This window comes from Plutella xylostella, chromosome 13 (assembly GCF_932276165.1).
Source record: "Plutella xylostella chromosome 13, ilPluXylo3.1, whole genome shotgun sequence".
In the NCBI taxonomy this organism is placed as follows: Eukaryota; Metazoa; Arthropoda; class Insecta; order Lepidoptera; family Plutellidae; genus Plutella; species Plutella xylostella.
This window is the reverse complement of record NC_063993.1, coordinates 11447846-11725209: the sequence shown is the minus strand read 5'-3', so window position 1 is coordinate 11725209 and position 277364 is coordinate 11447846. Positions and strand designations below refer to the sequence as shown.

The window sequence follows — 277364 nt, the reverse complement described above, 5'->3', positions numbered from 1 at the left end:
GCACGTCAGCAACATTGCACAACACTGGTATCACTGATCCGTCAGGAAACGGATCCGGCTCGAAGGACCAAACTGTTGAGGACAGCAGTGGACTGAGCGGAATAAAAGAAAAACCGTTTCGATTCTACTCTCCTCAACAAGAGGAATTTATTTACACACTCACATACACGGAACACAAAGGTTAACACAAATACATAAAGACACAGGCGTAAAAGGTTCACTGAAGGACGGGTGTCCATATCACTGTCTGTAATCACTTTCACTTTAGTCACTGTTCTCTATACTGGTGTCACGGGGAGGGCAGGATGCAGGCTCGACCCGTACCGTGGATTCGTGAGGGGCTGCGGGGAGCGGCGGTGGTTACCGGCTCGACCCGCAGCAGCGGCGTCGGGGCCACGGGCGTCGTGAATGTCAACGACGAGCGACGGGTGTCGCGGCAGCAGTGACGGGCGTCGCTGCTGGGCCAGACAGGTGTCTGGAGAGGGGCTGCGGGGAGCGGCGGTGGTTACCGGCTCGACCCGCAGCGGGCGTCACGGTGGAGGCGACGGGCGTCGCGGTAGCAGCGACGGGCGTCGCTGCTGGGCCAGACGGGTGTCTGGACGGTGGTCTGCGGGGAGCGGCGGTGGTTACCGGCTCGACCCGCAGCGGGCGTCACGGTGGAGGCGACGGGCGTCGCGGTAGTAGCGACGGGCGTCGCGGTAGTAGCGACGGGCGTCGCTGCTGGGCCAGACGGGTGTCTGGAGTAGCGGATGCTACCTCCCGCGCGAAGTCTGCTCCCTGGCTCGGACTTCGGCGGGGTGACTCAGGGAATCGAGGATTCGCCTTCGTCGGGGTTCCTTCCTTGCGGTCGGAGTCACGCAACCATGTGCGGAAAAGGGGAACGCGGAGGTTCGACCCTTTTGGGTGCCTTCCTTGCGGTCGGCTGAGGTGAGAACTGCTAGCTTGCGCTGAGCAGAACTCCGAGTCGAAGCGAGGCTAAGACTGACAATACAGGGAAAATGGGCCTGTATTTATACCTGAGACCAATAGGCCTCCATTGTTCTCGACTCGGGAGAGGCGCGCTCATTGGTCAAGCGCGCCGTGCGTGGGTGCGAGGGAGAACTGTGTGTGTGCGAGCAGGACGGGTAGCTCGCTGTCCGTAACAAGAGTGGTTAATAGTCCGGAGGACTCTGCTCTACTTCAGGATGATCTCAACAAACTTAATACCTACTGCAGAGTGAACAGGTTGGATATCAATGTCTCTAAATGCTTCTCTATATCTTTTGGACGTAAACGCAGTATGTTTTCAAGTACATATAATATTAATAATCAGTCTATTTCCAGCTGCAACGAGATAAGGGATTTGGGCGTTATTATGGACTCCAAATTGCTCTTTAACAATCACATTGATAAAATAGTAAAAAAAGCATATAAATTACTAGGATTTCTTATACGCTCTTGTAAAAATTTCAATTTAATGAAATCTATTAAAATTATTTATTGCTCTCTTGTTCGAAGCAACTTGGAATATGCGTCGCAGGTGTGGAACCCACGTTATGGCGTTTATATTTCTAAAATTGAGTCCATCCAGAAAAAGTTTGTTAGATACCTGTGTTATAAGTTTAAAATTCCTAGGCGCAGCTACGAGTATCACTGCAATCAATTTCATCTTCTTCCTCTTGAAATCAGGCGTCAAGCAGCAGATATAACTTTCCTCACAAAAATAGCTCAGAATAGTGTTGATTGTCCTGATTTACTTGAAAAAATCGATATATTTGTCCCTGAGCGTCAACTACGTCACAAATCACTGTTGCATGTTCCACTCGTTCATACAAATTATAGGCAGAACTCGTTCCTTTTGAGAGCTTCGCGCTCTTTTAACGCGCTTAGTGTAGACTTTTTAGATTTAGACATTTTTTGTAGTAATGCTCGTTCAATCTGCTATTATTTAACCAATAAGTTTAGTACTTCTATTTAAGGGCCGGTTTTTCAATGCCAGGATAATAGGTCAAATAACTATCAAACGAATAAATTTATTTGGCTGTTTATCGGCTTGGTAGTTGCTAAACCATTTTTCAATTGTGATTTATTCCATAGGTAACTATCTTACCGATTTTTCTACTTGAACTCTGGAAAGGTGAAACAAGTATATGTAGACACCTAGTGCTAAAGCAGGACAGACTACTATTTTGATTGTCAGAGTCAACTGTCACTGTCAAGCCACAAGCCTCACTGACTGTTTGGTTTGGTTGTTTATTGGGTTGTTTCAATTTTGGTATTTATATTTGTTATTTTTGGATCGCAATGTAATCACAAAAAAGAGAGCGTTCGGCGAATTTTAATATTAATGAAGTTACTGTGTTAGTGATTGGTAGATAAATTTTATTCAAACATGTCATAGAAAATAAAAAGACCGATGCAGCAACAAATAAAGATAAGGAGACTGCATGGAAGAAAATTGAGTTTCTTTTAACTCCAGTGGTATAACCAGTCCGCTCATTGAAAATCCTTTAATTTAAGTACGAGGGCATCAAAAAAACAATGAAGAAGAAGTCGTAAGAAGAAGTCTTCCCTGCAAAGGCAGGAGATGTACAAAACTGGAGCTGGGCCCTCAAATGCTCCTTCATTTAACGATGTAGAAGAAAAGGTGTTAGGCATTTGCTCCAACATTAGCATTCAACGTATCCTTAATTTAAATTTAATGAATAAAAACTGAAAGAAATAGCACCTATGTTTTATTATCAAGTACTGGATGGTTTCTCTCTTTTCTCCTCAGCTTATAGCCGTCCACTACTGGACATAGAAGATCATCCCGCCAAGCAGGAGGGATGTCTTAGATACTTAGGTATATGTAGCATAGGTTACCTACTTATCATAAAATGAAAAACTATAATGTACGGTGGCCTGCGCCTAAAAGTATACAGGCAGAGTTTTTAAAATAACGATCTTAAGCTCACATGGTGTTCAAGCACATCCACATAAACACCACTGCTACACACATCACACACAACACGTCCCCGGATTTATAACAGATGAAGCTGGTCCCTTCATCATCAGGGATCAATTTTAAAAACTCCGCCTGTATACTTTTAGGCGCAGGCCACCGTACCTTAATATTTTATTATGAAGGAAGTGCTACTACATTCCTGTTTTTTTTTTTAAATTAATGCTTGAAAATAAATCAACATAATGTTTGTAGTCTGGCGCCTTTCGGCGATGAAATTCTTTTGCATCCCACATGCTGTAATGATCAGGCCTCGTTTTGACGACTCTTACTTTCCTTTCAACAGGATTAATACATTCGTTCATTACCTACTGCCTCTTTTTCGATCGCCAAATCATCAATATCATCGAAAATATCCATTGAAAAGACGATTATTCTCTGCGCTTGTATAGTTTAGAATTGGTATAAACACAAAAAAGAACTTACTTAATAACCTCAAATGTCAAATTATCAATCGAATAAGCACTATCTGGCGGCTCAAGCAGCAGATAGATTTATTCTCCAGTTAACTGAGTTATTGGACGAATAAGCTCTATCTGACGGTTGAAAAATTCAATATTTCGCTATCTGTCGAATAAACGCTATCTGGTTGTCTATCTGAGCATTGAAAAATCGGCCCTTAAGACAACTTATTATGGCGTGCTGTTATTTATTTACTTACTGGATATTGTGACTGGCATCTGCATTATGAACACGCAAGCATAAGTATTTATATTATATATTTTTTAAGTAATTAATTGTAAGTAGTAATCTATTTTGTTTTGTGTTTAGTAACGTGTTTAGCACATTTAGGATTAATTTTTGTAATATTCCGTTTGAAATAAGTGAAAACTTGTAATTGGCTTTCAACTACATACTTTTAGCATTTTTCCATTAACTTTAGCTGTAAGTTTTCCATTGAAATAAAATAAAATAAAATAAAATAAAATCATGCGAGCCAATAGGAAGGCTCCTGATAACTCGAGGCGCGGTATGGTCATCTTCTGCTTGATGGGTGCCACACGGGACTTGCCCATGAGAAGATGCACCGTCGCCTCACCTGACGCGTCTAGCACGCGTAAATAGAGTACGGCTGAGTACCCAGATTCCGAGGCATCGCTGAAACCCATCAACTCACGGGTTTGAGGTTGATCAGACGATACAAATCTTGTAATCCGGGGCAGCCGTAAATTGACGAAGCCCTCTGCGAAGGAAGCCCACTCAGTAGTGAGTTCTTCGGGCAGAGGTTCATCCCAACCTAAATTGTGTGACCAAAGACCTTGTAAGAAGGCCTTGGCCTTGAAGGTCACAGGAGTTAGGTAACCACAGGGATCGTAGATACGAGCAACATTCGACATAATCTCCCGCTTACTTCTGCATCTTCCGAAAGGTGAAACATGGTAGACGAAGCTGTCCGAGTCCGAATTCCATTCGATCCCCAAGATCTTGAAAATGTTGTCCCCTGATTCCTCGAATCGAAAGGGACACTCCAAGTGATCGCTAGGATAGCCGTGGAGGACCTCATCACGGTTACTGGCCCACTTCCGAACAGTGAAACCCCCTTGTGACAACACATCGACCACCTGCTGTTGCAACAGCTTCGCTTCCTCAATGGATCCGCAACCACTGACCACATCATCAACGAAGGTGTCTTCCCGAAGGATACGGGCAACCTCTGGACACTTGACCTCGTTGATGTTGGCTAACTCGTGCAAGACGCGGATCGCTTGATAAGCCGAGCTGGATACGCCATAGGTGACGGTTGTCAGCTCAAACTCCCGAAGGGGCTGGTCCGGTGACTCGCGCCAAAAGATGGTCTGGTACCGACAATCGTCGTCGTGCATGCGCACATTCCGGTACATCTGCTTTATGTCGCAAGTGAACACGACTGCGTATGTGCGAAAGCGCAATATGACGTCCGAAATGTGCTGTTGCAGCTTGGGACCAGGCATCAAGACTTGATTCAGCGAGACACCGGTGGAGCTGGGATGAGACGCATCGAAGACCGCCCTAAGTTTGGTGGTGCTGCTGCTCTCTTTTAGAACCCCGTGATGAGGTATGTAGTACCTGTCGTTACACCTAGGCGTGGACACAGGCCGCATATGGCCAGTTTCAAGGTAGTCGGCCATGAATGCGCTGTAGAGCTGGTGAAGCCTGGCGTCTCTCTGTAGCTTGCGCTCTAAATTAAAGAATCTTTTCAAGGCGTATGTACGGGTATCGCCCAGAGGCATGTGGGTGGATTTGAAGGGAAGTCGCACAATAAACCGTCCCGTCTCGTCCCGAGTGTGTGTCTCCACAAAATGCTTTCACAAAGAATGTTCTCTGGATCTTGCACGGCGGTGGCTGGAACCTCCTCTACCTCCCAGAACTTGGACAAGGTAGAGTTCAGCTCGTCGGTCGTGCAAGACAGAGACATGAGACTACACACTTGAGAGTTGACTGGCGCTTGTCCCATCAAAATCCACCCAAACACAGATTCATGCGCTGTGGGAAAACCTTCACCCAACTGGTAAGAACCACCCTTGAACACCTGACTATACAGGTCCACGCCTATGAGGACATCGATGGGACCCGGGGTGGACAGCCTGTCATCTGCAAGTGTAAGATGTTGGCACCGCTCCATGACACGTGGAGACACAGAAGCAGTAGGGAGATTACCCGTGATGCGCTTTAAAACTACAGCCGAGGTTACCAACCCAGGAGCTGACCGATCATGACGGGATGTCACTCGGATCTCAATGCTGCCATTGGTCCGCTGAGCAGATGAACCTCCCAAACCATACAAACTGCCAGATGAACTGCGGGGAAGCCGCAGCTGCTGGGCCAAATTCTCCGTAACAATTGATACCTGAGATCCGCTGTCCAACAAGGCTCTCACTATATGTACGTGACCATTACAGTCAAGTACTCCGACCATCGCTGTTCCCAGCAGCATGGTGCTCTGCACCCTACCGTCAGAGACCGTCGAGTTGAGGGATGCAGCCGAGTGCCCAGACACTGCAGGTAGACTTTCAGAGGGCACTACCATAGATGATGATGATGTGGAAGCTATCGGAGGCGATGATGATGATGATGGAGATGTTGACGAGGACGAGGATGGCAATGGCAGATGCAATTTGGTATGGTGCCGACCATTGCACACTGAGCACCTACTTTTAGATGTACACCTATTTGCAGAGTGGGAGCACAGACAATTGTAACATAGGCGCTGCTGTGTGACTACCTCCTTACGTTGGCTAGGTGTCATGGCGTTGAATGTGTCGCAGTTATAAATGCTATGGCTGCCCCTACAGAGCACACATGAAATATCCATAGCGGCAAGACTTGTCCTGGTTTGTGAAGTCCCCGGAGTCCCCTGGTTGCCTGAATCCCTGGAGCCACCAACAGCCTCCAACACCCTCAGCTGGTTCTCCAAGAAGGCAAGCAAGCAGGAGAATGTGGGTATGGTGCTAGAAGAACCATCGAGGCTAAGCTCAAACCTACTTCTAAGGTCTTGGGTAAGTTTCCTAAGGATGATGTGGAGTAATAAGAAGCTCCAGGACTTCACATCAAAGCCTAAAGCACCGAGAGCCATACTGTTCTCCTTAATAACATTAACAAATTTGCGGAGGTTGACTGCTGAACCCTGTCCCAATGATGTGGACAGTATGGCTTCTAGGTGCTTATCAGCTATAAGCCTCTTATTTTCATAGCGCTCCTTGAGAAGCTGATAAGCAATACTATAGTTTCCGTCGGACAACTGCAGGTGCTTAACTAAGGCGAGAGGTTCCCTATCCAATGCGCCGACCAAGTAATGCATTTTCTGTACACTGGACAGACCCTCATTGTTGTGGATGAGGCTATCGAACAACCCTATGAAGTTGGGCCACTCGGTGTAGACACCCGAGAAACTCGGTAGATTTATTTTGGGTAGTTGAAATTGAGTTGATCTCGGCTCCACCCGAGTACCGCTGCTAGTCGATAAAAATCCCTCTGCTATCACTTTCACGGAATAGACCATCTCACAGAATTTTATATAATTATGGTCAGCCTGTTCCAGCGCGGACTCCTCAACCGACAGACCCTTCAGGCTCGTGTAGGCGTCCCGATATAGGTCACGCATCTCTTTTAAGTCCTCAAAACGGACTCTGAACATTGAAACGCTAGCTGGGTCCGATTTTCCCTGCAAACTACAAGCTAGCTTGTAGATCCCAGCTAGGTACTGCTCTGCAGCCTCCAGCTGGGCCATACACACTTTGGTGGGGTCGGCTGAGGAACCCCTAACCATTTTCCTTTCTGATTTGCTCATTGTTGTTTGTTAATATTTTCGTCTAATAAAATAACCTAAAAGCAGTCCCAGATATTTAAAAGTTACGTGTCAAAACGAAAGTTGGTCTGTGAACCTAATTCTCAGAATACGGTTGGGTACTAGTGATGGGAACTCGACTAACCGATTTATGCCGATTGACCATAGACACCAAGAGAACAGAACAACGTGACGTAACGATGACACGCACAAAACAGCTGACTGAAGACTTCAGTTTCAGTTGTGAAGTTTAGACAGATGGTTGTAAATAAACCGGGATGGACTGAAAATAGGGAATCCGGTTTACGAAGGACCATGAAATGGAGGAGCAAGGGGGAAGTTTGAAGGAAGAAACCAACCTGGAGAAGAACGGGTGGAAAATCGAAGAGGTCAAACGCATTTGCCCAGCCGGACAACCGTTCCTGCCAGGTCAGTTTCTTCCTTCAAACTTCCCCCTTGCTCCTCCATATATTGAAACCACAAGAGCGAATTACCACTACTGGCAAACTTAAAATCTTATAGAATGAAGAAATATTACACATTTACGTGAGCTGTCACCGGAACAGATAAGTTTGTGGCACTGTACATAGCGTGGTACATAGGTAGTGTATGCAAATACAAATCGTTTACAAATCGTTTATTTGGTGCTAAGTAAAGGTTCACACAAATGCATCTTATCTCTAGTCCCTACACTAGGATTCCCTGTGTTGTAGGGGCTAGCTTTCACTCTTCCACACTATTTTACAAACATTTAAAATATATATTAGAGTGTTACAAGAAAATATGTACAATTACAAGTACAGTTAGTCAGAAAGCTAGAAACTAAGTAAAATAAAATAAAATATAAACCCGTTTACATTTGAATTGATTATGTAGGTATAATAATCTAATTAGAACACTATGACATCACTATGGGCATAAACAATACGCTGTCAATGTCAGTCCGCCATATTTGTTTACATGATTGTTGGATTCTATTGCAAACGACTATATGTAATGTATGTATGTGTGTGTTTGTGTGTGTGTGTATGTGTGTGTGTGTGTGTGTGTGTGTGTGTATGTGAGTGTGTGTGTGTTTATGAGTGCGTGTGTGTGTGTATGTGTGTGTGAGTATGTGAGTGTGTGATCAGGTTAGTATAATTATGTTGTTGATATGAGTATTAGTAAGATGTTGGTAGGTGGTGTATTGTATGCGTCTGTATTATATACATATATAGATAAGTAAGGAAGTATGGTTAGCTCTGCGAAATAGTCTTGGGATGTTGGAATTAACCACTGATCAGTTTTTATTTCGGTATAAATGACTCAGTTGATTCATAATTGAGTCCAAGAAGCCAGGTGCATATTTTATTCTTACAAATGAATCTAGTGGAATTGACTATATTTATTAGATTATGTAGTTTTGTGTAAATGTAAGGTCCCATGTAGTTAAAGCATCTTTTGCCAAATTTTAGTTTAATAGTCGGTAGGGTCCATTTTAAACATCTTTGTGGACGATGTAGTTGCGGTAAGGTCAGTAAAGCTGCTTTATGGAATCTTAGCGCCGTGGCTAGTATAAATAGTCGACGAATGCTAAGAACCTTTGTTTCATTATAGAGGGCATCAGTGCGATACTGCCTGGGTTTCTTATAAAGCCGCGTACACACCGGGCCAACGAACGTTTTTCGTTGGCCTTCGTTTCTGCAATCTGCCCTGTATTATGTATGTTAATATCCATCGTTGGGATAACCGTTGGCGTTCGTTGGGCGTTCGTTGGCCCGGTGTGTACGCAGCTTAAGAAACTTTAAGTAAAGCACGTTGTGCGCGCTCAACTATTGCTATTTATTACAAGCTCATTACAAGGAAAGGAAGTCTAATACCATGGAAGTAAGTACGTAAGACGTAAATACACTTCCATGGGTATAAATGTATAAATAAATGAAAATAGAATAGATTAAGGCGTTTGTTTGTTCGCAGTAATAGATGGCGTTTTCATAGTGAAAAAACTGTTAAACCCTCAGAATAAAGATTTTGTGATGGCTCACTCATACCTTATTCTGAGCTTTGACTAAATACCCAAGGACTTTGTATATATATATAGCAAGGATCTGGTTTATGTGCCTATGAGCCGTTTTCCTTGACAGCTGTCAGTTAAGCTTTTGGGTAAGCTGATAGATGGCGTGAAAACGCAGTGTACCAACTGTCAAAAATTACATAGAGAGCAAAGAGTACTAAACTCAGAATAAGAACTCACTAGTTGTGATTAAATGTCGGGTGGTAGCGCGAGCCATCCTTCCGAGGCTCAGACTGCATGTGGCTTGGGATAGTGCTAAGTATTCTGTGAATAGTTCTACCCGCGCCGTCACGTAGTGTTCTTTTCTCTATGCGCGCCGTTTGAACGGGTGCTGCGTGCGAGAACTGATTTTCTATTTTTATTTATTGTATGATCCTAAATAAGATCCCAAAGAAATACTTACAAGACAAGATGAGAATGTGTGCCGTCGCAACTTGTAAAAATAAAGGACATCATAAATTTCCAAATGATGAAAGCCAGGCGCAACAATGGATTAAGGCGACTCGGATAAATGTGCGAAAAATTGATTGGAAACTGCGAAAACATTCATGGTTGTGTTCGGATCATTTCATACCAAGTGATTTTCATTCACGTAAGTAAGTTAAATCATTCGCGGTAATGTAAATTAACCATTGTTACATAACATGATATATTATGTAGGTACCTACCTATCTAACATAAGCACTCAAACAGGTAGGTAGAGTTGCCCAACATGACCCACCAAGTCAGGGATTAAATTCATTAAAAAGGATTTGAGCTGCATGTTGGTACTTATAGCTTTTCACATTTTATATGCACTAGGTTGCTTGCTCAGTCATTTATCATACAACTTAATTAACAGGAGAAACACAAGGAAACTGAGAAAACTTGAAAAGAACGGCTGTACGCACAATCGCACTGAACGCTGAAGCAACAGTGACATCGACATCATAGAGAAAATAATACTACAATTCTACCTACCTACGTCACTTTCACATTTCGTTAGCCTCACAGAATAACATATTGTGATCTGAGTGTGTTCTGAGGGTTTGAAAGTTGGTACAACCCCAGACAACGCCATCTATTTCTCCAAAAAGGAACTTTTTTTTTTTTAACAAACGCCTCATTGAAAAGCTACATCAACTTAAACGAATTTGTGGCAATCATTTTCTACCACAACATTTTAAGAACACAATTGAAAAAAAAAAACAATTCCATGTGTGGGACTTACTGCAGACACTTTATTTTATAATAAATAAATATAATTATATTTTTTCACTTTTATTTTATTTCAACATTATATCATAGCACTTACGTCAACGGAAAATCTCGAGTTTATTTTATGGATTATATTTTTGTGTTCAAATAGGAACATAACATAACGTTGAACCGAGACTTAACGTTGGTGTCATTGTGTAACACTGAAATCCTATTGTGTAAAACTGAAATTAAAGTAATACATAAACTCGCACTTTTTTTTTTACTAGTTATCGATAAAAAATATCCATAAGAAGCACATCACTATTTCAGCGGGGCTATGTTGGCAGTTTTGTACGTCATAATTTTTGTTTTGTTGGTACCCTCTGTTAGTACGCGTGAATAAAAAAAAATAATACAAGTATTTTTTTCTTTTTTTTTCCTTGTACTCCCATCTCTTAAAACGTAGTGTTCTTTTCTCTATGACAGCAATATAGCAGGACTGAGTACTGAAAAAATGTTAATTACAAAAACACATCGTAAGCTGTTGTAATAAGATTCAATTCGGCTATCAACATTTTAAGATGAAAAACGAGACGAACGAACCGTAGTAGTAGTCTTTGCATATTCTTGCACAACTTCGATAGTTGCCTCACCAACGATCACCGGCTCCGCTGGCGTAAACTTTCTCAAAATAATAACGGCTACATGCTCCCAAAAACTGTCAACTCAGTAGTGTTTTTTCTCTGTGTCAACTATCCACAGACTATTGCCTGTCTGTCACAGCAGTGCGTGCAATATCACAGAGTAGGTAATGCATTATTTTACCGGCATCACCGCGCTGTTTCTGTCGCGTTGTTTCATATAGATTTGTTCATCTACTGTTTACAACAATAAAACAATACATACAAAAAAGTCCCGATACTAAAACAGTGACATACAATTTAACTGAATAAATTTATGGTGTCAGAAGAACGCATTTACAAAGTATTAGAATGGCGGGCGACAGTGCAGCGGAGACGCCAAGCGAGGACACTCTGAAGATCCTGATCGCCACCGACATCCACCTCGGGCACCTGGAGAACGACCCCGAGCGCGGCGGAGACTCGTTCCTCGCGTTCGAGGAGGTGCTGGCGACGGCGGCCGAGGCGCAGGCCGACCTGGTGCTGCTGGGCGGGGACCTGTTCGACCACGCGCGGCCCTCGCCCGCCGCCATGCTGCGCGCTACGCAGCTGCTGCGCCGCTACTGCCTGGGCGACCGGCCCGTGGCGCTCGAGCTGCTGTCGGACGACACGGAGGCGTTCGGCCGCCCCGTCAACTACCGCGACCCCGACTTGAACGTGTCGCTGCCGCTGCTCACCATCCACGGCAACCACGACGACCCCGTGGGCCAGCAGGCCGTCAGCTCGCTCGACATCCTCTCCTCTATGGGGCTCGTCAACTACTTTGGGCGCTGGAGCGACTACACGCAGGTGTCGGTGGCGCCCGTACTGCTGCGCAAGGGTGCCACCAGCCTGGCGCTGTATGGCCTCAGCCACCTCAAGGACCAGCGCCTCTCGCGACTCTTCAAGGAAGGCAAGGTGGAGATGCAGCGGCCTCCCGGCGAGGACTGGTTCAACATGCTTGTGCTGCACCAGAACCGAGCGGACCGCGGGCCCGGCAACTACATCCAGGAGGAGGCCCTGCCGGGCTTCCTCGACCTGGTGGTGTGGGGCCACGAGCATGACTGCCGGGTTGTGGAGGAGCAAAATATCACGCGAGGATTCTTTGTAACGCAGCCAGGAAGCACAGTAGCCACCTCACTGGCAGCCGGGGAGGCTCTGCCCAAGCACTGTGCTCTGCTACAGGTACACCGCAAGAAGTTCCTGCTGACGCCCGTGCCGCTGCGAACAGTCCGCCCCTTCATCTTCAAGACCATTGTGCTGTCCGAGGAGGAGCTGGGCGATGCCAGCGTCAACGAGAATGAGAAGGTGCAGGAGTTCCTCAAGGCGAAGGTGTACGAGGCGGTGGCGGAGGCGGCGGCGCGGCGCAGCGGCGACCCGCGCCAGCCGCAGCGCCCGCTCGTGCGCCTCAGCGTGTTCTTCGAGCGCGACAACCAGGACTTCAACCGCGTGCGCTTCGGACAGAACTTCACTGACGTGGTGGCCAACCCCGGCGACCTGCTGGTGATGAAGCGCGAGGCGCGCGTGCGGGAGAAGCGCGAGCGCGCGGCGCACGACGAGCCGCCGCTGCCGGCCGCCGGCGCCGCGCCCGACGTGGAGGCGCTGCTGCACGACTACTTCGCGTCGCTGCCGCCCGAGCGCCAGCTGGGCCTGCTGTCCGCGCGCGCGCTCACCGACGCCGTGCGCGACTTCACCGTGAAGCGCGACGACGACTCGTTCCGCGCCGTGCTGCGCGCGCACCGGCGCCGCGCGCTGGACGCGCTCACGGCGGCCGGCGTGGAGACCGAGGCCGAGGTGGCCGAGCTCATGCGCGGCTGCCGGCTGGAGCTGGACGCGGCCGAGCCCGCCGCGCGCCGCGAGCTGGTGCGCAAGGCGGCCGCCACGCCCTCGCCGCGCGCCGAGCCGCTGGCGCAGCCGCGAGTCACGCTCACGCGCACCCTGCCGCCCGTGCGCGCCGTGCCCCCGCCCGCGCAGCGCGGCGGCCGGCGGGGCGGCGGCGGCGGCGGCGGGGTGGTGGTGCTGTCCAGCGACGATGACTCGGCGCCCGAGGCGGCGTCGGCGGGGCGGGGGCGCGGGCGCGGGCGCGGGCGGGGGCGGGGACGCGGCCGGGGCTCCCCGCGCGCCGCCTCGCCGCCGCCGGAGCGCCGCCCCGCGCGCGCCCCCTCCCCGCCCCCCGAGCGCCGCAGCACCCCTCGCCGCTCCGCCGCTAAGAAGTCCGCATCCTGGCTGCAGAACATGATCGCCAGCAAGGACAACATCATGGATGAAGATTCAGACTAAACACGAACTCAATGTGAATTCTGTATGTAAGATTGCGGGACATTATTATTAATGTGATGCAAACAATAAGACTTGGCTCCTGAATATAGATTTAAGTTTATACATTTCCGTTTTTTATCATTACCCTTCGGTATTATTTACTTATATTATTAGTCACTCTACCGCTCAAAAGAACTGCTTATGGTCCAACGACTGATCGCATGTTAGAAAAATCAAGGAACAAAAAAAAAAACCCTTCGGTATTGTCATTTGCAGTAGGTTGGGGTCAAGATAAATTAAATATAAACGTAAAGTAACAAACAACATTTATTAGTAATGGTAGGTCTAGGTGGCGGGCAGCGTGTGCGCGGGGCGCGGGCGCAGCGCCAGCTGCAGCGTGTCCAGCAGGCGCGCGGCGGCGCCGGCGCGGGACGCCCCCCACTGCGCCAGCGGCGGCGCGCCGCGCGACGTGCTCACCACGTGTAGCACCTGCAACACAACATTATCATTATTATGTTTATTAAATATAGCTGTTCCCGCGAGCTTCGCTTCGCCTTAAAAAGTTTTCTCGTGGGAATTCCGGGATAAAAAGTAGCCTATGTTCTTTCCCAGGGTCTAGACCGTATGTATACCAAATTTCATTCAAATCCGTTCAGTAGTTTTGGCGTGAAAGAGTAACAGACAGAAAGACAGACACAGTTATTTTCTTCTTATAATATTAGTTAGGAATAGGATACCACCCCTGGCTCTCTAAAATTGAACCTTTGGGCATAATCATCCCCAAGGTCCAAACTCCCTAACCATTTCCCACAACGCTACAGAGAGACAATGTTGATAAGAAGCAGCAGCACCTACCTGGTCGGAGTGCGTGTGCAGGGTGTCCCACTCGAGCGCGAGCCCCAGCGCGTCCACGGCGCGCGCCAGCCGCTCCTCGTCCCCCTCCCCCGCCGCCGCCCCCGCCCGCTCCGCCAGCACGGCGCGCGCCGCCGCCTGCTGCTCCGGCTCTGCAACAGCACATATGATCTCTGCAAACAAATATACCTACTTATATGTATAGGTACTTGCTTAGCTCCTGTACAGTCCAGGGACGTAACATCAAATAATATCTGCTATTTAACTGATTTATTGTAAACTAAGTAATTATTCAGCTCAACTTGGCCAGCGTGGTGGACTAGGCCTAAACCCTTCCTTCATTGGAAGGAGACCCGTGCCCCAGCAGTGGGGACGTAATGGGTCGTGATGAAGTAATTATTGCTAAAATGATATGAGGTTGATAATGAGTACGCGAGGTTGACTGCTAAAGGCATACTGACTCAAATACACTGAAGTGAGGTTAAACTGCTGACGCGGACACAAATGTACAGCGTGGCTCGTACATCTCCAATTATTTTGGAGGAGTATTAGAGGTGAGTAGCGGAAGGCGGAGGGGAGGCAGCCCGACTCCGCGCAGAAGGAGCGAGGAATAATAATTCCTGATAGAAAATAAAAATTCCCGTGCAGACGAGAAGAATGTGTTCGTAGAATGAGAGGGTGTGTACCGGTGATTTTAGAATTTGGGTACTTATGTAAGTATTAATATTTTAATTTTAATATTATGTTTGGGAGAGGCCTACGTCCAGCAGTGGACTGCTATAGGCTGATAATGATGATGATTATGTTTATGAGGTAGGTTAGGGAACCTACCTATTATTGGTATATTAACCCTAATTCGTGTTTTTTTACACTTTAGCAATTTTCCTTACTTTTATTTTCTTTCTCGTTCTGGTTGTCTGGAAAAGATTACTTTTGGTAATATGATAAAATTGTGTTAATTGTTGTGGCGGTGAATAAAGAACATTTAACCCCGACGGAACAAGTGGGGTGTTAAAATATTATTATTCTACATGTCTGTGGTATTGTAGCTCCCAAACGGCTGAACCGATTTTCGTTTTGTTTTTTTTATGTATAGGTAGTTTAACTTCGAGTGTTCTTAGCCACATTTTATCAAGCGGTTCAAAAGTTATGCGATTTTTAGTGTAGAATTTTTTATATGTATAATTTCCTGGGTTTTTAACGTTGCTTAGGTAAGTTATCTGTTAAAATTTGTGTGAATATGAATTATGAATATTAAAGAAAGGTGTGGTGTGCATGAGCGGTGGTTACCGGCGTGCGTGGCGAGCCCGGCGGGGTAGTCGGCCACGCGCTGGCCCAGGTCGGGGCGCCACGCCGCCGCCGCCTCCTGGTACCGCTCCATGGCCTTCTCGTGCGCGCGCGCCAGCGCCTCCTCCTGCATACACAGGTACTCATGTACTAAACACGGTTAGTGTCAAATTCATACACCGTACTGACAATTTACAACAATGTTAAAATTGACTTTGAAACACATGATACTGTTATACAAGTTGTTGCAAAAGTGGTATAGTAAGCTAAAAGAGGATGACTCAAGGGAATCAATATATTTTTGCAATTAAAATGGGACAACCCCTGAAATAAACCCAATACATCAGTTAAACACCCGCAGGTATGTGTAGCGTGGTAAGAAAGGATTCAAGATTAGAAAGGGGTTTGTAGACCTTGATGTATAATCGTGGTCTAATTTAATCACTTACTTTATGGATATTTTGCCCACTTGTCAGTGCTGGTTCAGCCAAGTATGGAAGAGTAAGCGCTTATAAGTTTCCAGCTTTGATTCTGTATACAACCTATACCTAGCTTACTTAATTTCAACTATATTCCGTTTAGTAAGTACCTACACTGTACCCTATTTATGTCTCTTTTAGTCCATCCATCCAAAGGTTGTCTGGAAGAGATCGCTATAAGTGATAAGACTGCCTTTTGTAGGTACCCTAGTTAAGTGTCTATGTAAAATTGTTAATAATTTCTTGGTGTGCAAATAAAGAGTACTCTATCTATGTAGGTACGGTCAGCTGCATAAGTAGCTAAACACTTTCGAACCTTGTCAATCTAACAAACCGCCTATCCATTCATTGAAGCATTGACGGTTCGTCAGTTTGACAAGGTACAGAAGTGTATAACAACTTATGCAGCTGACCGTATGTATACCTCGACGAAGTCGGAGGTGAGCCGGGCGGAGTGGTCGCGCAGGTACGAGTAGAGCGCCTCGGCCGCCAGCTGGCGCGCCTGCTTCTTGGTGGTGGCGGTGGCGGCGCGCGCCAGCCGGCCCACGCGCGCGCGCATCGTGAAGTGCCGCAGGTGCGCCGGGCCCGTGTCCGACACCTGCAGGAAGAAAGGAAGAAAGGAGCATCATTTGTTAGCCAAAAACATGGAATAAACGCAAGCTCAACAAGCGCCGCCGCACATTGAAAAATATATAGGTAAGTTCTGATGAAATTAAAGCATTTTCCCTCCACTCTACCTTTCAATACCCAGTAGCTAAAATGTAAGCAAACATTAGCCTTAACCTTAAGTAAGAAACCCATGGAAGAAGTAAAAAAAGCGGAAGGAATCTCGCTTACTAAAACACTGAAGCACCACAATGGCGGCGACATGAGAGTGTGTGGGTGAGTAGGTGCGACGTCATAGGCGCGCGGCGGCAAACTGATTTACTTTGAGTGTGAATGTGAGTGTGTCGGGCTCGTCGCAACAATGAAATCGACTTACTTTGGGTGCTTCACTTTTTAGTTAGCGAGATTCCTTCCGTCTTTTTTTCTACTTCCATGAAGAAACCATTAAGTTTTATGAATGTCTCTTTTAAGAATCTGAAAATATTAGGATCGGTTTACTCGGGAGCTAGGCTGGCTGCGCTGAAATCAAGGGGATATGTACAAAGGTTCCACTCGAGAGAGACCCCCTACCAGAATAGAATAGGATCGATTTACGATTTATGTTATTACCAGTTCGTAGTCGGGCGCGGCAAGCCGGTACTCCTCGCAGAGCTCCTTGAGCAGCGCGACGTGCGTGCGCGGGGGCGGCGCGGGCGCGGGCGCGGGGGCGGCGGCGGGGGCGGGGGGCGCGCCGGGGACGGCCACGCCCGCCGCCGCCAGCCGCGCCAGCACGCCGCGCGCCGCCTCCTGCTTGGCCTCGCGCTTGGACCGCGCCACGGCGGTCGCGCTCGCGCCGTGCGCGCTGCACCGGTACTCGAACAGAGACGAGTGGGCAGGCCCCATCTGCAACACATTCAGTAAAATATTACATACATAATAAATATATGATTTTATTTCTGCAAATAAAATCAAAATTATTTTTACACATTTCACACTCAGAAACATATTTTTGTAAAGACCGATTTTAAAAAAAACTTGCTATTCAAAGTTGCCCTTTCCCGGAAGTAACATAGAATACATTTTAACCAGGAATTCCCACAGGAATACTTTTAAAAACGATTCTTAGCTCGAAAACATCTAGTACAGTAGAAAGACTTGATCTTTCAGCACCTACATCTTATTTCTCCCATGTCTATTAATAATAAAATTTATACCAGGATATACTGTATAGTCATGGACTACACATCAGTACTTATATGTTTCATCAATGGCTGCTCTGGGTCATGGCGCCATAGAGATTTGGCCATTCTCTTTTACTATAACAACTTGGTATTGATGGAGCTGCATGTGCTCACTAGCACCTCTAAATGTAATAGCCATATACCTGGGTACATAAGCCTGGCCATAAAAATAGTCAAAGTTGACTTCCAACATGACGTTGATATCAGACTACCTGAAGTTGAACTTATACTAATGCATGGAATGGAATATATTGCAGTTGTGGGCGGTTGCTGATGCTATTGCATGCGGTTGTTGAGGTGCAGTCTGTCTCATTTCAGCCTTAGTGCCTTTCAACATTAGAGGGATTTAGAATGGCTTGTGTTAAGTACATTTCATGAAGTAGACCACTTTTCATAAGACATTTCATCAATTATTATTTTTACCAAAGTACCTAAGTTACTTGGAGTAAAAAGATCACAGTTAGGACGGTATGTACATGTACTCTTCCAGTGAAGGAAAACCTGATAAATGTGTGAATCTGCCTGTATTAAATGATCCAAGTAAACAAGTTAAGAACATAAACACAATTTTCCAGGTGCACTAAGAAGAATTGAGGGAATATATATTATAATATTGAGTAATGTAGTATGTATTGGACAGTGGTATGATAGGTAGGTAATGAGTGTGACTCACTTGCGCGACGCAGTCGTAGACCGGCGTCTCGCCCAGCCGCACCATGAGCTCCTGCAGCAGCGTCACCGGCGTCTTCATGCTCTCCGCCTGCCGGAGATTCCGAGATTATAGAGTCTATTCTATTATTGTACTATTATTATGATGGTCGGCTCTGAAGAAAGCCAATGAAAACGTAAGTTTCAAGTTTCAGTGCTGGGTTGTTAAAGCTATACTAACCATCACAAAATAGGACACAAAAACTTTGACTTTGTTTACTATAAAATCGCAAAAAAAAATCTACGAAACGAAAATGCTGCAAAATGCAAATCCAAATCGAAAATTCAACAGCTTCAACAGGCAGCTGTCAATGTCAAGGAAAAGGGTTAATTATCTGTGTTTTTGTCTATGACATTTACTCTGTGACTGACTGCGACTGTCACTGTCATTCACAGAATAAGTGTCATTTTCATTTTGCTGACTTTTCTAGCAAGCAAATGTCAAACAACAAGTTTTTGACTTTATTTCATGTTTTTGTGAAATGGCGTGTGAATGAATAAATAGTAAGGTCGCTGTTAATTTAAAGTATATCGCCTATGAAAGACTTTTATAATGTAAGATGAGAACCGATGAAATCATTTTCCATACATAAAATACGTGGTGCATCATGTGTGAAGTGTTTACGGAAAGAGAAAGTGTCGTGTGAAATCGAAGTATTGCCTTCAATGATGTGGAAGAGGTCGATTGTGCAAGGCGCAGCGGGCGCGGCGCTGGCGCTGCTGTGGCTCGCGGTGAGTGCGGCCGCGGCGCCCCCGCGCCTCCTGGCCCTCCCCATGCAGCTGCTTTACAGGACTCTATAAACAACAATAAACAACTTAAATCCTTGTTTATCCAGTACAATACCTAATATGTGAAAAAAACATATTCAATTTCTGCTGATATGAGTACTGGTAGAACTGTAAAAAATTTCAGCTTTTTATGAGGAAGGCTCGAGAGAACCATATTGAAGGGTGTATGCTATAGACACTCCTAAAAGATGTTTCAGACAAATTTAAGTACTAAAACAAAGATTACAATATAATATAAAATTTTCTAAGAAGAATCAGATCACAATGTATCCTATCCTATCCTATCCGTTGTTATCTTTGAATAAAGATTTATTCTATTCTATGGCAACACAAGAGAACCCTTGGAAAGCCTCATTATCTATTGTCCCTATTGACTTATGGTACTGTGCAAAGTGTAGTCCTCTACAATTGCTATGAGCCCCATGATGAGCTTATTATTTGGTGTAAAGTGATGTTCTAGTCTTGTAGTTGGTAAAGCAATGTGAGCCACATGTGGCCCCCTCATGCGGCTTGTGTGTGGTTCTCACACTTGTCTTTACTTTTTTGTTTATAGAACTGTTCACATGTTAAGATGGAGATTACTGTAATAAATAATGTTACTATATCCTACTAATAATATTATAAATGCGAAAGTTTGTGAGTGTGTATGTTTGTTACTTCTTCACATCAAAACCAATTTTAATACCGTTTGGTATGGAGTTAGCTGACACCCTGGATTAACACATCCACAAACAGCTAGTTATCTATAAAGTCAAACAAAGAACAGAAATGGATCCTAATAAATTTTTCAACTGGAGATTTTGGGTTAATCCTGGCTCTGTAGCTACATACAACATTTCACCAAAATCAGTTCAGGAGTAGTTTTTGCATGAAAGAGTTATAAACATCTATCTCTACTTACAATCTTTCATGTACTAATAATGGTACATAGGATAAAAAAATTGACAAATTAGAATAATAAAATAATAGTAATAATATTTTATACTTCCTCTACTCAACAAAGAGGTTCTTAGCAAAAACATGTCTTTTATTGGAAATTGTTTGTTGGTCCTTCTTTCTTTCCAGAATGTACCAAAATGGTATGGTATTATTTATAGACAGGTTCAGAAGTACACATATGGTCTAACGGTCTTATTCATAAAAAGTTACGGGAGACCTATAGGCCTGCTATAAGCAAATGTCAAAATAACTTTATTCATAAACGATCAATAGCGCTAAAGAACTCTCCAACTGATTCGTAAAACCTTGATATGCTAAAGTTGGCTGGACCCTACTATACACCTTCCGTAAACCTCCTATTGTACAAAAACATGGCGGCCGGTCAACAGCTGTTCTGCTTTATTGACGATTTCACATTTGTTGTGAGTTAATATTTGCTGAAAATAAGTTGCCATGGTAACGTAAAAATTTTATATTTTTTTTTATGGGTTTTGGCTTGGCCACTGCGCCTTTAAGCCAACGTAAACTTTTTTAAGTGCCGCGCCGTGGCTAGCATAGATAATAGAGATTGATAAATGAATGAAAGTTTTCGCTATTTTTGTTTATGGTTTCGTCAGACCGGCAACTTAATAGGGTAAATGTCAAAATGTTTGGTCTGTGAAATCTATTAGCATCACTATAGTTATTGAAGGTTTACGGAACGATTATGAATAGAGATTTTTATGAAACCTCAAATAGGCTTAAAGTGTTCCGTAACTATTGAGCTCAGTAAACCTACTTTAAGGTTTTTTTATGAATAAGACCGTAAGACTGTACCACACACATTATTTTTCTTATTGATACTGTTCAATGACTAAAAGGCAGCTGAGACTTTATTACACCACAACACTACTGGACTCCTGAAAAGTTTATTATACTTAATTATCTGATTTATGCAGTTTTTATTTTTCAAAATCACACTTGGAAGTTTGATTGAGATTTAAATCATATATTCAATCTGTATGTACCAATCAATTAACTGAAAATGCCACTGGAATGCACAATCAAGCATAATAACATCATCTGGCTAGGTCTTAAGTTAACTTTTATTAATTTATATTTATTATGCCACAAACACACGCTAAACAACTGTTTATTGTCACTCAAGACCGATTTCATGTTAAAGTGACTACAAAAAAATAATATTTAGTAGGTACCTACCTATTTACACTTAAAAATATTAAACTATTTCCTCTTGCCTTTTAGAAGTTTCCCTATTGGGGATTAAACATAACTAGAGTAATTTCCGAAATTGTATGAATACTACTATTGCACATCACACTCATAATCATTACCAGCCTCTACATATAGCAACTATTTATCTACATAAAAGAGTTACAATACAACTTGTCCATGTGTTGAGTGTATGAATGTAGTTGTATATCTGCAGAGCCACGTGGGCCCGGCGCGGGGCGCGGACCTGGTGATCGAGATCCCGGGCGCGGGCGCGGGCGGCGGCGCGGAGGGCGGGCGCTACCGCCTGGACTACCGCCCGCCGCGCGGGGAGCCGCGGCCCAACTTCACCGTGCCCGCGCGCGCCTCCACCATCAACTTCCAGGGGCTGCCCGGCACCAAGTACCACTTCATGCTCTACTACTCCAACGACTCCTTCACTGACCTGCTCACCTGGAACCAGACCATCATCACAGGTGAGGGTTCAGCAGAACAATTTACTATCTGTAACTATACTATGTTTACAAACCAAACCTGTCTTTATACCCTTATGGTAACTGGCTTTATAGCCTTATGGTTAATTAATTGGAGCTATAGAGTAATAAAGAATGTGTTGATCTCAGCGCCCGAGCCGCCCACCAACCTGACGGTGTCGCTGGGCCGCAACAAGCAGGCCACCATCTCGTGGGCGCCGCCCAGCCACGGCGACTACACTGGATTCCGCTTCAAGGTATACACTAACTATAACTGATAAACTGACGGTACACAAGCCACAGCTTTAATCAATTTAATGATAATAGTGCCTGGTCATCCTAACCTGTTTTTATAAGTATACCCACCATTGTACACAATTTAAAGTTCTATATTTGAAAAACTGGCTTAGGTGTTTCTTCTCATAGAATGTAAGTTAGTCACTGGTATGCTATTATTTACGATGTGGCTTGATAGTGCGGTTAGCTTGTAACGTGTCTGCGCTGGCAGGTGATCCCGCTGACGGGCGGCGCGGCGGGCGGGGGCGGCGCGGGGGGCGGGGAGGCGGCGCGCAACATCACGGCGGAGGGCGGCGACACCACGCACACGCTGCGCGAGCTGGCGCCGGGCGGCACCTACCAGCTGCACGCCTTCACGCTGCTGCACGACAAGGAGTCCGCCGCCTACGCCTCCAGGAACTTCACCACCAGTCTGTATCTCCACACCATGTACCTACTACCGACTACAGGCTGGGGCAAACACAGACCTTTTTTCTTTGGCCCAGACTGTGCACGGCGAAATGATGGGAACTAACTAACTTCATGCTAATTTGACACCTACTAATAAGTAGGTACGCAATAAAATACGAGCTACTAAGTAAGATCATCAAAACTAACTGCATCACATGCGAAAAAGTTATCTTCAAACTAGGTATTGTTGTGCTGATGTTGTAGTTTGACCTTCCGTCGGAATATACTATAGCCACAGTGGTTTAGGACCAGCCTTGATCTATCTGTTTATGCGTACAAACTCAATGGTGGAAAACCACGCTGTATTTCCTGCTATGTTCTGTCCGCTAATCAAAATAATCCTCTCATTAAAAAGATTTTCCAGAATTTTCTAGTTCAATAGATAGAATCCCGTAAACAATAAAAATAAAATTGAAATGCTTTATGAGTTTTGAGTTGTTCGAGACGTATGTTCGGTTAGTAAAATTCATGACATGGTCATTATCTTAAAACATATTTGAAATATAGATGAAGAGCACAATGCAGTGTGAGAATGTGTCTCTCTCTAGTCGGCTCGGTGAAGCACATTCCGCGTGTACTGATGCGGCGCAGACTGCCCGCTCATTAAAATATCAATGTCTCGCGTTTTCAATATTTTAAAAACTGAAATAGCTAACATATCATATATGCTACAGTATGTACAATAGTCTCGGCTTGAGAAACATCGCACATAGTACGTATTTTCGGCGAGTAGGTATCTCGGTAAAGCCGGATCATTGTTGCAGTGATGTAAGGCGGAAGAGTGATGACGTAGCGCGTCCGATCCGCAGCGGGTGATTGTGACCTCGATACTGAATCACCTATTGAATATCGTGTCAATGAGCCATTACCGCGGACGCACGAGCCAAGGACCGCGCGTACCTGTACCTACATGGTCAACACTGATTGCATATTTATCTAAATTACTATCATCCGCAACTTGAACATCAGCCAACATTCATCCAACTATCCCAACATACGCCGACGAAACTATCGGTAGTCATCAATGCTTTGGTAGCAACTTCGTGGGCGTAGTGTAAGTGCCATGCTGTCGTGGGAGCTATCTGATAATGATCGTCATCGACAGTAGTAGAAGTGGTGTGCGTGAAGGTCGCTCGTCGCATCACACTGTGCCGCCACTCATTACTAATTAGCGCACAAACAAGCCGCTAACGTACATCTGGTTCATTCTACGATTAATACGCTTTCCGGTTCAATGTCGCCGCCACCTGTGTGCTAATGAACCTCCGCAGCACCACTCTTGTAAACTGTAAACAATACTACATCTAGCCCCGACTAAACCCCGCACACGACGGATTTTCTCTTCGGCAAAAGCAATAAAAATGCCGAACGCAGGAGAAAACCCGGCGCGAGTGTGACTAACTACGACCCATCTTGTTGCCGATTCATGAGTGTCTGTAATTTCACTTGAGTATTTCCGTTTTCCTGCTGCCACAGTAATGGGACCGCTACAATGGTAAGCTATAACACTGCAAGGACAATATGTAGTTCTTAGAACAATGTGAGTAGTTAGTGGCAAGCGTTGTGGAGGCGCGGGTGACACACTTTACCCGCTGTAAAGAAATAACATTATTCAGTGCTTCAGCTAATGAGCCGCATGTTTCGTTCCGCTCCAGCGAGCGCCGCTGTCCGCACACACACACGCACACACCCTCACACACATACACACACACATGCGAGGTGGTCTAATGAAACCATTGTCGTATTCTTCTCGATCAGTTTCCCACCGCGTTACAGATGTTATGTTATGCTTACTGCATGTTTTTTAATTGTTTCGCTGTAGCTATAATCTGTGCGAAGTAGTTATGTAGCTACGGTCCGACATGGTAGTGGTCGTGATCGCTGGATGTGCCGTGACGGCGCTGAGTCGCCGCGGACATGCTAATGCGGAGCCCCCGCTGCATGTTGATGAGTGTCGAGCCGCACCGCGCTACACTACTAGTCCCGACTGTACCAGTTACATAGACACTGCTCATTAGCTAGTACCAAAAGATCTATTTGATGAGCCTTGTCCTTGTCTGCACTGCAAGTTGTGTAGCTCATGTTTGTCATCCATAATCCATACCATGATTGATTTGTTTACTGCTTTAGTACTAACTCTTTTATTTTGAATGATACTGCATGTTTATGTTTAATTATTATCTGGCCTTTTTAATGAAATATTGAAGGGTTTTTTTTAGCTGCTCTATTATTCGACAAATTAAGCTTTAAAATCTATCTTTAACTTCCCTATCATATAATGAAAAAAACTGGACAAGTTCCTGATTCTACTACTGTGTGTGTAGACGTAGACCTGGGTATTTCTATAGTGAGCCGGCCATATACTGACCCCTCCTACCCCCGCAGAGCCCAACACGCCCGGCAAGTTCATCGTGTGGTTCCGCAACGAGACCACGCTGCTGGTGCTGTGGCAGCCGCCCTACCCGCCCGGACAGTACACGCACTACAAGGTACCCCACCGTGATGATCATCTCCTGTTATATCTCATCAGGAGCTTAAGTTCGAAGACGGGATATCTATTTCCACTGCTCCCGATCCTGAGCGACAGCTTCTAGATCCTCTGTAATGTCTTTGTTATACCACTACAAACACTGTGTAACTTGTAATTTTGTCTGTGCATTTTCCAATTTTATTATCTACCTAAGTTGTCATTGTTACCTTTCATTTACCTAATTGCGTATACAGAATATTTTGTCGATAATTTGGATCAAGTTACAAGAATCCTGCTATAGATACGGTAGCTTAAGGATTGCTGATTCCTAATTCGGTGATGATTGCTGATTCCCTGTCATGTTTAATCTGAAGCAACATTATCTATCTCCCCGCAGGTGTCGATAGTCCCGCCGGACGCGCGTGACTCGGAGCTGTACGTGGAGAAGGAGGGCGAGCCGCCCGGGCCCGCGCAGGCCGCCTTCAAGGGGCTGGTGCCCGGCCGCGCCTACAACATCTCCGTGCAGACGGTACGTCCCCGCAGCTGGCGCTAGTGTCCCCGGAAAAGAGGGACTGTAATACAAATACATAAGTAATTATGTTCGGGTAATTTACTGATGAAGAGGTGCAACAAAAAGCAGCATCATAAATTTTTAAAGCTGTAGGTTTGGCACATTGCGGTTAATCTCATAGAGACCAGCCATCTCCGCCGGATTAAATTATATATAGTGACCAATTTATGTAATAAAACAATATGATTTGCAGGTGTCTGAGCCGGAGATCTCGGCGCCCACGACGGCGCAGTACCGCACGGTGCCGCTGCGGCCCGCCAACGTGACCGTGGCCGCCCTGCACGAGACCTCCTTCAGCGTGAGCTGGGCGCCGCCCGCCGAGCCCAGGTATGTAGCCGCCCTGCACCACGCCAGCAGTACCGCACGGTGCCGCTGCGGCCCGCCAACGTGACCGTGGCCGCCCTGCACGAGACCTCCTTCAGCGTGAGCTGGGCGCCGCCCGCCGAGCCCAGGTATGTAGCCACCCTGCACCACGCCAGCAGTACCGCACGGTGCCGCTGCTATAATAATGATAATAAAATAATAAATTTTCTTTATTAGATTTAAGAAAGGTACCTACAAGTTTTGAAAACTAAGATCCCTAGCTATATGGTAACTATTTCATTCAGATAATAATTATTTGACTATTGAAAAATCAGCACTTAAGTATATTAATCACTGCAATGAGGTGAGGATAAATATTTAGGCGTTCTTGAAAGTAGCTAAGCGATGCAAGGTGCTCGTAGAATACATCAAAACCACGCAAAGCCAACTGGAACTCTGGATCGCGCTATGCCACTGGGCCAATATTCATCTGTTGCCACATTGATGCGTTCCGACTGCTCCCTTATCATTATACCTCGTATGTCTCGTAACATGACCTTGTCTTTTCCACCCGGCAGTGAGTTCGAGAAGTACCAAGTGTCGCTGTCGGGCGGCGCGGGGGGCGCGGGGGGCGCGCGGCGGGCGGCGCCGCTGCTGCGCGGGCGCGAGGAGCCGCCGCACGCGCGGTTCGACTCGCTGGAGCCGGGCGCCCACTACACCGTGGCCGTCAAGACCATGAGCGGGAAGGTCACCAGCTGGCCGCAGGCCGTCGACTTGACGCTTAGTGAGTATTTTATACCTATTTCCTTACAACAAGCCTCCAATTATTGTTCTTATTTATGTGATTCACCAACAAAGATTACTTTAATTACAAGCTGAATTAAGTTACATCTACAACAGTCTAATGATAAATGAAGATGAAGGCAAAAGGGGAGGAAATGAGGTCATGATTAAGAGTCCATAAGAATCTTGGCATTTAGTGCCAATTTCTCCATAGTCGGTTAGAGTATAACCAGGTATTAGTGGTTGACTTTTGACACATCTGTCAAAAATTTTATATGGAGATGACGTATAATTGATGAACCAATCCCTGGTCGGTTAGATAACCGACTATGGAGAAATTGGGGCTTAGCTTATTTATAATAGGTTAGATAAACTGTCGCCACTTGGTCACCATAGAATACTTACTATAAAGGGATAGCGGATAAGAGAAACAGATTTCAAAAAGTATTTAAGACGTATTTATGTTCTAACATCCGTGCAATCCCCAGAGCCGCTGCCGGTGCTGAACCTGCAGTGGTCGTGGTCTGGTGCGGGCGCGGCGCTGTCCTGGGCCCCCGCGCCCGGCTCCACGCAGGACTCGTACCGCGTGTCGTACCACGAGGTGGGGCCGGCGCGCGACGACGCCAACTCGCTGCTGGCGCCCGCGCCCAGCACCACGCTCGCGGCGCTGCTGCCCGGCCGGAACTACTCCGTGCAGGTACGGGCTAGCTGCTAATCATGTATCTGTTCCAACACAGCGCAAACAGTTTGATTCTGAGACTCGTGTGTGGAAGATTATTATTAATATTTAATTACTTATTTATTGCCAAAATGTACGACCGAATGGCGTAGTGGTTAGTGACTCTGACTACTGAGCCGAAGGTTCCGGGTTCGATTCCCGGCTGGGGCAGATATTTGTTTAAACACAGATATTTGTTCTCGGGTCTTGGATGTGCCCGTAATATGGCAATAGGCTCGCCCCCTATTACATTGGGACTAACATAACACTCTGGCGAAAAGTGGGTGCAGCAATGCACCTCTGCCTACCCCGCAAGGGAGTACATTCATATATAGCTAACCAACAGTATCATAATCATACCTGATGATCCTAAGATCTCATATCGCTAGAACGCATTGTTTTAGAGATAATTATATGCAAAATAACCTCTAACTAATCAAAATAACGATGTCAAAAATTGTGTTGAATGAGTTTGGTTCTATTATATTTTAAAGTAATATATCTCTTGGACTAAGGGTACAGCATAATTTCTCTGAATGTCCTGGTGTACCTGATCCTTTCCGTGACCCCGCAGGTGTCTGCCGTGTCCCGCTCCTCGGCGTCCAACGAGTCGGTGGTGCACGTGCTGACGCCGCCGCTGGCGCCCGCCCTGCGCGAGCTCACGCCGCTCGCGCGCGCCCTACGCCTCGCCTGGAGCTCCGACGTCAACTCTAAACAGGTACACACACTATATACATAGCATGCAACTAATGATTTAATTATAAAAAAGAATCATTGACGAATAGAAAGAGCGTAGATAGACGAAAACCCGGTAAATATGGCGACTTTCCGTATAAAATACATTGTACCTGCTTTTCAATCCGAACCTCTTAGAGGAGATTGGAGGACTGAAAAGCTTATCCTTGGCCTCCTACTATCGCGCACGCGGAGCAGTTCGAATAGTTATAATCCTCAGTGTGTTGGCGGATAGGATGGATAGTCAAATTGTGAGGCTCGTCAAGTTACGTAAACTATAGTTTAACTAATCAACATCTATTTTCACCTTGAACGCCGAAGCGCGTATCCGACCAAGACACAATACAATTTCAACTACTCGTATGTCTAATTTTTCAAATATAAATACATTTTGGCATACGTGTTAGTTAAAAAAATACCGAATTATACAATTTCGTGTATATTGCAGGACTCGTACTCGGTCTCGTGGCGCCTGCTCGACGGCGGCGCGGCGGCGGCGGGCGCGGTGGGCGCGGCGCGCGGCGGCTCGCTGGCCACGGCGGAGGCGGCGGCCACGGTGGCGGGGCTGCTGCCGGGCGCGCTGTACGAGCTGTCCCTGCGCGCGCACAGCCACGGCCAGCCCTCCGAGCCGCACGTCACCGTGCGCGCCGTGCGTGAGTATACATCTATCTATCTATTTATCATGGCGAGCTGATTTTCCGCATTTAGCCTCCAAGGTGGGCCATTATGCGTGAAATACCTATGGGGTGACTAGCTATTAAGCCACCCAAGCTCACGCCAGAAGTGTGAGTACACATATATTTACTTCATTAAATATGCTCACGTCACTACTGTAATCCCCAAAAGGGGGAGTCAGAGGTGACTCGCAAGCGAACCACCCGCTTTTCGCTGTACATTTAGGGCCACTTGCACAATCATATTAAATATAGATTTAGTGTCAATACTCGATTTAATAAACGTCAATGACCATTTTGTTTGAGACACTTTGTAATGTAATGTATCTTTATTTCGTTTTATTTATATGTTTTGTGTCTTGGACGAAATAAATGTCTTTTTCTTTTTTTCTTTAAATCTAGATTTAATATGTTTATGCAAGTGGCCCTTAGTAAAAACTGTCTCCCGAAATCATCCCAAAATTCACCCACACTATGATGCTTCCCCAGGCCCGCTGCCCCCGGTGTCGATGTCCGTGGAGCGCGTGTCGTCCAACTCGGCGGTGGTGCGCTGGCGCGGGCCGGCGGGCTCGGCGCTGGGCCAGTTCGTGCTGCGCTACCGGACGCAGGGCGACGCCGCCTGGACCCGTCTGCCGCCGCTGTCGCCCAACGACACTGAGGCCGAGGTCAGTGCGGAAGCGACGCTAGGGTCCGGCTCGAAGGACCGTAAAAAGCCTTGCCGAAAAAAAGTTTATTAGTACGGTCAGCTGTAAAAGTAGCTATACACTTTTGAACCTTGTCAAACTAACTACATAAGCAACTGACAATAGGCATTTTGTGAGTATGACAAGGTACGAATGTGTACAGCTACTTATGCAGCTGACTGTTTCCTAGTTTAATAACCCTTCGACATACAGTAGCTGGAAACTAGGAAATATACAATATGCAATATTTATGATATCTGTTGATACATAATTACGATTTAAGTAAATAGTGCAACGATTACAAGATTTTCGAACCTCGGTTTACGTTGCGTATCGTCAACTGTCACTGTCAAAATTTAAGGCAAATTTGTTAGTTCCAAAAGTGACTACGTTGGCGTTGCTATTTTTCCATAATTATGTTTGTGTAGTATCGAATTGCCACGTAAGACCGTGAAAGACCATCAGGTACTTAGACCAAGATCTAACTAAACTATTATGATATGAAATGATTCTAATTTCCTCTTACTCGCTATAAGGCCGCCTATTGTACATTAGTTCTAGTCTATAAGTATGTTTTTTGTATGTCTGATTTATGTGGTGTTTAATAAAGCAATATTTTATTCTATTCTATTCTTACGCGATGTCTGTCCCCACGTGATTTCAGATAGTGGACATGACCCACGGCGAACGCTACACGATCCAGCTGGACACGGCGAGCCTGGCGGTGGCGGGCGAGCGGCAGGAGTCGGGCGCGCCGCTGGGCCGCGACCACACCGTGCGGCCCAACCCCGTGTCCGACGTGGCCAGTCTGGTTGACGCCAGGAACATGACGCTCGAGTGGCCACGACCCAAGGCAAGTGTAGAATATTACTCAGGAATAACTATTTTATTATTTATTTTATTTTATCGTATTTGGAAAACTTACAGCTATCTTAAACTAGTTTACATTTATATGATGCATCTAAGAGCCATTTAATAGTTTTCGCATATGGTAGTAAATTATTACAAAAAGAAAAACAGTTATGGTAAGTCTAATTTACACATTTCGTAAAACTACGCAATTAGCAATAACTAACGTAAAAACCCCCGACATTCAACACTAAAAGTAGCATAACTTTAGAACGGCTAAGCCGATTAATGGATAAGAATACTCTTAACTCTAACATTACCTGTGACCGGAAAAAAAACAAACGAAAATCAGTTTAGCGGTTTGGAAGCTACGCTACCACAGATTGATACACAGACACATAGACACGATAAACTTATAACCTTCTCTTTCCGTCGAGTAGGAATACAACATCAATCAGTTTATTTCTCATTGCATTATTATTACAAAAGAAGTTGTCAACAAACCGGATCTATCGATGTATATTAGTTATTGTTTTATGGAGTGACAGCGTCGACTGCTCTTGCAGTTTGGCGGTGTATATAATTTTGAAAAAAAAAGTGTTTTTCCCCTATATTTAAAAAAGTTGGTATGTGGCAGGGTCGCGTAGAGTGGTACTCGGTGCGGTGGTGGGCGCGCGACCCGGCGGAGGGCGGCGGCGAGGGCGCGCGCAACCTCACGGCGGCGGAGGGCGCGGCGGAGGGCGCGGGGGCGGGCGAGGGCGGGGCGGAGGGCGGGCGCGGCACCGTGCGCGCGCTCATCCCCGGCCTCGCCTCGGGCGTGGGCTACACGGTCGCCATCGCCGCGCACTCGTACAACCTCACCTCCGATATATTCACCATGGACACAAGAACACGTAAGTGTTGCCTTTTGAGAAATTCTAGACAATATAAGCCGTATTATTGTTTATCTACTACAAGACCTAACCGTGTTTGATATTGTTATGTGCAGGTCCATTGATTCAATCTGAAATGACGATCGTGACGGAGTCAGACGACAGCGAGGACAACTCGACACTGCCCGCCTTCTTGGTGAGTTCTAAAACAATATAAAATCATATTGAAATGACACTCTGGGTTCTTCCATGGATCCACACAACATTTTATCCTCGGCCTTTTTTTTAACTACTAATAGTTTTCTGTCTAAGGAACTGTGAACCAGAACTCTACGCTTGCATGTTTTTACAGCGAGTCGTTGATCTGCTTACGAATAACTAAAATTTTAACGTGATTCTTGATAGCGTTGTGTATAATAATGCGATGTATATGTCAGGTGGTGTACACTCGCACGCCGGCGTCAGCCACCGTGTTCGACAGCTACCGCTTCCGGCTCGAGGGCGAGGCGGAGGCGCCGCGGTGGGAGTCCCGCGCCGCCGCCGCGCCCGGCCAGCAGCTGCTGCTGCGCGGGCTGCTGCCCGGCCGCCTGTACAACGTCACCATGTGGACCGTCAGCCACAATGTCACGAGCCAGCCCGTGCAGAGGCAGGCACGGCTCTGTGAGTTGTCACACTCAGTATTCATTTATTATTTATTAATAAGAATGAAATCTCCGACCTTATTATTCAACGTGAAACATATATTACTGAAACAATAAAGAGCATGATGCAACGTTCTTATGTTACTTTATAATCTGTTTCTGTGGCGCTTGAAACAAACAGCTCTAGATTTTGAAACACTAAAAAGATTCATTGTAAAACATAGTATTCTCCCAAGGAGAGGCAAATCTCTATTCTCCACAAAGAGACTGTAAAAAATTATAGATAAACCCCAATGTTAAGGTGAAGCGAATGAAACTATCAACTGTCTCTCAGACTATAACTAATATGCAGTATAAGGGAATCATGTAATAAAAGGAGTATATGTAACGATCAACGCCACTGAATATAATCTAGACATTAGACATTAATTAACAACTTCCAGTCCCCCGTCCGATCCCGTGGCTGAACGCGTCGTGGGTGGGCGCGCGCGAGATCGCGCTGGCGTGGGGCGCCCCCTGGGGCTCGTACAGCGACTTCCTGGTGCAGTGGCTGGAGCGGCCCGACCGCCTGGCGTCCCGCGCCGCGCCCGCGCCGCGCCTCGCCGTCGCCGGCTTGACTCCGCACACCAACTACACCTTCACTGTGCAGGTCAGGATGCTATACTCAAGTTATACGATGTTACAGAGGAAAACAGATTAATATTACATTGCGTATTAATTTTATACGTATTTTTACCATGCATATGCTTGCATATGGTCCCCGAAGGGGTAGTATAGTCGGTAGAATCAAGTAAACTATATAATTTGTCGGTAGCCACGACTTAATTACCTTTAATACTTTGTGAACATCTGGAAAAGGGGCCAAAAGAGGTTACGCAATAGTGCAGTGAGCCCAATAACTCATATTTTATCACACCTACATTATTTAAGAGTGCGAGCTAGCACAGCATTAAATAGATATCTATTGTAATGTTAAATAAACTGTATTCTATTCTATCTCTATTATCACTAACATGAATCCTGGTGTTGTCAGGTGCGCGCGGGCACGCCGGCCACGCTGCTGACCACGTCCAGCGCCAAGTCCGCCACCTTCACCACGGCCGAGGCGCCGCCCGGGCAGCTGCAGAAGTGAGTCCACCTGCTATCATCGATCATTACCAATCTTCTTCTTTTCTTCCTAGCCTTCTCCTTATTAAGGCTTTGTGCGCCATATATGTTACGCCATTTCACCCTATTCTCTGTCATTCATTTGTTATTTTTCATACTTATTATAAAATGTTGCACCAAATTACAAAACCTAGCATGTTCCCAAAAGTTGTGTACCTAACAAAAGATTTTCAGAATTATCCACCACCACCAAAAAGTTTTGGCTTACTATACCACGTTTGCATGATTGTATATACAGTCACATGGATGTAGCTAACCGTGTGTGCCTGTGGCAGGTTCCAGCCTCTAGACTCGAAGCCGACGTCGATGACGTTCGGCTGGCGGCTGCCGGCGAGCGAGCACAACGGCGTGCTGCGGCGCTTCGTCATCCAGTACGGGCCCCAGGGCGCGCCGCCCTCCGCGCTGCTCACGGCAGAGTTCCCACCCGACGGTAATATAGCCATCGAAATCCGTTAGAATTACTGTACGCCGGCGTAGTGAATGCCTGTCCATGTCAAGTATTATATAATTACTACTCTCACTCGGCGTAAACAACGCCAGTGTAGCGGGAGGGCGAAGCGGCGGCATGCACTAGTGTTATTTACTCTATGGAGTAGAATTACGTACAAATCCTTCGTCGCTACAGACGAAATACTAGTATTTTATCTGTGGCCGCCGCTCTGCCTGCTGGCGACGTAGACGTGGCCTGTGATATTAGGACGGAAGCAACAGCTATTTTAAAAATAAACAAGAAACGAAGCCGTGAACTTTCAGTAAACAGTAAAATATCTTTAGCAATCAACTTGCCTAACCGAATTATTATCAATTCCTTCCATTCCCGCAGCTCGTTCCGGCACAGTGTCCGGGCTGACCGCCGGGGAAGCCTACTCGTTCGCGGCGTGGGCGGAGTCGGGGGCGGGGGCGGGCGCGGCGGCGCGCTGGTCGGAGCGCATGGCCATCGCCGCGCCGCCGCGCCCGCCCGCCTCCGCCGTGCCCAGCGAGCTCAGGCGGACCAGCACCACCGTATGTACACTCATAACATCCATGGATACACATTATAATAAACTAGCTGTTCCCGCGCGCTTCGTTTCTCCTTAAAAAGTTTTCACGTGGAAATTCCGGGATAAAAAGTAGCTTATGTTCTTTCTCAGGGTCTAAACCATATGTATACCAAATTTCGTATACATATGGTTTAAAAGAAAGTTTGGCGTGAAAGAGTAACAGACAGACAGGACAGACAGACACAGTTACTTTCGCATTTATAATATTAGTTAGGATGTTAAATGATATGTTTCTCTATAACTGTGAAGTCATCCATAGGTCGCTGGTTCATATCCGGCCCGAAGGACCACGTTGGCAGGCTCCTAGTGTTTAGCTACTTGGTATTCATAGCTTCTTCAATGAAACTCAGATAGAATTAAGAATAGACTGTATTACATATTAACTAGGCGCTGGTCGCAGAGGGCTTCAGGGCTGAGCGAGTCTGTGTGCGCCGCGCCGCGAAGACTCGAAGCTTGCATCGCGCGAGTGGTGAAGGCACGAAGATTGCCGAGGTGTTATAGGTAGTTTGTAGGTGTAGGCGTTCCAGTCGGAACACCATTACACGTTTTGTTTTCGCATCGACAGATACAGACAACTTTAAAGTACTAGAAGATATTATTCTTAGCTTGTTGGTGATAAATACTAACTGATTGGCGTTAGCCAATCAAGATATAAATTCGTGTAGTAACGTGTGATGGTGGTTGCAGGTGGTGGTCCGGTTCCGCTCGGACTACTTCTCGGCGGCGAACGGCAACGTGACCGCCTACACGCTGGTGGTGAGCGAGGAGCCCAGCAACAGCAGCGCGGCGCGGCTGCCGTCCTGGCGGGACGTGGCGCGCCTGCCGCTGTGGCCGCCCTACCAGGTACACTGCTCATGTACAACGGCAACGTGACTCCATACAGAAACCTCCCCGGCCTTCCACATATAGAAAAAAGAAAGAAGAACACAAACAAAGTACAAAACCAGATCAAAAGAGAAAGATTCGACAATTTCCCAATGAATACACTAAGAATAATAATAATAGCAGTCCGTTTCCTAGCACCGAGATGGAAGATGGCTCTGATTAGACGACAGAAGATATCCCCTTTAACGGTCTAATGTCTTCATCGTATTCCTAGTCACCACCTGAACACTCTGTATTCCGTTACATTTTCTTAATCACTATCCGCCCCTTGCCAGGTGACAGAGCCATACTACCCGTTCCACTCGTCAGCTGTAGAAGAGTTCACGATCGGCTCGGAGCGCTGCGGCGACGGCGGCCGCGCCTACTGCAACGGGCCGCTCAAGCCCAACACCAAGTATTATGTGAAGCTGAGGGCCTACACCGCGCCAGACAAGTTCACGGATACGGCTTACACCGTGCTTTATACTGGTGAGTTATTCGTGAAAAATTTAAAGGAAAAAGCCGTCGTAAAATTACTTATAACCATTCGGCAAGAGAAAATAAGGCTCTTTTACTCTGGTAGAATATCATGTTTACGACTGTATCATTTACTTTGCCTAGTCTTCCCCCAGTTCTAACCCCATATTTCCTTCCCCTTCTACTATTTTCTCCTCCCCTGCCCTTCCTTACCCTCCATACCCTTACCGTGCACTTCCGTCGCCTCTATTATGCCTTCTTTCCACCCCATCCCATCCCCTATCTTTCATGAGAATTCTGCAGGTTGATACAACCTCACACAGAAATATATGTTTACAAAATTAGAACGTTAGTTTTAGCACTTTTTAGAGTAGCCTTGTTTAGCCAGGAAGACATTGGAATTATTGTAATTAGTCACGATAAGAGTAAATAAAGATTACAGGTGCAAAGGATCATACGATGAAATCACTGTCGATGAGTGTGTAAAGATAATGAGATAATGCTATCTGTGGTGATTAATTGATAAAGTAGTCGAGTCTCAACGCCAGTGACAAACGGATGGATATTTAATTAATATGAGTATGTACAGATGAGAGGCCCAGAACACAATTTACTGTAGTTCTCGGCATTTTTCTATTATTATTTATATCATACTCTGAAGAATTTTTTGTTAAATGTGACTGACTCATTTTAAATTTTTCGACCAGGTTTATCGATATGTAAAGAAAAATAATGATTTTCTTTATGGTTATTTATGTCATCAAGACAGATGACATAAATGTTTGCCTGTAAATCGTACTCGGCAATATTTTACAAAAAGTATATTTTATCGTAACCTCCAGTTACTGTGAAAGTCGGAAGTATTAACATAAGTGTTTAATTGGTAGACGCGGACAACACGGCGTGGATCATAGGCGGATGCGTGGCGGCGGCGCTGCTGGCGGGGGCGGGCGGCGCGGCGCTGCTGGCGCGGCGGCGGCGGGGCGCGGGGGCGGCGGGGGCGGGGGGCGGCGCGCCCGCCCCGCGCGCCTCGCGCCCCGTGCGCGTGCAGGATTTCATAGACCACTATAGACTCATGTCCGCTGATAGCGACTTCAGGTGAGAAACAGTGCTAGCCTACTAATATTATAAATGCGAAAGCTTGTATGTGTGTATGTTTGTTACTTCTTCACGTCAAAACGGCTGTACCAATTTTGACGAAATTTGGTATCGAGTTAGCTGACATCCTGGATTTATGGAACACATATCCTACTTTTTATCCCGGTATTCCCACGGGAAATCTTACTAAGGCTCGCTGGAACAGCTAGTAAAAAAAAATTAAAGTACATTTTACCCATATTATGAGATTGTGCCATTGTGTTTGTGAGTGGTCACTGTGCCTGATCCGTATATCCTTTTCCCTGGTGCAGGTTCAGCGAGGAGTTCGAGGAGCTGAAGCACGTGGGGCGCGAGCAGCCGTCCACCGCCGCCGACCTGCCCTGCAACCGCCCCAAGAACCGCTTCACCAACATCCTGCCCTACGACCACTCGCGCTACAAGCTGCAGCCCGTGGACGACGAGGAGGGTACGCACATACACACACACACACACACACCTGCCCTGCAAGATCGTGTACATCCGTAGATACGAAATTAAGTATTTAAAATTGTATTTAAATCAAATTTTAAATACACTTTGTACTGACAGACGTTTGACTGGCCAGGCTACTTAAGGCCTGGGTCTCCTATTTTCGCTGTAGGTCGCGTCCAGCGTCGCGCCGTAGGCCGCGTCACGATGCTCACTATAGAAATGTACTGATGCGGTCTCCCTCACACGCCGACGTTGGCGCGTAGACATAGTGAGAATCGTGACGCGGCCTACGGCGGTGACACTTGACGCGACCTACGGAGTAAATAGGAGACCCGGGCCTAATACGTTTAGCTTTTGGTGAAATTCCACCTAAGACTACTTACTTCACAGTTAACCTCTCTAATCTCAATGCGAACGAGAGGTGTTGGCTCAATCGGTTATTGTTTGTTATCTTAGCGTATTACCGCTGTAATACGCCTTCCGATTCATGCAACATCCTAACTAATATTATAAATGCGAAAGTAACTGTGTCTGTCTGTCTGTCTGTCTGTTACTCTTTCACGCCAAAACTACTGAACGGATTTGAATGAAATTTGGTATACACACGGTCTAGACCCTGGGAAAGAACATAGGCTACTTTTTATCCCGGAATTCCCACGGGAAAACTTTTTAAGGCGAAGCGAAGCGCGCGTGAACTCCTAGTAGTATATATATGTGTGACCAGGCGGTGGAAATGAAAACCAAAATTAAACACTGAATCACGTTTATTATTGTGAAAACATCTTTTAATAGTTTTATGTTCGAGCACAACAACCTTTTCTAATCCTCCATCTTTTCTTAATCCTCTCACTCACTCATTCTTCGTTCCTTTCCTAGACAATACTTCCTTTCATAGATAATAGTTCCTATCATACACTCTGCACTATCAAATATTATTAAACGATAATGTTACATTCCTACAACTCGGCCATCCTGTATAGTAGTCTGACCTCAGGCTACTCTAAATAATCTAACACAACTTTAACTTCAATAACAAACAACAATTAAATAACTTTACAATTTTTCAACAACAAATAATATTTGTCTAACAGTTAAGTATAACTTTTCTTAAGTGACTCTAATCATTCACACAAAAAAAAAAAAATTTAAGTACAGTTTCAGAATAGACCTCTACCTAAATAAACAAATTACCTTACTCTTAAATAAGAAAGTTATGTTAATGTTAACATCAGCTAGGGAATAAACATCACCCTTAAAACACAACAAGTACTTCAACAAAAGTATGAACTTCTTAACATTTAACACAAAAAAAAACATTCTTTACCATAAAATGATAGTAAGTAGTTACAGAATAACACTGCAAAAAAAATCTTTAAGTTAAATCAATAGTATTTACCTTGTTAAACTACATAGCTACTTATTACACATAACATAGCACACCCTTACTTAAACTTCAGTAAATACAAGCTTATTATGATATTAAACACAACATTTAAATACAAATATAAACATTTTATATCCCTACCTAACAAAATAACAGCTGTAACTTTATTTTTCTGAAAATAAAGTTATTATTATTGAAACAATGTTACATATTTAAAGATGTTAACTACTCTTACTCAACACATGAAAATACAGTTAAACTTTAATGTTATTATCTTATTTTAAATTTAAGCACAATAGAAATTTAAATAACAGCTGATACCTATACCAAATCATATTGGGTAAACCTCTTTCAACCAAACTGTTATGAAATTAAAATCATGGCCACATTTTCATGTAGTCTACACCCGTTGAGGTTTTCCTAGGTCCTTCAGTATTAAGATCAACTTTCTCTACATGGTACCTACCTTTACCTACTTTCTTTACTACTTGATAAGGTCCGAGAAATTTTGGTTTAAGCTTCAAAGTATTACCGAATTGAGTTCTCTGTATGGCTACAATATCCCCAACTACATAGTTCTGAGCTTCTTTCCTTTTCCTATTATAAGTTCTTCTGTTCTCTTCTTGAACCTTCAATATCTGTACTTTAGCTGCTTGTCTTACATTGTCTCTCCTTTCCATGAAATGTTGTCTGCATTCTTCATCTAATAATTCTATGAGCTTTATATCTTCTTTCTGCTTCAGCTTTGTACCGGTAAGCAAGTTAAATGGTGATGTGTTAATCGACCTTTGATAAGTGCCATTTATCACTCTTTGCACCTTACTAACATGTTTATACCAGTGAGTAGGTTCTTCAATGCACATCTTGGTCAAAACAGATATGATAATCCTGTGGATGCGTTCTACTTGGCCGTTTCCTCTTGGTATACCAGTTGTTACAGCATGATGTTGAATCCCTTCTTCTTGGCAGTAATCTTTAAATTCTTGTCCAGTAAAGGCAGCTCCCTTATCAGTAATATACCTCGTTGGATTACCATAGTCCTTCTGATGTAGCCTCAGCTTCTCTACAGTTTCCTTTGCAGTCAACGTCTTAGTAGGGTAAATCCAGACAAACTTCGTGAATGCATCTACTACTGTTAAGATATAGTTGTACATTTTCTTGGTTGCATCCAATGGTCCAAGATGATCAATATGTAACGTCTCTAGTGGCAGCTCTCCTTTGTCTATTGGACTGAGAAATCCTTCTTGTTTCCCTTCCTTCTTGCTTGCTAATATGCATGGTACACATCCTAAAATCACTCTATCTATCTTCTTGGCTAGGTCTTTTATGTAGTAGTCTTTATCTATTATGTCCATGGTCTTCTTTTTTCCAAAATGTCCAATTTCATGTGCTCTCTTTATGATTTCGGTCTCCATGATGTCAGGTATTACCAACTTTTTCTCTACACCTTTGTATATCAAGTCATTTTCTATGTAGAAATCCTTGTATTCTGTCTTCTCATTCAGTACTTCTCTTAACACACTTAAGTCGCTGTCTTCCTTTTGTGCTTTACATATCCGTGCATGTAATTCTGAATGTATCAGATAACAGTGAGGGTTTCTGCTTAATGAATCCACATGAGACATCTTAGCTCCAGCTCGGTGTTCCACTTCATAATCAAAATCTTGTAGGAATAAAACCCATCTTGCCACCTTGGCTGATACTTCTTTCTTATAAAGCGTCTTCTGAAATGCTGCACAATCAGTGACTATCTTGAAGTGTATTCCAAACAAATACTTCCTGAATTTTCTCACTCCTTCGACAACTGCTAGAGCTTCGAGTTCATAACTTGTATAGTTTCTTTGTTCCGTCTCGCTAGTCTTTCTACTCATGTAGTGTACTGGATGTAACTTCCCATCTTTCTCCTTCTGCATCAAAATGGCTGCATATCCATATTTTGAGGCATCTGTGTGCATCTCCGTGTCAAGACCAACTTCATATATCTTCAGTACCGGTTCACTACATAGTTTAGTCTTCAATACTTCAAAAGCGTGTCTTTCCTCTTCACCAAAGTAGAATTCTTTCTCCTTCTTAAGTAAGTCTGTGAGAGGCCTCGCTATCACTGCATAATTCTCAATGTACTTCCTGAAGTATGAGGTAAGACCCACAAAACTATGAACTTGCTTTACTGTCTTTGGCTCTGCGAAACATCTGACTGCTTCTGTTTTGCTTGGTGAAGGCTTCACTGTACCATCTTCAATGACATGGCCCAAATATTCAACTTTTCTTTGTAATAACTGTGTCTTCTTCCAATTAATTTCAAGTCCGTACTCAGACGACACTTTCAATACTATCTTTAGTCTTTCAATAGCTTCTTCTTCATTCTCTGCCAGAATTATAACATCGTCGATGAATATTAGCACTATTCCACTAGCAATCTGCTCTCTGAAAATGATGTTAATAAATCGGCTGAAGTATTTAGGACATATAGAAAGTCCAAAAGGAGCTCGGAGGAACTCGTACTGTCCTTCAGGGCTGCTTGTCACAAACGCCGTGTATTTTACTGACTCTTCTTCTACTGGCAGATGAAAAAATCCGTTTTTCAAGTCTAAAGTACTAAATACCCTAGAATTACTCAGCTTATCTATGTGATCATCTATAACCGGCAATGGGTATTCATCTTTAATCATCTTTTGGTTAATTTTCCTATAGTCTACGCAAACCCTAATACTACCATCTTTCTTTGTAACCAATACTAATGGACTTGCATACTCAGAATAACTAGGTCTTATTATCTCCTTAGCTAACCACTCTTCCACCTGACGCCTAACAACTTCTTCCTCTTTAATAGCTAACCTTCGTGGACGCTGAGCTACAGGCACTTCATCTTTTAAAATAATCTTCAACTTTATTGGAGCCTCTTTAGTAAACATGGGCTTGTAACTAGCAACAAGTTCCTGTACCTCTGGATTACTACATAAAGGTTCATCAGCCTCAATAGGTAAACACAACATGTACTGACCACCTTCAGTTTGTGCCATGAGCTTAACTGTACCCTTGTCTAACAACACAGTTGTATTCAACAGAAATGGTTGACCCAATATGACTTCGTATGGCATAACACCGCATGGAACAATATAGAATACAGTATCAAAATATTTACCATCAACTTTGATCGTAGTATGGAACTTTCCCAGGGAACATACCCTAGATGCACCCAGTCCAGTGAGCACCACCTTGTCCTCGTTGTCCTCGTCATGTCCAGCTTTGTTAAGCCGGGACAACAGCTCCGACGACATCAGGTTGACATCGCTGCCCGAGTCTATCAAGGCCTCAACGTCTACATCACTTATTTTGACTAATTTCACTGATTTATTCGAATTACACAGAGATTCACTGACCGCACTGTTTGTGTTTACATTTACTCGCATGACACTTTGACTTTGACATTGACAGTTACACGATCCCGTTCCTTCGGCTTCGTTCACTTCGTTCGTTCCGCGTCGTTCCCGTTCACCGTTCACTGCAGCGGCAGCGCCATCTTCTGGAATGACCGATACGCACATCGTCCGCTGACCGGAGGCGCCGTTTCCGCTTCCGCGGCTCCCGCCCTGTTGTTGTTGATGCCTCGTCGTAGTAGAAGATCGGCATTCCGTTCCAATATGGCCGAAATTGTTACAACGAAAACATTTCACGCCATTGGGACACCGATTTGCGAGATGATTCTTGTCTCCGCAGTTGTAGCAACTGCGACCATCGGGTCTCGCCGTCTCTTTCTTCTCACGTGAAGATGAAAACACATTTTGCGTTTTACTTTCGACTTCAATCTTCTTTACCGTCTTGGATTTCATCTTCTCGTAAATGGCCAACTTCTCCTTTAGAACAGAATAGGTAGTGACACCGTATAAGATAGCCTTGTTATTCTCATAGTCAGTAATGCCGTCAACGATATACTGAATCGCGACGTAGTCGGCAAACTTGGCTCTTTTGCCCAACTCCTTCATAGTTAGCATATACTGGTAGTACGTCTCATCTTTCTTCTTCTTCCTCGTAGCCATCAGCTCGTGCATTTCCTTGCTGTTCAATGCATCGGGAAATTCCTTTTGTAAGGCAGCACTCAGTTCATCGAATGTTTTAAACGTCTTCTCCGTCCTCAGCCACAACTCAGCCGTACCAACAAGCGACCGTCGAGCGACAATGAGCTTCTGCTGGGCAGTCCATCCGAATATCTCGGCATTATCCTCTATGTCGGCGGCCCACTTCGCCGAGGAATACGTCTTGTCTTCGCCATTGAATTTGGTGATTCCGCTGAATCCGTCGTTTGACGCCATGCTACCAAGCATCGCGTTGCTGCTTGCGTCGTTTTTTGTTGTCGTCGTCATTTTCCGTCTTCTTCTTCTTATATTCTTCTTATATTTAGTGACCAATCACTTTTTCAACTTTTATTTTATTTCGTCGTAGGTTTTTTGATTTCCGTCTTTAATGGCCGTCGTCGTCCTGTGTGCTCATCATCATCACGCGTCGTTTTTTTGCATTTCCACGCTCGATCCCGGACGAGCCCCCAAAATTGTGTGACCAGGCGGTGGAAATGAAAACCAAAATTAAACACTGAATCACGTTTATTATTGTGAAAACATCTTTTAATAGTTTTATGTTCGAGCACAACAACCTTTTCTAATCCTCCATCTTTTCTTAATCCTCTCACTCACTCATTCTTCGTTCCTTTCCTAGACAATACTTCCTTTCATAGATAATAGTTCCTATCATACACTCTGCACTATCAAATATTATTAAACGATAATGTTACATTCCTACATATATATATATTTTTATGTATCCTCTTCCTCCGCAGGCTCGGACTACATAAACGCGAACTTCGTCCCCGGCTTCAGCTCCCCGCGCGAGTTCATCGTGACGCAGGGCCCGCTGCACTGCACGAGGGACGACTTCTGGCGCATGTGCTGGGAGTCCGGCACGCGGGCCATCGTCATGCTCACACGATGTGTTGAGAAGGTAATGGGTTGTATTGTTATACTTAGGCTTCATAAGTAGCTTAGCTGTATACTTTTGTTACTAGTCAAACCATTATTAATTTCATGAATATGCGGTTTTTGAGTTTCACAAGGTAAAAAGTGTGTAGTATAGATACTTATAAAGCTGATTGCACTAAGGATACTAGGCCAGTAAGGAGACCAGGATTACAAATTATACAGGATTGTTAAGACACAGAGAGTTGAAGCTTCTAATAACAGATCATTTTATACAGACTAGACACGTTCCTTAAGGTCGGGGTCACCAATCTGTGGAGTTAATAATTAGAACTAGATAGTTGGACTCTATTCTATTCTATTCTGGTAGGGGGTGAAGTTCCTGTACGTGGCTCTCTCGAGTGGAACCTTTGTACATATCCCCTTGATTTCAGCTCAGCCAGCCTAGCTCCCGAGTAAACTGGAGTAGCAAGCCTGGGTGTTGCAATAGCTGAGATAGGCGCTCTGTTGGTCAAAGAATATATAATCTTGTTTCGTGTGTGTAATTGGACTGTCTTCTGTGTAACATAATTTTACTAATTTTCTGTCTATATACCTATAGTAACTAACGTGTGTGTTTATGTGTGTCAGGGTCGTGAGAAGTGCGACCGCTACTGGCCGTACGACACGCGGCCGGTGTACTACGGCGACATCGCGGTCACGGCGCTCAACGAGTCGCGCTACCCGGACTGGACCGTCACCGAGCTGGGTACGTGGCCTTATTGTCTACAGCACATGCTGAGCTGGCGCCTTTTTGATGTTCTGGACAGCAAGCTTTTATGATATTCTTTGTTTTGTATTGTTATTTCATGTATTCAACTTTAAGCTAATGTCAGCATTAAATCTATGTATGTCCCTTTCTGTCCGTATAAGGTTACAGCAAGGCAGCATATACATACATTAATAAACATTGTCATTAGCTTAAAGTTCCTTTGTGCAACTCAACGTCAGTGTCACAAATAAATGTTTCCATATCTTATTAAGTATTAGTAATATCGTGTTAAGTAAGTACCGCCAATAACTGACTGTATGTATGACTACATCATAGAAGCAATAAACTAAATGGCCTGTATCCCCCTAGGTGCATCCCGCGGCTCGGAGCAGCGCGTGCTGCTCCACTTCCACTTCACGACGTGGCCGGACTTCGGCGTGCCGTCGCCGCCCACCACGCTGGCGCGGTTCGTGCGAGCCTTCCGGGACCGGGTGCCGCCCGCCCCAGCGCCCGCGCCTGTTGTAGTCCACTGTTCCGCCGGGGTGGGGCGCTCGGGGACCTTCATAGGTGAGTGTGGATGTCAATTATACAGGGCTACTTACTAAGCCGAAACATACATGTTGTTGTTGTTGCAGTCTTATGGCACCCCAGAGGTGCAGAGGATCTGCTGGTCTGAGGTTCACTAACGTCCGCCACTTCCGCCTATCTTCGGCTGTACTTCGGCTGTACTACATACATACTAAACATACATGTGCAGAATGTTATATCTAACCCCAAAAATTAAATAATATTTTCGGGCGATATAACGTGCTGCACATGTAGGTTTCGGCTTAGTATACCCTTTTTGCAACACCCTGTATGTAGACATCATTCAGATAAAATAAAAAGCGACGATTATTTGGAAGAAACTGGTTCCTGAAAAGAACCAGCGCTATCCCACCTTGTTACAATAAAGATTTGAATATGATTGTCATCATTATCATACGAAGTGGAGTTTGATTACTGATATACCTGTGGCAGGTGAATGTGCCCGTCATACTTAGCCGTAACGTGACTTTTGTAAAGACCAATTTATTTCGTAATCATGAAAAAAACAGAAAATAACCATATGCCCTCTAAGACAAATTCTAAACAGCTATTATTTACGAAATTTGTGTGTTGGTCCCATGGAAAGTCACGTGACCCAAAAAGTTTACGAAAAAAACGAGTTTTTCAAAGACATAGAACAAAAGTTATTCACTATGAGTTCAGCTTATATAATAAATAATAAATAAATTCTTTATTTAGCCAAAAAAGTATTCATAGAAAACAATACACTGTAGGATTTGCACTAGGAAAAACCTGTAACGCGGGCTCGCGGTTCAATTTACAACAGATATATAGGTAATACTCTTTACACTGTAATGACTAACGCCCCCCCCCCCCCCCAGCGCTGGACCGCGCGCTGCAGCAGCTGGCGGCGCGGCACGACGCGCTCGACGTGTTCGGCATCGTGCACCAGATGAGGAGGGAGCGAGTGTGGATGGTAACTACATGCTCATGTCACACTGCCTTTCATAGACCATAATACGAACTATAGATGTAGTGTCACATACAAGAACGTATAGTGCCACAATCTTTTCTGTTCCGGTGACAGCATCGCTGTATTCGAATCCAGTGTGGCCGTCGATTAAATTTTGCCTATTTGTGGTTTAAAAGACAATGCATTTCTGCTTTTACCTATTGTTATAATTTGGTACATTCATAAGTATAGATAAATAAAAATAAAGGGGCGATCGTAAATGAAAGAGGATATAATAAAATATCAAAGGACATTGGGCGTTTTCTAAAGAAAATTTGTCCAAAGCGAACAAAAATAGAATTAGTTCTGATGAATAGGAGATTACTTACATCGAAATTACAATGGTATAGGTACTATGTCTGTGGGTCGTGGGAATAACGAGATAGATAGACTTAAAAAAACGATTAAGTTTAAATTTATTATTTATTTATTTATGAACACTTTATAAAGTAACAAAAACAATTCAATCCTTCCTTTTGTTCTGTTTCTTTTCTTCCCGGGAGTAGAAATCTTTTCACCTGTCTCCTCAGCATGTTTAATTTCTATAACTATTTTTCTAACCAATCTGTCACTCACACCTGTAATCAAATAAAAATAAAGATTATAATATACTTTTCATCACGACCAATCCCGTCCCCACTGCTGAGGCACGGGTCTCTCGGGAAATATTGATAAAATTCCATGTGAGTAAGTATATGGGTAAAATTATTCGTCATATTTGGCAACACTAACCTGTAGCCGCTGCAACTCGTTCTTCCAATTTTTCAAACGGAATTAAAGGTGCCTTTTTACGTTTTTCTTCTTGCATAAAAGCGTATACATCTAATATAACTTTTCTTGCATCACTTTTCAGCGCTTTTGGCATTATTTGAACCAGAAAACCACAAAATAAATTAAATTATGTAGCGTCAGCCTCTTTGCAGAAATTGACAAATCAAATTAATTTTCTCTTGTTTTTCACAATGACGTTGTTAGTTCCACAGTCGATCACCGGAACAGATAAGATTGTGGCACTATAGCTGGATACTGTGCGCAATTTTGTTTACTGTCAAACTGAGATAAACTACTTATATAAGTACTAGCTGTTGCCCGCGAGCTTCGCTTCGCCTTAAAATTATTTTGCCGTGGACGACTCCCGAACTACCTACCCAATAACATGCCATGGTGGTATTAAATTAGATGAAAGTTGACAAATAAGTACGAAGATACTTGACTAAAAATGATTTTCATGACTTCATTGAGCAAAGACTTGTATAGCAATGGCAGAATAGTAATTTATAAATGTTTAATTTCAAGCATCTAACTTATGCAGTTTTGTTTTTTCATACTACTTACTTATTTTTTTTCACTTTAACTCCCATTTTTCAAAACAAAACCATAACTTTACTAAGGTGTGCAGACATGTTAGATTGAAAACATCTAGGTATCTTGCAATATCCTATTGTAACTAAGCTTTACGGCTGTTTCAACAGCATGCAGATTTCATCACGCACGTGGGATAGCACGCCATTTTCCCGCATCTCGTGTGCATATTCCACGCGTTACAATGAATACCTACTTGTATGAACGCGTGCGGGGAAATCCCGATAACTTCCGTTTTTGTGGGAAAATACGGTACCTAAGCTACGTCCCTTCCAAATTTCAAGTGCCTACGCTACGTTTAGCCTATGCGTGTCAGTAATGGGAATTCCGTATAGAAAATCTCTGCACATTTTTCCTAAAACACCTACGTAATAAGTTTCATGGTTTTATCTTCAAAAATGACGCATAAGAACCCAATGACAACGAATGAAACCTCGTATTGAAAAGTACAGTCGTTTAATGGGTTGTTTTCGAGGACCTTAAAAACTAACTGCAAATACATACAAACTATAAGTACATTAGCTAAAATCAAACCATACCGCGATCTATATCCGATCCGACAACGCCATCTAGGAGCGGACATAGCTACTATATAAATTAAACTTCTAAAACTCAACACCCATAAAACTTTCAACCCCAATATTACACCCCCACACTGTGTTTTTTTTTTAATGCTAATTATTATTTTTTTGTGATTATGTAGTGCCTAAATACAAAATATAATGTTTTTATCTTCAAAAATGACGAACTTCATACAAAATATGAACCGCTATTTCATTCACTCACAGATCGAAGTTTCAAAAACGCTAGAACAAAATGTTTAATTATTGCTCATCAAGTGCTTAAATATAAAGTTTATTTAAAAAAAGATCTACCCCGGCCGGGAATCGAACCCGGGACCTTCGGCATAGCAGTCAGGGTCACTAACCACTACGCCAGATTTTTATCTTTTAAAATTAACCAAGTATTCGCATACAACTTTTAACCCCCCCTTTCAACCCCTTACAACCTCCGTTTCGCAATAAAAAGTAGCCTATGTTCTTTCTCAGGGTCTAGACCATATGTATACCAAATTTCATTCAAATCCGTTCAGTAGTTTTGGCGTGAAAGAGTAACAGACAGACAGACAGACAGACAGTTCCGGATATAACCAACAGATGGCACTAAAAGCGCAATACAGAGAGCTTGTATGGAACCGAGGTCAATTAATATGAAGATCCTACATCGCGGTATTAAAGTTTTTCAGTTGTCTGAAATAAATACATAACCTAATATGTAATATCTATTCTATAGTAGGAGAGTCAGACAGTGACTTTCGCAATTATAATATTAGTTAGGATGTAACTGACTGTCCGGTTTCGTCAACTCCATATCACATTGAGGAGAAAATACCGCAGAACTGATAAATTTCTACAAATACACAAAAACCTTCAAAACTTCTTCCTTCTGACACTTGTACTTCTTGTGATTCCAGTGACAGTGCTCATCTTAATCTAAACAGGTCATGTGATCATGTCAAATATTACCGTAGGTTAACAGATTACATCCATAAGAAATGATAACTCGTATAATGCTCTCAGATTTAAAGCGCTAACCAACCTTCTGTCTGCTATATCCAGGTGCAGACGGAGCAGCAGTACATCTGCATCCACCAGTGCCTGGTGGCCGTGCTGGAGGGGCAGGAGCTGGCGCAGCCGCCGCCCAACAACCACCACCTCAACCAGGCCTACGAAGGTAACCTAATCACGGATACTTTTGTCACTTGTCTGTAGGTCATTTGGTAGGCGGGTCACCGGGATGCGGGATATGTATGCGTTTTGTTAGTTTCGAATGACAGGGGCGCTGGTCAATATGTCAAAAAACTTGCGGTGAACCTGGCTGAACCGCTTAATAAGTGTATAATAAAATGAAATTCGCCTACTTGATAGTAGCCTTAGTGGTGGTCGTGGTGGGCATTCTACAGGCACAGGAAACATAATCTTTATCAGCCTACAATACCGTGTGCCGTTCTTTCCTAGCCACTAAGTACTGATGACAATCGAAAGATAGCCCAGAACCGTCAACGCAGAAACTGTATACACATAACACAAACACTTGCAAATTCTGAATGATATCGCAAATCTATACACCGCCATTTTGTTGTTGACAGCACTTTCGAATAGTCGCACTCGCATTCGATTCTATACGTTAGCTCTGTTTTTCGTGATCGCCTTACAGTTTGTTCAGAAAAAAAAAGTAAATACAGTAGCTAAGTACTTTATGAATGTTCAAAGCAGAGGCCCCGGCCGAGGACACGGAGCGTGGGCGGTGACGTCACACGGGCGAACAACACTAGTGGGGCAACACTAGCGGGTGCCGCACTAGTGAGACATCACTAGCGAGGCTGCACTAGTAGGGAGACAACACTAATAGGGACAGCACTAGTGAGCGACAGCTCTGCTCCCAAACCATTAACACTGTAGTTAGAGTTGTTTTGCCGCTTATCAAAATAATACTTACACTTCTTTCTTGTTTTACCAAGTTCGATTTCCTGTGCGAGTGTGTCTTCTGTCTACTCACTCCGAAGTTATAATATTTTGCCATGAATAACAAAAAAAAACAATGAATCTGTAAGCGCATGGAGTTAGTACTTGTGTTCTTGAGCGTGTTTCTTTTTGGAATGTTGTATAAATAAGTGCGCGTGAGTGACGACGACGGCTAAAATGGGCCCTGTTACTGATTGTGTATGTTTTTTTCAGACGACGAGGGCATCGCGGAGTCGGGCATGTGAGCCCCTCCCCGCCCCACCCCACCCTGCCCCCCGGGTCTCGGGGACTATCAGCTGCTCGCTGACCCCCCGCCAGCACTCCATGGACGCTACACGATATATTGTTATTATTTCCTTATTTTTTACTTCGTCTTTGTACAATCTTAATTAGTGATACTAACATATTTTTGTATAAAATATATATTTTTATTCGTTAAGGGAAGAAACGGACCAATCATGTAATGAAGTTGTACATAGTGCGTGACTGTACACAGTACGTCACGTGACAAGTGGCTAGTTGGAGAAGGCGGTGCTCCGCAGTAATTATATTTATGTCGTTTTAATTGTTGACCTCTATTAATGTTAAATATTTAAAACAATCTTTTTGATGTATTTATATTTTAAGCGTAATGATAATGATAACAAATGAATCTCAGAAATGTACTTAATTTTTTACACGGTATGATTGCTCAATATATATTTTATGTGATTACGACATTGTACTTAGTAATATTATCAAGTACTTAACCCCTTTACATCATTCAGTGTCGCTGGTATACATTTAGTGAGGCATGGGAGTGCTCATATAAATTCACGTTGACGGTGGATAGGACGCAATGCGGGCTCAGAACAATAACTACGTTTTATTTGTACCCAGGGTGAGTCGAACGTAAAATATTATTATATTTCATATTTTATATATAATTTAGAAAGAAATAACCTTCCCCCCGGACGGCATTTGTTTGACTAGCCCTGTGTACAAGACGTGTCTCAAAATAAAGATATAACATTGTGATTATAAGGCCGGAATTTTGGTTATGTCATGACACTCATGACGATTGAGTTGTCCGTATTGTAAAGCTGCGTACAGACTGTTTTATGTATGATAAATATCAATCGTTGGGCATTGGTTAGCCGTTCGTTGGGCCGGTCTATACGCAGCTTAACACCAATTTGCACGTTAGTAATGACTTGGTAAAATGGCCGACAACCGATCCAGAAGTCGTTTTCCTAATGTTTTCCTATATACACTTGTTTTTATATTGCATTCTTAATAAGTATATTGGTATATATTGTATCGCGAAAGGATGTCACATAACTTCCGTCATTGTAAATAACTTAAACCTCAGAATAATAATGACAAAAAGAGTAAAATTCTTGCAATGCAATTTACCTAACAACATGTAAAATGACGATCAGTCTTGAATCTCGACTCGCATATAACTCGTACTTATATGGTTAAGTTCAAAAATTTGGATGATGAATTGCAATAAAATATCCTAGCTACCAATTTACATTTAGCTTGTAACGAGTGGGAGATTCGAGAGCAAGACTGGACCCGCGACGTGCAGCTCTACCTTGTAGCATAGCTCATTAACATTGTAACAAAACTAGAATAAGTACTGTATAATGAAATATATTATTTTTACCTATTACTGTTTACTTACTTATTTCACGGTACATTTCTTTCCTTCATAATGAAGGACACATTACATTGTTTATGTTGTGAGTTGAGAGCTCAGACCACGCTCATACCAACCACGTTGAGAGGGAAGATTCACAGACCTACGAATAGTGCGAGTCCTCTCCTATAGATTGGCAAGTTGCTTGGCGACCCTCCTTGCGGGGTGAAAGACGCGGAGGGGACGAGGTACCCAAGACGACAGCGGGTAGCGGGAGGGGTAGCGGTAAAGGGCAACGCGTGCACTGCATGTCATTGTTACGGCAGTCTCGGCCGCGCAGCCCACAGAGTAGGTAATATAGCGCAGCCGAGGCGGCCACATGTCTTATATAGTCTGTCATAATTTGAGTGCGACCCACATGAGATCATTGATCCTGAGACCATTAGTCTTAGGATGAGTGTTGAGGCCTTTTTAATATTATGATTATATTATTATTAGGTATCTATAATTCGTCAACAAAATAACGTTAAAAACAACAAATCGTATAATGTCTCAATATAGGGGCTTCTTCTAGAACAGCGTACCGGATCAGTCATGCTACGCGGCTAAAGGTTGGTACTGCGCAGTCAGATACGAAAAAGTAAACAACAAAGACGAAGAGTCCATATGACAGTGCGTCAGTTGTCAGTTCTTGTAACTAGGAAAGCAACCAAAATTTATGTGATTTAATGAAAGTAATTAATGAGGAAAACACAGAGAAAAATTACAAAATTGATGAAATTTTGAAAGAAAATGGTTATATCGTGCTTCGCCTACCCCCATACCACCCGGAATTAAATCCTATTGAACTTGTGTAGCGGTACGTGAAAGGCGAGCTCGCAAGAACGTCGATTGACTCTAACTTAGATAGGGAGATAAAAGACTTAGAGTTGCTTTTCTCTAATTATTCGCCTGAAAAGTGGAGAAATTGTGACGACCATGTCATAAAAAATTAAGACGAATATTATAAATCTGATAGAGTATTTGACGATGTATTGGACAGGTATGTTATTGTTTATTTATAATTTAATGTAAATTAAACATAAAATATTATAGGTGTACACTGAACTAATATGACTGGCGTACTCTAGTACATTATACTTCAAAGTAGGTATAATGTTTTTTGGTTTTTGTCTTAGATTTATAATTGAAGTTAATGAAAACGATGATGAAGATGAGGATGACGACGACGATGAACAAGTTCAAACAGAGAGTGAACATGAAAGTGACAATGGAAATGAATTTATAAAATAAAATACTTTTACATAAATAAATTCAAATTGGTAGATATTCTGAAGATATCCAAATTTTAATGCTGTCAAACTATAAATTTTAAGCTAAATATGACATTTACGGGAACACTCATAGAATAAAATTTTACTTACGTCAGAAATAGTTACAAGCTATCGCGAGATTAATCCGGTCACACTTTTCTACGTGTGTAGCATGTCGTGCTTCCTCGCCCCCGCCACTTCTTTCACCCCGCAAGGAGGGTCGCCAAGGAACTTGCCACATTATAGTTTATTTGGCCGCGCGAATTATATTCCGAGCTCGAAGTTCGCGTGTTCACACAGCGACTAAAATTTCGCGCGATTTTTGTCACTTCTATGCAGATCCCAGCTGAAACGAACGTGCAATTTTTTTCCACTAGTGTGGAATTGCGGATACTCCTATAGTCCTATAGTAGTAGAGCGGTGGTGGTAGCTCAGTCGGGTAAGCGCCCGCTTCTCACGCCAGAGATGCGGGTTCGAATCCCGGCGCTGACATGTGTATACCATCGCTCTTACGGTGAAGGAAAACATCGTGAGGAAACCTGCATATCTACATCTAGCACATCTAGATATGTGAACCCACCAACCCGCAGTGGACCAGCGTGGTGGGAAATGCTCTAAGCTTAGGAAGGCAGTTTAGACCTTGGGGACATGCACAAAGGTTCCACTCGAGAGATCCAGGTGCAGGTACTTACACCCCCATAAGAGAATAGAATAGAATACTCCTATAGTATTCAATGAAGTAAAATTCGCGCGGTGAAATATTCGCGGTGCGGGCAGAGCCTTATTGTTTCTTTATCTGCGTAACTTATACATGTATACCTACTCTCTCAACCTATACTTAGGATCTTTGGGAGACGCCTCGATCCATCCTTCAATCAGGATAATGAGGACCATAGGAATGAATAATGATGATGACGACGAGGACAGAGAAGTAGGTACGTACTTATGGATTACACCTACCGAGTAGAGTGGCCGAGACGTTAATTGGTCAAGGATACTGTCTAGCTAGCCACTCTACTATATTATTATAGGTATAGCACATGGAAGAAATAAGAAGTAATACCTATTACTTCCATGGTGTAGCTGTGTAGCATGGGTGTAGCACTATCCTTCTCACTCATAATAATAACGCCTTTTTGCTTTCACATATCAAAACCATAAAACGATAATGGCCTCGACTTGTTTTATCGCACCATTATTATTCTAAGATTCTGTTAGTCGGCATCTTCTCGTTTTATGTTCCTTGGTCGGAATGGTTGGATAAAGAACGCCGATGGCACAGTGTTTGTAGCCATGTTTTGGCTCGCAATGTAGAAGTGGAATGATTTATTGGCTTAATGCGACTTCGAGATAAATGACAATGGCAGGAACCAGTTAAAATCTTTGCAACATTATTAAAACAAAAAAAATATTGTCTATGGTAAATTTTCAGTCAGTCAGTGTCTTTTTTGATTACTTTTTTGAAGTTTTCGCAAATTTTCTCAAAAATCTCTTTATTTTTCATTTAATAATATTTATTTTATAATATTTTTAGTGCAATTTAAAATTATATTTGTCTAATTATTCATTTACAAAAAATTGAAGTGGAGTTGATCGTCCATTGCTCTCTGCATCTGTCAGTGTGTGTGTCAGTTGTGTGAGTGCAAAAGAACTCGCTTGTCGCGTGTGTAGCGAGTAATTTCTACAAATTGACTATCATCGCCTCGTAAGTTTTGTGATTTTATAATATTTTGGTGATTTATGTGCGAATTGAGGGTGTAAACGTATTGTTCCCATCAAGAGAGAGATCAGGGGCTCTGGGAGACTGCTGTGATCAGTCGATCGGATCGTGTCGATGCGTCACCTTTGTGAGCCATTTTACAAGATCCGCAGTCTAGAATGTAAATGCCCGTACAGTTGGGTGTCCCCGGCGCTGCTGGCGGCCCCGGGAGCGCGGGGGCGCGGCGCGGCGCCGCCGGGCGGGCGTCCTAACCTCGCTCGGGGACCTCGGCGGAGGCAGAATGCGATGCTGGAATACTTGTAGCGCTGGCGGCCCCCCGACATTTCTCGCTTTCTATTCTACCTCGATTTAGACAGTCTTTGTATATTCTATTTACTTTTAAATAATTTCATAATAAGTAGTACCGATTTCGCAAAATTCTGCAATACTTACCTGTGGTTTTAAGGATTTGTTTTGTTGTGATGTCATGTGATTTGTTATAATACATTCTGCACTGAGATTACATTCATAATTATGTGAATGTCACCCTGATTTTCTAGCTCTGTAGCATATTTTTTATGTTGGATCTCATGATAATATAAAGAGTAATAATGTTCATACATTACTCATCAGTTTGCTTTATTATCTCACTAAAACCAAACCATGAGCAAATACATAGCGTAAAACATCTTTCGCATGGCATAATGCTTTTTATATTTACAGACCCTTTTCAAAATTAAAGCTATTCTCTCTTTGCAAATATATTCAAAAACATAGATAGTGAACAATGTTGACTCCTGAAATAGACATAACAAATGCCGAGCAGTACCTTTTGTGTTATTGTGCATGTCTACATATTATCTGAAGCGGTCATCAAGTTCAGTTTGTTAATCCCACCATCTACAACTTGCTCCTGACATACAATGCCTGAGCTTCATGCGAACTTGTTATCTATAGAGAGATGAAGTAGAATGCAGCTGTGGCATGGTCCTGCATCAATCACTGGCTGTTTGGCGAGCCCCTCGGCGGAGGCTGTGTAACTGCAGGCTAGTTATTAACAGCCTCATAGATAATAGAGAATACGGTCACCTATTAACATTTTCAATTATTTGTGTCTCTTAATTATTCAAGAAAAGATGAGTGAGATGATGATGAGATTTTGTATCTTATTTAATAATAATGACTTCAACATCACAGTTTACAACTTCCTTCACTACACTACAATATTCATGATATAAATTAACAATGAATTTAGAAAGATGACTGATTATTATTATTTGTTGTTCAAAGAAAACAAGCTAGATTCCTTGTCTATTGACTTCCTACACAATAAGGATATGACAAGGTGATTGTTTAGCTCACCAAGATATCACAATAGGGGCTGCTATTATCTTTGCCATTTTAAAACAACTGTAAATAAACAATGATCCATTGTCATCTGATACAGCCTCCACCCACTACCCCTGCCTGGTGACTCTCCCACCCACTGCCCACAGCCCGGTGACTTCCACCCACTGCCTGGGGACCGGTGACTATCACCAACTGCCCACTGCCCAGCCACTGCTACTGACCACATCTAAGCCTCTTGTTTTTGGCATTGATTGTGCCAGTAGCTGTTGCAAATTTCACTATCAAAGTTTTCCCCCTGATTTATTAATATACTAATATCTATCTATGAACCTAGAACTAGTAAAGGAAATAGTTTACTATGAGTAAAACTAAACCAACCATAGTGATGATACCAAACTGTGTGACAAGTTGAGATAGCTCTAGTTTTGCGCGATTCATATTGCATGGCTTTCCAAATCCGCGAATGATTTAGTAGGTCGTCGCTAGGCTCGATGTGGCGCGGGTCAGGTCGCGGCGCGGGGCGCAGGGGGCGGGAACTGGGTCACCGTGGCGGGGCCGCCCTGCACCGCGCCGCCGCCGCCGCCGCCCGCGTGCAGCCTCCACGACCATCACCGAGCTCTGACACTTTCACTGCACCGCACTCAATGTGCCGATCTAATCTGCTCTATTATTATCGTCATCAGTGTCGTTATCTTTGATTCTCAGTATTGCAATGTTTCCTGCAATCAAATTGCATTTGTAGTTTGAGGGATGCCAGTTACTTGTCCTGTGTTGTCTAGCATGCTTTGTTACAAAGCAATGTGGAATGAATTCGTGTGTTCTATCTACCTTTTGTTTAATTGTGAGAAACTGGTTCTCGCAAAATGAAGCTTAAACATGAACGGACGTAGTGATTGCGGCGCGGCCGGGCTACCTGCCGGGGACCGCGACCCGGCCCGCCGCGCGGCGCTCGGCGCTACGTCATCGCTCATACACAATAAGAAAGCGTATTGCATTAGATAGTAAACACGCAAAATCATACGTATTTGTCTCACTTGACCGATTACAGGAAAACATGTTTTCATTTATCTTGCAGATAAAAGTATCGCGCGTAGCATACCTACCTACCTAGCTCTTCGTTTCGTTGAACTTTCTCGCAATCTCCGTCCGTACGCACTCACGTGTCGCACGCTCGCTGAATCGCCACATTACTGACGATATGGCGATTATTATTTTAAAGGCTCTCACCTCACCAGGCATTCGCAGTAACGAGTTTCAGTTAACGGTATTTTTATAAAGTGTAACGGACAAAGCCGAATATTTTACTTGTTGTAGTCCTAGTCCTAGTTGTGTGTGATCTTGTGATGATTCCCTCGGATCATAGCGTAGGGGCGCAGCGCAGGGGCGGCGGGGGCGGGGGCGGGGTCAGTGACCGGCAGGGTGAGGACGCGCCGTGACGCGCGACCTTGCAGCCGCCGCCGCCGCCGCCGCCGGCCGACGACCCCGCGCCACCGAACACCTAGCACTCGTATGTATTTGACAACTCACTAGCCCCCTCTGAATAATAAACATGGTTCAACATACTTAGTTTAATGAGTACTTAATTAATTACGTAGACATTAAAAAAATCGTCTGCAACGCCTATTTTTTGTAGATAAATATCTAAAGTCATAAACAAATAAATAACCTATAGGTATAATGTTGATTGCGAATGTGAATCGAGTGACGTCGGTGCGCCGGCGGGCGGTGACCGGCGCCACCTGGCCGCAGCCTCCGCCGGGTCCGCGGCCGGGCATTCCTTCACCAGCGACCACACACGCCTCGCAACATTCGCAACGACAAACTTTATAATGAGGTAATTTACAGCACAGCTGAGGCAGTTGATGGCCAAATATACTTGAATGGGCGGCCGCGGTCGCCGACCCGGCCCGCGAATATTTGCGTTTGCACAGTTCGGCTCTCACAAACTATACACATTTAATATTATTATTTGAGCGCATTATCTCGGGCTCCGGCTAGACGAGTGAACCGCCGGCGCCCGCTCGCCCTCCAGCCAACGAACTCGAAGGTTAAATACCCTTCCAATTATTCCTTCACATGATTTTTACGATAAAGGAGTCGTAAATCTTTTAATAACGGCCGAGCAACAGATTTTCTGAACTCCGGCGGAGGGCATTGAGGCTATCACTCCTTTTGAGGAGATTTTTGCAAGCTATACGTATGTCGTTCGTCATCACGGTACCTACATAAGGCCAGTGAAGGCCACATCCGCCGCCGCCGCCGCCGCCGCCCCCGCCAGCCCGCTGCAGGTGCTCGCGCCCGGTCCTCGGCCTCGCTGGCCGCAGCTGACTCGTCTTTGTTCAATCTTGTACGTCACTTGCTCTTTATTCAATAGTCCTTCATCTACGTCTATGATTCTATCAAGTACATAAGTGTTTAAATAATAATTTTTAGGAATCGTATGTTTTTCAAAAATTAGACCACAACAAAATTAAACAACAAGGCTGAATAAAATATTTATATAGCTGATAAAAAAAATGTTTCAAGTGTTTAATACCTCTCCTACTCCTTCTCCGTTAGGAGAGGTGAGCCATCGGGCTGGTTTCCCTGGTTTCCGTATTGTAGTCTGCAGTCTGCTTATTGGTTTACATTGTTATAATTTGGAGGTAATTCTACATTTGAGGCGCATGTGGCCGCCGTATTCTCCCCTGCATCTTCGTGTGGTTGTTCTCTGTGTCTTCCTCATATTTACTTCTTGAAAGGCATATAAAAAAAGTACAGTCATAGGCATCGATTAGTGATTTGATTGTGCATTCATTTTATTCTCATCGTCCTTTCCCTTATTTGTTTCGTTTTGTGATCTTCTATGGTTCTCCAAAGCGCAAGCACTCTTTATTACCTACATAATATGCTGTGATCAACTGATCAATGGAAAAATCAAACAATTTACTGTGCTACAAAATCTAGGAGAATTTGTTGTACGCTCAGACAGCTCGGGATACTTTTATTGAATGTTGTTGTATGTGTTGTTGTAGGCAGTAGGCGTCAGTAGAGGCACTTGGCGCCACGGGGTCCCCCACGGTCGCCACGGACGCAGCGCGCGGGGCGGCGCGGCAGGGGGGCGGCGGCCGCGCCCCGCGCCGGCGCTGGGTGCCGCCCGGCTCCCGCCGCGACGAGGACGCCGACTACGACAACATCTTCCGCAAGGTGCGCGGCATCCTCAACAAGCTCACGCCGGAGAAGTTCACCAAGCTCAGCGATGACCTGCTGGCGCTGGACCTCGCCTCCGACAAGGTGCTCAAGGGCGTCATCCTGCTCATCTTCGAGAAGGCGCTGGACGAGCCCAAGTACTCGAGCATGTACGCGCAGCTGTGCAAGCGGCTGAGCGAGGAGGCGCCGGACCTGGAGCCGCCGCCGCCGCCCGGCGCGCCGCCCGGGCCCTGCACCTTCAAGGTGCTGCTGCTCAACAAGTGCCGCACGGAGTTCGAGAACCGCGCGCAGGCCTTCGCCGCCTTCGAGGAGCGCGCGCTGGCGCCCGAGGAGCTGGAGCGCCGCCACCTCGCCAAGTGCAAGATGCTCGGCAACATCAAGTTCATCGGCGAGCTGGGCAAGCTGGAGATCCTGTCCGAGTCCATCCTGCACCGCTGCATCCAGCAGCTGCTGGCGCGCCGCGCCGCCGCCGACCACCACGAGGACCTGGAGTGCCTGGCGCAGCTGGTGCGCACGTGCGGCCGCGTGCTGGACTCCGAGCGCGGCCGCGGCCTCATGGACCAGTACTTCCAGCGCATCGAGACGCTCTCCACGTCGCGCGAGCTGCAGCCGCGCATCCGCTTCATGCTGCGCGACGTGGGCGAGCTGCGGCGCGGCGGGTGGGTGCCGCGCGCCGCCACGCACGGCGAGGGGCCCGTGCCCATCCAGCAGCTGCGCCGCGACGACGAGCCGCCGCCGCGCCGCCCCGAGCGCGAGCGCGACGCGCTGTTCCGCGGCGGCCTGCGCGCGCGCCCGCTGGACGACGTGCTGGCGGGGCTGTCGCTGGGCGCGCCCACCGCCGCGCTCGTGCCGCCGCCGCAGGACAAGCTGTTCGGCAACGGCTTCACGGCGCCGCGCGACGGCTTCCGGCAGCGCTCGTCGCCCGGCTACTACCGCGCGGCGGCGGGCGGGCGCGACGGCCGCGACCACCGCGGCGGCGGCGGCGGCAAGGACCCGGCGCCCCGGTTCAGCAAGGCGCGCCTGGCGCCGGGCGGCGCGCTCGAGGACGTGCAGATGCGGCCCGCGGCCAACAGCCTGCTGTTCACGGCCAACCGGCTCAGCAAGCCCGCCGCGCCGCCGCCGCTGGCCGCGCCCGCGCAGACCCTCGCGCCGGTGTTCGCCGCCGCGCCGCCGCTCATCAAGGAGCCCGCCATCACCATCAAGCCGGCCAACGACAAAAAGGACAAGCCCAAGAAGGATAAGGTAACTATTGTCTTCATTGAAATGTTTCATAAATTGATATGTTCAAGATGATGCTGCAATGACGTGTGTCCTCGGCAGGGTCTGAACAAGGAGGAGGTAGCGCGGCTGGCGCTGGCGGCGGCGCGCGCGGTGGCGGCGGGCGGCGCGGGCGCGGAGGGCGGTGAGCCGCCCGCCCTGGCCGCCGCCGCCGCGTCGCTGGCCGAGCTGCAGCTGCCGGACAAGCTGCTGCGCCGCGCCGTCGCCGCGCTGCTCGACTTCGCGCTCTCCGATGAAGGTAGGCAGACAAGTTCACTACTCTGCTCAAATTATGACTGAAACTAGTTTCCCCTGTAATTTTTTCCAGTCAAATTATAGCAATCAGAATATTTATCAAGTTCATTCACTAAGAATTCTTACTTATCAGTCTCTTCTGCGCTGAGGGACAAGTGTAGGTGTTTTTAAACCGATCGAGCAGTTAAAATTTCTTTGTATGTGGTGACGTGACGAGTCTTCCACAATACAAATCCCCGTTTAATTGCCACTACTCAAAAGGAGCAAAATTCGCGCTTCTTACACTGTCCTACTTTAAATGCATTCACACAGTTCAATTCCCTATTTCCCTCGTGGTGAATTTTGGCAATAGCGCGCTGCCAAATTCATATGCTTGCTTGGTATGCTTTTATGTTTTTATAATTACATACACTTTTGTACATTTATATAAGCGTTATTTAATTAATTAAAGTTATTTAATACCTTCGATGTATGTATCCATTTGTATGTGAAGATTGACGCAGCGTAGTGCTCTCGGTCAACGAGAGACAATCAGTAAATTTTGTAGGTTTAGCTCAGTGTTTCAATTTTCAATTTATTTATTCTGAGCAACATATATCGCATTGAATATTTACATAATTAAGTAGGTACTAATTTAACATGCATTTACAATACAATTAAATAATATTATAATACATTAAACAAAGTAAATTATTAAAATATAATTATTCACATGATCTATCATTTATAAATTCATTAACAGAATAGTAACATTTCTTTAATAACCATTTTTTTAAATTTGTCTTGAAGTGATTGTATTTGCTGACAGATTTCAAGTGTAACGGTAATTTATTAAATAACCGCGTATTCTGGTACTGAGCACTGTGCATATAAACTTGCAACATTGGCAGAACTGCGCCACCCTTGCTGGGGATGTCCTTCCTTCTTGTTGTCAGTCTAAATAGTCTTTCTTCGTCAGTCTCTACCGTCTCAGGATGCTTAGCCATATCGCAAAGTAGAACTAGCAGATAAAGACAAGGAACAGTCAAGACTCCAAGTTTAATGAAAAAATCTCTGCATGATTCCCGTTGAGATATCCTAAAAATTATCCTTATGGCCCTTTTTTGTGCAACAAAAGCTTTTGTGATATTGTATTTGTAGCTGTTTCCCCATAGTTTAATGCTATATCTCAAGCGAGATTCAACTAGTGAATGATATATCATTTTTAATTGCGATATAGTCGCTTCGTTTCTAAGACTTCGCAATACGTAGCAAGCTGAGCTTATTTTATTTGTCACACTCACTAGCTCTTTTTTCCAATTTAAACGAGAGTCAATGTTTACGCCGAGGAACTTGACTTCATCCACAGTTTCAATATGTTGTCCATTTAATTTTACATTTAGTACTTCATTTTTACCACATGTCGATTGAAATAGCATTACATTCGTTTTATCAGAATTTATTATTAAATTATTATTCATAAACCATATTGAGAATTCTTGAAGAGTCAAATTTATTTTATCATTTAATTCGTCAATATTACTAGCTGAAATTATAGCGTTAGTGTCATCTGCGTATATTATTGGAGTCACATCTGGAATCTTGGATCCAATATAGTTTATTAGGTCATTTATAAACACTATAAAGAATATTGGACCCAAAATTGAGCCTTGCGGAACTCCGGTTTTGAGATCTACCCAGTTTGAATTGAAAGTTAATTCTTCACCATAATTAATGCTTTTCAACTCTACATATTGTTTTCTATTAGGTAACTCTTTATAAGATTCAGTTGTTCATTACGTACTCCATAGTGCTCGAGCTTTTGCAATAAAATTTGATGATCTACGCAGTCAAAGGCGGAGCTTAAGTCCAGAAACACACCTGCTACCTTAAGTCTCTTATTCAAATTAGTCACTACTTCACAAGTGAGGGCGTCTACTGCTTCAACAGTGCCAACTCCCTGTTGGTAACCAAATTGCCTCTTACTTAGTATGTTACAAGCTTTAAGATGCTCTAACAGTCTTGCTTTTATTAGTTTTTCCAACAATTTTGAAAGGACAGGTAGTAAGGATATTGGTCTGTATTTCTTCGGGTCATTTTTGCTTCCTTTCTTGTGTATAGGTATAATTTTAGCTATTTTAAGTTGGTCAGGGAATATGTTTTCGGTCAGACAGATATTAAATAATTGACTAAAGGGCTTTGCGAGTATATCTATGTTTCGTTTAATAACTACAATAGGTATATCGTCATAACCGCAGGAATTTTTTAGTTCCATTCTATTAACTATTGTTTTAATTTCAAGTTCTGTCACATATTTCCAACGAAGCTCTCTTTCCACTCGATTTGTAGAGTTCTCGAGAATATGTATTGATTCCGTTGTATTTGTCAAATTTGTAGTGTTATGTGTATTAAACTGCTTGGATAGAACTTCCACTATTTCCTGAGGATCTTTAACTAAGTTGTTCTCTACTTTGAGTAATATTTTTGACTTTAGGGTATCTTTACTAATATTTCTATGCTTATTTGCAATTTTCCATATTGCCTTAGATGACCCACCCGACTTGTTTATTTCTTTTTGAACAGAATTGGCCTTCGCTTGGCGAACTACTTTCCGATAGATATTTAAGTAAACAGATCGATATTTTGTGATAGTGTCATGGTTTAAACTTTTATCAGCAGTATTTAAAAATCTCTTCATCAAACTTGACACTCTCACTCCTTTAGATATCCATTTAATTTTTTGTTGTTTATTAAGGTTCGTTTTTTTAGGCTTTAGTGCAAATGATTCATTAAAGTTTTTACAGAATAATTCAAGGTAGCCATTTACTGTCTCTACATTCTGATTCATCTCCGTAGTTTTTTGTCTAAACACATCATTATTTTTTTCAGTAAAAGATCTTCGATGGACCATAGTAAACTCGTTATGAGTTTGTTGGTTTACATTATGAATGGGTACTGTTGCTTCACTAAGAAGTGCAAAATGGCCATCGGATAAGCCATTGTCGTCTGTTGAGAGTTCCCTGAAATCATCGCTACTAAGGTTCGTTATCATGTTGTCAAGTCCAGATTGCGCGCTACCCCGAACAAAAGTAACACAGTCGTACAAATATCGGAAGTTATAGCATTTAAGTAATGTCTGGAAGTTTTGTAAATCCTCTCCATCTGTCAACACGTCAATATTAAAATCTCCACATATTATACTACGCTTGTCAAATAAATACTCTAATAATTGTTCTAGTCGTTCAAGAAACGGACCTAATGACTGTTTTCCTGGAATTCTGTAACAACATAAAATATTCAAATTCGTTTCATCGTCTCTAACACCACATATTTCAAAATTATTAACTCTGTACATTTTTTTACATATATCCAAATCCTCAGACTGACGTCCATTTAATCCTAGTATTAAAGTTCCTCCTCTTCTCTTTTGAGTTCTTGTATTGTATGAATGCAGAGTATAATTATTCAGGTTAAACAAAGACACGTTAAATTCATTAAGAAAATGTTCACTTATGCATAAATAATGGGGTTTACTGTTTCCTAAATTTTGAAAATACAATTCTAGATCATCTTTCTTATTTGTTACACCACACATATTTTGATGAAAAATTCTAAGATTACATTTTTTTATTTCATTGGTGCATTGTTTCTCAAGAGCGAAAAAACATATGGTTTGAGTTTTCCGTTTCTGAATTTACTAACTCACATGATGCATCCTGTTCCTGTCTTTTAATTTGTGATATTAATACTGACACGTCTCTGAAGATTACATTTAGTGCATAATTATTTATGTGATGAGTAATATAACTAAACATCTTATGCGAGTATGACAAGTTTTTGTTACTGTCCATTATATAAGCATATTGATAGATTTCGTTATCCAAATAGAGCAGGTTATTAAAGCTCTCAAGGCGCTTATTGTACAGAGTTACAGAACCAAAACACTTAAAAGTTGGTAGCATTATAATGACATTTGTATGTTGAACAGACAATATTTTTTCGCGAATATTCTCTACAATTAGAGAGTAGTTCTTTGTCACTTTAAAATCATGTTCACCTATCATTAATATGCAGTAATCGGTTTGTGTAAAGGCTTCTAATTTCTTCTCTAATCCCTCAATCATTTGTTGTATATGGCCACCTTCATATAGGTAATGGCAAATTTGGTGTTCAGGTAACAAAGACTTTGCTGTACTTACAATGTCTCTCCGTTTGATGTTACTGAGAATCATTATTTGAGATGTCAGCGGGGTTTTCGGTATCGAGTCCGGCATAGTTTGTGTATACTCTGATGAAAATGTCGGATTTGTAATATCTCTACATTCGATTTCTTGTGATATAGAGTAAACACAAGAAGATTCCAGTTTATTTTCAAATGCGCTAAGTTTGTCTTTAAGCTTCATTATCTCATCTTGGGCTTCTTTCAATTCTTGTTTTAAGTCTATAATGTTCCGTTGTAAATTTACCACCGATTCGCCATGCAGTGAGTTAGTTTGTCGTCTAGGTGGCGTGAAGGTTGTGTTCTGATGACGTATAACCGTAGTCATAGGATGTCTAAGGTTTAAGTTATTTTCCGGCAGCGGGGACTGACACAATAGCTTTAGAGTATTATTTTCTTTATTCAATTTGGATACTACTGTTTTCAGGTCATAATTTTCCATTAAAGTAGTGTCTAACTCGTTCTGCGAGCTAGCCAGTTGTGCTTTTAACATTTGGATAGTATCCTTCATTTCATGGATCGGTACAGTTTCCGTAGGTATATGTTCCATACTTCTTGAAAGAAACTTTTCAGGTGAATCTGATAGTTTGCCAGGAGTAAGTAGATGCAAATCCGTTAGATCACACGACTGGATCTTAGGTGAAGATTGCGATGAACTATGAGTTATTTTTGCTGTTAAATTAGCTGGAGACAATTTCTTTCTCATTGTTACGTTAGAATTCTTTATAATTTTATTTTCACATGTTTTACATTTCCATTGTTTCCTAGAATCTGCATCTTTTAAACGAAACAACTTCTGTGAATATCCAGAACACTCAAATTCATAGTAATTATGACATTCCGAACAGTACATGGTATTTTTCGAATCAACCCGTTTCTTACATATCTGGCATGTGACTGTTGATGCCATCTTGCGGCCACTGCTGGTGTTAGTTCGTTACCAACGGGCTAGGACCGTGCTTACATTTATCCTGTAAATATTGCTTACTGCCAGTTTCCTACCGATGACTGGTAGAGCTACTTATAGTGCCACAATCTTATCTGTTCTGGTGGTCAAAATGTGCAACAACGAGACGTCATTGTCAAACGTCATTTCATACTCTGTGCGTTATTTGAGTTGTCAATTTCTTCGAAGAAGCTGACGCTACGTTATTTAATTTGTTTTGTGATTTTCTGGGTGAAATACTGCCAAAAGCGCTGTAATGTGATGCAAGAAAAGTAGTACTATATATGTTGGCTTTTATACAGGAAGAATAACGTATTCAGGCGCCTTTAATTCCGTTTGAAAAATTGGAAGATCGAGTTGCAGCGGCTACAGGTTAGTGTTGCCAAATATGACGAATAATTTTACCCATATACTCACATGTAATTTTATGAAATATTTTCCCGAGAGGCCCGTGCCCCAGCAGTGGGGACGGGATGGGTCGTGATACTCGTGATGAAAAGTGTATAATCTTTATTTTTCTTTGATTACAGGTGTGAGAACGTGACATGATACTTTAAATCTTAGGCAATATACCAAGAAGAATTTCGCGCACCTGCAGCGATTTTAGACGAAATAATGATGATTTATGACATGTCATTGTTTTCCCAACCTATCAAGAGTTGGTTGAAAGAAATTGCTTTTTGGCAATTAGCCTTTGGAAGGAGACCCGTGCTGATGATGATGATGAATTAGCCTTTGCACACTGTCTGAATTTCTTTTTATTGTATGCTCTTGTTTCTTGTTACTTTAGAAAATGTAAAATAAAGTGTTCAAAAATAATACTTAATTAATAGTTTTTTTTAAGTCTATCTATCTCGTTATTCCCACGACCCACATATATTACTTATACCATTGTAATCTAGATTTAATCTCCTATATCAGAAGCAGAACATAATCAGAAATAATTTTATTTCTGTTCGCCGTGCACATATTTTCCATAGGTACAACAAATGTCGTTTGATATATTATATCCACTTTCATTTACTATGAACCCCATATTTTGATTTGTTTATGCTTATGAATGTACCTAATTAAAACAATAGGTAATAGCAGAAATGCATTGTCGTTTAAACCAGAAATAGGCAAAATTTTATCGATGGCATCACTGGATTCGATCTCTGCGACGTCGCCACCGGAACAGATAAGATTGTGGCACTATACATACGATTTTGACAGGTTGTGTGGTTGTAACTACCAGTCATCGGTAGATACAGTGTGACAAACTTATCTGTTCCGGTGAGAGCGAACTGAATTGATCCATATCTCATTACTTACTAATGAATTGTATATTGTAAAAGATTAGATGGGTTTATTAACACCACAAGAGCGAATTTACAATACCAGCAAACTTAAAATCTTATAGAATTAAGAAATATTAGACATTTATGTGAGCTGTCACTGGAACAGATAATTTTATGGCACTGTAGAGTTATTGAAACTGTCAGTTATTATTATTATTATTTATTTATTTATTAACCAAAAAACAACATGCATGGTTACAGTTTACAAAAATTGCCAAACTGCTATTGCAGTTTATAAGCAAGCTCTTGGTAGGTATTACATATTTATAACCACATATACACAGCGTCGTCGCACACTAAACACAGTAACAACAACAGGAATACAGATATTAAGATAAGGATACATGGATCATGGTAGGTACTTAACTAAACTATGCTTTACAATGCACTTATTAGATGACGCTTAAGTTTGTCTTCAAAATGATTTTTAGTAAAATTTTGGTTACATAGTTCTTCTGGGAAGCTTTTGATTTTTTGAATCCGTCGCTAACATGTATTGTGTTCCTGGTTCCAGAGGGCGCGGAGGCGTGGGCGTGCGTGGCGCTGATCCGCAGCATCAAGCGCGGCGGCGTGGGCGAGGCGGTGCGCGCGGCCGTGGCGGCGCGCCACCCGCACGCGCGCCTGCCGCGCCTGCTGGCAGAGGCCGTGCACCAGGTACGTACACACGAGCTGTCATCGCATCACGATGAGGAGGACATCATGTCCCAGAAATACGGCGTGCGGGTCACTCGTTAAATATAAATATGTGGGGACATCTCACACACGGTCATCCGACGCCAAGCTAGGCAGAACCTGTGTTATGGGTGTCGGACAGCTGATATATCTACACAAATACATAGATAGATAGATACTAAATATAAATATCAACACCCAAGACCCGAGTACAAATATCTGTCTTTTAAACAAATATCTGCCCCAGCCGGAAATCGAACCCAGGACCTTCGGCATAGCAGTCAGGGCCACTAACCACTACGCCATTCGACCGTCCAAAATCCAGTCACTCAAATGCTATGTTAGATAAATGAAATCCTACTAATAATATAAAGGCGAAACTTTGTGAATATGTTGTTACTTGTTCATGACAAAACGGCTGAACCGATTTAAATGAAATTTGGGATGGAGTTAGCTGACACCCTAGATTAACACATAGGCTACTTTTTATTCCCGAATTCCCACATGAAAACTTTTTAGGCGAAGCAAATCTCGCGGGAAAAGCTAGTTGTTTATAATAATGATGTCCTTAACATAATCTGCAATGCTACTAATGCTGCATATGTTGTGTGTACAGAAGCTGATCCCGCTGTCGGAGGCGGGCGCGGCGGCGGAGGGCGCGGCGCAGTTCCCGCTGCTGCTGGAGCTGCTGCGCGAGCTGCGCGCGCTGGCCGGGCCCGAGCGCCTCGCCACGCTCTACGGCGAGAGCAAGGTACGCACCATCACCTCTCCTAGTGGGGTAGGCAGAGACTATGGACCTCCACGGGCCACCACCCTGACATACTTCTTTCCCTTCCTCTACATACACGCTCGTCTGTTTCGGAAACTCTATTGATGAGTGTTATAATAAACATGACTATGTCGCCTATTTGCTGGACATACTGTTGTGCACAATACCTACATTCATCACATACTTACATAGATACATACATAATGATGACGTAATTCCGAAGGTGATTCGCAAGCGAGAGGAAGTGCTACTGACTAGACTACCTCACTGACCGTGTGTGTCCGTTGTATTGCAGCTGAACATCGTGTCGTACGTGGCGGAGGCGGGCGGCGGCGCGGCGGACGCCGTGGAGCAGCACGGGCTGTCCGCGCTCGTACCGCAGCTGCGTCTGCAGGTGGGTACCATACCAGGTCTACTTCACCGTATACAGGGTGTTGCAAAAAGGGTATACTAAGAAACCAGCATGTTATATCTAAGCCCGAAACTGAACTCAGAATTTAAAAATTCGCGAAAAAAATGATTAATTCCCCATAGTAAAAAAGTCACGTGACCAACTAAGTTTCTATGGAAAATGAATTTTTTTTTCACGAATTTTGAAATTCTGATTTCAGTTTCGGGCTTAGATATAAGATGCTGCACATGCTGGTTTCTTAGTATACCCTTTTTTGCAACACCCTGTATAGTGTCCCGCGATAAAGTGAAATAGAATAACGAGTTGTGTCACTACCCTTAGGATATGCACTTTAACGCGGGACACTGTATTTCTATTTCTAATAATAATCATTAATCCGTAATCTAATGATTTACTGTTGGACAAAGGCTTTATTTACGGCAAGGGAAGAATGAACAGAGAGTGAGTGTCGTCACGTATAGCGACACAGACACTGCACCACTTCGAAGCTATAGCAATAGCTAACTTACTAGTGACGAGATACACATTGTAATGGTAGATGAATGGTAGTAATCTCGTTTGAAGTGGTATAGACGAGTCTGTCTGCCAACATGTTGTAATGTTGTGCCCTTTTTATATAAAACAACCAACAAATACAAATCATTTATTCAAAAACACAAGTTAAAGTTACTTACATACCTTGACGGTATTACAAGTAATCTCGTATGAAGTGGCTTAGCCGAGTCCTCATGTTGACATTAAAAGTTGTGCCCTGTCTGACCCCCCCCCCCCCCCCCGCAGGCGGAGCTGGCGCGGCAGCTGGCGGCGGAGCCCGCGCCGGCCGCGCTGTACCGCTGGATCAAGGCGCACGTGGAGCCCGCCGTGCGCGCGCACGCCGCCTTCGTCTCTGCACTCGTCGCGCTCATCGCCGGTATGTACCTAACAAAAAAAAACAAAAAAACGCGCACTCACGCCTTGTACTAATGTACTCCCTTGCGGGGTAGGCAGAGGTGCATTGCTGCACCCACTTTTCGCCAGAGTGTTATGTTAGTCCCAATGTAATAGGGGCGGGCCTATTGCCATTTTACGGGCACATCCAAGACCCAAGAACAAATACCTGGGAACAGGAGAGTAAATGGTCCATAGTCTGGGGGGCGGTACCACAGTTGCATAGGTTGGTACCAATGGTATAGCCCCGCTTGCAAATAAACATACTCATTAAAGGCCTGCCCCAATAAAAAAAAGAAGATTGTGCTTGCAACGCTGAGTGGCAGAAAGGATCTGTATCCGTATACTGTCAAAGCATAGCTGCCTATACATTTAAAGGCGACATGAGCTTAAAGTCCCTTTCTGCATCTCAGCGCAAGTCAGCTACTAGGTTTATAATTTAATGTGCACATAATTATTTTGTTACATTTTGATCGCAGTTGGATTTCGACTGGATGCTTCTATTGTTTCCATTTCTAGGCGCTCAGTCGTGGACGCTCACACTTATAACAAATCATGCATTTTCATTATTATCTAGTGTTTATTGGGAAATATTCGATAACACCCGACGCGTTACAGGTCATGTCGTGTTATTTGTGTATGTGTGTGTTGCAGGTCGCGTAATGACGGCGGCCACCGAGAGGTGTTTATTAACTGCTTTTCTGCGACAGCGTTGGCCGTCGCTGCATGAGTTTGTTTATCTGAGTAGATGAACTCGTATAACAGACATACCACCAATCATATTCAGCCTCTGCTAAACCTTTAAAACTAGCGATATATTTTATTTTGAGTGCATTAATTATAGTTGTGCATTTACAAAAAGGGGTCAAACAACGAACATTTTTAACTTTTCGATAGGTAAATCGATAGGCGGTTCATCGGAGTTCAGTTGCGTTTCGAACGTTACCGACTGAGGCGCTGATCAAGATGTCAGACAAATTGCGGTGAACCGCCTGTCTACCTAACGACCAGTGCCAAGTCACGTTTCGCCCTTTACACTACCAGTACATAACCATCTCACCCTCACCTTCCAGAGCACGTGGTGGGAGCGGCGGGCACGGGCGTGGCGGCGCCGGCGCGCGAGGCGGTGGAGCGCGAGCGCGCGCTGCTGGAGGCCTACGCGCCGCTGCTCACCGCGCTGCTCGAGCGCCGCCCCGAGCTGCAGCTCGCCGCCGTGTACGCCGTGCAGGTGCACGCGCACAAGCACCAGTACCCTAAGGGTAAGTATTACTTACTAGCTATCTTTTTACCCCCTTTGAATGTCTAAGCCCATTCTGATAAAATATGGATAGCAACACTCGGGACAACATTACCTACGAACCTGGAAAAACAAAACAAATGTCGGTTCAGCCATATGGAAGCTACGCTGCCACAGACAGATACACGCATACAGGGTGTCCCAAGTTAAAGTTTAATCCGAACCATAGTGATACAATTCGTTATTCTAAACTAATCTAAACAATCACATTATATATTACCAACAAAGTTTCTATGATTTAGCGAAAACAGAATTCGCAAATATTCAAAAGTTTATAGGAAAAGTTGTTTAGAATGACGAGTTGTGTCACTATGATTCGGATGTGTACTTCTTTAACTTGGGACACCCTGTATGCGTGTATCTGTCTGTGGCAGCGTAGCTTCCATATTAGTGGAGGTTAATATAACATATAGCTAAAAAACATAGCAAGTGATTTGCTCGCAACGAATAGCATTCGCTTTATGAACGCGCAAATGCTGCTATAATTATAACGCGACGCGCCCTCGCGATCTTAGCTCGCAAAATTGGACAGCGTCTGCCCGCGGCCGTTGCCACGACGCTACTGCTAGAAATAGCGGAGCGGCTCCGCTATTTCTCGCAGCCGCGAGACGTGGCGCGCGATAACCGCGCAGGCGATATTCACTTGCTTTGTAGCGTCTCGCTCTCTCAACGGTGCAACGTCGCGCGACTCGCGTGTGAGAGAGCGAGACGCTGCGAAGCTGCAAGCTTCACTACGCAATAGCGCTCCGCTATCTGCTGAAATTAGCTCCGCAGTCGCGATTTGGCAACGGCCACGGGTGGCCGCTATGCTAATTGTGCCTCGCGCAACGTTACGAATTACGATCGCGTTGTTTGTTTTGTTGCATTTGCGTGCTGTAAATAAATATTTGTAAATATACATAATAATAAATAGTTTAAATAGTAACGTATTAAAATAGGTATAGTGTTTATTTAGGTTTAGTGTAAAATTGAAAATAAATAGTGTTTGTGTAAGTGTAAATAGGTACTTTCTAACGGACAATTTGGTTCTGAGGACAATTTCGTATTTTAAATGTTTTGTGATTGTGTGTGATTGAACTTTGTGTACAATTTACCTATCTTTACTTTACGTGTGTTTTCGTAAGTGGATGAAACATTGAAAGGATATTACTTTGTGGTTTTAAAGTGTTTTGTGTAAATAGTTATTGCAATTAAAGAACGTTTGACAATAATTCATAAAAATGAAGAGAAACAGTGATGTGCCATTATAGACAGTCCTAAGCCTGTAAAGTATGAAGGAAAGTTCATTGGTTTTTTCATCAATTTTTTTTTTCATCAATTTTTTTTTTTTGTTCTTCAATATCGTTATCCGTCAGAGGACTAAGGTTACCGACATAGCTGTCAAAATATGCAAGCTGAAGTGGCAGTGGGCTGGTCATATCTGCCGAAGAACCGATAACCGTTGGGGTAGACGAGTTCTCGAGTGGAGACCACGAACAGGCAAACGCAGCGTGGGACGCCCTCCTGCCCGCTGGACTGACGACCTTAGGCGGGTGGCGGGTAGTGGTTGGATGAGGAAGGCCGAGGACCGAGTGTTGTGGCGCTCCTTGGGAGAGGCCTATGTCCAGCAGTGGATGATTATTGGCTGATGATGATGATGATGAATATCGTTATAACGTAGCGGATTAAATAACCTGCTATAAATGTGTAACATAGCGTCTGTAGCGTGTTATCAAAATGTAGCCGTTTTTCCCACCACTGTTCCATATGGCTGAACCGATATTTGTTTTGTTTTTCCAGGTTCGTAGCTAATGTTGTCCCGAGTGTTACTATCCATATTTTATCAGAATGGGCTTAGCCATTCAAAAGTTATGCGACTATTAGTGTTGAGGGCGTGTCCGCGCGACATTGGCGTAGGTTGGGGCCTGACCTGCTGATAGATAGATAGATAGATAGTGTTGAGGGCATTTTTTACGTTGGTTAGTTTGTAATTTATTTAAAAGTCTTAAAGTTAAGTGTTATTAATATGTAATGTGTTGTCGTGCAGGCATGCTGCTGCGCTGGTTCATGTACCTGTACAACCTGGAGGTGTGCGAGGAGGACGCGTTCCTGCGCTGGCGCGAGGACGTCACCGACGCCTACCCCGGCAAGGGCGAGGCGTTGTTCCAGGTATGTCGTACAGCCTGTATCCACTATCCTAATCCTAACTAATATTATAAATGCGAAAATAACTGTGTCTGTCTGTTACTCTTTCACGCCAAAACTACTGAACGGATTTGAATGAAATTTGGTGGGAAAGAACATAGGCTAGTTTTTATCCCGGATTTCCCACGGGAAAACTTTTTAAGGCGAAGCGAAGCGCGCGGGAACAACTAGTTTTCTATATCTCGATAGAGCGCCTTCTGCGTATAACCGACATTATGTGTACCGTCTTATGTATGTGTGTGTGTTTGTGTGCAGGTGAACACGTGGCTGACGTGGCTGCAGCAGCAGGAGTCGGAGGACGAGGAGGCGGAGGACTGAGCGCCCCTGCCCCGCCCCCCGCCCCCCGCGCCCGCGCTCGGCGCCCCCGAGCCTACAACACTCACGAGCAAGCTTTCGTTTCGCGCTCATCTCATTTTATAAATATAATTAAGCCGAATAGTTAAAATACCTTCGTTACCCTTTAACGCTAGACCCGCCGTGGATCGGCGTATCCAGTGTTAAATAGGTCAATTTTTAGGTTATACAACGTAAACACATATTAGTATCTCGAGATAATTTTTTGTAGGCCTTTTACTCGATTTTGATACTTTTACAAATGTATACAATGTATAGTGTTCGTTTGGAAGTATGATTGCACCCCCCACCCCCGCGTCCAGTCGAGCGCGTTCTAGTTTAAAATGTAAAAATATATATATTGAGAACTTAAATCAATTTTATTATTATATATCATGATCATTTATTTTCAATGCTAAATGGATTTAGTGATAAACTGTAAGAATGCTTAAATTTCATTGTATTATCGATTTTAGGATTTTCTAACTAGATAAATAATGTCGAAGCAGACGATTCCTCGGGCGTAAGAAATGTATGTTTGAGTTGTAATAAGTTGTGAAGTGAGCTGAAGCGAGCGGCTCAGTCGCACTGGTCAATATGTACTCACTGTGAGAAATAAAGTTCAGTGTAATTTATTACAAAAACTTGATTGACTTTGCTTTTAGACAATAGTGCCTTTAGTATTATCTCCTCCGTTTCAGAAAACAGAAATAGGTTACATAGCATTATATTTTTTCCTTACAGCCTTTCAAAAACTTTTCTTCTTATTATAGGTGTAATAGGATTAGCCTAATAGATAATCTAATTTATAGGTACCATGAAAAACATAATCTTATAGAAGTTATTTTGTTAACTTCAAAGTTTGTGAGTTGTTGTGGTCACAATCAATGTTTTCAGTCCATAGTTAGAAAAGTAATGGTCCAGCAGACAGATCTACCCATAGCAGATAGACTTCTTCAAGTATTCATACCATACCATTTGTATCTATTACATATTCTTGCTATTCAGAATAAATGCATCAAATCTAACAAAAAGTAGTGTAAATAAAAAGGCATTGTAACAACAAACTACATTCTTTTATTAATAAGGAATGATAACAGCTATTGAATAGTATTGCAAGATGCTACATGTTGGTTAGGCATTCGAGTGCCACATGTTAAGTTTAATGTCCTCCACCGCACCAGTTTCTGTGGCAGCTCATCACTGTAGTGCCTTGTACTCGAGTGAGGACAGAAATTAAAATCCGCTGTGTTCAATGATAACAGGAGCTGAAAGAAAATAAAAACTTAAATTGCAAGGTTCTGTATTTTATAACTTAGGTACTAGGAATGGTCTTCTTACCCTTCGTCACTGTGGTGAAAGGATTAGCCAGTCAGATTAAAGTGAATGCTCAGGTCTAACTACCACATGTACGAAATGAAGCCATGAACCTTCCTTTTGCATTAAGAAAGGTGACCAGAGAAGTGTTATCATAGGAATACTTAGTGGCAAAGAATAACTTGATCTATGGGATGGAACATGCCAGAATACCATCAGGTGCATCATAAAAACATAGTGCCAGTGCCACTGAAGAGAAATCACAAGTTAAAATATTTACTGTTAAGTATGTTAAACAAGGAATGGAAATTTATAATGAAAGATAAAGAGAAGAGACTCACTCAGTCTTATAGCTGCACAAAGAACACAAAATGTGATAACACTATTGATGGTGTTCTCTCGAGCTTGACGCTTTTCTTCCATCGGATCTACTCGATTTTCGAATGGTAGACGAAACATTTTGTTTTCGAAATTACGATATTGATTTTCTTAAATTATTAAAAGGCAATTTCTATGAAATTTTCTAATGTCAACTTTTTGAGGTTATTTGCGTTTAGTTTGTAATGTCAATTTTATGCCCCGAGCAAAAGCACAAAAATTTGATGTCAGGATGGATGTATGTAATGCAAAAATTAAACGTAACGATTCGTTCAGTTTTTTTTGTTTATACATACTTTACGATTAAATAATTTTTGCAAGCTATAAAATATTGCTTATCATTCTAAAAGCTTCATAAAGCCATAAGCTAATTATTTGAGATTTTTTACATAAAAATTTGCTACAAATATTTTAGAAACAATCGATAAATTTCATGACAGTGACATTTTGTTTTGAAATGTTGCCAGCAATGTCAAATTTAAAAATAAAGTTCACGATTTGCTTTTTCATTCGTAAAATTTTATAGAAAACTCAAATTTATTTAACAAAAATTTAATTTTTCGTGAAGTTATTTGTTATTTACTGTGAGAATCTATTGGGGATAAATGTACACGCAAAAATAGGCCGTTCGAAGCTCAATTCTATAAAAATAAACGCTCGGGTTGCGCAACATGGCGAATTCAACTCAGCTGCTTCAGTGAAAATTTCCTTCAATAATAACTTTTGTGACTGTGATACGCTCTAGTTGGCATTAAAGAATTTAGTTGCATTCAGATAGTGTACAGTTAGTTATGCTTGTTATGGTTCGGTCGGGAGTGCGATGGGACAGTCTGTATAACCGTGCGGGGGAAGTGGACTGAGTAGCTGGACTGTCGCAGTCCATTGTTGTTTTTTTCGTGGCGAGGCGGTGACAGCAGTCCGTCAAGCTGGAGCGACTACCGGAGTACCTGCGCGACACCGTCGACTGGTTCATGGGGTGAGTGACCTCCGCCCGCGGCCCGGCCTGGCCCGTGGCCCGACTCCTCGCCCGTGGAGCCTCCTGCACTCTCCTGCTCTATCAGCTGAGCCCACTGGCATTATATTATATTAGTATAGAATAAGGGGCGTCTAGGCATGCAGGGTTCAGAGAACTAAACATCAGAGAAAGTTTACTTTGATAAGGTTACAATAAGTTCATCAATGTTATTTATTACTTATCAGCAGTGAGCTGTGTTTGGGCAAGTAGTGGATTTATAAATAGTCATAAGTCAACCCACTATTCTGGCGACTTGAGGAGTTGGCAAAGGTGACAATCTTGGTTCATCATCATTATGGGATTGGACTCTGGCAATGTTTATATTGTAATGTATGAAGTCTGCTCATTACAAAACATGTTTCTGCACATTTTTCTTTATGTGTAGGTAGTAAATGATGTAATTGATTGATAATTTAATAGCTTATTTCATGAGAAAAAGGAATTAATGGTAAATTATACCATAATCAAGACATTCATAAAACATAAGAGTAAACATAGCTAATTAATTTCAAAATCCCCCTAAAATTTTAAATGCTAACTTATTAGTAAGTACAGCAACTTCATATTACTAAATTTTACCATTTAAAAGTTTATATTAACTTAGCACTGAGGTTCTTGTTGAGACGAGCCCTGTGTCACAAGGAGTATACTCGATAGTAAATTTCTCATCTTTCAGATGGTACATAGAACTTCCTCCGACTCAACAGGGCACAGAACATATTATTGTCAACTGATTTTAATGGTACAAAGATTCTAAATACATTTTTGTTAGTGTCTGTCGCTTTGGTTAAGTTAAAGTTGGTCTTATTTACACAACTGGATAAAGTCTATTTCAATGCAGGAAATCTAAATTAATTTAAGCAAAAATTTATATTTTATTAAAGGTACAAATAGGTCCTTCTGCTAAATTGACTATTTTTTTAAATCAATATTGCTAGTAAGGTAACTTAACGTAAGCTACTAATAACTTGTCATCAAATAGGTATTATGTACCTCGTGAGATGAGCAGGTTGAGGTGATGTGATGATCTTGACATTGATTTTAAGAATGTGCAAAGGCCATTGCACTTTTAAAAACGAAGTTATTGGTTTTTATGAATTCAGTTTGGTCATAATGATCAGTATTGTGTGTATTCATTCCACAAGGTTGATAAACTGGCCATTGTTTTTGTTGCGCCGATTTAAACACGAGTTAATGAGTGTCGCGGCGGCCCCGGCGGCGCTTTCACACTCGGAGACGGCGCGGCGGAGTGCGCGGCGCGGGCGGCGCGGGCCTCACCTGCGCGATAACACGAGATGTGCCGCAGTAGGCCGCGGTGCGCACGCGGCTGCAGGCGTCGCGAGTGTCCGGGGCTGCATGAGCGCGGGCGAGGGCCGGCGCTGGCCGGTGGGCATCCTGCGCCGCAGCGGCGTGCGCGCGGCGCGGCGCGTGCTGCACGTCAAGTACCGCAGCGTGGGCAGCGAGCCCCCTGCGACCGCCGCGCCGCCCCGCGACCAGGACCACGACCCCGACGACACCGTCTCCTGTTTCTGCAGGTGCACCACTTATTGTTAAACCACCACAGAAGAACAACGCGGCTGAAACCAGTGAAATATATTTCATAAAGCAGTTAATTAGGATTATTATGTGAGACAGCGACGGTAGTTTCAGTTGCTTATCACGTCGTATCGCTTGTTATCAGTCGCTGCGGGGCGCGCGGGGGGCGGGTGGTGACGTCACTCGCGGCCACTCTTTGTTTCCCGTGAGACATGATTCAGGCCCCGGCGGAGGCACACCGGCACCGTTATCTGCATATTTTGGCCGCAGCAGCTCGCACGAGGCTTTTGTTTAGATCTCGGTCACGTCGCGGCTCAAGTGACTCAAGTTGAAACTGTTGGAAGCAACAAGAAGGTTTTTAAGGATTATCCTTAGTAGAATAGAATAGAATAAATCTTTATTCAAAGAAAACAACTTATGTTATTACATACAGTAGGTAGTATATATGACATCTATACAGATCTTCCCGACAATTGATGTTTGTATAAATTCAGCATAAGTACTCTATACATATACAATATATGTATGTATGTACATGTAAAGCATTTAAGCATATCTAAAGTAATTTTCCTTCGACGAATGTCTCAATGCATTAGCGGTTCATGTTTATTAAAGAGTTACTAATTGACACGACAAATTATCGTCATTTAGTGACCAATGCGACGAATATACAGGGTGGAAAAGAAAGATGTAGCAGCAAGGACAGGTAACATTATTGTTGCAAATACAGTAGGTAAACCGTCTGAGACTCCAGACCTAGGCTGTAGGCTCGTCCGATGTAGAGCCACAAGAATCTGTCATTGGCCTTCCTCATCCTGCCAAAAGTCTCGTCGCAGCGGCGGCGGCGGGCCGGACGGTGTCCAACTCTACGTTTGCCTATTCATTTGTGGTGTCCATTCGAGAACACGTTTAGCCCACCGATCATTGGGTCTTCGGCATATAATGCGCCGGCCCACTGCCACTTAACCTTGTAGAATTCAAGGTATATTTCGGCTTTCATATGAATTTCTAATGTGGTCCTTCAGAGAAACCCTGGGCATGAGCATCATCATTCTATTGCCTACTCGGTGAACTAGTACAACGTTGATGTCCCGTTTCCGAACCATACGCCTTAAAACTTATTATACCTAACTACTGTTGCTACAACTATCTTTTCCACCCTATACTATATTGGTTAAGAATAGTAGACTAATGAGTGATACTTGCAAAGGAAATTATCACAGAACGTACAAACTCTACTCGTATGCAAATCGCTATGAAATGAGAATGTATGCAAAAGTTCTCTTTGATCTATTGTGGAGTGCACAGGTACGCTACGCCAGTCACAAAAGGCTGTATCGGCTGAGTCACCGCCGCAGCACTCGAGGAGACAAGCGGCGTGGAGCGCCCTCCAGCTCGACAACCCTCCGCGGCCGCGGGGAGCCACGTCGCCGGGTAGCAGCTATAACTTGTTTATGACTCTTGAAGCATCGAAAGCCGTTTGCTCGCATTGCCCTCCACTTGACTTCGCCGCGCATCTAATTGTGCCACTTGCCGAACTAATGCGCTAAATCAAAACTACACACATGCTCATATATACTGTCTATATTATGTTCTCCGACGATGCCCCTGCTCGTTTTATTCAAATGTATGTATAACATTATTGGTGCCATGGTCACTTATTTTCAATGTCACCTTATTACAAGTTTCGCTAGGCTCGCTAGCACCAAATCAGGTAATGCTAGTTCCTTGTGAATGTTTGCATATTGATCTAATTATCATTTCACACAACACAAGTGACTTGGTGATGTAGCTCTTGTGTACAACTCTGTAGGTTTACCAACGACGCCACGTCATTTTGAGTTCGATTCTTGAACAGAGACAGTTTTTTTCAGAAGATTTCCTTTAAACTTTATATATTCGTTATGTCTGTCTGTCCGTACGTCCATATGCCACCCATAGCACAGATTACATATTAGTTATTCTCATACATACTCCAATAGACTTATCTGCATACTGCATAGGTACTCCTTATTTTATTCCGACATCTTCAGAACTACGTCATTGATACTTGGTAGTCACACCTATATTCTTAATCAAAACTTTATATTACTTAGGTTGATTTTTGGGTTATATTTGTGAGGTCTGTGTATCTACAGCATACTCGCGTGTGTACTTCAAAGGTGCTTCTTAAACAAAATATCTAATCATAAAATTTGCGGTATTCGTCGAGCAGCTTAAAAATTGTGTCGCGAGATAAGCCTCATCTACACACAACATTATATATCAAATTTTATCTCGTTGGAGCACCGCTTTGTCATCGAACTGAAATATTTTGATTAAATCATGTTTCAGTTACGAAATTTAACAGATAGGAGGGCTCGTCCATAGCACGTGTGGGCGGATGTTGCCCAACGCCGCCGCCGCCGCCGCCTCTGATAAGCCTCGCAAAAATTATAACTAATTAATAACTCCTCGGGTGAAGCAGACTCCTATCAGTTCCGTTTTGCAATGAATGATATCGCGCCGCGGCGAGGCGACTGCTCCTGTGTTTCCGAATGATTTCATAAATAAATGTCAGATGCTCCTGATTTATTACACGAAGTTTCCGCAGTTTGTTGATATCTACGGGAATTTTATGGGACGGACATTAATTTTATCCTTGAAAGTTGAAACCATTCGATATAGCGTCAACTAAATGTACATGTACATAGGTTAATTATATTATACAGGACGTATGTATGTAAAAAAAACTAAATACCTACATAATGTTTATTAAAAATACTACTTTGCAGAAGTTATACGATAATGATAACTATGATGAAACACAGGACTTTACTTTGTAAGCTGAACGGAATTAGTTTAGGATATTTAAGTTGCCTTTTTGTTTGAAATCTTCGAGGCCCAGTGTCCTTTGCCCAGAGTGGCCCAGATTGAAGCAATAAGTTAGCGTGAAATACGGCTTGAACCATTATAACAGTATTACATTGGCAAAGTTGTCTGACGCTAACAAGTGTTGTAGGGAGTGGATGATAAAGTAAAGCACTTATTTCATTAGAAGAGGCGATGACGCACCGCGGAGGTGCACCCCCCACCCCCACCCCCCGCCTCCGTCAGGAGATGAGTCACACTACATCCTAGAATAGCCTCTCTGCTCTTTTATGCTTACGTACGTACTTATTTGCTGTATTAATTGAGCAAAGGTTGCCTTTCTAATAATAAATATCTTGGAAAAAATACGATGTGTAACGTGTATTCTGTTAACGAAAAGCGCCCGATCCAGCTGACCGGGTTAAAAAATTAAATACTGATCGAATAATGCATTGTCACTCCACTCACTCACTGTTGCCTGCCGTGATGCCGTATCGCTGATCGTACACGAAATAAGCAAGTTCCATAAAAATACCTAATATCACTACACCCCCTAAATATGACTAATAAAGGATCTTCCATGCATTTTATTCGAATGGAAAATGTAAGTCATCGCAACCGTCTCTACCTATCCCCGTAACTTACTTAGTTGATTGGTCCGTTCAGGCTAGTTGCCGCCGGAATGCAATAGAAATGATACATTACCTCACCCGGGTGTCAGTAAATACATGCATGCAAGTACTCGGACAATAAGGTAGTAATTGTTAGAAATCAAGCAAAATACTTATATTACGACATTCATGACAATGCGTCACGTGATTGTGTAGTTAATGTAAGAATTTTTGTTTCAGGTGAGTGCGGTTTTGTGCCCGGCGCTCGCTTGCGAGTCACGTGAGTGCCCCCTCCCCCTCCTTGCTGTCCCGACCCTGGCCCTATGAGCATGCACTAACAGCTTCCGTCGCTAACACGCTTTAAACTAGAGATGCCACGAATATTCGGCCACTATTCGGTATTCGGCCTATTCGGCCAGTTTTTTCAGTATTCGGTATTCGGCCGAATAGTGCGTACTATTCGGGCCGAATACCGAATAGTAAATCATGTAAAAAATTACTTGTTATTTTAATCAAAATTGTGTATTTATTTCCAAATCACAACATTTTAGTACTTAAAATTAATCAGTAGTAAGTTGTGGTGGATAAAAACGAGCATTTCAGCATTTTTTGGTAGCCCACGATTACGCTTTTCATTGTAACCATTCTCAGAAAATAACCTCTCACGCTACTTCCAGTTGAAGAAAGATAAGTTTTTGCAAATTTCAAAAGGTTCGGGTATTGTTTTTTTGTTTGCTGACCACCACTTGTAAGGATCGGCCATCCGATCTAGGCGAACTATTATCAAATAAAAATTCAACTCGTTTGCCACAGCATTCTGCCTCCTAATAATTAGCATTTCTTATATAATCTGTAGCGACTTCTTCAAAGCAGATCCAGGAACAAAAAAAAACAGGTTGTAGCGCCGAATATTCGGCGGCCGAATATTCGGCGCTTCGGCCGGCAGCGTCGCCGAATATTCGGTATTCGGTATTCGGCCAATTCACTATTCGTGGCAACACTACTTTAAACCCACATTGTAACCAACACAATCTTGCTTTCGCATTAGCTTACATTGTTTATTAATCAGTGAGGCAAACTATAAAAGCACACTAACAAAGCTGCACAACGAACTATTGTTTGTTCAGCCTGTTTTCCGTCTTTTCAACGTTTTTAATGAAAATTCAATTGTATGGTAAATTATGTTTCGCAGCTTCATTCTTAGCGATTTATGTTTACGTATTGTAGTAGCGCCATCTACTGTAGGCCTTGCACGATAGTTTAAAGTTTCTTTTTTTTTTTTTTTTTTTTAAGTTGGCATCTCTGACTGTGTCGTGTTGGTGACAGGAGGTTATATAAGCCCCTGCTCTAGGAATTTCTCGTCATTCTGTGTTATCGTGCTGTAGCCTTCGCACGTATTTGGCACTCTGCGATATTTTTCAAATACCCTCCAAGCAATTAACAAGATGGGAAAGAAAAGGAAAATTCGAGACGCTGAAAACGACAGGATTGCTAAAAAGATAAAACTACTGGAAAATAAATTACGACGAGAGAGGCGAATAATTTCATCGGATGATAGCGGTAAGTGAAGAATTTATAATGTTTTTTGTCGCCGTTGGCGAAAAAATCGTAGCTACCGCCGTTGGCGTTTAGTTATTTTTATACTAAACCAATAAAAAACGACTGTCGTTGACGGCCAAAAACTGAAAATACGTCGTTGACGTTTATTATTTTCTCTGGAGACATAACCTATTTATGGTTGTTATAACAAAAGTTTTTTGTTAAATTATATAGTTACCGTTGTTAACGGGTAGTTTTACGTTGAATTTATAAAAATAACATGTTTTATTTTTATTTGTCACACAGACTCACACGGTGAGGAGCAAGTTTTGCCCGATCTGACGCCGTCCAGTTCACCGGGAACTTCGCCACGAAGTAATATTAGAATGAGCTTAGACATGCCAAGCTTGTTGTCTCCTATGCAGAATACATCGCCTTCTGAACAGCCTAACCCGGAGCCTACCACAGCGGATGTGACAGTACATGAGCCAGGCCTGCCGTCAGATCCTGGGCCCTCCACCACAACTGGCGCTCCCAACGAGGAGTCTGAAACTCAGCTAGAGGAAGATATCTTGCAGATACTTGGCGAAGCACCTCAGCCGGATATTGTTTTAGGCAGAAACATTCATAGAGATATTGCATCTCGCTGGCAAGATATTTTATTAAAAGGTATGACCAAAGAGTCAAAGGAACAACTTTTTAAAAAGTATCTCATTCCCGCCAATTGTCACTACCTGGTTGCACCGATTTTAAATCCCGAAGCTAAAGCTGCGGTTCCTGATATATTAGCAAAGAGAGACTGCACTTTATTGCAAAAACAAAATCAGATCGGTGTGGCTTTAGCTGCGCTCTCTCAAGTTATAGAAATGATTGTTAAGAAAGAAACTGCTACACAGCTACTTCTGCAGCCATTAAGTGATGCTTGCCGCTTGTTGTGTGACAGCCACAACATGGAGACCAAGACAAGGCGAAGCATTGTGATGAGCACCATAAATACTAGCTTACGTGAAACTCTCACTAACAGCAGCCGTGACAAGTATTTATTTGGCGAAGATCTAACAGAAAAACTAAAAGCCGCTAAATCTGTTCAAAGAACCGGGGAATCACTGCTCAAACCCAACCCAGTAGCTACTTCAAGCAAAAATTCAAACTATAAAAACTTGGCCTTACCAAGAAACCGGAATTTAAACTACAGGGGTCAGACTCAGAAGAGACCACCGAACAGACAGGGCGAGTCATCGAGAGGACGACCACCGGCGCGCCAACAACGCGCCACACCGTACGCGCGTCCGCCTCCACCTCCGCCCAAAGCGCCGTCGCCGACGAGGAGGCCCTACCGCCGGTAGATACTCAGGTAACGCAGTACGCTGGTCGATTAAAATATTTTCATAAAGAATGGATGAAATTAACCGATGATTCAACGTTACTGTCATGGATAACGGGATATAAAATCCCTTTCATATCTACTCCAATACAAGATGTTTGTCCTGTAACTAGACCAAAATCTGATCAGGAGCATGATGAGTTTGTTTTGGCAATCAATAAGCTAACCTCTATACATGCTATTTCTCGATGTTCACATGAGGAAGGAGAATTTATTTCGAGCGTTTTCCTTGTGCCTAAACCAAACGGTGAAAAACGTTTTATTCTAAATTTAAAATTGTTAAATAAATTTGTATCAACAAACCATTTTAAAATGGAAGACTATAGAACAGCTATTAAGTTAATAACAAAAGACAGTTACATGGCATCCATAGATTTAATGGATGCATATTTTTTTATAAATATCTGCAGTTTACATAGAAAATTCTTACGTTTTAATTATAACGGAACCCTTTATGAATTTAACTGTTTACCGTTTGGTTTATGCACAGCTCCTTACGTTTTTACAAAATTACTTAAACCTGTAATGGAATATTTACGCTCAAGGAACATGATCTCTGTAATTTACTTAGATGATTATTTTTGTGTAGGTAAAACTTATTATGATTGTATGAAAAATGTTAAACAAACGTGTAAGATATTAGAAGAAATTGGATTTATGATAAACAGAAGAAAAAGTAGCTTAATACCAAATAAGAGATGTAAATTTCTTGGATTCATCTTTGATTCGAACAAAATGATTATGGAATTACCCACGGACAAAAGATTAAAAATAAAAACTTATGTTCAAAGATTTTTACATATTCGTAATTGTAAATTGCGAGATTTCGCCCAAATGATCGGTCTTTTAGTATCTGCATGTCCAGCGATGCAGTTTTCGTGGTATCATACAAAACTATTCGAGCAAGTTAAATTTCAATCTTTATTGCAAAATAACAGTTATAATCAAACAATTAAACTACCTAATTTCATAAGGGAAGATCTAAATTGGTGGTTAAATAATATAGATAATGGCCATTCTAATATAAAAACTAATAATTACATAAAAGAAATTTATAGCGATGCTTCATCATCAGGATGGGGGATATATTGCAATGGCCAGGAATCATTTGGTCATTGGAAGGAAAACGAATCAAAGTTGCATATTAATCAATTGGAGCTCAAAGCAGCCTTTTTTGGAATAAAAGTTTTTGCTAGTGATTGTTCTGATTGTGAATTGTTACTAAGAATAGATAATGTTACTGCCATATCGTGCATTAACAGGATGGGCAGTGTGCAATATCCCCATCTTAATGATGAGGCCCGCGACATTTGGAAATGGTGTGAACAGCGTAGAATTATACCTTTTGCATCATACATTAACACTAAAGATAATAGAGAGGCTGATTTTTTATCTAGGAAAAAATTTCAAGAAACAGAGTGGGAATTAGGTGATTACGCATATGATAAAATAAAAGAAAAGTTAGGTATTCCAGATATTGATTTATTTGCCAGCCGTTGTAATGCTAAATGTGATACTTACGTAACCTGGAGAAATGAGCCTGATGCATGGGCTATCGATGCATTTACTGTACTATGGAGTGGATTAAATTTTTATGCTTTTCCACCATTTTCAATGATTTTAAAAATGATTCAAAAGATAATTACTGATAAAGCAGAAGGAATAGTTGTTGTTCCCTTATGGCCAACGCAACCTTGGTTTCCATTATTCCAAAGAATATGTAAATCTGAAATCATACAATTCCCACCGGATGTTAACCTCCTAAAATCACCTTACAGATCAACCCACACGCTTCATCGCAGTCTAACATTGGCTGCCGCGAGATTATCCGGCAGACTTTACTGAAAAAATTTTTATCACCTAGGTCGGTCGAAATTATGCTAGCGTCCTTGTCAAATAACACTTACAAACAGTATGACGGCTCAATAAAAGCCTGGATAAATTATTGTAATATACATAATTACGAATACACTAAGGCATCTATACCTGTGATTATCCATTTCCTAACAGAGGTATTTGACAAGGGTGCTAAATATGGAACAATAAACTCTTATAAATCTGCGCTAGCTCTATTATTAGGAAATAATTTAGAAGATGAAAGACTAAAGCGCTTCATGAAGGGAGTATTCAAATTAAGACCAACTAATCCCAAATACAATGTAACATGGGACCCCAATATCGTCCTTAACTTTCTTGGACAAAAATATCCCAATGAAAGTCTTGATTTGAGAACCCTCTCCAAGAAGACGCTCACTTTACTTGCTCTTGTGACTGCACATCGTGCACAGACGCTATCTTTAATCAAAATAAATAACATAGTAATTAATCAAAACGAAATTTTAATAAAAATTCCGGATACAATTAAAACAACAAAATTAAATTCACTGCAACCCGTTTTAAGGCTTCCATTCTATAATCCACGTCCAGAAATCTGCCCAGCTCGTTGTTTACAAGTGTATTTAAATAAGACAAAACCTTTACGTAATAATAACAAGACAACCTTATTTCTAAGTACAAAAAAGCCTCATTCTAGTGTTACTAGCCAGACCATTAGTCATTGGATTAAAGATATGCTACAACAGAGTGGTGTAGACACTTCAATATTTAGTGCACATAGTACACGACATGCAGCCACATCGAAAGCAAACCGATTAGGAGTAAGCATAGAAGTCATCAAACGGACGGCTGGTTGGTCTAGTTCATCCTCCGCCTTTGCTCGCTTCTATAACAAAGATATTGTAACTAATGATGATCAGTTCGCTGAATCACTTCTTAATTCTGTAGAATGATTGTAATAATAATATGATGTACTTACCTACTAAGATGATTACTGTAATAAATGTTGATTACATAAAAATAAGTACTTATTGTATTACTTACCCAACATACCTTCGGTACATTGATTAATATACCAATATATTTATTCTATAATCGAAGCTATAAACATCCTACAATACGTAAACATAAATCGCTAAGAATGAAGCTGCGAAACATAATTGAAGATCAAACGAACTTACCAAGTGAAGTTCGATCATAATTATGTGAGCAGCTTCATTCGATGCGATTTATAATCACCCACCCTAAATAAAACTGAAAAGTTAATTATTTTATAATTAACCATCCCGACCCTGTATATTTTGACGATTATAAAATAAATATATTTCCCTACAATTGCTATACCTTTAAACAAAATGACGAGAAATTCCTAGAGCAGGGGCTTATATAACCTCCTGTCACCAACACGACACAGTCAGAGATGCCAACTTAAAAAAAAAAAAAAAAAAAAGAAACTTTAAACTATCGTGCAAGGCCTACAGTAGATGGCGCTACTACAATACGTAAACATAAATCGCATCGAATGAAGCTGCTCACATAATTATGATCGAACTTCACTTGGTAAGTTCGTTTGATCTTCAAGTAGAGCATGTTGCAAAATCCCCCTTATGTTTAGTGAGCGGGCGGCGCGGCGCACACTTGTCGTCAGCGTTTTGTCGAGCAGGTGTGAAGTGAGCGCCGCCGCTCACGCCTGCACTTATCGGAGCCTCCCAGCGCTGGGACATGTCACCAGACACCTCGAAGTAAGCTCGAGTGCCGACAAGCCTCAATATCATGCTACTGTGAGGAATCTCTATATGCCAAACACCTTCATAGTCCTATTTTTCTAGAGCTTACATACATACTACATACACATACATGATGTTCATTTTGTTGCCATGCCAATAGTTTTACATTCGTATTCGGTATTGTGTTTATACGAAGTTCTATAAATAAGTTGTTGAGATTGCACCTAACTATATCCCAGATGCACTGGCGCGACCTTGGCCCCGCAGCCAGCCGGCCTTAAATAATGCCTCTCCGGTAGATCCACACTCCACCCCCTCTCGACTAACGATGCATATTTTACTGCTGCTACCGAATTGTTAGACATTGACTTTTATCATATTGCAGACACTTGCAGATATTCGTTTTTGGTAGTGGCCCAATATTGCCAAAATCCAATCGATGCATTCCGTTTATTCTATTATATTTTCTGCGGAGGTGTTAGTGCCCGCACCTGGCTTACTCGAATGGAATCTTTGAGCATATTGCCCTTAGGGTTTAAAGTGCGTTCACCACGGTTGTCCACTGGTAGTTGGTGGGTTGTTAGTTCACACATCTATGATTATGTGCACTGTTCAAATTTCAACATTATATTTCACTTTACATTTGAAGCACGTGGTCTATCTATCGATATAATTGTTCCTACTACAATTGGTACATACAAGGAATTGACACCACGGCTTCTCAAACCTCACGAGGTCTTATCCGTTACGCCACCACGGCTCTGAACTGTCTCGGTATTACTGGATGTTTATCTTTCGTTTAACTATTTTGCGTACCTAAGTGGTTTCGTATGTATGTCTTGTCTACTGACTGTATTAGCACAATCGACAAGGATCTGCTAATAAACAGCGAGTCGTGTGGTGTGTCGATGTCGCCACGAACCAAACTAAGTTATGGTCGATTGTACGATGAGGTCATTATTCCATCACATTCTATTGCAAGCTGTTTTAAGTAACATGTCGTCTTTGTCCATTTGTCACGGAACATAGACACTGGCCGTCTTGTCTAGTCGATACCAAGTTTACGAGTTGTGGATAATGGCGGATCGCGTCATCTGTAAATATGTTTGATTGAGATGAATCCATCGGAGGAGGTGATGTAAAACCTTTAATAAAAAACATGAATATTTTATGAATATCACTTTGCTGCGTGCAAGGTTGTCGCAAGCCCCTATTTTTTTGGTAGGTCAGAATCTAATTTTACGGCAATCACAATCCAATGTAGTTTTGACATTTGAATTAAGTTTCGAAACAATCGTCTCTTAATTAATTTGTACACGCCTCAGACGACACCGCCAATCACACGGGTACGGGTGTCCTCGTCAGACAATACCTACTTCCAACTATTCAATTTGTGAAAGGAAGCCGCGGCGTTGTTTGTGTTAATATCACTGAATGATGTAGAAAAGTGGCAGAAACGACATGTTCATAGTCGCGACACTTGACAGTGCCAAACTATTCACTTTACCAAATCCAGGCCCCCGATTTTCGCTCTCCTGACATCATTTTTACAGACAACTTATCCGATGTACTCCTGTTTTACATTCATGGCATTTACTGCAAATATTTTCCTCACGACAAAATACACTTGTAGAGTTTTGAAACGCTAGCCTTTTTCAGACAGAATAGAATATGCTTTACGCACCCTTGCGTCCGCGATGTGAACCGGTGCGCGAAATTACTCGGCAGATTTACCTATCTTATTGTGAATACATTAAAACGTTTTGCCTTTGCGCAAACACTCTGAATAGATTACATGACGCAGCATAACACTGATGTCGTCTCCCTCCAAATATGTGGATATTATTGTTTGTATAATTCATGTAATTTTCTTTGTTCAATACTTAAACACATGGAAACTTGTTTCACGTACTCATCTATATACGTGGGAGATTTCATGTAGTACGAACTACTATGATATGAAATTCATTTTTTACTGATATCCAGTCAGAATATGTTTTCTGCTGGAACATGTCGCTCGAGCAAATACAACAGCTAATGATGGCTTCCGTCGGTAATGTCTCTGGCAGCCGCGGGCGGCGGCGCTGTCTGTGCGGTGTAGAGATGTACCTACACCGGCGGCGCAGCTACAGAACTACAGATGTACCCATGTACAGGGTGTACACGGGCAGACACCGTGCTCTGTATGCGGCGCGCATTCCCTGCGACCTTGACTCACTTTGCGCCGGCGGGGGCGGCAGGCTTTCATTGAGTCAGCGCCTCCCCTTAAAGGGGGGAGGCTCCAGGAAAATACAGTAACGATCCCCTTTTTTATTTGCGTCAAATATTTAAAATTAGATAGACATTTCGTGATTTCAAAGCTTGCGGTTAATTAACTTGTTTCTTAACGTGGGCTTACTGCTAATGGTAAATACACAAGCATTTTAAGCTACAATTATTCAACAAAAAATAAGTCTAACAAAACAAATAACCTTGTAACATGGCACGTTGACGTCAGTCCAGCAAACCATAACTTTAGAAATGACCGACAATACCGCCACGACTTCCATCATACATAAGTTTGTTTAAGTAAATTTAAACGCTCGTCACCTCGGCCTCGTCATGTTATGAAATTTTCCATTAAAATATGTATTGTAATCAGTGGTTCCAATTATCTGCTAGGAATCTACTACCTACTGGTTGTGATACGATCGATTACGAGTACGGCAAAGTAAGTAAGTAGTCACGATTAGAAAGTACAATAATCACTATTATCATAACATTATCACTATTATTTTCATGTCTGTGATTGATCGTGCTGAGTTAGCTGAGTGAGATACAGCGTAGTTTGGCACGAATACGCTAGGTGGCGCTAGCTGTCAGTGCTGTGAATCCATTTCGATTTTGTTGAGTAGGTACCTTAACAAATCTATTAAGTATTATCTATAATTCGATCATTTAAATAAATATTTCTGTACTTAATTACGAAAAGTTCAATAAAATATGAAGTAGGTACTTAAATAAAACCATATTACCCGTTGTTACCTTTGAAGATTAGACACAGGCCACAGTCAGAAAAATAAGTTTTTTTTAAATCTACCCTTTCTTTCAGAAATTCATCATCATTTGTTAAAATTATACATAGATTAATCTTAATATTTTTACCATCTATAACCACTTAATATGTGTTGGTCTGTTAAGAAGTACTTCATAAAACAATATTTGATGACGGGATAAGTTACTTATATTTTATTGTTTTGCCAAGGTTAGTTAGTGAACTCGTAATATGATATTGGATATTTAAACACGCACTGCGACGGCCTCGCGACAAAAAGTTCATTTTTCTGTTCAGTTTCAAAACAATAGTAACTCGACGCGTCCACGAAACTTCAGTGGCATTGTGTCGGGTATTCGCTTACACAGCTGACGGCCGCTGCCGAGCCATCCTGAGCTCTAACCCCACACACATAAGACCCAAGTATTACGAGACCAGTAAATGTAAATGTGACTCATATTTACGTAGCAACCAGCCCAGTCCCACTCTTTGTGTGGAGAGCCTGGAGTCCCAACTACTGCCACCAACGAAACGATGCTCCAGTTACTTAAACATGCACCTAACATGTTTTATTTTCGATAGAGTTTTAGTAAATTCTATATTTTTTGATTGATTGAGTAAAAGTAAATATCTTAACGACTTCATGGAGGCCGATGCTGGTGCGTGCAGTATCCTGCTGGACACACAATGGTGCTCACACCCGCCGCCGCCGCCGCCGTCTCGCCACATAATGCGATAAACTTCCACGTTTATTTTAATGAGTCACAAGTACGGGTCTCGTACTTCACCAAAGTTATTGCGAAATGCTGCTGTAGAGATACAATAAATCCATTGTTTGTTTCTCAAAATTCACCGGGAAGTTATATTCCGGTTCGGTATTGCTTTGTATGTTTAATTTGCATTTGTAATTTAATAGGTTTATGAGGAGGTAAATTTATACTTATGATTAAACCAAATATACCGACAAAAGCTGATAAATGAGCGTGTATCAGGCCCACGTTGGGTGCCAAGTGCGGCCCGCAGTGCGCCGCGCTCTCTGCGCCACTCTGCAGCAGGACGAGCCCGCCCACGCTCCATGCTGCTCCTCAATACATACTTCAATCATCAATACTAGTTATAACAAGTTATTTACCTTGTAACGAGAGGTGACATACATGAAAGACGCAGAGTTTGTTTTCTTTCCAGCATTTTCAAGGGCAGCCCTGCTGAAAATGCGCAGTATGTTAAGTGGGTTGATAGTTAGCAGTAATTACGCCCTCATTACTGTAATTACGATGTTGTTGTGAGGAGTTCTGCAGTGAATGCATCTTCCGCAGAGTTGATTGCCGCTTCACGACGCAGCTGAGTCGTTAGTTATTGCTCCCGTCCGTGGCGATCATTCACTTGAAGTTTGTGTAACCTTTCCCGGAGTGTGCTGTTTTATGTATGCTTGTTGACTGTGGACAGGCCGAGCGGGTGACGAGTTGACGACAGTTCCCTCGATTCAGGCAATAAATTTTCAATTCGTATTGGCAACGTGGAGCGAGCTCCGGTTCAAGCCGCGTGGAGCGATTCGTCAATTTCCGCTCAGTTTACGAGCGCGTGTAGGTTAAGCGTGGATTTATAGCGCAATATCGCGATAAAGTTCAGAGCGGGTCGGGCTCAGATCGAAGGTTTGGGGGCTGTGATAAATCCTTCTGAGTCTCAATCTATCTAAATCCACTTCCTACTCAAACATCACAAAAAAATATACTTAGGCCTAAGCTACCCTACATTTTAAAGCAGACTCAATTTACTGTCTTAGCTACAAAATCGTGGATTTAACACAAAATGTTTGTACTAAAGTAGGAATTGTATTGCTTAATAAAACGTACATATTTTGCGTAGTCGAACCCCCGTCTCTTATTATTTCGAGAACGAAGAATACTTGAGTGTACTGCAAAACAAATCAAACAGTGCAATATCTGAATAGAATAACCAAGTCTTGCCGCATGCCGATGCCGCTTGTATAAAATAAAATTGTCGCGGGAATTTATTGAATTGTTCCATAAAGCTGTTTTGTCGGTGGCCGGAAACTTGACGAGAGCAGTTTGTGAAGTGTCCCGGAGCCGGAGCCCCTCCCCCCCTCCCCTCGCGACCCTCCCCCGCGGCTTCCTTCCGCAGCGTGCAGGTGCCTCTTGTGACTCACCACTTAACCCAGAGTCAAACCCACCACCATAACTGTAAATAATTAAAATCTATTTTAATAATTTCCGTATATTACTTACAAAATTAAAGCTGTTTTCATTATTATACGTGCCCATAGCCATATAAAAGCAATTCATTTAAAAGCCAAATAAATTATTAAGCAGTTTTTTAGGAAAGCGGCAAATAGTTAACGTAATTTGAGACCCAATGTTGAGATTATGCCATTATTGAATCTGCCGTTATTTGCTTCAATCCTAATTTTTTTTTTTCTCTTTAAATCTAACTCGACTGTCTCCTTTATTTTGTTATTCTTTGTTTAGTTGTAAATGTAGCGGGTTTGCGGAGAATCGGAGACAGATCCGCTGTTACTCGAATGTGACGCGTGACGCAGGCTGATGATGTGTCGTTGTTGCAGGTGAGTGGCCTCTGGCAGGCGCATGCCCGCGCCATGCTGGACTGCCTGTGGTAAGTCCCTCGATGCCCGAATATACTGGTGGAGGCTTAGGCTAATCCTTTTCATACTACCTATCTACCATTTTGCTAAATTCTATTGGTGTTGGTTTAAGCCGGCGATTACTGTAATTTCCTGTCAGTAAACGCGTGTTGCAGGAACGTCAGTGTATTTTGCTCCCCCGTTGAGATTTAACTTGACCTCGTTCAATTGTTCTTACAATTTCGTTATTGTTATCTTTAAGAGTCCCAGTTTTTTGCCGATGGCACAGGTAAAATCTTCTCTATTTGTAGAATTATTTATTATCTGCTTTTGGAACTGACTTTGTTTCTCAATTCAAAATAAGTCAATGCGGGGAAGGAAGTGGTTATGAAAAAAGGATCTCTTAGCTTAGAGCATCCGTTATTCATTCATTACAAATAAGAGTCTAAATCTTTATTGCTAACTTTGTTGATAACTTTCAACCAAATCTATATCAGTGTTAATGAAAAGAAAAGCTGTACGTTTACGTAAAATGTCAACTAAAACATACCTAGTCAAGGCTATCTTTACGAAGTTTTAATGTTCGTGTTAGGCTAGCTACAGTACAAGTAAGATGCATCCACGCTTAGAGCTTGATCATTATTGTTGTGATGTTTAAAAGTATAGGTTGTTTGACTTTAAATAGTCAACCTTGATAGTTTCCAATTTTAGCAACATTTAGTTGATCGTTAGTAGGTAAACCACGAGAGTCAGTCGTTAACCTTGAACACAGATCATCGATTAGGCAATTTCAAATGAGTATTAATAGACAATTCGCAAATTGTGTTTGTTATTTGTCTAGGCGAGTCGAGTGGTGTAGATGGAACATCGCAGGGCCGAGTAACCTGTAGCCCGTAGTTACCGCGATGGCCGCGGAGGTGATGGCGAGTCAATATCTCACCTCGAGATGATGTTGTCACGTCCTCGTCATCGATGTAACTTGGTTTTAGTTATTTATGGAAGCCAACATTATTATTGTTCATTCATACGTCCTAAAGTCATACAATATAATGTTTCGTATTTATTGTCTACGAAGTATACAGGAAAAACTATGTATGTTATAAGGTCTACAAAAAATTGAAGTACGAAATTTTAATGTCACTCAATAATAATAAGAATAAATAAAATACAGACACATTGAATATATTACATAATAGACTGTAAATAAATATATAGAGGTTATACCATTAGACATTATGAATAGATTATTATAAGATAATCATTATGATAGTAATGTGTGCAGTCAAGTAAATTACTGCCCAAGAAGATTGTATCAAGTCGCAGTGTCTGGTTTGCTGCATTAGCCAACCCACACTGCGCTGCTGCTCACATCTTATTACATTTGCCTCGAACATTCTGGAACAGAGATATTTACGTGTATAACACTGGAATTTAACAAAAAAGCGAACAGCTGTGTCCCTATAAAGAGCCGCCGCGCAACTTGCGATCTATATTTGAATTGTCTGTGTATTGTTGATTATCGAAGCCCGTTGCATTGAGGTTCTTCCGAGAAGTATCGGAATGGGGCACTCGCGGCGAATGCGAATAGCGCGGACAGGTACCCACAGGGTTCATTGATCAGCCCGAGGACATCCATCACCGATTGTGTGCGCCGCGCGCCGAGCGAGCGCATCTTTTATTGCGGATCCGAGCACAGAAAGAGGATACCCCCCTATGTTGCAATTTGTTTCGCTGCACATCTTGTTTGGCTTGGGTTTACTTTTACGAGTTAGGCAATGTTGTTGTGCTGCAACATGAGATTATGGTTGTCTCGCACATGCCAGATATTGTTACCTCGATGTGGATCGTCAATGAGGACACCGCTGCCGCCGGCTCCGGTGCAGTGTCGCTCGGAGGTCGCCTCCGGGTCGTCAGGCTCCGCCGCGCGGCGCACCGTTAGCTCCGAGCGTCGCGCTCGCGCCACGGAAACACTACCCGCTTTCCACCGCCATTGTTCGTCCATCAAAGTGTCCGATTTCGCGATGTTCACTATGGCTGAACAGTGAACACGTAGATCTTTTGTTTTCTAACATCTCGGTCGAGCTTAAACCTGATCTAGGATAGTGTACACCTCAGCGTGGCTGACGGATTGACTCGCGCGGATTGGTTCTGGCGTGTGTCGGCTATCTGCGGATCAGGGTCGGCGACACCGCAGCGTCGTTACTGGCGCGTCGGCTCGTCAAGCCAGCTAACGAGCCCGCAGACTATCGCACATCGCACCGCGGCCAGCCACCGCGACCGCCGCCACCACCATGCACCAGACCCTCTAGTGGCCCTACATGACTTCAACCACTTCATAAATTCTAAAAAGATACAATGAATTAGAAATAGGAATAATACGATGAACACCATCCTCATTACTCAAAATTCAAAATACAATAATTACATTGGATCAAAGGAATAAAACATACCTGTAATGAAAGCAAAAAGAAACTCCGAATGAAATAAAGATGCAGCCCGAATTGAGGATAATGACCGATACAGTGCTGATTCTCATAGCGTCAAATAAGAGAGATGAATAATTGTGCTTCACTGCACGATTTCGTTTGTTCATTCATCGCTTTGATATCATATTCTTTTCTTGCCCTAGATTTCAAATGATGTTTTTAAAGCAGAATTGTTTATTTGATATTGTATTATTTATGTAGGAATGAGAATGTGTTGTGTGATCCGATACCATTTGAACGCTAAAAGTGCAAAGAAAATATAATTTCCTGTTGTGTTGTGAATTGTGATTCCCAGACGGGTGGCGTGTATATGTATAGCGTCGCCTCTGTGTGTGTGTCTCTCCCCGCCGCTCGATCAGCTGATGCTCACCCGACCCCCACCACTCCTCTGTGTGGATCAACTTCCTCTGACTTTTTTTTGCTCAAATGGTGAATTTGTTTTAGAAGTATTTGTTCTGGTTCTTTATTTGATACATCTTACCTGAAAGGTACTTAATAGGTATGATAAAAAAGTGTCGATGAAGTTATTAGTTCGTTTCGACATAATTTTCCATCCTAAACCTCCAGCTTGATCATAAGGATTATCGTTCCCAGTTTGTCTCCACTAAGGATTATAAATACATGACCTATCCAAGTTTAAAAATACTGGAATCAATAGGACGCTTTTTCAAAGTCACGTCAGCAGATCCTGGAGCGCGCGGGCGGCGGGGGTGGCGGGGGCGGCGCGGGGCGCGCGGCGGCGGCGACACAGTCTCGCGCTGCCCGCGGCCCGCGACGCACGTGCTGCGATGCCCTGCAGCTCCCCGCGCCTCTCCACACGCAGCGCCAGCGACCCCGCGCCCGGCTAGTGCCCCAGTGCTGTGAGTGTCCATGTGCCGGCGATGCTGCGCTCAGCTCCCTCGGGCGGCATGGTGGGCCTGCCGCCGCCGCCGCACGCGAGGCTCTCGCTCTTCGACTCCTGCCACCGCAAGATCAGGCTCATCGGTGGAGGGCCCGTCGCTTTCCTCGGAGGACTAGTCGCGTAAGTTCTTGCCGACTGCAGCTCTGATGATGACACTTGGTTATGGAAATAAACAACGAACATTTCGGAGTTACGGTGTCTTGTGAAGTGGGACAGACAAATTGCCACGCTTTGTATGGATGGATTGCGGTAGAACAGCTGCGGTCTGTGCAGTTAATGAATGGTGCCTCCGCGGACAATGCGGCCGGTACGCCACAGACCGGCTTCCGGGACGTTTCCAGAACACCGCAAACTCCATGTGAATACCGTTTGTGGTTTCTCATGCCATTTGCTCCCCTTGCCACTGTTATTCTCAAAGCACGAGAACACTAATAATGAAATATTTTTTTTCTCACAACTTGAAAATCTTTCGCACAATGGTCTTTATTTTTTATAGCCCGAGGAAGTGCCACTTATTTATTTAATCTACGGAGTCGATTAATTGTTCGGTAAAAAAATATTATGATCGTGAATAGTGGAGCTCGTGGAATAAATGGAAACAATAGCTGTCGCCGGTTGCAACTGGCACAACATCCCAGATTCTGGAATAATAAATTATGTGTTATCAGTAGTTACTTTGACAATAGAAGCGCGCGTGTAGCCTGTGGGACTAGCAGGTAGCTCAGCAACACACACACACACGTCCGAGAAGCACACACTACTCATAAGTCTCAACTCAACACGCGTGCACATGCACAAATGCACACCATGTTCTTTGCTATAGTCTGTACAACACAGCTAAAACGAACCAGGTTATCGTACTGGCCACTAGTACTCGCAGCTATAATAAAGATGTTCTTACTTTCACAATGTTTGCAACATAATTAGCAATAGTTATATCTGCTGCTGAAGTGGCCATTAGTAGAATCTAATTAAGTTTTTCGACTTGCAACAAGCACACCTGCATATTAGAAATATACTTACAGTAATAAACCGTTGTGCACTATGTTGCTAAATTAAGATATCTTGTACAGACCTGCCTAAGTGGATATGGAACATAGAACAGAACTCAAATGTATTAAAGCGTGGGAAAAAAGTATGAGGTTTAGCTACGGGAAACTTACCTGTGTTTTGCGTGTGTTTCGTCGATGAATAGAGTTCTAGTGGTGTGCATGTGCGGAGTGCCAGGTTCTGGAGGCGCCGACATCCACCAGACATCACGAACCCAAACATGTGTCCTTTGAAACTGATAAGAAAAGACCCTCTTTTTAGAATTCAATAGCTCGCAATCTAAAAAGATTATTTCTCGGTAAACTTAAATCTTCAAAAAGAGACATAAAGAAAAGATAATGTTTGAATAGAAAAGACATTTGGAAGATGAAATAAAACGAACACCACTATAGTGGATAACTTTGAAACAGGTGAAATATGTTATGTAAATCTAATAATAATATGCAGCGGAAAACCAATTATCAACTCATCTCTGGCTACCGAAAATGCATTCGACTAGCTCCATCCATCAGCATCGGTACCTAAAGTTAAAAACCGAAAAAGTATTTGTAATTGTGTAATAAGTACAATTGTACGGAATTTAGACCTGCTTTATTTGGTTAATCAAAGCTGACACTTATGGGCTTGCTATTTAACAGGTTTCTAAAAGAGACTTCCTCAATCTAGCCTGATTTAGTGTAACCAAGGTTGACAGTAGTGTTGTGAGACAAAAATACATTTACTTACCTAGGTTTTATTCCGTAATGTAATAAGACTAATAAGCAATTAAGATCTATCCTTATAAGTAAAATTCTGACAAAAACAAACACGGTTAGTGGTGATGGATTCATTACTTTGTAGGTCATATACGACACACAAATGTTTGGAACTTTAACATACAAAGTTTTTATCCTATAATTCCATTCGTAGCACTCGAGAGCAGGCTCACTCAAAAGCTCAAGTATCCATGAAACCGGCGAAGTTGTTATTGCAGTGCCGACAGGCGGAGTGAAATACAGCCCCGGATAGCGGCGGGGTCTGCATGGTGGCGTGCTGGTGGCGCTGCAGCCGGCAAGTGGGGCGGCTGATCGATCACCGCTACCTGCAACCTAATGCGATATCGCATGCACCGACCGATGACCCGTTGACCCGCTATAACGCCACTTAATTCCATACCGCAGTGCCACTGTAAATTCACCCTAAATAACAAAGAAATCTGTTTAAATAATTTCGGTCACAGCGTTACATGGAATCCGTTTCCTAGAAGCTATACAAATCCTACACATATCCAGGTCTCATAATATGAATCTATGATATAAAATTCGAGATAGTATATGCCTCAAACCTTCGATATCCAGTATATAACCTATCTAGCATCGCGGTTTAAGCTTTTTCTGAAACGATATATACCTGTATTGTCTTCATGCCTACTTCAGCGGCCGACACGTGAGAGAAACTCATTTAGTTGTTGCTTTTATGTGTTTTGAAGCGTCTGTTAGTTTCATGCCAGTGCTTTGGCTAACTGTTCTGGTTTTATTCCGTTATTTAGGAGCATTATTCAATTCTGAAACCATCGAAGAACGTTTTATAACTTCAAAAAGACTGGTCATGTCTAAAATAGAAAGTTGCACATGTATGTTCAATTGCTCCTAAAATTAAAATTATTGCACTAGTGATGGATACTAATAAAAAATACTGGTAGCTTGAAATGATCGTTGAGTTATCGATGTGTAGTGTCGACTCCAAACTAATTAGTATAACAGGCAATTGACCTAAACTCACTCGCATACACACGAGCCGTAACCAAACACATGCAGAAATACACACAGTCAGTAAACTACCAGCACGTGTTATGTTATGAGGCTGAAGCTTTGAATAGATTCGCATCGGTGTGCCAGCCTGCTCTTCTATCCTCATGTCCCCAGCTCCCAGCCCAGCACTATCCGAACGCAGAATTTCCGCCGTATCAATTTGTCGCCCGACAGTTGTTAAAAACGCCGCAAGCAATTAGGTAATTTTACCTGTTCCGAGGAAGTTCTCTCAAACTTGCCGCCGCCAGTTTCAGGAACCTATTACCCCGGTATTTGTTCCACACAATATGTCGTGCATTTTTGTAATATCTCAAGTTGCTACACGAGGTCGTGAACCTAATTCTGGAAAGATATTTATTTTGCACTGCCGTTAATTTCAATGGACGTTTAAGTTTGAAATTATTTGCTTGTCATAATTGCTATAGATTTTTAAACGTTAGAATTTCTATAAGAGAAAAATGTTAACTCATCAACTTAAATGGTCGTGGAATTGTAAGGAATTTTGTCCATTATTGTCATTGTGAGTTTGAAGAAAGCGTGGGATGGATGCTTAGTGGTATAATCCATCGGCTTAGTTCTCTAGTTGTATATTATTGAAAGGAGCACGTTCAGCGTCAATGTGACCGTTGTTTATGTTTGTACGTATGTCTTCAGGCGTAGTAAAACACTAGGCATGAAAATGCAGTGCAATGATTAATCAGTGGATTGAACAAGCATTACTGTTGGTCGGCGGCGGCGGCGCGCGGTACAGTTGTAACGGGACGGCGGCCCACATCTACGCCGTCGCTCACTATTCGCAGATTTATGCTCCTGCTATATTCGGACATCTTCCTAGTTCCAAATCCCAAAATGATTGCTAAGTGAAGTACTATGTAACTCTATGTACTATGTGAACTTATTGATGATGATGCAGGACAGGATGCATTTCCGGACATGAGAAACAAAGTGGATCATTTGAAATGGTCGGTAAGTTTCGTAGTTGTTATCTGAAGACAGTCGGGTAGTGGCGAGGCGGGCCGTGTAGACGGATCTGATGGTTATTTGCATAAGTGGGTGGCGGCGCGTGGCGGCGGCGGAGCGTGCAGCGCGCACGCGAGCGAGAGCGGCATTCCCGGCCCCAGCCAGCTACATTCTTTCCTTTACTACTTCAAATAATACATATAATACATACACACATCGCTTAACACGTTATTGCTAAAATAATAAGAAAAATTGAAGTAGTCAATCCTTGTTCGTTTAGGTACTGTAACTAACATAAAATTTGGAAATCTTTGATATTAGTAACAAAAACATGCAAATGAAATGAATAGTATATGTTTGTTTAGAAAAAAACAATGGTCTATCAAACAAATTGAAGAGATAATGGCCGCCGGGCCATTTGCCTCGCTCTACAAACCGGCCGCCCCACTGAGAGCTGTCGCAACCTTCATTACCAGGCTGTTTCTTCACTTTACTCTGTTTTTACTTAATTCTGACGCCTTTGTGTTAAGTAACCAAGTTTTGGCCCAGTGACTACCATGATCCGAAATATCTAGATCAACAATTGGTTGTCGGACAGCATCCCTCGATTGTGGCGGTGCAGTCGCGAGTATTGTTCACAGTTCCGCACGACGAGACAACGCTCCTGAATTATGTAACAGTGGTTACACGCGGCCTGCATTGTCCTCTCGACGCCGCCGTTGCCGACCAACCATACAATCTGCCTCAGTACCTTGTTTTAAAAATTCAAAACAGTACGTGCACCTTGTGTGGCTTCATTCAAGGAAAGGGTCAAAATGCACTACCTAAAGTCACTGACAGTTCATAACTGAGAAGTCCCAAGACGTGCATCCGCTCCCATCCCGCAACCGTCGGGTAGTATCGGGCAAAAGCGTGAAATTGCTTCGATACACACGTTAACTAGGTTTTGATCTGAGCGAGCACAATCGGCCACAAGTCCTGCCGCGCCGCGCCGGCGAAGGTCGCTGGAGATGCATATGTGAGCCGCTAATTGTCACAAATTGACCTCGATTCGGTTACTCAACACCTGCACTACGGCGGACTATTGTTGGGCATTCGCCGATACACAACACGTAATCCTTTGTACAGCACGCACCGAAACTGTTTATGGAATGAGCACAGTGTTTTTGAATTTTTTTAAAAATATTTACTAATTTTCTAGTCTTAGAAAATGTTACGAGAGGCAGCATAAAAATGACAAGCGCTGTGTGTTTTCTGTATTCATTGGAAAGTTGACATTGATTTTGGAAGTGGGTAATGTTGACGAGTTTCGCATTTGAATTAGGCGTGAGTCGGCGCGAGCAGGGCGCGGGACGGCGGAGTGAAAGCCCCCGCCAGCGCCGGGTCCTGCCAGGTCATGACAGTCACTGCTCGGTGCTGCAACCGCAACCGAAACCCGAATTACCCACCGGCACGAACACTGAGGCCCGTTAAATTAAAGGCCAAAACGGTTCGTAACGGGTTTTGGGCCATTCAATTCGAATGATTAACGAATCAGTCGATCGATTTCTCGGACTATTTCAGGAGTTACGGCAACTAAAAAACCAATTTTAAATGTTCTAAATGTTGTGATGAGCGAGCGCCGTGCGATCAGCCGGGTCTGCTTGGAGCCAGGTTACCTTCGGTTCAATGCGTCGCATCATACGATTCGATACGTTTTATGTAAAACTTTTCAGGCTATCGATCAATATCTGCTCTAAATAGTCTTGTAATTTTCTATTTAAGGGCTCAGCGTTATCACGGGTAGAAGTTATTGCTTGATGCATGTGCAATGCGGGCAGGTTCAGCAGCGCGGCTCCGCGGCTACTATCGGCGCATCCGTGTTATCTCTATCCCAGTTGTTCACTGCTCGTGTCATGTTTAATGAGTTTATCAGCTGTAATGAGGTAAGGAGACTGCTCACAGTAGTGCAGCGCCATGCGGGTGGGTTTGCTCGCCCGCATTCCCCGGCCGTGTTTCTCAACGGCCTCGTCGCTATCCGCACTGCACACGTTAAATGAACACATTTCTCAACGAGCCGCTGCTCCTCGATTGAGCACTAACTCTGTGGTAATGAAGTGCTGTAAGATAAGGCGTTGCTGCACGCTCGCCGCCGCCGCGTCCGTGGCTGTAGCTTGTGAAATGTAGAGAGGTGTAATAGAATTCGTTATCGCGGTGGCGCAGGGCAGAGTTGGTCGCGCTCGCTCGCGGCCGCGCGATGGTGCGATATGACACGCACGTTCTGCTAGAAAGTAGGGCTCCCGCGGCACGCACGCACTATCTAAAATGTCCCGCTCAACTATGTCTTTGGTATTTATTTTTCACTTGGTTTTCATTTCTAGCCTCCTTATCGTTGGTGGTATCAGTTTCTTAATCTCGTAGGTGTGATGTTCTTAGGAAGTTTCTTCCAATGTTTTTTATTCTTCATATACGTGTCGTGTCTTCGTGCTCCACTCGATAATTGCGTAGTTTACCTTCAAGAAGCCAACAATTCCTAGCTTAGATATAGACACGCACAAGCACAACATGACAAAGTAATTCAGGAAGATATGTCCAACAACAAATGTAATGTGAAGTAAACGATTTCTCTGTAATGAAACAGTAGGTAATTGAGGTATGCAAACTAAATGGCGTAACGCAGTGTACAATGGCGTGGTGCAGCATGGTGCAGTGTATCCTGATGGCGTCGTCGTCGTGGAAACGGGCGCGAGCAGTTACCCGCCGAGGCCTACTCTACGTGAGACCTTGCGCTCCACACTTTGTGTGTGGCATACTTTATAATTGTGGGAAGACTCTGTACACAATTAACTGGTTTTGTTCCGCTCACGCTTTTGGTAGGCCATCAAGAGAATATGAGAAAGACAAAATAGTTATCGAATTCTTAAATCTAGAAAATGGCATCACTTGCTACGCGCCTCTTTCACATTGTCACACTTGAACAAACAGTTTTTTCGCAAAGGCCGCTAATGACGCTAAGAAAAACATTCTCCTATTGTTTCAATAACATTGTTCTTGTATGAACACATCCACAGACACGCAACAATTACTGCAATCTACGGCTACTGTTTGCAAATTGATATTCCATCATTTCATTATTGCACAGTCATCTAACAGACATGTATAAGTAAAGGAGCTCTCGGATGATTGTGTGGCGTCGCGTTCGAGACCCACCTAATCTTTTAATAATAACTCGCACTGCAGGCCACAGCTGGGCCTGAGTCATGAGCTCTATTGAAATGCTGTTAAGATAAATAAAAGTACCTATTGTTCGCACCAGTACTGTAGCGGCGGTGAACCCGAATTGTGATAGTGAAATGATTCCGCGAAGGGCCGCCTCCCCGGTCGCTGCTGGTTGCTGACACTGCACTATGTACGGTCATTTGTTCATGATGGTCAACTTGATAGCAAGTAATACGACCATCATATCATCAAGAAACAATTCGTTATAAACCGCTGATTTAATCGTAACTTTATAAACGTATCGTACCTTTCGCAATTTTCATCATTAATCAAACTCAGAAAAGGGCATCGTGAACAGTCATGGCCCCAAATTAACTCGAGCCAATGAAATATTATTGTAGATAGATATTTAACTTACCCAATGTAAACGTATTTATAAATATTGATTTCTATCAAACGCCTTGACTGCGACACTCAAGGCTAATGCGAAGTGTTTTCAAAATTTGAAACAAGTTGTTGCCATGAGAGTGTTGTTTGCATAATAGTAAACATTGGAGCATCAATCAACAGCACAACACTGTTATCTCAGCGTGGAGATGCTGTCAGCCAGTTCCGCGTCGATGGAGGAGCTCATTGTGTGAGTTGTGCCGAGTGTTGTGGCACCTCGTCAGATAAGCGCCGGCCTTGGAGGGACCGGCGTGACGTCAGCCGGAGCCGCTGTCCAGGCGAGCTGGCCCGAGCCCGCTTCTAACTACTATAAACCGACTTATACAACATCTTATTAGGATTTATATTGTAAATAACTGGAGAGGACCGTGATCTAGGATTGGGATGGATCCAGACGAAACTCGTATTCCACATATCTTACTTTGTAATAGTACTTACTGTGTGAATGCGAAATTGGTTATTTGGTGCACATTGGTATATCGGTTCGTTGTGGCCAGGCCGGGTAGTGCACCGTCGTGCGTCCAGGGGGTTCCGGGGGGGTGCGCGGGACCAGGGAGGGGGGGCAGGCCGTGACCGGGGCTCGTGACAGATGGCACGATTCGCAGCGACGACGGCAACTTCGATTACTCGTCGTGCGTGACTTATGATTCTTATGAAACAAAACTTTGTAGCAATTTTCACACTGATTCTTCCGTTAAGTACATATTTCCAAGACCTTATTTCATTCGTTTGATGGTGCGTAAAAACTTTTTTGGGTGTTAAAATATCGTGGACTCAACTAAGGGAGGCCTTTGCTCAGCCGTGGGACACTATAGTATTTAAATTTTTACGTAGCAAAAATTTAAATAAATTCAAAATAATGTTTCTAGACTGAAACTAGATAGGATAGCTTAATGGATGTACCATAAAATGGATTAAAATAACCTAGGTGGGTATATTAGCTGTGTGCTCTGATCTGAGTATCTGACACAAGCAGGACTCTGTTTGATCGTGTTGGAGGCTGGAGGACTCACTAATTAAACCACCTGTAAGTTCGTTAAGACACGGGTCTGCTCTATTTACTTTGCATCGATCCACGACATGTAGATGTCTATATAATATAAACATGAATATGAAGATGTATCATACAGTCGCTTCTCGGCAGGTGTGGTATTGGTATTGCCAGCCTAAGTTTTCATTCGTTTAAGAAATACTTAGTTTTGACTACAGTTATATCTGAATTACATTTTTATGAATACACCATCTTGTGAGACATGATTCGAATCCCAGCAGCATCTAGTAGCTCCTGGAGCTTGTCAATCCCGGCGAGGACCCCGCCGCGGCCGGGCGAGGCAGTCACGGCGAGCGGTTCCCACGCGCCGCTCGCCGGCCACACGATCCCTGATTCATATTTCGACGCTTACACGTAATATAATCACACACATAATTGCACTTATTTTGTGTAACACAGCAAGTATCAATTAAACGCGGATGTAACATCGCGTAACACGCGTCACGTATCAGTTCATTCGGCTCCACTCCTTCCTGCTCGCGTGCAGATGAAAGCCTTTGATTTGATACTGGATATTACTTGACATGTCAGTTAATCAAAATATTGTGTTCTTTTCAGGTAAGTTGTCATCGTTGAAGAGTGGCACAATGTCGCCGGGAGGTTGCGTAAGTGAAAGAGTGAAAGAAAGCGTTTGGTCCGGATAGTGCGCCCGGTGGCGTCGTGGCGATGGCGAGTGATCCGCGGCGGTCACTCGGCTCTGTTATTGTTTGCTCTCCTGTGAACCGGTCCCGCCGCCGCCGCCGCCGCCGCCCGCCGGCCCACGCGCTGCGGGACGCGTCATGTGGATGCATCTCCGTTCTCAGCTACTCATTTTGAACAACCACTCTGAACTTAAACACCGCTCGTTAAAAACTTATGTAAAACCTCGTTAAAAAAATCTTTAAGCTGATTTACGTCATAACTTTGAGTTAAATAGACAAACACAATTATGTGGATGAATAGATTCGAGAGAAATTGAATTGGTCTCTTGCGGCTGCTACTGAATAGTCGCGGCGTGGCCAATTGTTAAATTGAATAACTTGCTTAGATTGCAAAATCACTTCGCACTTTCCAATCTGGGTCCGTAAATATTTATTTGAAAACCGCTAATTAATTTACTAAACAACTTCGCTTTATTTCGCATTAGCAAGAACGTGTATTATATCAATTAAACTTCTACGTTATTGTTATGGCTGGGTCGACCAGGATGAGTTCTAGTTAAGCTCTATAGCAGATGTAAATCTAGATGCGTAATTCAATTACACGAACCTGTGCAGATTTGTCTCGATGATACAGCGCCCACGAAAGGGCCATTATCAGAATCAGGCTCACCCAGTGTTGAACTGTTGACGAACAACAATTTGTCGGTGCCCTTTCTAAATCGATTATTCTGTCCTTCCCCATTTCATATTGCTCACCTTTGCCCCGTAATGAATAGTAGATACCAACTTGTTAACCTGCAGCCGGTGGCCGCTGATGGAGATTGATCACGTGGCCACTTCGTCGTTAACAATTTCACTTAGGCTTGTTTATATTATGCAATATAACGAGATGGGCTTAGCGATTGCGCTGATGCGACATTAAATGCAAAACATGATTATATTGGTCATTATCATCATCATAGACTTGGATGAAAGTCGTAACGGATACCAGGTTGATGAGTGCTTGCTGTGTTGTGGATTCATACTGCTGGCAATGAGGGTCTGTCGACGTCGGCGCTGGCTAGTGCGACGTCGCGCAGTTGCACAACTGTGGCGGAGGTCGCTCGTTGCGCAACTCTCGCGTGTAAACAATCCCCTCCTCCCTCCCCCCCTCCTACTGCATATCAGTAATAATAACACCGATTATAGAATGACTATAATACGTTTTCTCCACACACTAATGACGTATGCTCGGATAGAAACTGCTCCGCTCTTGAAAGTTGCTTTGTGTATCAATGGGCTACTAGAGTTGTGTGAGTGATGCTGCCCAAACCGTTAATAAACAAACATTCGTCCGTCTTGTGACGTCAGAGCTGATGCTATTGTATTTGTATCTGAGGAAGTAAACGTAAATTATACCACAATTGAATAAATCTACATGAGAAAGCTGGAATTTGCGTATTGAGGCAGGTATTACGTGGAGCTTATCTAGGTTTTTCAATATTGAACAGCGCATTTGACTAAAAAAACAATATAAACACGAGTCGAGGCTGCAGATCAAGGCGAATGGTATTAATTATAGCCGGTGTCCTTAATACAGTGGTCTAACTTGCTGCCTCAGCGAGTGAAGGAACATGAGCCGAGCGCTGTATGCTAATGCGGAGCGATGGTCGCCTCATGTAGTGACTGAGGACCCAGATACATTATTAATGTTCTCACTCCTCACAGACACTAATGTGTAATGTCCTTATCCTCCCTCGTGCGGGGGCCCGATCCTATTTTCCTGTCGCCGGCTGTCTGCCGTAGATCAGTGCTGAAACGCGACAACGCTCCTGAATTATGTAACAGTGGTTACACGCGGCCTGCATTGTCCTCTCGACGCCGCCGTTGCCGACCAACCATACAATCTGCCTCAGTACCTTGTTTTAAAAATTCAAAACAGTACGTGCACCTTGTGTGGCTTCATTCAAGGAAAGGGTCAAAATGCACTACCTAAAGTCACTGACAGTTCATAACTGAGAAGTCCCAAGACGTGCATCCGCTCCCATCCCGCAACCGTCGGGTAGTATCGGGCAAAAGCGTGAAATTGCTTCGATACACACGTTAACTAGGTTTTGATCTGAGCGAGCACAATCGGCCACAAGTCCTGCCGCGCCGCGCCGGCGAAGGTCGCTGGAGATGCATATGTGAGCCGCTAATTGTCACAAATTGACCTCGATTCGGTTACTCAACACCTGCACTACGGCGGACTATTGTTGGGCATTCGCCGATACACAACACGTAATCCTTTGTACAGCACGCACCGAAACTGTTTATGGAATGAGCACAGTGTTTTTGAATTTTTTTAAAAATATTTACTAATTTTCTAGTCTTAGAAAATGTTACGAGAGGCAGCATAAAAATGACAAGCGCTGTGTGTTTTCTGTATTCATTGGAAAGTTGACATTGATTTTGGAAGTGGGTAATGTTGACGAGTTTCGCATTTGAATTAGGCGTGAGTCGGCGCGAGCAGGGCGCGGGACGGCGGAGTGAAAGCCCCCGCCAGCGCCGGGTCCTGCCAGGTCATGACAGTCACTGCTCGGTGCTGCAACCGCAACCGAAACCCGAATTACCCACCGGCACGAACACTGAGGCCCGTTAAATTAAAGGCCAAAACGGTTCGTAACGGGTTTTGGGCCATTCAATTCGAATGATTAACGAATCAGTCGATCGATTTCTCGGACTATTTCAGGAGTTACGGCAACTAAAAAACCAATTTTAAATGTTCTAAATGTTGTGATGAGCGAGCGCCGTGCGATCAGCCGGGTCTGCTTGGAGCCAGGTTACCTTCGGTTCAATGCGTCGCATCATACGATTCGATACGTTTTATGTAAAACTTTTCAGGCTATCGATCAATATCTGCTCTAAATAGTCTTGTAATTTTCTATTTAAGGGCTCAGCGTTATCACGGGTAGAAGTTATTGCTTGATGCATGTGCAATGCGGGCAGGTTCAGCAGCGCGGCTCCGCGGCTACTATCGGCGCATCCGTGTTATCTCTATCCCAGTTGTTCACTGCTCGTGTCATGTTTAATGAGTTTATCAGCTGTAATGAGGTAAGGAGACTGCTCACAGTAGTGCAGCGCCATGCGGGTGGGTTTGCTCGCCCGCATTCCCCGGCCGTGTTTCTCAACGGCCTCGTCGCTATCCGCACTGCACACGTTAAATGAACACATTTCTCAACGAGCCGCTGCTCCTCGATTGAGCACTAACTCTGTGGTAATGAAGTGCTGTAAGATAAGGCGTTGCTGCACGCTCGCCGCCGCCGCGTCCGTGGCTGTAGCTTGTGAAATGTAGAGAGGTGTAATAGAATTCGTTATCGCGGTGGCGCAGGGCAGAGTTGGTCGCGCTCGCTCGCGGCCGCGCGATGGTGCGATATGACACGCACGTTCTGCTAGAAAGTAGGGCTCCCGCGGCACGCACGCACTATCTAAAATGTCCCGCTCAACTATGTCTTTGGTATTTATTTTTCACTTGGTTTTCATTTCTAGCCTCCTTATCGTTGGTGGTATCAGTTTCTTAATCTCGTAGGTGTGATGTTCTTAGGAAGTTTCTTCCAATGTTTTTTATTCTTCATATACGTGTCGTGTCTTCGTGCTCCACTCGATAATTGCGTAGTTTACCTTCAAGAAGCCAACAATTCCTAGCTTAGATATAGACACGCACAAGCACAACATGACAAAGTAATTCAGGAAGATATGTCCAACAACAAATGTAATGTGAAGTAAACGATTTCTCTGTAATGAAACAGTAGGTAATTGAGGTATGCAAACTAAATGGCGTAACGCAGTGTACAATGGCGTGGTGCAGCATGGTGCAGTGTATCCTGATGGCGTCGTCGTCGTGGAAACGGGCGCGAGCAGTTACCCGCCGAGGCCTACTCTACGTGAGACCTTGCGCTCCACACTTTGTGTGTGGCATACTTTATAATTGTGGGAAGACTCTGTACACAATTAACTGGTTTTGTTCCGCTCACGCTTTTGGTAGGCCATCAAGAGAATATGAGAAAGACAAAATAGTTATCGAATTCTTAAATCTAGAAAATGGCATCACTTGCTACGCGCCTCTTTCACATTGTCACACTTGAACAAACAGTTTTTTCGCAAAGGCCGCTAATGACGCTAAGAAAAACATTCTCCTATTGTTTCAATAACATTGTTCTTGTATGAACACATCCACAGACACGCAACAATTACTGCAATCTACGGCTACTGTTTGCAAATTGATATTCCATCATTTCATTATTGCACAGTCATCTAACAGACATGTATAAGTAAAGGAGCTCTCGGATGATTGTGTGGCGTCGCGTTCGAGACCCACCTAATCTTTTAATAATAACTCGCACTGCAGGCCACAGCTGGGCCTGAGTCATGAGCTCTATTGAAATGCTGTTAAGATAAATAAAAGTACCTATTGTTCGCACCAGTACTGTAGCGGCGGTGAACCCGAATTGTGATAGTGAAATGATTCCGCGAAGGGCCGCCTCCCCGGTCGCTGCTGGTTGCTGACACTGCACTATGTACGGTCATTTGTTCATGATGGTCAACTTGATAGCAAGTAATACGACCATCATATCATCAAGAAACAATTCGTTATAAACCGCTGATTTAATCGTAACTTTATAAACGTATCGTACCTTTCGCAATTTTCATCATTAATCAAACTCAGAAAAGGGCATCGTGAACAGTCATGGCCCCAAATTAACTCGAGCCAATGAAATATTATTGTAGATAGATATTTAACTTACCCAATGTAAACGTATTTATAAATATTGATTTCTATCAAACGCCTTGACTGCGACACTCAAGGCTAATGCGAAGTGTTTTCAAAATTTGAAACAAGTTGTTGCCATGAGAGTGTTGTTTGCATAATAGTAAACATTGGAGCATCAATCAACAGCACAACACTGTTATCTCAGCGTGGAGATGCTGTCAGCCAGTTCCGCGTCGATGGAGGAGCTCATTGTGTGAGTTGTGCCGAGTGTTGTGGCACCTCGTCAGATAAGCGCCGGCCTTGGAGGGACCGGCGTGACGTCAGCCGGAGCCGCTGTCCAGGCGAGCTGGCCCGAGCCCGCTTCTAACTACTATAAACCGACTTATACAACATCTTATTAGGATTTATATTGTAAATAACTGGAGAGGACCGTGATCTAGGATTGGGATGGATCCAGACGAAACTCGTATTCCACATATCTTACTTTGTAATAGTACTTACTGTGTGAATGCGAAATTGGTTATTTGGTGCACATTGGTATATCGGTTCGTTGTGGCCAGGCCGGGTAGTGCACCGTCGTGCGTCCAGGGGGTTCCGGGGGGGTGCGCGGGACCAGGGAGGGGGGGCAGGCCGTGACCGGGGCTCGTGACAGATGGCACGATTCGCAGCGACGACGGCAACTTCGATTACTCGTCGTGCGTGACTTATGATTCTTATGAAACAAAACTTTGTAGCAATTTTCACACTGATTCTTCCGTTAAGTACATATTTCCAAGACCTTATTTCATTCGTTTGATGGTGCGTAAAAACTTTTTTGGGTGTTAAAATATCGTGGACTCAACTAAGGGAGGCCTTTGCTCAGCCGTGGGACACTATAGTATTTAAATTTTTACGTAGCAAAAATTTAAATAAATTCAAAATAATGTTTCTAGACTGAAACTAGATAGGATAGCTTAATGGATGTACCATAAAATGGATTAAAATAACCTAGGTGGGTATATTAGCTGTGTGCTCTGATCTGAGTATCTGACACAAGCAGGACTCTGTTTGATCGTGTTGGAGGCTGGAGGACTCACTAATTAAACCACCTGTAAGTTCGTTAAGACACGGGTCTGCTCTATTTACTTTGCATCGATCCACGACATGTAGATGTCTATATAATATAAACATGAATATGAAGATGTATCATACAGTCGCTTCTCGGCAGGTGTGGTATTGGTATTGCCAGCCTAAGTTTTCATTCGTTTAAGAAATACTTAGTTTTGACTACAGTTATATCTGAATTACATTTTTATGAATACACCATCTTGTGAGACATGATTCGAATCCCAGCAGCATCTAGTAGCTCCTGGAGCTTGTCAATCCCGGCGAGGACCCCGCCGCGGCCGGGCGAGGCAGTCACGGCGAGCGGTTCCCACGCGCCGCTCGCCGGCCACACGATCCCTGATTCATATTTCGACGCTTACACGTAATATAATCACACACATAATTGCACTTATTTTGTGTAACACAGCAAGTATCAATTAAACGCGGATGTAACATCGCGTAACACGCGTCACGTATCAGTTCATTCGGCTCCACTCCTTCCTGCTCGCGTGCAGATGAAAGCCTTTGATTTGATACTGGATATTACTTGACATGTCAGTTAATCAAAATATTGTGTTCTTTTCAGGTAAGTTGTCATCGTTGAAGAGTGGCACAATGTCGCCGGGAGGTTGCGTAAGTGAAAGAGTGAAAGAAAGCGTTTGGTCCGGATAGTGCGCCCGGTGGCGTCGTGGCGATGGCGAGTGATCCGCGGCGGTCACTCGGCTCTGTTATTGTTTGCTCTCCTGTGAACCGGTCCCGCCGCCGCCGCCGCCGCCGCCCGCCGGCCCACGCGCTGCGGGACGCGTCATGTGGATGCATCTCCGTTCTCAGCTACTCATTTTGAACAACCACTCTGAACTTAAACACCGCTCGTTAAAAACTTATGTAAAACCTCGTTAAAAAAATCTTTAAGCTGATTTACGTCATAACTTTGAGTTAAATAGACAAACACAATTATGTGGATGAATAGATTCGAGAGAAATTGAATTGGTCTCTTGCGGCTGCTACTGAATAGTCGCGGCGTGGCCAATTGTTAAATTGAATAACTTGCTTAGATTGCAAAATCACTTCGCACTTTCCAATCTGGGTCCGTAAATATTTATTTGAAAACCGCTAATTAATTTACTAAACAACTTCGCTTTATTTCGCATTAGCAAGAACGTGTATTATATCAATTAAACTTCTACGTTATTGTTATGGCTGGGTCGACCAGGATGAGTTCTAGTTAAGCTCTATAGCAGATGTAAATCTAGATGCGTAATTCAATTACACGAACCTGTGCAGATTTGTCTCGATGATACAGCGCCCACGAAAGGGCCATTATCAGAATCAGGCTCACCCAGTGTTGAACTGTTGACGAACAACAATTTGTCGGTGCCCTTTCTAAATCGATTATTCTGTCCTTCCCCATTTCATATTGCTCACCTTTGCCCCGTAATGAATAGTAGATACCAACTTGTTAACCTGCAGCCGGTGGCCGCTGATGGAGATTGATCACGTGGCCACTTCGTCGTTAACAATTTCACTTAGGCTTGTTTATATTATGCAATATAACGAGATGGGCTTAGCGATTGCGCTGATGCGACATTAAATGCAAAACATGATTATATTGGTCATTATCATCATCATAGACTTGGATGAAAGTCGTAACGGATACCAGGTTGATGAGTGCTTGCTGTGTTGTGGATTCATACTGCTGGCAATGAGGGTCTGTCGACGTCGGCGCTGGCTAGTGCGACGTCGCGCAGTTGCACAACTGTGGCGGAGGTCGCTCGTTGCGCAACTCTCGCGTGTAAACAATCCCCTCCTCCCTCCCCCCCTCCTACTGCATATCAGTAATAATAACACCGATTATAGAATGACTATAATACGTTTTCTCCACACACTAATGACGTATGCTCGGATAGAAACTGCTCCGCTCTTGAAAGTTGCTTTGTGTATCAATGGGCTACTAGAGTTGTGTGAGTGATGCTGCCCAAACCGTTAATAAACAAACATTCGTCCGTCTTGTGACGTCAGAGCTGATGCTATTGTATTTGTATCTGAGGAAGTAAACGTAAATTATACCACAATTGAATAAATCTACATGAGAAAGCTGGAATTTGCGTATTGAGGCAGGTATTACGTGGAGCTTATCTAGGTTTTTCAATATTGAACAGCGCATTTGACTAAAAAAACAATATAAACACGAGTCGAGGCTGCAGATCAAGGCGAATGGTATTAATTATAGCCGGTGTCCTTAATACAGTGGTCTAACTTGCTGCCTCAGCGAGTGAAGGAACATGAGCCGAGCGCTGTATGCTAATGCGGAGCGATGGTCGCCTCATGTAGTGACTGAGGACCCAGATACATTATTAATGTTCTCACTCCTCACAGACACTAATGTGTAATGTCCTTATCCTCCCTCGTGCGGGGGCCCGATCCTATTTTCCTGTCGCCGGCTGTCTGCCGTAGATCAGTGCTGAAACATTCCCTTTGTACGGTCCCGGGCACAAACTCGCATACGTGAAAGAGCCATCCTCGTTCAGATTTGCAATCTGCTGAAGAGTGCTTGTGATAAAGGTTTTCTATACGAGGGGGCACGTTGAAGCGACAAGGTTCCACGCCGCACAATAGCGCCCGCGACGTGGTACCTTGTCACGTTGTTTACCTGCTGAGACAAAGGGGTCGTGACCTCACATTGTTGGCTTAGGTGCGTCCATCGCAAACGTTCGTATTTTTGTTACAGATAAGCCTTTTGTTTCTTCGAAGGCTTCCACAAATGTATACTAATCCAATAACAATACAAACTGGTAATATTCATCCCGCGGTGGTGGAATCTTGTCGTGCTTGTAGTCGTACAGCAGTACCTACAGTCCTACATTGATCTTTTTATACTGCGGCGGTTGCGTCTTGCATGCGATGTCACCTCTGAACTGTTCCTGCTCGTGGACACAGACTAACGAGGCTACAGCTGTGGATCACCTGCAACAGCAATAACATGATGACTCATTCAACATTATAAGATTACGCTATTATTGTACAGGCCATAACAGAACCCATCACTTACGTTCAATCTAAATAGCATAATTCACTAAATACAGACATCGTAATTTCTTTTGATATTCAATAGCTGACCGTTTAAAAGGCCAATTACAATTCCATATCACCGATTAGATGTAACTTTCTCGATAATAATAATAAATGACGGATGTTGTACGGTTTCTTATGCAAGCTTCTGATAACTAGAACAAATAGAAAATAAAAGCCACATGCGGCGCAAGAGCGGTAATATATCTCAATTGGATAAATCTTTTATTAGTTTAGTTTCTCAATCCGTGCCGACCTAATTGACCCTTTTTGCGCAACGTGCGCCCTGCGCAGCTCGGTGGCCCGAGGATCTCTACAAGTACAAATGCTCTCTAAATCTTGTTCTAATTGGCTATTAAAAGTCACTAGTCGCCGAAAGCTATGCTCCCAACTGTCAATAGCTGACTTACAACTATAGCAATAACGTTTGTCGGCCGATAGTAGGAACATCCATCATACGTTATTGCGCCGGCGCAGCGGGATTCGCGTTCTATATTCCAGTTTCTAATTCGGGTCGCGGTGGCGTTATTGCAACAGCTATTGACCTGAATCACTGCTCCGGCGGACATTTCCACGACGTTGTATGTTCATTTCATTTAACGACCACGACGAGTCGCTGATGGTGCGGTGGCCTCGAATAAACATAATGCGTGCGTCCTGTCACTCGGAGAGTGCGGAGGACGCGGCGGCCGCGAGGCACCACGCGAGTCTCCGTCGAAGAAAGGCATCAGCTAGGTTATCAGTAACCGAGGTATAAACTTAATATAACAATAATAATATATGTAATAGATTTAGTGCGGCTAGAACTAGTTCCAGGAATTTGTTGGCATGAAGCGCAGCTGTGATGACAAACTTGTTTTATATACCGCTGTCGCTATGCGCTAATTTGATATACAAGTATGACATACTACACAGCTTTATACTTATCCGAAACTCGTAGAAACTGAACCAGATCAACCAAACTCGATTGAATACATACTTGGTTTTTCTGCATTAATTAGTACCGTGAGCCGTGAGCCGGCGACTGTCGCAGCGGCATCATTCGTATCTGGATCACGCGCGGCCCTTATTAGCATCCTTCGCGTTGTTTTCGACGCGACGTCGAATTAAGTGGCCATTGTCTGAGCGATGTGTGTCAGCCCGCAAGTAGGTACGCTGCGACAACGATCTTAATGCCAGTGACCGAAAGTAGAACCTCCTTGAGAAACGTTTGTTTTGGACAGTTCCCACGTAGACGGCAGCGCCGCGCCGCCACCGCCGCCGCCGGAGGTCGCGCGATCCTTGCTCCTTACCTCGCGCGTGGGAACCACGCTCACCGCACTCACTAACTACAAAAGCACTAATGATAGAGACTTTAACTCGTAATTGGGTCATGACTGGCCATTGTACACAGCTTTAGTTGCTGCAGTGAAATCCACTCGTCATTACACTCGCAGTAGCGGATAATTGAACTGGATTACTGTGTAGTAGCTGCTTCTGTTGTTTGTGCGGCGCCAGGTGTCTCGCGGGAACTCGGGATCAGCAACTCTGACGAGACTAAACTTTGTGGCGCGACAGATCCGCCCGCACCTGTGTCTGAAAACTTCGCTGAAGCATTTTCAATTTGTGTGTTTATCAACAATCTAAATTCAAACAACCTCCTTTCAAGTTTGCAGCACAATATTAACTTTGTTAAGAATTTGGTGCGGAATCACTCGATAAAAGGGACTACTAACAATATTTGTAGGAGCAATATAACAGCAGGCACGTTACGAAGAATGTGATGTAATCGCCAGTTAGTGATGTGGAGGTAAATTTCCTTTGCGTGTCGCAGATCGAGGCCGCGGGGTAGGCGCTGCGACATTCCCCCGCCCCCGCCCCGCGCCCCGCGCTCCTACCGCATTGTTCCATCCCATCACGATATGTCCCGATCGGGTACCTGGCCGCTGCAACAGGTGCCTCCCGAACCCTCAGGACGTCCCCCGCTCGCCGCCGCCGCCGCCGCCGACCACAGGCACAGCCGCATCATCCCTTTCAACTGTCCCTCCCTGGCAAATCGACCCATTTAGTTCGACCATCTCTGCATATGTAAAGTAATATAGATCAGTTTGCGTTATATCTCGTTTATTAATTCTTATTTAGGTATCATTTACAGTCTCTTTAATCTTAAATTAATTCCACTTAGTTAAGTATTTGTTCAATTCCAAGTCTTAAATTAAGATTATCTTGTGTACGTAATTGGAGCTGCTTTCTTCCAAAATAATCTCGTGAACTTACTCGTAGATAGATAGTGTGAATAGTTTGTCTCTGTAACATAGTCATGTCGAACGGGTGCCTAAGTGTTTACGTTCCTCTAAAGTTGGGAACGAAGTTGGCGCTAGTTGTGCGACTTGCGAGCGAGTTGCGTAACTCCGCGCCGCGGGTTAGCTAACGCCGCGTGGGAGTCGTCTATTGAATTATGTCGCCTTCAGCCTTGTCCGGGGATAACATTCTGCGCCAACTGTACGTAAACTGTAACTGATGGCGCCTTCTGTGGCCGCCCAAGACGCAATACTACATACAAATACATACAGCCGCATATAGATGCGGTAAAGATACTTTGAGGTGATCCACAAAATACTTCTGAGCCGTCGGACTAAGTCCTTTTGAGGAAAAACTGAGCTCGCTTCTTATTTCCGCGTTGGTTAATCCGTCTCATTAACGTGCTCAACGAAGTAATGTGCCACAAGTAAACTAGAATCCCAACATAATCATGTAAAATGTAGTCAAGGCGAAACGAAGCTTACCCAATGGCTTGCACTGTCTAAAAGTTGTCAGATCGCATGTGGAACCAAGTTCTTAAACTCGCACCTTAGTCATAATAAGCCATAAGGAGGCAGCATTTTTTGCAGAACATTTTATATGCCTCTAATATCCTTACCATTATCTATACCCTCCTTGTATACACTCATGTTAATAATACAGTCAAGACGATGCATTCGACAAGTCATGATTCTAGCAGCAAGTTATGTTTACCTTAGTGTCTAGATATTAGTAAGCATCCAGCGCAGCCCGGGGTCTGCCGGGCCCATGTCCTCACTTTCCCCTCTCGAGTCGCAAGTCAGGCCGTCGACAAACGCCCCGGGGCTGGCGGGGACCGGTCCGCGGTCCGAGTCTCGACGGGGATGTCCGTAGCTGTTCCTGTCACATTCATGTTATTAATTATAATCACTATCGCTTGTGAATATCTCTTTGTAACGTCCACTTCCCAGCCATGGGGGAACATTGCAGGTTATCTTAGTAAAATTTTATCTACAGACGCCCCATTGCGTTGCCTTCTGACTGAGAGGAATGTCATTTGGAAGAGATTTGCCTTTTGACTGGAGTTGTTAAATTGTAATATTGCTAGCGCTAGAGACGAGCCGGCGCGGCGTGGTGCTGCCGGCGCCGCTGCGGCCTCTAATTACCTCCAGCTGCGTCCAGCGCCGGCCACTCCTTCTTTATACCGACCGACCCCTTGTAATGAAACTCCGACCTATATTCTAAATATAAAAGATAAAATTAATCAAAGACGGATTAAAACGCAGAATCTTGCGGATTAGCCGCTTTAAATCAAGATAAAAGATTTAATAATAGCAGAATTAAACTCACTTTGATGGTCGGTATACGGTATTACGAATGGATTTATTGATGCTCGGACTGGTTCGAGAGGAGAGCATGTGTGCGGACAGGTGCGGTGCTCAAACCGGCGTTTTTAATAATATAGTATTTAATAGCTTTATGGTGAAGTTGAGCACTGATGAAACAACAAGTAAAAAAATATTCAGGTACAAATCGGACTTCATCCGCTCCCAGGTGATAGTTATGATGTAGTTTATGTACTTGTTCCGCGAGCAGACACGATCTAATTTTGGTGTTGTTTACGATACGAATTGAGGATGCTTAAATTTTATAAAAAAAAGATGGAGGGAGTGACCTTGTTGTTGTTTTGAACATACTCTTACCGAGGCGCAGTTCTGCTCCCGGCGAAGCTGCTTCGGTGCGCAATATGATGATCACCAATCTACGCAGAGAAACACGCGTGCGATAAACATGCGAATAACTCGGTGATGCGGTGGATATCCGGCGGCGACCGCCAGGGACAGGGGCGAGGGTCGACTCGTGGAGCCGCTCTAATGGCCCAGCACCGTGACGCGTCTGTCGGTGCCTGGTCCCGGCGGCGGCACGCACCAGCCTTGAGGCCACATTCGCCGAAGGCTTTTTCTACACTTAAGAATAAACAATTGTGTAATTAATTATACAGCCTGAATGGACGTTTCACAAATAGCCGATTGTTTGTGTCGCAGTCGTTAATTACTTACCTCGGCAATAATAATGTATATTGTAGAGGACTCATAAAACTCGGAGTACTCGGTCTGTGAGGGCCATAATTTGACTTGTGACATCTTATTTCAGCCTCAAGTCGCCGCGTGCTCGTTTATTATTAAGAGACCTTTAAAAGTAGTTAGTGAAGTTGAATTGCCTCGGGGGCGGTCGCGGCGTCATCTACACGCGGGTTGTACATTGCTAATGATGTCAACAGTGCATTGTGCCGAGTTCCATCAGTCTTGCCCGGCGAGGGCTGTGTTCACAAGTACCTACAGTATTCCTCACAGACGCCGCTGGTCGACTAATTAGTTTAGTTTCCTCGGGGCATCCCCGCCGCCCTTGACCTTCCGGCGGGGTGGCGCTGGCCTCGGCACAAAGGCCGGGCTCTCATAAAGGTTAAATAAATCTCTAACTTGAGGAATGGCCGCAATTAATCCTGCGACCACGGAAAGCGCTTTGTAAAGTGAAAAAAACTTCACAATGTACTGCTTTTACTTTTTTATTTTGCCAGATGAAGTTGATGGAAAAAAGGCTTTTTAGATAAGCGGTTAACTTAAATGAGAGTGCGGTAATAATATAGCGTGAGCGAGGCTTGGTGTCCGGTGGGTCACGGCCCCGCCTCCTGAAGCTTCAGTTTCACGGCCGCAGCGGGCCCCCGCTCCACGTGCTACCCTCCACTCTATGGCCACCTATAAACATTTAGTGCTAAGCGATGGTCGCGGCGCCGCACGCACGCAGCCACTATATCCTCGCTGATTGCTGCCCTGGAATTACGCTATCTGGTAAAACATATTGAATGTTTGGAACTTATGTGAAAAACAGATCTTGACTTCTTTATAGCTTGCCTTTATGCCAGCTTCCAAGTTCACGTCACGGCATTAAGAATTACTGTTGTTTTGTGAGCAGAGTGTTACGGTACTTCGTGAAAGAGTTTGAATGCTTTGAAAAGTAGTGGGTTCAGCGAGGTGTGTCGGGCTGTTCCGAGCGGCCGCGTCCGCCGCCGATACCCCGATAGCGACCACCCATTATGTTTAATAAACCACTTTCCGCCGGTTTCAGCAGCTTCCCAAACTGTTTCACAATCGATTTACTTTTGCTATTGGATCTGTCTGCCACTTGTTGTCACAGCATGAGTTGACAAAGAAAAGTAAATTCAGTAGTGTATAATTTCCCAGATGTCATTGTGTAGACATCGTCTATCGCGGAGGCGGGGAGGGGGGCTGCGTGGTGGTGAAAGTGCAGTTTTTACGCACAAGCGCACACGCAGCGCCGACGCTGTAGATCCGTTTTTGTTGCTTCTTCACAGACTTGTCATGTTCCCAGCTAATGACAACTTGAAATATGTCATTACTAACTTTAAAAAATATATTGCCTGAGATTCTTTGGGATTGGTTTGTTCAGTTATACTTTCTTCACATCTAATCTTATGTGCCTGCAGAATCGACCGTCACTTGAGTTAATTATTTCACAAGACAGTCGGTTGATTGATCAGCTCCGTCTCTCAAATGGAGCGCTGTCATGGCGTTGTAATCGATGGAGTACCCATCTCAAATAGTTGTCATTGTTGCAACGCCCACCAAAACAGATTTGGTGAACTCGATTCTATTACTAGATCTAATTGCATCAGCCAGTGATGGACCTCTTCCTGTGCATAATGACATCAATAAAAGAACAATAGACAAACATATCAGCCAGAACTTCCAACCATACATGTACACACATCAACGGATACATTAAATGGATGTTGAGACACAGAAATGCAGCCAGAGTGACGATCAAGATAATAGCTTATCGACATTAGTCGAACGACGACTTGATTGAACAGAAGTGTTGGTAGCGACGCGAGAGCGGTCCAGTTGGCAGCCGCCCTCGGCCGGAGCCAACTGACGCTAATCCCCGTGAAGTCCATGAAACAGCACTTCTGGTTCTCAGTGACCAAGTTTCAAGGTGTCGCTACATGACAAACGAGCGTCGCCTCCCGTTGCATTGTGCTCGCAGCTCCGGCCCACTACAATGTTGATCGCGACCGGTTCTGCGACGCGCTGGTGCGGAGGCGCTCCGCCGGGCGGCCTCGTGACGTCACCACGCAATGTGCCGTTTCCCAAACGATCCGAGTTATTGGAAACACGTTAAAGTGAACTCTGGCGACACGAGGTTCAGTTCCCGCGGGTGAAGGCCGCTCAATTGTGCTCTAAATCTTAATGACACGAGCCGGTGATTATGTTCCAACGCCATCGCCCGTAGAGCGTAACGAGATTGCTTTCTTGCCACGTTCTAAATCCATTGAAGGCCACATTGTGACGTCAGTGGAACGGGCCGGGGCTGTAGCGATGGTCAACTTTCTTAACCCCCGCAGAGTTTCGCGCTCGTATAAACTATTTACCCCTTTAATCAAGGTCTACACATGTATACACATAACCTATATGTACCTAAATTGTCCATCTTGGTAGCCTGAAGTGACATAAACATTTAACAAATATAGTTATTATCCCCGACCAGGAAACGGCATCAGACTCATCTGAGTTAGAGCTATAATATGGAAAAAGACATAAACGGTTTCGTCTTTGCCATTAATGGGTGCTAAACTGTACTAGAGCAGCGTCATGCTGCGTCAATGGAGATCAATAGTGCCCCGTTGTTTACGAAGCGCCGCCGGCCCGAGCTCCCAGCCGGGATCACAATTACTGTTTGTAAACTAAATTATTGTTTAGTGTTTACCACCAGCTACCCAGACATACTCGCGACAAGGTCAACTGACTGAGGCCTTGACTATCTCAAGGCAACAATGTATCAAACAAAACAGCCGGTAATGTCTTGTTTTTCACACCTTTGATCCTGACAATTGAAACCCGTGACGTCAATGTTACATATTTATAAAGTGTATCAGGTTAGATCGCTGCTCTTGAATATAATGGAATCGCGTATGGGTACAGGTAGGCCTAGTGTGTGGCAGTAGCGCAGAGCCGATTGAGATCTGTTGTGGAGTTCCGCGTGGAAAGTGGCGCAGCCGCCGCCGCCGCCGCCGCCGCCGCGCGTGCGCACTATTGTTACATTCCTCGCGCCCCACTGCCATCACCTCCGCTCCATATTCTCGTAACATGCACTCCACTCCACGCCTCTTAGTTAACGAGCTGTAAACCAATTTAAAAAACATATTGACTAAATAAGAGCACTTGATGAAATTGCCGAATGTGATAAATAAACAGTTACATAAGATGTATTGTGCAGCGCGGTGGCAGCTAGTTCACAATCAGATGGATCAAGTTATGTCACGGAATTGATTTGATCCGCTCACACCTCGGGTACGTGCATAATGCTCGATAAAAATAAATTATCATTTTAAGTGAGTTCATCACAAGACGCCCGCAGGAGATTTGAATTACCATAGTTAATTTCCGTGGCACACAATCACAATTTGGAGAAAATGTTTCCAATTTGCTCTCGAGCATAGAAAGCAATAACTCATAGCCGTATCATTACAGGTCATATTTCTGCGGCGAAGTCTCATAAAACCATCCTCTATAATCCGCTCGTAAAGAAAGGGTTTGGGAAACTTAAATAAGGGTTATCGAGTAGTCCCGGTGATTGATGTGCACGATCCTGGACGCATCCTCGTTGAGCCAAACAAAGGATCTACAAATTATTAACTTGTCCCTCCTCGATTTCATCACGATAATGCGCATGACGCCACTCACTGATAAGCATTTCTGGTCGCTGATAGTGGTGCTGACCCGCGCCCATGGCCGTCGGTGACGAGTTGTCATTATCAGCAGCTGGGTGTGGTGTCGAGCCGATTATTATTATGATAAATGCGCAATATTTTCTTTAATACTGCTCACTACTGTTTCTTCATATAACATAACGTAATTATCACTTACCTATTAAATTACACATATAAATAAGGTTTGTCGATAGAAGAGGTAACTGACCGGGAACCAGTTTTTATGCGTTTGTTTCTAGTGACTGTCACTGGACCCTCCGTATGATGTGTATCGAATCAATCATCCGAGCGACACGTCGCCTCATCTCCTGTGTCCAGCGGCAGCGGATCCACTCTAGGGTAATGGCGCCGCGCGTGTTGTGCGACGTCCATCAGAGCTTTAATGACAGCATTCGATGTCGGCATGCACGTGAAAGTCAAGAATAATAATATTCTACGATAATGAGACAAAAATGAGACCAAATCTATTTCGGCATGTCGGTAGGCGGACAAGCCTCGGCTCAACACGCTCCTCCGTAGCGAAGGAAAGCTCCGGAGGCGCGCGCGCTGGCAGGCCGCCACGAGGGTTAACGATCTCGTCACTTTTACTCTTCCCTGTCCGCTCGTGCCAAATCGCATCCTATTGCATTCCGTCGCTAAAATTATGTGGCCTCAATCCGCACTCGCCCGAGCGACACCACGAGCCAGCGTGACGCAGCTGTGTGCGGGCTCTCTGCACTCCACGCTTCTCTAAACAAACAACCAGGATACCGCGCAAACTGATGAGTGCAGTCCTCGCCGCGAGGATGTCAGCGGCGATGGATGGCCGAGCGAGTCCTTGACCTCCGACACTCGCTGCACTCCGCGACCAAACAAACGTTGCATCACTTACACTTGGTATTACTTTCTTCGAGGTGGAAGTGGGTCGGTCGCCTCCATGTCGTGACAGAAGACCGGAGTTGTTTTGAAAGAAATCGGAGTGGGCGAGTGGCTGTCGGTTTTCGCCGCAAGTTGTTGTGGTGGTAGGGGGGCGGCGGGCGCGGCGCGGGGGGCGCGCGCTCAGTCGGCGGCGCGATGTGTCACGCGGTGGTGCTCGGCGTGCTGTTCTCTCTGCCCTCCTACATTTACTCGGTCGTGCCCTTCAGGTGAGCCGCCTCGCCAGTGTCTTGTGTCGTCCCATGCTTGTTGCCTCTGTGTCTGTTACCCCTCATTATCATTTTTCTACGATTCACATCGACAATTAACTAATTATAACTTAAACTTGTGATTCAAATAACGCGAAGCAAGGATAATGTGTGTAATTATTTAATTGCAAAATGATTCGGTGCTCAACCCTCTGGAACCGCAGATTACTCATGCAGGATTAGCTTTCGCTTTACCTTAATGGTCGTCCAGTGAATCATTTGTGAAATGTCCACGAGCGATGCCATTAGGCAGTATGGTCACGAGCTCTCGCGTCGTGACGGACTCACTCGGCGCCGAGCCTCCGACCGCCGCGAGCTGATCCCCGCGTAGACCCCTCCGCCCCGCCCCCGCCCCCGCCTCGCCCCCGCGCGCCTGCTCCGGGGGGATGGACAGTTGCCTGGAGCTCCTCATGCTGTGGCTCTCGGTCTTCGTCGACACGGTCCTCGGGAAGTTAGTACTCCATCAATACACTCAAAGCTTTAACACTTCGCCTTCGTCGAAGTTTTTCTTTTCAAATTTTCAATTGAATAGCGACTCCATCTCGACAAATGTCGCACGGCCCTGTGATTTGTTCGGTCGACAAAAAATGAGGTTAAAGTCCGAACGTGAATTCTCGAGAATTCTTAAAACTTTCCATTTTGAATGCCAGTGCCGGCTGCATGCGACATCGGTGGGTAGAAAGATCAATAATTACCCTCATATTTGAGAAATTATGAAGGACATCTTACGAAATTGACAAGTTAATCCTAACTGTGGTCTGTGGCGTGTATGTGTTGGAGCATAGAGTGTGCAAGAGTCCCCGGGGCAGCACACAATGGCGACCTCATACACGTCCCCGACACTCGCAGCCAGCTCCGCCGCAAACCACGGTGACCTTCTTTAAAATCTATCTATTTAACTGTTTCTTTTATAGCCTTGGGTTTTTAGATTAATCCCTGATGAACAATAGCAGAGATCTAGTTTTATAATGATCATGAAACTTGTCACTTCATTGCAATTAAGTCGTTAAATAATAGGACCACATTAACACACGTCAGGCACGTTAGAATATTTTGTTTACTCCGTGATGTCATGGCAAGTGCGAATGTGCGTTGTGCGAAACGCATAAACGTGTATGACGCTATCGCTGGTTTATTGGTAGGTACTTACCCGAAACAGTCGTAACTGTGGTGGCATGATCTTTACTGAGTCCTACCGGCCTGTCTGCAACTGTAGGGAAGGATGGTGCAATAATACCTATAGTTATATAGTTACTAGTTATTCCTTGAGGCAGTGGGCCGGCAGACCGCGGCCTCGTCTGTGACTATCGGATCGCCCTTCTCTTCAAGTCCGCTTCACTGATCTATATTGCTTTGTGATGTTGAGTCTTTGTATCGGAAAGCCGGTCCGTACAAACACACAATGTTTCATTATTTGTTATCTTTCCAGTAATGTTGCTTAAAGCTTATCATCCATCACGCCATATAGTTTCACAATATCTCGCGGAGAATTGATTGGTTGTTTACATATGACCGTCGCAAAACATATCGATAATGGCCCGCTTCTGTACAGTAAATCGTTTTGTAATATGCCTATTGTATTATTAACGTTGAGAACGCATTAAATAAACTAAGGAAAAACAAATCCATTAATTTTATGTATTCAATCAATAAAGATCATGACTTACAGGAAAAACTAGTTTGTGCTAAACTTAAAAAGCGCATTAACGTTAATTGTATTACATATGAGTTTAAAAAATGCCCTTAAGGACTTGCTTACTAGTTTTTATAGTCGTTTGATATTTTCTTTATTATTATTTATTACCTAAATATAAAGGCACTTCTATGTGGCTTCGTTGTGTTTGTTAGGTGATTCTATAAAAAAACAAATTATCTAGTCTCATCGACGATGCCGATGTCAATGAGCAATGGTTCCACGATGAGCTCACATCGAATTTCTTACAGAACCACCCGGTAGCATCGAATTGGTATCTTTGTTTTTGCGATTATACTTTTGTCAATTATAATATCTTATCCACTACTGTAAATACAATTTTACCGCCCCTACTTCCTGTCACCGACCACAGCTTATTACACATGGTTGGTACAATCTACGACCCCTATACCCATCTCCACTGACAGAGCTGTTTGGTGCGGCACCGCAACCAGATTCCGACGCATCCGCTAACAGTTCCCTGTGTTGGTTGCAGGAAGGCGCGGCGCAAGGAGCGCGACGGCGACGCGCCCGGGGACCCCAAGCTGTACCTGCAGGAGGCGCTGCTGGAGCGCAAGCTGCCCGAGCTGGACCTGCGCCAGCTGGTCGACCTGCCGCAGGGGCTCGACTACAACGAGTGGCTCGCCTCGCACAGTGAGTGTCTCTTCTATCCTGTCGTCACAAGCTGTACCATTATGCGGTAGCTGGCTAGTCTGAGTGGCAAATTTTTTCATAAAGGTGACTAGTCCCAGTGCAGCTACCTAACCACCATCCCACTTTCTTCTCAGTAAGCTTAACGTTTATGAAATTTTCACAATAATTTGTAAAAGAAGAAGGCACATACTAAATTAGAAAGAAATAGGCAATTTCCCTGTCTACCCTACTCGTATAATACGCTTGGGTATTCCTCATTTTATAAACTGTTGAGGAAATCGAACACAGAACTATTAGTGATTTTCCCATATTACTGGAATACCGGTTATAAAGAAGATTCGTATAATACCAGTGTTCGGGCCACTGTGTGTCACCGAACACCCTCTGTCGGCGTCACTGTGACGTAGCGGTGCCTACTTACACGCGCGGCACAAATCAGTGTACTTTTAGCAATCATACAAATCGGGTGCATTCACATCAAATCATTAGAATTATCATAGCATAGTATTTTCGGTATAAATAAATAGTGTTAAACTTTTACCGGACTATCATTTTATCAATCACATCAAAGTAGAGTAGCGACCCGCACATTGGTCCTTCGATCTTGGACCTCGCGCGCGTTTTTGGACATTCGTCGTAAGTGTCGTAACGGAGTGTGAGGACGTTTTATCAGTGACTATAGTGAGCAGTTCCGTGACTTGGATTGCAGTGCTATCGGAGCAGGAGCAGACTCTTAGCACCTCTAAAAGTGCTGGGGGCCCATATCATTATCAAAGCAGCAGCATAAAGTAAGATCTTTCCTTTTTCTTACATACCTACATCATCATCATATCAATCAACTATAAATCAATCAATCATGGAGGTCGTACTCTATACCAAGCAAGCAGAAATTTCTGAATCAATCAAGAAGCTTCTAACTAATTTTAAGAAAGATCCAGCAGATCGTAAGAGCATTGAATACTGTAAACAGCGTTTTAATCAACTTGAGTCATTATGGGGTAGTTATATGGCTAATCATCAAAAATTAGAAAGGTACGGATCGTCTGACGATGCGTATTTTAAAGACGGCGAGTGCGAGAGGACTAGGGTTTTATATCAAACTTTGTCGGATTTAATTCAAACAAAATACGATGAGCTCATGAAGAAGGAGAAGGGAAGCAAGTTGCGTGAGGAGCAGTCATCTGGGAAAGGCATAGAAGAGCAGTTTGAAGAAGCAGCTGATCAACAGGGCAATCATCAACCAATAGCGAGTGGCAGTCAACTATCAAGCAGGGAAGACGCCAGTAACTTCAAGTCATCTAGAGGAACCTTCAGCAAGCTAGATGACATGTTCAAGAAGCAGGGCATCAACTTCAAAGCATTTCAGCGATGTCTCGATAACATCAATGTAGATACCCTTGAAAACAAGTGGGAATATGATGATGCTTTGAAAATTATCCAGAGCAGATGGACAGCGATCGACAACCTTCACTGGGAAATAGCTGGGGAAGTCGAAGAAGAAGAACCTAGATACGAAAATCAGTACAATCAATACGAGATGAAGTTCAATGAGATCAAAAAGAAAATCAACACCAAAATGTGGTCCGTGTCCCACAGGGACAAGGCAATCCCACAGATGGACATTCCGTCTTTTAGTGGAAGTTATCAACAATGGGTTTCGTTTAAGGACCTTTTCAACGAGGCAATCCACAACAATCCATCATTATCGAACGCTCAGAAAATGCAGTTTCTGAAAAGTAAGATCAACGGCGAAGCTGAGCGTTTGATTCACCATCTTCAGATAAGCTCGGATAATTACATAGTATGCTGGGAGATTCTTAATCACAGATATAATCACAAACGGCTTATCTTCACTTCACACATCAATAACCTTCTAAATCTCCCTACTATGCAGCAGCAATCATTGGGTCATATCAAAAAACTTCATGACGTAAGCAAGGAATGCCTACACGCCATTCAAAACCTCGGTGTGGACATATCAACGTGGGACCCTATGTTGGTCCACATATTATCACAGAAGCTGGACAATGACTCTTACAGCGAGTACATCGAGTCACTCAAGCAACCCAGGGAACTGCCCAATTTGCAGGAGTTTATGAACTTTCTAGAAGGAAAATTTACCGTCCTAGAGTCATCCCGTAGGAAGCAAGATCAACATGTACCTAAATCAAACCCACAACAGCAAGCAAATCAATCATTCTATCAGAAAAAATCTAACTATCAATCACCAAATAATAATAGGCAAAGCATTCCACCGAAATCATTTTACCTATCAAGTTCCGAGCAACAACGTGACAAATGTCCTCTTTGTAATGTGAGCCATGCGCTGTTTTGTTGCACATTATTCAACGAAATGCCCAGCGAGCAAAAACTAAGGGCAGTGAATAAACACAATTATTGCGTAAACTGCTTATACGATCACTTTGGAAAGCCGTGTTATTCTACCAAGCGATGCCGACAGTGTTCAGGGAATCACAATACACTGTTACACGATGCCTTTGCCGTGATCAATGCAAAGCCGCCGATGCCGCCGCGGAACAAAAATAGTTATCATAATTCTCAGAAAAGGAATGAAAACGTGTCGCATGTTTCCAAGGAAAACTTTACGGAAATCTTGTTGTCGACGGCGTTAGTGAAGGTGTCCGGGGCCGACGGCACCCTGCATGTCATAAGAGCATTAGTGGATCAAGGATCCCAGATATCAATCATAAGAGAAAGCGCCGCGCAGCAATTAGGCCTAAAAAGAAAAGCCTGCAAAGGTGTAGTTTTCGGAGTAGGTGAAAAACAAAACAACAGCAAGGGGATGATATCAATTTCCTGTCAGTCAATGCACAGCAACTTCACATTTAATGCTGACGTTATCATCATGAACTCACTAATCAAAAACTTGCCAAATCAATCATTTCCAAAGCAATCGTGGCCTTTCATAGAAAACTTGAAATTAGCAGATCCAGAATACAACGTCAGCCGCCCCGTGGACCTACTTCTGGGGGCCGACATATATTCAACTATCATGATGGGTGGGATACTAAAAGGAGAAAACGGTACCCAACCCATAGCACAGCAAACGTACTTAGGGTGGTTACTATGTGGTAACTTAAAAACTTATCAATGCAACGTCGTGTTAAATAACATGCAAGATATCCACAAATTTTGGGAGATAGAAGATATAAAGGATGAATCAGACTTATCAATGGAAGATCAAGAGTGCATTCAGTATTTTAACGACACGACTACAAGGGAATCAGACGGTCGGTACATAGTTCGTTTGCCATTGAAAGAGGACATCAATTCTAAACTGGGTCAATCAAAACACATAGCTACAGCTCAATTACGAAACATGGAAAGAAAATTAGCAAAAAACCCGAAACTCGCTGAGGACTACAAGGCCTTCATGGACGAATATATTGCATTGAACCACATGGAGCCCTGCAAACAAACATCAATCTTTGAATGCTTTCTACCGCATCATGCTGTCCAGCGGAGCGAGGCGCTCACATCTAAATTGCGAGTTGTATTCAATGCATCAGCACCAACCTCTACAGGAGTGAGTTTGAACGATCTCATGTACACCGGGCCAAATTTACAGCAAGATTTGCAATCAATCATCATGAAATGGCGCACATATCAATACGCGTGGACCGCCGATATCGAAAAGATGTTTCGGCAAATCAAGGTCAACGAACAAGATCAATGTTATCAAAAAATCTTATGGCGGGACTCACCCAATCAAGCAATCAGAATCTATCATTTGTCGACCGTGAGTTATGGCTGCCGTTCATCACCATATTTAGCAATGATGACACTGAGAAAGTTAGCATCAGATGAACGTCATAGATACCCAGCAGCAGCAAAAGTGTTGGAGGAATCATTTTACATGGATGACGTTTGCCATGGATCCCATTCAATCGAACACGGACAGCAGTTAATCATGGAATTGAATTCTCTTCTAAAATCTGGTGGGTTTTTATTGAGAAAATGGTCATCAAACGAGCCGAAACTATTAAAAAGCCTCCAAGTACAAGAAAGCAACGACAGCAATCATTTTACGTTCAAAACAGACAGCATATCAAAAACACTCGGACTGCAGTGGATACCCGAAAAAGACGTGTTCACATTTACATGCAGCATCCCAGATCAACCACCTGTAAAACTGACCAAGAGAATCCTACTGGGAGAGATATCAAAACTATTCGATCCATTAGGTTTCCTGGCGCCTATCACAACAAAACTCAAAATACTATTTCAGCAAGTTTGGCTAGACAAGCTGAATTGGGACGACTTAGTACCCACTGAAATAAACGCTGAGTGGCAAAAAATCAGAGCACAGTTGCATCAAATCAATCAATTTGAAATTCCAAGATGGATAGGTTCACATGAAAATGACATCATTGAACTACATGGATTTTCAGACGCTTCTATTAAGGCATATAGTTGTGTGGTATATGCACGAGCACGGAAGGGAGAGCAATCATACACAGTACTATTCGGTTCCAAAACAAGACTAGTCCCGAAAAAGAAATCACTATCATTACCTAAACTGGAACTAAGCGGGGCGCATCTATTATCAAAATTTATGCAAAAAATCTATCAAAGTTTCGAAGGTCAAAATACTACTATCGAATTGCATTGTTGGTGCGACTCAATGGTGGTGCTTGGTTGGCTGAACGGAAACCCGTCAAGATGGAAGCCTTTCGTAGCTAACCGAGTCAAGAGCATCAGCGAAATCATACCGAAGAACAGCTGGGATTACGTAAGCACGGGCGATAACCCCGCTGACGCAGCAAGTCGTGGCCTCTCCGTCAAGCAAATGAAAAAGCACGATTTATGGTGGAATGGCCCTTCGTGGCTGGCGACATTTCACAAGGAAGACAAGCGAGACGAGCATAAATACACAACTGATCAAGAATTGAAGATAAAACAATCAAATGTGGTCCAAAAATCGGAAAATAATCAGAGCATTATAAATGATTTATTAAACGATCATAGTAAGCTAAGCAAAGTAGTACATATTGTAGCATGGATACTACGTATGCATAAACAGCAAAACACGACGAGGCCGGCTTATATCACATTACATGAGCTGCGCCGTGCGAAATTAGTTGTCATCAAAAATATTCAAAGCGAGTACTTTGAGACAGAAATAGATCAGCTGAAGCAAAACAAACATTTATCAAGCAAGAGTAATTTACTAAATTTGAATCCTTTTTTGGACGAACAAGGCATATTGCGCGTGGGTGGAAGGTTAGCAAACGCAAACATACATGATAATATGAAACATCCAATCATTGTGCCACATGACAGCAGATTCACAACTCTCATCATTGATGAAGCACATCAACATACCTTCCACGGTGGCCCCCGACTGACACTCGCCAACTTAAGACAGCAATACTGGGTAATGGGCGGTAATAGAGCAGTGAAAAAGCAAATCAGAAAATGCATCACGTGCAGGAAGCAGAATCCTGAGATGTCACATCAACTAATGGGTGACCTTCCAGATGCCAGAAGCAACCCTGAGTACCCCTTTTATCATACAGGCGTAGATTATACGGGTCATGTGGAGGTCAAGGCAAGCAAAGGACGCGGGGTCAAAACAAACAAGGGCTACATAGCAATTTTCGTCTGTCTCGTCACCAAGGCGGTACACCTGGAGCTGGTGTCGGACATGACCAGTTCAGCATGTTTAGCTGCCATCCGTCGCCTAGCAGCAAGGAGGAATGTGCCCAAGCACGTTTATTCAGACTGCGGCACTAATTTTATTGGTGTGAATCGAGCAATACAAGAGCAATATCATGAGCTTCAGCAAGTATTCAGTGATAGTTTTCTTGCAGAAGTCACAGAAATGGGGATCGAGTGGCATTTTAATGCTCCATCTTGGCCAAGCGCTGGAGGCCTTTGGGAGAGGGCTGTGCGGAGTCTAAAGTTTCATCTCAAACGTGTTGTGGGAGATCAAAAGCTGACGTTTGAAGAGTATGCCACACTGCTCAGTGAGATAGAAAGCTGCTTAAACTCACGGCCTCTATGTGCATTATCAGAAGACCCAGAGGACCTCGATTTCCTTACGCCTGCCCACTTTCTAACTGGGCGCGCCGGGTCAGCCATCATTCAAACAGAGCAAGATGCGAGAACGCGTTGGCACCTCACGTCGAAGATGTTCCAGGAACTCTGGAAACGATGGAAGGCAGAATATCTGACGCAGATGTCTTCTAGAAGCAAGTGGTTGAAGCCCAAACCCAACATCAGCATTGGAGATCTGGTCACTATACAAGATGACAACTTACCCCCGGGTAAGTGGCCAATGGGCAGAGTGACGCAGTTACATCCTGGGAAGGATGACCTGGTCAGAGTCGTCACTCTGAAGACCAAGAATGGTTATATCAAACGTCCAGTAGTAAAGTTATCAGTTTTACCGCTGGGAAAACAGCAAAATCAAGAGCAAATATCAAGTCAATCAGCGGAAAACACATCAGAGCATCGACATCAAAAACGGCCAAGACGCATGGGGCTCCATGCTATTGTCACAGCGTTATTATTTTTTATGACGCTGGTTTCATCATCCACGGCACAAATCAATATATCACCGCTTCCCAAAAATCAAAGCATATTCTTCGACCCTATTTCAAAAATTGAGCTAATACGAGATAAGTGGACCCTCGTAGTTTACTACGACATGGCGCCGTATTGGACTGGAGTCGAAGCCTTTCATAAATTATCAGCATACCTCAACAGCACGTGCCATAAAATTGACCGAGACACTAATTGTCAAATGATCTTACTACAATTACAGCATACGTATCAAGAGATAAGCTATTGTAACGAACTACTTTTGAATCAGCATTACAACGAGTACGCTAGACAGCGTCGGCGCCGAGGCCTTATCAACGGAGTCGGCTACCTAGCAAATGCCCTGTTCGGAGTACTCGACAGCCAATTCGCAGAAAAGTACGCCGAGGATATCAAACTCATAAGAGCCAACCAACAATATCAAGCAAAATTATGGCAAAATCAGACTTCAGTAGTAGAAGCAGAGTTCAACTCATTAAAACGCATAGAAAGCACTATGGAAAAGCAACATAAATATATACACAAACAACTTACAGCTTTAGAATCCTCGGCAAATGCACTACAGACCAGAATTCAAGATTTAATCATGATACAAGACTTCACATTAACAGCATTGGCCGGAAATCATCTCCTGCTAACCCTGAAGGAGCTACAAAATGTATTGTTAGACACAATCACCGATATTTATCACGGACAAATAAGTCTACATCTTTTAACTCCCACGCAACTTAGAACCGAACTACAAATAATCAGCAGTCAGATGGCGAAAGAGCTCACGTTACCTGTAACTGACCTACTACAAAACCTACAAGAAATATATAAATTACTCAGACTAAAAACTAGAGTTACTGAAGAATACATCATCTTCGAAATAACCTTTCCTCTCGTATCTAGAGATACATACCAATTGTATCAAACCATAGCCATACCACGTCAGCAACTCAACAGCATGCTCAGTATAACCCCTATATCAAAGCACTTAGCAATCAATCTGCTACGAGACTCCTATATCATATTAAATATGAACGAGTTACAATCATGCATCCTCCTGAAAGACACGTATGTTTGCCAACTGCAAAAACCTGTACGGCGACTACAAAATGATAAAGACCTTTGTCTAAGCAGCGATAAAAATACAGATCAATGTATCATTGAGAAAAACATCTGCAAAAATCAATGGGTGGAGCTAAATACACCATCACAATACTTTTATTTTTGCTGCGACAGCTACTCAGTAAAAATAATATGTGGCGATCAAATAACTACGCAACAGCTGACCGGAGCAGGCATTCTATCATTAAATCAGAACTGTATTGCAAGAGGAAAAGAGTTCACATTGCATAGCATACAACACCATTACAATACGGTACATATTTCCGCCAGTATAAACAATCCTAGAATAGATCAGATCAATCATCTCATCAATATTAGCGTGACATCCCATGAAGTCCCGGAGAAAGATGAAGGAAGTTCAATCAACCAAACCTTAGCAGAGATAGGAGAAAGGATAAAAGGTTTGAAATCAGATGCAAAATCATTAGATATGAGTACGATGTCCTTTCACGATGTGCATCAGTATTCAGTTGGCTACGGAACATTGGCCATACTAGCAACTATCATCGTGGTGTTGGTGATCCGAAGACGACGGGCGTCGGGCTGGTGGTGCCTGCCGCCGGCGCCGCAGCCGCAGCAGCCGAGCCGTGCGTCCCTAAAGGGCGCCGCCGCCGGCAGATCAGGCTCCAGTGTTAGTGTTAGTGAAGTGAATTCGCGAAAGCAGAGCACGGCTGACCGTCAGCCGAGAGTGAGTGAAGTGAATGAGAGTAGTGAAAATAATGACAGATCAAATTATAACGTTTTCAGTCGATTATCGAGCATAAGATTCAGTAAAGTAGATAAAGCAACTTCCCCGGTAATTTATAAAAGACGGTACCTCGAAGGTGATTCTGTCGTTTGAACATTGTTATTTCAAAAAGTCTATCTTTATAAATTTTATTATCATTTAGTTAAGTAGGTATGTACTAACAAATATTTAGCAGTAAGGTAAAAATTGGTTCATCTTGTAATCATATAACAAAATCATTTAGCATTATATAATCTTTAGTATTGAATTTGGATTTTTGGCCCCCCGGAGCATGTTCGGGCCACTGTGTGTCACCGAACACCCTCTGTCGGCGTCACTGTGACGTAGCGGTGCCTACTTACACGCGCGGCACAAATCAGTGTACTTTTAGCAATCATACAAATCGGGTGCATTCACATCAAATCATTAGAATTATCATAGCATAGTATTTTCGGTATAAATAAATAGTGTTAAACTTTTACCGGACTATCATTTTATCAATCACATCAAAGTAGAGTAGCGACCCGCACACCAGTGTATTACGGAGTTAGTTTCCTATCGCGGGGCCTCCCCCGCGCCGCCATGGGAACCTCACCTCCGGCTTCCGGCACTCGCTCACCCACTTCCCGCATTATTTACACAAATTCATTCTGTGGTTTTGACATTATTTTCTCGAACTTTCTACAACGATTCAGTACGTGCCCCGAGAACTGTACCATTGTATTAGCGTCGCCGGCGCCGGGTTGGACGCGGCGGGCTCGTGTTGCACAACCTTCGATTGTATTTATTGTTGGTCATACATGTATTACAATTATTTATAAATTATAGCAATTGCAATTTTAATAATATTAAATTATGCTCCGTTATCTGTCAAGTCAATGTCAGTTACGTCGTGTCGTGCTTGCGAAAACTACATGGTAAATGACTAGTGTTCAGAATTAATATGATGTTTGTCAATAAGTTAGTGTTGTCAAAGCCGCAGCATGGCAACAGCGTCGCACTGGCAAGTGCCGCGGCTCCGCTATTTACGTGACCAGGAACTAGTTGAACCGGTTCCTCTACTTCGCCACATATCATTAGCTATTTTAATATCCGTATCTAAGACAAGCGATATCTCTAGAATTACGTCCTCGTCACGAAACGGGTCACAAGTCACAACTCTCATGCTGATTTGAATAACCAGAACTTGGGGCTGGCACTTTCACTGCGCACGCGCCGCCGCCGCCCCGCTGCAGCGCGCTGCTCGCCGCTTCACGCTGCAGCTACACTAGAGCCTATAGAAAGCCGGAGTGCAGAGGTCGGCTGCGACGGCGCCGCTCATTGTGTTTATGCTAATGGCCCGCGCCTCGCGCCACGTGTGGGTTCGCTCAGATGCAAATCACTTTCACTGAGCTCCGAAAACGCCATTATATCATTTACCACCGCCCAATTGGGATTTGAAAGTGAAAATTTGTATTGTATATTCTAAATGTAATCGGGCATTGATCTCATCCGGTTCAAGCTCAAGAGCAGAGGTTCTTCATTGGAAAGATAAATATTGGACACAGTATGTAGGTCACACAAGTTTCACTGAATCGTGGGTATCACCATTATGAGTGGCACCGTCGCCGTTGTATGCATTGCGCGATTCATTTCATACAATGGAAATGGCTTTAGTTTAGTCGGATTAATCGATGCTCTTTTCACCAATTACTAACGGTAAAGCAGCGGCCGTGACGCGCCACGCTGCACTTTCTATTCAAATCGGATCAAATCAGTCGTATTTACGAATCCATTATCGACAAAGTGAAACACACTTTGATTCCGGCTTGGTTTGGCTTTATCAAAATTGGAATTGTGTTGTTGTCTATCGCTAAAAGCACCACGAAAACCTTTGGGCGTAGGCATTACTTGAAGAATAGATGAGGAAGGTGTACACATAGTTTATGAAGACAGTTTCGCATAGCGGATATTTAAAGGTAATGCAGTCTCCACAGCCGTTCTATAGAGTTCAAAATACTTGATGCAATATGGAAATGGATTAAGTTAGTCGTGTTTGCGCTGCGGATGTCGTCAGTCTTCAGGGTCTTACTGGAGACACGTCGCCGAAGAATCCGGATTTTCACGTGTCGTGTCGCCGCTGACGGGCCGCGCTCGCTGCACGCCGTGAGAACATTAGCGCAAAACAAATGATCCTCTTACAAGACGACCGATAATGGAGCCACTTTACCGGCCTTAATTGCACAATCACGTGCAATGTCCGTGATTGGCTGCAGTTGATTGCCATTGAACTTGTCTCTACCGGCGGCGGCGGCGCGGGAGGATGCGGCCATCCTGCTGCGATTGTTCCGCGTTCGTTACCGGCGCCGATCACCACTTATTGCTTAATTGCAGTTTGGTTGTCGACTGCTTCTACATGGCCGCGGACATAGACGAGTGGCCTCGCCCGTGGAGACTAGATTTGATGTACAAGGGCATCGATCACTGGAGTTCCTTCCGTGAATGAGGGTCTCGCTTTGATTGAAGCAATTTTGTGTGTCGACGTTATTGTTAAATGAAATAAGGTTTTGGGTAGTTTTGGTCATCCAATCAAATTTTTATTGTTGTAATTACGTTGCGGTTTAAATGTATGTCTCAATCGTAAAGAATTAAGTGTGTACTTATAATTTTACGCGTTGCAACAAGCAACAACATTGCGCAAAGTGTGAAGCATTAAAACAATCCGAGCGCCTTGCCTCACGCCGCACTCGCATTACGTGCAAACTCCTTCACGGCGCTGATGTAAAGCCACGCTCAGCCGTGGTATGATCGACATTGCTCTTGTTGTTACTTAGTTTCTTGTGTGGGCCGTAATTCGTTCCGCATAAGGCACACATTGTTGTGCTCCATCTGCGTTAGCCACAGTCCAGAAATTGCTCAACGCAGTCGTCGCATGACTTTATTAAAGTTTATTTCCAGTCTTCACGTTTACAAGAACTTATAATAAATCGTAATTCACCTTCACATTTCAAGAATCCGGAAAATTCACCTCGTATTTATTACGTCGCGTTGGCGCTGCCACTGCGTCTTTTCTTTTCTGATTGCACATAATAAAATTGTTGTTTTAGTGTTTTATTGTATATTATTGTGGTTTCGTATTTCCCCGGCAGTGGGAGGCGCGTTGCCAAGTGTGCGGAATATGCAAGTTGAGGGACAATGATGTGCCTAGTGCCCTGTGGCCAGGCCTTGGTCCGTGACTGCATTATTAATGAGCCGTCCCCGAGCTGTGTCCCGCCGCGGTTCATCGGCCGCTCCACGTCCATCAGATGCGGCTGCGATCACCATCACGTTTAACTATCGATTCGTGTCGATGCTCGCACAGATACTCGGTTTATTGGCAATTTTATTTCTATTCCGGAGATCGGCCCACTCACGGTGTTCATACTCTTCATGCAGAGCTCGTAAACTTGTGTTGTCGCATTAATATTTTTATGGAGGTGTTGGGACAGTGTGATTCTTGTTAGATCCGATGGCCCTTTTGTCTACGGCATCGATCGTAGCGGCACTCAGCTTAGTATACAAACAACATCAACTTTCTATATAAATTATGTCGTATTCCTTAAAAAATTATATATTTGGTAAAGTGAGATTGTATATAAGGAGCTGCTGAAGTTATAATACTGATGAAAGCTATTTATGATTGTCCTTTTCAAGCTGCTGTTATCCAGGAATTCTCTTCGAAAAACTTTATAGTGTTAATCTTACTTACCAACCAAGAAGAAACTCGAACTTACCTGTACAAGTGTACAGGTACGAATAATTTAGTTTTGTAAAGATGCTTTACCACGATAAATACCAAACTAAAGTAACTAAAGAGGCTGTCATACAGTGGTAACTTGAAGTGTTTGTTAGTGGCTGTTGTTTGTGTAAGCGATCCGTGGGCGGACCCTCAGAGTGGAGCACCGAGGACCTCGAACTCTCGGTGACGTCACGAGTTCCACCGATCATCACATTTGACTATGAGAATCTTCATCAAGTGTCGGGGGGTCACGCCGGTCGCACATCAAGGAAGCTCTCAGTGACTCCATCGGGCCGGATTGACGCAATGCTTGTTTAACGAACATGAGATAATCAAAGTTCATTATACCTCCCATAAGAAAATAACTGGTTTCCTAAGCAAATACACTTACTTCAATCTCGACATCCTAGCCACTTGGTTTTTTACTGATACATGTTTCCTTACTGAGCTGGCGGGAGGTGGCTAAATTGGTATACAAACACTATCTGTTTGGGTAAATATTGAAACGATCGTTCGATGACGTCAGCTGATATTGTAGATTGTTCGAAGCTTTTTCTAAACGTGTAAACAAGACAGAAACGAGAAAACATCACGAATTTAATCGTTTTTTTATCGAAAAAGTCAACAATTGATTTGTCGTGATATTTTTTGCTGGATTAACGCGGAGGCGGAAGCTGCTTGCGGAAATGTAAGACTTGCGTTGACAATGGCGGCGACCGCTGACAAAGACGTCGTCGGGAGGAGGCACGACCCTGGGGTTGGTGCGAGCGCGACGGATCGCCAGCACGCCGCCGCCGCCCAAGTTATTGCTTGTTGCCACACCACACTCGTATCTCATTGTTATCGCTGATCGCCTCACGGTGCGTGACTCGATCATCACCGCCGAGGTCGAGTGAAACTAATCTACTTTCCAGCAATTTTGGTCGCAGCCATCAGCTCTGTAATCTCTGCGGAGATTTGCTCGAGGCAACCTACTAGCGCTGCGGACGTGACATCAGCATCTCGGACACCATCATTTAACGGTCACCATTTCCAAAATCAATAAATGAATAATCAAATATTTGGGATTTACACACCGGTACCGGACAAACCCAGTATTTTCTCCGCTGCATAAAAACTAAATTCCTCGATGTTTTGTGGTTAAATGACTCATATACATTAAAGGTGTCAGGCATTACAAGTTAGAGGGTTTCGCCTTGTATAAGTTGTGCAATGAGCACGGTGGTGGTAAAAAATCCCCGTGTAGGATCCGGGGGCGGCGGCACGTGTGCGTGCACCTGGACGCGGGTGCATCCGGGCGCTCCGGGCTCCCGTGACGCAACGTGACGTGGCGACTGTCACTGACCCGCGCGTGTCAGCAACCGACGCCGCGACCTTTGTGACCGGTTGACCACCACGCTGCCACCGTTACACATGCAATCACTCTTAATGCCAGGACATTTACAGAGTCAACTTTTTATGCGACACGTTAACGAGACAGAAGCTTACTCTGAAACAGTTTTATGAGTGTTTATGTTTATGTAGTCCGCTGGCTGCCGTCCAGCCAGCGCCATGAAAGTAAATAAGTTAACTATCGTTACGGCAAAACAGTTTATGTGTGATTTTGCATTTTTAACCAATACTTTGCATGTCTTGCAACAGTAATGTTTTTGGAGCAGATAAAAGTTAATAGCCATTGTTCACGATCTCACAGTTTACGAGTGTAGTGAGGTCGCGAGCGAGGCTGCTGCATGTGTCTCGATTGTCTCGTGCTGCGAGGTCATGTACTCATAAAACCTATTTGACATCGCTAATTACCCTCCGACCTCACGTACTTATATTGTTTTAATTAGCCGAACCACGGCTCCATGGCTGCGCTTTAATCACTTTATTGCCTACTCACATTTCAACATAACTGTTGACATCCATCACGTGTAATTAGAATATAGCTGTTTTAGGTACAACGGTATTATCTTATTTACTGGCCGCGTGGGCTGCGCGCTAATTAGCAGGGAGGAACAGGGAAAATCTACTGTGTGGGAGGATTTATTATTATTCTGGACTGATAACACTTTTTTAACAGAGAGTGCACTTGACCTCATAATGGTCAAAAATTAACCAAAACAAAACTATCTGTCTAACTCCTTCCGCGCTTCATTCAAGTGCTGTTTGCCAGGTGACTTCTGTACTCACCCCACCCATTCCCTTCACAAGACAATGCTTTAACCATGTACCTTCCACTATTTCCAGCTCTGGCGCTATTCGACCACGTGAACCTCCTCTACGGCACGGTGTCGGAGTTCTGCACGGCGGCGTCCTGCCCGGACATGACGGGGCCGGGCGCGCGCACGTACGCGTGGTACGACGAGCGCGGCAAGAAGTGCCGCGTGGCCGCGCCGCAGTACGTGGACTACGTCATGACCTACACGCAGAACACGGTCAATGACGAGACCGTGTTCCCTACTAAATACGGTGAGTTGTGGTCTAGAGTGCGATAACGCAGATTTTATTAAGTTTTTTCTATAACTGCCAGCCCTATATGAACGAAGAAGTGTTTAGTCGTAGTTATCATGTCAGAGCCAAAAAATACAAATAGTCACCTGAATACTTTTTTTGATGTTGGCCCTTGTTTCTGTCGCCAAGTTAGCGTTGTTTGAGTCATCCTTACTTAGTACCCAAACACCACAACCATATTGGGTTATATTTGCAATTCCTTGCATCGCAGCTTACTAGAGTAGCATTCTAACCAGCCTTTGTCGCGATACACGATAAAGTACTTTAAATGGTTCAATATTTCCAATTTGATTCGATGATGACTATTATAATATTGAGTGTCCGCTTATTTTATCTTCGGATCGATTTCATATCTCGCCTTTTCGATAAAAATATTGCATTTGATTCCGGGAATTGTATATCGATAATGGGCCAGTCAGAACAGAATTACTTACAATTTCCAATAGGAAAATGATATAATATAAATGTTGTAAACTTATAACCGTTGTGTAGATGTGTAAATACTTTTACTTGTTACATATTATGCTAGAAGGTACCTAAGGAACCTATAAGTATAATAAATGTTCGATGCACGACACGATCAAATGCTGTGTCATTGAATTTATATAATAATAATAATGTTTATTATGCGTAATATTTATTCTATTTCCAACAACGACTATATTGTACTGAGGGTCGGACAATCAATAGCTATAAACACAGCTATTTACGTAGACCGTACCCGCCTACACTTGGCCTTGAATGTGCGCATGCAAGTTTAAACTGTGTCGGCTTGTCTTGGCACGAGGTGGCGGCATCAGGTCGGTCTTTTACTGCTGGCCAAGGGTGACTACTGAATAACTTGCGGATACATAATTCGTTGGGTTATTGGGTACTGTTATTAGTTTTCACCGTCTACCCTGAGTCCCAGCTCAATACCACAGAAAACTTAAAATTTAAAATATATTAAGCAACTGTATTTAACGCCAATAAAGAGCAATATGAAGATTGCTCGCGGACTCAAGTTCCAGCTTTCACTTTTGTAACGGCAGTCATTTTCATATCATTTTAATACTTGCTTGTTATACCATCCCCACCGAATCAGCTAAAGCCAGAATCTCATCATGTCCTTCCTCAACCTCTCGACTCAACCTGTCCTCTCTTCTCCCCCAGCGAACGAGTTCCCATCAGTGTTCGGCGCGACGGTGCGGCGCGTGGTGCGTCTTCTGTTCCACGTGGTGGCTCATCTCTACGCGGCGCACTTCCGCCAGCTGGCGCTGCTGCGGCTGCACGCGCACCTGCACCTCACCTTCGCGCACCTCACCGCGCTCGACCGCCGCTTCCAGCTGCTCGACGCCAAGGAGACTGACGTGAGTACCGAGCTTCGTCACCAGCCAATGGAAGCCCCTCGAAACACTTGGGCCTCAAGTCTACTAAGCAATGGCAGCTCAATTCTGTGTCGTCTGAATGGTTTTCCGACTTTAGGTATCCGTTTTAGGGTTAGTGAGTCCCAGCAGTGCAATATGAAACAATTATTACGGTTTATTAACGTTAGTTCTTTAAAAAAGATGCAATCAATATTTCCTAAAACGCGGATAATGAATACCTACACCCATGCTGCCGACACACAACTGTGCCGTTATTGCTTACCGGCTTAGGGCCCTGATGCTAATTTACGTTCGGCGTACTCTGTGCAGTCAGAGACAGAGGCTTATTTGAGAGGCCAATCTTTTCACCACGGTGACAAACCCTAGTTTAGCTAAAAAAGAAACTAAGTAGATTGACCAGTAATCGTCCACTCTCGGCCTTCCTAATCTAGTTTACTAGTTGAAGGACGTCGATCCAAAGGGCTGGAATCGTGGACTACATTCGAGAATGTCCTAATGAACCCTACGGTCGGACTCGGAGTTCGGAGTTGTTAGATAGTAGTGACCAGACCGCTGCACTCTCAATTCAAAGCTAGGTGTAACAGTAACCTCACTATCTCTGACCTGACCTGATAAGTGCACACAGATCCACCGTTAGATACGCAGTGGAGCTCAAGTAATATAGGCGCTATTTATCATCGGAGAGATATCTTTCCATGCCTGACAAACATTTCTAAGACCCGTACTAATATACTTTAGGTGTTATATTATATCTGTTACTTTCTTGCCTTCAGCTAGTCAGACACGGCTATGCCGGTGTTTTATAGTGGTTGTTCTTGTTCTAACGAGATCGTATGATTTATCTGGATATTAGATCCATCCATCAAAGTGTTTGCTCCACGATCAGACTTTCTACAAAGCCTAATCTGGCTAATCTGTCACTGTCGTCAAATAAGGCCTGAAACATTTATGCTCGTGTTATAATTATGTATGTAGCATGATTTACACGAACGCATTTAAGATCTTCCGAGATATTTAGTTACGAGACCGACGAAAGTAGATTACGATTCAGTTCTATATATGTACATATTTAAAAAATACAGTTAATTTAGATTTAAAATAATGTATGTATTTAAGCTAAAAATATAACTAAGGATCTAACACAAAATATTCTCTAATTGCAGGTTCTCCGTGATCTCGAAGTGGCTCTCCGGCTGACGGAGGGCTCTGCCCCCGCGACGGCGGCGGCGGCGGGCGCGGGGGGCGCGGCGGAGAGCGCGGGGGACGAGGCGCGGCGCTCGCCCGTGGTGACGCAGCCGCTGGCGAGCGCGTGACCCGGCGGCGGCGGCGGCGCGCCCCCCTAGCGCGCCACGGTGACCAGCCGCGGCGCCGCCAGCACGCGCGCCAGCACGGCGCCCACGTCGCCCAGCAGCGCCACGGCCGGCCGCGCCGCGCCCCGCGCCGCCGCCGCCGCCGCGCCCGCCGCCGCGCACGGCCCGCGCACGCCCGCGTTGAACAGCACCACCAGCGCCGGCTTCAGCGCGTCGCCCGCTGCCTCCGCCGCGCCCAGCGCCGCCGCCGCCGCCACGCGCAGCGCCGCCCTGCGACAGACATGTAGCTAGTTAACGAGTTGATGCACGCCACAAAGCGACACGTAGGTACTTAACGCCTCGATAGTTGACACGTGTAAACGTTCTGTAATTTAATAAATTGTTAACTCTATTGTAAATATTTCAATCTGTTAAGTAGTTTTAGGTGATTACGATTAGTTTTTAACTATTATTTGTGATTGCTTTGGTTGTAAATAAAAGTGATATTTGTTTAACTAATAAAATGAAAAGCCTTATGAACTTTACCACTGTTTTTTAATCATCAGCCCCAACTTAAGCGATTTGAAATAATATATCCAATGTTAGTTAGCAAGTTACCCGAAGGAAAATAAACGATTTATCTATCTATCTTCATGGCTTAAGTGATAAAAAAGATAGTAACCTGAACACATGCAGCGCGAAGCTAACAGGCAGCAGCGCGAGGCAGGTGGGCACGGCCAGCAGCTCCGCGAAGCAGCGGTCGGCGCGGCGCAGCGCCCGGCGCGCCCACTGCGCCAGCGCGCCGCCGCCGCCCCCGCGCGAGCACAGGTACTCCGACCCGCCCTGATCGAAGTAGAACACTTCTACTCGCTCCGGCCCTGGAATTGAGTCATTAGAACTAGAGGTCGTTAGGTTCTGAAGAGGCAAGACAATCGATAAGCTGTTAGGATGATTATCTACAGGTACATTCTGGTGAATGAGTTTTGTCACTAAAACTATCACCGGTCTATGGGCTTGTACACAAAACTGCGTTGCGACGTCGCATCGCAAAAACATGCGACAGTAATGAAGCATTTGACCTGAAAATCTGTCAAAACAGTCGCAGATTTTTGCGATGCGACGTCGCAACGCAGTTTTGTGTACAAGCCCTATGTACTACGAGCTCTGTGTAGTTATTCCTAGATGATTACTTCCATATTATTGTTGTTAAAGCATTCTATTTAACATATAATTTATATCGACTTACCTACTTCTGTATAAAACAAAGAGATAATTAATCATACCCATGTCTTCATCAATGTCGATTTTCTCATCATTCAGATTAAATTTATCCCAAAAGGATTTTTTATTCCCCTGCATGAAACAAAGATATTTAATCAAACCGAATATAAGGAATTATAAAGTAAGCGGTATTCGATATGAAATAAAAAATCACCACAGGGCCGTCATCCTCCATGTCACCGCCAGCGCCCCCCGCGGCGCGTCCGGTAGGGGGCGGCACCTTCGCCTTGCGGGTGGGGGCGACAGGGCGCGCCGCCCGGACATGCTTCTTGAACGAGGTCGAGCTCTGTGCACTCGTGGACACCTCCACCAGCGTGCGCCGCCCGGGATACCAACTGTACAAATACTTATTACAAAAATATCGTTAGGTTAAATAAAATGTACTCCTTGCGGGGTAGGCAGAGGTGCATTGCTGCACCCACTTTTCGCCAGAGTGTTATGTTAGTCCCAATGTAATAGGGGGCGGGCCTATTGCCATTTTACGGGCACATCCAAGACCCGAGAACAAATATCTGTGTTTAAACAAATATCTGCCCCAGCCGGGAATCGAACCCGGGACCATCGGCTCAGGAGTCAGGTCACTAACCACTACATTAGTACAAGGCGTGAGTGCGTGTGTGTGTGTGTTAAATAAAATATATGTATAAAGTTCCTCGAACTACTATCTACGTAAAATTTAAAACACATTCTTTCCCTTTGGAGAATACAATTAATTATAAAGTTACCTACCAACTTGCAACTTGTGTTAGTTTGCATTACTTGCGTAAAATCCAAAGTTTTCGGACTACCTTCTCGTTTTAGGATAGGTAGACCAGGAGTACTCACGAGTAGCCATCACGCCCGTCCAGCTGCTGGGCCATGCCAGGGTAGGTGAGGAGCAGAGGGGGCGGCAACATGTACACACCGGGGGCGGGGGGCGGCCCTGGCGCCGGCCCATCGCCGCATCCCGCTAGCACCTGCTGGACACAGAGTTAAAAAAACCTATCAACATAATCACCTGAAGATGGGATTACCAAATTTCATGTGCACTACATCAACTACATGAACGTTTATCTTAGATACCAGACACTTGTGTAGGTAGGTTAGGTATGTAGATGCTAGGAAGTATTAACCGGATCCTTGGAAGGATGCTCCATCTTAGTGATGGGGCTGGAGGCTGCGGGTAGCCGCGGCGAGGTCTGCGCGGCCGCGGGCTGCGACTCCTTCTTCTGATGATGCTTGTGGACAACTACCTGTAGGGTGAGCAGTAAGTACTTATAAAAATTCAATATATAAAAATATAAACAAGGTATATTGGCGTCCTCGCTAACATTGTAAGTATCTTCATTACGGAGGTCTACAGAGGTAGTCGCCTCCACAGTCGAATCCACCCTTAGCCACATCAGGTTATCTGAGATAAAACTTACTTGAATAAATGACCCAGACTCGTCAGTGCCGCGCGCAGTATCTGTCGGAGATGGATTTTCTACGTCAGGTACAACGGCTCTCTCCAAAGGCGCGTGATCTCCCATTGAAGCTGTGAAACTTTCAGTCCGCTGTGTAGAGTTCATGTCTGCAACGTATTGAGTTAGGACATGGTATTGATAATGAGAAAGTAGTTAGACGAATACTTACAAAATACCTAGATTGAACAAATTACATTAGTAGTACCTTCCTACAGGACTATGGCGAAAACCACAACTACTATTACCAGAATTACCACCTAAGTAACCTACCTGTGTTACCTACCTACCTACTAAACAGAGCTAAACTAAGTACTAGTTAATGCTCTGTACTCAGTACTGACTGTAGGTACCTGACCCCTTAGAATGAATTTTCATCGTGAACGTGAAGTAGAGTTCATCGAGTAATTTTGTATGAAAACATGAACAACACCCCTGGCGGTCGGTAGCAGAACTAAAATTTCCCCACAAAATTCATTGAGTAATTTCACGTCACGTTCACGATGAAAATTCATGCTAAGGGGTCTGTATCTAGGCAGTGTAAAATCTAAAGAGCAGAAAGCTATCAGGATATGTTACTTTGATGCTGCTAGGCAGTATGGCATTATGCTTGTAGGTAGAATAGGAAAGAAAATGCCCTTTTAAAATTACCGATTAGGTGAGTACTGGCCAGTTCAATCTCTTTTGCCTGAACGCCCCTATTTTTAGTTGAACTAGTATAATGTGAGACATATTTCTTAGGCGATTGGGTCATTTTCTTTATTATATTTTTGTACGAAGAAACTGTTTGTTGAAAAAAATGTCATTTGCTTATGATTTGCTTGCTCAACAACATCGACAAAAAGTCAAAAAATCTAAATTTAATACTTATTCTAAGGTATACTGTAACTTTTTCAATATTTTATGAACGCAGCCAATGATACCATACAAAAAAACATACCAAGAACTCAGAACAATAATTTAATTTATGTCAACACTGTAAAAAAAACTATCCGATGAAAGGAAATGTCAATAAAAATGAATTTTCGTCGTCAATCGTTTTGAATTTTGAAGTGATTATTGTTTTGAAATCAGAACCCTCGCTTTTACGACTACCGAATGACGATGCCTTCCTCCCCCGGTGCAGCCTGAAGTAACAATGTACGACAGCACGTGCGGGGCCGCGGCCAGCGGGCAGTGCGGCAAGATGCAGCCGGAGAGCGACGGGCCCCCGGCGCGCGAGCCTCCGCCGGCGCCGCTGGAGCGCGACTACAGCGGCTTCGACATCGTGAAGGCGACGCAGTACGGCGCCTTCTCCCGCGTGAAGGAGCTGGTGGAGGCGGGCTGGGACGTGAACCAGCCGGACCACGAGACGGTGACGCTGCTGCACTGGGCCGCCATCAACAACCGGCGCGAGATCATCCAGTACCTGCTGAGCAAGGGCGCGGCGGTGGACGCGGTGGGCGGCGAGCTGCAGGCCACGCCGCTGCAGTGGGCGGCGCGGCAGGGGCACCTGGAGGCCGTGGTGCTGCTGGCGCGCGCCGGCGCCGACCCCGCGCTGCGCGACGCGGAGGGCTGCGCCAGCCTGCACCTCGCCGCGCAGTTCGGGCACACGGCCGTGGTGGCGTACCTGGTGGCGCGCGGCGTGTCGCCCGACGCGCCCGACGCGGGCGGCATGACCCCGCTCATGTGGGCGTGCTGGAAGGTGTCGGCCGTGGACCCCACGCGCCTGCTGCTCACGCTGGGCGCCTCCACGCGCCCCGCCGACCGCTCGCACGGGAACACCGCGCTGCACTGGGCCATACTCGCACGGAACACCACCGCTATATCTACTCTTTTACTCTATGTGAGTTACAAATGTTAACCAGTGTTGTGTATCTGAACTTAACTCAAACCTTTATTCACTCCATGGCTACAACTTTTCACTTATTAGTAAACTTACTGTAACAACACAACTGTTTACACCTAACTCATTTGCAGGGCAATGCAAGTTTGGATGTGCCTAACCAGCGAGGTGTGACTCCACTCACCATGCTGCAGACCAACGCAGACTCCCTGTGGGTCGGCTCCAAGGTGGCCGAGAAGATCAAAGAGCACATGCTCGCCACCACTAGGAAGAATATATTTAGACGTCTCATGTATGACAAGGTATAACAGGACTCAACTGTTTGTGTGATATTTGATAAATATTTAGTGAAGCATTGTTTTAATCAAACTTTATTCAAATTTGCAGAAATTCAGATGGTGGGTGGTGGTGGTGATGCCGTTCATAGCCTTCTACATAACCGGACTGATATTTGAGATGGATGCGCTGTATCTTATTAAGTTCTTCCTCATCTCGTGTTTCTACGCGCTCCTGCACTTTGTAGGCCAGGCCCTGTTTGACGAGGAACTGAAGAATCTACTGCCGCTCAGTGTCTATTTAGCAACTAAGGTAATCAAGTTATTCATCAATAAAGAGTACATACTTAACCCCTATTTGGCAATAGCATAATATGGATCCCACCTTGTTTTGTTTTACCATTGAAATAATTGGAGTAGTCATGACCCTTTAAGGACTTAAAAGCTAAAGATTGTATCAGTAGAAATGAAATAGATCAATACTGAGTATCCAAGCAACCCCCATGTGTTTGCTTCACAGGCGTGGTTCTACATCACGTGGCTAGCGTTCATCGCGCCGGTGGTGGGTCCGGGGCCCACGGCGGGCTTCCTGCTGTGCTCGCTCGGCCTCTGGTACACCTTCCTCAAGTCCTGGCGCTCCGACCCCGGAGTCATCACCGCCAGTAAGACTGACAAGTTCAGAGTGAGTATTCTGTTTGTGCATTCATATTGTGTGGTTCTTTCAGTATACTTGCCAGGAAATCTGCATATCCTTATATCATCAGGAAACCCAACAATGGCAGGCATTATTCTAGTATTGCTATGACTATGAATACTAAGAACCACATCATAGTATGAGTAATTGATAGTAACAACGACTATTCACAATGTTCTGTGAAGTGTATAAGCTTATCAGTTGTGATAATCTGACACACTAACGGGGTGTGCAGAGGAATGATGAATTAAGGTGAGGTTGGTATTTTAAATTATTTTATTTAGCAGGTGAGTAAAATACTTATTTATGAAATATAAGTTATCTCTTTATCAATGAAATCAACTGATTATGCATTTAACAAGGACATTTCAATCATATACAATACTGAATACTGAATACACAATCACTCCAATCTGATACGAACAGCAGGGATTTATTTAAAAAATATTGACATAAAATCTTTGCAGTATTAGTTATTAGCTGCATTGAATGAGCCATGCATTGGTAAGCCATGGTTAGAACTGACACACTGGCTCACATCTTTCTAAAATAGTTGGCCCAGCGTACGGATCTGAAATAAGAGGAAATAAAAATAGCAATATACGTGTGTCTTGAAAACATAATAATAACAATAGCATTCACAAGGGAAATTATCGTGGCGTGGATGGAATGTCGCAAATCCATTAGTGCGCCTCAAACACGCGCTCCTACTCCTGATCCTCTCACCACTAATCCACCCCCCCCTCCCCTTCCAGACAATAATCGAGCTCTCGGAGAAGGTGCGCGGCGGGTTCGAGCCGGCGCGGTTCTGCTCGGCGTGCCTGGTGCGGCGGCCGCTGCGCAGCAAGCACTGCAGCGTGTGCGACCGCTGTGTCGCGCGGTTCGACCACCACTGCCCCTGGGTCGGGAACTGTATAGGTATGAAACACTTGTTCTGAATCGGAATTTATTTATTAACTAGCTGTTCCCGCGCGCTTCGCTTCGCCTTTAAAAGGTTTCCCGTGGGAACTCCGGGATAAAAAGTAAAAAGCCTATGTTCTTTCCCAGGGTCTAGACCATATGTATCCGAATTTTCATTAAAATCCGTTCAGTAGTTTTGGCGTGAAAGAGTAACAGACAGAAACAGTTACTTTCGCATTTATAATATTAGTTAGGATAGTTAGGATTAGAAAGATATTACAGAATCAGTTGCAGCGGTCTCCACACTAGGCCAAATGCCTGTTTAGTGGTGACCGGCAGAAGATCTTACCAGTGCATCAGTGTCTTGAAGTCATTATATTATGAATCCTAAAATGTCCGCTTTAGAGCTAGCAAGTCTCCTTCGGACAAACACCAAGAGGTAGACTAGGCTTCGTCCCGTTTCTAGGGCGGCCTGTCCACCAGTACGGAGCGGGGTAGCAGATCGGTGTGCGAGGTAAAAATCATCCAATCAGCGACATGAGTGGAGTCTTTATGCAATCTCATAGGTCAATTTCTCCGCTCCGCTCCCTCGCTCCGCACTAGTGGACAGGCAGCCTAAAAGCTATTAACAATTTCCTCATTTAATTCCAGGTGAGAAGAACCACCAGTACTTCATCGGCTTCCTGGCGTGCCTGCTGGTGAGCTGCGGCTGGCTGGTGTGGGGCTCGCTGCAGTACTACGCGGCGGCGTGCCCGGGGGCGGGCGCGGGGGCGGGGGCGCTGGGGGCCGCGGGGGCCGCCGCCGCCTGCAACCCGTGGCTCACGTGGGTGCTGCTCAACGCCGTCTTCCATCTGTTCTGGGTCACCGTGCTCACGTGCTGTCAGCTGTACCTGGTCAGTAGCTTTTGACCTTGTCAAACTAACACAGCGTAGTAACGTCTGCATAAGTGTGTAGCTACTTATGAAGATGACCGTACTTGGGCTCTGTATATCTCCACTATACATAGATGATTGATACGATAAATGCGATATGAAATGTCGATGCTTTTTTCAGTGTACTTACTGTTTGATTTCAGCTATGATTGGAAGTGTTTGGTCATGATTGTGTAAAATGTTTAAAAGTGAGATAGAGCAACACAAATATTACAGACGTTCCTAGTTGTGTCTGACCCGATGCAATAATTTATGATTCGACACCAATTCAATTTGTGGGCCGTAATCAACTTATAGCTTCTAAATATTCCAATAGCCACGCTCTAACTAGACCCCTCTTACCTTCCAGGTGATCTGCCTCGGCATGACGACGAACGAGCAGCTGAACCGCGGGCGCTACCGGCACTTCCAGGCGCGCGGCGGCCGCTCGCCCTTCTCGCGCGGGCCGCTGCTGAACTGCGCCGACTTCTTCCATCTGCGGCTGTGCGGGCCGCCGGCGCCGCGGGACTGGGCCGGGCTGGACGGCGGCGGCGGCGGCGACTGCGAGCCCATGCTGCCCAGCCAGTACGTCTGAGCCACGCCCGCCGCTGGTGATGGCGAGTTCGTCTAGGCGACAGCTCACTGTCAGTCGACAAGCTAGTGTTGAGAGTTCGGTTGGACGTTTGCTAGTTTCGCATTGCACCGTCATCGCACGCACGCGGGTGTGACGTTCCGCGCTCGACTCACATTCCATTTTTTTAGTTGACTTGCGCTGAAGTGCACAAAGGGACTTTAAGCTAAGGTCGACCTTAGTATTGCTGCCTTGTTATAGCAGTATAAGGACAGAAATAGATTTAAAGCCGACATTTGCTTAGTTCCTTTGTGCATCTCGGCATTATAATCTGACGTTGAATCCAGCGGGATATTAAAAGACACTTGCACAAGCTCGATGCACTGTTGTAGAGTATTTTTTTATCGTCGGCCGAGCACCGCACTGTATTAGGATTATTGTTTAGTCTTCATAAAATACTCATCATTTTAGTTGTTTAGTTTTGCTCAATTTCACAATAACATTTCATATTTATTTGCTTTGCTAAATGTCGACTGACATCCGTGAATAACATCGAACGTGACTTCAACAAAACTGTTTCAGTAACTACTTCATCTTAAATTATACCAACATAAACTTCATATTAAATTTTTGAAATCATATCAAAAGATGTTAAAATAGTTCAGGGTGAAGAAGTTAAAAGAATTAGTTAAAAATCAGTCTTTCAGATTCACGGCGAGCGAGGAGCCATCACTAGTCGGTGTCAAACGAACATTCTTTTCGTAGATGAACTGTTTTTGTTAGTTTCTAACAGTGTCTTTTTAGAGGAAATGCTAATACAAAGTGGAATAGGTAGAGGCCCTTCATGGATTTATTTTGAATACGGGATGGTGATAGTGTCATTACGGCCATATTGTGTACAAGTGTGGTACAGGTGCGGTGGTGGAGTGAGTGTGAATTTTTGAGGCAAATATTGTTGTTGCTACTTATCGGTGTTACAATGCAATGTGATTTTTCTTAAATCTTACATAATCATAAGTTAGCATAAGTATTTTTTTGTCGTTTATATCGGCTTTTCGATAGTACAAAATTTTCAATTGGTTTGCAGTTTATAAAATCAATGTACTCCTGTCGCGAGACGCGCCGCCTAACAACCGTTGTTGTTATAGTGCAAATCATTACATATATTTTTACAATAGGTAAAAATTATACGTTATTGATATAAAAAAATGTTAACAAGCAACGACTATGTATCAAGCAAACTAAAATAATCTAGATGTCATTGTAAATATCACTAGATGAGGGTGATGGTGGGTGGTGTGTGTAAATAGTTTGACGGCATGCAGACGGCCGGAGCCGTGGCTGCTCCTTGAATTAGGTATGATTTATAATAGACCGGGCTGTGTCCGGCCGAGCACTTTTGTATGAAGTTTGGCACGGACGAGCCACGTCACGCATGAAACTTCATACAAAAGTGCCCCGGCCCGGACACGGCCCGGTCTAATATAAATCATCCCTTATGCGACTACATCCGGGCGTCGCGTCGCGAGCCACCGTCTACTTACTTACCCATATACCGCTTTATTTTGTACATACTTTGCCTAGGTAATATTATGTCTTTATTTAATTTCCTTAGGTAGATTGTTTATTATTAATAGTAATAACCTCCGATCAAAATCTTTGTCGATATTTTTATACTTATCAATTAACTTTAAATAATAATAGAGTTTTATAAGTACTGCCATCAGCAAAATATAACACCAATTTTTTATGTTGCACAAGAAATAAATTCTAAATCAAATATATTCTAAATTACATAATATTGTAAACTAAATATATGTATAATATTATAGTGTTGTTAGAATGTCATGTTATTTGAGGAACGACGTTGCGAATCACGATTGTAAATAATTTGAGTGTACGGTCAGCTGCATAAGTAGCTATACACTTCTGTACCTTGTCAAACTGACGAACCGTCAATGTTTCAATGAATTGATATCAATGACAAAAGAATAAAGAGAGGACCTGGCATAAAAATCGGTATTTAAAAATATATCGTCGTCTCTTTTTAACTTATTAGTGTTATCGTACGTAAAAAAGGACAACAGTAGTTTTGTCTTTGCCTAAAATTACAACATTGCGACCGGTCGCCATGTTGATTGACATCCAAACACAAGGTACTTCAGCTGTCAAACAATTTGTTTGTTTACATTTTTCAAGAAAACTGCCGCCATTTTAATTGACACCAAAGTTTAGGTAAGCGCATTTTTTTCGTTGATATGGCATGTCCTCTCTTTATTCCTTTGTCATTGATTGATATGCGGTTTAAGATTGACAAAGTACAAAAGTGTATAAGCTACTAATGCAGCTGACTGCACCTATTCCTGGCACGTAGTACAGACCGCGCACTCTGTGTCGTCACGTGTCTCGTAGGAACGCCTTAGTACGTAACTTGCAACGTAAATAAATAACGGCATTATGTGTGGCTTAAAAAATTAAAAAATAAGCTTCTATTTGTAAACCTTCATATCAATGTTCTTGCTGTTGTTACACAAACAAATTTAATAAATAGGTAACTAAACTAACGAAGCAATAAATTATCTATCTTCAGATTTTTTATATTTTTGTTAGTTTTTATGTGGGTAGAAAATGAGTGCCTGACTGCTCTAAGTTTTGGAGATTGGTAAAAATAAGACCAATGTGATTTAAGTTTTGATTAGATTCGATAAAAGGCTTTTTATGGCAATAAAATATTTGATTTGATTTGTCAAAGAACTACGAATTGGTGAACTGAAAACAATAATGATAGACCCTTGGTGATCCATTTCTAAGATCTTCCACGTTTTTCTTCTAAATTAATTAAATGAGCTGATTATGTGGTGTTTACAACATATAATTATGGCGCAAGCTTTCCTTCTAGCCGCGTCTCTCCCCACACCTACTATACGGGGAACTAAAAAGGTCTTCAGCAAAACGATTCTTTACCGTTGGTATATCTTTATTTGCACAGAGAAGGAAGGATACAATAATGTCAATTCTGAAGGCACAGACTTTAATTTTAGCATTGTCAAACTATACATTTGGCCAGAGGAAAATGAGATTTACGGAATGACTTACAGAGGCGAATTGTAAACTAACCCCCTTATTCATAGCAAAGTTATAGCACGTTTTAGCTTATTTAACTGTTTTGTCACTCTCTGACAGAGAACAGATCTCTCTTGATAGAGAGGAACAAAACAATTTAATAGTCAAAATACCTATAATTTTTTCTAAGATAAGGGGAAATAATGTTGATGTTTGACAGCACTAAAATTAGAATTTGGTGCCTTTCAGAATAGACATCAATATGAACTTTAAATTCGATTAAATTATTTGTAGTAACTAGTTACTATACTAACAATGAAAAAGTATTATATCTTACTACTGTGGTAGGTAGGTTCCTTTTAAAATGTATATTTTCGTTTTGACTTATGTAAGGTTTCCTAAATTTATGAACTAACTACCTACCTACCTAAAGGTAATGGCTATAATTATTAAGCTTTTGATTATTATTTTTTTAATAATTTGTACGACATGTTTTTTCTGTATGTAGTTAGTAAATGTACCTATTATAAATTGAAACCAAAATGCATTTGAACTAATAAATATTATATCTCGAATTTTTTTGTTTAAATTTTCATAGGTAACTAGTAGGTAACATGCTTGTATGGTTTGTATTCTAACGGAATATTCGTGTGTCATGTGTCGGCTTGGTAACCCCCCGTTTCCACTAGACAATATTGTCGGGCCGGTTTCTCTGTCCCCGACTGTACCAATGAAGGAATGCTCTACTGAGAGTTATGTAAAGACGATGTACTATCCCAAAAATAAGTCAGGACCACCCCACCCAAAGGATCATTTTTTTGCAGGCATCAGCCATCAATAGCTCGCTTTTGTCAGAATAGTACATGCTGCTCCTCCAGTCCATTGTTCCAAGCAGGGTTCACACGATGCCCACCATTCGATGTCGAATAAAAACCGCAATGACACACTCCGGTGACGTGACGGTGGTGAGGTGACCATTAGATTGCATCATCATACATCACGACCCATTACGTCCCCACTGCTGGGGCACGGGTCTCCTTCCAGTGAAGGAAGGGTTTAGGCCTAGTCCACCACGCTGGCCAAGTGCGGGTTGGTGGACCCCAACACAAGCACGCTTGTGCTGAGAGAGTTGTCGGGTAAGTGGGCAACCCTACTGTCAGATGTTTTCAAGCCGCCCGAAGGCCTCTGACTAGGCTTAACGACTGCTGCCGAAGCAGGAACTGGGTCCCACGGCTTAACGTGCCGTCCGAAACACGGAAGCGTCCAGAAAAGCACCACTTGAAATTGGTCACCCATCCAATGGCTGACCATGTCAGTTGTTGCTTAACCTCAGCGATCAGTTACGATCACTGAGGCCCGCTCGACTACGGACGCTTCAGATTTAGATTGCATGCTTTTTGAATAAGTCCGTGTTATCCTTTAGATTACACGGCTTTCCCAAAAATCCGGTAAATAGATCACGCCCTACGATCTTACGATATCAAGGAAAGGCGGCGCTCTTGATCGCAATAGATCGCTACCATGACTACAATCACCGTTATTATTATTATAATTTTAAGAAATGATTTATTAATGTAAGTTGTTTAAGCTGCTGGTGTTTCTTTTTGAATAAATAAATAAATAAATTATTCAGAGCATTGACTTCTCTATTCTGTTCCATAGATGTGAAAAGTAAAAATGTCAGTGTCAAAACTGTCAAAAGTGAAAATATCTGACAGCTGTCGCCGCCCATTTGTTGAAAAAAATTGCAGTCAACAAACGAAAGGGAGAAATGCGATCGATTTTCATGATTGGCACACGCTCGAGGTCAGGGAACCTTGTCCCGCACCCTCACTTTTGATTTCCCTGTCCCGGCGGCGAGGCGCGAGGTGGCAGTGACTCATGGAATCGTCAAATTCGCGAGTGCGATGAACTTGGTGTAAAACTCTTGGGTCTAACTCAGAATTGGCATTGCTATTGGAGTTGTGTAGTTTTTGTGTTGGAGTGTGTCTGGTGCCGGTAATGAGTGGTGCAGTGACACGCGCCGCGGCGGGCGGGCGCGCCGTGTGATGCGGCTGCTGGCGGCTGCAGCATGGCTCTGGGCGGCGCGCGGGCGGGCGGCGCCTCCGTGCTGGACCAGCTCCTCGAGGAGATCAACTTCCAGCGCACCAAGGAGATGCGCCAGCTCATGAAGGATGGTACGTCTGTTTACATCTTAATACCTACCTACACATTATATATAGAAAACATATATTTAATTATGTTGCTGTTGTATGTACGTTTCACTTACGCTCTTGCTGCGACACGTATTATTCACTGTCCATTGATAATTAATTTAATACAGTTTAAAGTTATCCTTATCAGTTGTGTTGGTGGTAAATTTGAAGAAACAACTTAGAGCCACTTAATTGTGCCTCGGTGATTCCTGTAAGTCACTTATTTTAACTACAATATCGAGAAAACTGAACAGAAACTAGTTCTTCATACGCCCCGCCACCCGCACTCGCCCCTCCGAGACCTGCCGCTACTGACCGGCCGTTATTGTACCGAATGCTGCGGGACGCGCACTGCGGGTAGATTTGAGTCATCGCCCATCGCCCGCCCGCGCGCCGATATCACACCAAATACACTGACGAATGCTTCGGGACGCGGCTTTGTGACGTCAGACATTCCGCATCAGACCTACAACTCTGTTGGTAACTCGTCGTTAATACCTGAACTGCGAACATCAACATGAACTGCGAAGCATGTAGGACTAGCGTAAGCATAAAGGAGCTGCTAAAATGCTATGCGTGCAGAAAGGCATTCCACTACAGGTGTCTTAACATAACTGATGCGGAATATACAAGCCGCATCGACGAGCTTAAGAGTGGGTGGCGCTGCCCGCCATGTTCCAATATAACCCGACGCACCTACAAGGAGAGAGACAGCACTCCGGTCCGGGCTCGGCTCGACACACTGCTGGATGAGACCCACATGTCCTGCGACGAATCTTTAACTGGTGCATCGATCTCATTTATCGATACACAATCAGACTCGAAGATGGTAGCAGGCGATGATCAAGTATCAGCGTCCTCTAAAGCAAACGTTCTGCGCCCTGAAGCAATTACTCGCGAACCTAGCAGTTTTACTCTCGACACGAAGATGCGAGATGGCATACTGAACGGCATACGATCCGATATTTCAAAATTAGTGCGAGAAGTACTATCGACTGAACTAAAACTACTTCAGGATAAAGTTCACAGTCTTGAAGAGGCGATGAATTTTGCGGACCTCGAACGTGCCGATCTCAAAAAACAAATTATCAAGAGTGAAGAAGATCTCAAGAAATTAAAACACGAAAACACACTTCTATCGCAGACCTGTAAAGATCTTAACTCCGAACGGGAATTACCGGCCTTGAACGGGAAACACTACAACAACAACAGTGGGCAAGGCTGCAGAACATAGAAATTGTCGGTGTGCCGGAAGACAAAAATGAATGCTTACCAGACGTAATAAAAAAGCTAGCGACCCATCTCAATGTAGAACTTCAGGCCGATGACGTTGAGTTTGCGCATCGCGTGCAGCCGAAGCGCACTGCGCCGGCGCGCCGTCCACGCACCATAGTGGTTCGTCTGCGTCGTCGCATTGTCAAAGACACGCTCATAGCTGCTGCGCGTAAATCACGTAAAACCCTGACATCAGAGTGCATTGGAACAGGTGGAGAAAAGCAAAAAATATACGTAAATGAGCATTTAACGCTGCATTCTAAACAGCTACTGATGAAATGTAAAGAAAAGGCTAAAGAAACTTCTTATGACTTCGTCTGGACAAAAAACTGCAGAATTTATGTTCGGAAGAACGAAAAGTCACCGCATTTGTTGATTTCGTCAGAAGCCGACATAAAGAAAATGGCGTCCTGATATTTATTTTGCTCCGAGTTAAAAACAAATCTTTTATTATTTTTCTAAATGTAAAAGGCTTATTTTCATCTGTATTATTAAGTTTAATTAAATATTTTTACACAAACTCACATACACACTCACTGTCACACTCACACATCCACACATCCCCTAACACGCTCACTGATTATACAATAGAAGACACTAAATACCTACTTACCTGCTACAATGTACAATCAATTAATATTATAAGTAACACTTATTCCATTCCAATTACATTATTAAAAACACTGTTCTTTAACACTTTAAAAATAGTTAGCTGTATAAACATATTAGATAAGTTTAACTCACACCGTCTTATAATTCGATCCTAAAAAACTATCAATATTTTACCAAAATGTTAATGGACTACGCACTAAAACAACTACATTCTACAACAACACTATCGAGTTTAAACACGATCTGATACTCATAACGGAAACCTCTCTTTGTGAAGGCATTTTGAACTCCGAACTCGTAAACCTGGACCGCTATGACGTTGTAAGACGCGACCGCTCCACAGACACCACCGGTGGAGGAGTGCTGGCGCTTTGTGCCGGACGCCTTAACATTATCCCGCGTCTAAACTGGGAGCGCCCCGACTTAGAATGTATATGGTTTACTGTTCCTGCCAAGGCTATTTGCTCGCCTAAAAACCTTCATGTAGCTGTTGTATACATACCACCAGATCGTAAACTATCAACTCGCCTACAATATTTTATGGAACTCCTAGAAGAGGTGTTGTCTAATAATGCCGAAGACTTATTCCTTGTCACTGGTGATTTCAACTTGCCGTGTATTTGCTGGGATTCAGACTCGGCTATTGTGTTAAAAAAAGGTTCCCTAGAACTACAAAATTCGGCAACTGAATTCCTTAATATAATTAACTTCATTGGACTTGAACAATCAAATACACTTAAGAACTGCTGTAATAATGTTTTAGATCTTATCTTAAGTAACTTCACAATGGACTGTCACAATGCATGTCTGCCTGTTGTCGCAGAGGACCGTTTTCACCCTGCCATCGATGGTTCTTCCACCGCCTTTGACATGGAAAATATTCCAATGACTAAGCAATGGAAATATCAATTTCGTAAAGCTGATTATGCGTCTATTAAATCCTTTTTAAATAAAACAGATTGGAATAGTATTTTAAATAGCGGCACGGTAGACGACGGCGTTAATCAACTATACACTCAGATTAACGAAACCATTGAAAAACACGTTCCTAAAGTGATGGTGGGTGGTTCACACCAATATCCGATTTGGTACAGTCGTGCTTTAGTAAAAATAATAGCTGAAAAGTCAAAATATCACGCTAGGTGGAAGAAATATAAAAATCCAATCGACTACAACACTTTTTCATTATTACGATCTAGACATAAGAGAATTCAAAGAGAATGTTTCAAAAACTACATTAAAAACTCGGAAGATAACATTATAGCTAACCCTAAACTTATTTGGACTTATATCAAATCTAAACGGAAAGGTAAAACCGGCTACCCTAACGTAATGACATATAACGCTACACAGTTGAACAGTGAAAAAGACATTTGTCAAGCATTCAGCTCTTTCTTTCATAACATGTTCAGTGTTCCTCCACAAAGTTACCCTGCAATGAATTTTCCCGATCCTAACATAAACATTATAACCAAAGGAATATTGGTAACCGAGGACGAAATACTTAAAATCTTACTTAACTTAGATAAAAATAAAGGAGCAGGTAGTGATGGCATACCACCCGTGTTTATCGTGAATTGTGCACACGAACTAGTAAAGCCTCTTCTTATAATTTTTAACAAATCTTTTCGTGAAGGAGTGTTTCCTACTGCATGGAAAGTAGCACATATTGTCCCGGTACACAAAAAAGGCTCAAAAGCCGTAGTAGAATATTATAGGCCTATATCAATGCTTAACGTATTTGGTAAAGTTATAGAAAAAATATGCCACAGTCACATTTATCACAATATATCCTCAAACATCCCCAGTGAGCAGCACGGTTTCATCAAGGGTAAATCAACTACGACTAACTTGGCCATTTTCATTGATGACATTCTTAGGGCAATGGACGACCGAATTCAAGTGGATGTAATATACACCGATTTTGAAAAGGCATTTGACAGGGTAGATCATGTAATCTTAATGCTTAAATTGGAAAAACTGGGAATACGTGGTGACTTACTGCGTTGGGTGCGTTCATATATTTCTATGAGGAGTCAAGCCGTGGTTATTGGTGGGCATAAGTCGGACTTTGTAACAATTCCTTCCGGCGTCCCACAGGGCTCTATTTTGGGCCCTTTACTTTATGTGGCATACCTTTACGACATTGGGTCTTGTTTTCAACATGCGCAGTTTCTCCTGTATGCCGACGATAAAAAGATTTACATGAAAATAAGGTCCCTGAATGATTGTTTTCTCTTGCAGGAAGATCTGGATCGCCTTGCCGATTACTACGTTAGAAATAGAATAAACGTTAATGTGCCAAAATGTAACAAGATAAGTTTTTCTAGAAGTAACAAAAGAATTTTACACACATACAGCATAAATAACTACCAAATTGTAAATACTGATGTAGTAAGGGATTTAGGCGTTATCCTAGACCATAAACTTACTTTCAGCAATCATATTGAAACAATAACATCCAAAGCTTTTAAAAACCTAGGGTTTGTGTTGAGAGTGAGCAAACCTTTTCAAAGCCGTAAGTGTGTTATCAGTCTTTATTGCGCTTATGTTAGGAGTATTTTGGAATACTGCAGTTCAATATGGAATCCCTCTTACCTCATATATAAAAACATGCTAGAACGCCTTCAGCGTAAGTTCCTCCACCATATGAATTATAGATTCCGGGCAAGCCTCTTCACTCCTTTAGAAATGACGACCCTGGAGAAACGCCGTCAGCTGTTGGACATGCTTCTGCTCTTCGATATTTGTCATGGGAGTATAGACTGTCCGACTCTTATAACCAAAACTCTAGCCTTGCGTACTCCTACCACTCGCACTCGCCATACTCCCCTGTTTTACACTGCGTCAGTTCATACAAATTATGCACAAAATTCTATCAGCTGTCGTTTGCCCAGAATGTTTAATAATAATTTCCGTGAACTCGACATATTTCATTCATCTAAGCCATCGTTTAAGAAATCTATAATGTCCTGTCTTCGTTCCTAAATAAATAAAACTCCCAAAGACACGCTCAAACACACACACTCATACAGACACACACACAGACACACCCAAACACATACGTACCACTTACATACTAATACACCACACAGCATACATAAAAATAGATACATAAGCCTTTTCCATTTTCCACTCCATTTTCATAATGTTCCAGTATAAAGTTTAATTGCTATTATTTTATTAATATTGTTATTTTTTGAACTCAGTAATTACCCGAGTATTTGTTTCTTTGCTTATATACTTACTTACAACCTACTTGAATGATCAAACGAACTTACCTAAGTGAAGTTCGATCTTAATTATCCTGTCTTCGTCGGAGAGATTTAATTCTTCACTATGTAGTAGCCCTGCTACGCGCTAAGCCTATCGCACAAGTTTAAGAGGTAGAAAGAAAAAATAAAACTAGGTACTTTTTCGATTAGTTAGTCTGGCCACACTAACAACAGTCTACCTGCCAAACCGCCACCCGTTTAAATTCATTATTTCAGAGTAAGCTAAGTAGGCGGAGTATCATATAACAACATTGATTATATAAGGGAATAAAAGTGGGTTACCACTGAACCTTGGGTTAGGGTGGGACTTTAAATCTCTCCGACGAAGACAGGATAATTAAGATCGAACTTCACTTAGGTAAGTTCGTTTGATCATTCAATTATCCTGTCTTCGTCCTTCGAGATTTAATTCTTCACTATGTAGATGTTCAGAGAAGTCATAATCAATGTTGCAAAAAAGATAAAGAAAAAAAAAAAAAAAAAAAAAAAAAACCAAAAGGTTAATCTTAATCTAGATTTATTTACAAAATCATCACATATTATCATTAATGGTACAACAATCAAGTATACTGGTATTTGAATCAATAATCGGTCTATTATAAAAATTAGCAAAGACAGCTGACTGCGCAGACCAACCAGCTGTCTTTCTAATCACGTCAATACTTAAGCCAGCTCTAGAAGCAGCAGATGTTGATGCGTGCCTTGTGCTATGAGCTTTAAAAATTGAGGTATCTATACCACTATCGCTTAAGGTCTGCTTTATCCAGCGCCCCATGCTTTGCGAAGTAGCTGGTCTGTAAGGTTTCTTATATGTTAGGATTAGGTGATCCTCAGAGCTTGAGCGTATGGAGGCAGTAACCGAGCAATACTTCTGCAGCGTAGAGGCTGGACAAATACCCGGGCGAGGATGGAAGAAAGGCAAATTCAAAACTGGTTGAGCTTTCCCAACTCTGGAAGTCTTAATCATGTCTTTAATCGTAATGATAATGCGATCTTCAAAAGTTTTCATATTCGATATTTTTATATAAGATAAAGTTTGCATCCTCTGTCCTGTTGACAATGCTAATAACATAACTAGTTTTCTTGTTAACTTTTCTAAACTGATTGAATCATTATTCAAAGTATCCAAATAATCTAAGACAATGCTAGGGTTCCATGTGTAATCATAACGTGGAAATATCGGTTTTCGCCTAAATATTCCCTTAAAGAATCGCTTTAGTCTCGGTTCATCACTTATACTAGTAGTCGATATTAAAGATATCGCAGAGCGATGGTTATTTAAAGTTCCATATGATGAACCGTTTTCAAAACAATCCGAAAGAAATTTCAATAAAAATGATAAATCAAAATTAAAAAAATCTACGTTATTTTTATGACAATATATCCACCATAATTTAAGACTTGTAGTATATTGAGATCGAGTATTATCCGATATCGAAGAAAGCATTATTTCTAAAGCTTCTTCTGGAACGTTTTGTTTACGGAACCCTTCCCGGATAACACACACGCTACCAGGGAAAGGTGGCGTGATAGCGGGTGTGTTGACCTGAAAGGAGATGATAACAGATTCTTACTAGGAGAAAATACCTCAATTGTTTTGATGCACAAAGACATGTAAAACGGATACCATGGCTGAGATGGCCATAGAGGGACAACTACAATCCCTGTTGCTTTATCAGAAACAATTTTATTTAACGTCTTTAAAATCAAAGCAAAAGGTGGAAAAGCATAGAAGTAATATTGCGACCAATCGACCGTAAAGGCGTCAATATTATATGCAAACGGGTCTTTTTTCCAAGATACATATAAGGGACATTTTGTATTTATTCGTGAAGCAAATAAATCAATACATGGTTCCCCGAATAGTAGAACAATTTTTGCAAATGCCTGAGAACTTAACTCCCACTCTGTGTCAACATTAATTTTTCTAGATTCGCCATCGGCCTCGGTATTTAACGAAGAAGGAATATATGATGCAAATACAAAAATTCTGCGTTCTTCGCACCAATCCCAAATTTTTCTTGATATTTGATTTAAGTGAGGATATTGCACACCACCCATTCGGTTTATATACGAAATAGCCGTCGTATTATCCACTCGTAAAAGAATATTACAATTTCGGTACTGACCCGCAAAAGATTTAAGCCCAAAATAAGCTGCAAGCAGTTCCAGATAATTTATGTGATTGGTGCTTTCAGTGGTCGTCCAGAGGCCACCCGTTTTCTCTTTATCACAGGCTGCTCCCCAACCAGTTGTGGAGGCGTCTGTATAAATTTCAATGTCATAATTTTGATTTCTTATCGAATTGACAGCAATTAAAATATTGTTTTTCCACCAATGGAGGTCATCACGTAAATTATCTGTAACTGTCATAAAAGCGTCATAATTATCATGATTCTTCAGCAAAGCTATATATTTGGCTCTTTCTAAAGACTTTGTATGAGCCCAACCATAAACTATCGCGGGGCATGCTGCGGTAAGAGAACCTAGGATACGAGCAAAATCACGAATTCGAATTCTGGTTGACTCGGTCAATGTAATAATTAGTTGCAAGATTTTTTGTCTTTTTGACGCTGGTAATTCTATTATCATTTTGTTAGAATTTAACAAAAAACCAAGAAATTTACAGGTAGTTTGAGGAGTTAAATTACTTTTCTCAAAGTTTATGACAAAACCTAAGCTAGTCAAAAGCTGTATAGTAATATTAGCATTTTTAAGACAATCTTCAGCAGTCTTTCCTAAGCACAAAAAATCATCTAAGAAACGAACGGATAAAAGACCGTTAGATCGTAGGTGGGCAAAGACCGGTTGTAAAATTTTCGTGAAAATATATGGTGCAGAACATAAACCAAATGGTAGTGCAAGAAACTCATATAGATTCCCTTCAAAATAAAACCGTAAAAATTTTGTATGAGACTTATGTATAGGCAATAAAAAATATGCCTCTTTAATATCAATATTAATCATATAGCAGTCCTTACACATAAGCTTGGTAGCAGTCCTCACATCCTCCATCTTAAAATGTTCAGTGTAAATATACTTATTAAGTTTTTTTAAATTCAAGATAAATCGTTTACTACCATCGCTTTTCGGTATTAAGAAAATATCTGAAACAAATTGACCAGATGTTTCTTTACATCTCCTTATGGCTTTAATGTCTAATAAATGATTAATCTCATTTTTTACTTCTGACAAATCATTACTACCAAAAGATCGTCGCGGACAATCCATTGGATTTTGATGAGGTACTTCACTAAAGGGGATTATATAACCAGTCACAGTTTTCAATATAAATGCATCATTTGTAATAGATTGCCACTGTTGAAGAAAATATTTCAAACGTCCGGAATGTACCTGTACCTGCGGAGGTTGAGCCACTAAGCTCGACGACTCGTCGAGGGGCGGTACGGTGGAGGAGGGGCACGGCGCGCCGGCGCCGGTGGGCCTGGCGGCGGCGCGACATGGCGCCGTGCGGGCGGCTGCTGCTGCGCTGTGTACTGAGCTGCTCGCCGTCGGTTCTGATATGGCGGGCCCATCGGCACATTTCTCGGCCCACCGGCTCGTGGATGGTACGACTGGCCGCCGCGCTGCTGTCGGTTTCCTCGGGACAATGGGCCTCTTGCATTTAAATTTGAACTCGTTGATGGAGCGGGGTGAATGAACTGGCCTGTCTTTTTTATGCCCTGTGAGTCTTTTACTAAATCCCCAAGTTTTTCTCCGAAAAGAAAAGTATCTCTTTTTCTGTCTTTAAATGGATCTGCCAGAGATTTGTCAATCAAAGGTATTAAGACCGATCGCCGAGTATCAGTCTCGGCATAATGTGAGTCTGCCAGTAATTTACCAGCGTCATTCAGAGTACGTATGACGTCTGGAATATCTGGTGTTTTTTTTAACAGATTTGTTAATGCCTTTCCCAAAGCTGAAAGTGTTTTACCAAGCTGATCTTGCTTTGAAAGTAGTCTCTTGTCTCTTAACTTACACGCCTCCGCTAAGTTAACGCTTATTTCCGGGTTTAGAGTTGGACTTTTGGCTAATGGGACATTTTTAGGATAAGGGTATTTCTTAATAAGGCCATCCTTTTCCTCTTTATTAAGACCATCTTGTAATATTCGTTGGAATCTTGCGGCAACATCCGCTTGCAAGTCGTCTCCGAATTCAGCGGGATCTGCTTCTTCATCTCCTAATTCTCGTAACAGATCGGGATCATAATCGCTGACGTCCATATTTTCCTCAATAACGTAGCACGTAGTGCAGTTAGGGCTCGTACATGCTGTCGTTTCCGTCATTTCGCTAAACTCAGCAGCCTCAGTATCTATAGGCGCCGTTCTTTCGGTGTCTGCTGGTAACACAACTTCTATATGGGTGGGCTGTTGAGATCCGGCCAATATACCCTCATTATATTCGGGATGTTCTGGAATACGAAAAAAAAAAAAACTCGAATAGATATTTTTTTCCATAAAAACCCAAATAAAAAATATTGGTGGGTAGGTTCAAATAACTTGTTACCGTTACCGCCCGATGAATACAACAGGCACAACAAAATAATTAAGAATTTTGAAAATCTGTCCACACGATTTAAGGTAAAAATACCCCCAAATATGATGACCCGATGAATGCAACGGGAATTTAGAAATATTAAAATGGCATCACCCATGAATGCATTAGGTGATGTTATAACTATCAAATGATTATCCAAAGAATTCAATGGATTCAAAAAAAATAAATATCACATTAACATTTCCGATGAATGCAACGGAAATTTAGTAAAAAATTTTATAGGTAGGTACCTTCAATTTGTACTTCTCCTTCAACTGGAGGTAATATCTGCTGATTTTCAGCAAGCCGACTTCTTTTCGCACTCAATTTTTCTTCATATAACTTCAACTTCCTTAGCCATCTCTCTTCACGAGATTCACCTTGCGTAGCACTTTCATGACTTCGCTTTGACATGTTTAAATATTGTAGGAACCTGTGCGAACGCCGCGCGCGCACGGACAAGAATGGATTTAAACGGGTGGCGGTTTGGCAGGTAGACTGTTGTTAGTGTGGCCAGACTAACTAATCGAAAAAGTACCTAGTTTTATTTTTTCTTTCTACCTCTTAAACTTGTGCGATAGGCTTAGCGCGTAGCAGGGCTACTACATAGTGAAGAATTAAATCTCGAAGGACGAAGACAGGATAATTTATAACATGTTATTATGTAATACTTGCTTAGTAATATAATATGTTGTCGTTAAATGTTAAAAAAACGTAATAATAATCCTTAAATGGCCTATGTTAAGTTAAATTATGTTGGTTTATAAGTAATAATGTTGAGCTGTGGATTACTGTAAATAAATAAATAAATAAATAAATAAATAAATAATAAATGTATGAAAGCTGAGGATTTCCATGCCCATTGTTATCATAATTGAGTTATCCATCCATGCTTCTTAACATGTTGTTATCTTGTTAGAGTTCATTCATACACTCTTCTTCTTGGTATGCTATGGCCACCTAGTGGGGCAGCAGGGTACAGTTTTTATTCATACATACAGTATAATAATTTAGTTTACCTACCTGAAACAACACTTGGGTCTTTTCATGATGGATGTTCTAACCATCACCCATTGAAATATTATTCAGCTATAAAATGGAGGTACATTTAAAAAACTTGGAAACTAGAAGGTTACAACAGCGGTGGTAGCTCAGTCGGGTGAGCGTCCGCTTCTCACGCAAGAGATGCGGGTTCGAATCCCGGCGCTGACATGTACCAATGAGTTCTTTTAACTTAAGTACAATGTATACCATCGCTCTTACGGTGAAGGAAAACATCGTGAGGAAACCTGCATATCTAGATTTAGCACATCTAGATATGTGAACCCACCAACCCGCAGTGGACCAGCGTGGTGGGAAATGGTCCAAGCTTAGGAAGGCAGTTTAGACCTTGGGGATATGCACAAAGGTTCCACTCGAGAGAGCCAGGTGCAGGTACTTACACCCCCACAGAGAATAGAATAGAATAGAATAGAATAGAAGGTTACAACCTATGTTTGAAAAGGATTTTATAGTAATAAGTGATTCCTATTTGAAAATAATTAAATGTCAGTGTGGAACTGATATACAAACTTTGGAGAGACAAAATTAATTAAGTACTGGTGTTAGTCCTTTTTGCACTCCTTATAATTAAATTTTCGTGCACTTCCTGTTGGTTGACTGGAAGAAATTGCTTAAAGTATGAAGTCCACCCTTTGTGCACTTAATTTTATATTTGTGCAATAAAGGATTAAATAAATAAATAGTGGTTCTTGTGAAAGTATACAAGGCTAGAAATCTAGATGTGCAGGTTTCCTCACAATGTTTTCCTTCACCATAAAATCATGCAGTATAATTGTGCTTAAATTCCTTATTTTTAAAGAAATTATAGGTAGATGGCCGGATTCGAACCCACAACCTCAGGAATGAAAGTCAAGCCTCTTATGCATTACACTACCACTGCAAAATATATTATTGGAAAATATACTGCAGTAGTTACAATTGCATAGTAATCATATTTTCAAGCTCTAAATGTGCCAGTGTGAGTGTGAATATGGTTTAATTACGAAATACCTGGTTGCCAATTGGTCTTTAATCTAGAAGAGTGCAGGCAATTCAAAGTAACAGATTTTGATCAATGTTGGGGAGTTGGCCAGTATGGGGTTAAACTCACAGAATTGGTGAAATGTTTATTCAAGTACAAAACATAACTTGTCGGTACAGAGTAGGATGAGAGTGATAGCAGGGGCTCCGGTTGGAGTATTTATACAATGCAAGTAGCCTTGTTTCTTATCGCAGAGCATGGTAGTGGATATTACATATTCCAAGAATAGTCATAAACTCATTTTACTTGCCTATAAAAATCATAGTTACATTAAATAAATACATAAATAAATAATTTTGTTAAAAACAAGTTTGACCATGTTAATGTGTCGATAGAAAGATAGATAGGAAAGTAATATTTTTTTCCATATATATGGTACCATGTGCCTGAAGGAAAAAAATAACCATCATACTAGATGTAAAAGATAGACCGGGCAAACATGTAGGCACCACCACCATTATTGCTTCAACAAAAATGTCTTTACAGACTATCCATATTTTTTGTTATTAATATTTAGAGATTTTTTTAAAAAGGTACTGTTAGCTTAAAATGAAGTACTACCAAACATTAAGGTGTGATTTCGAAAGGGTGTGATGAGTAGGTTATAATAAAATACTAAGCCCCACTTGCACAAACATATTAAATCTAGATTAAGTGTCAAATCTCGATTTAATAAACGTCAATCCTTATAAAATTTGACACAAAAACGAGATTTAACACTAAATCTAGATTTAATATGTTTCTGCAAGTGGCCCTAAGAGTTTAAATTATAGGGTATTAAACACCACAGATCAAAATACTCTTTATTTGCATTTCATAGACTAATATTATTATGACTATTGACAAATTGACTTTGCTCCAAAAACATTGAAAAACAAAGAAAAAGGAAAAACAGTACAAAAATGAGGACTTTTCCTTGACAGTTTAAAAGTTCCAAAATCGTCCGATAGATGGCCACCGGCCTGTCGTTTTTTATGAGGGAACAGAAGATATCATAAATCATACAAAGTCACAGACCTACCACAAAACCATATAACAACCATGTATTAGTTATTGATATTGCATATATGGATGAAGTCACATAAATTTAGTTTTTGTTTTGGCTGAAAGGACTAGAATCCATGCCGTCTATAATAAAAAAATGCAGTGCTGTTGAGTATGAAGTTTTACTAGCGCCATCTATAATCGGTTTTTGTCTATGGTTGTTGTCTCTGACGGAAAATCTCAGATTGCTTAGAGTTTTTTCTACCAGACATCCTTTGAATGGAAGATAGAGAGAGTTGAAAATAATTAGAAGAAGTAGTAGCTGTGGTGCAAGCGTATTTATTAAATGAAGTAGGTAATATAATATGCTCACGACCAATGAAAAAGTTCCTGTGACACCAAATTACTCCTAAACGGAAAAGGCTAGCTTTATGACGTCGTTTGCTACATTAAAGTACATTATGAGTATTAGAAACTTAAATTGTAAAACTTTCTTTCATATGTTTAAAAAAATGGGGGTCATTTGGTGTCCGCATTTTGCGGGTGGAACTTTTTCAGGTGTAGTCTATTATAATAATTAATAACATACAAGCTGACTTGACCAAGACTTGAATATTTTTACAAGATTTGATTATGGTATTTACTATTTAAGTAATCTATTCTTAAATTAAATTCTTTTACTATTTAAGTAAAAATATATTCTAATCAAATCTTGTAAAAATATTCAAGTCTTGGTCAAGGCAGCTTGTATGTTATTAATTATTAGGTATAATATTTCCTCAAGATTCTACTTTTATATTTTTCTAGTTGCTAATGAAAACCTGATAAATACTTACTAATCTGCAGTGAGTGCATCCTGCAGGCTCACCTGCAACTGCATGTGCATAATGTCACTACACTGAGTTGTCGCAGGCAGTGGCAGCAGTCAGTCCACACTGTAAACAAACTGGCGCTGTTTCATACGGCATCTGTACCCGCCTCAATCAAATGATAATATCAGCTGACGCTCTCCTGAGGGCTTCACCAAGTTCACCTAGTACTGGTTCCAATTTCCAATACAGACAATGTTTTATCTTATCAGTTATAACAAAAAACCGGCCAAGAGCGTGTCAGACACGCACATGAAAGGGTTCCGTTGCCACAAGATGTGCTGACCGAGTGACACCAAAAAATATCCATACATGACCATTTAGTTAGGGCAACTGCACGTCATAAGTTGGTCGAGTTGTATAAAAATAACTATGTATGATACAGAGTCCGCTGTAGCTTTCGTTGAAAGTATTACTTGGAGATACAATTTTTTTCAGATTTATTGTAAATATTGTAAACACAGTATTTCAAAAGTAAAGAGCAGGGTTACGCTCTAATTTTAACTTTGTATTAGCATGTCTTGAGACTGGGGGTTTTGATCCACATGGCTTCAAGGCAATTTTTGTTGTATTTAAAGATACCTTTTTAACCTAATCAACTTTTTGCTGTACGGGAGGGGGGGTAAAAATATTTATTTTTCGATAATGTTAAAAATCTATTTTTGGATTATCTATCTCTACCCCAATTATCGTTGCAGAAACGGCGGAGAACGAGCCAGGACGGACAGACATGACGAAACTTCCTAGTAGACTATCGAAACGGGCTAGAGAATCGGTTTCCTATTAGACTACGGAACCCTATAAATGTCATCAAGAATCAATAAATCACTGCTCACCACTCATCATTATCGTGCATGAAAAGATTTTACGAGTAGTCCTCAGATAAGATTGGAGAAATACATATTTAATGACTGTGCTTATCTTATCTTGAAAATATGTGACTATATTCCATGCCCAATATAAGATACAAATGTTTGAAGGGGTTTATCTATTTGTTTATTTATTAAAACTCCAAAACTGGGGTGTTGGATGGTTACGTGATGTTTGGGAATAAGAAGTTTCAAGGCCCATCTGGTGAATATATTCTATTACAGCTGTTCCCGCGAATTCGGCGATAAAAAATAGCCTATGTGTTAATCCAGAGTGTCAGCTGACTCCATACCAAATTTAATTAAAATCGGTTTATCCTTTATGTTGTGAAGAGGTAACAAACACACACACATACTCGCATCTTTCGCCTTTATTAAGTAGGATTATTTGTGGCGTGTTAGATCCACCTGGCTCACTTGAATGAGACCTTTCTATCTATATTATTTATGACAACTTGGACTATATATATATATTTTTTTTTTTTTTTATGCAGCCTGTATAGTTTCCCACTGCTGGGCAAAGGCCTCCTTATGAATTGACCACCGTTCCCGATCATGTGCTTCCTTCGGCCATTGAGGCAAAAACCTGTCGAGGTCATCCCGCCATCTCCGTCTGGGTCTTCCGCGACGCCGACGTCCATCACTGGGCACCCACTCGGTGACAATTCTGGCCCACCGGTCCGGGTGCATGCGACAGACGTGGCCTGCCCAGGCCCACTTCAGCTTCGCAGTCTGTGCGCCCACATCAGTTATACGAGTCGAGGAGCGTAGCGTGGTGTTCCGGATTCGGTCAATCCTTCGTACACCAAGTATAGTACGCTCCATCGCTCTTTGGCAAACCTTGAGTTTGGACTTCTGATGTTCGGTCAGAGACCAAGTCTGTGCACCGTAGGTTAGGACAGGCAGTATACACATGTCGATGAGTTGGCGTTTGAGTGATAGAGGGAGAGTGCCCTTCATTAGATCTTTCATGGACCAGAAGCTCTTCCAGGCGTTGTTAATGCGTCTTTCGACTTCTTTATCTTGCCTGTTTTCGAAGGATGCTATCTGGCCCAAGTAGATATACTCATCGACATATCCTATTTCCTGCCCGTCTACCTCGACCCTACTTTTAGCGCTATTGGTCATGACTTGAGTCTTAGACCTATTCATCTTCAGTCCCACCTCAAGGCTCGCCGTGCTAAGGTCTTGTAGCATTTGTGTCAATTCTGATGCGGACGGAGCAAACAAGACTATATCGTCGGCGAAGCGTAGGTTGGTTAGCATTCTGCCACCAACGTCTATACCCTTCCGCTCCCACGAGGCCGCTAGCTTTTTGTAGACTTCTTCCAGTGTGGCAGTAAACAGCTTCGGAGACAGCGGGTCGCCCTGCTTCACACCCTTCTCTATTTTGAATAGTGGACCTGGATTCTGAAGTTTGATATTTGCAGTGCTATTATTATAAATCTTTCTTAGTATCTGTATATAGGTAGGGTCCACGTCTTGGTTCTGTAATGCTGTGAATATGGAGTTGTGTGTGATGCTATCAAAGGCCTTGCTGTAGTCCACAAAACCAAGGTACAGTTCCCCAAAATTGATAATGCACATAGAAATCTTCGTCATTGTTCGGCAACGGTCGTATTCCCGAGCGTTAGAAAACTATTATGTATTTAGAGTGGTTAAGTGCATTTTCTTCATGAAATTTTAGTAGAATTATGTTATTGGTGCTAAAAGAGATAATTGATTTATCAGTAACGAAATTTGATTCGATAATTCATAATATTCCATAATATTAAAATTTACTTCGAAAATGTTACAGTAGGTACTTTTCAAGTGTCTTACTGAAGCTGATGTAAAGATGGATGAAAGAAGGTTTGAATAACACAAGGTTTATATTATAAGGAGAAATGGATTTCAAACACAGGTTTATATAAAAAAATTGAAATCTCAGTTCAAAAGTATTTACAGCACTGATTATTTCACATTAATAAAAATGTTTACATTAAAATCTCAGTTCAAAAGTATTTACAGCGCTGATCATTCACAATAATATTACAATTACAAACTTGGTCTTTTGGGTGTGGCTTTATTGGCAAAGTGAAGTCTATCAATGTGACGCATATTTTATTCTTAAATGTGCCTCATAATATGGCATCGTCAAAAATAATTAAAGTTGAAATTAAATTCACATTTGAAAAAAATAACAAGAACGATGTGTAATTGCAGCTCTTTATAATTCCACAAAAGTAATATTGATCTTGACCTTGAGACCCTTGACTGATCGGTGACAGCCACCGACCGCCCAAATTGTTTTCGATTATGTGTCACATGATATTGACTACTATTTCTTTCGAACAAGGATCAAAATGCAAGTGCTTTGTTTAAGGCACTGATTCGGGTGTTTCCGGGAATACGACAGTTTGCGAAGATTTGCATGCGCATTATTAATATGGGAGAACTGTAAAGAGGTTTGTTGAACTCACTATGTTTTTCTATTATCTGATTTAGGGTGTGAAGATGGTCGGTCGTAGAGAATCCAGGTCGAAATCCGGCTTGTTCAGGTGGTTGATGGGAGTCAAGTTTAGCAGAAATACGGTTTTCAATTATTTTAATAAATATTTTATAAATATATGAAATTAAACTAATGGGACGATAATTTCCAATATCAGACTTATCACCCTTTTTGTGCAGAAGAATAATATTTGCATGACATATTTTGACAGCAAGTTAAGGACTATACATAGACATAGTATATCTCACCACGCTGCCGCTGGTCCGCTGATGCTGCTACGCTGCTAGTGAGTAGGTTCACACTAACTGCCAGTTTCTATAATCTATCTATAACTGGTAGATACTTTCATACGATTTTGACATAATCAAAAGTAACAATCTGTCAAAATCGTATGAAAGTAACTACCAGTTATGGATAGATAGAGTTATAGAAACTGGCAGTATGTGGAGATTTGCTGGTTTCCTCTCAATGTTGGTAAGAGCGATGTAAAATAAATATGGTTGGTATTTGAAGCCGGGTCTGTGTCGTGCTCCAATATCCAATATGGAGCATAGCTCGACGTCAAATTCCACCAGCTCCTGCCGTCGCGATGTAAATAGGTCACATTGTCGAGTGTGTTGTGGTGAAGTTTCCTCTGTGTAAAGGAATATTATATGTCCATCATTTAATAGTACCTACCTACGTATAAATCTTTATATAAGTATATGGTATGTATATAAGTATCTATTATATTGGTATGTATGTATCTAAGTATTTATTATTAAAACATAAAAAATATCACTAGTATTTAAATGCAATACGTGTACACCTTCCTCTTCTACTCTATAAGTCTCTCATTCACCCAAAAGTTGCCTGGAAGAGATCGCTTTTAGCGATAAGGCCGTCTATTGTGCTTACTCCTTTTGTTATTTAATGTATGTTGTGTGTTTTGTTCAATAAAGTTATATTGTATTGTATTGTATGTAGTCTACTGAATTTGGACAGGGCTCCAATGGAACACCCTTCTTCTGTAGTACATTGTTTTATTTACTTCAACGCTTGTTATGTACATTACATTTTACATACCAAAGGATTGACCAGTCAGATTTGCGTCAGTCGCTGACATCCAAGGGTGCGCCGAAAGTATATCAGAAGTAAATAATATTAGATGGGTATTATATCTTTCAAGAATTAAATTAATAAAAATGGCATTCAAAAACTTGACCTCCAATGTCTATTCGGATGGGACTCGAACCCAGACTCACACAAGGGGTGCGTATTGCGACGTATAAAAACGAAATGTATAATTTCACATTAATAACGTTCACAACATATAATGAACGTTACGTATAACAACAAAATCTATATTTTCATAAGGTATAAGATTCAATTGGTATATCGTACATTTCATATAATATCAAAATAACTAACACTCACGAGGACTAATATCGATTCGTATAACATACATTACGTATATCAATTAAAATATATACTATAATTTTGTATAAAGTTCTTCTCATATCGCATAATCTGTGTTTAATTACCCAACGCCGTCAAACCCCCTAGCACCAAAACCTAAAGATAGGTGCGACGACGAGCATAGCGAGGAGGAGCGTGTTAGGTGCACATGTTCGTCGAAACCAAAGCGGAGCGCAGCGAAGCGGAGCGGAGCGTCTCCCAACATAGCTTCAATAATAATAATGCTGTGAAAACCCCTAGTACCAAAACCTAAAGATAGGTGCGACGACGAGCAAAGCGAGGAGGAGCGTGTTAGGTGCACATGTTCGTTAAAAGCAAAGCGGAGCGCAGCGAAGCGGAGCGGAGCGTCTCCCAACATAGCTCCAATAATAATATATTTTTTTGTTCATTATACATAATGTTATTATATGTATACGGTGAACAATATATGTTATAAACGTTATATATTTTAATCGATATATCAATTGAAATTATACTTTTTGAACGTTATTCTTTACAAAATTATGTATTTAGTAATTATGCCTTTCGTTTGTTATGCACAGTGATCGTTATACTTAATAAATTTATATCATATGGGCGTATACCTTGTGAATGTTATACCATGCGTTTTTATACCTCGTATTACTTACCCCACACAAGAGTGAGGTTCTTACAGCCCGTAGGTACATGGTAGTCGTAGTAGGTGTCGGCATCGGTGTCAAAAACCACAAAGACAAACACAGTTACAATAGTTTCAGTCTCGTTTCCAGTAGGTGTCTCACAGAGATATGTCAACCACCTTGTCTAAGGTGTCTCATTGTGATCTCCTTTTGTTGTCTTCTACTTTGGCTACGTCTTAAGTGGAAGATAGATGTACGAGAAAGTACACCATACTTGTGACTAGACGACCTTTTTCGCTCGCTTGTCACCTTAAATTCGCGTACTTCACAAATAAAAAGTTCGTTGAGCTATAAGTACGCGTACTTACTCGAACGTCTATCTCCCACTTTATATGATACAACGCAGGGTAACAAAGTAAGGCAATTATTTGTAAAAACATTTAATGTATGATGTACTTTCATTTTTACAACAGCTTAGGTTAAAACAATTACTCTTTTGCAGTAGATACTTAATAGCTACTGAAAGATACAATAATTTGTTAATAAATGTGTATCAAACTCGGAATGTGAAGATGTCGCGACGCGGGCGGCTCTGTGCCGGTCACGGCGCGAATTACAAACGAATATTAACTTCCTGTATTTGACACATCAACAGAGCCACAAAAATATAACTTGAAAGAAATTAGAACTTGTAAACAAACTCATTAATATTATCAAGAACATAACTTGTGTCAACTTTGAGCAACATCCATTTAAAAACATATAGGATTTCTTTAATTAATTGTTGCCTTCTGAATAACTTTCAGATGAGGTGAAACATAAATTCTTAAACTATATCTATCTAGGTATAGTCTTTCGAAGATCAAATTTTCAATGTGGCATTTCAACGAAATAATAACTACGAAAAAAACATTTACTCATCTAATCCCTTAAGGGACAGACAGAGTTGCAAGCGACAGTCACTTGCCTCCGATAGAAAACAAAGTACTTGCTAACTTTATATTACAGCATAATATCGATATACAATATTCCAAAATATTTTTGGGTCCTATCAAATACCTATGTACAAAACATTTAAATTATGCCTTCTAGGATGTATGGACATACAAAATCAATGATTAGGCAACATCTTACATGATAAGGCAATAAGTACAGAAGCAATGTACAGCTGAAACTATACTGAGATTCTTAGCGTCGAGACAGAAGGGCTGCTTCAGCAGGAAACAGCAGAGAAACATACAACAACATATTAAAAGATACAACTGAATAGATGGCGCACAATTTGGCGTGTAGCAGTTATCAAACTAGATAAACATAATACAAAAAGCCCGGTATTACACGCTGATAAAGTTGATTTGATTCTGTCACTAATCTTTGTTTGCAGCATGACTTGACAATCTAGAACATGCTTCGTCCAACTCGAATGATGCGAGTCGCCGCCTCTAGAGGCTCCTCTCTGGTACTAACGGCTAAACTACACACGGGATTAAGATATCCCTCGTTATCTCTGTGAAGGCACTTTCAAGTGGATTACTTAATAAATTTTGGACTGTACAGTACAATAATATAATATTAGGTAATAATGCAACCCTTCGATACACAGAATTAGAATTTTAAAGTTACAACATTTGGTACAATACATACAAATATCAGAATATTCCTCTGTTGAATGCGTTACAGTTACAGTAGACACTAGAATACACATAAAGCCGGTGACATGCAGAGACGTCGCGCGGGCCGGTGCCAGTCTGGGGGCAACAGCTGCCTCATCTGACAGCGGTTTAACCAATCACAATCGCGAGAAACGAGAGCTCCGGTTGGCAGCCAATAACAATGGTCCGTTTGTTGCAGACTCTGGGTTCGTGGTGCTGCAAGGGACCACGTACTGGACGGACCTGTTCGTGCGACACTTCCTGTTCCAGGAGGAGCGGAGCATCGACTGCGATGATCTGCTGTTCTTCGTGCGCAAGAGACACGTCAAGGGGTCCTCCAGATACCTGCCCAAGTACGAGGTATGCGCGTGTGGGTGCAACTGTTGTTGACTATTCCACTCACTAATTTCAAAATTGTTCTCATTGAATGCAGGCCTATTGGCATGTAAATTTCTCTCAAACTTGGATGCCACCAGCTCAGCCCCGCCGGCGCGACGCTGCACTAGATATTATAATACAACATATCTAAATACAGTTTAGTTTGTGACAGTTCAGACGAGCGTCGCTAGATACCAAATGAGATACTCGGCCTAATTCCTAGTTTAGCACCATTTGGATGAGATTACAAAAATCCTACTTATCCGATGATTCGTGTTTAATATAAAAGCAGTATCATTTTATCAACAGTTATGTACTTTATTTTTAAACAATATAAAAATATTTCTTCTTATAGTAGGTTTACCACAGTTGCGCTCCTGAAAGCGTCCCGACCGTAGAGTCTGTTTCGTTTGCAAATAATTGTCCACTAGTCCACATCGCACTAGAAACAACAACTGTAGGTCTGTGTAGCGACGCGCGGGTAAAGGCTGGGCCGCACTGTGTTGTCCGCAGACGGACGTGGAGGTGTTCCGCAAGGACTCCAAGAAGCTGCCGATCGGCGACCCCGAGGTGGACTGGGAGGAGACGGTGTACCTCAACCTGGTGGTGCACCAGTTCGACTACACGCTGACGCTGGCCGTGTGCACGCGCACCAGCCCCAAGGAGCTGCAGGTGCTGCGCCGGCACTCGCTGCAGGTGAGCGGGGGCGGGGGCGGTGGCGCGGGGCGCGCGGCGGCCGCGGGGGGCGCGGGCGGGGGCGGCTAGCTCAGGCGCGAGAACAGCTTGCCGCGCGGCCACGGCAGCGGCCAGTCGTAGCGCCGCGGCACCGGCCCGCGCACGTTGCGCTCCAGGTACGAGAACAGGAAGAACCACCACTCGCGCGCCAGCCACTGCGCCCCGCCCCGCGCGCCGCCGCGCCCCGCCGCCCGCGCCGCCAGCAGCGCGTGCACCGACCAGAACAGCCGCGTGGTCACGTAGTAGGCCACCACCACGTCCACCGTGTAGTGGCCGTGCGCCAGCAGCACCAGCGCCACGCCCGCCGCCGCCGCCGCCGCCAGCGCCCAGTGCAGCGGCCACAGCCGCCGCGGCGAGTACTCCGCCACCACCAGGTAGCTCAGCACCAGCACCATGCTGTGCCCCGAGTAGATGTAGTCGCCGCAGTACGTGTGCTTGCCGTTGATGCTGAGCCCGAAGCCCGAGATGAGGTAGAAGGTGTGGCGCAGGATGAGCAGCGGCGTGGGGTGCGCGCTCTGCGGGGAGCAGTAGTACGTGGCGGAGGACACGGGCAGCACCGTCACGAACATGGTGACGGAGCGGTACAGGTACAGCAGCCCCACGATGAGGAACAGGCGGCGCGCCACGATGAAGCGGTGCTTGTGGAACACCACCACCAGCGCGGCGGTGGTGCTGGACACCATGATGAGGTACTCGCTGGCGGCGAGCCCCCAGTCGCGCGCCGCCACGTTGTCCAGCACGATGTCGCCCAGCGGCGGCGTGGAGTTGCGGTCCGGCAGCCGCTCGTGCACCAGCGACAGCGACGCCATGTTGACGCACACGCAGCCGAACAGGAACACGAAGGAGACCAGCGTCTTGAGCACCTCCTTGGGGTAGCGCTCGTCGCGCGCGGCGCCGCCCAGCTCCAGCACGAAGTCGGGGTGGCGCGGGGAGCCCTCGGGGTCGGGGTCGGACTCGTCCGTGCCCGCCGGGGGCTCCGCCTTGCGCGCGGCCAGCAGCGGCTGCCGCTGCAGCAGCTCGGCCTGCGAGGGCATGGCGGGGGCGGCGGGGGCAGCGGGGGCGGGGGCGGGCGGGCGCGGCGGGTTGTTGTTCAGGTCATGGCGCTTCAGGCGCGCCTCGAAGTTGATGCCGCGGATGTCGTCGCGCGCGGTGTGCGCGGCGATGTCAGCATCGGTGGGGGCGGCGGCGGGGGGCGCGGCTGGGGGCGCGGGGGGCGGCTTGGCGGCGGGCTCCTGCGCCAGGTACTGCCGCACGGACTGCACGAGGGGCTCGGCGAGGGGCGCGGGGGGCGGGGGCGAGCTGTCGCCGCGCGCGGAGACCGTCATCCAATCACCATCGGGCGGGGGCGACGCTGCCGCTCCTGGAATGCACAGACACACAGTTATAGCCAACTTGATGCAGACATCCTCATGTTAATCAAAGGAAATGGAAACCATACTTTGTTGTGACAAGTGGGACAGCTGCTTGATGAATGAAGGTAAACAAAGTGTCATTGTTAATTCAATAGCGTAAGTACACATTGGATACTTGCAATGCGAAGTAATCATCTAATTGACTTGTTTCTTGATCTCATAATTTCGTAGGAGAATTTAATTAATTATGTTCAAAGGCGTTGATACTCTTATTTCGTACGTTATGATAAAAAAAAATTAAACGGTAATGCATCAAGTAATGGGGTAAAATTTTATTTTGTAAGTGTATCTATATAATCATTAATTGGTGACTGCATTGGTACCTAATTATAAATGAGCCTAATTTTGAGCATTCTTTTCTATGAAGAGTCCAATTAACCAGTTTGGCGAGTTTAAATAGCTAGCGCGGCCAGATTCTGAAACATATCCAGTTTCCATTTGTTATCTGGCATCGTCGGCTCACAGCTCCGGCGGCGTAGTAAATGACGATTTATTTATGTTAATTCCCCCTAAGCTTTACAAATAAACCGTCTGAAAGTGAAAACGATTCATCACCGGTTTCATCTCGCTTATCACTAAACAACCGTCGCCGTCGTCGTAATAAAATGATCCATTTATTGCCATAAAATTCCACCAAGTTGGTGTTGTGGCAAATAAACTTTGGACTCACGACTAACTAATATCGCACTCAAATATAAATAAATGCACGTTGAGAAGTGCACGGCAAGCACACGCGAGGACGGGAAATCTGATTGCCGACGAGCGCGCTAATTGCAGTCCCGCCCGGCGGCGCCCGGGAGCAGGTTCAAGGACCGGGCGGGCGGCGCCGGGCTCCTCGCGGCTCCTGGCGGCGTGGCCGACTAGATGTCCCGCAGGACCCACATAGCGGCGGGCCATTGTTGCCGAGTGGCGGAACAACGGACAACGGGTCGCGGTAGAAAGCGAACTCACCGGATCAGGGCGCTCCGCCGCGCTCGCTGCACGCCGTATCGAGGTCGAGCTCTCCGCTGCGCCACACACACTGTAACGGCACTCTCGCTACACTAGGTGACACCTCATGCACACTCGACCACCAAATTCACGAACCACCGCGGCGGATCTCGAAAACTATTTGAATTTTATAATAAAAGCCCTCTCGAGCTCGCAGTGATGGCCGCGTACTAGAAAACAAGTAGCACTGAACTGAGCGGTCGGGGCTCTGGCTCTGGCTCGGGGTAGGGATGGCGAAATAATATCGATGTATCGATATATCGATATATTTTTATAAATATATCGATATTTTCCGACGATATATTGTAAACCGATATATCGATACATCGATATAAATAATCAAGTATCGAAAAAATATCAAAATCGATATTTTTTCATTAACAATACCCTTTTGTTGGCGTCACAACGCAATGCGGCGATACTAGCTCGCAACCGTGTACCGAGCGAGAGTGTAAATACACAACATTGGCACAAAGTGACAGTTAAAAAAAGTGTTTTTTTATAAATTCCATATTATTTGATTTCACAAAAATTTATTCCTATAAAGCTACCGATATATCGATATATCGATATTTTTTTTTCGATATATCGATTTCAGTAACGATATAAAAGAAAATATCGATATATCGAAATATCGATATTTTTTTGCACTTTCGACATCCCTAGCTCGGGGCCGGTCGGGCGCGCTCGGGCGGCGTCGGCGGGGCTCGCGCGCGCTCGGCTCAATGGAGGCGACTACTCGCGATGACGTCACGCCGCGACGAGACGGCGCAGCCCCCCCGCGCGCCGCGCCGCCCCCGCGTCCCCGCCCGGTGCACGAGCACTCGGCGTCCCCCCGCGCCCGCGCCCCGCGCCCCCCGGACCACAGTCGAACCCGGTCCCTACTGTTGATTCTCTCAATCGTTTGGGAACTTGGAGTCACCGTCTTGGATCGGCCGCGGCGCGAGGATAGGGGAAAGTTACGGTTATCGATTCTCACGGTCGATTCATGCGCTGCCGATTAACCGGTTAAATAAATCAGTTGTGTTGCGTGCCTAATACCATTAGGTGCTATTTAGAAATTAAAGAGCAAGCAACTGAATTGGACTCGATACAAATGTAACAGATGTCGAGATTCCAGATAGCACTGGATCTGATTTCACAATTTGCACAACACAATGCCGTTATTGTGTGGAGCTCGATCCAGTTGCCGCGGCTCGGGTGTCACAGGCCAGGCATCGGCACAAACAAACCGCGACGTGACACACTATTACATAATATTACAACCTAGTAAATTCAAATAAAAACGCTATACATAAGCATAACTGCCATGAAACGGATTTAATCAAGTGAGCATTGTTTAAAACCAGAACTAAAACAGGCATAAAGTTAGATAACCCAGGAACGATTAGAGCTGAATAATGTAATGACGAAGATCACATGAAACAACAGCAGGATACAAATGATAGTGTTGTTGAATGTTCTAATGATAATGAACAAACTAATCATCATTTGAATTCCATTTATTGAAAACTTGTTCTGAATCACGTTACTTAATTTGGAAATATATTTGTGCTAGCCACCACAATATATTATTATAAGCCTTTTATTAATCTGATAACAATTATATTTACATTAGTACGTGAACATTAATTGTTTCATGCAATTAGTTTTACAATATAAATTTCAGTTGCATTGAGAATTTAACAATCATTATTTCATGCAATTAATTAATTATAATTATATAATACAAAATGAAATAACAATTTAATAACATCAGTATAAATAAATATTACATGCACTTAAATAACAATTTGTTTTATTTTGCACTTTAATTATACAATTGATTTAATTTGTGTAGGTACATTCTTATTAATGACATTGTTTATTGTTCAATTTGATTTAATTAATTATTTAATAAAGACATTATTATTTATTATGTTATGTCATCAGCTTGCCTCTCGGCATAGGCCTCCCCTAGAGCCCTCCATTTTCTTCTATCCATTGCAGTTCTCCTCCACAATGGTCCAGCAACTTCTTTTATGTCATCTTCCCATCTTTTCCGTGGTCTGCCTCTACTTCTTTTTCCTTCTCTGGGATACCACATTGTAAGTTTTCTGGACCATTTCTCTATTGGACTTCTTAGCATGTGACCGACCCATTTCCATTTCAGTTTCCTGACTGTGTGTATTATGTCTTTTACTTTTGTTGTTTTCCTTATAGTCTCCAGTCTCATTTTGTCAGCTAGTTTTACACTCAGCATACTCCGCTCCATTTTACTCTGGCATACCTTTAGTTGTCTGACGTGGTTGTTGGTCAGAGCCCATGTTTGGCAGCCATATGTCAGGCATGGCAATATACATGAGTCAAAAACTTTTCGTTTTTCTTTTATACCAATTTCAGGATTTTTCATTACTTCTTTTAATGACCAAAAGCGTTTCCATCCACTATTTATTCTATTTTCTATCTCTTTTTGCATTTGATCTACTGGAGATATAATTTGACCCAGATATGAGTATTCATCCACATATTCAATTTTGCAGTTGTTCACTATTATATCAGTTTTTTCATGGTTGCTCATAATTTTTGTCTTAGCGGTGTTCATGGTTAGGCCAACTTTTTTACTTTCAACTGTTAATTCCTGCATCATTGTTTGTAGATCTTTGGGATTGTCGCTTAGTAAGATTAGGTCATCAGCGAATCTAAGGTGGTTTAATTTTTCCCCATTGATGTTGAGCCCATAAGTATCCCACTGTAGTTTTCTAAATATGTGCTCCAGAACAGCTGAAAATAGTTTTGGGGAGAGTGGGTCGCCCTGTCTTACACCTTTCTTGACCTGAAATTCTTCACCTTCCCGTTCTGTTTTGACCTTGGCTGTTGAATGTTTGTAAATTTCTTTTACTAGTCTTATGTACTTATCCTGTAATCCTTGTGTTCTTAGGGCATTCCAAAGTTGTGTATGCTTAATTGAATCAAAAGCCTTATTGTAGTCAATGAATGATAGGTAGATGTTTAAGTTAAATTCTGAGCATTTTTCAATAATCTGTTTGATGGTGTGAATATGATCAATGGTGGAGAAGTCGCTTCTGAATCCAGCTTGTTCAATTGGCTGGTTTTCGTCGAGAATTTTAGTTATGCGGTTCAAAATAATTTTGGAGAATACTTTGTAAAGATTCAGTATGAGACTAATTGGTCTGTAATTGTTAATGTTATCCTTGTCGCCCTTTTTATGCAGAAGTATGATAGTTGATTTGGACCATTGCATTGGTATTCTTTCTTTTCTCAGTATTTCGTTGAACAGATCAGTGATTGTTCCTATTACACTCTCTGCACATCCTTTAATAATTTCATTTGATATTTTGTCTTCTCCTGGCGCTTTATCACTTTTAAGTGACATGATTGCCGCAATCACTTCACTCTCCATTATTTCCGGGATATCGTCTGTGCTGTCTTCATCAAAATCGTCACCCTGAGGCAGAATCATTTCATCGTCATCATCGTATAGTTTCTTAAAAAATTCTGTCGCAGTGTTTGTTATGGCACTTCTTTGAGTTTGTTTTTTACTTGATTTTAGTTCTTTTAAGTTTGGAATCCAATTAGAAAATTCAGCTAGTTCTTTAAGAGCCTTTTTTATGCCGCCTGTTCTGCTAATATGGTACTGTATCATTTGTTTTCTGACAAGTTTCCTGTGTTTCTTTATGTTTACGTTGATACTTTTACTTATTTCCGATATTCTTACCCTGTTCTGTCTTCTATCTTTTAGTAAGATTTTCCTGGCGTTGATAAGTTCTCTGGCAGTTTGGCCAATGTTATCTTTCTTTTTTGTGCTACAGGAGATTAGGTTGGCTGTCTCTTTTAGTTGTTTCTCTAATGTGTTATATTTCTCTTGTATAGAATAATCAGGATCTATATTGGCTAACTTATCTTTTAGAATACTTAGTATATTCTTTGGAAGAGGCAGAGGCACTGGTCTATTTATTTGATGAATATGTTTTCTTGATTTGTGTGGTGTTTTGAGGTGAATTTTACCACGGACCATACGGTGGTTTGTATTAAAGTTTAACTGATTAACTGTATCTATATCTTTGAAGTATTCTGGTTTGTTGGTAAGTATAAAATCAATTTCATTGTGGACTTTTCCGTCAGGAGATTCCCATGTCCATTTTCTATTTTTCTTTTTCTTATAAAAGGTGTTCATAATACTTAAATTGTGTGACAGTGCTAAATTGATGCATCTCTGGCCATTATTGTTTCTTTTTCCTGTGGAAAAGGAACCTATGGTTCTATCTTCGTTTTTGCGTTTGTTACCTATTTGGCCATTGAAATCGCCCATGACAATTATAATTTTGTGTGCTTTTTCCAGTGTCTGCTCCAGATCTCTGTAAAACATATCTTTTTCCTCACTTGATGCTAATTCGGTTGGAGAATAAACTTGCAGTATTGAAATTGGATCGTATCCGGGTAATTTCATGTTTACTTGAGCAATTCTTTCTGAAATTCCAATAAATTCGTCAATGTACTCAGAGAGACCCCTTTCTATCAGGAACCCGACACCATACATTCCTTGTGTTTTTCCAATGTGGTATAGTATATAATTGTCATGTTGTTCTATTATTTCTCCTTGTCTTCTAATTTCACTGAGTCCTAGTATATTCCATTTAATTGTTCCTAGAGCTTGTTCTAATTCTTTCAGTGATTCATCTGTTCTTAATGTTCTTACATTTAAAGTTGCAATGCAAATGTGGTGTCTACTGTCCTCTTTCAAGTTGGGGCTTTTATTCAAGTATGGTTCTAGGGGGTATTGGTCGTTCTCCCCACGGGGACCAGCCGGATTGGGGAAATTAATGTTTGTCTCAGTGTAATTTTCTGTCTTTAGTTCTTCACTATGATTGCTTGTTGCTCTTAGTTTTTTGAGTTCATGTAGGATTTTGAGCGCATGACAGCAAAAGCATCTGTTTTTGATACCTTAGCGACGGGGTCGCGGACCTCTTGGTTGATAGGTTGGTTATTTTGTATGGGAGATATAGGCAACGGTCTTTTGTTGGACTGTTCTTTGTTACTCTCCTTGATTACCAGTTTATCATAGCTCAGGTATGCATATTTCCCTTTTTGTCTTTCTTCTAGCATTTGAGCTTTCAGAGATTTCCTCAACTCCAGCACATCCTTGGGGTAGTTTTCTGTGATGTGCAACTTTTTTGATATCCTATTTCGTTTCAATATTTCTTTTTTTGTTTGCATGCTGACGAGTTTTACTAGTATTGGACGTTTCTGTTTGTTAATATTACCAATACGCTGGATTTCATCAATGCTTCCGGTGCCAATATTTATGTTGGTGGCTTTTAGGAGGTTAATTATTTTATCTTCTAAATTCTCGTACCACAATATATACTTTTACCTAAATGGAATAAAAATAATGAACGAAACGTAAAAAGTCTCAAATTTCGAGAATTAATTCGGGATTCAAAGAGGGGAGGAAAAGCTAAATTTGCTCTCATCAAATACTCTCAATAACGTCATCCGCCAATGGGTGATACATTAAAATTCAATCCAATTTCAATGAATTACATGTCAGATTGTTACAATCTGGAAATATCGATATGCTACAAAAGGGCTGGCAAAGCCACATTGAATTGTGGTTCAGTCTGCCTCGTGAACTCATGATTCATTAGTTGGACTTCGATTCCTTGTTACAATAGAACATAATTATTGTGATCGTAACTTCCCTTTCAGCTTTACTGTAGATATTTTTTTTGTAATGTTACACACTAGATGTAGTATAAAACACAAGGTAAAGAAAATATTAATACAATGTAAAGTATGATACTGCACCATCCGCAACAAAGTCTTGACAACTGTATCAAATCAAAGCAAATGAATCCTTGTTCCCAGTGCTGAAGTATTGAATTCCCTCATAGTCCACTTTCTGTGTTGTTAGTTAGCTTTGCCATAATTAGATAGGACATTATTAGCGGAGCGGTGGGGCTTCCCGACCCGGCTCCGCAGCAAGATGCTATCGATTGCTGTGACCCTGATTGTTCATGAAGCACTCAACAAATTGGGACTAAACCGTGTGCTGCAAAACCCATTCACCTCCAGAACTCATTCATAAACGCTTATTCAATACCTGTTGGCTACTTGGTTCACGCACATGTCTAATATTTAATGTCACTGGCCTCGGGTTCTCCTACTCTTTTCAGGAATGTTTGCCGTCCGAATAAACTTGATTTTGTGGCCTGCAATCTGTTTTTAATGAGTGTGTGAAATGATGTCGTGCCTGTGACCTGTGACAAAGCACGAAGTAAAGTCATAACTAAAAATAGTCAATAGTAGTGCGATTGGTGCGAATGACCTTTTGATTGTAAAGAAAGGAATATTGACAATGAAGGGCGTACATTTCTGATGATTAGTCGATGACTCTGCAAAAACTTTCCTTTATTGCGGATATGATATACATCTAGTGACTTAAAGTGGCTATTATACATTGGTACCACTGATACAGGTACAACTTGGATACAATACAAGTTCTATTCACTTCCTTAAAAGCAAAATTGTAGAATCGGAGGAAAATATTCTTTGTTGTTTAGATAACAAGTGTAATGTTTGCCTGCAGTCAGGTCTCCTGCAGTTTATCTGTACGGGACAGTTCACAATGAGGTCAAGGCGGTTTCAACAATCACCTCGTCTAGCCTCCCAGCGCAGTGGTTACCTCCCACTAATGCCTGTTTTGACATAAATATAGATCTGCCTAAGTCTAATATATTTTTTGGTAATCTACCGTAGGTTTTACTTATAATAGGAAATAAATCGGATGTAAAATGGAATCCCCTACTCTTTGGTATCGACAAAGGTATTGTGTGGTACCCATTATGCCTCCGTGACAATGAAAGGAACGTGTGAATATTACGTTACGAAATTCCCACAATTCGTCACGTTGCAATGGTAAAAAACTTTGAAATATTTTGTTTTCAATTTCGAATTCTCATTAAGGTTAACAATCATGGTTTGGTTACAGTTACAGTTTATTTACAAAAACCTAGCGATAAAATTCGTTCCAGTAGTTGTACATATTTTATGTTGATGCTCCACAAAGCGATGCTTAAAGATTTACGATCCCTCAAAGGCATAGGAATTTGTTTGATCTGGAGGATTTGTTGCCAGGTACTGTATTGTATTGACCTGAATCCCGCCGATATTCTGTTTATACGCGGGACATTCACACATATTCTGAGCACGCAATCTCCAATCACCAAGGTAAGGATAACATTATATTACTTGGACCGCAATTTGTGACTCTAAAATGGTTGGTCAAAGCTAAGTTCAACATTTGTCAAAGATCGCTTCGAGGGGCCTTCTACACATGCAATAAAAATGCATCAGTATCAGGTTAGTGGCGCCTCGACTTCTATCAATGGTAATTATTTGTATTGTTGTTAATGTTTTAACCCTGCGCCCTGGTGTGACGCAAATAAAATTCTAGAGATCTCAAACATAGACACTACACAACACACCCTACATAATGATATGTTTGTGTGCAGGTGTACGCCTCCCCGAGCAGACGCAAGATGGACACGAAGGGCGATGGCGAGGAGATGACCTACCCGCACATCTGCTTCATGGTGGACAACTTCGATGAGGTCAGCCTTTGCCATGAACCGCTGCGTCTGATGCAGGCCGCCTCTTCACATCTTGGACCGTGTCCAAACACTATTAACACGAATTCGCGAGCTTAAAATTATCTTATGACGATAATACAATTGGTTGTTGATGTGGTATTTTAGGCCATAATATCGCTGCGGTACATTAGTAAAAAAATCAATAACCATTAACATCAGCGGATCTTCAGCCATTGGCAATTAACATACAATAGCCCCAATCATATTGTGTTTAAGTTTCTTTTCAGCACATTATGGCCTCGTTGTTGCTAAACAAAGAGCATCAAGCCACCAAGTCACGATTTCTAAGTAAAAAACCTTTTTTCGTATTTTCTAGACATTCGTCCATTGTTTTGGTATCAAGGAGATAATTTGTTAATCACTGTTTTTTATATGTTCGTTTCAAGCAAACACTGATAAACTCATGACGAAGCATTCGTATTGTTGCAGTTTTGTTTTATTGCGTAGTTGATGATATGAGAACGATGTGGGCGTATCTTCTAGGTCTGTCAATATTTAACATTCTGTATAAATATACGTAAATAAGCCATCAACGGATCTAAAATGAACAGTGTGAAACCTAGATACTGCAACATTCACAGTACTCTCAGCATATCTACTTACAATACAATTTCACGGGTTGTTAACTCATTCGACATTGAAGTTATTTAATTCGTAAAATTCCGGTTATATTCTGTTTTGTTTGGAAAGCTGCGGCTGGCTGTGATTGGTGCACGCGGCGGCCGTGGTGACCGAGACCTTGCGATGCGCCCGCGCAACGAAATCAAACGTCTGTTTATTTAAGGTCTTGGCTTGCTTCAGTTGAGAGAGTTTTGTTTTGGATACACATATCAGTCACTGACTCATCTGTTTTTGTTTTCGTTATTGAATAGATTAGCTTTTAAAAGTAATCAGTCATCCGGCAGTAAATAATAACTTTAAACAACAAGTATTTCTCAAGAGATTTGCATGCAGATTCAAATGATTTACCTTGCACAATACACATGAGAATACTAATCTATGTATACCTACGACTATTGTTCCAGTTTATCTTAGATTGAACACAGCTTGGAATGCTTCCATAATGTCCACTTAACGTGTGGAACGTCGATATAGGCCAGACGTTTGTTCGAATTCCTAATAGTTCATGAGTTCTTAGCCGATGTGTGTGCGTACTATACTTACTCCTCGTACCTATTTACGTATGTACTCGTAGCTCTTCCAAAATACACACTGTGGGGAAATAGCGAGGAAATTAATGTTGATTCATAGTTTTAAAACATCCGTGATTCAGAAGTGTACGTAAACTGAGCCATGCAGTTCCTGCCTTGGCTCGCAAGAAATATATTTACTGTAATAATATATTACACGTGTTTACATCATTAGTTTTTTTAAATAAGAATGTGGTTTCCGGCTTATATCGATACTAGAGTGAGTCACAAGTTACACTGATTACCGGCTTGCCAAGATTAACAAGTATTGTGTATCCAATGAGACTGATCTACAGTTTCCCGCATGATTCAAGCGTGACATCACACGGAGCCGCGGTGTCGTGGGTCGCTCTGTAACGACACAAGTAACAACAGTCTGAAAATAGCTTTTAGCTGGCGACACAAGCTGCCGGCTTATCTTAGCTCAGCCCTTCATAAACACGACTCTTTGTTAACAGAAAGTAACTCTTTATGTTTCCACTTATCTCCGAAAACTCGCATACCATCTTTGATGCAATCGTGTTTTGTAAATACACAATACAACACAGGTTGTTTCTAGATTTTCTTAGTATGCTGTACAATAAGCAGCGATTGTATGTCGAATGTTGACTTGTCGAGTCACCTCGACCTATGGACCTGTGGCTGCGAACATTGAGTCACAGTCATGTACCGCGTCGTATTTTGTTCTAACTGCGATAATGTAAAACGAAGTTTTTAAACCACAGTGTGCAAAATACTTATAACATCCTATGAATATTTTATGATGATGTTACTGAAGAGGTGGTCAATTCCACAACAATTGCAAAGGAAGCACAAATGGCCGCGTCTCTCAAATCAAAGACGATTGACGCTATCCTGTTGCTAGATGGTTCTTTGTACGAATATATTGAGGTTTGCTTATCACAGCGACCAAATATTGCACAGAAACCCACGCATGCTGAGGCTGTGTAATGTGTATGTTATGCTATAATGATAGTTTTATTTAGGGATACACAGGTACTTGGAACTGAATACATATTTTCTATCTTTTCCTTCACAAGTGGACCTCTTTACTCGTTAGGAAAAATTCTAAAAATAACTAAAGTAATTAAAGCATGTTTTGCTGCTGAGTTAGAATTTAAATTATTTATTTTAAAATATAAAAGATAACTTCATACACTTTCCGAAGAGCTTCACTTTATCACGTGCTATTATTAGCTCACATTATTCTAGAAAGTAATTACTGCAAGCTAGATCACTTGTATGGATTCCGGTATTGTCTAGGGTTTCATCTGATACTTGGAATTCGATAGTAAATGGTGATGTAATTATTGAACAAATAAAACTTATACTTTTGTTAAGGTACAAATAAGTATAATAGCCTTTTACATATTAGTCTCAGTTGACGATTCACCCTAAGGACCAAAAGTAAGATGATGGTCAGCATTCATTACTTATAGCCAGTGTCGCACATTCCTGGCTTATCTCCCAGGGTTCAGGTACTGATAACCCCCTCCCCTGGCGTGGTGTGCTGAGTAATGAGACGGTAGTAAATATAATGAACTAACTGCCACTGCCTATAACGGTCAACTGCTGGAAATAGGTATCATCCAATGAAGGCTAGAAAATTCTGTCCTCTGCCTACTTCGTCTAACTACTACCGGCTATGTTTCACGCATGCATCCCTGTGGAAAAAACGAAATGTCGTAATATCTCTAAGAAGCATCTAGTTAGTGCCTTGGTGAATGACTCAATATCTGTTGCCGGCAGGTGTTCTGCGACATCGTGGTCCGCGACGGGGAGATGGTGTGCGTGGAGCTGGTGGCGCGGGGCCGCGGGGGCGGGGCCGGGGGCGCGGGGGGCGGGGGCGCGCAGGCCGTCATCTTCCTCGGCTCCATCCGGTACGACGCGCTCACCAGGGTCTACGACTCCAGGGTGAGCATACCTTATAGTTCGCTTTATTAGTTCTCTAAGCAATGTTAAAAAATAAGATAGTATTTGCTCCCTTAGTTATTAGTTCTCTAAGCAATTTTAAAAAAGAAGATCGTATTTGCTCCCTTAGTGACGAATAGCGTCACTTTGAGATCGCTAAAAATGTATCGGTTGTGCAACCAGTAAGTATCGAATGTTAAATCGTAGATAATTTTACAATATGTCATTCAATTGAACAGATAGCCATTAAAGCCGGATAAGATACGGTATCTAAATATTAAAATGTCATAACAGATTAGTAATCTAATCTTCTTGATACGAAAACGTAAAGAGCGTTGCTATCTAGATATGATAGGGATTCGTGGAATTTGCGCTCTTTTTCGCAAAAATATATTATCGGCTATATCGGTGGTTCATACGATAACTTTATCAAAGTAAGTTAACAAAGTGTGAGCAATAGTCGCCAGCAGGCGTGGGCTCGGCGCCACTAATGATATTCTAGCGAATAAGGTCATAGCTACAATCACGACACGATCCATAATATTCAAATCCACGTTCTTCCACACGTATAGCTAGCTACATGTAGAATATTCTGGAACTTGTAATTCTACGTGCGAAGCGGCTAATTACAGGATAACGGATACGGTCGCGTTTCGCGTACGATTGCTAACGGATCCACCGCCATTCATATGCGGTGGGTGCGTGCGCTATGTTATGTGTAAATATTCAATAACTATGTCAGCTATTCTGTATTGTGAGTAGCCAAATGAGTTTACTTATAATTAGAATGACGAATACTTTAGTGTGGTTGTGATATCTATGCCTACAAATAAAAGGTTTGTTTGGTATGATCATGTGATATTTATTTGTCTTAAACGTACGTTTACGATACATACCTACGTACAATATTAAATTAGGTATATGACCCTATGTACGCTCATGAGTAATCATGACGAGATAAGTATACTGTTTGATGAAATAGCAAGGTTTTTGCCTAAGGTCACATATAAACGTAGTGCTTGCTCAAGGTATGGTCCCAAAAACTGTCAAAAAAGTGGTGGCATGTCCGCGTGACCTCCCCCCCGGTCCCTGACCTCGCCTCGTGTACTGTCGGATTACTGACCACGTGTTGCGTAATAACCACCGGTTTAGGAATCTCGACCCAATTAGCATATCGTTTCGGAGTGATTTTCCGTGTCCAGCGAGCGGCATGCGGAGACACAGGCTGGTGATCTAAATCGCTATATCGCTTAGTTCTTGTGTTATTTTTTTTTGAACTTGATTATTAATTATATGTTTTTTTAATTATACCGTTTGTGCTTAGGCGTAAAAAACACATGGTAACTATGACTTCACAACTTTATATCTTTTACATAAGTAAAATTATCTATATTTATGGACATTAAGTACTTTTCCTAATCCCGTTCCATGACAAAGCTAAAGCTTATCTAACTTATCTTATTGTTACAGATTCGTTATAAAATAACTGCCAATATGAAAGTAGATCTAGTATATTTATGAAGGTACTCAATCATCATTCTTTTAACCCTTAATCAAATGGATGATTTTTTTTGATAAAAATGTAAACCATGTATGGTTTTTAGGTAAGTTGGGTCCGTAGACTACGAAAAAAATGTTTTTAATTTTTTTTAGTGGGGGGAAAGGGGGGTTTTGCTATGGGAAATAATTTCCCACTATTCGTGATTGCTAAGCAAAATAATATCAAGTGGGAAACTATTTCCCACTATCCGGTACAGATCACAAATTTTAATTAATATTTACTACAGTTTCTATACAAGCTAGTTGCCGCTACTTTGCTTGTTTTTTTATAAATATTTTTTTGTTTTAGAAAAAAAACTATAAAATGATACAATAGTATTAAGAACAATATTTTAATAAGGAAATATGCAGTCGTTAAGTTGTTTGAGGTAACTATCGGAAGGAGAATTAAGACTGTTGACATAGCATGAGTCGTCTTCCGAATCTGTGTTTGATAAAACAGAAATGTCAGCTATGTTTTCGACAGTCTCTTCTAAATTCTTCGTAGTAAGCAATATTACGTTTCTTTTTAATAATTGTTTCAAAATGCTGTAAATAAATAAGAAGAATCTGGAGTAGTAAACCGCTTATACTTATCAAAAACCATACATATTAGTTCGTTCAATAAAGTAACATTATATTTTATGTATAGATAAATTTAGTATATTTTTACTGCAGGAACAAACAGTGGGAAATAATTTCCCACTTATTTGAACCTACGAAAAAGCAAGAAACACCAGTTTTACCGTGCCAGTAACCATAAAATCCATTTGTAAAACAAGTTAAGTTTACAATAGTATTGTGGTTAGGTACTTAGCAGATTTTTTTCTCCAAAAATTTTGAAATATCGTCACGAGAACCGGTTTTTGACACAGAAAAATTGAAATCGTGATTTTGACATTGACGTACGTTGACAGCTTGCGGTTTTTTTTAAAGTGATGGCATTAATAAAATTTAAAACTTAATCAAGATTTTTTTGTTTCTAATGTTGATATTGATCAGAGTAACCAGTACAAAAATAAAAATATTTTTTTCGATTCAGACCAAGTGGGAAATAATTTCCCTATATTTGATTAAGGGTTAAGTACATTTGACATCAGGATAAGCCCTTATCGGCTCTTGCGAACTGAAAAGTCAACGTCACCGACTCACCAGCACAGTTTCAGTTTCAACTTGTAGTATGTATTATAGCGATTTAAATAAATTCAACATAAAATAAACTTAAATTACAACCGAAGTAAAGGAGATTATTATAAAAGTATGGGTTATGTGTGTGCCTATAGGTAACAGTTCACATATTCCATGCAGTAATCGGTTTTTAATGGTAGCTATCCTTATGCTAATATAATAGGTAGGTAGTCGATATCGATATTATAATACGGCCACATTTAAATTATTTAGGTTTATTAACACCGAATGCTAACTTTCAGATTTGAATAATTAATGAAGTGTTTAAAAGAAATCCACCCAGGTGGTTCCAGTGCACTTATTCGATATCTATTTTATAGCATTAACACCTAATCCAAAAAGTTAAAGACTTACGGTCTTATTCATAAAAAGTTACGGGAGACCTATAGGCCTGCTATAAGCAAATGTCAAAAATACTTTATTCATAAACGATCAATAGCGCTAAAGAACTCTCCAACTGATTCGTAAAACCTTGATATGCTAAAGTTGTCTGGACCCTACTATACACCTTCCGTAAACCTCCTATTGTACAAAAACATGGCGGCCGGTCAACACAGTGTTGCCAGTGGCAGATAGTCAAATATAACACGAATCAGATCAAAAAGTAACATTTTCTCGAGAAAAGTAACATGACCTTTTTAAATATGGAAACCGACAATTGTGTCGTACTGCCATAATAAGTATTGACTTATTATGGCAGTTTATTATACAAAATGTAAAATAATTTTCCTGTCCTATTCGGTAAAATTTAAAAAAGCAAAAAACATACTAACACGACTTGTTGACTGATTCCATAAAAACGTACTCATTTATTGGATTAAAATAATGAATACAACATTTACTTAACAAATCACAACGCAAATTACAAAAAAAAACAACGACACATAGGTAGGTACTTTGAAAAAAGTACCGACTGATCGGTTCGCTGCTAGTCAGACAGAACTTAGAGTTAAGCTCACTTGACTCACTTGTTCGCACGCCAAGAAACCGGAATGGAAGATTGCGAAATAGACTCGACTCACGCGAGTGAGTGAATATGCGGCACGACGAAGTTGAAAGATTTTCACACCGTTAGTCAATTCACAAAATCAAGTACAAGCACAAATACAACAAAACAAAATATGTATCATTCATGGAGGCGTTTCCTTCAAATTTTTTTTATTCCCTGGAAAATCTAAAAAGTAACACAAATATAACATATTGAGTCGTGTAACATGGAGGTAACACAAGAGGGTCAAAAGTAACGTAAAATGTTACTTTTGTAGCATTCTGGCAACGCTGTCAACAGCTGTTCTGCTTTATTGACGATTTGACATTTGTTGTGAGTTAATATTTGCTGAAAATAAGTTGCCATGGTAACGTAAAAAAATTTTTTTTTTTTGTGGGTTTTGGCTTGGCCACTGCGCCTTTAAGCCAACGTAAACTTTTTTAAGTGCCGCGCCGTGGCTAACATAGATAATAGAGATTGATAAATGAATGAAAGTTTTCGCTATTTTTGTTTATGGTTACGTCAGACCGGCAACTTAATAGGGTAAATGTCAAAATGTTTGGTCTGTGAAATCTATTAGCGTCACTTTAGTTAATGAACGTTTACGGAACGATTATGAATAGAGATTTTTATGAAACCTCAAATAGGCTTAAAGTGTTCCGTAGCTATTGAGCTCAGTAAACCTACTTTAAGGTTTTTTTATGAATAAGACCGTAACTTTTTGTCTGATATGTAAGATGTTATACGTAATTTAATTGTAAGGAAGGTACCGAGAATAGATTTATGTTACAAACAAAAATATACGGCCTCCTTCAATAAATAATGAACCTTGATTATTGACTTCCCATTAGGCCCCATGAGGGCAGAAATAGCACTACGCATCCATTTACAACATGTTTATTTTTGTCTGACCTTTTCAGATAGCAAAGCATTTTTTCAGTAAAAATATAGTAGATAACTGTACAAAGTCCATATTTGTATTTGCATAGATTTTTCTAAATGCATTTCATCACATTTTACATTGGCAAAATTCTGAAACACCAATAGTGCTGCCTTTTGCAGTCGTCAGCGGGGTGAGAGCGGGTAATGGGGCGCGGGGTGCTTCTATCTGTTCATATCACGTCATTCGTCTGGATCTGTCGCCGGGGAGGGGAGGGGAGGCAAGGGGGACGGGGGGCGCTGTTTACTCAACGAGATTACTTCTTGCACTCGGACAAATGGCATGGCCGGTGATAAACAACTTATTTCTGCTCAAAAGCGGAATGGAGATTGTCGCTATTTTCGTTCGCAAGGCTGAATTTTAATCGAGATGCATTTTTATTACGTTCTTTCTGCTCATTGAATATGTATGCTGGTGACATTTCATTTTTCTCCGGCATTCCATTCATTTCTCGGTGGTGAAAGCGAGCGGCATTCCAGCTCACCCCCTGGGTCGGGGTGTCGTGACGTCACCCGCGGTCGTGGCTGAACTGCCTCATTATCCATATCATAGACTGTACCCACGCGCCGCCTACACCTATCGCTTACAGAATTACAACAATCTACATATCCACGGTTATTTGACTGAGTAATTCTTTGTCAGTAAGGTATTGTTATGAATTTTTTGGTTTATACATTCTTTTCACGTGATATGCGGTATTATCGTAAATATTGTGAAGAAGAATAGTTGTTTGTGAAACATTGGTTGAGTGCGCGGAGTGCTCGCAGGTCACTCGCCCCGAGTCTGGGACGTTCGTGATAGATCCCCTCCCGCTGGCTAACAAGTCATAAGTCTCACAAGATTCATAAGTAATATACAGAGTCGACGATATGAAACATAGGGCTTAAAATATTAGCGATCTGGTTTTATAGCAGAGACTTTACAACCAATTTTATACTTATTTACAAGAATAAATATCTAGAGAGTACACATATATTTGTTTTGGTGATATATTCGATACATCGCGCTAGGCAATTTGTCTGAAGTTCCCTGAGGTGGTGATCATTACGGTAACGAGGTGTCGGCGCGTGCCGCAGGGCTCGAGCTGGGGACAGGAAGTGGGTCACCTTCTTGGAGCCAAGAGCGACCAGGCAGGGGGGGAACCGTAGGGGTAGTGTAGACTGAGCTTTAGGACATACGAGTGAACACAGACACAATTATTGGCTAAGTATATAGCTTCAAGTGTTTTCGGTTATTGCTTCGTTCATCTCTGTAACTAAAATGGGTTTTGTTTGCTATGATCAATAAAGAAGGCATGAAGATACAGGAATTATGAACTTTGCAAAGATCTTCACAATTATAATCTGGACGGAAACAAGCATACTTTGAATATTATGTACGTTACTGCTCGACTGATCTTAATCTTGGATCATCAGGGGAATACAAGCGACGCACATTAGTGAGGAATTTCGTACAAATAGTAATAAAGTTTATTGTTGTCTATAAACCGCTACATTTATGACAATGGTTCGTCTGCGCGGCGCGACGCGGTCACAACCACATGATTTATGTTGAAGAATCAGAAAGCTTTGCAAAGGATTCTTTCCATTGGTTTGTTTTCGTACGAGTATACGATGCGGGCGATGTGGCTCGGGGCCGGAATGTCTTGTTTATTGATCGGTAATTGTTACCTTATAAATCACCAGCTGCCGAATCGTATTTAAGTGGCTAAGTGGCCTTGAGTGAGCGACGCGAGGGGGCGGCCAGGGACGGTTCGCTTCACGATGGAAACTGTGGAATTATCCATCTTGCGATGAACGAGGGGTGAATTGTAATCAGGTCTAGACCGTGTTTGCCGTGGCGTCGTGTCTAGACATTGCTTCCTGGCACTTGGGGAAAGTTTCGTGTGTTCATGTTTTGAGAGGGGTTCGTTTCATAGTGTGTTATCGACCGATAAATTCACGGAATTTAATGCTTAGTCGTGTTAGTCGTGTAACTTTGTACCGTAATTACAACCGTATCGATTTGAACTGTTGACATTTTCAACTGCATTTAAAATGTCCTAAACGTTGTTGCTGATGGCCTTCAGGTCACTCCTCCGTCCTGTGGCACGAAGCGAGTAAATGTCACAACCATCGCGAAATGATGACGCAATACCATTTCCGCGGTCTCCCCTCACCCTTATTTCTTAAGAAGCCTCACTTATTCTTAAAATAAGACAGTTGGGGTACCTAATAATAGCCAACCATTTCTTTAGGGCAGTTAAGTTGTTGCCAATGAATAATTTATGCTAGTTCAGGAAAGTCGACTAGTGGTAGTAAATAAGGCACAACAATAGAATTCAGTAGTAGTTTTTTATCCAATCGATCACGCCACGAACTCTAAACATGCCGAAGAGATGATATGAACATGTGTTTATGAACTTATGACTCAACAAATTCTTCTATTGCTTGGCAATTGACCCCGTACAAATTGAGGGCTTTTTCACGAATAATTGAGTGTACCCGCTGCGGGCGCTTCGGTCTGATTAAGGGCCGTCACCCTCCAGTATCGATTAACCCTGTTAGTGGCGAGCGGGCCCGGCGGCGATCTGCATCGAGCTGCATCCTTGACACAGCCTACACACACTACAGCCCACTTGCAGCGTACAACATATCGGAATAAGCCGCTTTCTAGGCCATTCCTCTTATCTTTGCCCCCGATTCCGCCTCAAGCTCTGCTGTTGTTCTCTTATCTCTGGTGGTGTGATGTAGGAAACATTTTAGTTCTAACATTGGAGGATGCGTATTGAATCCTGTGTGTTTATTTATGCAGCTAGAGCAAGGTCGGAGCGGCGTCGTGAATACAAACGAAGCGACCCTTGTATGTTTTATTAATGCGGTGATGGCAATATGCTGCGCCCAGCTGCGGCGGCGCCACGTGGCGCGCGCGTGACACTGTTCTGCCCAAAATAAACTATTGTTTTTATCTCACTATAGAACAAACAAATGCAATCTATTAATGACACCACGTGGAAATATCTAGCAGCAACGTGAACTCGTGGCTTTATGGCAGACGTGGTCGAGAATTTTACGTGAATTCCCCAATGTCATGTGTGTTTCCCTTTCACGTGTCAACTGGCTTTGCTTGTGGTGTTCCAGCAATCGTCCCTCTCCACGAAGGTGGCGCAGCGCATGTCGTTCGGGCTGCTCGGCTCCAAGGCGGCGGCGCGCTGCGAGTTCGTACGGATGAAGGTAAGTTTTACTTTATTTGAAGATATGGTTATATTACATAGTCATATTACATATGGTGATCATTATAGTCTACAGTACAAACCATGTATCAAAAGAGCAGAAACTTTTTACGTCTACTTGGAGGTACAGGTGGAATGTGTCGCAACCGTGCGATTCCATTGGCTACTATGTCGCTCGGCCACTATTTTTCTACGCGACAAGGAGACGCTCCAAATTATCCATAATTCCTACATTAATGCTCACCATTTTGGTTGAGTGACATGGTTTCCAGTATACTGTATTTGTCTTTGAGTTATTTATATATAAAGCATTCGGTATATCCTCTCCCAGGGTCCCTGCGGCAAGGGCCACGCGGAGATGGCGGTGTCGAAGCCGCATGGCGCCGGCGTGGACACGCCCAGCTCCGAGCCCGGCCTGTGCGCCACCGACATGTGGGACAGCGACTGGGAGGACGACCCCGAGGAGATGTTCATCTACCGGCATCAGGTACGAACAACTACATTGTGTTTCCGCCAACCCATCACGTCCCCGCTGTTGGGTACGGGTCTCCTTCCAATGAAGGAAGGGTTTAGGTCTAGTCCACCACGCTGGCCTGTTACTATGTACTAAATGTTGTACTTTTAACGAATAAACAGTAACTTTAGCGGAGCTCTTGCGTTTGTAAATTATTATTTTTATTTATTTATTTATTATAAATTACACAAAGTTACATTTTATATAAAAAGACAGTTACAGTGTGACAAAAACCAGTTTAGGTTTGACCGCACACCGACATTCGCACGGCTTCACTCATTATATTACATTGTACATTGGTCTTAAAATACTTAAAGATAAGGCTTACATTCTAACACATTATAAATAACATCGAGTCCGTGATGTTCTATGATGAATAACATGCAAGAGTAGTTGTTTGTGTAGACACACTAGGTGATTATTTTACATATTTATGATTGTAAGAAGAAAAGTGTAAGTTTGTTTTTAATATTACTGGTTGTTATTTGTTGTCTTATATTTAGCGGGAGTTGGTTTATTAAGGTAGGTATTTGGTATTGCAGTAGCTGTTTTCCATATAAATTACGATACTGGGGGACTTGTAGTTTATTATTTAGACCGCTTCGGGTATTTTTTGGATTATGTATTACGTTTTGATATTTATGATTAAAGAAGTTATCGATCAAAAGGCTATATTTAACTTGGTTATGTATAGGTATTATTTTGCAGTGGTGGAATAGTTGGTGGTAGTTGTCTTGGTGCTTAATTTTAGTTTTAAATGGGACAATCGCTTTAATAATTCTTAGTTGTAGTGCGTATATGGAGTCTAGGTTTGTTTTACAAGTTCTGCCATAAGAACTAAGCCCATAGTATATGGTAGTTTCACCCAGTGCTTTATATAGCTGCAGCAGTATATTGTATGGGATTTTTTGTTTGATAATTTTTATTTTTGCTAGTATTGCTCGCAGTTTATCACATACGTGGTTGATGTGTTCTGTCCATTTGAGCCTGTCGTCGAATATCAGCCCAAGATATTTTTGTTTGCTGACGACTTCGACTGGTGGGCAACAACAATGTTGGTTGTCCTGCATGTGGAGGCAGCGGTGGTTGTGTACAATTAGTTTAGGTTCTGTGGTTATTCTATTTTGAATAGAGCTAATATACATCAAGGTTGTCTTCTTCGCATTGAGGACCAAACCTGCATCATGGGACCACTTGGTTAGTAGGGTGAAGTCACTCTGCAGTTGTTTTAAAGCCGTTTCTATGTCTTTACTGGCTGCAATGAGGCATGTATCATCGGCAAATTGGTAGATTTCACAGTATTTTATAAGTTTGACCACGTCATTTACATATGTTATGTAGTGCAGGGGACCCAAGACAGATCCCTGTGCTGTACCTTCAGATACTGCTATTTTTTTGCTCAGTGAGTCACCGACTTTAACTGTGAAAGATCTTTCTTTGAGATAGTTTTTACACCATTCGCCAAGAGGTCCCCGAATGCCGCAGTCGCTTAGTTTTTCACCCAGGATATTATGTTTCAGGGTATCGAATGCCTTGCTGTAGTCAATAAATGCGACTAGGATATGTTCTTTATCATTCAAGTGCCTGTAAATATCGTCTGTGAATTTTGTTAGTAGTTGTGTTGTGCTCTTACCTGCCTGAAACCCATATTGTGTGTCAGTTATTATATTATGTTTATTATAAAATGAATTTATTTGTTTAGCTAATGCTTTTTCTACAATTTTGTTTATGGTATTTAATATAGTGATTTGGCGGTAGTTGTCATAGTTTTTATGGCAGCCTTTTTTATGAATAGGTTTAACTATGCCTGTTTTGAGCTCTTTCGGATATTTACCTTCCTTGACCGATGCATTAATAAACTTTGATAGTATTTCTGCTATGTCGATCTCAATTGATTTTAGGTCTTTAGCGCGTATTTTGTCGGATCCTGGTGCTTTACGGTTGCTCAGGGATCGTATTTCAGTGAGAATTGACTTGGCCGACGTTGGTTGAAATCTACAGCTTGCATTCACTGGAGAGATATACAGATTTTTATCTAGCAGTTTTCTATCACAATTAGGTACTATGTTCTTAACACTATTGGCAAAGTTTTCAGCGAAGTTATTTGCAATGCTACTAGTTGTGTTGTTGTTATTCAACATTGCATCCTGAATGACAGCATCTGCTATTGTTCTTGCCCTACCTGTAATACTATTTAATAATTGCCAGAGCGCTCTTGGGTTGTTTTTGTTCGAAATTATTTCATCCCGTATACTTTTATTTTTACATTTATTTATTAATTTATTAGAAAAATTTCTTGATGAATTGTACTGTTGCTTTATAATTTTATTAGTGGGATCCGAGATCCATTTTAAGAATAATTTATCCCTATGTTCACAAGCTTTTATGATTTTGTTATTAATCCAGTTGTTGGTCATACGTTTTATATTCGTAGGTCTTTTTATTGTATACATAGATTTTTCATAGCATTTTTGTATATTTTCTATAATTATATTATATAGCTTTAAAGGGCAGATAACTTGTTTGGTAGGTTTCCAGTCTATTTGTTTTAAGGAATCAGCTAGCATTTTATAATTAAATTTAGTGATGTATTGAGAACCCACCCGTGTGTCCAGACCCGCTCCGCAGCAAGCGAGGGCCGTTGCTCGGTGGTCCGCCAGTTTGGTTCCGAGCGCCGCTGTGTATAAGTTTAGTGAGCGGGATCTTGCGTAGATGTGATCTATACAAGATTAAGTTATTTTGTTATTATATAATTCAATACGTGTATACTCAGTGATCCCGCAAGCTAGGCTATGGTTATACATAGTAGTGTTATAAAAATGTTTTACAGGGCTGTTAATTTTTAGGTCTATGTTGATGTCTCCGAGCACATAAGTATCTTGCTGGCGTTTTATTTTACTAAGCAGTGTGTCTAATTCTCTAATAAACAAGTGTTTACTGTTACGAGGTGGGCGATATATGCAGCACAGGACCGCGCGGTAGTTCGAAGGCGTGGTTATAGTTCCGAAAAGGTTTTCAAAGTGTTGTGTTTTGTAGCTGTTTATGCGGAATTTATGGATTTTATTTATGTAGATAATTCATTTCGCAGTTCAGTGTGCATATTATAGCCCTGTAATTGGTACAATGTGCTGAGATCGTTGGAGATATTGGCTTCGGACAACATTATGACATCTATAGTACGTGATGAGGAATTAATGCATTGTTCGAGAGATGCAAAGTTTTTTATGGTGGATCTTATATTCATATGAATACATAGGAGTTGTATGTTTTTAGGTACATGAGTAAGGAATGAGTTTAGGTTAATACAGTCTGATAGTTCCAAAATATCGTCTAATACTATGTCCATTTCAGAGTTTTTAGGTGATTAGGTAGGTACTAATACTAATGATAGGTATGGGTGTTAGTGATCGAGACTTACACATTAATGGGTGGTTTTGTAGGTATTCATTTTAAGTTTTTGTACATCTTCAGCGGCACGGATGATGATTGCTTTTTGATTTTCCCCATCTTTACGAACACGTAGTACTCCTTTTTGACCCATATGTACCTATAGACGTTCTTTAGCTCTTGTTTTGCGTACCAGAGTAGGTGTTTATTAAAAGGAGTTAGGGCTTCACAGATAAATATGTTTGCGCTAGTCTTGGAGACAGGAGCTTCAGGTAATATATCCAAAACTGTGATTCTAGAGGTGTTCGATTTGGCGGCGACTAGCCAAGAGGTTTGCAGTTGTTCCGTTTTCAGCTCAACATGGACTGGACCTGGACGGTCATTTTTGCCAGGGAGTCGTTTTGCCAGCTGTATGTCTCCAGTTGCTAGGTTGGTTTTTTTTGCTATTTTGCCGACTAGCTCATCTATATTCTCACCTTCAAGGGACGGCAAGTTGTGTATCTCGATGCATTTAGACAGTTTTCGCTGTTCCGTTTCTTGTATAAGCTGTTCCAGCGCTCCTACCCTCACTTCGAGATTATTGTTCCTGTTGGTTAGTTCTGTATTTTTCTTCTGGAGACCAGTGATGGTTCTTTGCATTGTTTCGGTGTTTTTAATCAGCTCATCCATTTTATCAGAGTGAAATTGAAGGGATTGAGTAACATCTTTCATCTCCTTTTTTATGGCTTTTTCCATTTCCTTAGATATATCACGCAGTAGTTGTTTTATATCTATATTCACATGTTGGGACTCATTTCTATCATCTTCATCTTCATCATTATCGGGTATTATAATCGATCGGCGTTTGGGTGATTGTTCTTGACAGTCCTGGCATGTCCATTCCAGATTGTCTGTGGCTCGCAGAGCCGTTATTTGTTTGTTCGTTAACCCGGCACAAACGGTCGTCAGGTGCACTGTTTTCTCGCACCGGTGGCATTCAATCCCAGGTTTGGTCTTGGTGAGGTTTTTATTACAGCTATCACATTTACTTGACATGATTACAATGAAGAAAGCACAGTAGAACTTCCGGACTGGTCGAGATCTGACGCGCGAATGAAAAAATTAATGAGGAAAGTAAAAGACACTGAGAAGATCATTTGCTTATGCTGGTTAATGGTGTATTAGTGTTACGCACCCCATCGTCACAACAATAGGACAGTGTCGCTTATGTCAAACATCAGAAGGACCTTAGGTGCGTGACTCATCATCGCCGTCAGCCAACATAAGTGAACGATAGGAAATCAGCTAATCCTTGTGTGATGCTCTTGTCATGGCGATACATGATGTACAAATCCGACCCTAAATAAGGAAAAGGCAAGGACGAAGAGAGAAGAAATAGTCTCTCGTCACACAACTATAATTTCCTCATTCATTTGCTAGCGCAGTAGCTGGGCTATACTGTCTGTTTTTTTTAGTTTTATGTCGTTTTCAGTCTACCTATTTATAAAAGTTACAGACAATGACAGAGGAGGTATTTTGTTGATTCTATTTTAAACTGACAACGCAGTGACCTTATTGTAGTTCCGAGCGGGATTATATCGCCGGTGGCACCGACAATAAGAGGCTTATAGACCTGACCTGCGCAACGCACATGTTGTTCCATTTACACGCCGAGAGAATACCCTTTCAATAACCATTCGTATTTATAATAACATCTAAGTGATTGTTGAAGTAGATATGAATCACTGGCTGGGTAAGGGTATATCTACAAATGCAAGTGTTATCAATGTTATCATAATTGGTGAATCTAAAGCATTGATATACTATAAATGACGTGCTGTAACCAGTATGTAATATTATCAATGATCTACCGCTATCATGAATTATCTATAGAAATCTGAAACATCCGCTATCCTAATCATATCACTTATGACACGTTTACTAGTACTTACCTAACCTAACCGACAATAATGTTCAAAGCGAGGCTAATTGGGCAGCACATTGAGTACCGATGACTGTCGCTTTTATTTTAAAAACTGTAATTGATCTCCCCCAGACCGTGAACAATTGTCAGCTTCATTAAATACAGGCCTCGTGTCCTTGTGGTGTCTGTAAAGTGGACACCTTTTACAGATAAATAGGTGTTTTATAGGAAGAAGCCTGCTATTACATTCCTTACGAGCACATAATCAATCTATCGTTTTATAAAAAGTATAGAGAATAATAATATGTATATGTATGATATAAACAAAATAATATGATGACTATTCACTTCTTATTAAACATAAAGTTCTAGAATTATAATTATGAAATTATCAAACTGATAATAATCATTTCATATCTATATCATCTAAGTACATATATATACATGTATATGTATATCCGCACTTATTGCATAGGTACAAGTTATGTTATAAGTTTATCATTCCTGCAAGTCTTATGAATCAAAACTAAATTATTTAGATATTTCTATAAATAACAATAATAAACGACATAGATCGTGATCATTGTATTATGCAGTTGCTATTCTTACGAGATATCCGATGTTTAAAATGCAATGGTGCATGCATAAAATAGATGTATTCATTGAATTAACTCTGTATCAATTAATATGATGTTGAACGACCCAAGAATGTGAATTTAAATTGAACAAGTCGGCGCAGCTATTAAATTTATTCACACACACAAACAGCAACATCGTCATCAGTTTGTATGCTGCTAATAAATGATTTGATCCTGCAATGTCAATGTCACTTTATATTTCACTTCAAGATAAACAAGAGACACGGATCGATGAGGATATTAGACTAATCTTGGGCCAAGATAAAATAGTTACTATAAAAAGCCTCTTTTGACTGCATGGTGATACGAACAAGTGATGCGAAATTGCAATTTTACGTCTGTTGTTGTCACTGGGGCAGATAACTTGGTGGGAGAATGTTAGTATTAGTATACCTAGTTAGTTACAATATTCCTAAATAGAAACGCGAATAAAAAATCTTGCACTTACACATCTGATTACTTCCAATTATGTTTAGGTGCGAGCATAAAAATAAAATATGTTATGCTTTGATTACCCAACAGACACTGCATATTGTAAATAATTACTTTATAGACACGCATCATTATGATATTTTAAAGATGTCTGTCTATATTTAACAAGCAGTACTTCTTGTCATTGCGCCAAATCAATTTAAATTCTGTAAATTGAAGAACAGCGAATTCAGTTTCACTATCTTTGCAAGTAGTTCCTAGGTTCCTACTGTATACGTAAATTTCATACTATGCACTAGGTATGTCATATGAAACTAGCAGTGGTAGAATTATATTCATTAGCTTTACCCTGTCATACCGCTTTGCTGTTTTCCTCATAGGGGCTTGCTCCATCACTGTTGTAAATGCAGAACCACTCCCCAGATAACATTTATGCCCTACAAAGCCTAAGCCTAAAAACCCTTTCTTTATTGGAAGGACACCCGTGCCCCAGAAGTGGGGACGTGATGGGTCGTGATGTAAAAATCCTATAACCTCTAACCCTCTGCCCGTCCAATTCCAGCGTCGCCTGAGCGACCCCAGCGCGAACCTGAACAACTTCGCCCGCGGCGGCCTCCGCGCCCGCGAGGCCACCAGCCGTTCCGAGGACGCCGGGCTCGACTCCCTGGTGTCCGGGATAGCGGAGGTGGAGGCCGGCGACCTGAGAGACGGTACGTGCAGCTATTGTGGTGTACACGGTTTTAAACTGACAGAAAAGCTAGGTGAAACGCTTGGTTTACCAACAAGCAACAACAAACAAACTACTACCTACCGAACTAGGCCACGAAATAATAGAAAAGTAGGCACTTGCATTGCTTTGCAGTTTGAATCCGTGTATGTACTAGCTAATTATCTGTATCATAAAAAAATTACCTTCCGTTGATTGGAGTTCGGTTCGAAAGCGCCAGTGGCCTTACCTTTTTAAAACTAAAAAATAATACATTTGTTGGGTTTTTTGTTGACACATTATGGTCATGTATTTTTCCTTGAGACGCAGTATATTTCAGAAAACCCAACATTTGTATGCGCTTAGCAGATAATGGCAGATATCATTAGCTCATAATGTAAACCGGCTCTAAGTTCGGCTTTGTTGATGTTTTCCTCCTTCATTGGCTTGAGTAAAGGGAGACCTTTACTTGATATATATGGGGACGCAGACTTGACTTGACATTGACCATTTCCGAGATTTGATTAGTCTACTATACTATTGTCTGTGCATGTCGCTAGCCCACGAGTGTGCATCCCCACTATCATTATCAAATTTTATCCAGCTCTTCATTGCATGTTCATTTTATATTTATTTATATATTTCGCTTAAGAATATTATCTGCGATTGATGTTGTCGCTTCTATGCATGTAGCGTAGCGTTTGTAGCGCGGAGGAAGCCAGCGACATGCGATATTCGACCTTACGCACGCCGTAATAGAGCTCAGAGCCGGTTGAGTAGTTGTGCCAGTAGCCGCTCCAACTGTTGCCTTGCAGGTGTCACTGAAGCGCACAATTGGCTCTGAAAAAGACAAATAACCACCAAAATTCCACACCCGACTGCGTTTTCTGTAACTTAAAAACCGTCAAATTTATTTGAAATTTAAAATTGACGGACAAAATGGCCGCTGTCAGTCGCCATCTTAGTTTTCTTAAAGCAAAATAATCGCATGTGCTATAAATGAGTGCGAGGTAACCTAGCAGTCGGGTGAACAGACGCGCCTAGTCACGGCGAAGTTACTAAAGTGGGGTTGTTTGTCCGTAGTCGAGCGTCGCTCGCAGGCTTCCTCCGCCGCGTGCCTGCGCCGCCCCGCGCCCCCCGGCCCCCGCGTCGCGCCCCCCGCGCCCGCCGTCGCGCCCCCCGGCCCCTGCGCCGCGCCCCCCGGCCCCTGCGCCGCGCCCCCCGCGCCCGCCGCCGCCGCGCCGCCGCGGCCGTGCCCGCTCGACAACACGCCCACACCCACAAAGAAACACAGACTCAAACAAACCAAACCCAAACAAGACGACGGCGAATGCGAGGTGGCCGACGACGCCGGCTCGCTCGACGAGAAAGACTTCAGTCGAACGCAAAACAAAACTATACACTCCAACTCAGAAAGCACAATCGTGCGGGGCAAAGAGGAGCTGCCGTGCTACCGCGAGCTGCATGTCTACAATGCGATGCGGAAGACGTTTGAAGACACAAACGGTAACGAGGCGGACGACGAGGGGGGTGAGGAGAGGGGCCCGGGGGCGGGGGGCGAGGGGGCGGGGCTGCCCCGCCGCGCGCGCCTGCCCCCGCGCCGCACGACCCCCGACGGGACCGACATCTACTACTGGTGCGACGTGCCCAAGCGGAAGTGGAGCGGTATGTGCTTGCTTGCGGCTTGCTGAGTGGTTTTGCGCAGAGGGATGTCTTCTTAGCGTTTTACGGCGGTAAAAAATTGTAGGCATCGATACAGTTTATGAATGGATGCATGTCTGTTGGTCATCTATGTGTCCATCGTCTATCAACTCGTAATAATTAAGTATTTAGAAACATAATGGTGTGATGCAGGGTGGTGTCGAAGGTGACAGCTTGAAAATTTGAGGACAATAGTGGCCGTCTTTCGGCTTTAAAACCTTTTTCTAATACCGATGTGCCATAAAAATTCACGTATTTAAAAATGTAGATATTTATACCTTCTAGCTAATGCAAGTATCGGCGCACTCGCATTCCTCACTTAGCTCTAATTGGCTGGCTGTGGTGGTAATTACTAGATAATACATTACGTACAGAATGGCGTGAACTCGTAATGCCTTCCATCACGGCAGCCCGTGGCGTGACTTCAGAACAAGACGCCTCATCATTGACCCTTAATTATTGCTTATTAATCTTGCATAACACCACTGTAGGATTAAAAACTGTTTAACCTTACGTAATAATATGTCTAGTTAAAGGCTATATTTTAGCTGTTTATCCAGGTTCAGGAAGCTAAAATATAATTGTTTAGTTCAAATAGTGAATTAATAATGCATGGAGTATAATGAGCGGTGGGTGAAGGTTTTATATTCGTGTAGTAGCCGCCGCATGATGAATATTAATTGCCGTGAGCCGTGTGCCTTACACCTGTTCAATTTCCATCACTTTTATTGTTGAACTTAATTAATTTTACCTATATCACTGGCACAAGTGATATAGGTAAAATTAATTAAGTTCAACTATATCACTTGTGCCAGTGATATAGGTAAAATCAAACCAGGAAGCAACAAACTCTTTTCGCTTTAGCCAAATATTTGAACTACAATAAGATGCATCTACGTTGCTCTGCATACAATATCAGGTCCCGCGGCACGGGAGCATTATCGACGTTGATAAACTCGTCCTATACCCGATCCGCCAATCGGTATATGATGAATCGCGATATAGTGACGTTTATCTACGTCTATAATGGACTCGTGCAGCCGGGACAGAACAGGAACACATTTATTTACCGATATTCATGACACGACGCGACAGAAACCGAAAGGATAAATTAATTGATCCATTATTATCGAAGCATATTACAAACAATCAAATCTTTCCTCTGTAGCATATTATTATGTAAGTAAGATAACCATGTTATTAATCTGCCTCCTCCCACAACCCCCGCAGAGCTGGACGACGGCGCGTACAACCCTCTCTGGGCGATGCGCGGGTTCACGCAGACCTTCCACCTGTGGAAGGAGGGCCGGCGCGCGCAGTGCACGCCGCTGCACGCCTCGCTCACGTACGTGACGCTGCCCTGGTGGAGCATCGCCAAAGGTACCCAGTGTATACAGGGTGTTTGCTCTTCTTACACTAGTATAAAAAGCTTCATTGTGAATAATATGCCATGGTGGCGTCATGGATATAACTCATTCGAGAGGCCAAGTGTTCAAATACTGGCAGGAAATTCTAGTTTTTCGTTTACCACTACGTACTTGCTTAGCTATGCATAAACTCGATGACAATATTACAGACCTTTAGGCATTAAAATATAATACAGACTTATATTTGCAGTTATAGAACTACACCTAATAATATAAAATTACTGTTTTTCAGATATCCTGGATATTCGTGAGGAGCCGATCTTAACTTTCTAACCGACGACGCAGCTGAAACGAATAACTATAAGACGAGAAATATACTACAAACTGTAGTGTTACGACTCTCACTTACCTATCGATAAGGTTAGCTGATTTTTACTACATTCCTGATAATATATTTATTAATTATATATCTTACAATCTATTGATATTAATATACATGAGATACTAAATATATTGAATTTAAACTAAAAATATCTTGTCGATAAGTAAGAGAAACGGATCACTACTTGCCTTAAATTTATGTGTGATTGGTTGATTAGACATTTAATTATTTGAATATCTAGCTTTATATTTCTATACCTACTGCAAATCTGATATAATTAAATGGATATCTCTTCCGAATCTTGGCTTTATTCAAAATGAGTAAAATATGTATGCCAAAATTGTATCAGGTTTGTTTGTGTCGCTGTATTACTATAATATCTACCTTTGCGGCTTTGTCAAAATTGCTAGTGCGAGTTAGTATTTTTACTCTCAGTTACGTAATCCATAATTCTTATTTGTATCTTATTGGTTAAGTTCCTATCAACAAGTGCAACAATTTTATTAGCATGGACCACTCGTCTCGTGGCTCTCAGGTAGTGTAGCCTACAGTATACTGACATTCCTGGTCTAGTCATATCATGTAAGGCCTAATATCCTATTTACTATTGCATTCCTACTGCCTTCAAGTTCTTTTTATAGAATTATAATAAAATATTACAGTAAAAAATAAGCTATCAATGCTAGATTTTTTGGATTAAGAGCTAACATACTAATTGGTATATTGATCAACGAGTATGCCTATGTTTAGTGTTTTGTCGTGATCATAATGTAAGGAAATCAAATTCATACCTTCGATATGGTTGGCACCTTCATAATTTTAATGGTACTTATATATTTATAGCAGCTATTAATCGGTAGAATGTTCTTTTCAATGAGTCATAAATTATTTGCGATTTCAATGTTATATGTAATTTCGTTGCGAATTCTCAGAAGTGAAATATTGACTACACTTATTACCAAGTTTTCCAATATAACTACAGCGAGATGTATCTCCATTATTTTTATAAAATATTTTGTTAATTGTTCATACGTAGTTGGAAGAGTGAATATAGAATATACATACTGATATAAACTAGGATTGGTGATATTAATCACATTCTCTTCTCTTCATTCATCACGGTGAAAAATATTTACTTAACCTACATGTAACATGTATGATTGTACTGTATCTAGTCAAATCGCGATACCAAAGTGTATAATAGTTTGAATAAGTTTTGTATTATTTGACTGAATAATAAATAACGAATGCAAATTTTAAACGCTTTTTTATTAATACATATATTTTCAAGTCAATTAAATGATTACCTTTCTATAGGATCCTTGAATTATTATGCCAGAGTGGAGAGCTTAGGAGGCTCAGTGCATCCGAAGTGCGCTGGTCATTACCTGAAACAATATACAAGAATATATTATACCTAAATATTTATAATCCCGACAAGACTTTTAGCCATGCTTAACACTTTTAGGATGATCTATTAGTAAATACCTAGCCTTGTACATACTTTATATAGACCTACATATACCTATGTGCTTAAGATTAGAGATTATACTATATTCCTTGAGTAAGTACACTGTACCCCTTTTATATCTCTAGTCCATCCATCCAAAGGTTATCTGGAAGAGATCGCTATAAGCGATAAGACCGCCTTTTGTACCCTAGTTAAGTGTCTATGTAAAATTGTTAATCATTTCTTGGTGTACAAATAAAGAGTACTCTATCTATCTATCTATTATATTTTAGATTCTATACCATCAGTCGTATTGATTGTTTCCTCGACGATATTCAAATTGAATAGCTGGTTCCTTCGTCCTTTTGTCTTGAAGTGGGCACGAGTTATGTTCGCTGGTCAAATTGTTCAATGAGTGGTTCCTGTCTACGCCATGCCATTAAACTCATCTTCATCTTACTCTCCGCTCAACAAAACGCTTGCGGATGATTCATTTAATATTTTAGTACCTAGTTTTGTTTAGGGACAATGATGGATGAGCAGACACGCCCAGCAACAGTGAACTTGAACAGATAGGTATAGGTTTCATTTAGTACATGAAAGATTTACAATGTACAATCGCTTTACATGCTGTTTTAAGATTTCTTAGATCACTGAAAATATTATAGCTATCTACTGTCAGCATGGATGAATATGTAGAGTGTGTACCTTCCTACCAATAAGGTACAGTGGAGGCAAAAACCAACACACTCTTCACGAAACCCAAGTCCTTCCACACTGGAAGTAAGTCCGCAATTCCCGGAATTACCTCCATCACCTCAATTCGCCCGCGAGCGTGGCTCAGCTAATCCAAGTAGGCGGTGGAACAATGCGGATTGCTCAGCCGGAAGCGGCTGATTGCTGCTCATCAAGTGTTGGGCAACTGGCTCCTGGCGCAGCGCGGCAGTCCTGTCGCCGACACAGGTGCGGAAAAACTTGGTGTGTTGGAAGTGACCGGGTTTTTTTTTACTGGAAAAAATCTTGTGTGCACTTTTCTGGATTGTGTCTTGTGAAAACGTAAGTTCCTAGATTTTAATTAAAGCTTTTGTGATCATTTTGTTCATTAGACAGTTGATGTGGTGCTGAGTGCTATCCAGTCGGGGGAGGTAATACAATTCATAATGTATTTTCATAAATGAAATGAAGTGTTAATAAAGCCTAGTCTTTAGAACTGTAGCTTTTACCTACTACCTACCTACCGCTCTGTTACGCAAAATGCTGACGTATACTTAGATCTAGGCCATCGAGATTCAGGAACACTAAAACCCTAACTGGAGAGTCCTTGACCGCGGGGTGGATGACGTCAGTGTGACGTCACCAGACAGACAAATCGTTGTGAAGTGAATCTGGTGCCATGCGAGCGAACATTCCGTCATCCAATTGTGTATTTGGTCTGAGTTTTTGGAGATAATTGGGTATTTTTGTCGCTAGGCGACTGGCGATGCAGAGGTTGTTTAGGGCTTTTCAAGTACCTACGACCAGTTTTATAATGTAGTAAACCTAGTCCTAGTAAGTGTAGGTACCTAGTCCTGCATTGCATATAGTGAGGTTTTACAGTTAAGTGGAATATTATTTATGCTATAATTGGTAACCTATTGTTGGGAGTGATCAATTTTAATTAGCCTATACCTAGCTGTCAAAATTAAAACAAGCTTTTGACAGCACTTAATTTAAAATTCGTTGCTTCAATTACCTGTCTGTCAGGTAACGTTAGTTTAGTTACCTAATGCTGTGGGCAAGCGGGTCATCTCACATCTAAACCGTGTAATGGCCATGTCTGAGGATTAGATGACAAGCGGGAACGCCTCTGCTAATGAGCTTTTAAATGGATAATTATAGAACAATACGTTATGATTATGACGGCAACAAAAAAAATACTTATATCGCTATAGATAGCAGAGTAAACCAATTACCATGCTATAGGTAGGTACTTACCCTTTAGCGTTGCTTGGTAGTTACCAACAACAGACAAGAAACTTCTATTTCGAATCCAGTACTTACCAATTTAATTACATATTTCGAATTTTAATCTGAATTCAAATTATACCACACTCAGGCGAAACTACGTTTTGAAAACCTGGATGTGTGACCCACCAACCCGTAGTGTGAATGCTCCAAGTTAAGGGGGCCTTCTAGAAGGTATCCTTATTATTAATGGTTCTTTAAGTGCTTCTCTACTAATAAACAAATAAGTAACGACTAAGATAAGACAAACAAATGTAATGTGGCCGCCTCTCTCACACGCTCGAATTATCTTATCAATTATTATTATTTTCGCAACGTCTCAGTGTTTTGATGCTCGTTTCTCGTTATTAAATTACGGTCGCTTGACATCATTATATTGTTTTTCTGGGGTACTATCTTTGAACCCATTCGATTCTTTATTTTATACTCTCTTATAATAATAAGTGAATAGATGGATTTTTCAGTTATAAATGGAAAATTCTTATCATTAAACTTAAAGTATTGCAAATAGTAAGTAAGTAAGTACATACATACATATGCTCACGCCTGTCTCCCAGAGGGGTAGGCAGAGACTATGGATCTCCACGTGCCACGATCCTGACATACTTCTTTCGCTTCCTCCACATTCATAAGTCTCCTCATACACGCACGTCGGTTTCGGAAACTCCTAATTTGGCTCTTCTTGAGTATGTCGCCTATCTGGTCGACATACTTTCGCCTAGGACGTCCTCTACCGACACAACCATACATCTCCGCACAATAAATTTCTTTCGTCAGTCTTCTTTCATCCATCCTTTCAATGTGACCAAACCATCTCAACATTCCCTTTTCAATTTTGGTCACTACGTCTTCTTTTACTCCAACTCGATCTCTTATAACACTATTCCTTATCCTATCATTCAGTTTCAGTCCACACATACTTCTTAGAGAGCACATCTCAACAGCATTTACCCTACTTTCATTCTTCTTCTGCCAGACCCAGCTTTCACTTCCATACATTAGCGTAGGGACCAACACTCCCCCATGAACAGCCAAACGAGCCTTTTGAGACACGTTTTGACTCCTCATGAAAGAGTGCAAGGCCCCATTTACTTTATTTCCCGCTTTCACTCTTCTTTCAATATCCCCCTCACATTTCCCATCTCTCGTAAACAGACTACCCAAATAAACAAACTCATTCACTTGCTCCACTTTTTCGTTCTCGATCGTGATCTTACATTCAGTTACCTCTTCCTCTCTTTCAAACACCATAACTTTCGTCTTATTAACATTCACTTTCATTCCTTTCCTAAGTAAGTACCTACTTAATATTTTCCTTTTTTTGGTTGCAACATAAAATTAAGAAAAATATACGTACTTACTACTTACATACCTACCTAACTAGTTAGATTAACATAATAATCCTAACTAATATTATAAATGCGAAAGTAACTGTGTCTGTCTGTCTGTCTGTTACTCTTTCACGCCAAAACTACTGAACGGATTTGAATGAAATGATGATGGGCACAAATATATGGAAGCTGGGACCAGCACCAATAGAAATGAGTGATACGTCGTTGAAAAGGTATTTTTTAGCAGAATATGAATAACGGAAGCGCTAGTCTTGATTTACTATCCAATTAGAATAATCGTACCTTGAAAGTTTTTATATTTTATTTCTGTATTTTGAATGTTTTTGTTAGTTTTTCACATTCATTTTTATTTTTTATAACAAAATGATCATATTTCATATAATATTATATTTGTTTATTATCTCAGTAAATAAAACCAGTTGAAAGAAATTATTCCAATTTCAATAATACGTGTTTACGTGTATTACGCCCTAACTGTCATCAGAAGAGAGAGTGCAATGCCATAGAAAAATACTTCCTTCCGACGAATATATTTCAAAATGGACAACTTTATTGGACATAGGTTCCAAAACGCCCATGGTCATTTGGTATACATACGGTCTAGACTTTGGGAAACAACATAGGCTACCTTTTATCCCGGAATTCCCACGGGAAAACTTTTTAAGGCGAAGCGAAGCGCGCGGGAACAACTAGTTATCTATAATATCATGTAGGCTAGGCTCTAAGTAGGTAAGTATGCAAAAGGGCTGTTAATTGTACCTACTATGACTAGATATTAGTTTATCGGCTTGTCAGTAGCGTTTGTCACCGACACATGATAAGAAGAAGAAGGCGTGTGAGTCCGAGTATAGCCCCCGCGGTGATCCCGTCACAGAACCCGTGACCCTTTATCTGGGAGGCGATAGCGCAGTCGACCAGCTCGCGTCCTAGAGGTAAGTCTGTGACATGTTCTCGACTATTCTTTATTCATTGTTACAATATCTACGAGATTATTCTACAATGTTAAATTAATGAGTTCTGTTATACCTCTGTTGGAAATCACCAAAACCATATCAACTTCTACGCATTCATATTTTTAGTAAGTACCAATTAATAATTTTCACACTGTACAGAGAAGATAATAAGTACTTTTTATTTATTTTATTTGCATCCATCCTTTATAACCGAATCGTAATAAGGCCTTCCATAGCCTTCTGAATCCTAACTTCCTGTGAAACTAACCAGCTGTGGTCAGCAAAGCCGTGTCCCAATTACCATAGATGAGAGGCCTCCTGAGAGTCCCGAGTGACGTATCATCAACTCCTTAATTACCCTGCGCACCCTGGCCAGTCAGCTACTGACGCTAATCTGACCAAATCTTAGTCCAACCCTTTGTTAGTCACCGACACGATAAAAGTAAGAGCCTCATGTGCTTTCCGGTTCTTCCCAGATGTGGCAGCTGTGTATGGTGCTAGCGGCGGCGGCGGCGGCGGCTGCGCAGGACTGCGCCCTGCGGCCCGGCGACTCCGCGGCGCCCAAGTCTCCAGGGGACAACTTCTACCGGCTCATCCTCAATGGGGACCTGGAGCGGTACGCGCCGGGGCAGAGATATGTTGGTGAGTCCAGTTTGGATTTCGATGGATGAAGTACTCGTAAGAGATTCTGGACTCTAAGAGTAACGGTACGACTTTGTGTAGCTATAGGTCCTTAATTTGTGTTTCGATTTACTGAAGTCCAATTTTCAGGGACAAACAGTACTTTCAGGTTCCAATTCAGGTCACTTAAGCCATAAAATATGTATTTACCAATCTATCAGATCAGAAAAATATGCCCCGCATAACGCATAATGGGGTCACTTCATGTCTTTATCTACTCTGCTGACCTATATTAGACTCACGACAACAATCAACGAGACCATTCGTCGCGGTTCAGTAGTTTTCTAGAACTCCCAACAAAAACGCTTGTTAAAAACGGCATTTCCTTGATAAAAACGAACGACTGCCTCAACCATCCATTTCCTACATTTCAATGAGTCAATTTATGTGGAATGGACCACTTTTAACGGTAAGTAATGTATCTATCCATTGAATAGGGAGGAAGGCCGATATACTCGTATAGTATGTACCTACATAAATATTGTGGAACACCTCTTAGGAGATCTCTAGCAGTTTTGATTTGATGCTCTGAACTCTGAACGTCATTAGACTTCTTCTAGAGCCTAGAACTATCCACCATCTCTCCCCGTATTCCAGTGACGCTGGTGGGCGCGCGCACCCACAGCGTGGTGCAGCAGTTCACGCGTTTCAAGCTGATAGTGGACCCGCTGGACCCGGCGGCGCCGCGGCTGCCCAGCAAGCAGGGGCAGTTCCAGCTGTTCGCTGACACTCTCACCAAGTTCGATGAGGATTGTACCAATGCTGTGGTCGAAGCCGATGACCTGCCGAAGACTGAGGTGGCAGTCATGTGGAAAGCGCCACCGGCTGGCTCCGGATGCGTGCTGCTTAAGTGAGTCTTCTCGTAATTCATCATCTTTTACGCTCTGTAGTGGAATGACTTCACGACTCATTGCCTCTCTGCTAAGTGAACCTTATAATTTACGCCATATTTTATTCACCATCAGGGCCATGGTGTACGAGAATGGGAGGCGCTGGTTTGCTGAAGACGGTCAGCTCACGAGGAGAGTCTGTGAGGACACCTCCGTCTCCATGCCTGACTGCTGCGCCTGTGACGACGCCAAGTACAAGGTTTGTAGATAACGAAGACCTTGATACTTCTGCAGTCCCTTAAAGTCCTGATACCCAAATACCAAATGTAGATTCTCACCACACAAATACAACTAACTACATCTTCCACGACCTATGAGGATCCTATCGCGAGCGCGATCTAGAACGCTATCCTCTTTCCAGATGGTATTCGAGGGTCTGTGGTCGCCGCAGACGCACCCCAAGGACTTCCCGAAGCAGGCGCTGTGGCTCACGCACTTCTCCGACGTCATCGGCGCCACGCACCCCAAGAACTTCACCTTCTGGGGCGAGGGCGTCATCGCTACTGATGGCTTCAGGTAAACCAAATGTCTAGTCATCTTGTTTTTCAAAATTATCCTCTCCTCTTGACAAGTCATACAAGCAAATATTATTTAGAAGTACAAATTGAAATGAAAGCCCTCGTAAGGATGGGTTTATTGGATTAATTATAATCAGGGAAAATGTGATTTTATAATTATAAATGCTTGAATATTTTATAAGATCGTAAGACATAATAATTCTTCTGTAAATGTTCATCGTCCTACAGATCCCTGGCCGAGTGGGGTTCAGTGGGCGCTGTAGAAGCGGAGCTGCGGCAGCAGGGCGGCCTGCTGCGGTCCATCGTGAAGGCGCAGGGGCTCTGGCACCCGCGCGTCAACTCAAACACCTCGGCCGTGTTCACTGTCGACAGGAAGAGACCTTATCTGTCTCTGGCTTCTATGTTTGGTAAGGAATACTTTATTGAAACTTTATTGCCATTGGCTACCTTTCCTGTTGAATCATATAATGTGTTTCTGCAGGTCCATCTCCCGACTGGGTGGTGGGTGTCAGTGGCCTGGACCTCTGCCTGAAGGATTGCTCGTGGGTGGAGTCGAAGGTCATCGATCTCTTCCCTTACGACGCTGGAACTGATAGCGGCCTGTCTTACATGGTAACTGTCACAATTATTCTTGCCTGGTCTAAATATTGTCACGAACTACCGTATCCGTAGATTTGTAGAATGAGTGAATAATAATCAGAATGATTTTTTTCTCACATAACTAACACGACAGACGATGAAGGATTCCATAATTTTCTTCAGCTATATGAACTCTTCAACTGCAATTCTTTCATTCTAGTCAGCAAACTCAGAAACAGTACCTCGCGAGCGCATGTACCGCATAACGCCGATGTACCCCGAAGACCCCCGCGCCCCGTTCTACAACCCACAAGCCACGGAGATCCCGCCCATGGCGCGCCTGTACCTGACCAGGGAGAAGCTGATCTCGCGCTCCTGTGATGAGGAGGTGCTGCAGATGATGGTGGCCGAGGAGCAGGAGAACACGCAGACCGCAGACCGACGTGAGTTTGTGGACTGGACGATTTTAACTGTTTTGTCACCGATAAATTAGCAATCAACAATCGCGGATCTGAATAAGAATGCCAGATCCATACAAATTAATTATGTCAGTTTTGATAGATATGCAATAATGCTTTAGGATTGTGAATTGCTAATGTTGGTAAGGAAGCAGGATTGGGGGAATATATTCAAAATAGTGAGCTGGAGATCCATTAGGTAATTATGTTGCAGAGGTAAGTCCACGAAACAATGGAACCTTTGATATGGCTGTCTCAGGGTGGGATTTTGACCTTGTTTCTTCCATAGTCCCAACATCTATTTATACCTTCATTCCTAATTCCACACGTCCCTCCACAGCGGAGTGTGCGGTGAGCGCGTGGGGCGCGTGGTCGGCGTGCTCGGTGTCGTGCGGCAAGGGGCTGCGCATGCGCACGCGCCAGTACCGCCTGCCGCAGAAGGCGCTCATGTTCGCGTGCGACCGCCAGCTCGTGTCCAAGGAGATGTGCGTCGCCGCCGTGCCCGAGTGCGAGTGAGGCACATTCTATTTTCATTTTTAATATAGTTTTTTTTCAGTCATCTAGCGACCCTAGCGTACACAGAGTAGCTGATAGCTGTTGTCGGATACAACTAAGAGCACATACTTATTGCCATGATTCAATTCTGTTAGGATCCATCCTCCTATACATAATCAGCTTTCTCGAATGGAACTTTTTATTTGAGCTCAACCAGCTTAACTATAGCTACTTTGTCAGTTAGCAAATAAGAAAAAGCCTGGATGCTCCCATACCATAGGTGATTCAGTAAACGTATTACAGCTTTTGCATACGATACGGATATACAGAACACATTCCACACGAAGCTAGAGCCTGATTCTTTAGCTATCGTCAAGTAACCATGACACTTTTCCACCCGTCGTTACAGAGGTGACTCAGCCGCCGCGGCCGCGCTGGAGTCGCCCCCCGTGGAGGACCTGTCCGGCGTGTGCGCCACCAGCGCCTGGGGCCCGTGGAGCGAGTGCTCCGTGACCTGCGGCATCGGCTTCAACACGAGGAGGCGCAGCTTCCTCAACCACATGGGGCTGAAGAAGTGCCCGCTTGTTCCTACTGGTGAGGGTTCACGATTTTTCCTAGGAAGACAGAGGGCTGGTGTGCCGTGCTAGTTGGTGGCTATGGGTCGTGTGTGTGCATGTGTATACTTATCTCTTAGGCTTTGTTCGACTATTGCTTTCAAATACCTTGCATTTATGTTTTACATTCCTTGATCTTACAAAGTGACAGTCCAATCTTCCAATCCAAGTACCCTCCTATTAAGGTTGTGCCACCATCTAGAATTTAGTATCCATTTCTGCCATTTGACGTCCACTGCCAATTGTTGACCAAGATTTGGACTTCATCGCTTCGTGTCTAGATCTCAATGTCAGTATCTTTCTGTCAGTCTTCTTCACCACCAGCACCACAATTCACCCCCCTCTCTTCTACCCACAGAGGAGAACCGCAAGTGCATGGAGCCCGAGTGCGTGGAGAAGGAGTCGGACATCTCGGACCCGTCGTGCCCCACCACGGAGTGGGCCGCCTGGTCGCCCTGCTCGGCCTCTTGCGGACGCGGCGTCAGGCAAGTCACTAGCATGTCATCTAGGTATACGATTAGTACCATTTCGCTTCTGAATTAGGAACAGTGTGGTGCAAATAGAAAGCTTTGCGAAAATCTTTAGGGCAAAGCGAAGCTCATAGAAAAAGGTCGTTTAGAAGAAAGACAAGTAACTTACAGTTGAGTGGAGTTTTGGAGACAACGAATTTGGTTTGTCTATAGCCTAACTGTCTAAACGGCCCGAGGGACTTTCGAGAGGTTCTTAGCGGGAAGCATGTAGAAACATAATCAGGATAGCAAGACAGTGACTTAGTTCTATAGAAAAAGCTGCATTTAGAATCCACGAGAAGTAAAGTATGCTGTACTGTTTCAGGCTCCGCACCCGTCTGCTGCTGGTGCCGCCGGAGCGCCAGCAGGAGTGCTCCTCCAAGGTGGAGCTGCTGCAGCAGCGGCCCTGCTCCGAGCGCGAGGACTGCTCCATCGACATGGCCACCGCTAAACGTGAGTGGAAACGAAACAACTGGGATTGAATCCTTGACTCCATGAAAGGAGCTTCCCTCGAGTGACGTATGGCAGTCAGCGATTAACGGTTATCTAATTGGCCGATCTTTTTCACCACGGTGACATTATTCTAGATGTTGTGTAAGTTTGTGAACCACGCGTTATGAAAAAGAAAAAATTTCGGTGGATATGCTGGTTGAACACGAATAAATATGATTTGATTTGCGAAGTGACTCGATCTAAATATAGCCGTGTTTTATGAACATATTCAAGCTAACATTACATTTGATTCGAGACAGTGACATTTGCATGGATGGAGAGTTCCCTTCAATTTAATTAAGCGCACGTGTAGATAAGTACAGGTCTCTAGTCGGAGGTGGAAAGTTAAATGCTCATTCATTACAAATAATCGTTTAAACTTGCCTCGAATGTAACTTGTCCACGTGACTGCAAACAATGATAGTTGCCCGTCACCCAGCCTTTGATAATCTCACTGTGTGTTATTATTAGCCATTAACATGCAAATAGCCAACGACCATGCAGCCGTATTACTGGAAACAATCAATGGTAAAAAGCCGCCTTTTTATATATTTCATAGAAAATCTTAGGTAAATAAATATAAAGGTTTTTTAAATATTGAAATACTGCACTAACTTATTGTTTTTAATTATACAATAGGTACAAAAGATTTAACTGCAGCAATAAGTTAACTATGTCAGAATAGTGTCAGTTGGTGTTATTAATAGATAAGATAAGATAAGATAAGATATTCTTTATTTGCACACAAAAATATGGACAACAATACAAAACTTAATCTAACACATATGTACAAATGGCGGTCTTATCGCTTAAAGCGATTTCTTCCAGACAACCTTTGGGTGGAAGGATATTTAGATGTAAAGGGTAAAGTGTAGCAGGAATAAAGAATATACCATAAATATTTAATATACCAAAACATACTACCTAGAATATATTTACATACATAATTTATACATATACCTAGCATCAAAATATATAACATATTAAAATATATATTAATATATAATAAACTACATACCATGTTACTTATATATAATAATAAGCATATTAAAGAGGATATAGTGATCTTCAATCAAGAGCCGAGGAAATGGTCTTTTAACATCCTTTTGAATGAGGCCAATGACGGTGCTTTCCGGATACTAAGTGGGAGATCGTTCCATAGGGTGATTGCTTGTATGGTGAAAGAGTTACTAAAGAATTTAGTGGTATGGGGTGGAATATTCAGCCGTAGGTTCTCTGAAGAACGCAATCCCCGGCTGTGGGATTCATGTCGAAAGTGAAATCGCTCTTTGAGATAATCGGGGTACGCTGGGTTAAACAGTATTGAGTAAAGAAGTGAAAGAATGTGAGTATTCCGGCGAAGGCGAATGGGGAGCCACTTGAGCTTAGCGCGATACTCTGAAACATGGTCATACTTGCGTAAACCAAATATAAACCGTATACAGACATTCTGGAGGCGCTCAAGTTTGTTAAGTTGCTCTTCGGTAAGATCGGGATAACATGAGTCGGCATAATCTAGAATAGGAAGAAGTAGGGATTGAGAAAGCACAATTTTGGTGGCTGTGGGCAAGAAATTTCGCAGTCTGCGGAGTGATCCTGCAGAAGCGAACACCTTACGACTGACCTCATCAAGCTGCGTCTTCCAGGTCATAGCATTGTCCATGTAGACCCCTAAGTTTTTCACCTGTTTACTCCAAGGTATGTGGACACCATCAAAAACTATTGGAGGGAGGGCATTGTAGTCAACAAATGAGCTGAATCTGGGGCTGCCTAATATAATGACTTGTGTTTTGGTTGGATTGACTTTCAAACCGTGATTTTGACTCCACGCCAGTATATAATCCAAGTCAGTGTTGGTTTTATGTATGGCAACTGGGAGGTCGGAAATTGGAGCATGGTTATAAATTTGTAGATCATCTGCATAAAGGTGGTAGGAAGAAGAGATGTTGTTGGATATACTATTTATGAATATTGCGAAGAGAAGAGGAGACAACACGCCACCTTGCGGGACACCAGCCGTAGTACTACACCAAACAGAGTAGGACTCTTCAATACGGATTCGCTGCCGGCGTCCGTGCAAGTAACTATGAAACCAGTCAATTACCGTTGGAGATACATTAAGAGAACGTAATACCCCCAAGAGGATATCGAAATCCACTGTGTTGAAAGCATTGCTGAAGTCAAGTAGCGACAGCACAGTCAGCTCTCCGTTCTCCATACCCTGGCGAACGTCGTCCGTGATTTTTACTAATGCCGTTACCGTGCTGTGTCCTGGGCGGAATCCAGATTGGTAAGGATTCATGAGATTATTCTGCACTAAGAACCTGTTCAGCTGGTGATGGACGAGACGTTCGAGGACTTTGGAAAGGAAAGGAAGTATGGAGATAGGGCGATAGTCTGAAAAGGATGGGTTGGATTTTTTGGGCAAAGGAGTTACTTGAGCGTCTTTCCAAGAGGATGGGAACGTATTAGAGGAGATGGAAAAATTTAATATGTGGGATATGACGGGAAGGATTATGTCCAGGATAGGGAGTACCATGTTCCGACTTATGCTGTCACTACCGACAGCGTTAGAAGTGATGGCAAGTATACTTCTCTCAATGTCACAATCAGTAAAATGGCTAAAGTTGAATTCGGAAAAGTCAGGAGTTGGTATAGTAGAAAGATTGTTCAATGTTCTAAGTTTAGTTGCACTATCCATGGCTACTGACGATGTAAAATGTTGGTTAAGAAGGTTTAAGTCTAGATCTGTTGGAAAAGTTTGAGAGCGGGATTTACCAACTCCGAGTGACCTGAGGAAATTCCAGACTTTGGCTGGATCACCATTTTGAATTGATTCATGAATATGGCGTCGTTGTGCGTCCCTACACACCTTATTGCAGTGATTACGTAGCGCAGTATATTTGTCCCTATTAAGGTCAGTAGGTCGAGATTTAAATTTGGACTTTGCTGCAACCTTCCGATTAATAATGATCTTGATTTCGTCAGTCAACCATGGTGCTGGGAAATGCTTCATTCTGACAGATCTGACGGGCGCATGGACGTCATACAGCTGCATGATAAGAGAATTAAACACTGACACCTTCTCATCCACCGTATCAGCATTAAAAACCTCGTCCCAAGCTGCAGCCCGCGCATCACTGCGAAGGTTTTCCAAAACCATGCCACCAAAATTGCGTTGAAGGAGAGTTCTAGGTTTAGCCTTAGGGGGGCGAATTTTGTATGATAAATAAATGAGGTCATGATAGGAAAAGCCATCAGCCCCACATTGTCCGTGTTTGGCAACATGACTTGGAGACGAAACTAGTATTAAATCTAGGAGGGTAGGGACACAATTAGGGAAATGGTGGGTAGCACCTAGGGGAAGTACAGTCATATTGCTAGCCTGTGTTACTGACATGAAGGAAGAGGAACGCACGTCGTTTTTCAGCAGGCAGGTGTTAAAATCACCCATAATAATCATATGCTTGTATACGGGAAAATAATTTTCAAGCAGTTTTTCAAAAGAATTCAGGAAATGATTATACATTGAGTGATTATAGTACACCCCAAGCAATGTCTTATTTTGAGATAGTGTGATTTCTAAAATAAGATGCTCTCCGGCATTGTCTGGTGGAGGCTGAGCTGACATACTAACCACGGAGTATGGTATATGAGAGCGTAGGTAGATTGCAACTCCTCCACCGCGACTACCAATACGATCATTGCGCACTAGGATGAAACCTGGCAATGAATAGGAGGTTGTTGGCAGACACGGTTTTAACCATGTCTCTGAAACTAGAATGGCATGAATATTTTTTGTATCGAAAGAAGCTAATAATTCAGAGTAATGTGCCGGGATACTTTGTGCGTTTATGTGAACTACGTTGAAATTTTTTGGGACATCGGAAAAAAAAGTGTTAAGGTTGTCAGTTAATGAGGGGATACTATGGAAGCTGTCAATACTGTTTAACTCATCATCAGAAGAGGACACACAATCGAACAGGATCTCACTACCACTGCTACAAGTTTTGTTGTGATCAGAACCATCAGAACTCATTTAATATGCTTATAAAATAAATTAAATAAATATATATATATACCTATAATAAAATTATAATGTTTAAATAGATAGACAAAATCAAGTTGTTTTATAATTATCATTCCACCTGCCAGTTGTGAGGAAAAAATAAATATAAATAGAAGCAATTTCCAAACGCAACTAAATGACAAACAACACACAATAAGAAAAAAAAAGTTTATACACACAGATCACAGACGCCCAGACAAAGATATCACGGGTAACGTCAACTGTCAAAAATTTTAGTGCTATCTAGGTGTGGGTCGTTACGGGATTTTCACGAAACGTAACGTAGCCGGTGACGTCTAAGCCGTCACTAGTTAAGTAACTAGCTATTTTTGTAACTAGCTATTTCTTCAACCGTGATTTTAGATACAAGTTATTTTACCGAAGTATTACTATAATGACACGTTGACTACGTTACTTATTCCTGGTGTTCGTCGAAGTAGTTTTGTAACTATGCAGTTAGGTACATACAAAATAATGGGGTGGATAAATCGAAATTTAAATCTGTAAATATCTCGGCAATCTTAAGGTGTTTTGGGGAGTTTTTTTTAGGTATGTTTTTGTATGAGGGCAGAGGTATATTTTTGTGGAAATTTAAATCTGTAAATATCTCGGCAATCGTAAGGTGTTTAGGGGAGTTGTTTAGGGGGAGTTGTTTTAAGTATGTGTTTGTATGAGGGCAGAGGTATATTTTTGTGGAAATTTAAATCTGTAAATATCTCGGCAATCGTAAGGTGTTTCGGGGAGTTGTTTAAGGGGAGTTGTTTTAAGTATGTCTTTGTATGAGGGCAGAGGTATATTTTTGTGAAAAATTAAATTCTCTTTTAAATTAGTGTAATCAACACAAAATAACGCTCTCAACTTAACTATTTCCTGTCACTCTTTTATTCAGTCTACAAATGTTTTGTCGTGTTTACGATAATCACTAGATTACAAAAGTCACTAGGTTGTCGTATTGTAAATAGTGACATGAAATAAAGCTAGTTTACAAAAATCAATAGGTTACAAAAATCACTAGGTTACAAAAATCACTAGTTTGTCGTATATCTAGAAACTGGTTATTCGGTTACATGTCCCGTAGCCAGTTACTGTAAATAGTGACGTGAAATAACGCCCATACCTAGTGCTATCTGACTGACGTGACATTACGTACTCTGTGGACGTGACGTTTAAGAAAAACAAATTGAAGCGAAACTGACAATTACTGAATTAAAAAAAAATTAATAAAAACGGAAATGTAGGGTACGCAAATCGTTTCGAAGAGCAGCAAGGCGACAAAGAAAAATGGATCTAACATACGCTACTTTTTCGAGACCGTACGCTTCGCTCTGCCAGAGCTCGATGAGGCATCCGGCGCTTTGTTGCCGCTGGCCTTTGGCGCCACCACACCGGAGTTCAGGCTCGCCGGCGGACACACCTGGTCCAGCTCGGCGAGCGACACGATGCGATGCTGCTTCCCGTCAGCGCCCAGCACCACCACGCAGCCGTCCCGCGTCCAGCACTGCTTCACGCCGACCCGCTGCCGAGCCTGCATGAAGGCTTCGTGGCGCGGCTTGGTCAGGAACTCTGATAGCGTGACACCACTGCCCTTCAGCTTCGCCTTCGCGAACCACACGTTGTTTCGCAGTGCCAGATCCTTGAATTTTACAAGAATGGGCCTCGGCTTGTCACCTATGCGTCCCATCCTGTGGCTGCGAGCAATGTCGTCTGTGCAGAAGAGCTCAGGACCCGCGACGTGCTGTGCAATCACCCGGACAGCTGTGCTCGCTACATCCTCCTTCTTGGCCTCCGGAATCCCATGGACAAGCAAGATCTTCCGGCGGCTGCGCATGTCCAAGTGATCCATGCCCCTTGCCAGCATTTCGACCTGCTTCTGGAGCATGTTGAATGCAGACACCGTGAAGCTCCTGAAGGCCGCAAACTCAGTCGCCAGTCCAGTAGCTGAGGGAGATGCAGGAGCCTTGTTCATTTGTGCTTCGAAGCTGGCCATTCGCACGTTCAGCTGGCCCATCATTTCAGCAATAGACTCCTTGATGTTCTCCATTTCTTAGTTTTGAGGTTAACTTATTGTTTATGTGAAGAAGTGCAGGAAATGTTGCTTCAATTAAGGAGATAATGATTTCTGGCAGGTATTTAAGGTTATACTTTCATAATATTGCAACCAATTATTTTATTTATACTTTTAAGTAATTTTAATATAAATGTTTATTAAATTTTAATGTGAGCTTATTTTCACACCTACCCTAATAGCTTCGCCTGTGAGTGGGCAGTTCATTTATCTGTTCACTTCCGATTGACGCTTTAATTAAAGCAATAGAAATCCTCAAGTTATTCAATTTATGACTGAGATCCAGGGCTAGACAAATTAGAATGAATCATGAAAATATTACAGATATATATCGATATGTAACAATCTACCTACATATATTTTACAGGCTCAGAAATTTACCAACTGCTGGTCCTAGTCTAGCTCTATTATTAGTATTATTCACTGACACGCTAATTGGAAGAAGTATCCACCAGCATACCTAGCACTGGGATCAAAACACACAGTCATGACAAGACGTGACAAAAGGTTTACATTGCGCTGGCTCTCGAAGCAGCGCGACGTTAAACTCTTGTCACGTCTAGTTGTGTGCTTCTTGCATCCCGTGCCTCGTATCCTGGACAAGCCCCCTCTCCCCAGAGATCTGCATGGAGGCGCCTGCGCAGGGCCCGTGCCGCGGGCTGTACCGGCGCTGGGCGTTCGCGGCGGAGAAGGGCATGTGCGTGCCGTTCCAGTACGGCGGCTGCCGCGGCAACCGGAACAACTTCATCTCGGAGCAGGACTGCATGGACACCTGCAGGGTCGTGCTCGGTGAGTGATGGTAGTGGAGGGGTTTTAGTGGGACCTTCCAGGAGTTTATAGTGATAAGTTTGATGTCGTTTAAAGTAGCTAAGTCGTAGCTCCGAAACTCTAGCTTTAAGAAATATGCAGTTTCGGATCGCTATCACTACTGCGTAGCTGTAGGTAACTGATTCGGGGGTCACTATCTAAGGTGAGAGTCCGTTTCTCGTTGTATTAGGTAATCCATTAAACATAGCGATGGCATGGAAACTCTCCGAAGGCAAAATAATAATATTACTCCGGATTCGCTAGCATGTATGAGTATTTAATAAAATCTGTGTACTTACTTACAATTTAATTTAATTTAATATCTTACGATATACATATTTTCATTCTTTGATTCGGTGAAAGATTACAAAGAGCGCTACCTTGTTTCGTAAAAGTAAAGAATTTTAATTTGCCCTTAACCTCGCGTCAGGTATTTCTGAACCGTTCACCTCTACTACAGTTTTAGCGCACATATTTCACATACAATGTGAATCATGCTTCGGGAGGTTATTCCACTTATAACAACCGGTGGTGTGGGCTCCCGAAATACGCCGCTCTCCATCATCACATCAAATACCAATCAAACGACCCGCGCACTCGGGATGACACGATTTGTCAATTTCTGAGTCATATAAACCGCTTAACGAGACAAAAAACTGGTAACAAACAAAGCGTCGAAGTCGTGCCGACGTGATTTGAACAGCTTTCTAAGTACCTACCTAAGTATCTACTAATAAAATATGTTATAATAAAAGTACATGGATGTAGACATTTAACCATTTATAATAAATTTTATGATTTACGTCGAAGAGCTCTAGGCACTACTGGGTGATAATGATGATGATAAGTATGTAATGAATATCCAGCATCGTCATCAGAAGGGGGACCTCACCGGACACTCCGGGGCTCGTGCGGAACTAACTGGCTCACAATGACACCATTTTGTTTCATTTCCAATACTATAGGGAAGCGGCATTTCTGTGATGTGATGACGCTCGAGTTTATAAACCCGCATTTTATTTTGTCTCTTTAATCGACTCTGTTGTCCAATACATATTCTCGATTAATTACTTATGTGTAAAAAGCAGGCTGGTTCTAAACAGCTTTATTCCATACCTACATATCCATATAATGATAAATTATAGCGTAAGTCGGAAAATCAAGCATTTCCCTGATAGAGCGATAACTACCGGTCCATCCGGGCCGGAAGCGCCGGATATAGCCCGGACAGGCCGTCGTCACGACTACACCCCCCGCCCCGCAGTCGATGTTTGACGTCGCTAGCACAACATGACGGCGAGAATTTGAAGCTTCACGAATGATGTTGTGTTTAGTAAACAAAGGATTAGATAATAGTAAATTTTTGAATCGTGACTCATACACCAGTCAGAGTAATGTATCTTTTAGGTTTAGAAAGGTTAGTGCATGTAAGGTAGAAAAACTAATCGATGATTTACAATGTAACAAAGCTCCGGGCATCGACCAAATTAGGGTGCAGGATATAAAATATGTAAAATGTCAAATCAGCCAGATATTAGCTAACTTCATAAATATGTGTGCCGTAAAAGGTGTTTACCCTGATACACTCAAAAAGTCACTTATTAGACCTATTTATAAACAGGGTAGCCATCTCGATTACTCGAATTACAGACCGATCGCTATACTGTCCGTAGTAAACAAAATTATGGAGAAAGTGATGATGCAGCAAATAAGTGAATTTCTAGAGCATAATAAAATAATATCTGATACGCAACATGGCTTTAGGAAGGGTCGAAGCACATCCACAGCGCTGGCACAGTTTGCGGATGATGTGAATGAAAGCCTTAACAGTGGTATGCAGGTCATAGCCTTATTTATTGACTTCAAAAAGGCATTCGATACCCTTGACCATGACCTGCTGCTACGTGCGATGGATGAGTGTGGAATTAGAGGGCCAGTTAACCAGTGGTTTCGAAGTTACCTGTCAAACAGAACTATTTCCACAGTCATCGATGGTACTAGGGGTTCGGAGGCTGAGGTCGAGCTAGGTGTACCAACTGGTTCCGTATACGGCCCAGTTGGATACATCATGCACGTCAACAGTGTCAGCAATGTTGTAGAAAACTGCAAAACATATATGTACGCGGATGATACTTGCTTACTATATTCTTCAAAAAATTTGCAAACTGTCATAGACAAGATACAATCAGACTTTGAAAACATTACTAAATGGGCCCATGACAATGGCATAATAATAAACCTGAGCAAGACCAAATGTGTGCATATATATTCTCCATATAACAAAATAGCCAGAAATATTGATAAATCGGATATAAACATTCTAGGTCATACTTATGAATGCTTGCATAACGGTAAACTCACCTGTAAATGCAATAAAATTGATTTTGTAGACAAGTATAAGTACCTAGGTGTATATATCGATAGCCACATGAGCTGGAAATCACATGTTAACGATGTTTGTAACAGGCTCCGAACAATATTGGGTAAATTTTATCACTTAAGTAAAATATTAAATAGAAGCACCTTATATAGTGTTTATTACGCTCTTGCTGACTCATTGCTGAACTATGGATTAAGTACATACGGCCGAACATTTAAAACCTATCTCGATCAAATTAAAGAACTACAAATTAGACTGTTAAAATACTTAGTAGACAAAAGAACTAAAAATAATTGTAATAATGAATATGAAAAACTCTTTCTTCTTTGTAAAATATTACCAGTACATAGCAAAGTAAATTACTGTATAGCTATTGAACAATATTATTGTAATGATTATAAAACACTTGTTGTACAAAATTATTTTTCCCGACAAAAAGGTAAACTTTATCAACCAAAACATAAGAACTACTATGGTCAAAGAATTCGAAAATACTTAGTGCCTAAAATATTTAACAGTATACCATTGTTAAAAGAAACCAAAAAGTTAAGTAAATTTGTCATAAAGCAAAAATTAAAAACTATTATGTTGAATTTGTTTAAGAAAGAACTGAATGATGTAGGTATATTGTGAATTCGAACTGTTTAGATATAATGTAGTCATTAATATGTTGCATAGCTTAACTAAATTAAAGTAACTATATATTATATGTAGTGTCGCGAATTTATCACCATAAAGTCGAGTCACTAACATGGGTAGATATAGCAGGTAATGTAGATATTTAATGTTTATGTTTAAGAGAGCTCTCTCCGCCAACAAACTATGTGTCTATAGTTTGGCGGATTTATATTGTGTAATTTATGTATGTATTTGAAAATAAATAAATAATAATAATAATAATAATAATCACCATGTTGAGCTAAAAGAGTGATTCTGGAAATGTGTTAATCAACTTTATTTTTTTTTGTAATCATTGAAAAGATTGACTGTCGGTAGCTGTATTCAGCGACACTAGAAATGTTCATAGTAATGATGATAATAAGTTAGTTAATAAACATAAAAAGCCATAATACCCGCAACTCTCTCCATCATCACACAAACGACCCACGACTTCCAGGTGACACGTTTTGTCAGTTTCCGAATCAACTGAACCTACCTCCTCCTACCTTCGTCTTTCATCAATCTTCTGCATGTATAATAATTTGGACAACTAAATGGTTCACTAAATGCTCATCATCCTAACTAATATTATAAATGCGAAAGTAACTGTGTCTGTCTGTCTGTTACTCTAGACGCCAAAACTACTGAACGGATTTGAATGAAATTTGGTATAAGTAAGGTCTAGACCCTGGGAAAGAACATAGGCTACTTTTTATCCCGGAATTCCCACGGGAAAACTTTTTAATGCGAAGCGAAGCGCGCGGGAACAGCTAGTAATAACAATAAATCAAAAAGCAATATATCTGATGCAATTAGCGTGGCTGTGAATTACAGTAGTAAACATAAATCATACAAGACGCGAGGTATGAGACAACCCTGGCAGCGAGCCAGGGGGGATTCCGCTAAACAATGACTGGTCACTGGTGTGTGACCCTGCCGATACTACGCGCAGTCAATGCTAATGAAGCAAACAAATACTAAGTATGATACGGTATTAGCTGCTATTTTTATATAGAGAATTTAGAATTTAGATACATGATACTAAAAGTACGCAAATTTAATAAAATATGAAAGAAATCTGCTTTACTAAAGACGATCGTAACGACCTCATCAAGTCTCAATAAACACAAACACTGCCTAGTTAGGGAGGTGCTATTCAAATATGAAATGACAAGCACGTTCCAAACTAGATCATTAGGCAGGACAAATATAGCTGAATGAATACGTACTATGATTACATAGACGGAATCCTAATGAATGTATTTACATAGCAATGTGTATGTAGCCGTGTTATGTACTTGCTACGCACGCTCGTAGTCACGCTACGAGCAGCCTACGACGTTCCGTAGACCTCAAGCATTTGCTTTGATAATTCCTGAAAAGCACCTGAAAAATTATACACTGTGGTATGGCGCATGATGTAAGCTGTGTAAGCATATTAGCTTTTGTATTAGCGATTTTAGTATAAACGATTAACACTTGACTTCAATTCTTCGGGTTTTAGCAGATAGTCTACATACCGTGATGAGTCCATCGCAGGTGACGTCACAGCCGTGAGCTAATTCTTATTTACTAGACAATTTGTACGGAAGTTGAGCGAGGTCGACACTCATTATGAATTCCATCAAACGTCCATGTTTTCATCGGAAAAACAATAAAAAAGCAACAAAACGCAGCCGCGATTAGATCTCCGCAATCATGGATCAAATGTATAGATTGTATCAGCGGCTGTTACATTTGGATACATTTATGTTTCTGATTCATGTGTATTATTGTGTATAAATGTATTATTTAAATTGAATATTGAACCGTTTACAAATAAATCATGAAAGGTTTACGTCAACTTCGTAATTAATTAGACGACCGAATGGCGTAGTGGTTAGTGACCTGACTACTGAGCCGATGGTCCCGGGTTCGATTCCCGGCTGGGGCAGATATTAAAGACAGATATTTGTACTCGGGTCTTGGGTGTTGATATTTATATTTAGTATCTATCTATCTATGTATTTGTGTAGATATATCAGCTGTCCGACACCCATAAAACAGGTTCTGCCTAGCTTGGGGTCGGATGGCCGTGTGTGAGATGTCCCCACATATTTATATTTATTTATTTATAATTGTAAATGTTAAAAATACTTCAGTAATAAGTACATTTTCAGGAGCTTGCGATGCCTCAGAAAAATACAACAGTCACAGCAACACATAAAACCCACCACGCATCTTATTTATTCTATGTCTTACTCCTGGAGGCAAGGCATGACTTGGCTGTATTTATACCATCCACTAGTATTAACTTCTGTAACAATACCCATCAGGTGGCGCAGCCCCCGCGCCCCCCAGCCCCGCGTCGCCCCCGCGCCCCGCGGCCTCCCCCGGCTACCCCGCGCTCAGCCTCAACAGCATCCAGCCACCACCCACACTTAATGGTGAGTGATAAAGAGTAAGCCAGTGGTCCACGTTGCCATATAAACGTTTGCGCTGCGGCCGATATAATGTGGGCTAAGCTTTAGTGGTCAAGATTAGGTTACATTCCGCTGTTGACATCATCAACAGTGAGGAATATTCCCATCTATGCTATGATTCATGAATCATGATTGATTCAAGGAATTCTCCCAAAGTCTGGTGTTTAAAGTATGATTAACATAAGTCCACAACATCTCACTTAGCAGATGCTAAATATTATGGCGATACTTTGAAACTGCCATGAATCACTTGTGAAGAGTAGAAGTTGGCGATAGACCAGTCAGCTAACAATCATAGCGTATCCGCTGTATACATTGCCATATGTCATATCGGTGTGCACGAAAGGAGCCCCCTTGAGTGGCGTATCACCTGTTGCATACAGCGCATCTGACTGGCCAATCCTTTCACCGACACAATAACATGATATACATACATTACATACATATCACATCTCTGGTGCAAAACCCTTATGGCTCCTCACGAGTGTGATAGCAACACATGTCTACATCTATCTCCCTCTGGCACCAGGTTCGTCGCGCGACTGCGAGGTGGGTCCGTGGGGCGAGTGGGGCCGCTGCAGCGTCTCGTGCGGCGTGGGCTACCAGGAGCGCACGAGGGCTGTGCTGGTGAGTTCTACCTTCAGAGCCTTCTGATGAATCATCACGACCCATCACGTCCCCACTGCTGGGGCACGGGTCTCCTTCCAATGAAGGAAGGGTATAGGCCTAGTCCACCACGCTGGCCTAGTGCGGGTTGGTGGACTCCAACACAAGCAAGCTTGTGCTAAGAGGGTAAGTGGGCAACCCGACTGTCAGATGTTTTCAAGCCGCCCGAAGGCCTCTGACTAGGCTTAACGACTGCCGTCCCAAGCACGGCACGTTATTCTGATGAATATTATGCCATAATCGGCCTTTCTTATTTATTCGCTTCTTTTATCAACAAGATCTTAGGTAGATTGGCTCTCGAGAAACTTCTTGTTGACTGATTTTAATTTTCAAGAGATAATAATAAGTATAATTATGAATTTAAAAATAACAGGCTATTATGACTGTGTTTATTTATTTTATCTGATAATGATAACAATCGAAGACGATGTCGTTGACTTCTCTATGTACAGCTAAGATGCCATAATAACGTGCACAATGTTATGTACCAACCTGCATTATGTTTCAAATGTACATACGCAAAAGTACCTATTAAAGCCGCTACTGTTTTGAAGCATTCCCTTGACCATTGCGTTACAATTAAATGATTCTAACTAGTACATAACATAGAGGCATAGAGGCATGGTTTAATAGCTCACCCGTAACTGGCTATAAAGTTTTATAGCTTGCTTTGAACACCGACGTGTTGGTTTATCAAATTAACGGATGCATGTTTGGAGCATTTCACTGCACCGATTGTAAAGTTTACTGCTTACCGACTAGCTGCACACGGATTTAGACAACAACGTACCTGTAAAGAGGAAAAAGACGACTTAGTTACCATACACATGTGAAGGAGATGAAGCATTCACATTCACATGTATGAGCCTTTGTATGAATACAAGTCAGAGGATGAGGGCACGATTCGATAAATCCATGGGCAAAAATGATTCCGCTTCTTAGTGTATCTAGGACAAACACCTACTAGAGGTGGACTAGGGTTTTGTCACCTTGGTTAAACTATGGAACTTAAGGAAATTACTTTTGTCATAGCATTTATAATGTTTATCACTCCATCAGTATTCTGAAACACGTGTATTAATAGTAATTCCTACAATGAGGGGTCAAGTTCGGACCGCACTGATTTATTCAAAGGCCAATTTATTACATCTAGTGTGACACCATCACCGCTAGCATTGACCTCACCAGGTATACACCTGAAATTGATTGCCATCAATAAATCGAATAATAAGTTATAAATAACGTTATTTATCATTTATTGATAATATTGATTAGGTGTGGCATTTCCGGATGCTCTATTAATCAAATGATTTTAAGGTGCCGCGGCTGCTGTTAAGGCACAATACATTTCAGTTCGATGTCCTGGATCTTTTGTTTTAACATTACGGCTGGACTAGGATTTGTAAAATTTCCAGCCCGCCTGCCAAGCCCGGACATTATGGCAATAGCCCTCTACTCTTGTCCTACAGTAGACTGTGTGTATATTTGTTTGTGTGTACATTTGGTTCTTTTTTGTCTACAGAGGCCGGCGAGCCCCGGCGGAGCGCCGTGCCCGGAGCGGCTGTCGCGGCGGCGGCGGTGCGCGCGGCACTGCTGACCCCGGGACCTGCTGCCTGAAGACACCCCCACCCTCTAGAGGTCCTTGAAGGAGTCATACACTTGTGACAACAATATCACAGTGCCAGCATGGATAGATTGGGATGTAACGGTTTATTCACGGTCAAATAATTAACCAACATTTCGCCAGCATATTTTTTCGACCAACGAACGTTTTGCCCACAATTTTTTAAGTTTATGGGTGAAAAGTTTGTTGGGCGAAATATTGTAAGGGAGAACAGTTAATGGGTGTATCGACTGTGGATGAACCGTATCAGACTCAAGTGAAATACTCTACATTTGGACGTCGGGTGTTATTGATACTTAAATCATTTTATAAAGATATCTGTAAAGCTAAGAATAATGCCGAGATAATGTTGTAGATTATGATAGCGATCCTCATAAATACATAATGTGTTTGCCTGATCGTATCGCTATGTTCTGTACGTTGAACCGCAGTCTCAAGTGATACTTCAATAGTTATCAAACTGTTTACAGTCTACTCTCTATCTGAAAATTTCACAAGACTTTCTATTGTTATTTGTTCAGATTAGTACCTACGTACCTAAAATTGTTACCTAAATACCTAGGAAATAGGTAAGTAAGTATATTTTTACGAAACTCAAGTGTAATGTAATAAGTTCTAATTAAACCAAAGAATAACTGCCAAAATAAAATAGCTTTTTGAAAAGTACATTTTAACTATGGTATTTATTTATCAACCAAAAACTTTATTTATACCTTATTTAGTTAGTCCATAACTTTGACACTAGACAGTACTACGACAACATGTAGATACTTTAATAGTTATAGTCCAAAAATCAAATGGTTTTCCGCGTACTTAGAAAGAAAATACTACATTTGGCACAGTTACACACTTAGAACGTTTTATCTTGGTATGGTTACCTAAGGTTTTAGGTACCTACCTACATTAAATTTCTATTTTAATATGGTCATTACAAAAACGCAAAAGAAATTCCCTGTAGTTTTACCGCTTACATTTTTGCATAAACACGAGTTCGCCTTGAGAGCGCAGCGCGACCGCCATGAACTGTGAAATTTGTCGTCAGCAACAAAGTAATCATAACATAATATCCTACTTCAAATACATATATAAATAAACGTGAAAGTTTATGAGTGAGTCTGTTACTATTTCACGGAAAAAGGCCTGGATAAATTTTGATGAAATTTAGTATGCAGGAAGCTAATATCTTGGTTATTTTCATCCCGGAATTCCCATGGAACAACTTTTTACGGTGAAAAGCTCTCGCTTATATCTAGTAAAATGTACAAGAAACCACATAATAATTTCCAGTGCAAATGTCGCTTTTGCGTGTCCGAGTGCAGAGTGGGCGCAGGCGGAATGTCGCCTACTCGTAGTACCTACACCTACCTACAGCAGGTACCTACATGTCCTAGAGGGTAACCTTCATCTAGCGTGGGAATAGACGGATATCTGTTGGTCACAACTCTATCTAGTATATTTGCTCGGCCAGCACTTCACATTGGATGTCGTAGCTTTCTTATGTCGAGCTTAGCTACCACCTTCTACCTGAATATTTATGAGTATCATGTCAACACGATAATAAGTCATTTTGGATCGTTGAAATTAGGAGATGTTAAATACGATTCTAGAGACATAAAGTATAATTAAAACTGTCTGACGATTTCTTTGAGCCCGTGATTTCTCTGAATGATGACAGGGTGCCCTGGCATGTGGTCACACCTCGTTCCATACTCCATATATGGAGACTTCCCCTGCAGCACTCAGCCGACCTGTTCCACTCTCAGGAATGTTGTACGAAAATTATAGCATCATGTAACACGCGCATCAGCATTAAATGTCATCATAAAACTCAAGTAAATTAAATAGCACATAGCGAGTACGGCTGTAGTGCTTTTAATTGCCGATAAATTTTATGTTGATTGAAATTTAATTGAGCGTGAGTATAAGGTAAAATCTCGCCAGAATTTACCATTAATAATCAAATGATTACCTGGGTTTACAGTCATCGTCATCACGTCCATTGTAATCACCACTTCCACAACCGAAAGATGACTCGCAAGCCCATAAAGTCACAGCACACTTCACAATTCACTCCATATTCCTCAACTTTACACCACTCTAGCACCGCTCCCGGCTACTGACTGCGTCTGTTCCTCCGTACCCACCAGGCCGAAGGTTCCTCCAACAATTAGCACAGTGTAACTCTTAGACAGCATTAGCTAATGGTGATTAGCGCTGTGGTAATGAGAGTACAATCGATGGTGGAAAATCGTGAAGTTCCGAGTGTTGCCACACGCCCTGCGGAGGATGGCATGTGGAGGGTCTCCTTGATGTTAGAGGTAATAGGTCACAACGTAGGTATATCTACACCAATAATAATAATAATTATTATATAAAGAGGAAATATTTCATTGTAGGCTTTGAGGTTAGTAAACTGCTTTCAACAGCGAGTTTTTGCAAATGGTCAGAGGTGCACATTACTCTGTAATGATTAGTTTCAACTATGTGGTACTCTAGGTACGCTTGACGTATCGCGTATCGTAACCGCCCGGGAAAAGTTACTGCAAAACTAAAAGCGAGTTTCCCCACATCAGTCTGGACTGGACTAGTCATTATGGAAATACATTTAGGTAATTTAAAACTAAATGTATGAAATTATTTTAAAACGATCTCAGTTTCCGGTGTGTAATACGATTCCCTGGAGTCATTATCTTGTGTAATTTATATTGCATAATGTTAAATAAAATAAATAATTATTGAACGAACAAAACTATTTCCATAATCGTTTCCTACCGGGATAAGTAGGTAGGTATTGATAACATCAATCGCAATCATTAGGAAAAATAGAGGAAAACGGACATTTTGGTAATTGAAAATTAATTTGTGTAAGTAACAAGATGGAAAAAGAAAATTGAGGTTTAATTACGGTTATACTATTCACGACCTAGATGTAAAACATTGTAAACGGCCTATTAGAATCTACCGAAACCGAAAAGAACCACGGGAATCTCCTAGGGACGGAGCTTATGTTACTCTTTTCTCAATTGATTCCCATTGAGAAAAGAGTAACATAAGCTAAGTGATTCCCAGGGCCTACAGCAGTAAGTACTAGTAGCATTGTCACTCATAGATTGGTCATGTTTCTTTGTTCCACACTGTACAATAGTGCGGCGCTCTGACACAGATTACTGAACAGTGCCTACTGCTGAGAAAAGGAAACCCGTTGTGTCTCCTGCACCGTGAACCATGACGACCTTGTGGCGGCGGCGGCGATAGCGGCGGCGGCGGTGGCGGCTTCGTGAGCTGACGAGTGTCTCCAGGGCACCCTGGACACACCAGGGTAGACAGGGACAGCAAATGAGCAAGGTCCATGTGGGGCAGAGAGGGGATTCGAGTGTACAGTGCACACAGTTTGGAATTGCAAAGTGATCATCTGACTAACTGTGATTCATTTCAGTTGAGCTTCTTAGCGTAAATGCATTGAATAGATAGGAAAACGTATGCTGGGAGCCTGGGATTAATTGTGAGACAACACTGTCACGGTTACGGTTAGTGTTAATGATACGCGCTACGTACCAACATTACCAACCAATGTTTGGTTTGAAAACATATCGATTATCAAATAATGTGTACCTTAACGTGATTTAACTTTACCTTGAAATTTCCATAACGAGGTAGAGTCAAGGTTATTTATTGGTTGTAGTACCGCACCAGCAGCTGTTCAAGTGTACCTACCGACATCATTAGGGCTTCGCATATGAAGGGCAATAAGACGAAAAACTAGCTTCGTACTTTATACCCACAAAAGTAAATATACCACTAGCCACTAGTCACATTTGTAAAGGATTTAATAAATCAATATTTTTTGTACTTACATAAGTAATTTCCTACGTAATGGAATTTTAATGGGGCTTGTTATTGATAAATCATACCTATAACAAATGTGTCAAACGGTGTAGGTAGGATATTATTTAGGAATTACGCATTTAAAATATAGCTGGATTGAGTTCGGAATGTGTGTCTTAAATATAGGTATCCGTAGTCAATTTGGTACTATGTGGATCCCTTTAGTTTGACACTAAGTACGTGAATCCTGGCTGGCCAATGCAACGTGATGGCGATAACGATAGTTATTCCCCGTACATTTTACCGGTTGACCGTGACCGGCGCGGCGGCCGTGGTGAAAGTGTCCGGAAGCGAGCTGCTCGGGGATACGCAGTCTGTGTGCTGTGTCTGTCTGTGTAGCTAATACTATAACTAGGCACGTATGTAGTGAGGTATGTATGTACTTGTACTGTGAGGAACGCACTTAGAAAAAACCTGTAAGTACAAAATGTCGTTTACATCACTCCACACCATATCCTACCTGGTAAGAGTTAAACTGCACTGCTCGCTGCAAGCGCTTTAGTGAACTGCTAATGTTACATTGGGTAGTCATTTAAAATGGGCAAGGTAGAGAGGCAAAGACGTGTGGGCAGAAGGAGGAAGTCGCAACATAAGAGAATGGACGGGGGTGGCCAGCGTAAAACAGCTGATGAGCTTGGAGAAGAATACAGAGGAGTATGTAGAGCTGCCCGCCAATCTCAAGAAGAGCGGTATTCCAAAGTCAAAGTCAAAGTCAAAGTCAAAGTCAAAATTTTTTATTCATCGTACAAATATAAAATTTTCTGATGAACGTCAATTTTTACAAATTACTCTCCGTTCGGATAAGGGGGGGCTCTTTCTGTCTAAGGAGAAGAACGGAGGCAAGAAACTCCTGAGCCATCTTTTCAAAAAAAGACTTAAAACTAGTTGGTATACAATACATATAAGCTTAATTATTATTATTATAATAATATGAGCAGAGCTAACTACTTATCACAGCCATGCATTAACGTCCTCTAAGTAATCATCAATTCTATAATAAGCTTTTTTACTGAGTTTCTCTTTAATGTAACACTTAAACTTATTCTCTGGCATTTGAGCAACTTCTGCTGGAAGCTTATTATAAAATCTAATACAGTACCCTCAAAACGATTTATTAACTTTCGCCAGACGCATCGCTGGAAAAGCCAGCTTATACTTGTTCCTAGTATTAATGTCATGATTACTGCCAATTGTATCAAAAGTTGAAATATTCTTTCGTACATACATTAAATTGGAAAAAATGAACTGACATGGAACTGTAAGGATGTTAATTTCTTTAAATAGTTCTCTCAATGAATCCCTGGAACCAAGTTTGTATATAGAGCGGATTGCTCTTTTCTGTAATACAAATATAGTCTCAATATCAGCGGCTCTACCCCAAAGCAAAATGCCATACGACAATAAGCTGTGGAAATAACTAAAGTAAACTAATCTGGCGGTTTCAACATCGGTCAGTTGTCTAATTTTCCGTACAGCAAAAGCTGCCGAGCTCAACCTTCCAGCCAATTTGGCAATGTGAGGTCCCCATTGTAACTTTGAATCTATAGTCATACCAAGAAAGACAGTATCATTAACTAGGTCCAATTTATTCCCATCTAGAATAATGTTAGTATCGCATTGTCTAACATTCGGCAGTGTAAATTTAATACATTTCGTTTTCTTAGAATTCAATAAAAGATTATTTACGGTAAACCAATCGTGTATGTCAGATAGAATAGAATTAATTTCATAAAAAATATTTTCACTTCTTTTAACTTTAAAAAGCAAAGAAGTATCGTCAGCAAATAAAACTATATTAGTCAATTTTTCAACCATAAAAGGCAAGTCATTAATATAAATGAGGAATAAAAATGGTCCTAGAATAGATCCTTGAGGGACGCCTATCTTTACATGAGCCCCCTGTGATTTAGTATTATTAATATCGACCCTTTGTTGCCTCTTGTCTAAATATGAAGCTATCAAATCTAAAGCCTTTCCTCCTATTCCATAGTATCTCAGTTTCGAAATTAAAGTCTGATGGTCCACACAATCAAACGCCTTCGACAGATCACAGAAGACTCCAATAGCATCGTGATGGTCTTCCCAGGCGTCAAATATGTGCTTAATTAACGCAGTACCGGCATCGGTTGTTGATTTGCCTTTTGTAAAACCATACTGCTGGCTATGAAACAGTCGAGCTTCATTGAAATGCAAAAGCATCTGACTGAGTATGATCCTCTCAAATATTTTACTCAAAACTGGAAGAACCGAGACAGGCCTGAAATTTGCAGGGTCCTCCATATCCCCACTCTTGAACAGAGGTATAATTTTACTCAATTTCATAAGATCTGGGAACACACCTTCAGCGATACATTTATTAAAAATGTTAGCCAAAATTGGGGCGATTTTATTAATAATAGAAAGAACAAATTTAACTGACATTCCCCACAAGTCTTCAGTTTTCTTCATATTTAAGGACTTAAATGTTTTTATAATAGTTAATGTATTTATATATCTGAATTTAAATTCCTTATCGGTTGAAGGTGCGTTCTCCTTCATCAGGGTTTCAGCTAATGTAGCTGAAGAATCTAGGTTGCAAGTAGTCTCTAAAGGAATGTTCGTAAAAAACTCTTCAAAAACTCTCGCCACCTCGTCATTTGATGTTATTATGTCATTGCCTACCTTTAAAGATAAATTAGTCTCGCGTGTTCGATTCTTCCCCGTTTCGTTATTAATAATATTCCAAATGGCCTTAGATTTGTTAGCCGAGTCTTTAATCTTGTTATTAATAAAAATTGTCTTCGCACAGTGACAGACACATTTGTACATTTTGCTATATTTCTTCACATAAGATTGAAAGTCAGGGCGGAGTATGAATGTTTTCATCTCATACAGATCATATAATGTCGCCCTGCTTTTGCGAATACCATCTGTAGCCCAGTCACAAAATTTAATTTTATTGTCTATCAAAACTTCCTTCGTTTCAAAATTACTCTCAAACTCATCAGCTATTATCTTAAATAAGTTAGTATACATCTCATTAGAATTGCAATCTACTTTAACCCTCGGAAGTTTTTCGTCTAGTTTCTTCAAGTAATTGTCAATTTTCTTTGTAGTAATCGGTCTGCATCTAACCTTAGTTTTATTTGTCTTGTCAGTGTTTACTAAGGTAATGGTCTGCCCACTGTGGTCTGACCTCAGACAATTTATCACACTACTGTCTTTAAACTCACAGTTACAGAATATGTTATCTAGACAAGTGGCCGACGTGGATGTAATCCTAGTTGGTTCCAGAAAGACATTAAAAAGATTAAATGATTTAAAAAGTAACAGTAATTTCGACATATTAGGAGAGTCACCTAATAGGTCAACATTAAAGTCACCACACACTATTACTTCCTTTTTACTATTGGAAGCTAACCTTAGAACATCCTCCATGACAGTCTCAAAGGTAATGAAATCACCAGTAGGTGGCCTGTAGGTACATACTATTATATACTTGTTTAGCTCTGCACATGAAATTTCTATATGGTGTTTAACAGAAAGAGCTACTATGTCCTTTCGTTCTTTACATTTACAATTTTCTTTAAGAAATATAAGTGACCCGCCATGCTCGTTGCACTTTCTGTTAAAACAGCTTATAAGTTTGTAATTTTTCAATTGGAACATCATTTTATTCTCGTCTAACCAATGTTCTGTGATACATAAACAATCAATGTTAAATTTTTCCGAAAATAGTTCTATTTCTAACAATTTAGAAGAAAGACTCTGAATATTCTGATGTACCACTTTAAATTCATTCTTAAATGTCTTGTCCTTTAATAGTTTTGAGCCGAGAGAGCAGTGAACTGAATCAATCTTTATATCAACGCTATGATGCTCTCCCGTTGTCTGAGAATCTAATTTAAATCTACTGTACTATTACTATTATCAGTATTACTACTGACGATGTCAATAGGGACACAAGTTTTCTTCGTTATAATGCTTATAACTGAGTTAATAAGATGAGCTACTTCTGTAGCTAGACGTCGTTTCTGATTTGAGGACAAAAATAAACTGTCCCAAGTCAACTTAAAATTATCTACGTATAAATTAGTATCAAAGAAATTGATACAATCAGATTTACAACATGCATTGTACATTGTTTTATTTAGGCTACATGTCATATAATTGCATTTGTCAGGCAGTGTGCATGAGTAAGGAAATGCACAAACAAATACATGTTTTGTAGGAAGGCCTTCTAATATAGCAAAACTTCTATGTATGTCAGACTTTGACACCCCTAAACTATTTCCCACCATAATAAATATAGTTGTTTTGTCAGTGTGTGACCTCTCTGAAATTAATTCAACTATTTGTCCGAATGTAAGTTCTGGGTAACAATAATTAACAACTTTTCCATTTACATGATTACCCAACATGTGCCCGAAATCCTTGCCAAGCCTATCGGAATATACAACTGTGCTGTAATCCTCGCTTGAATTGCTACTACTTGTAGTAAGCCTTGTCAAGGTAGTGGGTGACATCTTAGGTAACTGCTTATCACCACCACCACCATCCATAGATGAAAGCACCCTATCTATCATTTCATTCAGATTCGTCTCGGTTGAACGTTTATTGATAAAGCCGTGTTGAGCGCAAGATAAAATGGGTCTAACAGTAGGAAACAACGAGTCGTACACGATTTTCTCTAGCATTTTTGGAATAACGGACAGTTTAGATATGCCGCGATAATCGGCTACGTTACGCTTATCTCCACTTTTAAATATGGGGACAACGAATGATTGCTTCCAACTTAGCGGAACCGATCCAGTTTTAATAGATAAGCGAAACAGCAGTGACAGTGGGCAGGACAGTTGAGTCGCGCAGCGTCTCAGAAACACAGGATGGATACCATCCGGACCCATCCCCTTCGTAACGTCTAGTTTCTTGAGATATTTTAAAACTAAAGCTTCATCAATTAATACAGTTCCGATATCCACCACCTGATTAATGGATGTTTCATTGGACAAAGAATCAATTGGGGTAGTTCGGCCCGGTTCAAATACCGTCAAGAAGTAATCACTAAAAATATCAGCAGTTTCCTGACCATTTGATGCAATTTTATCATATAGGAACATCGAGTCCGGAAAATCATTAGTACAATTTTTTTTTGATTTTATAAATGTCCAAAAATGTTTAGAATTTATTTTTATATTGTCTTCGGCTTGAGAAAGAAATAAATCATAACAAATCCTTTGAACGTCTTTTTGTTCTTTCCTTAGGTTACTAAATAATTCATAGTCAGATTCCCTGCCATAAACCTTCCAACGCCTATGAACTCTTAATTTTTGATTGATAAGTTTGACCAATCCAGAGGAATACCAAGATGGATAATTAATTTTTGACTTTACGCGTTTTAATGGCACACATTTGTCTATAATTGAGTTTAAGATTTTATAAAAGCTCGTGACTGCAACTTCGATATCATTGTGATCCAGCTCCTCATCCCAGTTCACCATATTTAGTTCAAGGTTAATTTGATCGTAATCTGCAAAGTGAAATCGGCGGACTAATCGGGGAGCAGGAACTAAGTTATTTGTCATTTGGGAAATTGTTGCATTTATTGTAAGAGATGGGTGATGAGCGTCTTCTGGCACTAAGGGATTCTCACACCGAAGCACAGTGCAACTCTTATTAGAAATAATAAGGTCAAGTAAACGATTATGTTCATTTAAAATGCCATTAAACTGCATAAAACCTGTAAAATTTATAAATGCAAATATATTTTCAATTAATATGGAACTGGACGGATTAATTATTCTAAAATATCTCTTACTATCTGTGGTTAAGGACCATTGTGCATATGATATATTGTAATCACCAACTATAACAAATGTGTCAAGTGGAAAGGTTATTGACAAATCTGATAAATATTCAAAGAATCTTTGCTGTGAGTCTACTTGTTCCTGACCGTGGGGAAAATAACTACAGTATATTCTTAACTTGCTACCCATTGGAGATGTATTAATGACGACGTATGCCGTCTCCGCGTCAGGCGAGTCCGGCGGGTGCGCAGGGGGCACGGGGCCGGGGGGGGCGCGGGCCGCGCGGCTGCCCGTGTCCACGGTGAGCCCACGACGCACAGCGATGAGCGCGCCCCCGCCCCGCCCCTCCTGGCGATGCTCGTAGTCTCTGTCCCTACGATAAACTGTATACCTACTGTCAAACAATTCATTATCAAAAATACCGGGTAAAAGCCAAGATTCGGTAATACAAATTATATCATAGTCATTTAATAATACATTCTTATAGAAAATATGTGTCTTAGTTCGCAAGCCACGGACATTCTGGTAATAAATGGAAAGATTCATTATCTGGGGAAATAAATTATAACGCGCATAAGAAACACTAATTGTTTGTTACTATTGACTATTAAAATATAACATTTTAATAGATAATATTTGAACGTCATCGGTCCAGGTACTACTCGTAAGATAAATATAGTGCCATTTAATTTATTAGCAATGTTATTATTACATGTAAAAACATTCCAATGCGAACAATAAACTAAGTGATAAGATCTTATAGGGAAAACCCCAAAGAAGCAACCAAATAGTACACCGTGATAAAATTCAAACATCGTATTAAGTATACCTTCAATACCCAATTTGCCATAATTTGTGCACAAAACAAACATCGAGTTAGTCGTAGCGATAACAGAAACCGGTCTATGACAGTCAGGGACGTCCAACCTTATTTTACCGTGGCCAAATGCAATGTGTAAATGGTATATTACTAAGATCATTTTTCTTAATATTGACATTTTTATTTTGTTTTTTGGTTTTAAAGTGAATAATTTTACCATGACGTAGTTAGTTAATTCATTTATAATACGGAAAACACTCACCAAATTAATACTACACTTAAACTCAAGATACCTAAAAAATCGAAATTTAAAGTGAACATAATTAAGACATAGATTCGTACCTAACGTTTCAATTTTTTTAAATCATCATCCGAGTTAATGTGAATGACAGGCGAATCCGGTGATCGCCTAACCATAATGACACAGTTACGAACCCAGCATATTGCATAGCCTCTTTCTTTGGCTAACGTTTTCGTGCGGCGAAGCAGCTGTTTATTCTTGGCGGTTAAGTGATCGTTCGCATAAATAGTACTGTCACATCCAGAATATCCCAATTCACTTGCCTTCAAGTTTTTTACCTTCCGCAATAAAGCCAGAAAATCGTCCTTTCTGTAACGAGCCTGCATTTTAATGAGGATTGGTTTCGGCCGACGGTTCAGACTATCTTCGCCATCGATATTTCCTCGAGCAGCTACCCTGGTCACGAAGTCAATGTCCACCTCGGGCTTTAGGTTGAAGTCACATTTCTGTGCGAGTGTGCGAACTATTGCCATTAGGTATTCTCCTTTTTTTTCAGGGATTCCGATTATTTCTATATTAGAACGTCGAGCCCATTGGTCCTTCTTGTCCGTGTCAAGGATGACCCCATTAACGAGTTTACGAAGATCATCGAACTCATCCTTGATTTTTAGGAGGGGTTTCACTTGGGACTCTAAAGAAGTTATCTTTTGTGAGAGACATTCCATGTTTTCATTGAGAGTAGATTCTAGCTTCACAAAGTGATTTTTGAGACCCTTTATTTCATCATTAATCCCATGAAAAGATGCCAATTGATTCTCCATACCGGTAAGTTTCTCCAGCACTTGGTGAAGGAGAGCTTCATGGCTAATTTTGCCCTTCTCAATCTTTCCGCAAAAAGAGCTCGGAGTGCCAGGTGCAAGCGGTACCGTCTTCCTTGGAGTAAAATCGTCCACTGGGACCACTTCGGTAGTTCCATCAGCTGGAGGCAATGCAGATGAAGACTCACCAAGACACGAGTCCTGCGTTGTGTTAATTGCTTCACGACAGGCGACACAGGACCAGTTTGCTTTATTTCTGCCTAGTCTGCTAAACCCCCTCTCAGTGATACCACCACAACTGAAGTGGAAAGTGGACCCGCAGGACGAACACGAAGCACCACTGCCTACCGATTCCTGACACTTCTTACACTGCGTTGTGAACATCGTATAGATTGAGAACCCCTGGAACACTAGCAGATACAACGTGCGCTTCGAATGAATGTACAGCACTGACATTCTACTAGCTGCCTGAGAATAGGTGGGTTTCCTATGTAATTTCTTAGTGGAGGCCTGAAAAACATCTGCTGCCGCCGATCCGCTCTGGATGACCTCTGAGGATGGCGCGGCCGTCGGGAGGCTGGTGGTGGCCGCCAGGAGTCTGGTGGTGGCCCTCGGGAGAATGGTGGTGGTCCCCGAGAGTCCGGTGGTGGTCCCCGAGAGACCAGTGGTGAGTCCAGTGGTGGCCAACGGGATGCTGGTGGTGGCCGCCAGGAGTCTGGTGGTGGCCCTCGGGAGACCAGTGGTGAGTTCAGTGGTGGCCAACGGGATGCTATTTGTGGCCTCCGAGGTGGTGGTGGTGGCCTCCGGAGATGCGGTGGTGGCTTCAGCAGGTGAAGACTTCTCCGGCAGCATCTCAACCCGAACTAAGCCCACACTACTCAGCACCAGCAGCTGGTTTTCGTATTCCAGAGTTCTCTGTTCTAGGGCAGACTTCAGTGTGGCCAGCCTAGACTGTAGCATAGCCATGTTGAACTCGCACTCCTGGTTGTTGTCTGCGAGCTTCTGGTTGTAGTCTGACATCTCTTGTTCATATTTATTCACCAGTAGTTGAAGTCTCACTCTATCCTTTGTCAATGGAAGGTGCGTCTTATGCTTTTTCAATGCTCGCTCAGACTTCCTGATATATTTCTTTATTTTAATATATTTTTTAAGCCTGTTTGCACCTGTGATATTGGTTGATTTTCTTGGAGTTGTGAGGTCTATTGTTGGCATAGGGGTGGGGTGTAGGGTGACTAATTCATCGTACAATGCCATTGTCTTATCTGTTTCCTCGCTTGCATGTGCTTCATTTATTTGCTGGATCTCTGCGTGTGCTTCAGCCAATTGCTGCTCTAGGCTATAGATCTTAGACAATGCAGCTTCATGTAAATCCTGACACTCTTTGTATGATCTAAGTACAATCTGTAGCTCATCACATTTGCCTTGCAAGTCTTGGTATTGGATGTCCATTTCAGCTATGTCATTCTTTAAGTCCGAGTTCTTTTTTAAAAGGGAATCAAATTCCTTTTCATTGTCCTCCCGCTCTGCCATCAGTTGGCTTGAGAGGTCACGAGATGCCTTGAGATCCTCCAAAGCTGTCCTCAGCTGGATCTCCAGGTCACGGCTCTGCACCTTCCGGGTCGTCATCCTCGACATGTCTGAAACCACCCGGGGTTACCCGTTAGTATGTTGATAGGTAGAATTGAGAGGATGTTTATCCAAGATATATACAAAATAACCCTCTTTAGGTATAACTTGATCAAACCAATCAAAACTTGATATATTGTAAGTCTATGTAAAAATGATCAAAAGGTAACTTATTTGTTAGTTATCATATACAATGTAGTCATGAACACAAACTATGGGTGGGGAGGGAGTAATATGCATAATATGTTACTTAAATGAATAGGTACTCAGTGGTATTATTGACTTAGAATTATGTAAACTTTAAGCCAAAAAAAACAATCGCTTGATCATTATTCAATGAAGTACTAATACTAATAGCAATTAAGTAGGTGGAGACTATGGTATAGTAATAATAGGGAATAAGGGATACAAAAGCTAATAGAAAGTTTGAAAATTAGAAATGAAAACAACAGAGTTTGAAAATGACAAAGTCTAAAAGTGGGTTAAGGAAGTGTGAAAAACATTTCACGTCTGCAGCAAACTAATGAATAATGATTAAATAATTTAGTGATTATGATTTTAAATGAGTAATACTAGTAAAAATATGTAATTTTCACAATACTCCCCTGATAGATATCCGTTGGCAAATTCGAACTTTGACAGGTGCCGCTGCTTCAAATATCCGAGTCCCGTAAGTGTTTTATTTCAGGGTTTGAAGGCTTGTCTTCATTTGCACAGCTGTATAACACTATATTCTTTAAGTTAACACTAGTTTTAAACGTAATTAGACATAAAATTTAGTAATATTAAAATAAATTAAATCAGCTGGTTTTTTTGACACCCGGTTCGTAGGGTTCCAGTCCTGTATCTAGTTTGTGACGCTGAAAGATTTGGACTTGACTTTCCATCTGGACAGATATTTGATAGTGATAATCTTTTCAACATTCTAGAGACGATAATATTATTATGAACATTGTCTTTAAATAATGCCTAATAATAATGCCTAATAATAATAAAAGATCTATATAGGTAGGTACACACAACACAATTTAATGTGCCTCCCTTAGTTGAAATCAATATGAATAGTGTTCATACATAAATGTATAGTATATACGTAGAGATATCATAAAAAGCTCGATTCGATTTGATCGCATCGGCCTAATTTCAAACAGCGATTCAACGTCAGCGAGGTATAATTAAGTAACTGCTGCAGCCTTGTAAAGCCAACTTTTATACACGCTTATTTATTGTGCAAGTTTAAGGTGTGCTTCGACTCGATGCGATGTCGTGATGCACGTAAAGGCGAGTTCACAGTTTCACACTGCACTCTCCGCGTCACGTGTGAACGTGGCTCGTTCCCTTGGCCCACTTCTGTGTCGGTGTTGAGATTGTACGTATGATTTGTTTTATTTCTTTTTATTTGGATACTAACTTATTTGTACTGTACGTTGCTTGATAGTCTTGATACGCCACCGTTCGATATTTAAACAATATAACTACCATACCACCAATCATATCCTATGCTACTAATATATTAAATACGCGAAATTTTGTAAATATGGATGTTTGTTGCTTTTCTTCGGAAAATTCTATTATAAATAATCTATTTTGTATTCTCCAACCCACCAAGTTTAGAGATTGTAGATTCAGTCTGAATTATAGCATTTCAGTCTTATTCAACCCTATAGTGGATTGCTTAGGCCCTAAGCAATGGAATGGAATACACAGCCCCTAAGCCTTAGGGGCTGTGTATTCCATTTCTTGATTATGTTATTTAAATTAGGGCTCATGAATATAATTATTTTTTACAAAGTTAAACGGGAAGAATCATGCAAATTTCGAACAATAAAACAAGTAATTAAACAGCGCAGTAAATATTGAAAGGACCTCTTTTGCTTTGTTCGGTGCTGTGATGAGTAACTGAGATATCGGGTAGTAACTAGTAAAACAACCGGCCACAGTGAAGCTCGTTTATTGACTGCTCATAGTATGGTAGCCCGCATATATCTATCGTGAGGTAGGTATACCACACTCCTCCAACACTATTTCGAAGCTCTGCAAATAACATACATGTAACATAATTAGATACTAACATTTATAACCTAAAATAACTAAACTTAAACTAATATCCTTAAAAATATTTCTTATAATCTACTTTTCTGTTAGGTCTGAGTGACCGACCCAATGACGCCTCTGAAGATGCAACTTCAGCTGGTGCTTGGTCTAATGGTGCATCATTCGCTCGCTCACTCAAGACTTGTTCATTTTCTCCAACCGCCTCTGCCCACTGTTCCTCGTCCTCCTCCTCCGGGGCGGGGTCGGTGACCTCCCCGCGCTCGCGGGAGTCAGCCTCCTCTGCGGGCGGCAACGGTGGCGGTGCAGGTGGAGACAATGGTCTACTATCTACCTCACATGGATCACTTGGTGTGCAATCATTCCCCACTAAAATATCTTGTAACGACTGCCCCGTATATTTTATCAACTGGTCAACATGTCTTTTAGTCATAACCCCATAATCAGTGATAAAAACTTCAAACAGTCGATTACCTAATTTCTTTTTTATTATACCTAATGACCAAAGTTCCTTTCTTTGATGAAACCATCGGGCCCAAACAATCTCGCCGATAGTAAAGCATCTACTTGCTGTTAATTGGTCGGCGGTTCCGGTATTATTACTACTGCATGTAGGTAAAATTAAATCCAGTTTACATTTAATATCTCGACCGAACATTAATTTAGCAGGTGTCGCTCCAGTTGAACAATGGATGGAATTTCTATAACTAAATAGGTAATCCGTCAATTTCTCATTGTTATAATTATTATTAGTTTGTGAGTTATCAAAAATAATTTTCTTTAACATATTTTTGCATGTTCTTACCGCATTTTCGGCCTGGCCATTACTACAAGGGTGATACACCGGTGATGTTAAATATTTTATGCCGTAACAAAGACAAAAGTCCCTAAATTCAACAGAATTAATCTTAACATCATTATCGCTTACGATTAAGTTTGGCAACCCGAAAACAGAAAATAGGTTCTTTAACTTTAATATTAAAGCACTCGTTGATGTCCCATTGTTCATACATATACATTCAAGCCACTTACTGAACGCATCAATGACCACCAAATATACCGTTTGCCCTACAGACAAGTAGTCTAGGTGTATTCGTTGCCAGGGCCCGGCGGGGCGCGGCCAGGGCGCGGGGGCGCGGGCCGGCGCGGCGCGGACGCTCGCGCACTGACTGCACGAACCTATGTACCGCTCGATGTCACTATCCAGCCCCGGCCACCACATTCGGCTTCGAGCCATATGTTTTGATTTGGTTATACCCAAATGTCCGGAATGTAGTTCTTCTAACATTCTTTCCCTGTACTGTAAAGGAATTACAACCCTATGTCCTCTTAATAAACACCCATTTTCATACTGTAAGTCTGTCTTACATTTGAAATAAGGTGCTATCGAAGTACAACTTATTTTCCGCGGCCAGCCGTTCTGCATATACTTAATTACTGTCTGCAAAGTGACATCACTTTCAGTTGCCGCTTTCAGGTCATTAAATGTTATTGGCAAAGAGTTAGCACATACATAGTTCAAATACAGCTTTTCTGTATCATTTTCGGACGTGACTGTACTGTCTTTTAATGAGGCGCGTGAAAAATAATCGGCAACAACATTTTTATCGCTCGGTATATACTGCACTACGTAGTTATAGGCCGACAGTAGTAATGCGTACCTTTGTAATCGAGCAGCTGATGTAACGGAAATACCGTTTTTATTGCTAAATATAGATAGCAAGGGTTTATGGTCAGTTTTGAGGATAAAAGGTTCGCTACGCCCGTACAAATATAATATTGATGGAAGTGTTTTATTCCAAATATAATGGCCGTCGCTTCCTTTTGAAGTTGGCTGTAATTTTTTTCACTTTGTCCCAACGACCTTGAAGCGAATGCCAATGGCCTTTCTTGTCCGTCGGCGCCTATCTGCGCCAACACGGCGCCCAGGCCGTGCGGACCGGCGTCCACGGCCAGCACGAGCCGCGCCGCCGGGTCGAAGTGCGCCAGCACGCGCTCCGACGCCAGCTCGCGCCTCACCAGCTGCACCGCGCGCCGCTGCCTCGGGCCCCACTCCCACGCCGCGTCCGCGCGTAGCAGCTCATGGAGAGGACCTAGTATGGATGACGCATTCGGAATGAAATTTCTATAGTAATTTACCATCCCGAGAAACCGCTTCACCCCCGTGACGTCCGTCGGCTCCGGCGCGTTGACGATCGCGTCCACCTTCTCCTGGCTAGTATGCAGGCCGTTCTTATCTATGACGTAACCAAGGTACGTCACACTATCTTGGAACAACACACACTTTTCTTTTTGTAAACGTAATCCTGCGTCCTTTAACCTACTAAAAACTTCTCTCAACCTACTTAAATGTGTTTGTTTATCGGGACCGGTGCAACAGATATCGTCTAGCCAAATGCTAACACCTTCAATCCCCGCGAGTAGTGTTTCCATAGCTTTCTGGAATATGGCCGGCGCGTTGGCTAGTCCATAGACCAACCTTGTATATTTAAAAAGTCCTTTTGAAGTGTTAATTGTAGTTAAACCTTGCGATTCCTCAGAGATCCTAAACTGATTATATGCATTAGATAAATCAATTTTTGAAAATTTCTCTCCCCCCCTTAGTTTTACAAACACTTCCTCGATTCTAGGCATAGGATATTTTTCAACAAGTAAATCTTGATTTAATGTTACCGAGAAATCGCCCGCAATTTTGACTTAGCCATTTTCCTTCAGTACAGGAACAATAGGAGTCGCATATTGAGCATGATCAACCGGTATTAAAATACCTAATTCCCCTAATCTTTGTAATTCCTGTTCGACTTTATCTTTTAGGGCAAACGGTACAGTGCGAGGTTTAAAAAATCGAGGCCTTGCGTTCTCCTTCAAATGTAATTGTATGTCATATTTATTAAAACAACCCAACTCATTTTTCCACAGGTCATCAAACTCACTCATCAGCTGTTTTATATCATCATTTGTATCCACATTAATTTGGTTTTGTGACAAAGAAATTTTAAACTTGGCCATAAAATCGCGGCCCACAAGCGGTGGCCCACCATTCTTTACAACATAAAATATAATTTGACAATATTTACCATTATAAGATACGTTTAGTTTTAGACATCCAACGGGTGTGATTTTGTGGCCATTATAAAAACACATCTTTAAGTTACATGGTTCCAAACATTCCATTGAAAAATAATTGTTGTACAAACTTTCAGATATAACACTAACGCTTGAACCGGAATCGAGTTCCATTTTAAATATTCGTTTGTCGTCTACATTTACTAGAATTGGGTCATAGTTGACATACCTCAAATGAAATAGTTCGCACTCTTTACAGATTGCCTGAAGGTTGCTCTCGTCGCATTCCGTATCGACATCTAGGTTATGCACACTACACTCTTTTTTTACACACACTTTCTTTAGGTGGCCTTTCTTTCCACACTTTTGACACTTTAGATTTTTATACCGACACTTTTCCGCATTGTGATTACGGAGACCGCACACTTTGCACCGCTCTTCGTTCCCGGGGCGGGCGGGCCCGGCGGCGGCCCGGCCTGCGCCGCCGCGGGCCCCGCTCATGCGGTACAGCGGCTCCTCCTTCACCGACGGTGCTGCTGCCAGGGAGCTCCCGGCCGCCACCCGCGCTGCGCGCGCGCTCGTAGCCTGCTTCGCCACCTCCACCGCCCTTGCGAAGGTCAATTCGGTCGAGTTCTGCTCAAACAATCGGTCTCGCTCCGGCCCGGTGTGGAATCCGAGCACGAACCGATCACGAAGAACGGTGTCCAGGGCTGTGCCGAAGCCGCAGTGGATCGGCAGTCCACGCAGTCGCGCCGCCCATTCTTCGACACTTTCTTCGTGCCCTTTCATTGCGTCATAGAACTTTGCTTTGTCACCGAACGTTGACCTTATCGGTTTAAAATGATCGTCCAGAGCCTTAACTAGCTCATCATATGGCACTTCTTGAATGTTTTTTGGATGTACCAAGTTACTGACTAACCGATATGACTCATCACTTAAATGCGTTAACAGTACGGCACTTTTTAGATCTTTGTCTATTTTATTAAGTTTGATAAACTGATCTAAACGGCTGAAAAATATCTCCCATTCTTGCACTTTGTGATCAAAAACAGATAAATTTCCTAAAAACGCCGCCATTTTGAACGCGTGGATAAATTAATTAGCACCTCGTCGACACTGAGATATCGGGTAGTAACTAGTAAAACAACCGGCCACAGTGAAGCTCGTTTATTGACTGCTCATAGTATGGTAGCCCGCATATATCTATCGTGAGGTAGGTATACCACAGTAACACAGGTCGCTGACATAAAACTAACATACTGTAATGGTAAAATAAGCACTAACTACATAAATAGGTAATACCTACATAGTACATAAGTATTTTATAACTAGTAACGAAACTTATCATAATTATATCTTATCTACTTGATGAATGCGTTTGATCTCTGAATATTGTTGGATAACGGCACTCCTGAATATTGCGGGCTGAACCTACTTACGTCTGAAATATTCAGATTTGTCACGCGATTACGACGACATACTTAATTTACTTTGTTGGTAGGATACTTATAACTTATTCGACTGGTAAAATTAAGGTTGACCTAATGCCTATGCCTATATGTATTGTAGGCAATTATGTTGGACTTAACCGTTATTTTGTGGCGTATGCTAATAATATGTACCTCCATGTTCATATTGTATTGTATCCATATAAAAGTTAAAAATAGGGTTGTATTTGTTTTGTTTAGTATTATATAATTACGGGCTAACTGCTGGTTGCGTGAGTTGCTGTCCACGGGAGTCCCAACTATCCAGGTCGCCCCTCCCCGCCCCCGCCGCCGCCGCCGGCCCCGGGCAGCCCTGACCGCGCCGCGCCCCCTGGCGACTAATTGACGGACTACATGAGCTCACACCTCCGCGCTACAGACAGACACTTTCCAGGAAACCTACTCACATCGATCAGTGGGGTTACCACAACCGAACATTAGTAATTAACAATCCGTGTCGGTGGTGGTATGGTAGCTGTTGTTCGGTCACATGTCGTCTGCTTCAGGAAGAGCCTCGACTCTCCATAAGTGTAGCCTCCAACTTCATCTTGTTCGATCCACGATTCCTCCTAGTTGATGCTTTATGGATGAACCCAACCTACCTATTTTGTATCCAACAATGTACCTACATCTCATACTCAAGTGCTTACTTATACTTATGAAAACAATAATAAATGAAAGCGAGAGTTTACTTACATAAATAAAATACCTATATAAGATCGTGAGAAAATGTTTAGTAACATAACATTGTGAAAACTTCGTGACTGAATGGACGGTTTGAAGACTGCCTTTGGATATCTGAACGTGTATGAGCTGTACTGCAAACCTTTCCAACAAATTGCGACAAAACATACATCAGCGGCGGACCGGTAGTAGATAATAGGCCTCATATACGGCAATATATATATCCCTTTAGGTTTGCGATCGAATCTACAATAATAAATAACGCCCTACTATCTCAAACTCTAGAACTAGGAGGTTTAAATAAGATGAGAACTAAAACAATCGAAATAAACACTGGTAGAAAATGGAATTACCTACGTTCTATGCGTCGTAGCCCACGGCTCACATCACGAACAATACACCGTCAATAAACAAAACATTGAGATGTAACGTACTAACGTGTGTCGATAAACAGTGAATGCAGTTACTAACTTTAGACAAAGTGCTGCATGTGGACTACTGAGCGTCAGTTTATGACCAATTCATTCATTCCGTTTCGGGAATACAAGGCACACCTGAGAATAACTGCTCTGGCCGGGGATCGAAACTGGGACTCTCTACACATCACTAGTCCCTAATCCCTGCGCAATCTGATCGTCATGGTCATTTGAAAGGTATAACAAACTTCTAGTGAGATAAAGATAAGTTACTTGCAATATTAAAATAGATAACGGACTTTATCTAAGATAAACTTATTATTAGGTAGTTACATAAAGACTTTTATCAATTGATGTTTCCAAAATTTGAATTGAATGGATAATGCGAGATAACAATACGAAAGTACTTACAGCATTTTCTTGATCTATCCTGAAGTACTTAATGAAAATATATGAGTAAGTACTTATCTAATGGATGAGATAAAAAAACGGCGATGTCTCCGCACTTATCGGCAAAACGGCAAGGGCGCATGTGCGACAGGTAAATTAAGTATCTACCATGTACTAAATACATACTTAAGCAATGTTATTGTAGATGTAGAGAGCTAAGAATATTTTCAGATGACATGATAAATGACAAATAAATAAAGTGAGAATGCTGTAAGCAAGCTTGCACCAGATTATATTATGGCCTCTATCGTTTTTGATAAAGAAGAATGATGAAGAATCTGTACACTGCCCCACCATACGAGAGGTGATCGCTTGAATATTTATATTGACTCGAAGGCATGTAAATATGAAGCACGCCAGGCGCCGGTTATGAAGCTGCAGGATGATGGAGTGGACCTTGAGACGTCAGATCTTGTTTACGATGCGCCGGATCAGGGAACACTTCACATTCAACAGCGGATTTATTAATAACCCGCTGATTTACTTGTGTTATGAATCTGTTAACCCTTACCAGGTGAAATAAAGAAGATATTGTATTGTAGAGTCAATTTTAGCGTGATATTTAACGTGAAAAGTTGGAAGTTTGTTAATTTGCTTAAATGATTAGCTAGTCAGATTAGTAGTATCCAGTCAGAAACTTGTAGACCACGGAGAACTGCATCTACAAATCGTCTTCGACTACAAAAACTAATAGCAAGTCGGTACCTACACATGATTACTTATGGTTATAGGCGTCTTAACTTACCGATTTCAGCCTAAAAACTAACATTGCCTACAATCTACACCAACGCCATCAATCACCTGTCAATTTACAGTGTGATGTAAATGTAACCGGTCACTGGCCTCTTGCGTAATATTCGCGGCTACTGCCTACCTCCAGCCGGGCTCATGGGACCGCCTGTATAAGATCAGATTACGGACACACTATTATACTAAGTATAACCTACAACTCTTCCGCCCTGTGCGGTGTAATTAATATCTTTATTAACATCGGTTCTAGTCATTAATTTCCAATTTACCCTGGGTTATCTAATGTAACCTAACTATATGTAACTTCGAATGGTTCTCATTCTATAGGACATATCGTTGTTAATCTAAATAGGCGTGTACTAAACTGTAGTTGGTAAGTAGAATAGTACATGACACTATAATCTAGGTCGCCTAGGCTGTGATGAAGACCTAATTAAAGTGGCGCGCCTAACTGCCCGCCACACTTGCAGTAGGAGGTCTAGTCTCGTCCAAACGAGGACATTACAAAAGCATTAAAGTATGTGGGCACTGGAAAGCATAATTATGATATTTCAGCGTTGTTGTTTTGTATTTCATATGATATGCATATACTTAAATAAGGGCGATTACGAATTATAAACATAAGTAAAAGTAAAGTAAAGTAAAAAATGTTTATTTGCACATAAAACACATAATACCTAAGTAAAATTTAAATCTTATTTTACAAAACAAAAAGTATTCTTGCGCACATCTTACATTTAAAATCACAAAATGAACAGGGGCCCCCGAACTAGGCTTTGCCCGTATCTCGGGGTACCATTAAAAATCAAAATCTTATTGAAAGTAACATCAGTAATATAACATAAAATGTTGTGCGGGTTGTAAGTCCGTACATAACTAATGATAATTTTATAAATGATAAAGTCACTGATAAATGATATATTGAAGTTTATTCAAGTTCCACAATGATACTTAATTACGTTAAAACTATGATAATTATGAATGCACCCGTTGCCGCCCGGCAATACGTTCCGCGATGCACTGAGTCGGCCGCGTGTGCGCGACTCGCAAGAAATACGAATTGCTGAGGTAAGTGTTCGGTTGACCCGAACATACTCCCGGGCGGGGAAAGTACATAAAAATAAAGAAATTATTAAAATGTACAAAATAATAAAATGATAAAGAAGCCACCAAGTAAAATCAAATTAAAGATATCAAAAATAACATTGATTAAAATAACACTCAATTTATAAAATTCAAAAATCTATTATGATTCAGAGACATGAAAATGAACTTTAGTTAATATTGGTGAAGTGGCTATGTTTACTTGCTTACTACGGTTTAAACTATCACTAATGTTTTCGCTATTGTCTCTAAATTGCCGAATCTGACGTTCAGATTTATTTATAACGCGAACACTATCTTTAACACTATCACTAAGCTTTTTTGATAACGGACTAACACTAGGCTGCTCGGCCTGATAACACTTTCGCGCACTAACACTAGCACTATCACTATCGGAGAGCGGGGCGCGCGGGGCGCGGGGAGTGCGGCGTCGGCAGCGCCTCCACGCCAGCACCGCGCCCGCCGCCGCCGCTGCCGCCACCGCCAGGTAGCTCACGGCGTACTGGTGGACGTCATGTGAGGACAACCCCACGTCTGCTGCCTCAGCTCCATGCTTCATATCATCTATTTGTTTATCTAACTGGAGCAACTTGCCTTTCCAGTCTAAGTCTGTTTCATTCGAACGATCGACGGGCGAGTCTTCTATCGGTAGGGCAATATTAACGATATGATTTATCTCCAACACTTTCGGTGTATACACATTTGCTTCTGAGTTTAGCATGCTAGAGTGTGATTGATGGGCAAATAGAGTAAAATCTTCACCTTTTATCTCGCATCTTTGTCCCAGACTGATGATACCAGATCCTTTCAACTGGTGTGGCGTGACTGCATCTTCACATATTATTCTTACATGATACGTATCGCAACAAAAGTAGAAATATGATGATGACTCATACAACTTAATCCACTGGTTCTTACAAACTGATTTGCTGATCTTGCATGTCCCTGCTTCAGACTGTAAGTTACAGAATTTTTCGGTGGAGCTCAGGTGATAGATTGGATTGTCCAAATTGCAAAAATAGCGCTGATCATGATATTGGCATTCTTTTAGTTCTTCATTATTTATCGGCAAGTACGTATCTTTTCTAAAATTAATGGCAATGTATTCTGATATAGGCGAGATCTGATACATAGTTTCCTTTGTTTGATGAGGCAGTGGTACCAGCTTGTATAGTTCAAAGCTGTCTCTGCTTAATATGGGAATTTTTATTTCAATAATTAAATATTGTTGTAACATTTTTGCTTTACATTTCATTAACTTGTATATTTTTGGGATATCTGCTTGCACAGTATTTATAGGCAATGTTAAGTCTTTGGGCAACTGGCTTGAAATTATGCTAAGCTCCTTGAGCAGCTGATCTGGATTTAGTAGGTGGATATTGACTTGGCCATGATAAATGTCAGTTATTGTGTTAAGGAGATCTGATTGAATTCTTCTTAAGTTTTGTAATAGGTTGCTAGCTGTTAGAGAGGCTAAGGAGAACTCTTGAAAAATTACCCAAGATGTTACTTTTAGCTGTACATTATTTGCAATTTTATCTAGGCTTTCCAGATGCTTATAAATGATTTTATGCTGACTATCCATGATCTCTTTAGTTTTCTTTAATAGGTTGTAGCCTGTCTCAATTACTGATGTCTGATTCTTCCACAAGCGTATCAAATGACTCTCATTGTTTCTTATCTCTTCTATGTCTCGCTTGTACTGTTCTGCGAAATGGTCGTCGAGTATCCCGAACAGGCTGTTTGTAACATAACCCACTGCATTAATGTACCCGCGCCGGCTGCGGCGCGTGGCGCGTGCGCTATAGTTCTGACTAAGCATAATCTGGTTATAGTATTGTAGCTCTTTATAGTCATGAATGAGTTGTGATATTATCATATTACAGTGATTGTCTTGCTCTGTTTTAGCACATGTTTGATTTAGGTATCTTGTAATGTTTTCGAATGCTGTGATTCCTTCCCAGTATGATGATAAGTCGTAATAAACAATTAGGGTCCAGTCATCCCGTACTAATTGCATCTGAGTTATTGGGTCAAAGTAGATTGATTGATTTTGCGGTAGTGTAGTTACATTGTAGGCACAGTTGTAACTTGATATCATTGACATGAAGAACAGTAGCGCTAAGGCTACTGATACGAATGTTGTTGGTGATCTTTTTCTTAATTGTCTTTTATCTTGACTTGGTTGCTCCGTGTTTTCTGCTGAATCATTTGATTTATTTATGTTATTTTGATTTGATTGAAGTGGTAAAATTGATAACCTCGTAAGTGGTCTTTTTAAGATGCCGTTTTTTGTTTTTAGAGTTACAACTCTGACATAGCCATCTGCGCCTGGATGCACATCTATGACTCTGCCAAGCGGCCACTTGCCAGCTGGTATGATATCGTCCTGAATAAGAACAAGGCTGCCGATCTCTATGTTCTCATGTGGTCTCAGCCATTTTCCTCTTGCTGAGAGTTGTGTCAGATATTCCGTTTTCCAACGCTGCCATATGTCATTATGTAGTTTTCTGATCAAATGCCACCGTGTTCTGGCATCCTGCTCTGTCTCAATAACTGTCAATCCTGCGTCTCCGTACAGAAAGTGTGCTGGAGTTAAGGCGTCTAAGTCCTCAACATCTTCTGACAAAGCACACAGAGGCCTGGCATTCAAACATGCTTCGAGCTGTGCTAAGATGGTGCTGAGCTCCTCGAAAGTCAGCTTTTGATCTCCGATGACTCTTTTCATGTGATATTTCAAGCTCCTCACTGCTCGTTCCCACAAGCCTCCTGCCGTGGGCCACGAGGGGGCGTTGAAGTGCCACTCTATGTTTAACTCGCTGATTTCTTTGTAAAAGCTGTCGTTGAATATTTTCTGTAATTCAACGTATTCTTCATTGATTTTTCGACTGGCGCCAATAAAATTCTTTCCTTGATCACTGTATAAATGCCTCGGGGCCTTCTTTCGAGCCGCCATTCTCTTGAGGCATGCTAGGAATGCTGAGCTGCTAAGGTCCGACACCAGCTCCAGGTGAACGGCCTTCGTCACCATGCAGACAAATATAGCTATATAACCTTTCGTAGTTTTCACACCACGACCTTTATTTGCTTTGATATCTATGAAGCCAGTGTAGTCAACACCCGTGTGATAAAAGGGCGGTGAGGGGGTGACTCTCGCTTCTGGAAGGTCACCCATGATCTGAGGGCGTATCTCCTTGTTTTGTTTTCTGCATGTGATGCAGTTTCGAACGCGTTTCTTTACTGCACGGTTTCCGCCAATGATCCAGTATTTCGTTCTGATTGCTGAGAGGGTAAGTCGCGCTCCACCATGGAACGTCAGATGATGAGCTTGGTCGATCAGTAGATCCGTGACCCGACTGCTGTGTGGTATGATTAAGGGGTGCTTCATTTCTTCATCCAAGTTGGATTTCTCTAATCTGCCTCCGACACGTAACAGTCCGTTTTCGTCAAGTACAGGGTTCAAATTTAGCAGTTTGCTCTTCTGATGCAGTTTATTGTGCTTGATTAAATGATTTATATCCTCTTCGAATTCTGACCGCTGCACATGTTTGATAACGAGTATGTTAGCCTTCCGCAACTCGTGTAATGTGAGATAGCTCGGCAGCGAATTCCTTTGTGGGTTCAATGCTCTGAGTAACCATGCTATCACTCTGATTACTTTATTAATACAGCTGTACCTTTGTATTAATTTTTCGATGATACTTTCCTCCATTTTAACTTGAACGACGTTTGATTGTTGTATCTTGATCACGTGATTTGTCATGTAATTTTTCGGTGATTGATCTATTTGGCCTGATTGTAGCCATTGTGGTCCATTGAACCATAAGGTATTTTCCTTCAGCTGTGCGGCCGAGATTCCTCTGCTGGCGCTGTCCGCCGGGTTTTCTGCTGATTTTACATATCGCCAATTGCTGCTGTCGACGACTTGTGTGATTGCTGTTACTCGGTTTTTAACAAACGGCTTCCACCGCTCCGGGCTGCCCTGTAGCCATCCAAGCACTACCATTGAGTCACTCCACCCAAAAGCTGAGCTCATCGGAATGTTCAGACATTCGGAAATCTTTCTGATTAATTTCGATAGTAGAAGTGCTCCACTTAACTCCAACTTCGGTAGTGAGACTTCTTTTTTCTTAGGTACCAATTTTGTTTTTGCTGCTATTAGCGTTATCTTCACTTGATCATTTTTGACGATTCGTGCGTAAACTACGCATGCATATGCCTTCTCTGAGGCGTCACAGAACCCATGTAGCTCTACGTCATCTTTGCCATTGCTCCCCGTCCATCTTGCTAATTTGAAAAATGTTATGTTTTCGACATCACTTCGTAACTTCATCCATTCGGTTTTTACATTTTGTGGCACAGTGTCATCCCAATTTAGGTTCAAATTGTATACTTCTTGAAAAAATAGTTTTAATCTTACAACAACTGGTGCTAGCCAGCCGAGGGGGTCGAAAAGTTTTGCGATTTCCGACAATAATAGTCGTTTTGTTAGTTTAGGCGGGGTTCTTTGTTCATGTTACAGGTGAAATTAAAAGTGTCGTCCTTCGAATTCCAACCGAGACCCAGAATTTTTGACCTGTCGTCAGTTTTGAAATGATGAATGGTTTGCTCTTGATCTATGTTATTTAATTCTGATAACAACTCCGGGTTGTTGGATGACCATTTCCTCAAGGTAAATCCGCCTTTTTTCAGTAGTTGATTTAAATCGCTGACGAGCTGCTTTCCGTGCTCAACTGTTTGCGTTCCATGGACTAAATCGTCTGTGTAGAAGTTTGTCTCCAGAATTGATGCTGCTTCTGGGAACTGTTCCCTTTCATCGGTTGCTAATTGTCTTAGAGTCATCATGGCAAGATATGGGCTGGCCTTGACCCCATATGTCACCCGTGTGAGCTGATATGATTGGAGAGGCTGCTGTGGATCATCTCTCCATATGATCTTCTGTAAACTTCTGTCTTCTTCTTGAATGATGATACCTCTAAACATCTTCTCGATGTCTGCAGTGAATACATACTTATGTTGGCGCCATCTTAGTATCAAGGATTGCAAATCCTGCTGAAGATTAGGTCCTCGGTACATTAAATCGTTTAAGCTATGGCCCGTTGATGTTTTGTTCCCAGCGTTGTACACGACCCTTAACTTACAAGTTAATGATTCCGACCTCAGCACAGCGTGATGAGGGAGATAATATTCGGGGGCTGCGTTGCTCGTGCACGGTTCCATGTGTCCGAGTGTCTGATATTCTTTGATAAATTCTTTATATAATTTTGATAGCTGCTGCTCTCTCTTAAACCTTTTCTCTAAGTTTAAAAACTGTGCTGTCGCCGTTTGTTTGGATGATCCTAATTTCTCTTCAAAATTATCTACCATCGGAAGTTTAACTTCATATTTCCCATCGCTTCTCCTCCTGGTAGTTGACATGTAAAAATCAACACATTTTTGATCCTCTGACGTCATGCTTGATGGCTCTGTAACTTCTTCTAAAGCCCAAAATTTTTGTATATCTTCCACGTGATTGAAAACTACGTTGCATTGAAATGATTTTCCTATGCTGCCGCAAATAATCCAGCCGAGGCGAGTCTGTTGCACAATTGGCTGAACCTGATCTTCACCCCTGATTATTCCTCCTAACATGATCATGGAGTAAATATCTGCTCCAAATAATATGTCGATCTCCCGACTTACAACCGTTGTTCATGATAATTACATCCGTGTCAAATGTAAAGTCCTCGTAGATTGATGAGCATGATACTGAAATTAACCCTTTGCTATTGTTCTCTTTCGCTCCTACTCCTACGATGAGTCCCTGGCACTTCTGCCGTTTGATACCTAATGTTTGCGCCGCTTTTTCCGTAATAAGGGAAACTTGGGATCCCTGGTCGATAAGAGCCCTCATTATGATCTGCGTTCCGTCAATTGAGGTAACTTTTACCAAAGTTGTAGCTAACAATATCTCTTTAGTTTCTCCCAGTGATACATTAGAGTTGATATTTGCATGTTTATTGCGATGATTATTACCGGAGTGCACAGTCCTGTGTTGATTGTAATGCGATCCACTAGCCGCCGCCGGGCTTATCGGAGTCTTTGCACAAGCCGAGTGCAGTAAAGTGTTGTGCTGACCAGAACAATTGCGACACCTTCTTTGCGAATAACACGGATTCCCATTATGAGTATACAAGCAATTTATGCAATATTGCAGTCTATTTATTGTTTTTAGCTTCATATCAGGAGGCATTTCTAGAAAACTGCTGCAACTAAATATACCGTGGTCATGAGAACAAAGCGGACATTTGATAGCTTGCACAGTCATTGATTTCATGAAGGGTTTCGACGTGTTGTTATGATAATTTCCTTGGGAATTATTGTTGTAATTTGATTTCTTGTGAACATTTCCTTGGTTGACCGGTGGGAAAGTAGGTTTTTGTTGAATTACGTCATGTTTTCTTCGACTTGATTCCAGAATGGTGAACTTACTTTCCAAAAATTTTAGAAAATCGTTTAATTTTGGCAATTCACGAGAGTTATCTAACGACTCTATGTAGTCTCCATATGTGGCGTTATCCAATTTTTGGGACAGTATGTGCACTAGGATGGGGTCCCACGTGCTGATGTCGACCTCCAAATTCTTTATCCCGTGAAGACATTCTAATGTTAAATCATGTAACTTTTTTATCTGGCCTAGTGATTGCTGCTGCATGTTTTGAAATCCTAACAGCGTGTTAGCGTGAGAGGTGAAAATAAGTTTTTTATTGTTATAGCGGTTGTTCAGAATTTCCCAGCATACTTGATAATTGTCGGAGCTGATAGTGAGATGCTGGATGAGCCTTTCTGCTTCTCCCTTTACCTTAGCCTTTAAAAACTGCATTTTTTGTGCACTGGACAGTGATGGGTTGATATGTATAGCTTCGTTGAACAAATCTTTGAATGATACCCACTGATTAAATTGACCGCTGAACTCAGGAATCTCCATCTGTGGGATGGACTTATCTCTGTATGATACCGACCATAATTTTTTATTGATCTCTCTCTTCATTTTGATGAACGATTCTTCGTATTGATTAAATGCTGCTTCGTATTCTGGATTCTGCCCATTTTGCTCGCCATAAATCTCCCAATGTAAACTATCTACAGTTGCCCATCTTGATTGCAGAGACTTAAGAGCGTCTTCGTATTCCCATTTATCAGAAAGAGAATCCAAGTTGATACTTGCCATTGTTCGCTCAAATGCTGTGAAGTTTGCCGACTGCTTTCGTAGCATTTCGTCACACCTGCTGTATGCTCCTCGAGAGCTGATACGTTGTTCTGATACTGATTTGCCCTGATTTTCCTCACCTTTGTTCGACGAGGTTGATTGCTGCTGCTGACCGGGCTGCTTCGCCTGCTGACTCTGCGACTGAGCCAAAAGTTGCTGTTGCTGATACGTCATGATTAAGTTTTTGATAGAATGATAATGCTCTTCTGTTTTGGTGTATACGTTTTCCACGATATACTGATGATTCTGTATGTCTTGATACTCACATATTTCCAAATGATTATGCTGAAACTCTGCCCAGAGTTCATCTAAGGTCTCTAACTTCTTCACGAAGTAGCCTGCCGTTTTACGATATGAACTATCTTTTTTGAAATTGCTCTCGAACTGAACGAAGCTTTTGATAAGCTCATTTTGTCTGATGACTATGCTCTCCATGATTGTTTGATAATGATAAATTGATTGCTATGATTGATAAGTAATGGAATGATCTTACTTTGAGATGCTCTGCTTCTGCTGCTGCAGCTGCTGCTTACCCAATCCTTAGTCCAAAGATTAGGTATGATAGGTAATCCTTTCACAGGTTGATTTTGATCACTTAATCACTGATATTGATAGTTCACTGATAATGATAACGTTATTGTTCACTGATAAACTGTTTGATTGATACACTGTTCTTAGACCTCATACGATGAGATCGGATCGCGAGGTCCACACGCTCGAAGGACCATTTTATGTGCGGGTTGTAAGTCCGTACATAACTAATGATAATTTTATAAATGATAAAGTCACTGATAAATGATATATTGAAGTTTATTCAAGTTCCACAATGATACTTAATTACGTTAAAACTATGATAATTATGAATGCACCCGTTGCCGCCCGGCAATACGTTCCGCGATGCACTGAGTCGGCCGCGTGTGCGCGACTCGCAAGAAATACGAATTGCTGAGGTAAGTGTTCGGTTGACCCGAACAAATGTAATTGTTCTAAAAAAATATATATATTTAATCAGTCTTTTAACTGTAACACATTATAAAAATAGAACAGAACAGAAAATAATAATTTATTGTAATGGACTAACTTCAAATTGCACATCTTATTCTATAATAACCTCAGTAGAGGCATAATCTAATTTAAGTAAAGACTCTTTTAACTTAATTTTAGCTTCAGAAGCAGAAAGGTGTATTAGATTAGAGTATTGAAGGATATTGTTATAAACGTGTGCTCTTATATATTGTCCGAAACGTTGACCGAAAGAAGTATTAATGTAAGTAGTAGGAATTTTAAAGACACGTTTTTTAAGTAAGAGGTCATATAAATCAGAGTTTATTAGTTTTTTATGAGTAGAGAGGCATAACCGAAGAACATTAAGTAATTTAGCATCGTTATAAAGAGTTTGAGTCGGGTATCGAAAAGGTTTTCTTAAGGATGAGTACGCGGAATAAGTTGAAAGTCACACAATCCCGTCATAAGCACAAATGTTTACTCGGAGTAGAGATTATTTATAAGTATGCCTCTACCAAGTGCTGCACAGAAAGTTAACTCAGCAACGGTTCCGTTGGCACAACAAGGCATTTGTCACAATGAAGCGGTAACCCGATCCCCTGACGAGTGTGTCACCAGCGACCGGACCGGAGCGCCCAGCTGCGAGCCCTCAGGAGGGTCACTATATACTGACGAAAAACAAACGAACGAGAGCTGTCGTGCAACCGGCACGTTTCATACAACGAGACACCGTCGTGGCTCACGTAGCAGCGCTGAAACTTACTTTTTTGTCATATAGAGTGACCCCCAGGGCAGCCCGCGAGTCCCGCGGCCCGACCCTGCCCTGGTTCCGCCTGCAGGGGGTGCCAACCTATCGATTTTACCGGCCTGAATGTTTAATGTGGAGCTGTGATTGGTTATTTATTAATCTGATAGTAAATACCGATACTGCACGGCTAGATTATGCTTGTGACTATATATTATTTATTGAATGAATGCAAGTGATTCGTTAGTTAGAAAATTTTATAGTGCATGATTTGTGGGTTCTCCAAGATTCTGTAAGTTCAAGACTGTGTTTAAGTTTCAAAAAAACGTTCATATCGATTGCTGCAAGACATCATCAATTGTGTCATAAGTGTGAGTTTGTCATAGTAAGAATACGAAATAAGTCTAGAGAAGTCCCAGCCCTAATTAATATCTTTTGGTTTAACCGCCCCTGGCGCCGCGCGCTAAACAAACAGAGGGCAGACGCAGGGCGGGCGCAGATTTATGTTGTTTGCCCACTCCATTTACCTTTACAAGCTATTTTACCTGCGCAACGCCATCTATTATTAATTTACTGTGCACAAGCTGATGGATTAACGATAAGTATCAATCAATAATAATTTCCTTTGATATTCCTACTAGTTATAGATATAATTATTAAGTAAGTATGGGATAGTTTATCTGATAGGTATGCAACTAGGTTCATTTCATACGAGTATAATCAAAGCAAAGGAACCTTTAGGATAGATGGCAGAAAAGATAGAGCTGTTAGAAAATACGTTCTCTCTCCTCAGGAGACCTACCTACCTACCTACGTCTGGTGATGTGATGTCTGCACGCAATAGGAACCCGACACCCCGGCACCCGAGCCCGGTCTCCGCTCGCACCTAGTGTAATGTGTAATGCAATCAACTCTCAATCGCCGGAGAAAGCCGCCTTCAAGCGTGTGAGCAGCGAGCATGTGCGTGCAGTTGTGTAACACGGGCCGAAAATGGATAAATAAAACGCATGCTCCGTAGGAATGATATGTAGGTAATGCTAAGGGCTCGGAATATGTTTCTAACGGTACGTAACCACACATAGGTACATTTATAACTGCATGAATGGCGGTGATTGCAAACTCAAACTCAAACTCAAACTCAAATCTTTTATTCGTGTACACAGGTAAATTCAGATCTAATACAATTATCAGTAGGTACATTCCATGTACTGCTTATTCATTAAGCATACGAACATATTGAATTGCTCAATGGCTCATGCTAAATAACAAAAATGCATGCAAATACACAAATCAATTAATTACATATTTTATAAGTACATTGAAATTTAAATTAGTCAGGTAGGTATACAAATACATACAAGATAATATTAATTATGTTAGAAATGTCATTTATTATAGTGTTCTGTCTGCAACGGTATGAGTCGGTCGAAGTCGTACATAACGTGCAAGTTTCAACGTTCCGAGTGTTGCATGTGTCGCAGCCGGATCGTATAATCCGCCGTATTACATTACGGCTGGCCGCATAACAAAACAGGGCTGCTTTGTAATACGGCGTATCAACGTTTAGCCGGATTGTCATTTCGATACGTTCTTCATTACGGCGGCCCACGTTTAGCCGCATCGTACTACTACTAAATTGTAGGGTGACCATGTCCATGAAATTACTGCAGAAGGAATTTTGCGGTTTCGGTAGTTTGACAAACATTTTGTAATTATAATAGAGTAAATATGCTATCATATGGACTTCTGTTAAAGTATCAAAATACTGTGCAAGGGCACTACTCGGATTGTAGGATCTTCAAAATTATTATTCTTCATCATCATCATCACTTCTGGACGTAGGCCTCTCCCAAAGCACATCACTAGATGCGATCTATAGCTTTCCACATCCAATCATAACCAACCACCTTTCGTAAGTGGTCATTTCATCTAGCCGGAGGGCGTCCCACACTACGTTTGCCTAGTCGCAGTCTCTTCAAGATCAAATAATCTTTGCCGGCCACAATTATATTTTTTGACCCAGTAATACTGTGTGGAAATCGGCCGACCAGCAGAATGGTCACTTTAGCTGTTTGATGTGCGTTATAATTATAACTTTTGTACGTTTTTCACTGTTCCGCATTGATCGGAATAGATATTATTTAATTTCACGTGAAAATTCTTCTTGAAGTCACTGTTTACTAACATATTTAACACGATTTCTTGGTTTTAATCATCATCAAATATCTGTATCCAAGGCATTATTGTTGTTATGTCAAGCAGCGTCACGAGTGTTAAAAAACGAAACTAAAATCTTTTGATGCGGCGGCTAATCTCTCGCCGTATTACATAACGGCCATCCATATTGAATGACGTATGATGTCGAATACAATCCGGCGCATTTTCATTCAGCCATATTCAATATACGGCTAAACGTTGACCCGCTGCATTACAAAGAGGCCCTGTCTTGTAATGCGGCTAGCCATAATGTAATACGGCGGATTATACGATCCGGCTGCGACACATGCATCCACCACGGAGATAAGATAACATGAGATCTTGATAAGAGAAGATACGTTAAGATAAGGCACGATTTAATGCTGTACTCCGTGATTTGTCTTGACATAGGCCTATTCATAATTTCCATTATTGGGTCGAAACATGGCGTCATGGCGTGTCTAGTTTAAATAGGCGGTGATAGTGACCTATTGTCTGAAACCTACGAGCGGCTTTCCGTGAAATGAGACCAACAGTCGACTGTGGCTGACCTAGATCCAGCAAGGTCGGCCAAGAACATTAAAGGGCGACCGAACCAGTTCACAACCCATGCAAGTAGACGGCGAGGGATCTCCGCGGAGGGCGCATCACACAATGTAGAGTTTATGACTGAAAGTTTACGAGTAGAGGATCGACCAATGACACGGTTATAAGTTATAGGTCACCGTGACTGATGCAAATGTTTGCATAGATGTTATTTCGCGGGAGCAACTATGCAACCACTTCTAGCTAGTTATTGTATTGTTAATGTTTCAAAACTTACTATCTTCCTACTGTTTCTAGTCCTAAGTGCAAGTGCACGTTGAATAGATAATATACTTAGCTACTTTCCTGCTTGCATACCTGTGCTGTGATATGAAGAGGAAATTCAAAGGCAGTGTTTAAAATCTCAGTTTCTAATTCAACTATGAAAGCAGACCTAGGTTTTAATTACGTTGTAATCGGAACGCTTCCTTCTGATGGCCCTATCAGACCTGTTTGTCTGCATTTGTGAGAAGGCTGGCGCCTAGACCTAGCCTCAGGCACTGAGCGCTCCTTGGTAGGTTGTAAAGTAGCTTGTAAGGGCGGTCTCGTAACATAATACTAAGAAAGGTTTGTTTCGTGTAGTAATGTAATGAATTTGTAGGTAAGTACTTTCCTTTCGCCGCTTATTTGCACAGCCGGTTGTTGGTACGTACGTAGGTTGTAGGTATAATATTCTGATAAAGATGTTGGTAACGCACGGCTAGACATTAGGTACCTATACTTACTGAAGCAACTACAGATTCTATACATTTCATAAATACCAATTGCTAGTAGGTACTTAAGTAAGTACATAGTAATTTAATTAATTTAGTGGTGGCTTTCTTACAAGCTATAGTCGGTCAGAGCGTCCTACTCTTGGCTAGAACTTTTGTGCGGGTAAGTACCTCTAATTTTTTTTAGGTAGATTAAGCCACATGTGATACTTTCAGAGGTTATTAAGTTTCCAAGGTCGAGTAGCGAAACCTTACGAGTTAATTTGGTAAAAGCAAGGCGAGGTAAACACGTTAATTGTGAAACTCACCTTTTCCGTTGAGTTGAGTTTTGATTCGAGTCATTTCCCTGGAGCGGCTGCGGCTGCGGCGGTGCGCCGATATCCTTCGCGGAGACCGCGCCATCGCACCAACACTGCACTCACTAGCAATACAAGAAACTAACACTTCTCACATCACATATTCACTCAGCACGTGCGGGAATGCAACTTTTTGTCCGCAATGGCATTAAACTAACTGTTACGAACGAAACAAGTCCCAAATTGCAGGCGACTGCCCGCGCTGTCAGTGTTTGTAAACAAAACTAACTGTCGTCGTGCGGCGAACATTCACTCACTCTTTACTTCCGTTAGATACAAATTTACACAATACTTAACTAATATTAGAATTGAATTTAATTCGCAATTTTTGTTTTAACATTTGTTACGCGCGTTTTTAACTATCAACATAGCGAAAATTGCAATAAAGATTACTTAAATAAAACTTGTTATTCCCGTTTTACAATTTTCATAGAGTTTGGTTTTTTGTTAAGGCACAGGCGTTTGTTGAAGGCACGGAGTGGCACTGAAACTGCCGTGAACAGCCTGGTTGAAGGGTTGGGTTGTTCGCGTGTAGTTTTCCCGAGTTTTTGGTGTTGTCGGTGTGCGTGCGGGCGGCGCGGCATGGCACCACGCGAGGACTGAGCCGCGCGCCTCCCACGCCACCGCGCCACACCTGACTGCCAACTTACATCAAATTGATAACATTCAGCTAAAGCCTTGTGCAATTTTCACCTATCTCTACGACCAATATATGCTCTTATTATAGCTCTAGGCAATGCAGTTGTTTATTTTCTCCGACTGCGGTTAAAAGGAGGTCAAGGTTTTTCTAAATATCACACGCTATGAAAGGTGATTCTATAATTCTACTCGGATTGATGGATCGACGTTTGAGGTGAGCGGTGTTGTGTGTACGATGTTAGAAAGGTACATGTACAGCTAAGTATACTTACCATCGCCATGCCCTATATGCTATCGTATACCAGGTAAGTATTTATTTACTCAATACTCAATCTTTTATTGCATCCATAAGTAAGTTTTACAGGTGTTAAATACCTAAGTATAATAATGATAAAAGTTTCTATTCCATTACACAAGGATAGTTAGGGATTCGTAAGTCTTTTTTCACAAATTGGTAAGTTCAGTTTCTACACTAACTTGTCAGAGTTGTCAGGTAGGTATGTAATAAAGTAATAATGTTCAGTTACTTACCCCAAATGAAGATTATAATTACTTTAGTTGTATGGTAGGTAGATAGGGTAGGTACTTACATATAGGTACTGCATGTGTCACTCCAGATGCAGCGTAGATAGGTAGTTTCCTATAAATAAAGACAACATTAAGCTATTGTTTATAGGCGTCATTGTGTTATACACAAGTACCCAGGTAGCAGCTACATATGTGTAGATAGGTAGGTGTAGGTACAATGCACTATGCACTTTCGCTATCGATTGTGGAAATGTGGACAGTCAATGACGGCATCGTGTAACAGTCTACAAATATCCATGTATCTAAGTATTTATTATATTTTCTAAGGTAGGTACGTACTACCGCACATGTGGGTAGTGGGTATATACCTACGTAGATATATATCTATGTAAGTAAGTAGGTACTATTTAGAAATAACTTCCCTTTTTCACATAAGTATGTCTACATTTCAAATGTTTTTAACCGACTTCAAAAAAAGGAGGAGTTTCTCAATTCGTCGGGATCTTTTTTTTTATATTTTTTATGTATGTTCACCTATTACTCCGCCGTTTATGGACCGATTTTGAAAATTATTTTTTTGATGTATTGGGTTGAGCTCCGAGGTGGTCCCATTTTTTTTCAGAATTTTGTTTCATCCTCAAGGGTGGGTAAAGGGGTAAAAACAGGGTATGAATTTCCATTTTGGGTACCTATTAACAGATTCTAATGAAATTTAGAACGTACATATAGTTCTTATAATTAAAAAAATATGATGGTGACCTTGACCTGATCTGATTATGGAAACGGAAAGCAGTCAAGGGAACTCCTCAACGGTATATAGCAACTACCTCGTGCTTAGGCTTGAATGATTCGTATTGACTAGTAGGACGTAATGGTATCATTTGCATCTTACTTTTGAGTTACAATTTATACGATTTATAATTGCAAATATACTAAAAACAATAAAATAAAACAATAATTAAAGAAAATAAAAAACCGACTTCAAAAATAACTAAAATGTAAAAAATAATTAATAATAGCAGGAACTGTTCTTTTTTGAAGTTGGTGCCATATTTCTTCAGATTCCTTTGTCACTGCACCAACATAAAAAAGAACAGTTCCTGCTATTATTAATTATTTTTTACTTTTTAGTTATTTTTGAAGTCGGTTTTTTATTTTTATTAGTTCAATGATCTACCCACATTTCGGCTACGTACGCTGTATAATTATGGTATGAGTAGAAGCACAGAACAATACTTAACTAGTATACTTACGTAGAAGTGAAGTAAGTACATAATTACCTTCTACCATATTGTATTTGTAACTTATATCTGCTGATACAACATCTGAATCCGACTAACTTTCACATTTGCTAAAGTGGGTACCAACCATTAACCTTCTGAGAGTCAGGATTCATAAATTAATTTGCCACTATTTCTCAATAAGCAATAGAATAACGGCATCATTTTTAAGGCTAGGCTTTAATCTGCATTAAGGAGCAGTCTCACACTAATCAGAGTTAATTAATTCGCACGCGTCACGCTAGCCACGGCTCTGTGGGCTCACTCTAACTTACGGGAATTTGCTGCGCTGACCACGATGCTCTATCTCGTTGGAATAAACGTAACACTTGCATGGAAGCTCTCGTCCATTTGTTTTTTAATCTAGAGTGACCCTTCTCGGCTTTGGCCGTGTGTACAGGTTGTGACGTCAGCAGCGCCATCAAATCAGACCTCTCTGTCGCAGTGATTCATACAGAATCGCATAAAAACTTGATTGATTTCAATTTGTACCAACTCACCTACTTACAGCGATGAGATCACGGAACAGGATTCGGCTGATACCTATTGAATAGAACTTTTTTATAGGCCTTTAGAATTTCAGTAAGTAAGTACCTTTTTAATTCTCGTTTTTTATACTTAGGTAAGCTAATGTTTTAAATTTTATATTATCAATCCTCCAGCTAAATATTATTGTAATAGAGCACGGATTGGTGATTATGAGTTAAGATATGATTAATCTGTAAGTAGGTACCTACTTGCGCCATTATTAATCGAAGGCTTCGAAGGATATCCATAATGTGGGTAGGAAAATACTTACTAGGAATAAAACCCAGATAAAGAACGAGAACAAATAATATATATTTTTGTTACACGAATGTCTCCACAAACCCGCGACGAGCGATGAGTCGCCACTCGACTACGCTAGTTCTCCGCAACTATACACTGTAAGGGTGCTTACATAGAGACTGGGTTCCCTGTATTCCGTACCGGTAAGCTGCTGTTTATCTTTCTGCGAGTGCGCTAGAGCATTTCCCGGTTTTAAATCTCTCAGTGAGCGCTACCTAATCAAGTAACCGGTACGGGTAGATACAGGGAACCCGATTCTCTATGTAAGCACCCTAAAGCATGAGCCCCATGACAGCTGTCGAAAATCTGCTGAAAAATGAACTTTATTAACCAGGAATCAGGAATAAGCATCTGTCAATCAAACGTCATAGGACTCTGCTATATTTTACAATATGTTTAGCAAACACTTGCACAGTGGAAGAAAATCTACACTGACAGAAATTGCACTCAAAGTTAACTCTCACAATAGTAACAATGAACGAATTGAAAATACTTATAATACCGTCCAAAATTATCTTAAATGGGGACCTCCACAGTACAACACAACAATAAATTAATTTGATCATGTAAAATTAAGTATTAACCTATAAAACAAATACTGTACTTTCAATTAAAATCGTGCAGGTACAAAACTTAATTAACAACCATTATGTATTATGCAAAAAAATATACAACTTTGGTCCCACAAAGGTCTATGTATACATGTATGTATAGGATTAATTTTACAATCAGGACCAAGGATGTTAAAATATATTTACAAATAACTATTGTTAAATATTGGAGATGGCACCCAACCGTCATTCCTAGTAGGGAATATCTCGATATTTGTAGGTAATTACTTCATCATTTTGCAGACATAATTAAACTAAGCGTAAGAGAGGTTTTAATTAAATGTAGGGATGCCTAGCCAAACCAAAGAGTGACTTTCTTCCATTTAATTTTTATAATAAATTTCCATTATACAAATGACAATAACCTTCTTATGGCAATTCTACAATGAAAATGATAGTAAAATTCATTGTACGTAAAACCTGAAAGATGGATGCGCATTTGGTATGTAATACGGGAACTTTACATAATATGTCTGGCGACCCATCTCAGCGTCTCATTCTAAATGAAAGTCTACTTGTTTAGTTAACAGTTAACAATAATAAACTGTTCGAGGTATAATGTGATAAATATTAGTCAATATCGGCCAAAAATCCCAGCGGCCGACCTTTGTAAAGATTCTGTACGAAAATTTAGATTCACCAAGATTTACATTCTATAATATATGAATATCACAATAATTTAATAACTATGTAAGTATAGTGTTCGCTATGCGCCACTGAACAAGATCCAGTGACATTAAATATGTAAAGTATTAGTTATAGTTATGTACTCATTGTGTTATATAAGAATAAACTAAGCAACAAGCGACCAGCAGGCAGACAATATCCTAGCAAAACCTAAACAAAATATATTGCAATATTCTTCGAATATGGCAGCGCTGGACATTTTCATAAAAAACGGAATGAAATTATAAATACTGACTAGAAATTCTCAAGTTAATGGAAACATCGTTGAAAATAGCAATTTTGTGCCAATTTTAATAAATATAATTGATTTGGTGCTAGGTATAATAAAAATATAGGTTTACTGATTATATTTCAGTCTAGAGTGAATTTAGATAAAATATTAATTTGTGATTTCACGAATTTTTTACTAATATCATAGACATCGTTGAACCCCAGCAATTGCCCACATTTATGCAAAAACT

General features: G+C 42.1%; 13 protein-coding genes and 2 long non-coding RNA genes across 33 annotated transcripts; 8 read left to right on the top strand and 7 right to left on the bottom strand.

Moving 5' to 3' along the window:
- The first annotated feature begins 11351 nt into the window (after nucleotides 1-11351).
- Nucleotides 11352-13522, top strand: LOC119692260 (double-strand break repair protein MRE11). The gene has a single exon (XM_038112131.2). The coding sequence runs from the start codon at nucleotides 11472-11474 to the stop codon at nucleotides 13416-13418; it is 1947 nt and encodes a 648-aa protein (XP_037968059.2). The 5' UTR covers nucleotides 11352-11471; the 3' UTR covers nucleotides 13419-13522.
- Nucleotides 13523-13706: 184 nt separating this feature from the next.
- Nucleotides 13707-18822, bottom strand: LOC119692259 (RISC-loading complex subunit TARBP2). Of its 2 annotated transcripts, none has more exons than XM_048625221.1 (7): nucleotides 18731-18822; nucleotides 18515-18601; nucleotides 17231-17503; nucleotides 16440-16613; nucleotides 15540-15663; nucleotides 14253-14422; nucleotides 13707-13886 (listed from the first exon to the last, which is right to left on the bottom strand). In XM_048625221.1, the coding sequence occupies exons 1-7, from the start codon at nucleotides 18731-18733 to the stop codon at nucleotides 13743-13745; spliced, it is 975 nt and encodes a 324-aa protein (XP_048481178.1). In that variant the 5' UTR covers nucleotides 18734-18822; the 3' UTR covers nucleotides 13707-13742. The 2 variants fall into 2 exon arrangements, with proteins under 2 accessions (XP_048481178.1, XP_048481179.1); XM_048625222.1 differs by having other exon boundaries at nucleotides 14253-14401.
- Nucleotides 18823-18985: 163 nt separating this feature from the next.
- Nucleotides 18986-50234, top strand: LOC105391911 (tyrosine-protein phosphatase 10D). Its single transcript, XM_048625223.1, has 30 exons — nucleotides 18986-19281; nucleotides 21707-21965; nucleotides 22113-22219; nucleotides 22471-22669; nucleotides 25095-25198; nucleotides 25577-25708; nucleotides 25944-26077; nucleotides 26632-26837; nucleotides 27325-27533; nucleotides 28129-28272; nucleotides 28738-28942; nucleotides 29453-29628; nucleotides 30311-30499; nucleotides 31133-31388; nucleotides 31484-31563; nucleotides 31805-32027; nucleotides 32452-32657; nucleotides 33042-33136; nucleotides 33451-33605; nucleotides 33999-34177; nucleotides 34903-35058; nucleotides 35376-35568; nucleotides 36444-36654; nucleotides 36966-37120; nucleotides 43341-43501; nucleotides 44107-44224; nucleotides 44597-44794; nucleotides 45658-45752; nucleotides 48770-48884; nucleotides 49889-50234. Exons 1-30 carry the CDS (start codon nucleotides 19120-19122, stop codon nucleotides 49918-49920), a joined length of 4854 nt encoding a protein of 1617 aa, XP_048481180.1. The 5' UTR covers nucleotides 18986-19119; the 3' UTR covers nucleotides 49921-50234.
- Nucleotides 50235-58694: 8460 nt separating this feature from the next.
- On the top strand, nucleotides 58695-74084 carry LOC105397388 (eukaryotic translation initiation factor 4 gamma 2). The gene is made up of 9 exons (XM_048624910.1): nucleotides 58695-60092; nucleotides 60171-60366; nucleotides 67361-67500; nucleotides 68135-68269; nucleotides 68583-68681; nucleotides 69480-69609; nucleotides 70700-70885; nucleotides 72950-73071; nucleotides 73363-74084. The coding sequence occupies exons 1-9, from the start codon at nucleotides 58998-59000 to the stop codon at nucleotides 73423-73425; spliced, it is 2166 nt and encodes a 721-aa protein (XP_048480867.1). The 5' UTR covers nucleotides 58695-58997; the 3' UTR covers nucleotides 73426-74084.
- A 413-nt stretch (nucleotides 74085-74497) lies between these two features.
- On the bottom strand, nucleotides 74498-75554 carry LOC105391903. Its single transcript, XR_960954.3, has 2 exons — nucleotides 75099-75554; nucleotides 74498-74708 (listed from the first exon to the last, which is right to left on the bottom strand). It is a non-coding gene; the product is annotated as an uncharacterized LOC105391903 (long non-coding RNA).
- A 273-nt stretch (nucleotides 75555-75827) lies between these two features.
- Nucleotides 75828-144089, top strand: LOC105391901 (MOB kinase activator-like 2). 12 transcript variants are annotated; one of them, XM_048624922.1, is made up of 6 exons: nucleotides 75828-76111; nucleotides 126074-126231; nucleotides 140625-140846; nucleotides 142041-142237; nucleotides 143419-143467; nucleotides 143705-144089. In XM_048624922.1, exons 1-6 carry the CDS (start codon nucleotides 76107-76109, stop codon nucleotides 143854-143856), a joined length of 783 nt encoding a protein of 260 aa, XP_048480879.1. In that variant the 5' UTR covers nucleotides 75828-76106; the 3' UTR covers nucleotides 143857-144089. The 12 variants fall into 12 exon arrangements, with proteins under 12 accessions (XP_048480879.1, XP_048480872.1, XP_048480871.1 ...); XM_048624915.1 differs by lacking the exon at nucleotides 75828-76111 and adding an exon at nucleotides 77436-77685 and having other exon boundaries at nucleotides 143419-143461; XM_048624914.1 differs by lacking the exon at nucleotides 75828-76111 and adding an exon at nucleotides 77436-77685.
- Nucleotides 82332-86930, top strand: LOC119691338 (transposon Ty3-I Gag-Pol polyprotein). Of its 3 annotated transcripts, XM_048624913.1 has the most exons (3): nucleotides 82332-82707; nucleotides 82993-84040; nucleotides 85849-86930. In XM_048624913.1, the coding sequence occupies exons 1-2, from the start codon at nucleotides 82593-82595 to the stop codon at nucleotides 84030-84032; spliced, it is 1155 nt and encodes a 384-aa protein (XP_048480870.1). In that variant the 5' UTR covers nucleotides 82332-82592; the 3' UTR covers nucleotides 84033-84040; nucleotides 85849-86930. The 3 variants fall into 2 exon arrangements, with proteins under 3 accessions (XP_048480870.1, XP_048480868.1, XP_048480869.1); XM_048624911.1 differs by having other exon boundaries at nucleotides 82993-86930.
- A 171-nt stretch (nucleotides 144090-144260) lies between the features above and the next one.
- On the bottom strand, nucleotides 144261-147058 carry LOC105391900. 2 transcript variants are annotated; one of them, XM_048624923.1, is made up of 6 exons: nucleotides 146919-147058; nucleotides 146232-146377; nucleotides 145938-146057; nucleotides 145651-145784; nucleotides 144828-145160; nucleotides 144261-144422 (listed from the first exon to the last, which is right to left on the bottom strand). In XM_048624923.1, exons 1-5 carry the CDS (start codon nucleotides 147019-147021, stop codon nucleotides 144917-144919), a joined length of 747 nt encoding a protein of 248 aa, XP_048480880.1. In that variant the 5' UTR covers nucleotides 147022-147058; the 3' UTR covers nucleotides 144261-144422; nucleotides 144828-144916. The 2 variants fall into 2 exon arrangements, with proteins under 2 accessions (XP_048480880.1, XP_048480881.1); XM_048624924.1 differs by having other exon boundaries at nucleotides 145651-145781.
- Nucleotides 147059-147234: 176 nt separating this feature from the next.
- LOC119692264 (palmitoyltransferase Hip14) lies at nucleotides 147235-152507 on the top strand. Its single transcript, XM_048624952.1, has 7 exons — nucleotides 147235-148092; nucleotides 148227-148394; nucleotides 148480-148680; nucleotides 148888-149049; nucleotides 149817-149979; nucleotides 150613-150854; nucleotides 151243-152507. The coding sequence occupies exons 1-7, from the start codon at nucleotides 147406-147408 to the stop codon at nucleotides 151465-151467; spliced, it is 1848 nt and encodes a 615-aa protein (XP_048480909.1). The 5' UTR covers nucleotides 147235-147405; the 3' UTR covers nucleotides 151468-152507.
- A 3685-nt stretch (nucleotides 152508-156192) lies between these two features.
- Nucleotides 156193-211829, top strand: LOC105381225 (uncharacterized protein KIAA0930 homolog). 2 transcript variants are annotated; one of them, XM_038112199.2, is made up of 10 exons: nucleotides 156194-156683; nucleotides 177604-177764; nucleotides 178296-178478; nucleotides 188434-188532; nucleotides 191511-191675; nucleotides 199447-199539; nucleotides 199870-200025; nucleotides 206975-207122; nucleotides 210050-210199; nucleotides 210479-211829. In XM_038112199.2, the coding sequence occupies exons 1-10, from the start codon at nucleotides 156578-156580 to the stop codon at nucleotides 210517-210519; spliced, it is 1302 nt and encodes a 433-aa protein (XP_037968127.2). In that variant the 5' UTR covers nucleotides 156194-156577; the 3' UTR covers nucleotides 210520-211829. The 2 variants fall into 2 exon arrangements, with proteins under 2 accessions (XP_048480857.1, XP_037968127.2); XM_048624900.1 differs by lacking the exon at nucleotides 178296-178478 and having other exon boundaries at nucleotides 156193-156683.
- On the bottom strand, nucleotides 161869-167060 carry LOC119691111. 2 transcript variants are annotated; one of them, XM_048624901.1, is made up of 3 exons: nucleotides 166651-167060; nucleotides 165766-166274; nucleotides 161869-162100 (listed from the first exon to the last, which is right to left on the bottom strand). In XM_048624901.1, the coding sequence occupies exons 1-3, from the start codon at nucleotides 166811-166813 to the stop codon at nucleotides 162086-162088; spliced, it is 687 nt and encodes a 228-aa protein (XP_048480858.1). In that variant the 5' UTR covers nucleotides 166814-167060; the 3' UTR covers nucleotides 161869-162085. The 2 variants fall into 2 exon arrangements, with proteins under 2 accessions (XP_048480858.1, XP_037963606.1); XM_038107678.2 differs by lacking the exon at nucleotides 161869-162100 and adding an exon at nucleotides 162364-163409 and having other exon boundaries at nucleotides 165224-166274.
- LOC119692265 (phosphatidylcholine:ceramide cholinephosphotransferase 1) lies at nucleotides 176177-272963 on the bottom strand. 2 transcript variants are annotated; one of them, XM_038112197.2, is made up of 2 exons: nucleotides 272283-272963; nucleotides 176177-179877 (listed from the first exon to the last, which is right to left on the bottom strand). In XM_038112197.2, exons 1-2 carry the CDS (start codon nucleotides 272374-272376, stop codon nucleotides 178544-178546), a joined length of 1428 nt encoding a protein of 475 aa, XP_037968125.2. In that variant the 5' UTR covers nucleotides 272377-272963; the 3' UTR covers nucleotides 176177-178543. The 2 variants fall into 2 exon arrangements, with proteins under 2 accessions (XP_037968125.2, XP_037968126.2); XM_038112198.2 differs by lacking the exon at nucleotides 272283-272963 and adding an exon at nucleotides 180881-181129.
- Nucleotides 216183-236367, top strand: LOC105381226 (spondin-1). Its single transcript, XM_038112192.2, has 16 exons — nucleotides 216183-216306; nucleotides 216804-216969; nucleotides 217606-217858; nucleotides 217974-218097; nucleotides 218260-218414; nucleotides 218645-218823; nucleotides 218898-219028; nucleotides 219216-219438; nucleotides 219794-219965; nucleotides 220358-220542; nucleotides 220921-221047; nucleotides 221397-221524; nucleotides 228316-228486; nucleotides 233860-233970; nucleotides 234536-234633; nucleotides 236195-236367. Exons 2-16 carry the CDS (start codon nucleotides 216804-216806, stop codon nucleotides 236267-236269), a joined length of 2298 nt encoding a protein of 765 aa, XP_037968120.2. The 5' UTR covers nucleotides 216183-216306; the 3' UTR covers nucleotides 236270-236367.
- LOC125489325 lies at nucleotides 226843-227854 on the bottom strand. The gene has a single exon (XM_048624902.1). The coding sequence runs from the start codon at nucleotides 227671-227673 to the stop codon at nucleotides 226930-226932; it is 744 nt and encodes a 247-aa protein (XP_048480859.1). The 5' UTR covers nucleotides 227674-227854; the 3' UTR covers nucleotides 226843-226929.
- On the bottom strand, nucleotides 251408-255317 carry LOC119691460. The gene is made up of 2 exons (XR_007266894.1): nucleotides 254820-255317; nucleotides 251408-251506 (listed from the first exon to the last, which is right to left on the bottom strand). It is a non-coding gene; the product is annotated as an uncharacterized LOC119691460 (long non-coding RNA).
- Nucleotides 272964-277364: the final 4401 nt, after the last annotated feature.

Coding starts and splice junctions, on each gene's coding strand:
- LOC119692260 (XM_038112131.2), top strand. CDS start 11,472: ATGGCGGGCGACAGTGCAGCGGAGACGCCAAGCGAGGACACTCTGAAG.
- LOC119692259 (XM_048625221.1), bottom strand. Junction 15,664..16,439: donor TCACCTCCGACTTCGTCGAG/GTATACATACGG, acceptor CTGTGTATGCAG/GAGGAGGCGCTGGCGCGCGC. Junction 14,423..15,539: donor CGGGCTCGCCACGCACGCCG/GTAACCACCGCT, acceptor ATTTGTTTGCAG/AGATCATATGTGCTGTTGCA.
- LOC105391911 (XM_048625223.1), top strand. CDS start 19,120: ATGAAATCATTTTCCATACATAAAATACGTGGTGCATCATGTGTGAAG. Junction 29,629..30,310: donor CCAACGACACTGAGGCCGAG/GTCAGTGCGGAA, acceptor ACGTGATTTCAG/ATAGTGGACATGACCCACGG. Junction 36,655..36,965: donor TCCGCTGATAGCGACTTCAG/GTGAGAAACAGT, acceptor TCCCTGGTGCAG/GTTCAGCGAGGAGTTCGAGG.
- LOC105397388 (XM_048624910.1), top strand. CDS start 58,998: ATGTACGCGCAGCTGTGCAAGCGGCTGAGCGAGGAGGCGCCGGACCTG. Junction 60,093..60,170: donor ACAAGCCCAAGAAGGATAAG/GTAACTATTGTC, acceptor TGTCCTCGGCAG/GGTCTGAACAAGGAGGAGGT. Junction 68,682..69,479: donor TACCGCAGCTGCGTCTGCAG/GTGGGTACCATA, acceptor CCCCCCCCGCAG/GCGGAGCTGGCGCGGCAGCT.
- LOC105391901 (XM_048624914.1), top strand. CDS start 77,507: ATGAGCGCGGGCGAGGGCCGGCGCTGGCCGGTGGGCATCCTGCGCCGC. Junction 77,686..126,073: donor ACCGTCTCCTGTTTCTGCAG/GTGCACCACTTA, acceptor TGTTGGTTGCAG/GAAGGCGCGGCGCAAGGAGC. Junction 143,468..143,704: donor GCTGACGGAGGGCTCTGCCC/CCGCGACGGCGG, acceptor GCGCCGCCGCCG/CCGCCGCGCCCGCCGCCGCG.
- LOC119691338 (XM_048624911.1), top strand. CDS start 84,086: ATGAAATTAACCGATGATTCAACGTTACTGTCATGGATAACGGGATAT.
- LOC105391900 (XM_048624923.1), bottom strand. CDS start 147,021: ATGACCCAATCGCCTAAGAAATATGTCTCACATTATACTAGTTCAACT. Junction 146,378..146,918: donor GGCCAGTACTCACCTAATCG/GTAATTTTAAAA, acceptor AATACGTTGCAG/ACATGAACTCTACACAGCGG. Junction 145,161..145,650: donor GACGGGCGTGATGGCTACTC/GTGAGTACTCCT, acceptor GTATTTGTACAG/TTGGTATCCCGGGCGGCGCA.
- LOC119692264 (XM_048624952.1), top strand. CDS start 147,406: ATGTACGACAGCACGTGCGGGGCCGCGGCCAGCGGGCAGTGCGGCAAG. Junction 149,980..150,612: donor CTGGGTCGGGAACTGTATAG/GTATGAAACACT, acceptor ATTTAATTCCAG/GTGAGAAGAACCACCAGTAC. Junction 150,855..151,242: donor CGTGCTGTCAGCTGTACCTG/GTCAGTAGCTTT, acceptor CTTACCTTCCAG/GTGATCTGCCTCGGCATGAC.
- LOC105381225 (XM_038112199.2), top strand. CDS start 156,578: ATGGCTCTGGGCGGCGCGCGGGCGGGCGGCGCCTCCGTGCTGGACCAG. Junction 177,765..178,295: donor GATACCTGCCCAAGTACGAG/GTATGCGCGTGT, acceptor TGTTGTCCGCAG/ACGGACGTGGAGGTGTTCCG. Junction 210,200..210,478: donor CTGGTGGAGCATCGCCAAAG/GTACCCAGTGTA, acceptor ACTGTTTTTCAG/ATATCCTGGATATTCGTGAG.
- LOC119691111 (XM_038107678.2), bottom strand. CDS start 166,813: ATGTCAAAGCGAAGTCATGAAAGTGCTACGCAAGGTGAATCTCGTGAA. Junction 166,275..166,650: donor AGGAGAAGTACAAATTGAAG/GTACCTACCTAT, acceptor TTCGTATTCCAG/AACATCCCGAATATAATGAG.
- LOC105381226 (XM_038112192.2), top strand. CDS start 216,804: ATGTGGCAGCTGTGTATGGTGCTAGCGGCGGCGGCGGCGGCGGCTGCG. Junction 219,439..219,793: donor CACGCAGACCGCAGACCGAC/GTGAGTTTGTGG, acceptor GTCCCTCCACAG/CGGAGTGTGCGGTGAGCGCG. Junction 234,634..236,194: donor AGCGCACGAGGGCTGTGCTG/GTGAGTTCTACC, acceptor TTTTGTCTACAG/AGGCCGGCGAGCCCCGGCGG.
- LOC125489325 (XM_048624902.1), bottom strand. CDS start 227,673: ATGGAGAACATCAAGGAGTCTATTGCTGAAATGATGGGCCAGCTGAAC.
- LOC119692265 (XM_038112197.2), bottom strand. CDS start 272,376: ATGGCGCGGTCTCCGCGAAGGATATCGGCGCACCGCCGCAGCCGCAGC. Junction 179,878..272,282: donor AACTCAACTCAACGGAAAAG/GTGAGTTTCACA, acceptor TGTGCATTCCAG/GAGCGGCAGCGTCGCCCCCG.